Source organism: Rhipicephalus microplus, chromosome 9 (assembly GCF_043290135.1).
Source record: "Rhipicephalus microplus isolate Deutch F79 chromosome 9, USDA_Rmic, whole genome shotgun sequence".
Lineage (NCBI taxonomy): Eukaryota > Metazoa > Arthropoda > Arachnida > Ixodida > Ixodidae > Rhipicephalus > Rhipicephalus microplus.
Genome location: NC_134708.1, coordinates 71,651,676 through 71,873,940, shown reverse-complemented (window position 1 = coordinate 71,873,940; position 222,265 = coordinate 71,651,676). Strand labels below are relative to the sequence as shown.

Below are 222,265 nucleotides of genomic sequence, written 5' to 3'. Positions count from 1 at the left end.
GAGTGAGCGCTATGTGATCTTTTGATCTTTGCACAAAGCAGAAGCTGACCAGTAAGCTTTCGGATGCAAACCTAAGGCACTACGTAAGTCTGCCGTGACAAGGCTCTCGCTATGAATGAACGACATAATTACTACACTAGTGTTGAAGACTACAATTGCTACTCTGTTCTTTCCCTTTCTGTTGTCCAGTCTCATTGCACTACTTACGATAGTATTTATGTCCAAACACCGACTCGACCAACATTCATCTTTTCTAAACTAATGTACCTCACGCTTCCCCTGGCCTTGTGTGTAGAATTCACCTGGTTGTGATTATCAAAAGAAAAGGAGCCCCTGCATGCGAGTGAAAAAAAAAAAAAACGAGTCTTGGGAAAAAAAAAAAAAAACTCTCCAACTTTCATTAATCTTCAAGATTCTGTCTGGTGTTGCACGTGTAGCTTGCAAAAGGTGGCCATCCATCTCTCCCAGCCACATTTTGTTCTTCAATTCCTCTTCCTCAGTGCTAGAAAAACCTGCATACTAATAGTTAAAAACATATCCTCAGGGTGACCTGCATAACAGACAATGCCATAAATATGTATAAGAAACACTTTAAAGGTTTAATGAAGAATTTTATTGTGACAATTAGACAACAGGAATCAATTTGAATATATAAAGCAAGAGGGAGCATAGGGAAATTTATTTGTGGTTTTAATTTAAATATAAAAAGAAAGACATAACCGATACAGTGGTCACACATTCTTGTTGAACATGAATAGAATGATAACGAGCCATTACTGTGAACCTTTATGTCATAGCTCTTGCTGCTTGATTTGAGGTTTCTGAAATTCAAGGCATTGTGTAAACACACACAAGCCTGTTGCTATAAAAAGCTGTGGTACAGCGCGAAACAACTCATGGCCGGGCATAAGAAGGCACATAACACTGCACAGTGCTACTGGCCGCGTGTTGGTATTTGAAACCATACCGCTTATACACCACAATTGCCAGGCAGATAGTTGAGCATGTGGGATCACTTGGAGGCATGTGCAAAGTAAGTCACTCTAGCTAAGTGAGCTTGTGGCAAGGATAATAATGTAAATAACCACTTGTGCAAGAAATCCAACTGTGACAATGCTATCGATGGATTGCTAACACACAGATCATTAAGTGCATCGGTAAGTTTGGCTTCAACAATTAAGACACGCGATCTCCTCTTAAATCGATCAACAATGACTTGTGTTGTAAAACAAAGGTCTGCAACCACACGCATGAACATAGAGGGCCAAAAACACCTCAGGCACCAGTTTATTTGGTTTATAATTGCGTTCTCTCAATCGCCCTTCTATGTCTGTGTCGTTTTAAACTACATCACATATTAAAGCTTTCGAATCGATTCACTAATAATCGCACGTTGCAACCCCTTGAGTTTTTTCAATATGCATATAAAAAAAGAAGGGGGGGGGGGGCTCATTTATACGGCAAAGAGAGAGAGAGAGAGAGAGAAATGGCTTTTATAGCACGCCTAGACGGAGCCCACTGATGGCTGCGGTGACAGCGCGCGCGCCAGCGATCGCGACATGTAACGCCACAGAACACCTGTAACTCTATAAGGCTGCAGAAATGGCGTCTTTCCTTTTTCAAAGGACTGCGACGCGTCGGCACACAGAGTGATAACATCGCCCCGCTGGTCATATCTTCTGAGAGAGAGAGAGAGGTTGAAGAAGGGCAGCTGATGGCCAAGTGGCGAGGAGGAAACGCGCGGCCGTCTTTAGCGTGAAGCGCCCGTGGGCGGCTCCGAAGAAGTGGAGGGTTCCGAGGGCGGCTTCGAACCGCCGGCCGCGTTATCGTGACAGGGGATCGGTAGAGACCGCTCGTAGCTTCGTGCGCTTCTCACCCCACCCAAGCAGGCCGCAGTTTGCTTTCAAGCGTCAAACAGCGCCGAGATAGCTTCGATTGGTGCCGCGCTTGCTTATATACGTGAGATTTTGTTGCGCTTACACATAGTCGCGGATGCTAAAAAGCTGCCTGACAATTTGTTGCGGTCGCATACATCGCTTCGCCCTAGTGACGAAACGGTTACAATTTTTCGTAGCGCATTATTTCAAGACGAGCGACCGGTTCGATCGCTCGGTGGGCCCACGACGAAAGGAGAGTGGTGGCAGCATGCAGTGCGGCGCGGCGGCAGGATATTTTTCCCATGTGCGTTGAACCGTTCATTGATGCGATGTGTTTGTAAAGTGCAACGTGCTGAACAACGCATCACAGTTCGCCAGCGCAAGTCAGAGCGCTGCTTCTATGGGTCGGCGTACGCCTCGATCGACCTCACAGCGGGATGGCGCCCGATCTGCTCCTCGTTCGTCGTGGATTTCCGTGCAGTGCTGTGAATCGTGCGATGATGTTCACTACGTCAAATGTCGTTTTACCGGCGCACAACGAGCGGGGAGATGCGAGGTGCGGCGGCGGTCCCGCCGCACCTCGCATCTACGTATGGTATCTACGTATCGCATCTACGTATCGCATCTACGTATCGCGCTACGTATGGCTACGGAATGCATCATCGATCGCATACCATGTGCCGCTCCGATATGCGCGCCTGTTTTAAGTTTATCATTGTGCGCTTGTTCTTTCTCTGGCAGCGTTGAGTGCACATCTGGTGACAAGCATTCGTTTGATTTTTTGTGCTTAATTTATCATATATATATTCTTTCTAGCGCTATATGAAGAACCTGAGTTGATGATGATGATTTGATGCTGTTTCCTTTTTAGAGGGGAGGGTGTAGTGGCACCCTAGCATATAAATCGGTGACAAAAGCACACACACACACACAATTACGCACTGCTCAAGCTTGTAACGGCTGCTACACTGTCGCTGCACTGCGTTACCCAGTCCTTTCGCTCGCTGCGAGACAACCACTGCCGTCCAGCGCTCGAGACGCCGCATCGTCTCCTTCACTGCTTGTTGATTAATCACACCGCCCTCACCCGCATAGCCCAGCGCTGTGTGCAATGGCTCCGTCCCCGGGAGGCCTATTTCGCCGCACTCGAGCACAATGTGCACAATTGTTTCCTCCGCACTGCCACACGCGCGACACAACAACGAAAGCACCGCATTGTCGAACGTTCTTCTGTAGGCGAGGGTTTGGAGCGCGCCTGCGCTAGCCTCGAAAACAAGGGAGCTCCCGATGCCGTTGTACAAACTAACTGTGTCGATGGTGTCCTAGTAGGTTCGGTATAGTTCGAGGGTGGCTTTGACACTCATTGCGTGCCGCCACATTTCCCTCTCCTTCTCACAAACCCGCTATCGCACTTGCTTAGTATATTGCCGTGAGGTTTCAGCCTGTACAGGTTCCGTAAAGGTTATGTACTTCTTTTCCAGACGATACACCCGGTTAACCCAGGTTGTACGGATGCACGTTGCCGAAAGCTATTCAAATACCCGCCGTGCCCACCGGTCTCGACTCGTGAATTGCAGGCGGCCACAGTACGTTAGCTTGCTGGATGCCTCCCGAGCTTCAAAACCGGATCAGCCCATGTCCCACTGGACTGCCTCATTTGCCACCCTTCCATGGCATGCGAGCGCCGTGCGGCCTACTTCTCGCTGTCGCCACTCTAACCATTCCCTAGTTGCTGCCGTCATGCAGACTACTGCATTTGCGAACGTCAAGCAGGGGACGTGAACGAGTTCCCATAGGTCCCGGACCATGATGAAACGGTTGCGAACCCACAATATGTGGCGCCGGAGGATGCACTGTGCCCGCAGCGCGACTTGGCGAACATGGACTTCTTGCCGGCCGTATATACTGTCCTCGGAACACAGTAGCACGCTTAAGTACTTATAGGCAGTGTCAGTGGCGATGCTCTCACCTCCTAGCTTGAGGTCTGCCGCCTCAGCCATGTTGCCTGCAAACGGTACAGTCTTGGTTTTCTTGGCGTTGAAGCGTAGTCCCAGTTCAGTCATCTCAGTGGCACAGATGTCCAAGAGAGCCGCAGGTCCACTTTGGTCTCCGCCATTAGGACCACATCATCCGCAAACGTCAATCCAGGCAGCCGTCGATTTTCATCGATTCCGCTTGTGCTGTACTTCAGACAGAACCCCGGACCGGACTCGAGCAATGCTTGTTCCATGCCCGACACATATAGCAGATAATAGAATCGGCGAAAGCGGACATCCCTAACGGAGACCCCTGCAGACGCCTACCGGCCGACTCTCTACATTGGCGAAGTGTTCAATGACGCTATTGCCAGCGTATAGGCGCCTGACTGTTGCCAACAGCTCTTTCGGCATCCCCAGTGTCTCCAGGCGTGTGAACAGGATGTCATGTGGGACGTTGTCGCGTACACCCTTCTTTTCTGGCGATCTCCGCACACTGTGTGAGGACGGAAAGGCTATCCTCAAATCGTCGACCTCTGCGAAAACCGTTCTGCAGTTCTGTCAGCCGCCCTTTAGATTCAGCCCAGCCACTGATCCAGTCCTTAAGCACATGGGTAAAAAGCCTGTACATGGTGCTGGTGACTGTGAGTGGTTGGTAATCTTGAAGATTCCCTGCCCTGCCTCCACGCTTGATGATGAGTGAGACTGTGCCCCGATGCCAGTCGTCTGGAATGGCCGCTCCCACAACGATGTCACTGAACAGGCCAGCTAGCTGTTCTTTCGCCTCCTGCCCCAAGCACTTAAGTAAGCGAGATGGGATGCCATCTGGCCTCGAGGCTGTTTGGGCTCGGAGATGGGACAAAGCACGGTCTATAGAGAAACGACTGAATTCCCATTTTAGGGCTCCTTCCTCTAGGGAACCCTGTTCAGTCCTCTCTTCACCACACTGGGGGTCTCCTTCATCCGACTGGAGGTCCCTCATGCACCCACGTGAACCACACAGAGCCTCCAGGTGCCCTGTTAAGGCCTCCTTCATGTCCTGGGTAGGGTTGCAGTTGCAATGATCTGTACAGCCTGCTCACTACGGTCCAATGTTCCAACGTAATTCCAGAGTTTCCGGGCTGCGTTTCTGCCCTCTGCCTTCAACTTCTGCAGTAACAACGCACTGAACATGGCAAGTTTAGCCTGCACAAGGGCCTGCATGTCGCGCTTGAACTGAGGGTAGCGCTGCCACGCGACGTCAGTTTGTACAGCGTCCTTCGTTTTGACTGCTTGACGATGGGAGCGATTTGCTTCCCGCCGGGCAAGCCATGCTGTGGCAGCTTCTTTGTCCCACCAGGGTTTTCTGTGGTGGCGTGCAGGTCTTGTGCCGCCACAAACCTTATGCATTTCCATGATGCGACATAGCTGTGACACATACTCTTCGTATGTCTTAGCTTCTTCTCTTTTCAAGCTCGCCTCGAATTGCTCCGCCACTGTCTGAAGTGAGTCGTCCGGCAGGTACCTAGTAGGAGTCACCCTTCGTTCTGTATTTGGCTCTCGGTGGTAGGCTTTTGGAGAAATCCAGCCGAAGTCGATTGTGATCGCTCCCGATGCTGTGTTTCCGCGGACATGCAGCGCCGCTCTGTCGAGCGCGGCCGGATACATTCAGGCATACGAACAAATACTAACGTGAGCCGTACCGCCGTGCACGATGATCAGACTAGGAAAAAGTAGCTTTGAGACCGACGTTATTGTTTTATTCACGAATGCCGCAACCACAAAAAGTTTTCAATAACAGGAAAAATGATATCCAGAGCATACATAGTTTACTCCCTCCGGCGTCGATTTCCACCAGTGCACAGAGGTTGGTCCTCTGGAAAATATCACAAGTCTTTTAATTAAAACTTGACTTGAAAACGCCCAAGAAAGCACATGAAAACTTCGGTTGCATAAGCTTCACGCCGTACATTGCACACACTGTATTTATTCGATCACGATCGTAGCGCAAGGGTTGACATTTTGTTACGTTTAGGAAGAAAAAAATAGAATTTCGGTAGGCGAGTGTTGACATTAGTAGCAAAAATCTGAGAGAAAAAAAAAAATCTCGCGTCACATTCGAGTAAATACGGTATTATATCTGATTGTCACGTGCACAGCTCCATACCGGTTACAAGACAATCACTGCTAGAAAAACCTTGATAATCTACGCGTGTTTCAGTACTGACCGCACAATGCACGTAACCACCACAAAGTCAATTACCACCAAGTTAAAGGCGTTTCTTTTAGGTGTCATGCTTGGACGACGGCCGACCGAAAGCTTGCGAACAGTCTGCAGACGATGGCAGCTCGACTTCGTTAAAGCATGACCGCTGCTACACGTTTGCATTTTCGCTAACACCATTATAATCTCCGCTTTACACTGGCCTTTCATGTGAAGGTTGCTTTAAATGTTCATTCAAGGATTCATCGTCAGCTTCTGAAATTTATTTTGAAGACGGCAATATGAGCATTTTGTGGGTTCATGCTAGTCGTTGACACACCATAAAAGAAAGCGCATACCGAAACAGGTTGTAGTAATATATAGTGCAAGAGGTGCGACTACCAACTAAAGAAATGTGATGTTCTCGCTCAAAACAGCTGTCACTGGGCCGAATGTTACCTCAGTGCTGGCCGAGACACTACCAATATTGCTTCAAAGTGGGTGCATAACGAGCAACCTGCACACTACTTCAAGCTTCTCAAGAGCTATCCGAACACACTTACATGTAAGTTTACGGCCTACAATGCTTGACACTTCATCGAAAGGTAGCACTTTCTCCCGTGTCGTAGAAGTACTTCACATTGGACCGCGTCTCTCCTTTCGACAACACAGTCTCGTGAACGTATATCCGACCGCATACGCCACATCGCTGAAACCGTAGTAGAGAATAATCGCTGCTTACCCGCTGCGTCGCAATTTTCAGCGAAATGTCCAATTCTTCGCTGGTCTTGCGTGTTACAAAGTGCCTGCAGCACGACACACACCGAACAAAGCCAGGGGTAGTGCAGCACGGCGTTCACCATTCGTTTCAGTGCGGGCAACGTGTACTGGGGCACGTTAAAACGTGCCTGTAGTACACTTCGCGTTGGCTCTGTGCGACTGTTTCTCAGCCAGCTTGCCAGGGCGGCCCATCGTGTAGATTTTGGGTGTGCACGGAGGAAGGGTAGGCGTGCCCCCTGGGCAGCGCTGGCTTCCCATACCGAAGAAAGCTTGAATTTCCACACAATTGTTTTCAGTCTAAGGTGGTCTACTTGGTTAGGACGCACGGTCTCTTTCAAGTTCACGTGATGTTTTTTCAAGGTGCATCATGGCAAGTTTCGTTGTGACGTAACACATCAATCGCTTCTTCCTGCGTGCCTGGTGTGCTCAGTTTCGATATTACCTGGATCAGGGACTTCAGGTTCACTTAATATCTGAAATTACATGTGTTTTGGCAGGCTATACTAAGAAATGTGTATGGCATAAATTGTTACATCGTACAGCTTTATGCCAACAACTGCATTCAAGTTAATAATTAACAGATTTATGCCGGTAGCACACCGTGCAGTGCTGATCATAATTAAGATATGATTGGCATCCAACTTCTCGGCAGAGGTTGGCTCCCTCATGGAGTTTCTTATATATCCACTAGAGGGAACTCTGGTGCTAGTGTCTATGGGAGCTGCAAAGCATGGCGCTTCGGTGAGCATGGGAATGGTGGGTAGTTCACAGATTTGTTTAATCTTTGTACTTCTGGCACCGTTTGGGTTCTCACGGCTTGAAGCTGTTTTGTTAAGAAACAAAAATCAGCAAATGTTCAGCAGTTTCGCTTCACCACCTCGATATTTTAGGCTTAACATTTCAAATCTGGTCACGAAGTTAAAAAAGATTTGTGCTTTCATTCTAAACAAAACCGAAATATAGCAATAAACGAAGCCACAATTACGATTCATTAGTTGCAAGAACAAAGATTCGGCGAATTCGTATACTACCCATCATTTATATAATTGCTGAATGATCACAGCGCCAGAGTTCTCTCTAGTTAATTTTAGGAAACTCTATGGGCTCCCTCCTGTTTATAGTTTCCTTGAAAGAAGCAATCACAATCATCAAATTTGATCCAAATTGGGCCCAATTGTGGTTAAGTGATGATTTGACACCAGTGTTAGTTTATTATTCATTTCACTAAAAAAACTATTACTACCTCGACATAGAGTTTGTGTGTAAAGAAGACAGCCACTTGACTTTTGTAGCACTTCTAGTAAAAAATTTCATCATCATCATCATCATCATCAGCCTGGCTACGTCCACTGCAGGACAAAGGCCTCTCCCATGTTCCACCAGTTAACCCGGTCCTGTGCTTGCTGCTGCCAATTTATACCCGCAAACTTCTTAATCTCATCTGCCCACCTAACCTTCTGTCTCCCCCTACCCCGCTTCCCTTCTCTGGGAATCCAGTTGGTGACCCTTAATGACCAGCGGTTATCCTGTCTACGCGCTACATGCCCGGCCCACGTCCATTTCCTCTTCTTTATTTCAACTATGATATCCTTAACCCCCGTTTGTCCCCTAATCCACTCTGCTCTCTTCTTGTCTCTTAAGGTTACACCTACCATTTTTCTTTCCATTGCTCGCTGCGTCGTCCTCAATTTAAGCTGAACCCTCTTTGTAAGTCTCCAGGTTTCTGCTCCGTAGCTAAGTACTGGCAAGATACAGCTGTTATATACCTTCCTCTTGAGAAATAGTGGCAATCTACCTGTCATAATTTGAGAGTGCTTGCCGAGTGTGCTCCACCCCATTCTTATTCTTCTAGTTACTTCCATCTCGTGGTTCGGCTCTGCGGTTGTTACCTGCCCTAAGTAGACATAGTCTTTTACAACTCCAAGTGCACTATTACCTATCTCGAAGCGCTGCTCCTTTCCGAGGTTGTTGTACATTACTTTCGTTTTCTGCAGATTAATTTTAATCTGCAGTAAAAGTAAAGAATTTATTGTCGAGCAAAAAAAAAGAAATACTCAGTACACACAAAAAACACAATGTATTGCATTAATATACAAACACCTACACATGTAATAGAATGCTTCATTTAAACGATTGCTATACTTCAAGGGATTCTAATAGTGTTATGAGAATCAGACATAAAGAAATTAGCAAATAGCATAAAAGTTATGGTGATTGACAATGAATATACATTGTCGTAGTTGTTAAATTGACATTTATCAAAACAGAAGAAAAAAAGAATTAAGATACAACAGCAAAAAAAAAAAAAACCTACCATTGATGGCCAGTCTTTGGCACAGCACCAGCAACGAGCCTGCTGTGTCTGAAAAGGTTCCAGGTCAGAATAAAACCAGGGAGGTGGCAAACCCAGGGAACTTGCTGTACTTTTCTTCATATTTAACCTGATTTAGTAACACATTTCCTGTGAGTGACCGGAATACACTGTGCGCACGAGCGGAAGCTAGCACAAGTTGACTGTACTTTTTGACTGCTCCTTATTTGGTGTATCCTTCATCGATGCACTAGTCGGCCATAATTATACGTGTGCAGAATATCTGTGAGAAACATAATTTGCATACTCTTGTAAAAGGTTAGTGTGTAAATGGCAGTATTCATTTGACTAGGCTTGTGCAAATGCTTCGAATATGTAAATGAGAGTATTTGAATCCACTTTGATTCGAATTTAACATATTGCAAATTTTGAAGTGTTCGAATTAAATGAATAGATGTATGTTATTCCACATGTAACCCTTCGTAAAGGTAGTTTCACTGCCATAAAATAGTGCTAAGCAATGGAAAAATCTATCTATCGTATATTAGTTTGCATGTAACCTTCGACAAAAATTATTTCACTGCAACAAAAAAGTGTTATGCTGTAAAAACACCTATTCAAAAGAAATTTACACTGCTGCAAAGCCCCACTTCAAGGTTAAATGAACATACTACCTTCACATCGATTCACTTTTAAAGTTTAGCTTGTTATACCAGTTTATTATGCCCGAAGTGAAATCATTTTTGAGACGTATCATATTTTACACGCTATCACAAGCATTCTACCAAAAGTCAAATCCTGCTATTATTCAAAGTTGTTTCTATTTAAAATGACATTTGCACAGGCCTTGTTTCAATATATCCAAAATATATTGTGCAGGTTACTTAGGTTATGACAAATATGCCCATTTTCTTTACATGTGATATATACTTTTCGAATTCGATTCGAAATTATTCGACCAAAATCATTATTTTCTTCGAATCTAAAATTCATCATTCGCAATTAGCTTACATTTGACGTACAGCTCTCTTTGGAAGATTTACAGGTTAGGTTAAACATTTAACAAATTTACTCAAAAAGGTAATCTTTCTTTGCACTTCTGAAAGGAATACATATATACTGGCTCCAAATATGGCACGAATGTTAGCTTCCAGCTGATTCATACCTTTCTCCACAAAAAGTCTTTGTGTGTGTGTGCATGGGTGCATATGTGTGACTATCAAAAATACAAGTCATATGTACACATTATAAAATGTGGCTACTGGATCTAAGTCCTACATATTCTTGCACTCCTAAGCAAGTGACTGACCTTTGTAAACTTTTTATTATATGAATTGTCACTTGCGAGCTTATATCTCCATGTTTGTAATTGCAGGCTCGCTTGATCGAGAGTTGTTTTATGCATGATCGTAGCTAATTGCCAACATTTTATATGTGTGTGCACAACTGTAGCACCTAGCATGGCACAAATTTACCGACTCACTCACTCAAACATGGACTTGTACTCCCATCTGTTAAGGGGTGCAAGAAAGAGTGCAACTCTGGGATGATAGTTAAACAGTGAACCTGAGTGGAGGCTGGTGAGCTCATGTGCATGAGATTTTGAACAGAAGTGATTTAATGATCTTCGACGATGTGACGGTGATATGAAAGGTATGTGAGTGACTGTGCGCAAGTGCAGGTGACATCAGCATATCAGTGGGGGCATCCTTAAGTGTGGACAAAAGTGACTATGAATATATGAGTGCATATATAGCCTGCAAGATATAGGAGAGTATAAGTATCCACTTTATCTGACCTACTGTGTGTAAGAAGCTGTGTGTTTAGCACCAGCGTATTAATCAAAGCGATGTTTATGCTACATATCTATATGAAATAGTAGATGCAACGAAATTCTCTGCCTCTTATTGCCCTTTCACCTAGTGCTGTACATGCAAGTGTCATGGTAAAATTAGCAGTGGACAATAGGCACATCCTCTAGCACTTTTTGAAACTTCCAATTCAATCTAGTGATTAATTAGTCAACACTAGCTCTTGTATTTGCTGCATTGTCCAAAGTAGCTAAACCTCGGTACAGGTGATTTGGTAGTGTTACTTTCATTTCTGGCTTTGAGACTGAATTCTTGTTAAGGTTTAATGATCTTGTGGATTGCACAGAGCTTGCGAATGAGCGTGACGTGTGTAGCCTCAACTATCGTCACGTTTCAGCCATTGTAGCCCTTGTAGTATTTCACACTCAAGTTGCAGTGCTCTGTGAACTATGATAATGGTTCGTGTGCAAGGTTGTCACATTATTGTGCGTTTTGACGTAGCTGGAAATGTTATGTTGGTCATCTTAAACCCATGTTGAGTAAGCTTGTGGAAAATCGAGGCTGCATGATCAATAACCATAAGCTGGGTGTACACATGTGCTTTGTAGAAAACGTTGCCTCAAAACTACGAGAGTGTGTTTTATGCAGCTAATACAGTAGAAATTCATCAATATGTTCCCACTTAATGTGATTTCCCAGCTTCTACACTTTCCCACATCGTTTGTTCATTCTCCCATTTTTTTTAAATGCATCAATGAGGTACATTTTCTTGACAAATGCCTCTAGTATATTAAAGTAAAACTTTGTCATTATGGCAGAACAGGTCAAACTTGTTGAACTGTGTGCAGTAACCAGCACTTGACATCATGTACCATTATGCCTGATTACCCACAAATATCATCAGCATTAACTAATTGAACAGATTGCTGGTAACAAGTCGTCAGTGGAGGTGCAATATTGTAATCACTGTCGTAGCCTCAGAATATATTCTTCAATTTCTTAACGCATATTTAACATGTGCACTTGAACAAGCAGAGTCCCAACTCAGAACAGATGAGCTTAGAACAGATGTTCTAAGCTGTGACATAATTTGTTTGGTCACTGTTTATGAACTGCCTTCATACCATTTGTGTTGCTTGCTTTGCTTACAGGGGCACATGAAAGCTTCAGAAGGTGACCAGCAGAGCAGTATGTGTGGCATATGACCTGGGGCTTCAGCAGGACATCACTTGCAAAAGAAGTCTGAATGTACTATATAGTGGGCAACCAGATGACCTGCTCAAGAAAGGCTACCAAAATGAAAGTGCTCGAGAAAAATTTTAACACAAATGCTATGAAAAGACTGAGCTTATCTGCACCTTTGCACAATTACTCACAATCAGTGATTAATTGCGATGTTTTGTGACTCACTCAACCTTGCAAGACTTTGTTCAAACCAAAAACTGTTGTCCTTGAACCGCATTTTTTTTATTTAAAAGATACATGTATAGTATCACATAGGTTCGTGTTTGCTGGAATAATGTTTCAAAGGTATAAAAATTTTTAGATGTGTAATAAAAAAAAATTTAGTTGCTAGGAACTCTACTACTTCTTTCAATAAGCACATTAACTTCTCTGTTGTACTTTATGGACACAGCTCATTCTCTCACCGTTTTTCAGAGAAAGCAGCTATTGTCGCAGGTGTTGACAAACTATATAGACTAGCCAGAACCTCTAATTGAGACCAAATGGCTTTCCACTTTTGTTCTTGCAAAGTAACTCAGAATATGATCTCTGTACAAGGGTTCTCGGATGGAACGAAACCTTCTTTGGGCAGCCATTTACCATATGCGAGCAAACAGGCATTTAACAGATGCTCTGAACAAGTAACAAACACAGATACGTTGCCAGTGATTGTAACTTTTGCAGCAACAGGATGTCCAAAAAAATGCAGCCAGCTCCTCACAGACACATCGTGCACATAGTATCAGTCTTTCTCTACAAGGCTGGGATCTCTTTCATGGCATTTGTGTTTCAGAACGTCCTACAGGCAGTGATGTTTTTTTTGTGTGTGTGTGTGGGCCATGCAAGATTAGAAAAAAGTTTCTTGCTCCTGCTATTTTCATTATTGAAATTATGAGGCCATGTGCTGTCTGGCATTGTTCTATTGTACTATTTTTCATTACTGCTGTGTAAAGACGAATAGCAACTGCAACGTTACGGTTGTTAAATCTGTCTTTTCCCTTTCCTTTTTATTTCACCAAAAAATGTATGCCATGTTATACACATACTCTGCCTGATGGATAGGCACGCAGCATTCTGAATGAGAGTGCTTTTTTTTTTGCTCATATAACTTGCATTATGAAAGTGTTTTTTCTATGCGACCTTGTGTACTGGGCATACCTTTCCTGTATCTTTATTCGTAACTGTTCCTATCTTGCAATAACCTAAATTGAAGCTGCTGTGATTTTATGCTTCTGCTTTTTAAAACGAGAACATGAAAGTTTGTCCTAAAATCCCGAGATATGAAATAGGCGCTCCTTTCTACAACCCCCCATTTTCACTGCTTCATTCGCTGTTTTTGTTTGCCCGGCAAGGGACAATAAAAACAGAAAATGGGTGCGTGTTCATTAGAAGCACGAGTGCACATTCTTTATCTTTAGCGGCTGTTCTGCCTTCGTCCTTAATTTTCATCCATGACCCCGCAATCGTCTCTCCTCCAAATTTTGTTGGATTATCCTTCACTGTGGTTGGTTTGCTTGCTCTGGATTTTATGGTAGCTTGACCTAAAGAGAGGATCTGCAATGTATTGTTGCACAACACTCTGAAGCTTGTATTAGTGATATCATTACCTGTGTATAGGTGTTTTGGATGTATGCCCTTTCACCCCATGCATCCTTAAAAATTAGTCAGTCTTGTGTTGTTCTAATGGAGATTATAAAGAAATCACAGCTAAGTGGTGACATCCCCTTGCAAATGAAACGGGGTGCACTGAATTCATTGCCATGGCAACTATAGCACTGTACTTCAAGATCCCATTCTGCATTACCCAAGTGAATGTAACTTCTCAGTTCTTTGTGCATTTACTAATTCATTGTCTCATCACACACAGAAAAACTAAACTCCCCCATGTCGAAGTATATCTTTCATAGGGTCCATGCTAGATACTGCAGGCTTAGAAGTTTAACTATTGACATCATGTAAAATACACTGAGAAAAAAAAAAGCACCGATTGATGCGAAAAGCTGCCAGGATGATCTTTGAATGATCATAGTTGAAGACTTTTCTCTTAATGTGCTTCTTTTTAGCAGGAATATATGATTGCATTAATCATCCCCTCTGCAAGGTAATATAGTTGAATGTTTTATCTCACATTATGTGGTCAATCCGTTATTGTTTTGTTTTTTATTTCTTAATTTTGCATGTTCTGGGCACAATTCTTTCAACACAGGCCTTATAATCAAGGAGAACATAATATCAAAAAAACATTAGCCAGCTTCACGCTGTGAAAGCTGCCGAAAGCTCGAACTGATGCCCTCTTTTGTCAGGCTACAGCCTTTCTGTGTTTCTTTTTTTTTTGCAAGACTATCTAAATATTTCTATACTTTGCAAGTCTTTTCTAAGTATTTGTGTTGTTTCATTGCTCTTTACATGACACTTGAAATGGACAACAAAGTGCTCATCCATGGTCACGCCGGAATGCTGCGGTAGTGTTCCAGTGCAGCTATGGCCTAATTCAACGGACTACTTTCCCAAAACGTGTATTGCTATTATAGCTTCCCTGGAACACAGGCAGCATCGCAAATGCTGCTGCTGTGCATGGCAAGCCCCTGTCACGAGAATGGACAGTGAAGTGTCAACAAAGAACAGTTTCACTTTTAAGAAATGTGGACAGGTTGCACTAGTGGTGGACGGTGGGACTAACAGTGGAGCTTGTGGCCATCCTAGATTAATAGCAAGGTATTAATTGGTGTAGTGTTAATAAGCAGTGATCTTGTACAGCACTCATAATTATAAATACACTAAATGGCATAATATTAATTAACTTGGTGATACCATGATCTTACTAGGCAAGTTCATAACTAGCTGGGTTCTCTCTTTGTTGCTATGTTTTCCCTTTATGTTTCTTTTTCTCCTTTAACTATCATTTATCTGTCCTGTGCTTCTTCTTTTTTTTCCTCACAAAGCACACCCATTGACGATATGCTTACATTGCCATCGTGCCTACCTCAATGCATGCGTTGGCCACAGGCTTTATTATCTGCCACATTACTAGGCGGTATACAGTAATTGTACTATAACTATTCTCACTTCTTAAATGCATATCATCAAAAGCAAGCTGTCTTTATTTATAGTCCATCCAAAGATCAAAAACTGGGCAGCAAAAGTGTGCTCGGGCTGACTTATTCTATCGCATGTGCTTAGCACAGCCTATAGTTTTGTGGTAGTGCAAAAAGTTTAAGCGTAAAGATGAAACAGCTCCGCTAATAAAAAGCTTTTTTCTCATTCTTGCAGATCATTCGGACCAGGGACTTATAGCCCTCGTTAAAGAAGAGCCGATTGATGATGTCGTTCACAACGAGTCTGGCACATTTGTCGAGAGCGGAAGCTGGCAAGCGACGAGCAGTTGCCAGGACGTCGTCGCTGAGCAGCCACCGAGAGAAGTCCCCGAGCAGCCAGCGAGAGCAGTCGACGATATACGCATAGTCGGAAGTCTCCGTCGGTGCGAATGCAAGCTCTGTCACTTGGTCTTCAACACTGATCAACGCCTGCTTCAGCACTCCGTGGTACATGCTCGAGAGTGGAAGTTCTGGTGCAGGCAGTGTGGTGCCAGCTTTCCACAAAGTAAGGCCCTCGAGGAGCACGAAAGGACGCACATAGACAAGCAGCAGCTCCGTTGTCTCATCTGCTACAGGCGCTTCGGTGAAACAACCCGACTTCACAAACACTTGTGGCATCATGTGAAGCAGCAGCAGACACACTACTGCCACCTATGCTCCATGACGTAAGTTGTTTCGGGTGAATTCCTCTTTTTGTTTTATGTAAACAGCTGTGACAAAGTACACATTGCAGTTTGGCTAAACGACAGCAAACTTGTTTTTAACAAACTCTTCTTTTCTTTTGTTAAGTGTTCTCTTGAAATAACTGCTTCTGATGAATTAGGCTGTTGATTGCAACCACCAAAGCTTGATGTAATGGTGCACAAGACTCGATTTCTGGAGAGGGGGCTTCGACCAAGCACTATTTATGTATGTTTCTATATAGTATACACATAGAAACTAGCTACATCTGGTGAGTCTTAACCCCCCCCCCCCCCCTAATTCAACAATTTGGCATCACCAGTGCTGTATACATAAATGAGAATACGTGAATAGGTGTAAGTGGCCTCGCCACGAGTTTTTAAATCCCCTTCCCTGAATTTTTACCTAATGTATGCACACACTCATGAACGTAAAATAAGGCTAGACCCCTCCCCTTCTCCAAATTTCCACAGGGTTACATGGTTTTGTATTTTGCCTCCTTCAAAATGCGATTATTATATATACGGCAAGAAATCAAACCTGTACACTCGTGCTGTGCAGGACATCATAGCGCATCATACAGAGCACTTTATGGCTCAAGTTTTTAGTGCCTAATGAATGGAAAACTTCAAACTGAGGTGGTTAAGCTGGATGTACCATTCGATTTAATGATGCAGAAATACTAGCAAAACAAAGGTACAAAAATATGTCAGTTCATTGAACAGACAGCGTTTATCAGTTAGACAAATACTAACAGTGTTTTCAATGCACAGTTATCTTGATGTGTACGAAATTCGAGTGACATAACTTTGAAGAAAGCTGGGCTAATGAACACAAGACATGGGCTGTCCATTGTTTCACTCGTTCCTGCAAAAGTGGCTCAAAGGGGCGCAGCAACTCTTTCGTGTTATGATTCAGTGACTTCAGTATCTGAGTTTATGACCTCGTAAATCTGCTAGAAATTTTAGAATTCGTAGTAGTAGTATATAAGTTATGCTGCCCCAGTGTTTTAAGGCCTAGTGAGGAGGTTTAAGTCCTCCCTTTTCCTTACCTTGTGGACAAATCCTGTATATGTGTTTTGCTCAAAATGAGTAACAAATAAAAGTTAATATTTCAAAGAGTTACAGGAATATTTATGAGGTGCTGTATGTGCTTTCTTTTTTACCCTTTATCAGAGAAAGTGCATGAAAGACACGGACGACGAATAGAGAAAGAACACCAGAAGCACATACTAGCAGCTTCCCTTATAACGAAATACCAACACGCCCAACAGTCTATTCATCTTTCCTTTCATCCCAGTCAGCATGCTAAGAGCTACAAGGGAAGGGGTGAAAAGGGAGCAAGAAGCTGCATTGTTAATTCCCTACTGCGCTCCCATGCTTCGAGATTTGGCTCGAATGTTCTAAGGAACCTTTACTGCCAATCGGCAGCATTTTCTGACCATGTTCAAGAAGTGTTGCAGGGCCCTTTCAAGGATCAGCGTCAGGATTGTTATGGTTAATACAATACACACACTTTACTTCAAAGTTTTTCTTTTTAATATTAAAGGAGCAATAATACACCTTTGAACTAACTACGAAATGGATCCTCTAAAAGAGCTTATTGCCTCATGGATTCAACGCCGCAAAAATGTTAAGAATCCGTCCAGTACGAGCGAAGCTACAAAGATTTGTCGCACGCTGCAAAGGCATTCTCTCTTCTCTCGTCCCAACGAAAGCGCTGGAAGCTAAGCAGGGAGAGATGGCATAGGCAAAGAAAATACGTCACGTGCACCTTGTCACCTTGAGCACTTTTTTTCTTTGAATATGCGGCTTTTCGAGTGTGATCGCGTGCGTACATGTAGACAAGTCGTGGCTTCTCGCAGCAATCCCTGTAACGAGCGAGCGCGGCATGTTCAAATCAGTCGATGGCTGATATATGGCCTTCTAAGAGTGATTTTTGAGCATCTTCAGTCATTTGTCGAGATTAGAGAAACTAATTTTTAGCTGACTTTAATAACTTATTGTGAATTCCAGGATGCATGCTGCGCTATAATATTTGACTCGCATGTTCTTGGAGCCTTCACTACCCATCAGTAGTGTTTTCTGAACATGCTCAATAAGTGCTGCAGGGCCCCTTTATGCTGCACGTTTTGCTTGTGCATCATGCTCAGAACAAACGCCCGGAGCTTCAAGTGTACTATGTGTCTCAATATTTGCTCAGTACCGTCAATAATGATTACTATATATGAATTCACTGTAGCAATAGTCACTACAAGTAGCATGGGTGCCAGAAGAGGGGAGCAAAAGGGGCACTTCTCCCACCAAAAAAATCACCACTGCCCCCACCACTTCCAAGCTACGATAGCAGTCACCCACAACCACGATTCTACATAGGTTTTCACCCCCTCAAGACTAACTCCAGCTGGCGGTCATGCACAATAACCGAAGGGCTCTATGAACCTTTTTTTTTGTTTTTCAAGAAGCTCTTCGTATTTTACTCTTGTCTTCACCGCAAGTTTCAATTGCTCGTCGTATCTTGTGTCGATTCCCAGGTTTCCCTTGCGGGCGCAGCTATCGAGGCACCTACGCATCCACGAAAGGAGCGCGCACTTTCGCTGCGACGAGTGCAATGCCGCTTTCACCTTCGAGGTGGAGCTGACGAGACATCGGGCTACACATGAGAAAGGACGGCATTTCCAGTGTCCCGAGTGCCCAAAGTCCTTCGTATACAAGTGCCACCTCCAAGATCACCTGGTATCGCACACAGTTGAGCGGCGGTTCAGCTGCAGCCTTTGCACGAAGAGGTTCTGGCGCAAGGGCGAATTAGCCAGGCACATGCCAAAGTGCCCGAACAAAACCAATGCCCAGCCCCCACATTCAGAGGCTTAGTCCCCTGCATATATTAGTGGACTTCTGAGCATTCGTTTGCGTCTGCCAGATATGTAATCTGTGTAAATTACCCTGATGGAAATAAACTGCATTATTTTTTAATCGCATGCAAGGGCAGGATGATAGTCTGTGAGATAGCCGAGGCATAATAAATTGTAGGCGCCTCATCTCTTATCGTGTCCCTCATTTGAGTGCACGAGCACATCTGTGACACTAATACTACATTCATAGAAGCTGTAAAAAGTTACCTACACACGTCTCTGTAATGTCTACAGGACTGGTGACCATGAAAAAGATTAATGAATCGATTAATCATGCTGAGTAGGAAAACTCCTGATAAGAAAGCACTCCAGCTATCGCAGCTCTCTTTCGAAAGATGCTGCCTCTCTGCTGTTGAGAGAAACTGTATACGGCTAGGTCATGGCAGATCGCGTCCTCGGACAAATGATGCATATAACAAAAATTTTTGGCAAACAGATTAACTTTATTAATCCAGTGTTTTTTTTTGTCGAAGAACTGAACGTGGCGTAAAAGTAAACGCAAAAGTGTATGACGTGAACAGTATTCTTAAAGACACTAGCATGAGAAATTAACGTTTTGCCACATGTGAAATTTGAAACGATGGGGTTTCTGAAGTTCTGCGGGTGCCTCAACAGGAATCACTTGTACTCAGATCCACTGAAATTTTTCTCAGTATGACTCGCTGAGAATCGGACTCGCCAAAGTATTACTCACCTTGACTCGATCCGAGTCTGAGTGAATCCACTCGTGAGTGAGTGTTTACCAATGGTGGGTATGTAATCATGCCATTTTTCATATTTAATGTGCTCTCTTTATTAGCTTAAACAGTGAGTATGCAACTCATATGTTGTCAAAAACAATGCAGTTATATGTAATTTTAAGATGCCTACATAAAGCCTCCTTGACATTTGATAACTCAGTGATTCTCTGGTTACAATAATTTTATTGTAAGGTTGTACCGCAGCTTTTAATATGGACAAGCGAGATAAGAAGGCCACGACACACGCTTAAAAACTGCACTACTAAACCTTATGGTAAAATGATTGAACACCAACTAGCCCAGTTATCAGTCTTATTGTCTGGTTACAAATTATAAATAATTATTTAAACCTCATTAACAAACGAATTTTAGTGGCTACTTCAGTGAACTGAGAACAATATGCTCTAGATCTGCTTCGCATAATGCCATTCCTTTTTTTTTTTCAAAATCGTGCTGCATGATAATTTGGACACCCTGCGTGTATGTATGTGTATAATTGTGGGGCGGCAAAGCATGATGGTGTGTACAATTGTCCATAGATTTGTTTGTTTTTTTCCTGTTATAATTGAACTTGACATGCTGGGATAGTGCTATCGTGAACATTAAGAGGCCCTGCAACACCTTCCAAATGATCGCCGTATGGCTTCATTACAGGATTTCGTTGCCTAGTGAATTGGCTGCAGCAAAAATTTTTATAATCCGCCAAGTACAAAAGGAGTCGAAGATTTCTCACACACAGTGATTGCTTTGTCTATTCTGTCTTGAAAATGAGTGCACGGGACGCTTAGCAGGGAAAGATGGCACGGGGGAAAGAAGTTACATTAGCCATGCGTCATAATCTTGAGCACTTTTTTTTGCTTTTATTCGAATGCACAGCTTACTTCAAATGTGATTGCAAGCATGCGACGGCCTTAATAGCTATGCAGCTCATGATGCAGTGGTTGTGAATTTTGGTATGTGGCACGGTCATTTGCAGAAAAAAGAATACTTTGTTGTCGACGTTGAAAATTTACTGGATATCCCAAGCCATATGCAGCGCTATATAATGTCTGGCTTGTCTGTCCTCAGAAGCTTTGACTACTGATCGGCAGTATTTTCTGACCACGCTAAAAAGGCGTCCACGCCAATTTTCGAAGCCGAGTTCACTCTCTCATGCAGAGCTCCTGTGTACAGAGAAACCGTGAAGCTCATTGCATGCTACCTTATTTCGATTTCAAAGTCGATCTGTGTATGGCACACCAACTGACACCGACACATGCGGCTACAGCACTGATTCTTATGACTTCATGCAGCAGTGTGGCTAGTTGCGATGATGTCAGTTAGCGAAAATTTTAAAATGGCTGCTTTTGTGTAAAAAAATGTTGAGAAGGGGCACTTGTGCATCATCAATGAATAACTAACTGATCATGTAGCACCAAAAAAAATATGACATAGGACAAGGGAAGGAACGAAGTTTCATATTCTTGCACTACGTAATCGTTTATGCATTACCAACACGCCCAACTTCATACTCTAATTATCAATGGGGCCATGGTGTGCTGCGGCTATGGAAGCGTCACTGTGTACTGCATGAGTGTCACGAGAGGCCCTTACCATGCTTTGATGTAACGGTACAGTAAGAGCTGAACACTAGCTTTCAAGAACTTACTGCAATCACTTTTAAGGGTGCAATCACACCTACCGGTACATTTTATTGGCTTGGTGTTTTATTTGACGCAAGAAAACAACAACTGAAAATTTTCATGTCAGTACCCCTTTAAAGAAAGACACAAGACATTGGAGAAATGTAAACGAGGATACTTTATATAACAACTTTCTCTATGAGTTCACATGAAATGACCAATGCAGGAACTTCCACTGCTGTGCTTTCTAGCGTAGCCTTGTACGATTTATAACAGCGGTCATCTTTGTGTGTCAGAGAAGTCTGATTGCAAAGGCATCTCCTCCACAAGTGAGATATCGGCCAACTCTAAGTCTGTCTGGCATTCTGCAAGGCAAATCAAGCACACAGCGAATTCAGAGTTGCTTTCAGCGGCAAAAAATACAAAACAAATTCTTTACTGTGGCAGATTGTATACGACAGTGTACTAGTAGAGGGCAAATTCCAAGTTATTCTCAGCGAAAAAAGAAAAAAAAAGAAGAGCACACGTACGTTTTACTGTAGTAGATCACATGCAACAGTGTACTAGAAAAGCGGAGTAGTATTTCAGAAAACTTGCATAAAAGTGTGCTTCTAATAAGAATTCACCGATGATTAAAATAATTCCTAACGTCAAGTTTGAGCCCAGCTGTATGCGCACATTTTAATTTCGTCAGTCCCTCGGCAATGCTGGCGACAAGCTTCATCCTCAACGGTGTAAGCACTTTTGCTTCAGTGGTGCAGATTGCGAGTACAATGGTGTCATTTCGTATTCTTAAGCAACTCTCTGTTTTCCTTGTCATTGTTTTGCATTCTCTTCTAGCTCACTTTTATCATTTGTTGTGTTTGCTTTTTCGATGAGACTCGAGGTACAACAATGCAGGGTGCAAGAACAGGCGTCGTAAGAGCCACGTTCTAAAAAATGCTTTTTTTTCTGCTGTAATCGTGTGCAACCACAATGCAACACTACTTGCCACCCATCACATGCAAGCCCACAATTAATTGAAATTTGCATGCTGAACCAACAAAGCATTTGCCAAACAGCACAGGATTGTTGCCTTGTGTACAGCAGACGATGCAGTGGCACCTCAGTTCTGTCAGTTTGCCGTAAATGATGCACACACAACATTGTCAATAATTGTGAGAAGCCAGTTCGGAGAGCTGCCACAATCTATAAAATAGATTTGTGAGGAATCTACGTACACATATACTGAACACATCTACGTACACATTATAATAAACTCACATCGGTTGCGAAAATACTTCGTTATATCTAAAAATTCGTCATAGCCATAGAGATAGAGAGAGAATAAAATGAGGGAAAGACAGGGAAATTAGCCAGAAATTGGGGCATCCAGTTTGCTACCCTGCACTAAGGGAAAGGAAGATGAGAAAGAAAGCAGAATAGCCATATATTACCACTGTACTTATGACAAAACTATTTTTCACTCACTTCGTTATAACCTAGAGTTTGTTATATCTGGGTTCGTTATATTGAGGTTTGAGTGTATCTCTCTAGACTCTAATGCAGCATAAATGATGGTTAACACGCAATTTTATTTAAATCCATTGACCCCTAAAAATCGGGTGACCGAAGTTGGCCTTTTGGCTTTGTTGTAGAAGCGAGCGCGTGGAAGTTTGGCCGTGCTTGTGAGACATCATCAAAAAGCCGTGCAGTGCCCAAGAAGGAGGACTGACAAAAATGACAGATGGACAAACTCTGATTCAGCTTGTCCTCACTCATCAGCACTGCACAGTTATTTCATTGTCTTACAAGTTCACTCAAAGCATTTGTTTATTCTATTAATTTAGTTTGTGTTTATTTTTCAGTGGTGCACAGGTACTTCTTCAAGCTTGCAACAAAACCAACACTTCTATCAAGTGACATCAGCAGTCTTATTTTCAAAATGCCACATCACCCATGTAGCACAAACTGTTGTCATAAAGCAACGTCGGTAACATGAGCACAATGTTCACAAAACATCGCATCAAAATTTAGTACTGCTAGGGCACCTCTCTCACCATTGTCAGCTTGCAAGTAAAATGAAAGTTGTCTAGAATAAAACAATCTTTCCACCTTTCTCTGCTTTGCTAAACATGGCCACGATATTTCTACAATTAATGTGACATGCTTGAAGTGCCTAGAGACAACACAGAAAGCATGAATCGCACTCACCAGAATCTTTCACTGGCTTCTTTATTCGGACCCGTGTGCATCTCCTAATGCGCCCAATATCCGCTTGAGTTGTTTTGAAAGACACAAGCACAGCGCATTGCGTTTGAACATCTTTCCTTTTCACTGTGAATGGAAGACAGGCTTGACTGAAGTGACACTATTTTTTTACGTTGCAATTGCGTCTAGCTAAAGCATAGTAATATCGAGGAAAATTCGCTCTTTGTTCGTGTGTGTCTCTATGAGCACGCACGAATGCGTTCACAGCAGTGGATGCTCGCACGATAAAGTTAAAAATGGGAGATGCTGTACGTGCGTGCATTTACTGCACTGGGATTAGGGGTCATGCTGCAGAAGAGATGAAATTGCTCTAGTTCGCACCACCAGAATAAGTTTTGAAATAAAACAGTTGGCCTGTGCGCAACCAGTGTAGTCGGACAGGCACTGCAAACACACTCTACAGTTTTGCACTCACACAAAAAGTACCGTTTCTGCAAGCACTCATTGCATCAATGATATCGATGGTCAAAGACCAGCGCGCATTATATTAACTTGGATAAAAATTGCCACGTGAAACAAGAAATTCTGTGTAAAGCGACCACTTACATTTCATATTGGTGTACGCCACATCCACAGCCGCTGTGTTGAGTGAATCGGGCAAAACTGCCAGCCCATTTTCATAGGCCAACGGTGACCGCATGATAAAAGGAATAGTCCGTACACTGCGTTGCTTCAAAGAATCCTGAAACAGTTTTTTGAAGTTTAGTCAGTGTTTAGGCTAGAGCATCATCAAACCGTTCACACCACAAATTTAGTGAAATACCGTGTACCTAATCCACTATGGACAATTATACCCTCCTGCCGTGCCTCCTCAATTTATCAGACAAGGAGGCAATCCCAGAGCTCTAATGAGCACACTCCACGATTTGAGTTTCGCCTAGTCTAGACCTCTCAGATTGCGCACGAACAGGTTGTGCACAATCTCGAAAGCCATGACCCGGTGTGCTCGGCAGCACACATGCCGTCGGGAAACAGGGACGAAGATCGTGGAGTGAGTGATATTCTGCTCCGGCCAGCCAATCTCACGCAGCCAATCAGATCAGGAGCCTGGGTGACGTCACACTACCAGAGGATGTCGTAATGTGAATGCGCAGTTGAAAAGACGTTTGGCCGAGCCGCAGTGATCTGCAGCAATTTGTAGCTTTAAAGCATTGGAATAGATTACACAGTAAACGCTGAGAGTCTAAATCAATCAGTAAGTCACCCATAGGACTTCCGTTTACCTGCCCAATGTGTTTGTACGAAATCACCAAAACCATTTTGGGGTCCCTTAAAAGAGGCCCAGGAACATGGTCAGCATGGTCAGAAAATGGTGCCTATAGGTAGTCGAGGCTCCTGAGAACACACACGCCAAACAGTATAGTAGAGCATGTAACCTGGAATTTACAATAAATTCTTAAAGTCAGCTAGGACTTGTTCCCGGTTCTTTATACAAGTGACGCCATACACCCATATTCCCAGCGATTGGCTCGTTTGAGCATCGTCGGCTGCACAGTAATCACGGCCGCCGCGGGAGGATGCCACATGCCCGTAATCACTCTGAAAGAAAGCCGTACGTTCAAAAGAAAAGAGACAGAACAGAGAGGAAGAGAGCGAAAGTGCTCGAGGTCATATAATGTGCGTGACATAGTACCTACTTCTCCCGTGCCACCCCTCCCCACTTAGCTGCCAGTGCGTAATCGGTACGAGAGAAAGCAGTTACAGCATACTAGAAAATTATGCAATTCTGCTTGTACTACATAAATTATAACAGCTTTTCTGGCAGTCGATTTCTCAAGCAATAAACTGCTGTAATGAGGCCATGTGATGGTTACACGAAAAAAAAAAAAAATACATTATTTCCCGCTGAAGGGAATCGTGTACAGATGCGAAGCAGCAGGGAGATGTTTCGCTTGAGCAGGAGACTGTATGATCTTTTGAGACGACAAATGAGAATGTATTGAGAACACGTAAGACACCTTGGCACCATATTGTACTAGGTGGATGTACGTGGCGCTCATGCCATCAGTCCCGGGTTGCAGCAGCTGCTTCAAGTGTTTCGTTGCCTTCCCCACCAACTCCCGTTGCCTCGTCGCTTCGATCCGCTGCTTGACATATGCGTTTCGATCCAGTTTCGGGTTGCCGGGCCCCCTCGAGATTCGCCGCTCGAAGTTTATGTTTCCATTCAGCTTCCCATAGCCTCATCACATCGGGATCCTTTGCGTTTCGATTCGGCTTCGTGTTGTCGCACCACCTCGAGATTCGCCGCTCGACAATAGCGTTTCGATTCCGCTTCGCGTTGTCGCGTTGCCTCGAGATCCGCCACTCGAGGTTTACATTGCAATTCGGACATGCGTTGCCGTGCCGCCTTGAGATCCACTGCTTGACGACGTTTCGATTCGGCTTCCCGAGCCCAGAGTTTAGGGTCCGCTTGCCGGCGTTGACGTTTCCTTTCAGCTTCACGAGCCCGAAATTCAGGATTGACATGTCGTCGCTCCCGTTTCGCGGCAACGGCCCGAGCCCCATTCTTTGCGGCGCTGACGTTGCAAAATTGATGCTGGCGCTCATCGCGGCATTGTGCAGGATATTCCGTCATTTTATACTGCGGAAGTACCGTGGCGCCCCCAGCGGGGTATGCAGTGCCAACCAGGTACCCGTGGCGCAGTGGGGGTGTGGACACCACAGGAGGGATGGACAAATCTGCCGTCATAGGTGTTGCAGGACCCCTTTAATCGAACGTGCAACATGCACCCAGTACATAGTGTTCATTTGATGTCACTTCCGCCGTTGTCGCCCTCTCCCGCCATGCCCGGGTACCTCCCTGGGCACCTACAGCAGTTTGCGTGCTGCAGCGCGGTCTGTTGAGGGCTCGTCATCTGTTGCTGTGTACGATGTTGAAAAGGAAGCATTGTGGTTTTTTGTTGTCATACTTTAATGAGCTCATCAGATCAGGAAGGCCTCGCTTGTTCACTCGATACAAGACCAGAAAATCAAGATGTGCAACACGTATACCTGCCACCGCGTACACCGGCTATCTGCCCTGACCTACGAGGGCTTGTCATCTCGCTTTCACTACAAATTGCGTGGCCCAAGAACAAGTGAAAGCCCAAAGTCTCTTGAGCCGCAATATTAAGAGTGGATGAGTGAAGCGCTGCAGCTCCGATAGAAAAAAAGTTGTGCAGAGCTAGGCAAATTTAAAAGAGATATAATATTAATATATTGCTGAGACCGATGCGACCAAAGTAGCAGCGCGGCCACCGCAAGTGTTTTAAACAGTGCCTCTTTGATTAGACTATGTGGAAACAGCCGAGGAAAATATTATGTAAGGTAGATAGACTTCGCGTGGTGCGTGCCGCAGTATTGCCGGTCACTTTTTGTTTTGCATATATTTTGACACATTTTTCACTTTGTATTTTACTTTTGTTGTATGCCAATGTGCAGTGGAGTCCCTCAAAATGATGGAGACCGTTTTAGAGAATTAATTGACCAATTTTTAAAAATCCTGACCCTCCAACTCAAACCGATCGGCTATACTTCAAAGTGAACTAATATTGTTTCACATCCATTTTCACAATTTGCTTCAATGCAATACTCGGATTTTTGTGATCGCCATCACGATTTTAACAGCCTCTCTGGCACACTGATTGTGCACGCAGTGGCCACAGACAAGTTTGTATGTAGAGTATATTGGTAAGCTATCTCTGTTTGCAGGTAAGTGCTTGACTATTCGCAATGCCCAAGGTATATAGTGGCACGCGTGCAATCCAAGATAGCTGTGGAAGGATAATCAACCCTTGAAATTGCGTAAGAGAAGATAGGACGCTTGGACGTACCCCCCTGCCGCTTTCACCGGATGAACTATTGATCGTCGCCCCGCCGCAGTGGTCTAGTGGCTAAGGTACTCGGCTGCTGACCCGCAGGTCGCGGGTTCGTATCCTGGCTGCGGCGGCTGCATTTTTGATGGATGCGGAAATGTTGTAGGCCCGTGTGCTCAGATTTGAGTGCACGTTAAAGAACCCCAGGTGGTCGAAATTTCCGGAGCCCTCCACTATGGCGTCTCTCATAATCATATGATGGTTTTGGGACGTTAAACCTCACATATCAACCAATCGAACTGTTGATCGTCAAATGAATGTATATCGAACCAAAGTACTTCCCCAGCCACTAGGAACTGCTGAATGTTCGCTACCTCATTTGAAGCCGCATTGCAAAGGGTGGTGGTGTCGGCTGATCCACCATGTATCAACGATGCTTTGCGTAATCCTGTGCGTGCTACAAAAAACTGCGCGAACCAGAAATCACATGAACTGAACGGCACTGCAAGATCATTTGTGCCGAGCCTGTCTGGTGGATTTGCCACAGTAGTAGGCCACTAGCGAATAGCACGCCGTCGCGGCTGCACAGGGACGAATGTTTAATGTAGCGATGATTTGTAAACGTTAGGCATCATCGTTACTTGCACTATAAGCATCTATAGCTACTTCTTCAATGAAACACAAGCATTTAAGCTCCCATTAAGTAGCATCTTTGTCACAGCCATGATCAGACTCTAACAGTGCGCGATTCCCTACACTTGGATGTTGCAGGTTTCATCAGCCCGATCGAAACAAGGATATTGAAACGAATATACGTCACGCATACGCTTTTCGCAATGCCAAAATTGCGAAAATTTGTTGTACAACAATGTCGTTCGGACAGCACCAGTGAAGTGCAGAAGTTAGCATGAACTGTAGCCATAACTGCATATTTCATTGCTCTATTTTGTCTCGCTGGTCGAGCGTGTTGGCGGCATGTGGCACTTTGTAATATCTACAGTAATTGGGATATATTCAATTCACAAGAAAAAGTATGCTATTATTTTGAGCTTGCTGAAGGATATTATACAATAAATACAATTAAAGTAACTTACGAGCATGAAAAAACATTGGCGCATAACGGGATGTGAAGTGCAACTCTCTGCTCGTGAGCTAGCAGCTTATCGTTCATCGTCGCTGTCACTCTCAGCGCGTTGACAACCATCTACGTCCAGTGAAAAATCCTTGATGTCAAGACGGTTTCTTTGAACATCACTGCTGAAAGTAATCTGAGGAATTTTCTCTGCCAAACGACTTCAATAGCACAATGCCTCATTTACCAAGCACAAGACCCACACGGCGTCACTCACCACGTTTATCTGGGGGTGCGGGGATCATTTCGCTCCGATACCCGGCAAGAAAGGAATCACTTGTAGTGTGATGCCATCTATCGACGAACGTAAAAACAAGCGGTGCAGCGTAGGCCAAGGTTCGGAAGCGGAAATCGCGAGCCTGCGCTACTTTCCGCGTACAAAGAATGTTATGGGATTGATGCACAACAAAAGCACCGACGAATGCCATACGCACGTAAAACAAGGCGAGTTTAAATGAAATGGTCAGACGTTTGCATTTAACAATCCAAAGTGGCTGCAGAAAATCTCGCGAAGCTGATATGTGTACTCTGCGGGTTATAATCGAAAGCGCGAGTTGCCGTGTATTTTCACGACGATTCGTTCTTGCGAGACGATAAGTTTTGAAAACTTCGCGTCTTGCAAGAACGAATATGCTTTATCATGTCACGGACGGTCCGGTATATTCACTGATGCACGAAACATACAAAGTCGTTTGTGTTTGTCTCTTGCTAACACGTTAACACTGCGGCTAGCACTGCCAAACAAGGCAGCATTGGGAGCGTCTGCCTACTGTTCCTCCATGAGAGGACGCTTCTGAGTTCCGCTAGGCGGCACGACAGTCTATGAACATTGCCAATAGCACTAACTGGTAATGAAGTTACACCTGAAGACGCATATATCACCAAGTTTTTTCAAGTAGTTTTTGTTAATCCGCGCTAGCCAAACACGCCGGTACTTTTCAGAATATCGCATTGTGCATTCTCAATTTTAGGTAATAACCTTCGGCGAAGTGGACACCCCGAAGTTCTGCTCCCTCTTCATGGACTACTGAATGAACTTGCCTCACTAGCAGCTGATAATTCCTCTAACTTGCATCGTGAGGCAAAACTAAACGGGCGCAAGCACGAGGAAACAACACGGCAGCGGTCGGCGACGGAGTCGGTAAGTACCCGGGCATATCGGTACTGCATTTCGGAAGTGACGGAAGGGGCGCTGCGTGACGCACGTGCACGCCCGTTCTAAAGGGTACAGCCTTATCCATCCACATTATGTATACGTACAAACCACAGGTACGAACCTCGTGACGAGGGCGCTTGGGCGGAGGAGTGGAACCGCTTTCTGCCGTCGAGGGGATCATGTGTGGGTAAATGGTCGGGATGACACCGCGCCGTAACACAAGGCGACTTCGCGAGACACCAATTGGCAAGAACTCGGGAACTGTCATGTAGCACGATGGCTCGAAATGAAGTGAACAAATGCGAGAGGTTTTCTTTGGAACCCAATCTTCGCGTCCCGTGGCGCGCACGAAATCGATCCAGTGCTGTCGTTGACGGCTATCGGCGGGAAACCTGTGAATCAGTGTGCCTTCGTATGGATTCGAGTTGCAGAAGTCAACCACGCAATAAGATCTCGGCATTTTCTTAAAACGTCTTCGAACAAACAACGATCAGGTCATCGGCAGCTGATGTGCGTTGTTTACAAAAGAGGCCTGCGCTGATGACTATATCGCTAGGAGCTTCACTCTTGGATCATAGCCTCCTCTATAAAAAATATAGGAGGCTATGCTTGGATTCATCGCGATCACAAATATGATAGAGTTAATATACAGCCTATATATTAGGCCTATATATTAATTCTATGACTAATATTGCATCTATTTTTTTTGGTCTACAGGTGTAACACTTATAATCTGCTCTAATATTTGTCTAAACTCAAACAATGCTTAGAGCGTAGCTGTAATTTTTCGTGCTTCAAACAAAACCAACATTTTTGGTGCCTAAATGTAACATATGTAAACAAAAAAATAAAACAATGTATAAAACCGAAAAAATACCTTCTTGTATTTGTGGCTTTCTAAATAAATTACTGCAAGATACAGATAACTTGCACTACGAAACTAGCTTGACGTTGCCGCAAGTCTCGGTGGCCGCAACAGCAACCACACGAGTTGTCCGTGCTGGCACTACGGCCGTGTTGTAAGTTGAGCATTTCCTACTGATCTCTTTATATCCGCGACGCTTTAATTAGCTCGTTTCTCCAGACCCGTGTCGCATGCTCACCATTCGCCCTCCACTGAACCTTGGATTGTCCACGCGCTGCGGAATGTCGAGCCAACTCGGCTACTGTCGTAAGCCGCCTAGGAAGGCTACGTCAGGCCTCCTTACTGCTCGCTGTCGTGGTCATTCAATCGTTTTGGGGCTGGTCCAGTTATTTCGTCACAACAGCGGCCTTTCGCCCGCACCCTGCATCACCTAACTGTTGATCTAGCCGGGCAGCAGGGTTTTAGTTTTCTCTTAAGTCCGCCTTTACTGTACGCGTCGTCCGCTGAGGTTTACTACAGCTGAGCTGACAGGTGTAATAGGGAGGGGGGAGGGGGGGACGGTAATTACTCGAACTCGACCAGCTAGGGGGTTCCGTATTTCTGGTTCGTGTATGTCGAGGCGGTTTGCTAATTATTCGTCACTACTGGTCGCTGCGAGTGTTATTGGAACGGAAGGCGTCCGCAGTTTCGCTCGTTTCCGCGAAAAAATGAAACGGGAGCAGCGTTACACCTCTCCTACTGCTCTCTTATTAAAACCGCCGTGTGCTCCGAATCGAGACGGACCGGTGAAAGAAAAGCCCGTTTCCGGTTGTTTCTCACGCGAGCCGAGAGGGCTGTGCAAGAAAAAAAAAAAAAGGCAAAGAAGTGTCGCAGTGTCCGCGCGGGCTCGTTTTCTCTTTGAATACCGATATCTTGGCAGCGCGCCCGATGTGTCGCCGTGCTTCTTAGCGCGTAGTACTACTAATCGCAAAGCCAGAGCGAGATGATCTGTTTATCGTTGGCAGTCCTTTTCAGGGTGGCGAAGAAACCCGTTTGTAGAGCGAACGTATAAGCTGGGCGTTTTTTTTTTTTTTATCGCTTCGATAAGATTTCTTCATGCCGGTCTCGAAGAAGTCTTGACGTCTTCATCGGGACAAGAGCTCCTTCGACGTCATTTTTGCGGAAATGGGTGATGGGCTTTTTACGTGAACCCAGTAGTGATACGGCTGTCGCGCTCTCGAGTGACGAGTGTCACCGGAGTGTTTCGCTATCAAATCACCGCCGAGATTGTTTGAATTTCGATTTTATTTTAATAGAGCCGAGAAGTTTCAGTGCTGTTTGAGTTTCGGAACGTGCAGTGTGGGCATTGATAACAGAAACGAGTTGCTCGGCTTCACGAGCTCGCGGTTTCGCTTTTCTGGACGCTTGATCGTTGTAGCTTTCAGGTAACTGAAATAAATGTTCTAGCTGTGCCGAAGTTACCGCCGCATATCTGCGAGCTCGCGGAAAAAAAAAAACGGCCACAAAGATAACAGTGCTGCCGACTGATAACAGTGCTACGCCGCACGTGAAATGTTAGCTCCATGCAACCGACTGTTGTTGTAGCCGCACTTCCTCGTTTTTTCATGTTCCCGGACTCCAAAAAGCCGATAACATAGCAAACATTCGAGCATGTGAAATCGGAGGTTTTAAGAATAAACACTAGACGGCGGGGACCCTTGAAAAAAAAAAAAAAAAAAGCCTGAAACTGAAGGTTCCACGCGGGCGCAGCGCGATAAACGGAAGTGTAATAAACCATTGCGGCTCGGAACGCTCCGCTCAGCGCGCATAATCTCTCAGTGAAAGAGAGAACAAGGTCTGAACGCAAAAAAAAAAAAAAAAGTCCTTGCCCGTTTTGAAACAGATGCAGCGCGCGCGAAACCACGCGAGTGACGTTGCCAACGTTGTTGCACGTCGCGGTGGTGGTGACGTCAATACCCTCCGGCTGCGTCTTCGTGCTTGTGTTCGCTGTTTGCTTTGCTACGAGTGCGAGCTCGTGCGGCCGCTACGCCCAACCTGCCGGCTTGTATCGCCGCCCTCCTCTGTTATTGTACCGGCTGGAATTCCCTCGTGCGTGCCCTGTCATCTTTCCAATGTCTACCTTGACCTGTCATCCCCGGCTGTCTCTAATGGATGCAGCTTTTGTAATGTCGTCACACTCGCCGCAGCGCTCCTCGCACTCTTTTTTTCCTCGTGCTGTGGATTCCTACGGCGCAGCGGTTATAAACAGTGCTCGTGGCACGCCCGCAGAAAGAAAAACCAATTTCACGGTTCTTCGCCTTGCGGAGTCGACAGACGTGGAGCTCTCGTTGCTGCGTTCGATGACCCTGCTCTTGATGACAGGACTGCCGAATGATGTCGCTACTGTGCTGAGCTTTGTAAGCGGGTTGAGAGATGTTCGGCTTGCAACCTAAACTGGCTATGATACCTTGTGCATACCTCGTCGTCATTCCAGTTCGTCACGAATTTCTACCTCGACCTGTCATCCCCGCTGTGTACAGCTTTCCCAGTGTTGTCGCACATGTTACAGCATAGAGTTTCCTTTAAGTACACTAGTGTGCTTATATTGCTAATGGAAGCTGCATCGCACGGCACTTCAGCCAGCATATGAATGGTGGGTAGTACACAAATTTGTCTAATCTTCGTTCGTTTGGCTCCGTGCGACCTGATTCCGCTTCACCACCGTGACCTTTTTAGGCTCTTCAATTCAAATTGGCTCACGAATTTCACAAGAGTCTGGTTCTTTTATTCGAAAACAAAAAAAAAAAAGACTGCAATGAACAAAGTCACAAGAACATTCGAAGCGGCAAGCATGAGGACTAGGCAAATTTGCGTACCACCCATTATTCTGGCTGAAGAACTGGCTGGACAGTTCCAGTGCCAGAGTCCTCACTAGTTAATTTTAGAAAACTATGTGTTGCAGCTTTCCAAACACTCAACCATTCCTCCAATTATGGTGCGTTAGCGTCCTAATGCAGTGGTTAAGAATCGTTCTTTTGGTGCACCGTCTAAAATAATTTCCAAGTGCCTATGTGTCTACCAACCTTTCGGCATGGGGCATTGACTGATGTGGAGATCAATTTGCCGTGGTAGGTGACTCTGCTGTTGATGTAGTAACTGCTAAATACATCATCAATGATGCTTTGATTATTGTTGCACATCTATGCTTTGGAGCTACCATTTGCATACTCAAGTGCATAGTTATCTGTTATGCTCTGCTTATGATGCAACGTTGACTGAACAAATTGGTGATGTCGAAAGATAAATGTTTCGAATCTGCGTCACACTCCATGGCTTCTTTCAAGGCTGCACACAGAGGTGTGTTTTGTAGTGGGTGAGGGAGTTGAAATGTTTGTGGAGCCTTGGGGAATGCGAGGATACTGCACAGGAAGGTCTCGTCAATTGCATGTAGATGAGCTTGTGCAAGTTTTGCTTGTGTGTGTATGTGGAGCCGTGTGTGAACTCTGCCTTTTTTTAGCTTTGGTGGAAACTGTGGGTGTTGGAGCTACTGTTGCGAGTGAATCCCACGACCACGGATGCGTAGAAAAAGTGCTTTTGGCGGCAGAAATGTTGTAGCTCGCTGTGGTTTGTGTGGGGTCACCAGACATACATCGTCATCAACCGACAGGTGCTCTCTTCATCCTGCCCTTCATCATTTTCATCTTCTACTTTTTCCCTTAAGCTCAAGTGCAGATTTTCCTAGCACAAGATGCGGTAACTCTGGTGGGCGAGGTGAGTACAGCGACAGAGCAATAGAAATGAAGATAGAAAGATTCTAATTAAAAAAGTAGCAGAGCAAAGTGTGACCTTGTAAAGCACATTACAGATAGTAGGTGGGAAAGAGATCTGAGAGAGAGAGGGCCAGATGTGAGTGGGAGAAGGAAAAGAAGGTAGGGAGTAAAACGCTTAGTTTCCTATTTATACACTAGAAGGAACTCTGGCACTAGTGTCTATGGGAGCTACAACGCATGGCGCCTCAGCGAGCGTGGAAATTATGGGTAGTACACAGATTTGCCTAATCTTTGTACTTTACGTTCGGTTTGGTTTCGCACGGCTTGAAGCTGTATTGTCACGAAACAACAAATGGCAATAGTTTATCGGTTGCGCTTTACCGCCTTAATCTTTTAGGCTCGCCAATTCGAATTGGGTCATGAGTTCAAAACGGTTTGTTCTTTTGTTCGTAACAGAACCTAAATGCAGCAATAAACGAAGCCGGAAGTGCGATTCGAGGCCCACAAGTACGAAGACAAGGCAAATTTGTGCACTACCCATCATTCCTATAGCTGCTAAACGATCGCTGCGCCAGAGTCCCCTCTAGTTAATTTTACGAAATTCTATAATAAAAAAAACAGAAAACAAATAGTAGAAAGAAAAAAGATGGAAAGAATAAGAGAGCTAGAGAGAGGAAGCTAGAAGTACTGAGATGAAGTGAAATGAATATAAATATAGATAGAGAGAAATGGGAGGTGAGGTTATAAGGAGGAGAACGCCACCAGCTCTGCTGCTACCTGAGTCTTTGTACCACAGGTGCTAAGCCACCCTACATTTGTTTTTGTTTTGCCCTAGACTGGAAGTGCCCTAGACTGGAAGTACTAGGGCACTTGGAAACTAAGCTCCAAGGGCCCTAGTACATATGTTCAGAGTAACGGATGCGTTAGGAGAACCTCACATTGCGCGAATGTGTTGAGGAGGAATTTTTTTTTTGTTCTCCTCGGTCTCCGTAGATTTAAGCTCTTGGTTCCTCAAGTAACCATTTGCATTGTTCGATTATTGCCACTCTGCGTCTCTGTTATTAATGACAGCCCTTTCTCTATTTTTAGCGACAGTGTTAATGGACACTTCTGCTCTGTGCAATAATTTTTGTGCATGGTCATCGTAGGCAGCTAGTCCCCACAGAGGCAGACCACCATGGCTAGTCCACGAACGAGAAGGGTCTTACAAGACCTGAAGCCCCGGGATTCGAATAACGTGAGTGGTGAACTCTTTTGTTTTCACCTATTCATACCTCCTCATACAATGTTCATGAATTCAGGCTTGTGTTATAAATGATGTGGTAAGTGTTGAGTAGCTGTTCCGTTAGCTATTTATATTGAGCTTGTCAGTATCAGAACGTTATCCCGCCACGGTGGTCTAGCGGTTATAATGCTCGACTGCTGACCCGCAGGTCGCGGGATCGAATCCCGGCCGGGGCGGCCGTGTTTCCGATGGAGGCAAAAATGCTTGAGGCCCGTGCAGTTGCATTTAGGTGCAAGTTAAAGAACCCCAGGTTGTCAAAATTTCCGGTGCAGTCCACTGCGGCGGCTCGTAATCATATTTTGGTTTTGGGACGTTGGGGTTTAACCTGTATGAGGTTAGTCTCTGAATGCTATGTTGGCACTCTTATGACAGTTTCCTGAAACAAGCCAAATCTGAAACACCGAAGTTGTGGAGAAGTGGGATCTGAAAGTGAGGTGTTGTTTGTCAGCACTTGCTGCGCCATATTTGCTGTTCCTTGTGTAAAGGTTTATGTATTCATGGACACAATTCTGCTTATGGCAAACCTTTTTAAAATCTTCTCTGATACATTTTTTGCCTTGTTCAGTGTCGTGTCTGAGATTTTACAGAATTTTAAGATTGCCAGGCTGAGAAGCACGGTATCATATGGACTTCAGTGTGAGCACCTTGCTTTAAAACTTTTCAAGTTTGATTGCGTCCGTTCTGTCGAATCTTAGTGTGCAGGACAGAAAGCTGTTGTAGGGGTACAGGCGATGCTGAGATATCCGAAATTGGTGTTTTAGCTCTAAAATGCAGAATAAGTGACAAGAGTTTGGGGAGCACAAGAGATTAAAAAAAAGGGGGGGCCAAAAACTTGTGTAGCCCTAGGACAACAACGGAAGATTATTGGGAAGGGGGTAACTATGGCAACAGAGCCTCCAAATAAATGCCTCGGCCTCGGTTTGTTTTTGCGACACATGCAGGTACCCATTAAGTTTCATGCCTTGATTAGTGGAGGGGAAATTGGCATCGCCATGGAACTTGTGTTCTGTAAATTCGTGTTTAAGGTTGTACCACTGAGATTACATTCGATTGGTTATAATCAGACTGGCGACATGCATATCTGAACCTTTCATGTTGTTACCGCATTTTTTTTTCTACAGAATGAATGTGGATGTTCTTGAAGCGGCACTGACACAAAAGTTTGGGCCTCGAGTTTTTTTTTTTTTTTGCTTCCATGTGTTCTTGGGGGGCCCTGTGAGTCATAACACATCACATCGTTTTCTGCAGTGCAGAACAGATTAATTACTAATTATAGGCTCACTATTACTGACCAGTGTCAGTTTCTTCAAAGAAGACAAGCCACCAGGTGCAACTATCACCACCTAGCGGGTGCAGTGCTCAACCATGTCAGCACACTGTAATGCACTCCCACGCGGTTCCAACAGGAAGCTTTTTTTAACAGTAAACGGGACAGAAGTGTAATCAAACACAAAACTTTCAACCACAGTTGATATGCACAGAAACAGTCCTATGAAAATGTTCCCGAGGTGTTTCGGCATTTTTTCTATAGCTGTAAAAATTTCGCGTGGCAGTGCTCGTTTACTCGACACTCTCTCTTACCATTTCCCTGCCCTCCTATCCCTTGCTGTTCACACACAGAAATGCTTCGAGTGTGGAGCCCACAACCCCCAGTGGGTCAGTGTCACCTATGGCATCTGGATCTGCCTGGAATGCTCGGGAAAACACCGGGGTCTTGGTGTGCACCTCAGGTGAGACCAATGGTATACTTTGTTGTCGTCGCTCGTACTGGGGGTGTGGTGACACAAATTTTTAATGCGATTCATTAAAGAGCTCGCTTCAGGGTACAGTCAGACCTCTTCGAAAGAGACACTGATGTTAGAGAGAGCGAGTGTAAGAGAAGCCAGTGTGCTTAAGAAACTCTGATGTAAGAGACAAGCGAGTATAAAAGACGCCAGTGTGCCTACACTAAAACTTGCACCCTGCTTATAAGAGACACTTGGTATAAGAGATGAGAATTGCTTTCCGGTGCATGTCTCTTATATATAGGCTCAGCTATAATTCTGGTGTTGGCGTCGGGAGGGGGGCGTTCACGCTTTGGGTTTTCTTGTGGTCTCCACCGAAATTTGAGGGCAGGCTAGCGATTGGGAAAGTGAATGTGTGTGTGAGTGTGCATGTGCATGCATGTGGATATCGCTGTCGTGTTCAACTGTTAAAGGCGGAGCTTAAGGGTCCCCCAATTTTCGAAGTTATAGAAATTCCACCACACGCCTTTCACACAGGAGAGGTCACACTTAGCAAGAACGAATGTTGCGGAGCACTTACAGGATACATTTAAGTAGCAATACTCTAGTTGCCATCGAAATGACAACGGTGACAACGTTGGCATGATTTTGGCTGCATTATAGAGAGCCCCGAATAGAGTTCAATGCATGACCGTGCTAAAAAAACAAGGACAAAAGAAAGAAATGTACACCGGGCGAGTGCAAACTTTCAACTTCTTTATAAAAAAGAGCCAAGGGGACTTAAAATTTGATGCATTGACGCTTTTGTTTGGGCTAGTCAGTGTAAGCTTGGAACTTAATGCATGGCTGCACTAAAAAAAAAAAAAAAAACAAGGACAAAGGAGAGGTGTACATCGGATGGGCGTATACTTGAAACTCCATTATAAAAGTCCTGTCTATTTTAAAAGTCCTGCGTACATTTTTTGTTTCTCCTTGTTTTCTAGCATAGCCGTGCATTATGTTTCAACTAGCCCAAACGAAAGCATTACTACCCTAACAAAGTCATGCGAAAAAGTTGATTGAAAAGCCTCTAGTTGCATTGTTCATGTTTGTCAAAAAGACCATTTTGGGTCTTTTGTTCACTGCCCCATTTTTCAGCTGCATACAGCAGTTGAAAACCTATTGAACCAATCTGTAGTACTGTGGCTGGGCATTCGCATATGCTGACACTCGGCTCGCAGGAGTTGGTGGGGCATGTGGTGCCAGTACGCCAATGGTACCTACCACGAGGCATTTCAGGTGTTAAGATTGGCAAGGTGCACCTGCCAGCGCGAACATCAGTCTCCATAAGTTGCTCTTTGATTGTCAGTCACGATCTGTCGCATGTCTGATGCACATCAGAGTCTAGTGGATCGCAGTTCTAAAACGGGGCCCTCATTTTATTCCGTGTTTCTGTGGTGTTCATTTAATTGAAATTGTGCATTACTGGACAAGAGATGGGACGAGGATTGCACAGGACATGCTCTGAACTCTCAGTTGATTTCAGAAATAACTGATAATATGTGCATATTAAAACCACAGTGATATGAATCTCGCAGAGTCACCACAAATATTTCTATCAACAGAAATTCGCACCACCAGAAAACATGCAAAATTAGCATGCGACAAAATCAAGTTGGCTTAAATTTCAATTTATTGGGGCAGCTAACGACGTCATGAATAGCTCTGGATGATTGCCATTGAAGTTTTGAGATGTCACTGAGCATGCTTGTACTTACAAATATACGGTGCGAGTAAGCGTGCCTTGTTAACAAATTACATGCGTTGTGACCTCTGACCACTAGTAGCTCCTTCCTTATCCCACAGCACTTTGTCACATCCCACCAGAGTACTGCGGCGAAAGCGACATTGATGAGCGCCAGAAAATTCTTGAGCTTCTGTCGCTTGTTTCTGTTGTTTTCTTAGCGCGAGGCTGTTGGAAGTACTTTTCCGGATATTTACGGCTGTGCTCGTACAATGGGAGGTCTGCTTTGAATTTGAGTCTCCACTGCGAATCTGAGTGTTTGGCGAGTGTGTGTGTATATCGCGAGGCCTTAGCTCTTTTGCCAAGGTCATCCGCTTTGTATCTTGGGGTCCTTGCCCAGCTTACCAGCTTGCTTTTGCGTTGTGCAGTTTCGTGCGATCCATCACGATGGACAAGTGGAAGGACCTGGAGCTGGAGAAGATGCGTGTCGGTGGCAACGACAAGGCGCGCCGCTTCCTCGAGGCCCAGCTGGACTGGGACCCCACCGCACCCCTGGCCCAGCGCTACGACTCCAAGGCGGCTGCTCTCTACAGGGACAAGGTACGACTCCTTGGCTGGTGTTAGTGGTGCCCTCCACTTTGCGATTGGTCAGTTAGCAAAGCATGCAAAGCTGGTCATGCTGAACTTTTGGGTTCTGCCAAAACAGGAGCACTTGAGATGCTCCTGGGAAAGTAGCAAGAGTAGATATGCCGGAGCAGTGCACTTTCTGGCATTTGGCTGATAAGCCGTTACATGATTTTGAGAATGCACTATCTGCAGCATTTGACAGCTGTCTGCTGTGGCTCCTGTGCGTGTGATGGTTGCGATAAGTGGATTCAAGCAATAGATCAGCTGACAGACAATGTAAGCTTTCATGTAAGCAAGGAAATAGTTTGTTAACTACGTATATTTGGGCATGACGATCATGAGTTTACGCTTACCACTCTCACAGGCACTTGCCATGACATGTGATTGCCATCACATAAATTGTTATTCCTAGCAGATAGGTAATTAACACGGCGATGTGCACTTTCATATTTCTGTTGTGTAAGAATGGCTTTCTGGTTGCTGAGGGTCTAAGTTGCCAATGACTTGTTTTTTAAAGCAGAACTTACTGACACAGATTTTCAATTCCCAACAGTTCTCTTCCTTGATGATTTGCTTTTTCTTATTTTAAATGGACATCGAATAAAAATGTAAACAAAATTATTGAAGTATCAAAATTCCACTCTGAAGACGAGACTGTTCTGATAAACAGTTTATATCATATTTTTGAACAGCTGGTTGTATTGTTGGAGGGTAATGAGTGCATAAAGCTGTGCGTCAATGACTGTGACGTTAAGTGTGCCAGTGGCCTAAAGAAAGAGTACACTTTCCTGTCTTTCTACAGTCAAATCTAGACACACTCGAACCTCACTATATAGAAATTTCATTTTACATAAACATAAGTTTGTTATATCAAAACATTTGTTAGAAGTATTTTTCGTTTTCAGACCATTTTTAATTTAATTCCTTAAATCCGGTATTTCGTTTTATCTGGGTTTGTTATATTGAGGTCTGAGTGCATATCAAATCTGAAGAAAATTGGAAAAGAGTTTTACATTAAGGGGGGACGCGGCCTTTGAAAACCGAAAAATCGCGAAAAAGTCGATTTTTGGCAAACCACATATTCGAGCAGTATGTGTCATAAACTACCTTTTCTGTAAATATCAACGTCTAATTCGTCGCGAAACCATTTGAAATAAAGTTTAGAACATGCCGCGGCGGCCCTCGAGCGGCGCGCGAGTGCTCAAAATACCCCAACTTGGCGTGATCGCAGTTTCTTGACCGCTCGACGGAGCGCCGCCATTTTGGTGTTTTTGTTTGTGAATTCTTGCTCTTTCTTTCCCCGCCACCTGCGTCGCCGGCGGCAGTGCAGGAGAGGAGCAAGCCGCTCATGATTGGAGGGCTCGCGAGAGCTTTCAAGTTTCCCGCGGCTGAGGCGCGCAGCTGGGATTGGGCGAAGCGCACGCTCCCCAAGGACGCGGGGGAGCTCGCGACTGCCATTGGCTGCTGCGCGCGATGACGTAGCGCTCTTGCGCATAATGCGGCCGATGCGGCCGCTCGTCTGCTGCTCCTCCGTCCGGAGTCTTTGTGTTCCGCTCGCTTCCGTGTATCGTTGCAGCCGTTCGCATACTCTCCACGTTTCAACTGTCTTCGAAACGATTTTCAACCGTCTTTACGAGACGATTTTCAACCGTCTATACGAGACCGTTGTTGTGTTTGCTCACGATGCGCCCAACGAAAAAGAAAACGCTACAATCGTTCGGTGCAAGGAAGCGAGCTATGAAGCTTGTCCGCGCGGCGAGGCTCTCCGCTCGCACGTGCGCCGACGGTACCTGTGGGGCAGCTTCTGCTTCATCTACGCAAGAGAGTGGTCGCATCGACGCGCCTAGCAACGGGACTCCTGCTCCGCCAGTGCAAGAATTTGTCGTTACAAGTGCGCCTGGTGTCTCGTGCTCATCGACAGTGGCGAAAAGGCTAAGAAGCGATCCCTAGAGTGGATGGAAAGGCGGCAATGAAAGAGAGTGCCAAAGGACACCTCCAGTTACGCTGCAGGTTCATTTTAGAACTGCCTATGTGCTCAAAACTTTCAAACGTCGTTTTCTCAAAATGACATTTTTGGCTAGTGAGGCTGCTTATTCCAGCCATATCTCTGGAACCACTCATTGGATTTCCATAAGTCTTTTTTTATTATGTACATGAATAAATTTCTGAGGGGGTGACAAGCCCATTTTTTCAATATATTGTGTGTGTTATTTATTATATTTAATCAAAATTTGATTGATAATATCCTAATCACGAACACAAAGTTTGATGGTCTGCTAAAACTTTTCAGCAAGGAAATTCAAAAAAAAGGGCTCTGTTACCCCCTGGAGTATCAATCTGGGAATCATCATAGTTAATTTCACAGTTCCAGCACCTTTTGAAAGTTCTCCAGGCCTGGAATAAAAGAACCATGTGCACTACCCTGATATTCTGCTGTAACTTGAAAACCAGTGAACATAACTTGATGAAATTTTGTAGTTCTTCTAATGCTTTTGCTATAAGTCTATCCTGAAAATTTCATTAAGATATCTCTATAAACAAAAAAGTTGGTATCCGATGGTAGCCTCCCCCCTTAACTCAAACTCCATTATAACAAAGTTGCGTCTTGCAAGAAAATAAATTTGTTATGTCAGAAAATTCGTTATAAAGGTTATTCTTAACACTGGTATCTATTGCAAGACCATATTTTTATTTACAGTAGAAGTTGTTATAGATATTGAGAACATGAGTGTCGAGTCTGCTTCCGCGAAACGATGGACATGGTGCTCGGCTGCTGATTTGAAGTTACGGGTTCGATCCCAGCCGTGGCGGTCGCATTTCGATGAAGTCGAAATGGTAGAGGTCCGTGTACTATTCGATGCCAGTGCATGTTAAAGACCTCTGGATGGTCAAAATTTTCGGAGCCTTCCTCTCATAATCAAATCGTGTTTTTGGGATGTAAAACCCCAGATATTAACACGGGTGTCAAGGAACCTAAAAGAATTGCGTGCTTGGGAATGCATTTACTATATCTGTAATACCACCACCTTAAAGGGGCCCTAAAACACTTTTTCGAGTAACCATGAAATGAATTCACTGGAATAGCTTATTGCTTCACGAATTCAACGCCGCAAAAATTTTAAGAATCTGTCCAGTGCGAGAGGAGTTACAAAGGTTTGTCGCATGCTTCAATTGCATTCTTTCTTATCTCGCTTCAACGAAAGGGCTGGAAGCTAAGCAGAGAGGGATGGCAGGGCCACAGAAAAACGTCACGCGGGCTTTGCGACCTTGAGCACTTTTTCTTTTTTTTTCTTCAAATGCAGGGCTTTTTCTGTGTGAACACGCACGCACACGCGAACAAGTAGTGGCCTCCCACAGCGATCTTTGTAACGAGCGAGCGCACCATGTTCAAATCAGCCAATGACTGATACGTGGGTCGTTGACGTGTGATTTTTGGGCATATAACGTTATTTGTCGAGAGAAGAGAAAGGAATTTTTAGCTGACTTTGATCATTTATTGTGAATTCCAGGCCACGTGCAGTGCTATAATATTTGGCTAGCATGTTGTCGGGAGCCTTTACTACCGATTGGCAGCATTTTCTGACCATGCTCAAAAAGTGTCGCAGGGCCCCTTTAAAACAGTGATTTTGGCTTGGGTATTGAGGGGGTGTCTTCCCAGTGACGAGTCCACACAAGTCTGATGCCACAAGAAGACTGCAACTCGCAACATACTAGCAGTAGCTGTCAGTTTGTTGTCAGTCACATATGTTTCTCTGGAACATCGAGAAGTGAATTGTCGTCCAGAAACTCCGTCAGTAATTTCTGTGATTTAAGTTGGTTGTACACAGGACGCATATTTCGCTAGCCGAGTGAACAGTGTTGACTGGTGATTATGTCCATTGCAATGGGGCTGGCTGGCACATGCTGAATGATCAAAGCTTTAAAATCAAAGTAAAATGTTTTATACTGGTTGCCTGGCTACAGTGTGGGGAGAGCATTGATAGTGCACTCCATGGAAATGAATAATGTCTCCTTTGAGGAGCCTCGAAATCGTGTTGGTACTCCTTTAATCTTGTGCCTAATGGCTCCTGAGGCTTTGCTGCATGTTAGCTCTCAGTGTTGGAAATATAAATTATTTCTCCTTTTACTCACTATAAACCTTTGAATAAAAGAAAAACTCGTTCTTGGACTAGTGTGTCCGACATTCTTGATATTCAGAGATTGTGCAGAAAAGACACATTCTCGAGTGAGAGTGCAGGAACAAGTGCAAACTTTTTCGCACTACCTTTAAATTTCAAGGACTTCGAATTCAACGTATGCCTGCACAGAAATGTTGACCTGCTGTATTCTGTAAACAGACATAAAGATTTTAACTTCTGGTTCTCCAGCCCCCTTTTTGGCATGCAACACCAGTGCCACCAAAAAAAGGAAGAAGTTCTGAAGGAAGCTTAAGAGATGACAAAAATCTCGAACGCTGGGTGTCACTGAAGCCGACGTTTTGACGAGCGGACTCGCCTTCTTCTAGGCTGCAACTGCTGCAGATGCCTTGAATAAGACAGGACGACTTGTCGAAATGTTGGCTCCAGCGACATCTCACAGTCACAAATTTTTTCATTGCGGCCCAAGTGTTAGCCGATTCTTACGAGAGCGACCGTAGCCCTGTAAACCAATGGTTTGAGAAATAACGTTTTAGCACTGCTCGGAAGTGCCTCGTGACCACAACTGGTGTCTGCGCGCAGATTGCTACAGAGGCCCAGGGCAAGACGTGGTCGGCCGAGACTTCGTCCGGCCGGCACCACGTGACACGCACCTTTCCCAAGAGCAGCTCGGGTCCCGAACTCAAGCAGAGCTTCGGCACGGGCTCATCACGCTTCGACGACTCGGGCAGCCGGCCCGAGGACTGGAGTGGGGGCTACCAGAGGTGGGTCGAGGCTACGTCCACATTATTTGACTACATTTCATTATGTTAACAGTCTGCATGATTTTAGAATGTAAACCTCTCCTAATCGTTCTATGTGCTGTTAACATTTTGAAATGAATCCCCACCAACTTGCTCCAGCATCAGTCTTTTCAAACTAAATTTCACTGCAGTTACTTAATGTAGTTCCCACTCTTACAGGTGTAGTGAAGGGTGCTGGAATGCCCGTTTGGTATCAGTGATCACATTTACCGCCTTCACTTTGTGGAGGACCATGAATGGACAGCACTGACATTTAGATGAACACCTACAAATAAATTACTTAAAGAAATAACATCTTTCTTGCTGATGCTCCGTACTGTGTGAGATTATTTGTATTTAAAACACATTATTTGGTGGGATTATCATGTGTAATCTGTGCATATACTAAAGCTTACACCACATGGGCGCTTGCCAATGCACAAGCGTCTATAAACCTTCTGCCTGCTGCACCTTTGCATACGACTATACATCACTTTCTAACTAGGCAAGCTGAACGTCATTGATAAGTTTATTTCGCATTGTGTAACTTATAGCTCTTCGAAATGTGAAATCTGGGTCTATGTACTGTCCATAAAACTGGTGTAGAACAAAGCTACTCCGCACAACGCGGCGCAGCAAAGCATACAAGCAGGACCGTATGTTTGTGTAGACGTGTGCGTAGGATAAAATTTACGTGTCAAGGGGCAAACTTGCTCGAACTTGCTTGTACATGAAGACATGCAACCACACTAAAGTTTTCATTCGTTTTCAGTCGTGTTGCAAGTTTGTGCACACAGGCAAGGAAGTGTGTGGTTTGGCCTTCAAAATTGGCATTTTCTAATGGTGGGGCACCACTGGCTCATGCGAGTTGTCTTAATGATTGGCCTTGGATTGCACTGAAGAGCAGTTAATGGGTAACCAAGCTTTTGCTTCCTCTCAGCTTGCCAGTAAAGAGAAAAACAATTTTTCGTGTGGTAGCAAAGTACGATTTTGCAGCCCTGAAAACACGACGTACCGCGATACGATGCTTGGTAAGTGAGACAACAAGTAAAAAGAAAATGTGGGGGGAGATGCTACCTTGAGATTCCCGCACCAAAAACAGTGACATAGATTTCGAAGGTGTGTACTGGTTTCTACGTAGCATCTAATCAATAAAAATGAAGTACATTGTCATGCGTGGTTGCCATGTACTTAGTAGCATACAAAGTTTCAGAAAATTTCATCGATGGATCAATGTCACAAAAATACGAAAAATACATTCTGAAATTTCTGACATCACGCGCAGAGATTTCAGTGCGAAACTAGAAAATTATTTTTCAACCTTGACTTTCTCCTCTAATTTATGATAGTGAAACTTGAGGTATGAGAGTTCTCAGAGGGCAGTTTATCAATCTAAACCAAGTCACTCTCGTTCATTGGTGTCCCTTTAATAATGCTTCTAGCACACCTGATTGGTGAAGTTGTTGAGAAATTTTAAAATTCGTAGACCTGATCAAAGACGTCAAAGCAAAGTGCAGGAAGCAACATTTATCAGGGGTCTTTTTGGTACAGGTTAGAGATCATGCACTAGGCAATGCCTTGCCTTCTAAAATCTTTTAGGAGCAGTGACACCAAATTTCAAGCTAGAAATGTGGCGTTCGTTTGATCGCTTGGTATGCAGTTTTTTAGCGAAGTATGAATGGGGTTTCGTTACGTAGAAGTTATACTGTCTTGAGCTTGTTCACTGCCATTAGACATCAACAGTATTTCGAAGTATTGAGCAAGCTCTTAGGCCACGGCTTAGGTCCTGAGTGACGATGAACGAGCAGCGATGAGGTCGACAGTTTTACTGTTGTCATCGCAGGGCGTACATGTGACACCACCTGGCGGCAACACCTGGTTGCCTGGCAGCGGCATCACGTGCTTTGTTTTACTTGGTTCATGCAGCGCATTCGTGTGCATCCTGTGTTTTCGTTGTTCCGTGTCGGGTGATTTGCCGTGAAGTCGTGAGCGCATAGCTGGTCTAGGTAAACATTTGCAAAAAACGAAGACAGAGTAAAAGAAGGGCACAAGATGAGCGCTGACTTTCAACTGAAAAATTTGATGGAGAAACACAAAGCATATACATTTCTGTGTGTCCTTCTTTTACTCTGTCTTTGTTTTGTGCGCTGCTTAGCTCGACCAGCTATGAATTGTTACCAACTTGCTCAGTTTTCAATACTAGTCGTGGACGCAAGTGTGATTATTTGAACTAACACGCGCGCAGCGTTCGTATGTCTTACCAGCCAGCGTGGCCCAAGCGTGTGTCTCCAGCTGCTTCCACTGCTTGGTCTGGCGTCGATTTCATAACTGCTTAGAAAAGGGTCGGACCGAAAATGATTCGCCACGCCACGAATCACTGTGATTTCATATTCCTCAGTGTTTTCATCGTCACTTGTGGACGCTGATGACGGCGGTGACGACAATGGCGGTAGCAAAGGCATGCCTACACACATGCACGCTGAGCATACGAAATGTCAACTGAAACTCTTGTCGCCATTTCGTGCGGCCACGTGAACAGATAGGGCATGACTGCTGGCTGTGACTGCTTGGCAGACCCTTTTTGAATTGGTTTCAATACTGGTCATACTATTCGATCATACATATATTGATTCATCCCTCTGTTGCATTATTGGTACGGAATCATTACAACGGGGTTGGTAACTACGTGTCTATGCAAAAAATCACGGTATGGGTCAAGTTGGTCTGACTGCTTTTTTTAAACCGGTGCACTGGACTATTCCGTAATGTGCCTTTGTGTAGCTTCTGTGAGATGTCGAACACTATTAAAAATTGTCCAGCATTGTGGAAAGAAACGTGTCTTTGCGCGCTTTTTCCTCAGTTGATTTACTCTCCCCATTTTTCCCTTGTGTTTTTACCTCACAGTTACAACTTCAACTCGGAGCAGGTAGCGTCTCACAGGGACGAGTTCTTCTCCCGGGTTCAAGCACAGAATGCCACACGGCCCGAGTGAGTCACCGAGTTTCTCATTTTAACTACAAGCATATTATCTGTGTAAAGATCCTTTAATTCTGTATTTGGATAATTGTTTGTTAGTGCCTTGGTTCATACTGTGAAAGGTGGTCACAAAGCGAGGTGTGGAAGGGATCATCCTTTTTTTCATAATACCGCTGGATCTTGCATATGCTAAGTATAGCCCTTAGCTGTATCTCCGTGAACATTCCAGTGCTCTCAAGCAACCACCAGATTATGCAATAAGTTTCTAACATGGGTTCACGTAAGCTGTTTCGTGCTTAGCTTAAAACTTGCATTCCAAAGTCGTTCCGGGTTGAAGATTGCAAGGCCATTTCATTTCTTGAACATTCCCTTGCCCTTCCGTGATTCACTGAGCATCACCTTTTTCGTCAGCAAATGTTGACTCAGCAGGGCAGTGCTTGTTGCTCTGTGAATCATGAGACGGCAAGGAAATCTTTTGAAAGTGAAATGTTTGCATGACCTCGGCCCTAAAATTCGAGCCCTGATGTAGTTGGGCTTCTTCTTGCTTGGCTTGAATGGAGTCGCTGTATGTGCTACCCTTACAGTGCATAGAAGTGTAAAATGAAGTGCTCATTTTTCTTGTTGGACACTATATTAATTAGAACAGACAATAATGCCTAGAAAAGTATATGGGAAGTTATATAGGCAGTAATTATGATGTAAAAGTGAAGAAAGGAAAGTGGACAAAAAGATAACTTGCAGAGACTGAACCCTCGACCTTTGAATATCTCATCTGATGCTCTACCAATGAGCTATGTCAGCGGTCATCCCTCTGTCCGCTTTATAGGGTATATATGTGCACTTAAGCATGGGAGTGTTGGTCAGCGCCACCTGTAGCCATTACGGCGAGTGTAGAACTCTTATTTTTTTTTTTGCCTGTTGGCATCGCCTAGCATGTAGGGAGCAATGTTTTATGTCTGTTTTCAAACCGCCGCGAGCAAATGTGCATTGCGGAGAAGCTGATGTTTCGGCCAATTTTCGTTTTTAACACTGCTGCAGCAGTACACTAAATTAACACTAGCCCTTAGTAGTCAAGCCAATTGCTGATGTTTGGCAGGCCAGTCATGGCGATCGATGGCACACTAGGCAGGTCACTTGCTAGGATGAAATGTGGCTTAGCCCTGAAGCCTAGGTTGCTAGCTAGACCTACATGCAACTCTGCAGCTCTGTTAGCATATACAGTAAGTCTTAAAGTTGACACCTGGGTGACTGTGCAGCGACTTGCCACCCAGCCAAGGTGGACGGTACAGTGGGTTTGGCAACACGGTCTCGGCGCCGCCACGTAGCCAGTCCCAGGATTTGTTCGATGGTGCCTGGTCTTCCTTTAGTTCGGTAAGCTCCTTCTCAATTTTATCACATGTAGGTCAAATCGTAGGTCATTTAAACCTAAGTACAGTTGAAACTTAATTTAAGGAAATGATGACCAAATCGAGTTTTTCCGGTACTACAGTCGAGCCCACATATAACGGCCCCACTTAAGACGAACTTTCGCTTAAAACGAACAATGTCGGCGTGACCGTCAAAATATACATTGGTTCAATGGCACAAAATCGCACTTACAACGAACGTCTCCGAGCACCGCTGATCGGCTAAGCGAACGGAGTCAGTGGTCTGCCGACTTCTTGGGAAACCAATTTCGACCACCGATCAGGCATCGGCGAGGTACCCATACATTCTCATTGTTAAACGCCGATTCTGCCTCCGCGCCCCTCTAGTTGCTGCTCTCCCCGACCGCTTTTTGTTACACACCCCTCCGTCCTTTATCCCCCAGCTACTTTGAGCACCCCGCATCACCAGACGAGGCCCGTGTTTTCACACTGCCACCGATCTTTCGAAGACCGGTCGGCCACGTACCCTGTTTTTGATCGCTGGTACTGTCGTTGGTGTCACCGGCCTGGAGTGACCAGACCATTTGTTAACATCGTCGGCCACCCACTGTATCTAATAGTCTGCGTCTAGTGCACGCGCATACGTTACCCCACCGACTCTGATAATTTGCGATTCGTTTCGTGTTTAGGACTTCTTCTCGCTCACTTCGCACTCGACTCAGCATGCCTTCCGCGTGCGTGCAGAAGCGCGAAAACGGCTGTTAGTTTGCGCGGAACAAATCGTGAAATTCAAAGTTCGTGAGGTCATGCAAACCCGCCGGCACAACAAAACAATTTCTTGATCACAGCCGCCGATTCTTTGAACGTCGCCGCGCACACCGAACGAGGCGGCCATGCTTTGACTTCTGGGCATGCTGGCACTTTAAGTTTTTCTACGTGCAAGTTTCGTGGACCTCTCAAGCAAGCTACTTACCTTCCCGTGTGTTTTGGTTTTCAAGGTCGCCCTCCCGCCGCATCCTCCCCTCTCTTTATCGCACGGAGGAAGGAATATTTCATTCCTCCAAGCTTTATCGCAACTCCTTGCCCTTCTCTCGCAAGTCTGCTCTCCTCTCCTGATCACAACCCCTTTGCCCATCTCCACCGCTCCGCGACGCCCAGAGCTGTTCCACGCGTGTGCACGACTTGCTCGCTCTTGGTGTGCGTGTGGTCATGATGGCCGACTGGCGGACTAGTACACTTTTTCGTTGCCGCTCAGAAAAAAAAAAAAAACGTCGGAAGTGTGACCTCTTGGCTTGAGCGTAATCGGCGTGTTAGGTGCCGCGTTGCGGAGCGCTTGCTCATAGCTGTTGACCACCTGGCAGCCAACTTGCCGCTTCGGGCGTCCCGGTATTCAGCTGTGGAGATGGTGAATATTTCGTGGGTGGCGGCGATGGCTACATGTGCGCGAAACTATTTTCGCAAAGCCGACTTCGTCGATCGTCGGGCCCGATGCCGAGCCTGAAGCTTCCGAACAGGACCACTGCGGCAGCGATTTGTGGCAGCGCGTCGTCAACTTCGACCTAAGAGAGCGGGTGCGACATCTGTTGCGATGATTTAATTACGGCCGATGATGATGACGACACTGCGGAACCGTGCACGGATTGGGGCATTGTGAATGAAGTACGTGGGGAGAGCGATTTGGAGGAATCAGATTGCGAGAACGACGAAGCTTTGGAGCCAGCGCCTCATGCAGCTTATGCCACGGGCCTCGGCGAACAAGCTGCCTGCCGTTTTAAATGAACTCGAGACTGCCCTTATCGTTTCTGCTCTTCGAAACACGTGCATTAGAGACCTTTTGGGGCAAAGAAGTTTGTTTTAACTCACAACATTTTTTTTAAAGCTGTGTTTCATTTACTACGAACTTCGGGATACAGCGAACGGATGCCGCGTCACGCTCAGGTTCGTTATAAGCGGGCTCGACTGTATATCTAAAATTGTGGTATAGCCACTCTGTAGGCTACCAGTGCATTGTATTAACTGCAAACCCGCAACTGAGGATGTGAAATACTTGTGGGGGCAGTTTGCAGGTGGGACGTGGAGATGCCGATGTTGCCAGGATATGGGGGGCTTTTTGTCTGGCCAATGCTGGCCAGCTAGACTCGTTGTTTTGCCGCATCATTGCATGACGCGTACGAAAGCAGCGATTGTGCGAGCAGGCTTAGCAAGAAAGTTGCGCATAGTTGATCAGCTCTGTTTGTCACATAAACCATGCAATAACAACGCATACCGCTACCACTCTTATTGGCATTTGGATTGTAAGAGAGCTGTTGATTGCCGAGTCCATTCAGTGCATGGCGTGCAGTGTGCAGCCTTGTCTGAATAAAGCTAGGACCATGTCTAGGGTGGCTCGATCTTTTAGCGTGATAGTGTGGGAGCACAAGCTCAAAGAAAAACCACGTTTCAAAGTTTTAAGGAGATGCTGCTTTTTCACCAAGTTACTCCAGGAAATCAGGTTTAGTGACAAAGTTAGTTTTTTGTTTTGGATTCACAAGGCTCTACTTGCCAAGGAATTAAATTTTTTTTCTTAGATTGGGAAACTCATAGAATCAACTTTTGTTAGACCGCGCTTCAACTTCCTATTGAAACTGGGTACTTCGAACAACACAAATTTGAGCTGGTTGGCAAGAAATTAATGTAAAGAAAGTAAGGTGTGCATGCCTTTGCTCAGTGTGTTGCTGCGGAAGCAGTGCTCGGGCTCTCAATCACTCTCTTTTCATGCTGCTAGGACCTAGCAACGTTACGTTTCTCATGGAGCACGCCGCAATTCTCCTCCAGCCAAAGGGAGGTCGAGTGTTTCTCAACGGGTTTAGTGTTCTTGAGGTTGAGTGCTGTCATCCTTCTCTTCAGCTTGTGTGAGTTGGCATGTAATTATTTTTCATTATAGTATATTTGTTCAAAAATGGTAGTGACAGTCAGAACACAAGGGGTCATTGGGATTGGAAAGTTATGGGACTAAACCTGATTTAACGTTTCAGGTTGCGTGTAGATCTGGCTTGTCTTGGCAATTGACTGTTCTAGGAGTTGCTGACTGAGAAAGAAATTAATAAAACAAAACTTTGAACAAAAGCCGCAGGTTATAGTATCTTCAATTGAAAATTGTGCAGCGTTCGGTGAAATCTTCAAGAACTAATTTTTTCTGCAGGGGCTTGCCACATTTGCAGCTGGGGCCACAAAGGTGGCATCAAAGGCATCAGAAAATGTAAGTGTAATCTTTTGGCTGTAACATGCTATGTGTAGGTATTTGTAGCTATTTACGTTTCATTCAAATGAGTTTACATACATTGATTCTACTATCGTTTAATTAGAAGTATAATTGTTCTTTAGAGAGGGAGAGCTTTGGAGACTTCAGAGAGCTCTCTTAATGTCAATTATAATGACAACTGACATTTGTTGCATTGTTAGGCTATGAAAGCACTGTAATTTCAGATAGGTTTCTCTGCAGCTATTGCCTTTTTTTATTGCAATATGTTTATGCATACACTGTAGCAAAGTTTAACATTTTCTAGTAGCTCGTGTAATAACATGGGTTCGGGGTTCTAAGGCATCAGCACCTACTACACATTTGACGACTAATAAAGGTGCTACAGCTCTGGAATGTTGGCAGTGACATGCTTTTCTTAGATCGGGCATCTGTGTGTGTCTGTTGTTGGCAGTAATTTTTTTGTTCCACACCCTTACAGTCAGTATAGTTGGTATGAATCCTTCTAATATACTTGCTGACGTCATGAGGTCGCTGTTTAGACTTTCTTGGGGTGCTTCAGAAAAGGTTTTCGCATCAGGTTCACTCACACACACCGGGGCCTTGTGTTGTAGCAAGGTCTACCATGAATGATTCTCCAGACTGTCTACCAGCCTCGAAAACCTGGAATTGTCAGGGAATTCGAACATGTCTGGAAAGGTCCGCGGAAATGTCGGAGAGTTTTTGAAAAACCCGGGTGGTCATAGAAACTTTGGTGGCAGTCTGTGCACGCAACTGTTACAAGAAAGAATGTCTGGCCTCTATGAAAGCTCACAAAATTGCTTTTTTTTCTAGAGCTATCGTAAACAGGTAATCGAAAGCTTAAACAACAGTGAATGCTAATGAATTCATGCTTCTTTGACTTGGCCATGACCTGAGCTCGAACTGAGGGAATCTGGCCTGGCCAGAAGCACTTTGAGAAGAGGCTTGCTAAGCTGGGTCAAGCTGATTGAGTGCCAATGCAACAATAGGTAACCTTAGTTATGTACATTATGCAAGTGCCCTGGTTTTTTAAAACCTTCTTTCACTTCTTCGGTTCTCAAATCCAGTACACAGGTAGTCATGAAAGCTCTGAGGTGGGCTTGTTGGTTCACTTACCTCATGGCAGAGCAGCCCAATACACGGAACAGTGAACTGCCAAAGAGACAGCACTGTGTCCTGTGTGTTTCAATGTCGCGTATGTTGCGCTAACCTGCCATGGTGGTCTAGTGGCTAAGGCACTTGGCTGCCGACCAGCAGGTCACAGGATCGAATCCCAGCTGCCGTAACTGCATTATTGGAGGCAAGAATTGTTCAGGCCTGTGTGCTTAGATTGAGGTGCACGTCAAAGAACCCCAGGCGGTTGAAATTTTTCGGAGCCCTCCTCTATGGCGTCTCTCATATCTTGTTTTTGGGACGTTAAGCCCGAACAAATATTATTATTATGTATGTGATGATGCTCTGCCATAGCAACAGATGGTCAGTCTTCCTAGCAGCCTTACCAGACAGAGAACACACTCAGAATCGTCATGGAAAACCTGGAAAAGTGGGGGAGTTTGAAAAAACTGAGTTGGTTAGAATTTCAGGGTGCTGTAACATGGAACACCGTATCCATGGCAATAAAAGTAGCGCACAACTGTGACCCTGCATCCAAACTCTTCACGTGAAGTGTGATATGTCCTCTTTTGTAGATAAAAATGTCAGTAACTTAAAGCTTGCTCTTGTTCACATATGAAACCACATTCCATGATGTGCGTTGCTAACTATTTTATGTTGAACCGGCCACATAGGCTTTCAGTCCAAATGTTTTCTGCACATTTTTGCTGCTTACACGAATGAAACCTATTTTGATTTTAAACCCTGTCAATAGAGGGTCTCGTCACTCTCCATCGAGACCTCAATGCGCGCATCTTCTTCTAAAAACGCAGGCCGTCAAGATCGGCAGCATAGCAGCCCAGAAGGCAGCCGAGCTCTCTGGGGCTGTCAGCGAAAAGGTCAGTGGTAATAGTGGGGTTATGGCTAGTTGCGGCATCCCTGCACTCCTTTACCTTTTTTCAATTCCTGCTTCATCTATGGGTGCACCGCATCTGCTTTTATGTCTACTAGAAAGATTGCGTGAACGCTTTTTCTTTTCCTTTTTTTTTTCTTTTGAATGATGGGCCACTGTGTTAAGGTTGCTCATGTGGTCATTTGTTCAGTTATATCTACACTCAGACCTCATTATAACGAAGTTGCATGTTACAGGAAAGTTTGTTATATCTTAACATTTGTTGTAGAAGTATATTCCCAACGCCATATCAATTGCATACGCATTCCTCCTTTACTTCGTCATGACTGATATTTCGTTATATCTGGATTCGTTATACCTAGGTGTGAGTGTATGTGGGATCCTTGCATGCTTATGGTGACATTAAATTTAAACTGAGTTCTGCAAAGCAGTAAAAATGAGCTGAGTTTAGCATGCATGGCAGCATACTTCATTTTTATGAATGTGCATGTTTGTATATATAAAATATTACCTGATTGTTATCTAGTAAGTTTGTTGCTTTCATTCAGATCGCGCAAAAGTGGCATATTACTGGCCTAGCCTTCTGCCGTGCTTGATGACGGCTAGTTGTGTGGAGTAAAACATGCGAGAGCATGTATTTTCTTTGTAAGATTTGCTGCTAGCGATGTGGAAAAATCAACTTGTCGACGTAGCGTAGATATGTTTGTGCACATTGTCTTTCTTTTATTTCGGTTGTCAGCGTGTTGCATGATGTAGTGCTGTATCAGAAGTATGCATTGTTGCCACTTGGAATCCTTAAAGAAAATGGGACACTGGCAGAAACAAAAACACGACTGTCTGTTGCTTTAGCGGCAAAAAAAATATATGTATGCTCTTGCTGCACTCTTGCTGACAGTCACTGGATTTAGCCCTAATGACGCTATTTTTTTACTGCAGATTTCACATTTTGTTTCAAATCGCTGCAGTATGACGTGCAATTCACTGAGGTAGACGAAACGGACAGGGCATGCACTTCTGTGAAAAGTCAAGCAAATTAGCGAAGCAGTTCAAAAGTTTGAGCTATGTGTGGGAGACTTTGTATATAAGAAGGTGAAAGTGTTATGTACAAGCGAACGCAAACTCAGGCATGGCGTGAAAATGGTGGTATAATTACAGTACTCACCGGTTGAAACTAAACATAGGGTATTTTAATCTAACGACAGTTGTGACCAATCGCTTGTGATAGTTGTGTCATGTCTGCAAATCTGGCCACTCAACACAATGCTGGCTCTGATGCGAGTGTTTGAGTGAAAATTACGCTGATATGACGTGAACCTGCACGTGCTGGAAGCGAAAGCACATGCATTAGTTTAACCCAAGTTTTCGTTTTTCAGTCATTGAGTACCGTACATGCCAGATTAGCTATTCACTATCAGTAGCAGTGCGCCATCAGCTACACTACCATTTATGTGATGTGCTGAAGAGTCGTTAATGATGTCCTGTGATGCCACATGCTGTCATAGCAGGCCGTGCTGTCTCAGCTATCTTAGATATCTTTAATCAAGTAAGCTGCATGTACTGGGCACAGTTGGCATCGGCTGCATCATTTGTACGGAGTTATTGATGAATTTGTGTCAGCCCTTCACTGGAAACATTGGAGTGATGTTTGTGATTGATATCATTGCACCCGTCTTTTTGCTTCTTTGTCTGCCTAGAACAGTATCGACTAGGCTGTCTGGTTATTTTTGTTATAATTTTGTTAGCGGTACCGTGCAACAATGTATTGGTAGCATAGTTTTTGAGTTGTCATCCTCCTGGACTCCCTGTTCTCTTCTTCTTTTTTCTCTCCTTTTTTTTTCTCCCTTATGTTTGGAACAACCCTGCCCCCTCCTGCAAATGGATGTGCATGTGGTGTGTTGATGTGCACGCATGTGCACATGCCAGGTGAAAGACGGCACGCTCATCAACGATCTGCAGAGCCAGGTCACCACCATTAGCACCAAGGTGGGTTGGAACGCACAGTGCGCCATGTACATGCGCGGGCACATCTGTTACGTCGCACGGCACTGGTGTTATCTTTTTGTCCTCCTCATGTTTGTAATTGTGAATGTGTTTTTCGGCACCTGGGGTAGTACTTGCGTTCTGCTGAGCACATCTTGTTCTGTTACGCTTTTGTTGGAACAGTCCCAGAAGTACTCTGATACATTTTCTCATTTCCACTCTCATCGACACTGGTAACAGTAGCCCACCGCATTTACACAACTGTAAGCTGACTTGATCGTAGGTCATACCACGGGGATTGGTAAAGCTAAAGGAGCACTTGCCCCCTTCAAGCCACATCAGCCAGAACTGACTGAGGTTTTATTGGAGTTCCGGAACACAAAGCTAGCTATAGAGCACGGTGCACATGCACTTTTGGCGTGCCGTTGAGTGGGAACGTGGGGGTGGCAATGAGAAAAGGGGAGGGGTGGGAGCAAAGCTTAATTGCCGTCCACTTGCCGAACGTGGCCATTGATAAAGAAACTTGAATGAAAGAAACTGTGACTGAAAGCGACAAGAAGCTATTCCATCAACTACCGGCCACCCTACAGAAATCACCGCTGCTCTTAGTGTTTGCCTTGAGAAGTACTGTGCTGACTGGGGTAGCAGCTCTACTTCCGATGGTCACCCATTAAAACATAATGTGCAGGGCTCTAAGGGAGCTGTGGGAATGACAGTTGTTGAGCTCTTCCAATCGGCAACGACTCTTCTGACTGCGGACACTGGCTTGGTGAAAGATGAAAAAAGGAAATAAACTTTTTTTAATTTTTTCAGATAACGAGTGGAATGATTATATGTTGTAAGCTGAGCTTGAAAGCAAACACAACGTTGCAACCCTCAATAACATTGTTCCTGAATAACATTGCTGCAGATAGCATTTGATTTGATTGTAAGCCACCCCCTCCCTCCCTCCAGCTTCTACTTCGCATTTCAAATTTACATGAAATAGGTTGACTTATACTAATCGATTGAATGAAATTGATGGGCACTGAGGATTACTACTCTGTACTTAGAAAACAACTGCAGAATGAGTGCATTGAGTGCTCGTACACAGAAACGTACAAAAGGCATTCCAACGAGCTGTTACACTCCACATCATTTCTAAACGAATGAAGCTTTCCTCCCGTCAACATCCAAGGTTTTTCTTTTCCCTTTTTTTTTCTGTGCTTTGTACGTGTGCATAGGTGGTGGACGTGAGTCGACGCGGAGTGCAGGACCTCTCAACGCTGTTCGCCCAGAAGGCCACCACGCTGGAAACGGCCGAGGGCGCCCCCAACGAAAAATCTTCGCTCCTCTTTGCCACCTCTGCGCCCCCATCACGAGACAGGTCTGTGCCACTATCACCTCCTCTCTTTGTGCAAGTCCGTAATCTGTTTGTTCTTCTTTAGTGCAAGCTTCCTGAACAAGGGGTGAATAAATTGGGCACACACATTGCAATTGGGCACACACGTTTGCATGATCTGGGCATTCATTATCAAGCCAGGTTGGGGAGGTCTGCGTAGCCTGATCAGTTTGTATTCCTTTGCATCAATAGTTAAAGCGGACTGTCTGTAAATGCGTGAAATTTACCCAATTTGATGTCAAGGTTCTGGAGGTTCTATCCAATGTTAATAGATAGTTTAGAATTAATTATATTGTATTTTATAGCAAATAATAATTATATGACTATCAGTCATGTTATATCTTATGGTAAAATGAATTCATCGAGCCACTGAAATTTCATGCGTGGTTATCTGCTGGCGGGTACCATTTCTAAAAAGCTAAAAAGAAACATCTAAATTGCAAAATGCCTCTTATACAATGTTTCATTATGGGGGGGACGAGGCTTTCAAAAACCAAAAATTCGCGAAAAAGTCAATTTTTGGAAATCCATATATTTCGTTAGTATGTGTCATAAATTACCTCTGGTGTAAATATCAGCGCCTAATTTGCCCTATAAGTGCTTAAAAAAATAATTTGCAAGCCGCAGGCGCTGCCAAGCTGCGAGAAATCGCCGAAAATGTCCAACTTCGCGCGCGCGCCGCTTCTCCACCTGTTACTCGAGCGCCGCCATCTTGGTTTTATTTTGTTCGTAAGTTCTTGCTCTTTTTTTCCCGCCGTCAGTGCTAGACCTGGCGGCATGGTGAAGGCATAACTCGATTGTGATTGGAGAGCTCACGGGGTGTTCAAAAGCCCCGCTTCTCAAATGCGGAGCTACGATCAGATGGAACGTGCACTCCTTGAGGATGAGGGGAAGCAGTGGCTGCTATTGGCTGCTGCGGACGTGAACGTGTTCGGCTTGCAACCATGCCGCCAGCTACCGCGCGTCTCCTTGTCTTCTTCGACTTCTTCGTTGCAAACGTTCTTCGCGTGCTTCTTCGTCTCACGTGCTTTTTTTTTTTTACGATCACTCTTGACACTGTTGTTCAAACCGTCTTAACGAGGCGATAAATGTTTGACGTGGCCTGCCGATCGTTGCGCGATTGACGAGTTCTGCGCGTTCTGCCAAACACGGGCCTGACACGGCTCTTCATGTCGAGCAGGCTTTTCAGAGAAATTGTGCACGTTCTGTTGCAATGGATCGCACCTTCGAGAAAAAATGCAAGACTCGGCTCGCTTATGGAAAGAGAAAGCGCCGTACACCTAATCCTCGGTGATCGCGGATACCCCCACCAAGTCGGCCGTCAATTGTCGAAAGTGATGCCACTTTGGATTCTCAGTCGTCAAGTGATGCGGTGAACAACACAGAGGAGATGCTACGCCAGTGCGTGTGAAGCTCGGAAGACGACGACGTTGATGCTACCGTACATCAACGTTAGGCTGCACACTCTCCTAATGAGGATCGTGCTTTTCAACGTGACGGAAACAGGTTACAGGGAAATGATTGACACGCCGGCAGATGCTGGCCATCCGCGAGGTGATGCCGGGATTGTGTCCAGTGAGCGCCGTACTATTCAGGGACACATTCAACCCAGTTTTGTGTCAGCGGAAACCGCAGAAGCTCAGTCGACCAGCGTTCGCAAGTCGCTCGGCGCGATGTCCGCTACTGAGCAAAAGTTCGCACTGACCGCGCCGCCAGAACGCGCAACTACACTGACGCCACAGGAAGAAGAAGAATACATGATGACACAGATGGGCGTCTTAAATGCGATTATTGGGAATACCCTCTGCCCTGTTTGTCATGAGCATGAGCAAAGTTTGATTGTGGATCGGGACATAAGGCATGACCTTGCCGTGAAAATGGTGGTCACATGTCGCTCCTGTGGCTCAGCCAACACCCATTGGACTTCGCCAAGGAAACCAGGTGGTTGAGTTTTCTATGTGAATGTACGGTCTATTCAAGCAATAAGGTGCATCGGTAAAGGGCCTACTGCTCTAAATGACTTCTGAGCAGTAATGAATGTCTCTCACAGAGGGCTGCACCAGAAGACCTATCATCGCCACTTGAAAGAGGTGCTGAAGCCAGCTGCTGAAGAAGCTGCAGAAACAGTTTTCGCAGGTGCTGTAGAGGCTGTGAAGAAATTTTATCAGGAAATGGAAGTAAACTCCACTAAAAACATTACCGTGGTCTATGACGGCACATGGCTGACGCGCAGACACAACTCGCACATTGGTGTAAGCTGTGTGATAGAATTTTATACTGGACTTGCACTTAACTGTACAGTCCTGTCCAACTTCTGCTTCGGGTGCTCACTAGGTCCAGCTAAAAACGACCCTGCACATCAAGAGTGGAGGAAGACGCATGTTTGTCAAAAAACACAGATGTTGCTGCGGGACGTATAAAGGTGGAAGCTGCACTACAGCTTTTTGGATGCTCCCTCAGTAAAAATGATCCACGTTACACGAAAATTATTTGTGACGGTGACAGTCGCACCTATGTGGCCCTGTGCAATGAGGAGATGTATGGGTTTGTACCTCTCACGAAGGAGGACTGTGTGAACCATGTTCTGAAGAGGATGGGCACGGCACTTCGTTTTCTTGTAAGCAAGTCTAAGAAGCGAGACGTGCTCGGTGGAAGAGGTGGCCTGATGTAGGATTGGATCAAAAGGCTCACCAGCTGTTATGGCCTAGCACTGTGAAGCAACACGGACGTCGAAGTCATGAAGAAAGCAGTGATGGCCACCTTTCATCATTTTTTATCGACAGATGCCGGACCTCATCACGCACGAGCTCTGTCCTTCCAGTGCCCGCAGCTGGTGCAGGCACCGTGTAGCAGGCACCGTGTCGCAGAGACAGAGGGGAAGCCGCAACCTCTACACAAGTGTAACCTGCCCAACAAAGTTGTTGAAGCGTTGCGGCCAGTGTCCCAACGCCTGCCCGACCCTCAACTGCTGGCTTGCTGCAGTGGCAACAAGACACCAAATTCCGCTGAAAGCCTTCACTCGGTGAATTGGTCACTGATTTCTAAGCAGCAGCATGCCTCCCTCTTCACTGTGGAAGTAGCAGTTCACGAGGCAGTTGATAGGTACAGTGCAGGCAACTTTCAAGCTTACACCAAGATTTGTGCTGCAATGGGTGTGCAACCTGGGGCCCTTACCCTCCACAGGGCTGCTGAAAAAGACACTCAGCGAGCAAGGAAGTCATCACACATGCATGAAGTGAAAGTGCTGAGACCCAAAAGGTTGCCTCTAATAAGGACACCAAGGACTATAGTGCTGGTGCGTTCTAACAAATGCAAATGACTTCAAAAACTGATAGCGCCATTTTCTCATAAGTGTGTTTTAGACATTGTGCATCGCTCGTGGAAAGAGTAGCACGGGAATGACTGGACAGATTTTGATTGTTTTTTTTTCCTGAATCTCTGCACACTGCTTGTGGGCACAACATTCTTCAATTTCTTTTTTATGGCCCAGTTTTTTTTCTAGACGATGATTTGTCCATGCCACTGTTTCTGACAATGTGTGTTGGCAGCCATGATGATCACTAAAAAAAAAGAGAACTTATTAAAGAAATCTGAGTCATACCTTGTAGCCTTCTTTTGAGTAAAGATCAACACCATTCGCAGCTTCCTGGCATGTTTTGTTACAGCGCTAGGCTTTCCACGAGCAAACTATATAATTGGACCATGTAGCATGATGTAACTTGAGAACTACTCAAGGTATCATGATGAAACTGTATATTCCCCTATTCAAGACACTTTTGAGTATGCATGCCAAATTTCATTGTTGTTGGTCAACAAACAAAAAAGTTTTTTTTCAATGCCATCTCCCCCCTTAAATACGGTAATGCCTTCACCAAAGCAATTGTAACAAAATATTTCACTTGGAAGTGGTCAAAACTAATCCTGGGTAACAAGAATGTTTGATTCACCATTAGCTTAGCATTCGTGGTCTCTTGCCAACAGTGTTCAGAAGTGGCAAAACTAACTTGTGCATCTCCAAACAAGGGTGCTCTGCCATAAAAGGGCATACATAAAGAAAAAGAAGTCAACTAGGAGAGAGTGTGTCAAGTTTTGTAGCCTAACTTGTCACTAGTGTTTTGGAGGTTGAGGTAGTTGGTTTATTGTTCTTAAACTGGCATGATGTAACATAGAAATGGAAGGAGCATGCAAGCCTGCTAAAAGGAGGCACAGAGGGCAGACTACTAACTGGTTTTATTAGCAGATATTAGCAGGAATAATGTGGTCATACAAGAACAACAATCGTTTGAACATAAGCCTTAGCAAGCAGACTCCGTAAAATGGTTTTCTTTGCTTCCTTCTCAGACATTGCTGACACATTACATCACCTCTGAGACGCAGCATATTAACCGGGCATGTTTGTTCAGGTGTGCTGCTGTAGCTTTGTCTGCGCTGCAGCTGCAGTCTGGCGTGGCAATCACATGCAGAGCTGATATTCTTGCGTTTTCTTGCTGGGTAATATCAGTTCAAGAGTGATCTTTATAGGCATGACATCTTTTGGCTCCCATCTTTGCTGGCCTGCAAGTGACCTTAAGCCAAATGCTGGGGTCGTCATCCGAGCTTTCAAGTGAGACCATCTGGGCAACCAGGCTAAGCTTGAAAAAATATAGTCTCTGGCTCACAACTCTTTGTACAGGACTGCATTGGAGCTGCTGGTTATTGCCCAAACAAGTTACAAAAATATTGCTTTCAAGTCTTTCTCAATGTCTGTTCACATTCATCAAGGCTGTCTCTTCCAGTACGCTGATGTATTATTTGCTGTTTCCAGTAGTGACCTTCTAAAGGTAGATTTAGGGCATCGTACATTCTTTATTTTAAAAAATTCCAGCACCACGCCTCCGCTTTCTAGAAGGGCTCAGCATTTGGAGCCACTGGTAGAGGCAACTCTGTTGCAGTGTGCATCGCCACCTCCTTTGAGAGATGGGGCCATGCTGGGTGAAGCGTACCATGCACCGTGGCACCTTGGGTTGTCACTAGTGTTATTATGGTGTCACAGTGAGTTTTGGTTATGGTTTCACACACAGTGGTTTCGCACGCAAACATCGACACAGCAGTTACCTACAATTTACCTACTTTGCCAGTAGCCAATTCCAGTCTCACGCCAGTAGCCACTCCATTCTTACGTCTACTCTCGATTACAGGAGGGCCAGCCATATTCCTTTGCTTTAGTTGTCTTGTGTGAATGTTGTTAGGGTATTTTGACCGCTACGACAACAGTATGTTGAATATTGTAAGTGGGATAGCAGTGAGAAGATTTCAGAGTAACCTGTGCACTGTTGTGACTGTTTTTCTATACTCCATAAATATCGCTTCTTGACAGAACGTCGTTTATGTCTGCCAATAGCAGTTTTGATTGTGCAGCAAAAGAGTAGTGACCCAACCTATTCGGGTTAAGGTGAAAATATGGGTATGGGTGGTATCTGGAGAGGAAATGGGTGCCCTTGTGGAGTGTTTTTACATGGTGTGTTTCTATACTGCATCTATCAGAGTGTGAGGCCCTGTACATTGGGCCGATAAACAATTGTTGCCATGTATAAATACAAGGTAAAATGTATAATGTTGCCATGTATAAATATATTGAGTAAGGTAAAAACACAGTATACTAAACTGATGGGAGACTTTAATGCTAAGATAGAAAAGAAGCAGGCTGGAGACCAGGCAGTAGGAGATTATGGCATCGGTACTAGAAACGCCAGAGGAGATCTACTAGTAGAATTCGCAGAATGCAATAATTTATGGATTTTGAATACCTTCTACCGAAAACGAGAGAACCGCAAGTGGACATGGAGGAGCCCTAATGGCGAAAATAAGAACGAAATAGACTTTATAATGAGTGCACACCCAGGCATCGTGCAGGATGGTTGGCAAGGTACGATGCAGTGACCATAGAATGGTACGGTCTCGAATTCGCCTAGACTTGAGAAAGGAACGACAGAAACTGATACGCAAGAAGCCACTCGATGAGCTAGCACTGAGAGGGAAAGTACAGGAATACAGAGTCTCGCTTCAGAACAGGTACTCGGCTCTTAGTGAGGAAACCAACCTTAGCGTAGATACAATGAATGATAATCTGACGAGTATCATTACGAAGTGTGCAGAGGAAGTTGGAGGCAGGGTAGTTAGACAGGACACAGGCAAGCATTCCCAGGAAACGAAGAATCTCATTAAGAAGCGTCAAATCATGAAAGTCTCAAGTACAACAGACAAAATAGAACTGGCAGAGCTTTTGAAGTTGATTAATAAGCGTAAGGTATCCGACGTAAGAAGGTATAACATAGAGAGAATTGAACACGCTCTGAAAAACGGAGGAAGCGTCAAAGCTGTAAAGAGGAAACTTGGGATAGGCAAAAATCAGATGCACGCACTGAAGGACAAAGAAGGCAAAATAACTACCAATATAGATATGATAGTTAAAATAGCAGAAGAGTTTTACAGAGATCTGTACAGTAACTGGGACAACCACGATCTTAATACTATAAGAACTAGCAGTAACCTAGATGACACCCCATTAGTAATGATAGAAGTCAGAAAAGTTTTGGAGAGCATGCAAGGAGGCAAAGCTGCTGGTGAGGATCAGGTAACATCATATCTGCTGAAAGATGGAGGACAGATTGTGTTAGAACAACTAGCCACCCTGTTTACGAGGTGTCTCGTGACGGGAAGAGTACCACAGTCTTCGAAGAATGCTAACATCATCTTAATACATAAGAAAGGAGATGACAATGACTTGAAGAATTACAGGCCGATCGGCTTGCTCTCTGTAGTATACAAGCTATTTACAAAGGTAATTGCTAACAGAGTAAAGAAAACATTAGAATTCAATCAAACAAAGGAACAAGCAGGATTTCGAACAGGCTACTCAACAATTGACCACATTCATACTATCAATCAGGTAATAGAGAAATGCTCAGAGTATAGCAACCACTGTGCATAGCCTTCATAGATTACGAGAAGGCGGTTGATTCAGTAGAAATATCAGCAGTCATGTAGACACTGCGTAATCAGGGCGTCGATGAAGTATATATAAAGATCCTGGAAGAAATCTACAGGGGATCAACTGCTACCATAGTGCTTCATAATAAAAGCAACAGAATATCAATCAAGAAGGGTGTAAGGCAGGGGGACACAATCTCCCCAATGCTATTTACCGCATGCTTACAGGAGGTTTTCAGAAGCCTGGAATGGGAACAGTTAGGGATAAAAGTTAATGGAGAGTACCTTGGCAACCTGCGCTTCGCCGATGACATTGCATTGCTTAGTAACTCAGGGGACGAATTGCAACTCATGATTACGGAGTTAGACAAGGAGAGCAGAAAGGTGGGTCTTGAAATTAATCTGCAGAAAACGAAAGTAATGTACAACAACCTTGGCAAGGAGCAGCGCTTCGAGATAGGTAATAGTGCACTTGAAGTTGTAAAAGACTATGTCTACTTAGGGCAGGTAATAACTGCAGAGCCGAACCACGAGATTGAAGTAACTAGAAGAATAAGAATGGGGTGGAGCACATTTGGCAAGCACTCTCATATTATGACAGACAGGTAGATTGCCACCATCCCTCAAGAGGAAGGTATATAACAGCTGTATCTTGCCGGTACTTACCGTAAAAACCCGCATATAGCTCGGACCCGCATATAGTCCGGGGTGTAATTCGGGGATAGCAAACGTGAGAAAAAAAGTTTTCACCCGAATATAGTCCGAGGAAAATGGAAAAAATGCATTTATTGACATTTCATTCATCCTCGTCGTCGGACGCACTCTCTTCCGAAGCTCCCTTGTCGGAAATGTTCTCCCACAGCACATCATCCTCAGTGCCATCAAGCGCGTTGGAGATGGAGCACTTTTTGAAGGCGCGGCAAACGAGCGCCTCTGGAATGCAGGCCCAAGCCTCGACTATCCACGAGCAGAGCATCGCTGGCGAGGCCCGTTTCAGCCGTCCGGCAGGGGTCACTTCTGGTTCTCCGGACCTCATCCACTCCACGTACAGGCGCTTGACATGGTCCTTAAATGGCTTATTAAGGCACACATCAAGCGGCTGCAGCTGTGATGTCATCCCTCCCGGGATGACGACGAGCTCGGTGCGGGAGTCGCGCAGCAGTCGCTTTACGGAGTCGGCCAGGTGACACCGAAACGCGTCGAGCACAAGCATCGAAGGGAGCCCCAGCAGTGCTCCGGGCCGTCGACACCACACGGACTTTATCCAGTCAAGGACTAACGATTCGTCCATCCACCCCTTGTCCTGGCAGCGGACGACGACATTTTTCGGGAACTTCTCCCCCTTCGGCAGCGTCTTTCGTTTGAACACCACGTAGGGTGGCAGCTTGCGACCGTCAGCCGTGCAGGATAACATTACAGTCACCCGCGTTTTTTCGTTTCCAGTCGACCGCACGATAACTTGCCTGGAGCCTTTTTGATGCACCGTCAGCGCCGAGGGCATATCCAGGTAGACCGGCGTCTGATCCGCGTTGCCGATCTGGCCCAGCTGAAAGGGGACTGCCTTTCGCAACACAATTATGTACCTTTGAAAAGCCACGAGGTGCTCTTCGTAGCTCTCTGGTAGCTTCTGGGAGATCGACGTACGCCGACGTAGGGAGAACCCAGCGCGGCGCATGAAGCGAGACACCCAATGCTTGCTCGCTTTGAAATCCTCCGGCTGAATGCCTTTGTCTCGAGCGATCTCCCTTGCCTTCGCTTGTAGCAGCTCGATGTTGACAGCGAGATGTGCAGCTCGCTGCTCCCGCACAAAGTCTGTGAGTTCTCGTTCCACGTCAGGAAATGCTCCATTTTTTGGTCCGCGGAAACTTTTTCGCTGGCCGCTGCATGCAAAGAGGGCTTCCTTCTGCTTCCGCCAACCGCGAATGCTCCGCTCGTTGACTCCGAACTGCCGCTCCGCGGCACAGTTGCCGATGGTTTCGGCAGCAGCGATAACTTTTCTTTTAAAAGCAGCAGAGTACTGCCTGCGCGGTCCTGACATGGCGTAAAATCACAGGAGCAAAATCGAGGCCGTCATTATGGGCACCAAGTTGAAGCAAAGGCCACTGACCAACTGACCAGTTAAGACTAACGCCGCTAACACTACCTAGCGCAGAAGCGCGCAGACAGCTGATGATGATGATAGCACCGCGCTATGCCGAAACCGAAACTGAATTTGGGCCGAAAATTCTTGGGACCCGCATATAGTACGGGGCCGAAATTTCGCACCCTAAAATCTAGAAAAAAACCCCGGGCTATACGCGGGTTTTTACGGTAGCTATGAAGCAGAAACCTGGAGACTTACAAAGAGGGTCCAGCTTAAATTGAGGACGACGCAGCGAGCAATGGAAAGAAAAATGGTAGGTGTAACCTTAAGAGACAAGAAGGGAGCAGAGTGGATTAAGGAACAAACGGGGGTTTAGGATATCATAGTTGAAATCAAGAAGAGGAAATGGACATGGGCCGAGCATGTAGCATGTAGACAGGATAACCGCTGGTTATTAAGGGTAACTAACTGGATTCCCAGAGAAAGTATGCAGGTCAGTGGGAGACAGAAATGTGGGCAGATTAGATTAAGAAATTTGTGTGTATAAATTGGCAGCAGCAAGCACAGGACCGGGTTAACTGGCCGAACATGAGAGAGGTCTTTGTCGAGCAGTGGACGTAGTCAGGCTGATGATGATGATGATAAATACAAGACACCATTATATGAACAACTGATAAAAAGATGTTTAGATGGAACACGTTTTTTTCGGCCAGGGCTCAGGAAGCTTTCGCTGAGAAATGAAGTGTGGTACGCGGACAATGTGAGTGTAGCCACAATTTTTTTTTTTTTTGGTGGGGCGGAGGTGTCTCAGCCACACTTTGTTTGTGCACGTATTTGCACATGCGTGTTTACATATATGCGTGTAGAAGTGAAAGCTTTCGCGGATGTGGTGGTTTGAATCCAACGCCTATTTTTTTCGCCAACAATGAGCTTCCTCCAAAGCGTTTATTGTATAGTATACTCGTACGCTTTAAAGCACGCAAATCAGGCTGTAGCAAACACCTCCGTTCACACAAACAAAAAAGCGTGACTACACGCCTGATTCCATACCATGGCTCTGGGCCAGAGGTTCAGTCAAGTGACCACACTCCAACAACCCCATCCTCCTTCACGAGCAATATCTGCGACCCCCCTCCCTCCCCTTAAAATGTGGGCCCGTCGCCGGAGGGAGGCGAGGGCCGAATGCCTGGGCGCGTCGTGTGCCCCGGTGACCCTACCCCGGTGGCCTGTCTGCGCGCGCTTCCATAGCCGCAACGCAGGTTCAGACCCCCCTTCCCGAGGAAAATTTTCCGGACTATCTATGCCACCCCCCTGATCTCCTCGCGTGCGCAGTTGTGTTTCCATTACCTTCCTCAGAATTCTCACCCTCGCTGTCGTGGGTACGCGCAATGCAGATTCCTGTGAGTTAATTACGTGGAACGCGTGGCGCGAGTGTCGGGTGGAAGAGAGAGGATGATGACGCCGCGTGGCGGCAGTCAAGTCTGCGTGGACAGACCTCGCGCTTTGGGCCTTGAAGGGGTTGCTGCTCGTGACCGGCATTATTTGCTGCCCGAAGCATTCCGGCTGTCGATTCGACTCGCCGCCGACTCTCGACGACCGCGCTATTGAATTGAGAGGGAGCAGCTGCAGGGGACGGGGGTTGCGTGTCGAGTGCCTGTTATACACCTTCTGGTTAGGCTTGAGTTGACGAACGGGCAACTCTCTATAAAAATACACCCTCTTCGAGAGCCGCGCCTCTCAGGACTGTATACGAAGAGAGTATAATGATCTGAAAAAGTTAGTAGCAAAGGAATTTGTTTGTGTGGGAAAGTCTTAACATCTTTGCCGCAAAGGCGAAGCAATGAACTTCATAGCAACAGATTGGAAGGTCACGCGAAGAATGGCAAGCAGATCGAAACGTGCCCCGCGTTTCTCACGCACAAATGACGCACGAAACGTGCTCGCAGGTACAGATGAACGCGAATAAGTGTCCCAGTTGTTACTTCGCTGTGTCTGAAAAGCGCGCCCTTTTCGCGAACGGAGATTGTGCAGCGAGTGCTGTGTACGATTGTCCCCACCGTGAGACAAGCGAGCGCACGCGACAGCGTCCTCTCTCCACGGGGCAAAGTACGCGTGGGAGAGAGTGCGCCGCCGCGTCGTGACGATCTGGCGACGCGCGCTCATTGCGCCATCTCGCTTGTAATGCTGGAAACACGATAGTTTTCCCCTGAGATGTCCATCGCCAGCGGTTAGTGGTAGATATAAATAGCTTACCGTTTGGACGTTGAAAGAGGTGCTCCTTCGTGGCTAACGCCTCGCAATTAGGAGGCCGGACGATCGATTCCACGCGCAGGAGTCGTTTTCTGAATTATTTTTCTTTCTTGCGTTTTTATATATATAGATACGTGTACGTATACGGTGAATGATGGCGACGCCCACGTCGACGCCGGCAGCAAAATCCAGCCGAGAGTGTCCATATAATAGCTATCGCTATTAAAGTAACAGTAACGTAGCCAGAATTTTTTGGTGAAGGGGGTTCAACCGTACATAACGCGTGTTGCATGTGTTTGCATGTGTGCATGTACATATCCACATGCCAAATAAAAAAAAAATGAGCAGAGATTGAACCCCCGAACCCCTTCGACTACGGCTGTAGAAACAGACGCTTGTCTTTTTTTTTTTTCCTAGCTTAGCTTTGAAGTCGTCATTATGGCCGCCGCTCAATAATAACTTGTATTAAATTCAGAAGTGCATATCATGCCACTGGCAAGCCGTGCGACCGGAACTTTTGTTAATTTACGTAAAGTTTATTTTAGCAGTGTACTAGCAATGTATTTCAATGTAGTAGCAGTGTGCTAAAATTCATTCCAGCAGTGTACATCAGTTCCGCTTCAGGGGCGTAATCTCCTTTTCCCTCGCCACTATCGGCGCAGCTCATCAAAGTGTTGACGCTAGGAAACGCGGACTCAGCAGTCCTCGAAGCGATCCTCGGGCTATGACGTTAACGCAAACACGTGCAAAGAGATAAGCTGACCGCTGTGAAGACACGGCGCGTGCGACCACTCCCGGCCGTCATTGCCGCCGGAGAGAGACAGCTCCCGCTCGGGAACCCTCCCCAACACCACCGAGAAAGAAAAGAGGTGTCCTTCCACGCACCACTCTCGCCACGGAAACGGCCGGCGCGCTTCCTCTCCGCTTGAGGCGCGGTCGTCGGCTGCTGTCGTTCATTCGCACATAAAACACACGGCGAAAGTACGCCTATTCAGCCGGCAATTGGTGTTAGAAGAAAGTTGAACTACTTTTTTTAACAAGGATGGCGTCAGAATCGCGCTCACAAGGCGTGGTTATTTTAGTATGTGTTCATTTCACGTAGCAGACATAGGTGTATTTTTGGTAGTTCATGAGCGTTGGTCTAGCCAGGAGTAGTGAAGGGTTCAGCTCCCCCCCCTCCCTTTGTTTCTGCTGTGGGTCCGATAGAGAGGGGGGGGGGGTTTGTTGTAAAACACTAACGTCGACAACGACGTTGATACTTCCCGCCCCACGTTCGGAGAAGTGTAAAAGAAGTGCATGAGTGGCGCCACCTGCTGACAAATACGTATCCGCACCTGCGTTTAAAACATGTGATCTACCCAACCGCACACGCCGGTTCTTGCCAGTGGTGTGGAGGACAGCCAACAGTTACCCACATTAGATGGGAATCTGGGTTAAGGCCAGCCAAAACTAATAATGCGCCTCAGGTTCCGGCGAAGAAAAATTCACGACGCAGCATTGGGAGACCTAACTCGCCAGGGAGGATAACTCAAGTGACGCTCCTGGACCAGGCGTGGCAGGCTGCTGAGGCCAGTGGAGCCCTGGACTAGGGGACCCACCCACTAGCTTCTAACCCTTACTTCCTTTGTTTTTTTTTTCAATAAACTTTTTTTTATTCTACCCCCCCCCCCCCCCCCAAGAAACAAAATAAAGCACTGAATGTAATTTCCTCCTGAATGTGTACAGTACACCCCCACTCACGAACATAACTATAGTTGTATCCACCCTGAAAAGAAAAAAAAATCCATTTCATTCCGAGTGGAGGAGCGTATAGCGACGGGCTTGACGTCACGCCTACACGAGACGGCAATTTCTTGTATATAATAGGGTTTCTTTACGTCGTTAAATATACCGTAAGAACGAGTGACCAGACCGCATTTATTGCGACGACATGGTCATTGCGGGAGTCAATTGCATATTACGCGGCGTTGCAGTTGTGCTACGGCATCTCCGAATTTAACGAACGCACCCTGCAGTAAGTCTTAACGGTCGTACAGAAATGTGGTCATGCGTCCCGACGCACTTAACAATGAAACATAAAAAATAAAGCTCAAAAGGCATTGCCATTTTCGCCGTAGTCGTTTGGAACAAGCACAAGTGGCAGCAGCTGGGAGCTTCCGTATGGGGCAGCTGAGAAACCGTGGCATTTCCTGCGATGCAGGCGGGCACTTTTCTCCCGAAGTAGATTGTTTTGTATAAATGATCGCGTTTAGCGTCCGTATTGTGTAGTCGTAAGATTTCGCGTGTACCCCGACCCGCGGGGACTTTCTCCTTTCACTGCACCACACTCCCGAGTGCTCGTGTTTGCAGATTTTTCTGACGGTGCAAGCATTTACGGCCGGCTCTTGTTTGTACACAAGGGAACCGCGTGACAGAGAGCACCTGTGCTCCAGCTGGCGTCCTGCACGTGACGTGCGAAATCGAAGGGCCCTTTCTAGGAACTAGAACAACTTATAAATAAGTGTTAAAATAGCGCGCTCGTGTGGGTGTGTGTGGTGGGGGAGCGAGGTGACATAAAATATTGGTGCGTAGTTTCTCTGTAGACTTCGGTATGACGCCAAGGTATATTCGTTCAACCCTGACCCACAGAGCGTCCTACTTGTCGTATACGCGCCGCCACGGTTCCAATTCGTTGGGGTCCTTTGTATGAGCAGGTTGATAAAGAGATGGTTAGCAACAGTTTACAAAACACGTTTGTTTCGTTAATTAGGGAAAAGAAAAAAAAAGGTGGCGGCCAGGCCTAGTTAATTTGATAGTACGAACGTTTTAATATATACTAAGGATATATGTGTGAAATAAAAAAAAAATCCTGGACTGCTGCGCATGTAGCCGTGATCAGCGTGATACGCTCGGGCAGGCATATTTGTTGACGTCCCTATATTCAAAGATTATGCCATCAGATACATCATCGTCCGTTCAAATAATCGCTGGGAGTGGCTGGTCCGCTTGCTTTCGCTAACTGTGTCAGACGCGGCTGACGCAAGCATCATCAAGCTCACGTGTTCCGCTGCTTCCGTGTAATGGTTTATGTTCCGTTGCGTTGTAACTGCGTCCGCGCGTTCGCGTGTTCTGAATGCCGACGGAATAGCGTCGAAGCTGGTCAGTAGGATAGGGCGTTCGAACACGACATTCTGTGGTCGTTTTTTTGTTTGTTTGTCGAGAGGAGAAAGGTCGTCCCCAACGTGTTTTGTGAAAATGCTTTGCTCTGGTCGGCAAGGGAAAAGACGAACGGAAAAAAAGTGTGTCGCGTCGCTACGCGTTTATAATGTCCGTGTTGCGTGTGGCCTTCGCTACGGTTCTGGCTTCGTAGCCATTGTACAGCTCGTATTTGTTCGTGTGTATATTCTTTGCCAGAAGATTTCGTTTTCCTTAGCGGCTCTGCCATCGGTCGTTTTCCGCTGTGCACCCACGTGCTCGGAGCGGGCGCGTTAGCATCCGCGTTACATTTTTTTTGTATTTTTGTGCCTTTCGTGCACAAAGGAACTCGAAGGATAGCCGATGTGTCCGAATTTCGCGCATCGTGCATGTGTGTATATATATAACCTCGGCAGAATTCTTTTTCTTTCTTGCGGAGGTAGTTTTTTCTGTAGGAGTATGTATACCCATCCTAGAAGGGGTTGATTCCCACTTTTGTTACTTTCGTCGCTTCCTCTCAAAAGCTGACGCGTTTTTTTTTTTTTTCTTTCGGGGAGTTCCGTTTGATGGCCTTTGTTTGCAGTTCGGGGCCGAGTTAATAATAGCGTTCCTTGTATTATGCACGCAGCGCGACGGCCAGGTGCTTTTTTTATGCGCGCGTCGCCAATCGCGCTATAACAATGGAGTTTGTCTTGTTCTTTCGCCTTGTGCTACTTGCCTCGCTAGCAGACGACCGCGCCGTGTACGAAACGTCCGTCCGCAGCAGTCACTTCCGGTCAGACGACGGTTCTTCGCCGCAGACACGTACGCTGTCGTCTGCTTTGCCGTCACGAGAACAGACGCTGACCGCATCTTCAATAGCCTTTCCGGGACGCTCTCTCGTTTGCCCGTGCATGATAATGACCTCAACAATGGCGGTGTTCGACTGTGCGTGGCGTATGGTCTGGTCATTTTCTCTGCAGATCTGCCTCGGTCAATGACGGCTGGCTTCCTGAGTAGCCGCTGAGTGGCTGTGTCCACACTGGCAGTGTCGTTACGGCACGGTTGTGCTCGTGGGCTGTACATTTTCTTGCGTGCTATAGACGTCTGGTATTTTTTCCGTCACACCTCGTTTGGTACTTGTGGATAGATGAGTTTAGAGTAAGTTTCGAGCCAGGCAGGGTATACCGCTGTCCTATTGAAAGCGGTGGGCAAACGGAACCGCGTTTCGCAATTGTCGTCTTACCGATGCGTTTACGCAACGACAGCGACCCTGATTGGCAATACAAAGTAGCCGTCGTTTGTTTTAACAATGTATGAGTAGACTACAGCACCATTTGCAATGCGTCGTACCCGTCGTCTGTTTGCCCAATGGACAGACGACAGCGCAATCGGCACTGCGTCGCAACCGTCGTCCTGTTCTACCGAAGTGTGAACAGTCGGCAACACATGTCTGACTACGTTGCGAAACGATTGACGTTTCGCAACGTAGTCGCTACGTGCAGCTAGCCATCTGTGCTGCGGGCATTGTTGGGCGAGCAACGTTGTTATGTTTAATTTTCGTGAATTATTGTTCTTTCTAAAAGCAGCGTAGCGAACTTTTCTTGTGCGCTCTTATTTCAACGAGGCGCACTTTTCTTAGTTCGCAGCATTGTACCAGCGGCCATTTTCGTAAGCGCTTCTGTTTGACATTATTCGTCGGCTTGCCGTTAGTCAGCAGATGTCTTTTTTTTCCCCCTTCAGTTTTGGTTTATCGCTAACAATGAAGACGCACAAATTGCCATCTGTGAGAGATTTACGTAATGTGTTTCAAGTGAGAACCATATCTTATCGAGGTTGCTACTTTTGCCTCGGAGAGTTCGTTGCTTAGTCCTTGTTTAATGTCGCTGCACACTTTAGCTCCCCTAAATAAGGGGCGATGTACATTTGGAGCTTAAAGAAGGGACATATCATAAACTATAGCTTGTGCGTTTGTATAATTTACTCGCCTTCTGTTCCTAATGGTATTTCGTTTATAAATTAATGGTGGCGGATTCTGTCTTGTTGTTATCCAACATTCACACAAACAATATAGTGTGTATATATGTGGAGTTCAATTGGTCGCCGCTGTAGCTCTCCGTTGCAACCATGAAAATTTGGTGCAGTTCGTGCAGTGGACGTCGGCTAAGCGCGCATGCGCAGTCGGAGCAGACGACGCGAGAGGCCGCGGAGCAGACGACCGCCGCTTTCGCTTCGGAAGCGCATGTAATCGACCTTAATAAGGCGGGATCGGGGGGGGGGGGGGGGGGGGTGACGGCATCTACTCTGCCCGCGGCATAGTACCGCGGCAGTGTGGCCAGGACTCTCCCGGCTCCTTGCGAGTCTCGCGTAACCTCGAAGGATCGACGCGCGGTTGCGTCAGCTTCAGCCGGTGGCGATAACCGATTTTTTGCAGCGCGCCGTTTCGAATGTGCGTGTGTAGTAGTAGCACTGCATTCCGCGAGCCGATGATCGAAAAAACAAACAAACAAAAAAAAACCCAGGAGCTCTTGTTCTATCGGGAAAACGGGGGCAAGCGAAGCTTAGCGTATGCATGCCCCTTTTTTTGTTTGTTTTCTTTCTTTATCATTTGCTTGTCTGACTGCTTTCTTTCATTTTCTTTTTCTATCTTTATTTTGCTTGCCTGGTTGCTCTATTTCTCTTCATTCCTTTCTTTTTCATCCTCTCTCTCTCTCTTGCTTGTTTCAGTGCTTTTTTTCTCTCTCTATTTCTTTGTACCCCTTTCTTGTTGCGGACGAAAATGCTGCAGGCCCGTGCGCTCACATTTGGATGCACGCTAAAGAACCCCATGTGGTCGAACTTTCCGGAGCCCTCCACTATACGATGTCTCTCTCGTAATCATATGGTGGTTTTGGGACGCTAATCCCCACGTATCAATCAAGTCAATTTTTCTTGTTGCTTTATTTCTGTTTCATTCTTTTTTTCTTTATTAGTTTCTTTCTTGCTTTCTCTTGATTGCTTTCTTTCTTACCCGCCGCGGTAATCTAGTGGATATGGTGCTAGACTGATGATCCGGAGGTCGCGGGATCGAGTCCCGGCCGCATTTTCGATGAAGGTTGAAATGTTTGAGGCGCGCGTACGTAGAGCTAACGTCGGAGCACTTCTAGTGGTCGACATTTCCGGAGCCGTCCACTCCGCGGCGTCTCTCGTAATCATATTGTTGTTTTTTTTTTTTTTGGCCCCATAAATAATTGCTACGGTGCAAAAGAAAGAGCAGGCGCGAAAACTTACGCGCGTCTGTGATTGCTCGCCCCGTCTTTTTAAAATGGATGCTAACCGTTAGTTGTCGTTCAATTTTCTCCTATTCTAAGCTGTACGTTATAAAATCGTCGCTTAAAATGAGAAATGCCGCAGCAACCGCCGAGAAGGCTTAAATGCTGACACGAAAGTTCACGGCCGAGATAGCCTGCGGGGTCGATTACCGTGAACATTCCTGTATCAACCTGAAAATATTAACAGCGAATATAGCTTGGAAGGTATTTTAAAATAATTCTGAAATTTGCGCGAGCGCTCGACTCCATCGTGCCATTTGCACCCTCGAAGGGGACCCTTTGGAGACTCCCCTGGCGTCACCACGCTGTAGTCAATACAAGTTATGATGACGTCATTGCCACCAATTTTATTTTTTCTATACCTCACGGGGGGCTGGTCGCGAGTGCTTGGCCGGGATGCACGCTTCGAAAGATTTGCGTTTGGCGACACTGAGGTCCCGTTTCGTATTCGAATGTGATTCTTGATGCGGACCGTTCGGAAGTGTGTCACACTTCTGTGCGCTGACTTGGGTCGACAGCTGCTGGACACGCTAGGTGGCGATAGTTGCACTTGGTAGCTTCTTCTTTTCGGAGCTCTCTCAAACCGAAACTGGTCACAAATGAGAGGCCCGTAATTAATCATCATATCTCGCTCGTTGGATTCCGTGCCGACCGGTTGTGTTCTCGCGATCTCCGAGGACAGCGCAGCTCTGGCCGACTGGGTTGGTCCTACGCCATCTCCCGTCGCCGACAAGAGCTCTCGCCGAGTGGTGCCCCGTCCTCGGACTCCTGTGACCGTGTTTCCGTCTTTCCTATCTCCCTTGTGTCGTCGCTCGCTGTCCTAGCGCACCTCCCTTTCTCTCTATACCTTTAATCGTATCCTTTTAATTCCTCCTCACCCCCATGCCTTGTGAGCTACTGTTGAGGTTGGTTGGTTGGTTCCTCAACACATTGGCGCAACCCACCTAGGGGGATAGGCCATGAATGGGACGGTGCCTTGCTTTTTAAATTACCCTGATGCAGACAGTTACGGGGCTCACTTTTCTCTTCTTTTCCCTCTTATAACCACAATGAATTAATCGTACGTCGCGTGCTGTAGCGAACGATGTGTCGTGTCATGACTACAGCACATTGCAGCAGCAGAAAAACGCGAGGCCGAAATTTGTGTGCCAGTACCGCTTTAAAGAAATAGAAGAGGGTGGGGGAGGGAAGTGGCCGGTTTCCTTACGAGCGGCCTTTCGTGCGTGTCGGAGATGTGTGGCGTGGCGTCTCTTTTGTTTGTCTTATTGAGATTAGGTGAACTTGTTTTATTTTCGACGCCGTATAGTGAGAGAGAGAGAGACCGAGTGCGCGCGATGAAGTCATCAGGAGAAAACGTGGGCGTAACCAGATCTGAAGGACGCATATATAGTACGCACGCACGAGAGCACGGGCGTAGAACGCGCATTCTATGCGCTAGAGCACGCCCTTTGCGCATGCGTGTTTGGTTCGACAGCCGGGCCGGGCATTTTCGAAGCACGAACGACGCTTGGCCGCCGTCGGTGCAGTTTTACTTTCTTTCCGGCCGCGCCTTTCATTGTTGTACCAGGGAATGTGTCTTTGCTTCGTTCCCAAATGGTAGCTCCGTACTGTATTGTACTATTTCTTTTTTTTTTTCGAGGCTGCCGGTGCTTCACGGTTGCTTTCCTGAACTGTTGCATCAAGAAGAATGTTTTTCTGATGGCGAAAGTCTTGAATGTTTGCGTTTGAGGGTCGGCTGATGTTAAAAAAAAAAAAGAAGAGGAGGGCCGGCTGCTATATGCAGGGATACCTAGCACAACAGCGTGAGGTCATTTATTTTTATTCAACGCGATGTGATTCTCGCCAATGCGTTGTCAAATATCATATTGCAGCTCAGGCTAATCGTACTGACGCTGCACTTTTTGAGAGCATGTGTGGTGAGGAAAACAATGGGCAGCACAGTACTTGGCTCAAAGATTGCAGAGAAAAAGTGTGGCAGTCGATCTTCTTGTAGCGTGTCGATGGCATGCTACGTTTAGAAAAAGGTGGATGAAACTGCTTTACATTTAAAAAAAAAAATGGTTCCCTGGCTGTCGGTCCAGGTATCTTTGTATTCATGATTGCTTACACAAAGCACTTTCATTCCTTAACTCAGGGCTAAAAATGTGGCGCCTTCAGTATGAGGAGCGCATTTGGATAACATCTCATCTCCATGCATTCTCGTAACACCCGTTAGAGAGTAATCGTAATTCCTTCCACGCTCGTTTCGTACAGGCGCCATTTTAAATAGCGTCTTTTAAATACCGGGTAAATTGCCCCTTTTTCTCGCGCACGGCAGGGTGAAATCAAGCATGCACTAGCAGGCCCACATCGCTGCCATTTTTTTAAACGTCCGGGTGCACCTTTACGTCATTACACCCGTTACACCCTTGAATCACATTTACACCATTACACTCTTTACATCATTACACCCGTTAGTTTACACCCTTTTACGGAGTAATTGCTCTAAACCAACCTTTTCGACATTACTCCATCTATGAAGCTAGTAATCGTCATGGGACAGTTTTTTTTTCGTTCTTAGCTCAATTGAAGAAAAGTACTCGCCATTTGAACTGTACACCCTAATAGAGTAGTCGTTCTGGCTCAACCTGTTCAATATTAGAGAGTTTTAGTACTGCGGAATGGTGCTACGTACGCATCACGCAAGCGCCTTGCGTTACGTGGCGTCGTTTGTCACTAATCGGCTTTTAGTACGCCGTAGTACCCGCGTGCGTAACGAGCGTGAAGCGTGTTGCGCCATCTGGTAGATCAGAATAGAAGTACGTGTTGTTGACAGCCAATGTGAGCCAATCCAAGTGTTATGGCCAGATTATGGCCATATTTTAAGCCACAGAGCCGGTCGGTGCTTGCCTTCGATGCCGCCATTTTGCAAAACGAAGTTTCGCGCTTTCGCGAACTTGTTCGAGAGCGGCGCGATCAGCTCATACGTACGTACGTACGCACGCACGCATCTCATGCGTGCGTACGTAGCGGCTGCGTACGTAACGCGATACGTGCGAGTTGCGGTCTGTGCATGCGTGCTACGCAGAACGTGGCATCCTTGCATACTCAACGCCGCCACGTACGCAGCACTAAAACGTCTCTATTAACGCGACAGCGTTCGCAGAAGTTCCGGCGTCGTTGGCTGTGAGCGAGAGATCGAGCACGATACAAATAAAATAAATGATAAAAAGATCATGGGTCAGAGTGGGGACCGAACCAGGGTCGTTTGCGCATGTTCGACCGCATGACCATGCCTTTTCTTGGCGAGTACAGTGAAGAGAACTTGGATAGGCATCAGCGCGAAATTGACGAAGACGAAGGAGGCACACAGACAGCAGCTCGTCTCTGTGTCTCCTCTGTCTTCGTCGATTTCGCGCTGAAGACTAAACGAGTATATATGTACCGACTCGCCCAAGTCAAGGTGCTGTTGGAAAAGAACTTCCTCCGCTTGGAAATGCAGTGAAAAATTAACCTTAACGCTTCACAAACACCTGTATACATGCTTCACAATGCGATATGAAATATATGAAATATTGCTTGGTACTGCTTCGTACAAGCGCCCATTGCCAAAGGGTGTCAGAAAATGTGGTTATCACAATGGCTTGGTGTTTTAAAGCGGGTCGCCCACTACAAAAGGCACACACGCTGTTTCCTGAAGGCCACGCAGTGGGTGCCTAGCAAGTTCTTAGAGGTTTCATGCACTGATTGTTTGAAGTACGCACTTAGTAACAGGATATCGCTTTCGCGTTCCAACTCCTGAAGGCGAGCCTTTAAACTTCCCTCATTTTTACCTCCTTTAAAAAGAGAGTAACAGTTATTCTAGTTACACCTTTGCATTAATACTCTTTTCGGAGGGTGCGTTGAGCGTAATCGGAATCTTCGTTTTAAACATTTTAGAGACTAAAAGTCCCCCCCCCCCCCTTTTTTTTTTCTGTGCCCGTAGACGTTGTTCGCCCTTGCATACGCTGAACCCTTAAACGGTAATTGTACGTAGCAACTCTGTTGTGCTTATGGGAATTTTCCTTGAATCCTGACCACCAGCGGTGGCCTGTTTGGAACGTCGCGAAAACTGTTTTGCGTACATGGGTTGCGTGACGTACAAGATAAGCGAAGACGGTCGTTTCCTAAAGCAATCGCCCGAAATCGTTCCAGAACGCGACGACCAGAGTTGTGAACTTGCACCATCGGGCGGGGTCAGTTGTCGTTTTATCGCGTGACCACCGAAGTTAAAAACGCGCCGGGTTCACTCTTGTTTGTCTTCCGTCTGCACTCTTCTCAAAGAACAAACACAATGCTTGTGAACCCTGTTTGAAGGAAAAAGTGCGACAGAATTGCGTGTTGCCCCAACGCCTTGAGACCGGCACAACCCCGCAGACGCATCACCACTGGAATGCGCTTGTCGACGCGACTTGCACATTGAAGCAGGAAGCAGTATTTGGTTTCGAAAATAACGCGGGGTGAAGGACTTCCCAGCCGTATCTGTTGCCTCTTGTTTTTTTTTTTTTTTTTTTTTTGCGTGCCGCTTGTGTCTGGCAAGCTGCCTGTAGCTTCCGACAACCCATCCCAGGCGTTGAAAGGCCGCGTCGAATATCAAAACAAGGAAAGTAAAAAAGATGCGCTCATGCGGGCAGTTTCTTTAATAGCCGTGGCCGCTCGCATTACCTAATTAACGAGGGCCGCTGTCGCGAAGTCGGATGAATTAGACGGGCTCGCGCGCTTTTCGTGCGGCCGCCATCTTGTGTTTGCCGGTCGTCTGCTTCTCGTCGTCATTGAAGCCGGACGTTACCTAGAAGAAGCATCAACGAAACTACAACCCGGATCACTGTGGTCTGGTTCTGTCAGATTTGCGCTGGTTTCGATGCCGGCAAGTCGGTTCTGGCGTATAGCTCTCGTTTCTTTTGCCGTAGTAACGTATCTAGTTGCACGTGTACGTCCCTGGACACGCCACGCAGGAAAAGAATTAAAATTAGTAAAGAGGGCACTCGGTTATCTGCCGGAGGAGACTTTTGAGGAGTTGCGCGAACGCAACGAAGAATGAAAAGAAAGCTCGAGGAAATGCCTCCCTCTTTCTATATTTTAGGAACGCGAGAGAACGGGTTGTTTCCCCCGGGGGTCTGTCTGTCTCTCGTGTGGCTAGGCTGCGCGTCGTTAGCCTTCTTTCCTTCTGGTATTATTACTCGTTATGCTCTTTAGTTTTCTCGTGTTTTTTTTTTTTTTTTCACTTGTTTCGCTTTGACCTCTGGCGACCGGTCGCGGAACTGCGCCGCTGAGTCGCCGGTCCCTCCCCGGCGCGTTGTTTCTTGTTTTTTTCCGTTGCGCCTTTCTTGAACCAACGTGTTCGTTCTTCCCGGTGGAGGTACTTTTTTTATTTTTCTCTGCGCGCCTTCTAGGAGCTTTACGCGCGCCCGCTCTCTCGCTCTCTCTCTATAATATTATGCTTTTTTATTTCCATCCGTCTACCTTGCCGCTCGCGTTCCCCCTCCGCGTTTCTCGCCTGTTCGCTGGCGGCGGCGTGTAGGCGGGCGTCGGCCAAGATATGCGTCGGCGCTCGCCTTTTGTCCAACTGTTCTTCAGTTTGCTCACCGTCGGCTGACGCACAACGCGCTGGCGTTACCGCGTACGCTGCGCGAAGTCGTCTGCTAGTGTGCCGAAGTCGGAGACAAGCGCGCGCTTCTTCCGCAGCCGGTTCGCGTTGCAGACGACGCGTGGATTTTTTAACGTCAGGGCGCGGCCATGTTGGAACGAGAGTGTTGTTTTTGACAGTTGGGCTTCCGGTGCGACAACGAGCATCGAAGACGGCGGAGAGCAACCCCTTTTCGTCGTTTGTTTTGTGCTAGTCGCCTCCGCGTTATTAGCGCGCGTTGACCGCGCTCGTTTTTGTGTTCTCGTGCTGTGTGTGTGGTGCCAGCCGATCTTCATCAAAGCGGCAGCGAGGCAGAAGTCTGTTACAACGCTGCCACCGTCAACTTGTGTCGTCTGCGTCGTGCGATCGTCTGCTATTTTTAGGAGGCGCGGAATCGGAGGGAAGCGGATCTGCGTGGGATGTTAGCCGTCGCGGGGATAATCGCCCATCGATCCGCTGCGGCTCTCCGTCTAAACTGCGTTGTCGCCGTCTTCGGAAGGCTCATCCCTTCTTCTCGTCGTCCTCTTCTTCTTCTTCCTCCTCCTCTGCCGCAGCATTATCCGTCGCTCTCGTGATGGTCGGGTCCTCCCGATAACAGACGGCCGCTGCTTCTTCGAGCACCACGCGCGTCTCTCGTGTGCGCGATATATATCCGCTCCCTGCAGCCGTGTGGTTTGTTGTCATCATTCTCTGCGCCGCTGCGCATTTTCCCTTTTTTTCGGAGGAGCGGCCGCTGGGAAAACAGACGCGGCGAAGAAAAGCGCGCCTTCGTTAGCAGACGCGCAGCTTTTGTGTAACAGCTGTCGGCCGCGGACTATGGAGTGGCTCTACAAGAATGCCGGCATCGGCCAGCACTCGCTTCTTCTTCAAGAACCGACCAAGGCGGCAGCCGTGAAGAAAGGTTGCAGGGTAGGGCGCCATGCAAAGTGAGTCCCCCCCCCCCCCCCCCCCCCCCCCGAGAAGTGTCTATAACAGTTGCTAGGTTCGGTTGCGACACATCCATCTTGAATACTTCGTTCAAAGGAGAGAACTATGTGTGCACGCACGTATAGCGAAGCTGTGATGACATCTTGTAGTTGAGGCTCTCCGTCAAAGACAGCACTTGTTTAATTTCTCGAAAATTGTGTTCTTTCCATTGCCGTCGAGTGCAGTTGAGTTGTCATAGGCTTTTTGTTGACACAGGGAGCATGTGAACGCCTGAAAGGCTTCCCCGTGACCGTAGAAATATTGTCGAATCGTTACCATATGCTGTGCGTTGGCCTCATTTCCCTTCTTGGCTGTGGATTGTTTTTAGTGCTGAGGAATAGGTAGCGAGTTTCACGTCCAGCTACCGAATGTTCGTGCACTGTGCTTGTGCTCCCTGGTAACGAAGTTTATAGGTTTACTAACTGGGAATGCACTATTAAGGTGACCTTTGTAGCCCACTGCACACATTCAAGACGTTGACCATATGGCTTTTGTGTTTTAATCCTGATGCAGCAGGTAATCAAGATGGTCAACGCTTATTGCTTAACAGTTGTAATCATGTCATACTTGTTCCATGAGTAGATGCAGCCTATGTCAATGTAGGGCAACGTTTCAGCTTTCGCAAATCCTAGTGCATTTAACGAGTGAATATGTAGGGGACAAGTTTTCTTCTTAACTTTGGGCCAGTGCACCGTAAGGGCAATGCTTGTTCAGACAGGAAAGAAATGTGTACGGCATGGGGCCTAGGTTGAAATATTCTCTGATGCCCCAAATACATGCGTAATTCAACAGCCAACTTTAGGAACAACACTTGCCGAAAACAGAAAACGTCTGGCACGTGGTTCATGTCAAGATAATGAACTTTCTTGGAAGTTGGCTGTGGTGGTAGAACATAAATGAAAGGGCACGTGAGTTGGAAAGAACTGAAACAATTGCTAAATTGTTCCTTGGAGGTTCATAAAGATCGTTAAATATAGAGGTGACCCTAAAACTTGCATGACAACTGTCCATGTTTCAACATGCTACTTAGCAGCTATTCAACTCTATTGTCAGAATTTTCATTCTTCAACACCAGCTGTTGTACTTTGTGAGCAATATTTCTACAGAATTTGTGCGTCCAGCTGCTTATATAGGCTTGTTGGCTTATTTGAAATATCTAGACACTCTGATGCTAACTCATAGTACATTGTGGGCTTTGAGTGTCTTTTAATAACATTTCGTGAAAGTTTCTTTCTAGGATTTTTAAATGTTATGCTATTATTTTTAATAAAGGCAGTGCTATATGAGCTCGTTTTGTAGCGACAGAAGCAGCGTACCAACGCACAGATGTGTTAAGTGTCGAGTTACTTGGCCTTTGCTGAAATTGATTATGCTCCCTTGGCATTCTGAATTGTGTGGAGGTTATGAAGCATGGGTACTTGTATTCTTTGACAATGGTAACTTGCTATTCAAACATATTTATTTCCTGGCTTCAATACCGACTTACCCAATTTATTATTAAGACAGCACAATACCTCTAACACATTCGTTGGCATCGTTTCACGTCACCAGTGCACTTAGTATTGCACTAGTTTATGCGTATGTTGTCTGCCCTGCCAAGCAAGTTTCGAAAATTTTCAGGAAGCAATATCATCTTGCTCGAATTGGGTAGTGCTTACCAAACATTAGACATATCTTGAGCTATGCTACAAGGGAAGGGAGCTATACCCAGCGTCACAACGTGGTTTAATTTCAAACATGTGCATTTAGTTGGTGGCCTCTGCCTGTAATGCATTCTGTCGGCTGCATTACATTAGCTGCAGCAACTGGGACAATGCGCATAACATTTTGTTCAGCACATTATCGCTACGTGTAATTTTTTGGTTCCAGTTTGCTGGAACTGCACTTTGAACATTACTTTAAACCGAGTGGTGAATAAACTCCTTTTTGGTGCACAACATGCTGCCAGACGTTACTTGCTTAGAACTCAAAAAATTATCTTCGGGAGTCAAACTTCAAGTTTTGGGGGTCAGAAAACATGTAACATAGTGTTGGGCATGCTAAGCTTGTTACGTTTCTTATCAAGCTGCGACAAATGGCAAATAACATCAGACCTTGTATTCTGTGGGTGACCACATTGTAAAGTTGCATATCCCTCATTCCCCCTACATTAAAAGAAATAGTGTTGACACAAGCTTTCAAATTCATACAAACTTTTACATTAATGTTAAATGCATAAAAAAGACGACATTTAGGGGGGGTTTAGGACTGGCAGGCATGTCTCTGTCCAATGTTATGACTGTCCTTATGTTACCTGGCATTGCCGACGTTAAACATTACCACGAAATTGTGACAGAGTACGAGACTTGGGAGGTGTACGACAGTAATGAGGTTTATTGTGGTGATGTTGATTTTCTATATAGGAAAAGATAAAAGTGCCAGGCATATGTACTCAGGCTGCATTTGCATGTGCAGCTGCTGATTGTGCAGAACAAACTATCGAGTGAGTCATGAAAATCAGCGCCTCGAACTACCTGGATAGCGAAAGCAATAAGAAGCTATATAGTAAATAACATCCAGCATAGTTTTCATGCCAGTATTTTTTCTACAGTTTGAAGATGCATCCAAATATTGAAAACATCTGATTGTTTGTGCAGCATTGTTAAAGAAACGCTGTGCACATTCGCAATATAGATAAATGTAGTGGTGTCTTTCTTTCTTTGTCCATGCCCTAGCTCTGCACTGGTTTGTTTCACAATTTAGAGAATATGTTCACTAATTGCAAAAAACTAAATGAATTGGAATATCGTGTTTTTAGCAGTCCCCTTGCAGGGCCACAGGTAGGCCACGCGTGGGAGAGCCAATGTCCCGGCATCTCGTCGTCCTATTGGCATACCCCCTACAAAATTTGTTCAGAAATGTTTTTCTTCGCTTGCAGTCTACCTCATTATCCACTGCACGAGCAGCTCTTTTGTTTACCCTAGCAGTGGGGATAACGAAACGATGTTTCACTTGAAAGCGTCTATCTTAAGTCCATTGTCACGCTGGACAAAGAGCATGATTCACAGTTTGATGACCCCCTTGCGCGTAATCACAATGGATACGTTGTCCAAGGTACATGAGCTTCCTTCGGCTTGATGGTCCCCGAAGGAAGTTCAGCCAACTTGCGTGGATGAACGAAGGAATAAGACTACGCAGTCAGGTAAGGTATAACTTGCAATAAATCCGATGTCACCATGCTGAAATAATATGCAGAGCCTTGTTTCCACAAAGGGAGAGTAACGCTGTAGCTTTTTATCTTCACAGTGCTCGTTATGCATTATCTTTTTTAATTTTCTTAGTGATCAGTCATCATAGTTTGGAAATGATGAGCAAAATGTGAAACTTCTAGCATGGTCATATCTAGGTGTACTTCAAAGAACCTCGGGTCATCAAAAATATTCCAGAGTCTGCCTCTATGGCGTACCTCATAATCACGTGGTTGTTTTGGCACTAAAAATTTTTTATTTGTGTGCGTGATAAAAGACACGAAAATTGTTAGTTTGTGTGTGTGATACCACTGCACCCAGGTCGTGCTGTAGTTGTACTATCAGTAGGTCACGTGGTGAACTGTCCTGTATTTTCACGACGTCCCTAACTGCAGCCTGCAGCTTTCACTGCCTTCGCTATTCCTGTTCTGTGGCTCCCGTGTGCTCGTCGCCTTCATATTAACAACACTTATAGCGCGCAAGAGGAACAAGACACGATGGCAAGACATGTGCACTGCGCCGAGTTCCAACAGACGTTCTATTTTACGAAGCAGTATGAATAAATATAAAGACTAGGTGGCAGTACACACGTGTGCATATGTACAAGATCAGAACATTAGAAAATTAATCCTTTGTTGGAAGTTAACTCTGTGTCATGCTGCTTTGTTTTGTTCCCCGCAAAAAATAACTGTGGCACTAAAAAGATGGGAACAAAAAAATACACAAAATGACAAACATGGGCACCAGCTTCTAACTGTTCATAAACCGAAACCACACTCATTTATATCTGCTGTCAAACAAAAAAGTGTTATTAAAGATATTGCAACACGGTATGTTGTTACAAATAAACATTCCCTAGTGATCTGACAGGCTCTAAAGGACATGCACTGGAAACTGCATTGACCTGAGCTGTACAATCAAGCTACATCACTGGGTCGATATGTATTCTTAGTACACACATGTTGCAATTAGATTACCTTGTGCAACAGCGTCTGTAGGTAAGCTTGGTTTTTGTTATCGACCGATTTGAAGTTGCCGTCCGTGTTTGTAGTGTTGTGTTGACACTTCTTCCCCGTTCTTTCTTAGCGCCATAACTATTTTCCTGTACTAACGAACCAACTCTTGCAGTGAGCCCTGTTGTCCTGTTTCTTTTGTGCGTTGCAGGCGTTAATGTGGTGTACCAACATGCCCAAGCTCACGTTCTCTTGTCGTCTTCTGTTTCTGTCCTCGTCTGTCTGCTGCATGTTGCGCGTCTTTGTGTCCCGTCTCCCGCAGGAGCCAGAATCCGGATTGCAGTGACACTCCGCTGCTGCAGCAGCACGACCGACCGTTCAGCCCCGAACGAGAGGAGGAAGGCTGGAACTGGTCGGCCGGCAACAGTGGCTCTAGGTGCGGCAGCCATGTCTCGTGGCCCCTTCCTCGATCTCTCGCTGCGCATTGCGTGCCTTCTCTGTGTTTTAAACCTGCATGTAAAAGCTTCCCGAGCTATTCGCTACTCGCTGCTGTGCCTTACCTTAAGTGTGCGCTGCTCCTAACTCTACGTGCGCGTGTAAATGGCTGTTACCAATTTGGTGATGTTCCTAAGAAGGGGGGAAGTGTGCTGCTGATAAACGCTCTAGATGTCATATATGTTCTGCTATTATAGTAGTTATGCATATCTAACCTCTTCTATTTGTGTTTTTGTCTAGGAAGCTAGGCAAGAACACATTGTAAGACTCCAAGTTTTCTTGTCATTGTGAAGCTGCCACGGAGTGGGGCACGTTTTTTGCACAAAAAAACATTTGTGCTTAATTTCTATGCACTTCATGTTCAGAGAAGTGTTTCCCAGATCTCGTGCACAAAAAAAAAGTTTTCTTGATACTTTACCAGGAGTATGAGTCGTGTGTGGCTTGCGGGGCATCACATGCTCAGTACGGTTTTGTCAAGTTGTGCTTGCATCGCAACTCTCTCGGCATCTGTGTAACCGAAAAATGTCACATTGCTGCCACTGCACGCATGCTATTCAGGAAACCTGAACATAAGAAGGTGTGCTATTTCTGTGGGAAAAGATAGCTTTAGGTGATTCAAGATTTCAGCATCCCTGTAGGGCAAGAGGCAGCTCCTCTGATTGGAGCATTTATCCGCGGAATTCCGTTTTAGGGGCATTTCTTTTTGTGTCCTTGACCTGTCACTTCCCACAGGCTAACGTAGGGGTTGTAAATTGAATGCATTTAAGGGTGATAATCCTAAACAAAATGTTCAGATCATACGCTTTTCATTATCGGCTAATGCTAGAGCAACTGATTGCTTTTGACTAGTGCCTGCAAAAAGAAATTGCACATCAATCCTTTAATGCCTCAATTATGAAACTGCTAAACAAAATAATGTTTTCATTTTCCAGTTTTAAATAGCAAGCTTTAAATGATTCTGCAGTTCAATTATGCAAAAGCAACTGGAATGCATACTTTAATGTGTGCTGTGAATTCTCTGTGTGCCACAGAAGGTGAGGACCTTGCTACAAAAAACTTACTTTGACTCTACCTAACACGTGCTGTGCCATCTATTGGGTGTGTACACCCCAAATAAACGGAATTATTGAAAATAGAACTTGCGTTTCTCGGGCCAGAAAGAACAAAGAAGAGATAGCTGTTGTTTGCGCTTCGTGCTCTCTGCCATCTACTTCAAAAGAAATGGTTCCAGCATAAAGTGCCTTTGACGAGACAAGGCTAGATTTGGCATGCTGAAAGCTACGTTGCCCGTGAGTACTTGACAGCTGGCATTAATGGCGGCACGCATTTCGTGACTTGCTTGCTCAAAGTTTTTTGGTATATCGCGAATTTGTGACACTCTGCAGTAAAGGGTCAAGTAGTTCGGTACGAGATTATTGATGATGTGCAGTGTTATATGTCATCTAAGGTAATGCACTTTGACCTAGTGGTCATGGTGTTTTGCTTGACGCAATGATTTATTTACTTGCCAGCCATCTAGTTGGGAACGTAGCTGTTGACTATAAGGATAAATGCTTCTTCTTCTTTGTGTTTGACAACAGCGCACTTGAGTGCTATTTAGGCTGAGAGATGTTTCATCTCAAACAAACTTGCGGGGGAAAGCTTCTAAGATAAACTAGAATGCAGATAAACCGTGGTCTGTTAACCTTAATCTTCAGCCAGTGGTCTTACTGATAACGCTGTATTCAAAGCAACGTTTAAGTGCTTCTGGCTCCTTGAAAAGAAGCCAACGGTCACACACTGACATGTTTTTGTCCTTCGTATATTGACTGAGCCTCGGGGGGCATCCACTATCAACATGGGTGCGGCACTCTGTGGCCTGGGTCACCAGAAACTGCACCAAAGTGGTAGGATCTGGGTCAGACTCAATAACTTGGCAGCTGGAGGTGTTTTTTAATGGAGAATGTAGAGGGTTTGTAAAATGGCAAACAGCGGAGTGAGCAGGGTCATGGTTGTGTTACCCTTCGTTTTTAAGCAGTTCTATGACACACGATTTTTGTTTGCTTGTTGCCCTTTCAAGTGTGAATACACACAGTAGGCTGCGGTAGTTCTATTAGACCTCTCGTGCACAGAACGGGGACATTATAGTTCTGTGGCTACCCTGTTATATAAGCGCTGAGGTAGCTTAGATGAGCTTTATTTATTTAGTTCTACATTCCAGTGAAACAAAAAAACAAAAGAATTGACAACTTCGTGTGGTGAATTCTCTAGCCCTATCTGAACTGAATAGCAGGGACTTCAGATCAGTTTATATTCACGCATTCTTTCATTCCTGGTCGTTTTAAAACAAACTTGAGCTTTCTGTTGACTCGAAAAACTTTGCTGCAATGTTTCTGTAATGTAAGCTGTAAGTTAATAATTAAGGGGAATGTCATAGTTACCCTCTCGAAATTATCCTACCAACATATATATATATATATATATATATATATATATATATATATGGGATATGGCACAACGAGAGCGTTGTCAACAAGGATAAATATATTTATTTCCCAACAGTTTCGGGAGGGGTCCTCCCTTCATCAGGGGATGAGTTATACTGACATGAACTTCCAAACTTCGTTGCTGCCGCGTCCCTCTCGCCTTGAAAGATGTTTGCGAGAGTGAGAGGGAACTAAAAAGAAAAAAAAACAAAAAAGGGGGAGAAAAAAAACGAAAAAGAAAAAGAAAGAAAAGAAAAAGTAAAAAAGAGGAAGAACCACTGTCAACACTGAGAACGAAACCAACTGTCCGTGTACGTCCACATACGGTTCTTATCGCGTGCTGTTCAGTTCTCGACGTGTGTCGGCCCACCCAAGATTGTCGCCGCGGTGCCGGGAGAGTCCGTGACAACGTGCGTAAAGAAAGGGTTTCCCCGTAATGGGTCGGTCGGCGTGCGGCGTGCGTAAAGGAAGGGTTTCCCGTTAATGGGTCGGTCGGCTCTTTACCTTTAATCTTCGTCCGTTTACACATACATACACATACATATGAAGGTATCGGATATGGCACAATGTATGGAGGTGTACAAGGCCCCTTTTCCATGTGCCCTAAAATACAATCATAGCTGTAGATATGCTGACATGATATTTGGCATGAAAATGTGCTGCTTGTTCTCCTTGATCGCCATTGTGTATGATTTTATTTTTTGCTAGTTGAAATGGGAGAGAGTGCATTCATTGTTTCAACAGCTTTATCCTCAGTTATTTGGCTATAATCATTCACATGTCCATGTTCATTAGCTGTCTGCAAGGAAAGATAAATGAGAACACATGACCTTCAGTGGATAATGAACAGGCCTGCTACAGGTAGACTAGTGGCTGTGACTTTATAAACAACTGAAACAGGTTGACGGTTGGATCCCTGCCTTGGTGGATGCGGCGAAATGCAAATTTGCTGGTGGGGTTTATCAAAGATTTAGGTGCGCGTTAAAGAACTTCAGCTGGTTGAACGGAGTCTGGAGTCCTCCACTATGACGCAGCTTTTAATTCTCTTGTTGATTTGGCAAATTTCAAAATTTTGGTAGTGACTAACAAATTTTTTTTGTAAGCTCATGGCATACCTGGGAAAGAATTTACATACCATTGTACACTCATATGGACTGCCTGTTTAATGCCTGGTCCAGACTCTCTGCTCTCTACAAGATGGTTTAAGTTTATCATGTCATTTGCCCATAGTTTGCCAAAGTCAAATAGTGAATCAGCAAGTGAGGAAGAATTTGCAGTGTGATTTCACTTTTTACTTTATGGACTGTAGCTGAAAATGCTTCCATTGAGACCACGTGCAAAGTTGTGGGGTTCCTCTAAAAGGGCCATGCGTGCACAGTTGCTGTTACTTTTACACACCTTCAACGTGGTGCATAAAGGGATTGCTTTATAAATATTGATATAAAACTAAACTTGTCAGGTAACATAGTTAGCAGCATGAGGCAGTTACACTTGCTAGCCACAATCAGTCATTAGTGTCTCCTATATTTTCTGGTGCCTTTCTCGTTCAGTTCTCCTGCACAGCCCAAGAACCATGAAAACGACAACTGGAACGATTGGGAGGCCGGGGACGCCGCCTGGGAGCCCGTGACTTCCGCATCATCTCCGTCGCAGAAGTCGTCTTCAAAGGCCAAGGCGTCCGCGTCCAAGAGTTCGACCTCCACGAAGCAAGGCTCCAGTAAAAGCTTGTCCGCCAAGTCGCCCACGTCAAAGCTCTCGCCAACAAAATCTCTCTCGTCCAAAAAGAAGGGTGACGAGAAACTTCTCATCGACTTCGGCGAGGAGTCGTCGGGCAAGGGTGGCTCGTCGGCGAACCACGACTGGGACTCCGGATGGGACGACGATAATGGCTGGGAGCAGCTGGATTCGTCGTCGGGCTCCAAAGGATACCAGCGCATCAGCACCAAAGCAGATTGATGGCTTGAATGTTGCCCTAGTGTGCGGTGTGTCATCGGTGGGGATGTGTTTGCCGACGATGAATGGTGAACCGGACTGTGGGGGTGTGTGCAAGTCAACGAAAACGAGCGATGACGCGCTTGTCATCGTGCCGGTGTGGTGGTGGTGTGCGGCAGTCTCCTCTCCACGCTCTGAACACAACGATAGGAGTTGGGGTGCGGTCAGGGGGCGACGCTGTCCGCCGCCAAGAATGAGACTCCAGTTTTCAAAGTTCAAGATCACGCAATGGTTCCTCTTCTCTGTAGTTGGTCTCTCCGTGATGCGGTTTCCGCTGAAAACCGTTTGGCTCTAGTTTGCCTGTGTGGCTGTGCTGCGCAGGGCATTCGTTGGGCTGTGCAAGTAACATGTGGGCCACTTTTATGCCTAGTAAACTCTGAATTGTGATGTCTCTCGCCTTGTGGCTAGGTTTTCCAAGTTTGCGACTGTGTGCCGTTGTATGAATGAGATGCTTTTGATTTCTGTTACGAGAAACCGGGGCCCACGCAAAGAAGAGAACTTGTGCCGGTGTACACACTCACTGGAGCTGCCAAGATTCCATGCTTTTAAAATTGTCTGTGTTTGCTCATTTTAAATATTTGTCAGGAAGCAGTTACGCTGCACATCTGTATCGTAGTATTGTCTCTGCTCAGCCTGCCTTGCTGAGGTCTGGGAGCAAGTTTTCACGTCTGAACCCTCACTGTATAACAACTAAGAGCTTATCTATTGCTGTCGGTGATTTGCCAACAAGATTAAAAAAAAGTGGCAAATATTGTGAGCACATCAAAATTATTACAACATGATTTAACCACTGTTTGCTTTTGTAATGTATTTCGGAAAGCCCACAGTAACTGCTTCTAAAACTTGCTTTTGACACTTTAACATAATTCGTCTCAAATGCCTTTTCTGTCAAATGCTTCTTTCCTTAACAGTTCTAGTTTTTTAGCATGTTGATTAAAAGTGGCCACCCTCTCTCACTTTCCTTTGTGTTTAGGCTTGTACTCTGAATGTACTAATCGTTTGCACTGAGAACCTGACATCTTTCGTTGATTGCATCAACCATCGTAACAAGCAGCTAACATGCAATGTTGTCCCACGCTGGTATTGATACATACTACAAAGGGTCCAAGACTTTTTCATGTAACAAGGCTGTGTTTGGTAGTCTTGTAAAAAAAAAATTGTAAGTTGTCATTAATCGGTCTGAAAATGGTGGAACATTGCATGGCACTGGTTCATTTGAACTCCTGTGGATTTATGGCAAACAAGAAGGTGCGCCAGTGCAGTGCCTCATTCATAGATCTTGTCCAGAGAACAACTTTGCCAAAGTGGCTAATCGATATTTTCGAAGACAAAAGCGTCGTTCAGATCAATTATGCTTAGACATCTTGCCTGATTTAAAGCTGTGTGTGTCATACAAATAGTAGCTTATGTTCAGATGTATTAGATCTGCGATGATATTGAGCGTTGCTCGTAAAAAGTAGCTGATATATCAGTGGCTTTCCTGGTGAAGGTGCTAGCTTATCCACAGGTTTTGTGCAAAGATGGCATTTCATTTATTCCTCATGCAGTATCATGTGTGTGATTAGTCGTTTATATAAATTCCTATTTTGTCTGGAATATAGTAACAGTTACCCTCTGAAAAAGTCCGGCAAAATGCACTTTCTTTTTTTATAAAAGAGCAAGATGCCGCCTATTGTCAGGAGTGTGAAATTACGCTTAGTTTTATGTCTGCATGGCCATGATTTTTTATTTAATGTGGTGTGTAGCATTACTGATACCGGACTGCATTTCTGATATACACGAACGATATATAGAGCATTAAGGCAGCTTATCAAACCTGCAAAGCCGAAATTCTCATTCTTATCAGTTGAATGCCTGAATATTGCGATATAAATCTAGAAACTTAGCATAGGGCTCATGGTAATATTTTTTGAAACACTGTAGTTAGGTTCTCTTATTGGTAGGCTCATGATGTCAATCACTATTTAAAAACCGTACTTATAAAATTCAGTTCAAGTACCAGTTCATATTTTCATGGTACAAATGGACCTTTCATGGCCAATATGTTGCAAATTTCTCTGATTCCGATTGGTGCTTCGGCTTTTTGTGCACATATGGAGCACCTTATTATCCTAAAGAATAAACACGATGCTAGCTCTGTGCAAAGTTTGAGTCCGCATAGGTGAGCACGTCAGCCAGAAGAACCATTTATGGCAGGCCCCCTTCTAAGACAGTGTAGAGCATTTGTGACCCTGGCGAGCTTAGGTTCTAATGACGTTACTTTTTTTTTTTCAAAGCTTTGCCTGTGGGTTCGTCCTTGTTTAGTTCGAAATTGTATTTCTTCCTACATTTAGTCCGCAGTGGTGCGATTTGGGTCTATCTTGTGCTTGCTGGTTGCTAGTGAAGAATGATTCTTGATGTTTTGTAGTCAGGGTTGCCGTTGGGTAGAATCGGAGAGGCGCCAGAACTCGAGGCAACTGTAGCCAAAGTAGCCACGTCATTTAATATTGTTGCCGAATTGGTAGCCATATAGAACAGGAGTAGTACTGTAACATGAACAGAGTCTTTTCTTTCCTAATGATGAATAAATGAATCTTTTTGAAGTAAAACCAGAAATTTAGAAGTAGCCAGTAAAAAGCCATAGCACCAACTGAAAATTTTCGTCACCAAACTGGTCGAAAAGCAGCCACCAATGGCAACCCTGTTCGTAGTGCCTTGTGGTTATTGTAGCAAACCCTCGGTTGCTTTCCAAATAGCATTTTCGTATTGGATTTGCACTTTCACGCATAATTGTAATTTGTGAACCCGTCAAAGCAGTTCACATTTGCAACATTGCAATCATTCGAAATCCGAGCCGAGCGGGTGGCTGCACGGGCAACGATCTACGATTTTCAAAGGGTTCAGCAAAGAAATTGATCTCCGAGTCGATGTAAATGACAAGGGCACGCGATAAGTCTTGATTGTAGGTGCCTAGTTTTGAGTGCTCGCAAACTGCAGCCTTTGAAGAAAACTTAATGAGAAAAAGTTGACGGATTGTTTATCTGCTTAAACCCTGGTATGGTAGCATGGTGAGGCAGCTTTGGCTTGAACTTGTACTCGACCTGTATTTTTTTTAATGATCCCAGCGAAGAGAATTTTTTTATTTTTTCAACTTCATCTTCGAATATCAAAGTTGTGGCCCAAAATGTACAGCTCGCAAGGGCCTCAATCGCCCGAGCACGTTCATAACTGTGATCGTGCCAACTGTGAGGAGGCTTTCTCTTATTTTTGCTTCTCTTCTGTTGACAGCTAGTGTAAAAATGCTGCCTCCTCCCAGCACTGTGGTGGAGAAGGAATACGCATCAACATCAAATATTTTTGCCGAGGAGGCGAGGTATCTTTTACGTCTCGTCAGAGCTTTTATTAAAATGTTGTGGAATGCCGGACCTTCTTGGGCATATCTTAGCGAGGCTAGATCTGGATGTTTGAACTGTTCACGAAAATTGAATGTGCTTGTGATAAAGGTCAAACTACTGGAGTGGCACCGTTCACGTCTAAACCGGAGCATCGAGCTTGCTTTTCCAAGCTCAACTTGTCATGTTTACGGCTATGATAAAAGATGTACTACGTTCAAGGTCGTCTATTTGAAGATAATCAAAAAATTAGTACTGGTGGTGTCCCACTGCGGCTTTGCAATTGCCTCCGTACCACTTACACCTGGCCGTGGGAGGTATCAGATAATTTTCTGCAAGGAAAACCTACAATGAAGGCATTCAGTTGGCTTTCATTCTATTTCCTGGCTAACTTCTCTAAAAAATGGTGGACCATTTGTGAAATGGTACTGTCTTTCTCAAAAGCTCATAGATCATTATTTGTATTGACTGTTAGCAGTACAAAAACGTTTGATGTGATTTGTGCAGGTTTACTAAAGTTTCAGGGGTGTCAAATTCTTTCTCTTTTTTTACTCAGCACAATAATTTGAGCACAAACCTTTTCACTGTCTACAAACTGAAGGCTTTAGGTGGTGCCATGTCGGTTGCTTGATGTCAAGGGCTTTCTTTTGTGCCACTTGTAATGAATCAATTAACTCTGCGATTCACATTACGACAGCAAATCACAATGCCAAAAAAGTCTTACAAAGATTCGTAGGCCACGGATTTTTCAGTAATAATGAAGACCATCTTATTTCCTTTATGCTGAACAGTTTGAGTTTGTGCTAGATGCCTGAAACAAGTCTGTAGGGATGATTGCAAGAGAGCATCATGGATGTAACACGTCGATCAAGTAAAGACTACAATATGAGGTTCCTGACAACACGAAAAATGCAGTTCTGGGTTTGTTGGCTGTGTGAAGCGATGCTTGCTCTGTTGCTTTAAAATTGCTATAATTTTAGATATAAAATACAGATCAAGCATTAAAAGTATCGGCATAACTTCTCCTGGGAAAAAGATGAATCGAGATTACAAATGCACGTTGCAAGCTCGGCCATTTCTAAAGGGCAGAGATACTTTCATTTTTGTTTCTCGTTACTTTGCTTTTATTACTTCTCAGGCAGTACCCCAATTCCTGTGAGAAAAAGAGTGAACATTGACAATTTGGTGTATGTTGCAAACCGATAAATTCCATTTTGTGGACTGTTGAAGCTCATTTAAGCCAACTGTGTTGTTTTAAATCTTTACTTCTACTGCTGTTGGGCCACATCTTGTTTACTTTTTAGTCCTCCGCCCTGGCTGTCGACGTTTCACGAGCTTTGTAAGATCAGCGTTGTTTGCTGATGCTGTTGACGCCATAATAAAGTGAAAACGAATGCGTATATTATATATACTCAAAGGACCCTGTGTGGAGTTGTTGGCAGCCTGTCCTGCTGTCTCTTTGGATGTGGTGTTCTGCTGATGAGCATAAGGTCATGGTTTTTAATTCTGGCCGTCAGTTCGCGCAGCCAGCGGTGGTACCAGTGGTATAGCCAGGGGGAATGATAGAAATTGGTGTACAGAAGGAAAAGTTATGAGTCCTCAAAGTTCAAAACACGAGCAGACGACGAGAAACATTCTTTTTCACATTCCACTCGCCTGCTGACGTCAGAGACCGCTTCCAGTCACAGCGCGCGTCTCATAAAGACATTCTGGAAATGTCACCTCGTGGCGGCTTTCACACAATAACTCGCTACCGCTCTTTTTGATGGCATTGTTAGCATAGTTACTGTGAACCGCGTGCGTCGGGTAGCAGACGCTCCCACAGTCGCTCTGTGTCAGATACACACAAACGCCTTGGGCGTGGTCACTTCGCGGCTTGCATGCAAGACGGGTTCTACGGCAACGCTGGCACCTACCGTCTGTTGCATTTTTGGCTCTCTAAAAACGTGGCATGCGTTTCCACTTTTAGTTGTGGCTACCATAGCCTTGTTCGCAGGCTAAGTGTTGTGTTTGTTGTTCTGAAAATACATCATTTCGAAACAGGAATGATTCTTTTCAGAAAAAGTGTAAAGGTTTTTTCTGTTTTTAGCACTCGTTTGGCCTAGCTACCACCATGTGAATATTGCTACCACAGCCAATCAAAAGCGAATGGTGTTTGTTGTCACGTCACATGACAAGACGTCGCTTCCCATAACAAAAATAGTCTATGTGTGTCGCCGTAGTTTGAAATCAAGGTAAATTGTGCCGTGAATCAAAATGATAACAGCGTCGATTTCGGCGTTGCCATGTGTGCAATGATATCGGCGCATTCCACAGCACCAGCAGAACCAATGAAAAATAAGTGTTCAAATAGTGTCGCAGGGCCAAGTGATGGCAATATTTGCATGCACACACACACATTGTTGCTTTCCAAATTGCTAGCCTGCCTTCGCTTTTTGATGGAGACCTTTAACTGCGCTGCAAGGAAAACCAAAGTGCCAATGCCCTCCTGCTCCTATCTTCTATTTGCATCTTCCAACTCGAGTTTTCTCTCGCAGCTAACGCTGCTTTTTCACTCACAGCCAAAGACGCAAACACTGCCATTTCTGTGCCATGAGTTAACATAGGGTACATTAGGCGGCTGGAATGAATGTGACAGTATAGCACATCGTATCCAACTAACCATGCGTTCAATGTAACTAAGTAGCACAACAAGGACAAAGGATGCAGTAATGTAAAACAGACAGGACTTGCTGCATCCCACCTGTTTTCCTTTATTATATCTTGTGTTCTTTTTATTATGTCTGAAGCCAATTCATAGCTTGTATGTTTATTATTTGTTTTTTTGAAGTTGTAGGAGGCATTGGCAAAGAAGCAAGCCATGTTGTTAAGTGTTGCAAGTCTCATTTGACACAAATATTTGTTAATAGCAGGTAATTCATTATATTCAGGTTTGCTATAACCGAACAGTCCATTTCAAAAACCAATCTCATTTCATGGACGCTACCAGAAGTTGTACTGGAGTTTCTCTAAGTGTTCTTTTGATCTTCAAGAAATTTGTGAATGCTGGTAACGCTACTTGTCAAGGTATTTAAACGACCAGCAGAATCTATATATTGGTGGGCATTACAACATAACTCAAAGAGGCCTTGTGGTACATGGCAAACAACTTGTCTTGGTGCAACTTTCACTGGATCAAATATTTTAAAATTTTTATTAAACATATGAAAATTCACTATGAACATATAGGATATTGTGTGTGTGCGCGTGCGCGCGTGTATATATATATATATATATATATATATATATATATATATATATATATATATATATATATATATATATATATATATATATATATATATATACACACACACAACACACACACACAGCATCGTTTTCATAGCAAGACTACTAATTGATTATGACTGATTTACCTGGCAATGTCCTGTAGGCCTCTAAATCTACTGGGCCAGTGCAATGAATTGGCCCAATTACTAATACTACTCTACTGAGATGGAAAGGCAGGCTAGTATTTGCCTTTAAATCAATAAAGTTGGAGGACGCTCGAGCTTCGCCTTCAACAGCATAATCGGTACTTGTGTGCATTGCCTTCCGAACTGCTAGCCTGCTTTGGGTTCTCTGTACATGCCTCAATCATGCCATTGGAAAATAAACGACTGTGCTTGCGTAACAATGGCTGTTTCAGAATATCATAGCATGCCTATTGAAAGCACAGTTGTTTAGTGCCCGTTAAGCCATAATTATACCTTTTGTGAATCAGCGAAGGGCCCGCTACGCATCTGGCAACACGCAAACTATGCAGCTGTTCACTTTGTACATTTTTTCACTACTAACTGGGACAATTTGGGAGAAATACGTATTCAGTATTGACAAGGTTTTTATGTGGAAGTCTACAAAGGTTTGTTCATTGTGACAGCCGTGCCCGTTTAGTCAGCAGTTGGTGCAACGAGTATCCTTCCACACCTTCAGCTGACTCTAGTCAACTTAGTGCTTCTTTGAAGCAAGTTGCGAGCAATCAGCCATTTCTAATATGGCAATGTCAAGTTCACTTGTCATTTCACAATCCCAGATTTCACTGTAACATAGGTATGGGTGCATGACTGTCGCTGTAGCAGGTAACAGCCATAGTGTTGCACTCTACGCACGTGGATTAAAGTCTAATTCCTGGCATGATGGATAAAATTGGGCGGGGGCATTGCGCAAATAAAAGTTGTGGGCTCAGCATGCATACATGCCAAGTTTCGCTTACCCAAATTTGGGAAAGGCTCCTGAATTTATGACATTGATACATCACTCGCTTTCTAAAAGGCATTTATTATAAGAGTAATAAAATCAAATCTCGCACCATAGACACAAACTCCCAGCATTCTCATTTCACTTCAATCATCTGAAACATGCCTACAATTTTTTTTTAAAGCTTGTGCTATTCTTTAAATTACTCGCACATAATTAGTATCAAACACACACTTGCAATATCTGCAGCAATGTGGGGAGCTTGTAAGGAACTGCAATATAGCACGGCTGCAATTTGCTGCTGTACACTGCAATCCTAAAAGCTCGAGATTTTACAATTCACATTTCTCGTTTTGTGCTGGTAGCCAACACATGTGCGACTCGAGGCATTGAAGAATCATTGTGAACCTGCATGGCTGGCAGGTTGAAATTACGAAGCATGCTCACAATTGTGGTAGACAGAGGACAGACACGTAATGACAACTTGCCACACCAGGTATGGTGGCACACATTGGAGAACTTGTGTGTACAGCTACTCTGTGGCTCAGTCAGCCTTACATGTGTAAGGTAGCTTTACTATCACACATAAGCCTCCCATGAGATTGAGATTGTAATGGCAGTTGTGCAGATGTACTCTACAATGCCGTAAGGCAAGCCACCAAACAAGACGGTACTCACGCCACCGTAGAATATTGGGTAATATCTTAAAACAAATTTTTACGCCTTTACAGAGTGCCATTTCTTGAGATAAGAGACACAGAGCACAAGTGGCTTGAGTCCTCGTAAAAGTTCTCACGCAGTTTGTCATGTCAAAGAAGGTCGCGGTGTCACTGAGCTCAAGTCACTTCACCAGTAGAGCGACTTCGTGATGAACGTGGCAGCCGAGCTAAGCCAGCTTGTCGCAGAAGAGCTCTTCGGCTTCTTTTGCCGCACGACAGCGTCCTCTCGAATCGGGCTGTCCACCTCGGGAAGGTAGGCCGGGAGATTTTCTCTATCGTGCTCATCCTTTTCCTCTTCTGTTATCCCGCTGGCCTCATCACCGTCGAGGCCAGTATATTCTGCTGAAGGCTATGTAGATCAAAAGTACAGGTATGATGAGACTGGTTTTGTTGTCGTCACAGTTTAGGTTTAGTACAATGGAGACGCTGGGTTCGACGTTTTTTTTTTTTTTTTGTGCTGCCCTAAGCAGCCATTTTACAGCACTATAAATGTTGTGCAACTCTCCCGAGGAGAAAATTCGCAATTCCTTCGCAATTGAAATGTTACTGCTGTTGGTACAAATATGCAAGTAGATTACCGGAATTCAGGTTGTCAATGTAACAAAAATGCTGCATACTTTCGATAACCCTAATTCACATTCAACAGGGTTGCTATGTCTACATCTTTGGGTATTCTTTCATAACTCTGCATCAGTGTTTGACACAAAAATATCTTTGCTAGATTCAACATACATCGTACAGATATGATATTGATGCAAGGTAGGCTGGCAACTATAGTAGCCAGCCTCTGAGGAGGACAATGAAGTAGTTCTGTGTGCGCGTGCTCTGGGGTTCGTTGATGACGGCGACTCGGACGAAATGTTCGAGCCAGTCGTCGCCATCTTCAAAAGCAGCTCCGTGAAATGTCTTCGGCGTCTTCGGCTGGTTGATAACCAGATGTGCTGGTGCTGGCGCGGTGACGTTAGGCGTTGTTTGATTTATAGTCCTCTGACGTTCAGGCAGCAAACCGTGCTGCGGCTCGAGTCCCTGGAGACGACGGCTGGAACGTACGTGCACAGGGGTAAGCTCGGCTGAGCTACTCGATGGACTTGCGTCAGGAGTGCTCTCAGGGGACCGTATCATCTACCGTACCCAGCACTTCCACCAGAAAATGTCACGAAGACGCAGGTACAAAACAAAGCGTTTACTTTCGTAACCCAAGGGCCAGAAACCCGAACCCCAGAGCACGCGCACACAGAACTACTTCGTTGTCCTCCTCAGAGGCTGGCTACTATACTTGCCAGCCTATCTTGCGCCAATATTGGGGTTCACTCGACACTTGACAACAGGCAGCAGCATAATGGTCAGCAAAATGTGTCCACGTTATTGGCTAAAATGGATACAGACCAGATTACACACCAAGAAGTGCGCCCATTAGGTATTTAGAAAGTTTTATGTAGAAGCAACGTTAAGGGCAAGTGAGAAAGCATTCGTTAAAAACTATTACAGTAAAACATTGATACGTTTTTACGGGACTGTGAAAATAACCTGTAATGTACAGAGTGCGTATACCCACCCATTTTTTCAGGATAGCTTTGTCTTCGAGTAATAAGCAATCTTCAATTTCAAGTTATATCAATGACCAAGTCACATTAATCCAGAGAACACTGAAGGATAAGGTTGTAAAGTGTCACTCTCGCTTCATTTTGTGACAGACGCCATTGACATCCCGCTTGGACACGTACATTATACGACAGGGCGCAATCGAGATCATGACCCAAGAACAAACCTTGCTTTTGTTATTGCTTGGAGTTTTTGGCATAGTACTGTTGGCGACCTGCATCGCCGACATGGTTCCTGTTGACTTGATGGCTTGTACCAATGCCTGGAAAATGTGCAACAGAACCACACTCGTTTTGATACTTGAAGGTTTCAAGAAAAGGCAACAAAATCAGGGCGAGAGGGGTTGAAGTGCTATATGGACGACATAACTGAGGGTGGAGAAATGACATTTGCCCTCGTCTATAAGGCCGCGTTAACACTGAGCATTCCGGCCGCCGAAATTGCTCCGAATCCGGTTCAGCGGCGGCGAGATCCGCCGAAAGGGCCCTCTCCGCACCGATCGCTCTAGGACCGATTTTTGCGGCGTTTGCCGCCGAATCGGTCACCGCGGACCAATAGGAGTGCTAGTCAAGGAATTTTGAAAAATGGCGGCCAAGCCCTACTCACTTGTTATGCTCAGTGCATTATGCCGCAATGCACGTAACTGAATGTTGAAACCAACGGGAGTTTAACCTACTCTGTGCCTACTTCGCCTCCGTATTTCGTGAAAGAGGTGACCGAGCTTGCTGTTGGCGTGACCGAGCTTGTTGCGGTCTTGCAGAGCAAAACAAACCCACCAACGACGCTGGCGTCGGTGGTTTTTCTGCTCTTCATGCATTACAAGACAGCTACTTGCCAGCAAAGTAAGCAGTACTGTCTTTTCTTGCTTCTTGCGTACGAGAATCGTCGAAGTATACACCACCGGATAGCATAGTAGCGTTTGCGAGACGCGACAACAACCGGGTGACAGCGCATCCATCCCACGTTCGCCCCGTAGTAGATGGCATATTCGGCGGCGCGGGGCGCGTCCACTGCGAACGACGCTGCGTTTCGGCGGCAGGGGAATTTCGGTCGCTGTATAAAGCGGATGTTTTAGTGTGAACTAGGCATAAGGGCGAACGCCATTCTTGTGTGGGCCAAAGCACTAAACGCAAAACGCCTGTGTCACCCATTTAGCACTTCGTCTCACTCTTTCCCCAGTAATAATGCTACACCAATGAACTGAAAGTACCACCCTACATAAGGACAGAGCACGTACAGTACCAGCAGCATGCGCTCAAACCTGACTCCGCATTTGTGTTGCCTAGTGGTAACGGAACCAAGTGTTGGCCTCGTGCTCACCCGTGGCGAGATATCCGACCTGACCCGCACGACGCACCGCCGCCTCTCGATGTCGAACGTGAAGCTGATGACACCTTGCACAGCGAGCAGCTTTTCCTTGCACAGTTCTGTGTCGCTCTGTTTAGAAATATCAATAAAAGAAAAAGAAGAGGCCTTTCTCTCCATGTAGTATTCTAAAAGTGCTCATATATTAAATTCATCGTAATGAATACTGCGGAGTCTGATACAATGCAACCACATTTGAAGTACTCTCAAAACATTGCGTGAACACAAATGTGGTGATGACCAGACAAGGCAGGTGACAACAAGACCCTTCAGCATACTGTAACAAGTGTTCATTACTCACTTGTGCAAGCCTGCATGCTAGAGCCCACATGGGTATGAACAGCAGTAATAAGTCGCGCATTGCTCCGTGCTAATATGGTCTGGCGTAGCACGTTGGCTTGGAAGAGTCGACTGTCGTGTGTTACAGAAGCTATGTTTGCGCAGCGAGGCGACTAGGATGTGATAAGAAGTGCAGTGTCAAAACGTGTTCAACGTCATCCACTTCTGTAACGTCATAGGCAAGCCGGCTATATATATACTTATTCGTCTGCAAAATAAAGTGATTCTGCGTTGGTTCTCAGTCCGGCTCGGTCACTCTGGGCTAGTTACTACAGGATGCGTATTGTGATTACAGATAAGGCCGTCACACCACACGTGTTCATGTGGTTTGTGGCCATTTATGATCTGCAACTAGAGGAGAAAGGAGCATTTCCAGTGCCGCCCACTATTCAGACAGAGGAGGCTGCCGTGAATGGGGACACTTGCAGACCTGTGCACAAAGCATACTTGAAGGTGCTATGATGATTTCATGAAGAGTGACAAGATTTTTGGCAGAAGCCCCGCCACGGTGGTCTAGTGGCTAAGGTGGCTATCACTAAGCTTCAAGTGATAGAATCAAGCTTTGCACACGATGTTGTGCAACACTCCAGAATAATAGGTTTGTTTGCTGCCACAAGCCTTGTGCAACCTAGGAACGGCTGCCTATGACCTTCTGCAGCCACATTACTCTCAATGTTGGAATCATATAATAAACGTGTGGCGCTGCTATGTACGAACATGACTGGCGAAAGCAAGATCACCATATAGCCACAAGATGTATAAAGCTCACTAAACATTGATATTGCTGAACCATTACCCGGTGTAAACATGCACTATCTAACAATGCAGATGATATCACAGATGCACTGTCAGATGCTATCACAGATCCAACATCAGACACTATCGAAGCCCAGCTTAGTCAGTAGCTGAGACCGAAGGTGGCTTATTCAGTAGTCCTACTAACAGTGTAAAAAAAGATGTCTCAAACCTTCAGAACAAACTTTTTTATTTCTGCCAAAAATCTTGATTGATTGATTGATTTGTGGGGTTTAACGTCCCAAAACCAGCATATGATTATGAGAGACGCCGTAGTGGAGGGCTCCGGAAATTTTGACCACCTGGGGTTCTTTAACGTGCACCCTAATCTGAGTACACGGGCCTACAACATTTCCGCCTCCATCGGAAATGCAGCCGCCACAGCCGAGATTTGATCCCGCGACCTGCGGGTCAGCAGCCGAGTACCTTAACCACTAGACCACCGTGGCGGGGCTTCTGCCAAAAATCTTGTCACTCTTCATGAAATCATCATAGCACTTTCAAGTATGCTTTGTGCATTGCGTACACCACAGATTACAGCATGACCTTAACTTATACATGTGCGACACGGTGCAGTGCTTATGACAAAGGGGCCTGGCAACACTTTTCCAGCATGGCCATAAAACACTACCTACTGGTAGTTGAGGCTCCTGAGAATGCATGGGTCAAACACCATAGTGCGACACACGGCGTGGAATTTACATTGAATTCTCAAAGCCAGGTAGAAATCATTCCGTTTAACTTCAACGAATGATGCCACAAACCCAAAGTCCACAGCCATTGGCTGATGCGAACATCGTGAGCGGCATAGTTACCATGGCTGCCAATGGAGGCCGCCACGTGTCTGCACACACTCACAATAACACGGAAAGTAAGGTGTGTGTTCGAAGAAAAAAAAAACAGGCCTGCACACAATGTGCAGCACAGTCAGAGCGAAAGCTGGGAGAGCGGTCTTTTAGAGCTTTTTTTTAAACATTCTTTGGGGAACTGCTGTAAGCAGACTTGCAGTGTACCCACTACCCCATAAATCATCATAACTTTTGTGTAGTAGGGAGGCATTCACTATAATATCCTTCGTCATTCTGCAAAGAAGCGTGGTACCCGCTACACATTTGCAAGAAATTTTGTGCAATTCTTTATATGCTGTAGCTGGTGACAATAAAGAGTTATGCCTGAAGCTTTAGTAATGGGGTGTAGCATTTCATGACCCACTCGGTATGCAATTCGCATTGTTTGATGCCTGGTTGTTCCTTGGCTGTTTCAAAGTGATTTATTGCTCACATTATCACGATTTTTTCCCCGACATCAAGCCTGCCTAGGGTCAGTTTGCAACGGAGTTTCAAGCACTGGCGTGGCTCAGTAGTAGAACATTGGGCTGGCACGCAAAGGACCCGGGTTCGAATCCCATTGTGATTCTAGTATTTTTTACGCTCTCAGTATTTTTTTTCTCATTCCCTGTGATAGTGGTTACGGACACCGGGGGCAGCAAACAGGTACGCATGCAACCTTTGCTGTGATCTCATAACAGCTTTGGCTGTAAAAAAAAAGTGCTCAAGTTGATGACGAATGGATGCATTTTATTGCCCACATGTCATCGCCTCCTCCTTAACTTTTAGCGTGCTCTCTGGCACGAAAGGAGAAAGCTTTTGAAGTGTGCCATTAATCCCTATAACTCTGCTTCTAACTTCGTGGATTCTTGAAATTTTTGTGACAGTTGATTCATGAGGCAATAAGCTCTTTCAACCTAGTCATTCGATGATTAGGTTGAAAAGTGTTGCATGGTCTCTTTAATCCTGATTACAATAGAATATTTGAACACTGATTGGCCCCCATCTGCAGCTTGCGTGAAGGAGCCAACCACAATCAAGAAATCTGTCTTGGAACAGGCCCTATCACGACGTGACTATGTGAGCCCCATATTAGCTTTGTGCTTGTTTATGAATAACAAAACAGTGGCTATGACGTACTGACCTCAGAAAAGAGGCCCTCAATATGCAGGGAAACAACCTTTGCTGCCCCATTGTGTTGCCCGAGAAACGGCGGACACTTGGCTGGAGACGGCACCGCTGCAATGCAACTGCTGTCCTTGCTGAAATGAAAAATAGTGTGCTTCATGCAAAGGCCAAATTATTACAAGTAACAGAACGGTTTAGTAATGTGCCAAAGCTGTGCGAAGAGTGTTCTTATAAAGAGTGACACGGAGGTGCAATTGATGCACTGCAATTGTCTCAGACTACCTTTCTTTTTTTAGTTTAAGCACAAAAGGCACAAGGTAAGGCAAAGTATAAAAAAAAAATTATTTTCTATAGCAATTTGCTAAGGATGTCCCTTTGTGCATACTTAGCACATTCGTGCTTTTCGTAAAGAGTATTTTTGTAGCTGAAAGCCAGTGTTTTCAAAAGCAAGTAGCGAGAACATGCACTCTTGGAGAAGCTCCTTGTGTACAATTGATTTTTTTTTAATTTAACAAAAAGTACTTGATGTACAAAAGTTGGAATGTTTATCTGGAGTCAGCTGCGTATAAGACACTGTCGGAATACCTTATAGGGCGGTTGGAAGACATTGTGCGTTTTTGTATTCCGACTTGGTCTCCAGAGCGTGTCTGTTTAAACACATTCAGCTCCTGTAGCTTCATTACACCTTTCGTCTGTCGATAAGTTGAGATGCTGTGGGTAACAGAAGTCTTTCAGCAAGTGTAAATTTTGTGGCAACCAATACAGTTCTGCATAAACGCATACAACTACTAAAGCAGAATTGAAATTATGCATTTTACACTTTTGGTGTTGGAAATTTTCAAAGATGCCAATGAACACAAATTTAAGTTTTAATGGTAAAAGATTTACCAAAGCATGAATATTTGTCAAATTTATTTGAATTTGCATCAGTTAAAAGAGCAGAAAACTTCAAAGAAAAAGATATGTGGATTACATGCATTTATTTTCAGCCACTGAAAAAAAAAGGCACCTCAATGTGGCCAAAAACACATATGGGACATATAGGGCTTAACCAGTACCTCGAAAAGAAAACTGCTATTTTCGCTAAATTTTCGCAACTCTCCCGATTGCATATTGAATGTTAGATTTTGCACGGAGGGCTCCACAATATCTAGATTGCTAGAAACTACGGTTTTGTTCTATGTACTTTAATACTGTCTTAAAGACAAATTCTGGCGATTTTTCGACCATGTCAGGATAACACTTCTTTTATGTTCCTGAAACAGTCTTGTCACATGCCTGACAAACTCGAAAATAACTTTTAGTTAGCGAAAAAGTGCAATGCTGAAACCAAAACCCAACCAAGTGCGCTTCTACATTAGATGTAATCCTTTGCCCGAACCAGAGTCCTTCAAAAGCATTGAAGGACTCTGCCCGAACCTACTTGGTTGCACATAATGCCACCAGATGGCACTACCTGTACAGGCCGTTCAAGTTTGTGCCTGCGGCGATAGGCTAAAACGCTTACGCTGTTATAGTGAATGTATGGCAAATCACGTGCAGCCCACAATGCAACACCACTTGCCACCTATCGCACGCTCACCAACACGGAAAGAGAAATTGCACGCTCAACCAAGGAAGCGCCGGCGAAACCCATACAATCCATAACAGACGAGCAGACGCTGCACTGGCGCATCAGTCCCGTCACTTCCACCTTGTAAAAACCAACGTCACACATACAATGTTGCCATTAATTCTGGCAAGCACTTGGAGGCAAGCGATAAAATTCATTTGAAAAGAATCTGCAAAACTCTCAACCCTGCAATCTGGAGTGCATGGCGAAAGTGGATAAACGAGCATACCCAGTGAATCTCACTGAGATCTATTGACTTCAAGAACTGACTGGAATTGGCCTTTAAACATAACGAGCCACCGAATTGACAGCAGCACGCAAGACATAGCAGTTAATGCTGTGTCTATACGATGAAGTAAAAAAAAATAACATCACATTTCTTTTTTGCCACCTTAGTGCCTTTGAAAACACTGCTTTTTGTACCTAACTGCACAAATAAATGCGTACCCGGCACTGCAGTAGTCCCTGAACGACAGCCGCACGTCGGCCCAGGCGGCTTCTTCTTGCTGCCTGGACAGAAGCGCCACTCGGGCTTCGAGCAGGCGCATCTTGAGCCTCAGCGCAGCTTCCTTGATGCCATAGTTGTGCCCCCTGTAGTGAAAAACACCCATAACTATCTTGCCCGATCGTCGTAACCTCTGGCAGCACGTGCTTGAAGAACCATTATTGAGAGCTCATTCGTTCATCTCAAATATAAAATAATATTTTATTCAAGGGTGTCACATGCCAAACTAACATTATAATTAGCAAGCACGCCTCAGTGCAGGGCTCTGCAAAGTCAGACCACCCGGTGTCCTTTAATGTAGACTGACATCGCACAGTACAAGGGCCCCCAGCATTTCACTTCCCATTCATTTATCTCAAAATACTTTACAACACTCATGTATAGCTTTAAGTAAGAAAGGAAGCACTAAAGGATGAAAGAAAAGAACAAAATTCTGCACCTGAGGAAAATGTAGTAGGCAGACAGATGTGTCAGCAATAGGCAGCGCATTATGTCTACATAAGCGGGAAAGCACTTGCGCGTGTAAGCAGACAAGCCAATGCTTCAAGGGACACTAAGGAAGAAAACGATTGTTTGCATATTAGTGAAGTACAATTTCACAATTACGAAAACGCTCCTCTTGCCGAAACACGATGCTTGGTAAGAGAGGAAATGCGGGTGGAGATGCCACCTCGAGATTCCAGCACCAAACATCGGGATGTGGTAAGTTTTGAAAGTGTCTACTGGGTCCTACGTAGCTTCTAATCGATAAAAATGAAGTACATTGCCGTCTGTGGGTGCATTGACTTGGCATATGATGTTCCAAGAAAATGTCATCGAGCCTGTGTCGCGAAAATATGAATCATTCATTCTGAAATTTGTTACGTCACATTTGGAAATTTCGGTGTGAAATTTAAAAATGAATCTTCAAACTTGATTTCCTCCACTAATAATGAACTTATGACAGTGAGACGTATGGCATTAGAGTGCCCAGCGTGCAGTTTATCAATTTAAGCCAGGTCACTGTTCCTCTTTAGTGTCCCTTTGAAATGCATGCGGTGTGCATTTCAGAGCTCTTGCTTCAAGCACAGTACTTTACCCGGAAGTCAGCTGTTCCAGTGAAGGCGAGAGGCCGAAGGTCTGCGAGACTGTCGTGCACCTGTCGTCGTCAGCGCATAGTGCAGCCAGAACCTGCAAGAACAGGAATGGGAAAATGATGGCAAAGAAATATAAATTGATTATCTCGTGTTTTTTTTACAGCTGGTCTTACACGATCAAGGAGCACAAAACGGTGTTTGTCCAACACCAATTTTATACGGTCACTTATGACTGAGATCAGGGCTGATGCGGATTGAATTTCTTCATCGTGATTTGCTTCCTTATGCAAGCTGTAGAAGGGAGCCCATCACTGTTGACCAACCTGATAAGGATCGGAGTTAATCACAATCAGCAGTACAGCGTTTAACACCACTAGAAGATAGAAGTTTAGTGCGCAGATTAAAACGCAAGTGAAAGTAAACAGAGATAACACATGACAATGTTTTGCTTGTTTATTCAAGCACCATACAAATAAACGTGAGTTTTAAATGATAATAATATTTGTTTATGTTCTAGTACCATGCCAAATTTTCCATTTTTACACCTTAATTGGAATAACATTAACACCTAGAAGAATTTACAACAGGAATATTTTGCAATTCACCTTGGCAAGTTGCCCTCAAAGCGTGAAAGAACATGCTTTAGGGGTAAGCACAAGAGTTCTGTTCACCACTAAGGTGAAAAGCAACCGAAATTATTTGTTTGCACTGAAGATATTTGTGAGTACATGCACTAAGGCGAGCATTTCTTTTGTACTAAGTGGGAGTAACCTTTTAAATAAAGCCTGGCATAGCTTGCACTGGAGGTGCAAGGCTGAAGACACAGTGGAGTTTATAGGTCCCTAGTTGTTCCTGCCCATACAATCAGATGCTAAATAACGCCAAGAAATGCCAAGTATTACTCGTGTTCAGCACAACTGACCCTCGCCGTTTGGACCTCGCTAGGTAGTGGACTACATTAAACGATGCAGGTCTTGCAGCCTTTAGATTACTGGCAGGCAGCTTCCTCATTGGCAGTGTGAACTTCTTTTGGACTCCCCAAGTCTGGTATGACCGAGCAGTTGCGTGCAGTGTGGCTGGTAGCAGTGATTTGTATACACCAGCAAAGCAGATGCAAAGCAGTGCAACTTCTTTGCTAGGCAACGCGCGATGATGTCATTGCGGAGCAGCGCTTTTTGTTTGCATTGGACAGATTATGGCTGGTTTAAACGGCTCCTCGGTAACAAGAAAAAAAAAAAAAAAACGCTGCTTCCCTCCATAGTGTCGGAAACAGCATGGCCAACTTTTTTAGACATGAATTCTCACCAACCTACCAAACATCGATGTTTTAAAAATATTGATATAACCAGCTATGTGGAGACCAGCTGCCTGCTGTGTACAAACATCTTGGAGTACAAAAACTATGCATCACACATATATACACAATGAGCATTCAAAAAAACCTTTGTCGGGTTATTAAAGATAATCCTGCAATGGCATCAATCACACTCGTTCTGTTGATTACATTACGATTGCTATTAGGCAAGGCAAACTTAATTCTCATAGCCTATGTCACAGTTTTAGGGGCCAAGCTCCTTAGGGTGTGGGTTGTTCTCTCGTAGAATGTCGTAGCAGCCACTTCAAGTTAGCTTTAAAAATTGCTCACAAGATGGCGTTATGTGTAATGTCGTGTATATGTCCTTGGGGGAGGGTTCGCAAAGCAGATTGCGAAGGGGATCACTGAGCTGAGGGCGACCTCGGAGGATGTGCAGATTGCTGTCTGCACGGTGCCGGAGGTGCAGAAACAGGGAGTCCACGTAGAAAGGGCGGTGGTTACGGCAAACAGGGAGCTTTGGACTCTGGGTAAAACGATGAAGTTCGAGGTGGTCAACCTGAACCGAAACCTGGTCCATGCAGGCCGCAACAGGGCGTTTGTGTCTGACGGCATACACTTCAGTAACCGTCTAGCTGAGCATGTAGGGCACCGATTGGCAGCCAGCGCGGTGGCTTTTTTGGGGGGAGGCCAAACGTTCAAGAAGAAGGCGGACTGAGTGGAGGGGGTGGTGAAGGGCAGGAAGGAGGGGGCAATGATGCACGGCGGCGGAAACACAAAGGAAAGAAAAGGAAAATAAACCGGGGGATTAAAATTAGTTATATAAACATGCAAGGCGGCCGCAAGCAGGAAAAATGGATTGAGATACAAACCCAACTCGAGAAAGAAGAAATTGACGTGTACGCCCTGACCGAAACCCACCTGAGAGATATGGAGGAGCCACCAGTGATGGATGATTAGTATGGGTGGGGTGCAACAGGGCAGTGGGAGAAAGGAATGGTGGAGGCGTGGGCATGTTGATTAGGCGAGGAGGGAATTGGCAGAGGGAAAATCAGGGCTCTAAGGAGCACTTATGGGTTAGTGGAACGGTGGGGGGAAAAAAGACACGGTTGGGAGTGGCCTATCTGTGGACAGGGAATGACGCCAGAGAACAAAATAAAGAGTGGGTGGACTGCCTCAGGAAGGACATAAAAAAATTTAAAGAATCTGGCGAGGTGATATTAGCAGGGGATTTAAATGCCCACATTGAGGATCTGGATGGATATACAGACTATAACGGTACAATGGTTATCGATATGTGTGAAGAACAGCAACTGGTAATAGTTAACCGGGAACATAAATGCGACGGGCAGATAACGTGGCAAAGCGGCAGTAGACAGTCTTGCATAGACTACGGCCTGATCTCAGAGCACACGTACGAGCGGTTGAACCAAATGACGATAGATGAAGAAGGAGAAAACAGTCTGGGCAGCGACCACAGGTGTATAATCCTGAAATTTGACAGTGGGGAGGCTAGGAAGAAAACACAGGAGGTTGGGCTCCCGAAAGTAAGCGAAAAGCAGATAGCAGACATCGTCAATAGCATCGAAAGAGAATTAGAAGCACAGCCAACAAAGGTGTGGGAATATGACGAGGTTGTTAGTTGTATACAAAAGGAAATAAACAAAGTAAGGAAAAAAAAACGCTGGAGGGGTAAACGGAAACCACGAAGCTGGTGGGACAAGGAAATTAAACTGGCTATTGAAGAGCGACGACGAGCCTCTAGACTACACAGAAAAGCAAAGCAAATGGGATATCAGGATAATGAGGTGCAGTTACCGTGGAGCCGGTACCGAGAAAAGAAATTTTAGGTGCAGAAACTAGTACAAGCGAAGATTAAAGCTGCGAGTGAGAAATGGGTATCAGACATACGTAAGAAGGATAAGAGCGCCCCCCGAAAATTCTGGAACCATTTAAAAGCATTGGGAACGACGACTAAAGAGATGCAGACTCAGATACAGGACGGGGACGGTAACGTTCTCCTGGGGGACAGCGCATTAGAATACCTACATGGAGTCATAGGAAATACTTTCGGCCAAGCACGCGAGAGGTCGGCTAACTGGACACAGGTGGCAAATAAAAGAGTGGCAGATGAAAAATTTAATATCGAATTTTTGGACTGGAAAAAGGCAGAACACAGTGTTCCCAAAAGTACGGCAACAGGACCGGATGGAATCCCGATAGAGATTATCAACCATTTGGGACCAGCGGGACAGGCGCACTTGTATGGAGCCATCGAGCGCGCTATAAAATCCAAGAGGATTCCTGCGCACTGGCGCGAAAGTAGAATGAGTTTGATCTACAAAGGCAAGAGAGAAAGGGACAAGGCGAGCTCTTACAGGCCGATTACAGTCACGTCAGTGCTCTATAGATTAGCTATACAAGCCATCAAAGCCGAGTTGTTGAAGTGGGTTGAAAGTAACGGTATTTTAGGGGAACTGCAAAATGAATTTAGGCCGGGTCGACGCTTGGAAGACAATCTTTTCGTCATAACCCAGACCATCGAAATTTCGGCAGCACAGGGCAGACCAACATGGCTACTGTTTCTGGACATAAAGGGTGCCTATGACAACGTGGACAGGGGATTGCTGTGGCATATACTGGAAGAGGAGGGGATTGGGTCGGAATTTGTAGGGCTGCTAAGGGCAATATATGAGGATAACAAGGCACACATTACATGGGAAGGGCGTACATACACAGAGCCCGTGTACATTCGAAGAGGTTTAAAACAGGGGTGCCCTCTTTCGCCATTGCTGTTCACACTGTACATTACAGGAATGGAAAGACGACTAGAGGAGAGTGGATTGGGCTTTGATTTGTCACACCGAAGCAATGGAGCGTTAGTGGAGCAACGGATTCCGGGATTGATGTACGCAGACGATATAGTACTGCTGGCGGATAATGCGGAAGAACTTCAAAAACTGGCTGACATTTGTGGTGATGAGGCAACATACCTAGGCCTACATTTTAACCCACAGAAATCTGGAGTCATGGTGTTCAACGAGGAACCTCATGTAGCACCAATAAGGATACAACAGGAAGCCATACCATTAGTAAATAAGTACAAATACTTGGGGATCTGGCTTAATGAAGGAAAAGGCTACCTGAATGCTCATGAAGAACACCTCAAACTGAAAGGGAGACGAAATGCAGCAGTAATGAAACATAGAGCACTTTGGGGACACAATAAGTACGAGGTAGTACGAGGCATCTGGAAAGGGGTAATGGTGCCGGCGCTCACGTTCTCTAATGCCGTATTATGCTTAAAGTCAGATATCCTGTCGGGGCTGGAGGTTAACCAAAAAGCAGTCGGCAGGTTAGCTCTGGGAGCTCACAGTAAGGCTACAAACGAGGCTGTACAAGGCGATATGGGTTGGGCTTCATTAGAGGCGAGGGAAGCACAAAGTAAAATACGGTTTGAGGAGCGACTTAGACATTTAGATGAGAAGAACTGGGCAGCCAGAGTGCACAGATACCTGTACCTGAAAAGTGTGGACACCCAATGGCGGAAGAGGACGCGAAAGCTGGCGACTAAATATAACTTGACCGCGGCAAATAAGCAAAGGGGGCCAGTTAAAAAGCAAGTGAGGGAAACAGAGACGCTCATGTGGAAAGAGAGGATGGAAAAGAAGGGATCGCTGGGAATCTACAGGGCAAGCAAACAAGAGATCCGGAAAGAAAACTTTTATGACAACAATAAAGGTAGTGCGTTGCTCTTTGAGGCACGGGCTGGCTGCTTGAGAACTCTAACTTACAGGAGCAAATATTCGTCACAGGATGAGACATGTGTTGGATGTGGCATAAATAAAGAAACAATCGACCACATAGTCATGGAATGCCAAAGGATTCAGCCGGATAGAAATGGGGGGAAGGTCACACTTCCTGAGGCGCTGGGCTTCGCGGTTGATGGAAGCGTTAACTGGTCAGCAGTAGGTATTACTAAGCAGCGGCTGGAGTATTGGTGGAGGAAAAGCAGAGAAGTCGATAAAATAACATCCCAGCCAAGAGTAGCGGCTGGGCAAAATGAAAAAGACATCCGAGTTGAGGGACAGAATTTAAACTCGAACTATTAAGGTAGGCTAGATGGCGCATGCCGTCACCCCGATTCAAAGGGGAGGCCTTTAATCATCATCATCATCTTGTGTTCTTATGTGTATATAAGTGTGAAGGGCAAATAAAATGGGAGGTAAAAAGGCTTCAGTCGACGATAGATTACGCACTGATGTCCCATAGGATGTATGATAGGCTCAGGGGAATGCACATAGATGAATATGGCCCCAGAAGTCTGGGTAGTGATCACAAACGTATCAAGCTAAGTTTTGGAAGAACAGTGAAAGTGGGAAGAAGACAAGATGAGCAACTACAGGAGAATTTTTATTCAGAAAGGCAAATAGAAATAGCTACTAAACAAATTGAGAAAGTAATCACTGAGGATAATAAAACAGTGTGGATATACACGAATCTAATTAGACTGTTTGAGATAGAGCTTGCTAAGGCACGGGACAAGTCACCCCGGAAAAGAAGACACAAACCCAAGAGTCGGTGGGATGACGAAGTCAACAGAGCCATAGAAAAACATCATGAAGCCTCTAGGGAACACAGACATGCTAAGCAATGGGGTGAACCGACAGATGATGTTGAAAGAAAATGGGACATCTTTCTAAGCTGTAGAAGGGAAGCATCCCTTCTGATCAATGAAAAGATTAAAAGAAAGAGAGCTCGGTGGCTGGCAGAAGTACATAAAAAAGATAGAAAGGCAGCTGCGAAATTTCGGAACTATCTAAACTCCCTAAGAAATGAGACGAGCCTAAAGCAGAGGTTTATAACTACAGCTCAAGGTGCTAGGCTAGAAGGAGACGAAGCTATTGAATATATAAGAACAAGGGTGACAGAACAGCTTCAACAAAGAAGTGCTTTATGCACCACAATAGACAAGGATGAATCAAGTGGTGCAATGGCTCCATTTTTACAATGAGAGTGGGAAAGGGCTGAGAAGAGGGTTCCTAGTAGTACATCAACAGGCCCAGATGGCATTCCAATTATGCTGATAAAGACATTAGGTCCGAAGTCTAAGCACGCTTTGAGAGAGGCAGTGAGCAAAATAATAATCGATGTTGAAGTCCCCGATGGATGGAAACTTAGCAGGGTGAGCATGATCTATAAAGAAAAGGGGAACAAAGCTGACATAAACAACTACCGTCCTATAACAGTGACATTAGTGGTCTACAGGCTGGCGATGCAGATTATAAAGGAAAGACTGCAGGCATGGATAGAGGATGAGGGGTGCTGGGGGAACTGCAGAATGGGTTCCGGAAACACAGGAGGTTGGAAGACAATCTGTTCTCACTGACGCAGTGCATCAAAATAGCAGAAAAGGAACACAGGCCCCTGTGGCTAGCATTTTTGGATATCAAGGGAGCGTACGATAGCGTGGTTCAAGAGGACTTGTGGGGAATACTGGACACACTAGGTGTGGAAGATGGAGTCACTAATCTTTTAAAGGATATCTGTAAAGGTAATAAGGCAGTTAAAAAGTGGGAAAAACAGGTATCCAAGCCTGCAGAGGTAAAACGGGGGCTTAGGCAGGGGTGTCCTCTGTCACCCTTGTTATTCATGATGTACCTACAAGGATTAGAGGCCAAATTAGAGAGAAGTGGACTGAAATTCAACCTCTCTCTTTCGTCAAACAAGGAAAACTCATTGAACAGGCACTACCAGCATTGATCTACGCAGATTATATAGTGCTAATGGCCGACAACAAGGAAGATTTGCAGAGATTGATGGACATCTGTGGTAATGAGGGAGATAAGTTAGATTTCAGATTCAGTAAGGAAAAATCAGCAGTCATGATTTTTAATGATAATGAAGGTAGTGAGCTTAGAATACAGGAGGTCACACTAGAGATAACAGGTAAATACAAATATCTGGGCGTATGAATAAGCAATGGGACAGAGTACCTAAGAGAACACGAAATACACGTGACGACTATAGGTAACAGGAATGCAGTGGTGATGAAAAACAGGGCACTGTGGAATTATAATAGATATTGCTACGTTGCTGACGTATCAGCGGTCAGAAGACGACAACGAGGAAGTGGCCTGTCGGTTGTGCGTGCTGTCTTTCATCTTAGTCGACGCCATACGCATCAGTTTGAATATAGATTTTAAATAGACACACCTCGTGTCATTTTTACGTAACATCTTTGTGGTGGAGGTGCTGGGTACTTCTCCATCTTCATCACGAAGCTCCGCAACGGCCGCATCATCATAGGTCCAACCATGTCACAGGTTTAACAACCATCGTCTTCGCCACCTGCCCCTACCGTGACTTCTACATAAGTCGTTCTACCTCCTGCTCGTGATCCCGGTGTATTTTCCGGTCAGGATGGCGTTGACATCGACAAATGGATCAACCGGTACGAACGGGTCAGCGCAAGCTATAGGTGGGACCCGACTCTTATGCTTGCCAATGTGCTTTTTTACCTCGATGGCGCCACCTTCTTTTCATCTCTCGACCTCCGATCTGGCTACCGGCAAATCGGTGTAGATGACATGGACCGAGAAAAGACCGCCTTCGTTACCCCTGACGGTCTTTACCAATTCAAGGTCATGCCATTCGGGCTCTGCAACGCTCCAGCGATCTTCCAGAGAATGATGGACACGTTCCTACAAGGATTTAAATGGTCGACATGTTTGTGTTACCTGGACGACGTGATAATTTTCTCACCTACCTTTTCAACCCACCTTGAACGCCTTTCAACCATTCTATCCATATTTCGACGAGCCGGCCTGCAGCTCAATTCCTCCAAGTGCCACTTCGGTCTTCGTCAGATTACCGTATTGGGTCACCTTGTTGACGCTTCCGGCGTACGGCCAGACCCGGCGAAAGTACGCGCTGTAACAAACTTCCCAGTCCCACGCTCTGTCCATGATGTTCGCAGTTTTGTGGGCCTCTGCTCCTACTTTCGCCGGTTCGTGAAAAACTTTGCGGCACTCGCACGGCCACTCACCGACCTTCTCAAACAAGACGTCCCATTTTGTTGGGGCCCTCCTCAAGCTGACGCCTTCTCTCAGCTAATCACCGCTCTAACGACACCTCCTATTCTTGCACATTTCGACCCTGATGCTCCTACAGAAGTGCGAACAGACGCGAGTTGTCATGGAATTGGTGCAGTTTTGGCGCAAATTCAGCGGGGCAACGACCGTGTAATCGCGTACGCAAGCCGTCTGCTTTCTAAGTCTGAATGCAATTATTCTATAACAGAACGGGAATGTCTCGCCCTTGTTTGGGCGGTCTCAAAATTCCGTCCTTACTTGTATGGCCGTTCTTTCCGTGTCATCACAGATCATCACGCGCTGTGTAGACTTTCTTCTCTGAAGGACCCCACTGGACGACTTGGTCGTTGGGCATTACGCCTACAGGAGTATTCTTACTCGGTTGCTTATAAGTCTGGACGTCTCCATCTGGACGCCGATTGCTTATCCCGCTACCCTGTTGATCAGCCCGACGAACCAGACATCGAGCCTAGCCTCAGCGTCATGTCAATGTCCCAGTTTCTTCAGATTGGTGATGAACAACGTCGTGATGCTTCTCTGCGACAACTTATTGACCGTCTCGCATCTGCTCCGAATGACACGTCTCTTCGCATGTACGTCCTCCTGAATGGCATGCTGTACCGTCGTAGCCTTCAGCCAGATGGCCCTGAGCTCCTTCTTGTCGTGCCGAAAAATTTGCGTTCAACCGTGCTGCACGAGCTTCACGATGAACCAACTGCTGGTTATCTGGGTGTATTTCGGACGTACGACCGCGTGCGTCGCCGCTTCTTGTGGCGCGGTCTCGCCCGGTCCGTTCGCCGTTACGTGTCCTCCTGCGATAAATGCCAACATAGGAAGCGACCTACTGCGCCCCCGGCTGGACTTCTTCAACCGATCTCCATCCCAACCGAACTTTTCTTCCGTGTTGGTATAGATCTTCTCGGTCCTTTTCCCAAGTCGAAATCGGGCAACAAGTGGGTCGCCGTTGCTATAGACTACGCGACTAGGTATGCCATCACTCGAGCGCTCCCCACCAGCACCGCTACTGACGTTGCAGACTTTTTGCTCCACGACGTCATCCTACACCATGGCGCTCCTCGCCAATTACTCACGGATCGCGGCCGCGCATTTTTGTCCCATGTGATCGACGATCTTCTGCGCTCTTCCTCGACGCACCACAAGCTGACCACTTACTACCATCCCCAAACAAGTGGCCTTACTGAACGGCTAAATCGGACTCTCATGGACATGCTCGCGATGTATGTGTCCTCCGACCACCATGACTGGGACCTGGCGCTACCTCACGTGACCTTCGCGTACAATTCTTTGCGCCACGACACCACTGGTTATTCACTCTTTTATTTGCTTTATGGCCGTGATCCGAAGTTACCACTCGACACCTTACTTCCAACCACTACAACGCCGTCAACTGAATATGCACTTGACGCTATTGCTTGTGCCGACCATGCACGTCAGATCGCCCGCTCTAGACTTTCGGCTTCGCAAGCCACCCAGAAAGCCATCTACGACAGCCGGCATGCTGACGTTCAGTTCTCACCCGGTTCTCTTGTTCTCCTGTGGTGCCCAGTTCGTCGAGTTGGCTTATCAGAGAAGTTGTTGTCTAACTACATGGGTCCTTACTGTATCATCCGCCAGGTAACCGACGTCACCTATGAGATCATTCCTGCATCTGAGACCACAAGCCTGCCTGCAACCACACCCAGTGATGTTGTGCACGTCAGCAGGCTAAAACCTTACCACCTGCCTACTGAAGACCGTAGTTAATGTGCACCGAGACGGTGCTTTTACCCCCGGGGGGGTAATGCTACGTTGCTGACGTATCAGCGGTCAGAAGATGACAACGAGGAAGTGGCCTGTCAGTTGTGCGTGCTGTCTTCTATCTTAGTCAACGCCATACGCATCAGTTTGAATATAGATTTTAAATAGACACGCCTCATGTCATTTTTACGTAACAATATGATGTTGAGAGAGGAATATGGAAAGGGGTCATGGTTCCTGGTCTAACGTTCTTCAGTAATGCGGTCTTGTGCATGAGATCAGAAATTCAAGCAAGATTAGAAATTAAGCAACGTGGAATAGGTAGGCTTGTCTTAGGGGCTCACGGGAATACACCAAATCAGGGAGTACAAGGTGATATGGGATGGACATCATTTCAGGGCAGGGAAGCTAGCAGCAAGATAAAATTTGAGAAGCGATTGAGAGAAATGGGGGAGGAGCGTTGGGCTAGGAAGGTATTCAGCTGCTCGTACATGAAGAATGTCAATACAAAATGGAGGAAGCGAACCAGAAAATTGACTGGTAAATACTTAGAAAACAGCAGAGGGCCAAACGAAAAAGAATTATCGGTTAAGAAGAATGTGAAGGAAGCTGAGACCGATATGAGGAGAATTGGCATGATCAAGAAGTCTGCACTAGAGATCTATCGAACCTTTAAGCAGGATATTGCCAAGGAAAGGATCTATGATAATACGCGGGGTAGTTCTCTACTGTTTGAGGCCAGGACAGGAGTATTGCGAACCAAAACATATCGGGCTAAATACGAAGGGGTAGACACTGTATGCAGTGCGTGTGGAGAGGAAGAGGAAATTGCCGAACACTTTATAATGTTCTGTAAAGGGCTTCACCCTATAGTTCAGGACGATGGCGCAGAGTTTTTCAAAGCACTGGGGTTTAGGGACAGGGATGGCAAACAGACTTTAAGTAGGTACAATTAACTAGAACGAGGTTATCTGATTGGTGGCTAAAGTCAAGGCACGAGTGAAAATTAAACCATTCACTGCAAAGCATGAGTCCTCAACCTCACTATTTAAAGGAAAAAAAAATAAATCTAGTTTTTGGGTCACTAAGTATTACGGCTTGGTGACGTTAGCCACCGCCCGATCTAAAGGGTACAGCCATATCAATCAATCCATCCATCCATCCTTGAAAATAATATCACTAGGTACCCTTCGTGGATAGGCTGTGAATTTTTTATATACAATGAAGCATGGCTTCAGTTATAGATCCATTAAAAATAATTTTACTAATTAGTATTTACTGAAGCAACCTTTTTTTTTCCCTGACAAACGAATTCTTCATTTGATAAAACTAAGGCGTACAAGCGGATGTAATTGTCCTTGATGTAAATTGTGTATGACAATTACAAAGAAAAAAAGCCAACAAGCAAATCAAGAATGTGCTGACACTTTATAACATAGTTACGTACATGTAGAGAATAAAAAAAAAAGTTTATTATTCTCTACGTGCGAACTTGCCTTGAGGGACAGCATCACAATATCATCGGTTGTCTCCTGCAGAACGTAGACTAGAAAATTTAGCAGCATCTGGTCCTGCAACCCAATGAGATCGAAGACTGCTTAAATCATTGCTCACCAGCAACAACAATACAAGAGATTCAACGCTAATGACAGATGACAACGAAAGAAAAGAAATAAAAACTGTGCGCCTATCTTACCTCGCATAGCAAGTTGCGCTGCTCTTCTACGTCCATGAGCGTCTCGTACAGCAACAACAAGTCTTTGGTGGCTTCCAGATTTATGGAACCCCTGCGGGGAGAGAGATTTGCGTCAATCGCATAGCCGGAAGACATTAATTAGTCGTAATTCTTACATGATCGGCGCCGATTATGCTCAATCTAGTTTTAAAACTGATGCCTTTTAAGACAGAACAGCCAGCAAAACCCGATTCAAAACGTGCTGCAAAAAGAATAAACGCTGAATCTTTGGTGAAAATGGGCATGTTAACAAGTGACTATTTAGCCGCAAATTCAACTTGTTTTCCCGTTGTTGTAATATTTTTGCATGATTATTTTTTGGGAGGTCTGGTGCGCGCGGTGGATGTGTACCAGCATCGCCTCTTCTCGTTCTATCCATCCGTCATTCGTATCGGGCGCCATGTTTTGAACGAACGCCGTTGTGTTGTTCATAGTCGTGTGGTTCGATTCGTCGCGCAGTTCGGTTAGGGCCACTCTAGTTCAGTGAGGCTGACAGTCCTCATGCATTTTCACAGTATAAAGAAGAAGGTTCAGCAGGACTCAGACGCACGCGCAAGTTGACTTCGCGACAGCTACGATTGAGTTGAGCGCTGTCTCAGCGACACACGCGATCTGCAAGGTAAGCTATGGCATCGTTTCTGCGTGAACACCAAAGAGGTTCCATGTATGTGTCTGTCACCTTGCTGACGCTTGTTTGCGGCAGTTTGCCGTACGGACGTAGCTTGACCGGCAAGGTTCTGTTTCGCTTGTGGCACATGTAGGCTTTCGAAAGGCGTTCTGACGCATTCGAACGAGTTTCCTCAGAATTACCGTGGAAGAGAGCTGAGTTAGTTGGTAGGTGTTCATGTTAAACACGGTGTGCAAGCACTTACACGAGAGAGAGAGATGAAGGCACCATAAAGGCCGACTAGTAGCCAGGATCGTAAGCAGAAATTGTTTACGGGACTGGAAGCACCTCTATTTGATGTGGGGGCCGGACGGTGTGCTCTGTATGGCACGATAGAAAAAAGAGCCTCCCCAAGGAACAAAAAAAGTATCCCGAAGTTTTCGTATTCATCCCTTCGCCCCCCCCCCCTCTTAAAAAAAGCAAATAGTTAAAACAAAAATTGATGCAATAGTTCCCTGCCCCCCGCCCTCCAGTAAAAAAAGTTACTGGGGTCGCCCCTGATTTGCTGTGTTTTACTAAGCTAATGTCACTTTACTTCTTCTTTTGACAAGAAGCGAACCGACATATGTTTCGTAAAACTTCACACACTTTTTGATTGCTGTACATGTGTGCCGTGCGAGTTTTGAGGCTACCTTCTTTTCAAATGCTTTGTTCCTTTTCAGTTTCTAGTCAGCATTTGTAGTGTAATGTCTTCTCTCTTGACTCCTTGTTTAAATGCCCCGTCACTTTAAAGGAACATTAGAGAAAAAAGGATTTTTCAAAACTTAGTAAATTAGTTTCACAATAACGAAAACACCACTCTTACCATTAGAAAAATGCTTGGAAAGCAAGCAGATTGCGAGAAAGGGGCGCGCGATTGGCGATCCCACCTTCCAATTCCCACACCAAACTCGGGGATGTCGTAGATTTTCATAGTGTGCCAGGTCCTACCTGGCTCCCGGATGAAATAAAATAAAAATAAAAGAAATTTCCGTCTGATGAGGGCCATATACTTGAAACACCAAGTTTCACAACATCATGTTGAGCCAATGTTGCCCAAAATATATTAAAAGAATACCCTTCATAATCTATAATGTCACGCATCGATTTCAGTGTGAAATCTAAGAATGAAACTTTGACCTCAATTTCCTCCTCTGTTAATAAGTAAATGGTGAGTTTAATCACCTAAGAGCATTCAAGGCACAATTTATCAATCAATACTTATTTATTGTGTTGCTTTAGTGTCCCTATAACTTAAGCCGTGGCTAGATTGAGCTATGTCACTGAACCATTGCAATCGTATAATGGTGCCCAGCACTCTAGCTAATTGTTCTAAGTGTCGAGCTGAATAACCAGAGGTCTCACCATTTCTCCCGTCCTTTGCAACCAGAATGTCAGAGAAGCGGAAGTCTCGGTACGAGACGCTGCCGTACCGATGTCTTTCGTGGCTTTGCTCCAAGATGGACATCCTCTCTGTGAGTATTGGTTCAATGCTTATCATCTTTTCACATAACTTCTGTAAGTGAATTTCTTCAAGAACGATTTTGCTGCCAGACCAAGGATGCCAATAGATAATGTGCTCCTGAGGACGAATACAAGCATACTGTTGAATGAATTAAAGGTAGTATGCCAGCAGAACAACTGAAAGAAACACTAATATTATTTACACACACTGCAGCCGTGCTATAGCGGCGCTCACATACACTCATTGGCAGAAAAATCAAGTGCTGGTCAATCCTTAAAAAAAAAAAAGAAACAGATGCTCTGGATTGACTACGAAAGCCTTGTTCACAAAGCAAGTAATTCTTAAAAAAAAACTTATTTAATACGCTTTGCAATGAGCCATTTGTAACGGTTGTAGATCAGGGGCAGATTGCCTGTGTTGCCAACAGGTCGTACATCGTTGTTTGAACATAAAGAGATTCTAAATGAAGCCTTGCCGTCTTGCTTCTCTCTTTCGTTCCTTTTATGTTAGCATTGTGACAGTTACAACCTGGCTTGTGGAAACTGCATGTCCAGCCATTTCTGACATGCCTGTTTCGTCTACATACACGTGTCCAGAACCGCCACATGGCATCTTGTTAACGACACCAGAAAACTATTTTTGGGTTTTGCAAGCATATCCTTGACGTTTGCCAATGATTGCCTAAGCTTGCATGTAGGGACATGAGCAAGATTGATGTCGTGCAACTGAAAAGTACAGGACAGGCCTTCGCATACACCGGGCTCGTACAACACAGGAATCCTGTGTCTTCAAGCATATAAGTTGAAGAGATACTGGTTTCATTTTAGGCCTGCAGTTAAATCTGCTGTTTGGGGACCTGTACAGGGCCTTGTCGCCAGCACCGGGTTTAATTCTTTAGCCTGTGTATTAGTGTTGGTCTTCAGAGCACAGGGTTATTGGTTATAATATGCAGTAGCTGCTTTTCAACGAAGTTGAATCAAACTTGTTAAAGGGACACAAAACGAAAATTGGAAAAATTGACAAAACGTCAAAATTCGGCTCTGAAGATGCAACTTTTACGATAAACAGAGTTGATCTTTCGTATTTTTTAAGAGTTGGCTGTATTTTGTATTGATTGTAAGTGCACGCCGGCTGCACGCTACCGCGAGTCGTGACGCCACTCGCCGAGGTGCATGCAGAATGCACGTGCATCTCTCCCCCTCCTTTTCATCCTCCTCTCCACTTTCTTCCACGAAAGCGCTGTTGTTTTGCCCGGGATGGGAGCATTGTTCGCCACCGGTGCTATTCGTACTGGCTTTGGGAACTGCAGGGGGAGCTGAGCGAGTCGAGAGGCGCTTAGACGGCTGGCATTGTTGACTTGCCCGTTTCGAGCATGTGCGACATCGCCGTCTCTAGTTCAAGGCACGGCCGCTAGACGCGTCAGTTTCCAAGAAATGCATTAGATTCATCAATCTTTTTCCTCTAGTTTTTGAAGGTTGTCCCTATTGATTTCAGGACCCAATCTTTCGATTTAGTTGAAAACATCGGCGGCAGAAATTTCATTCAGTGTTCTTTTCAAACAGCTTTATAGCTAGTCAGCGAGCAGTTCTTGTCCCTTTATTGGGTACCCCTTATATGCAGGGTACCAGATTCTCATTTTCTTTATCTATACTTATCTTGATGTAGGCACATTGGTGTCTCTAATACGTAGTTGTCTGTTCCATCAGTATTTTACAAAGGGTTAGGCTGTATGATAGTATTCAGTCTCTCATAATCATATGGTGGTTTGGGATGTTAAACCCCATAAATTATTATTATTGTATGATAGTATTGTGCCTATTGTATTACAGCCCAGGCATAGGTGTTTTTCATCTTGGGGCACAAGTGTTTTTCATTACGATTTGAAACTTGATTCGGAGTTGTTTGATTTCATGTATGTATTTATATAGCAGCACTTTGAGTAAAAATGTTTTTAAAAGTATTATAACTTTGCTCGTTAAAGTCATAGGCACTAGGTTCTAGCTACAGTACGATATGCCGGGCCTGCCTTGTCGTGCGACTTCCTCACACTTGCTAATCACCTGCTTCGGATGGGAGGAGCCAACTCTCAGTGTAGCAGGGATAGTGATCCTGTTTTTTTCCGGAATTTCATTTCAGCCACAAAACGATGCCATGAATGAATTAGCTAGTGCTCTTGCAACGCTTGTGGAGTGGTCTATTGGAAGCTGGCAAAAGTTGAAGCACTTCAGAATGGTTTGTTTGCTTTTTTGTGCATTTATTCTTACTGACAACGCAGAAATAGGACTTTGGGCATGGTGTTCACTTATTTTGGCAAAACTGTTGGGTGAAGCATGATTGCACTAGTTTGCCTATGTGTATGTTGACAATTTAGGCAGAGGGCTTTGCATGAGATTATGAAAACTCTACACCATTACTATAGCTCAAAACGAAGCTGTTTTCTTTTTCATGGTCATGTTCAAATAAATTGGATAACTTCACTATTGAAAATGTCTCGGCATAATTGCAATTTGACTACCACCTTGGCTAGGTCAGCAGAGGTTCATGTAAATTTGTGCTTTCCAATTTCGCTTGCTCTCTGTAGCATTGCCATTCTTGCGGGGCATGTCTAAAAGGTTCTTTGATGTTCTTGTACTTGCCCCCTTTTCCCCACCAGCCATCAACGTCGACTGAGTTGGCCTCCACGAGGGCCCCATCGGTCGACTTCGGCAATGTGAGCCGACTGCGCTCGCCCGTACCTAGGAGAGAAGGAGTCATGCTAAGGTGAGAATAGCCAGCTTTCATTTTGAAATTCTTAGGTAACCTTATTTGCAAGTTCTGTGCACAGCATTGTTCCTTAGTAAAGAGACAAAGGAAGAAAGGAAAACAATGACCCAGAGGTCATGGGATAAGTTCCCAGCCATCGTGACCACATTCTGATAGTGTTGACCCTCTGTGCTTAGGTTCAGGTGCACGGAAAAAAAAAATGAAACCCTGGATGTTAAATTTTCGGAGTCCTCCAGAATGGTGTCTTCTATTGTACAGTGGTTTCATGGTGTGTAAATGCAACAACTATTATTGTTAAAACTGTAAAAACTTGTAACTGCAGCTGGAAGTGATGAAAGAGAAGTAGGTGTTTAATCTAGGTGTTCCATTTTTGTTTTGTTTTTTTAACTCTAAACAACCACATGGCGGCAACAGATAGTTGACCCAAGGAAAGCGTGCGCAGTCTTGCTTGTAGTTTTCAACTAAAGTGTGGTAGTTACAAGACCATTATATGTCCAACATTCTTTTGGCTCAGTGGGGTTTCGTAGTGCATGCACTTGTTACATAATAGCAAAAAAAATGCAGTAAAAGAAAGAGGGGGAGCTTCATACAGATACCGTCATACAAATATCACACCTTGCTATTTTCTAATATGTTATAAGGTAGGGTTAACGACACTTTGTCGGTCTAGACTGTCAACGCTGTGCAAAAGGCAAGAACGAAATCCCAGGTGATGAAAAACACCAGGTGCTCAAATTAGTCCAGAGCACCCAGCTAAAGCATGCCTCGTGATCTTGTTGTGGAACTAGCGCATGAAACCGTGGGACTTGTTTAAGCATACAAAGAAACTTCACTGTAGCTTCCTTTCAGTACTTATCTAAGGCTCACCAACGGTTCTATCAGTTTTCTTCAGTCACTGTGGCGGCTGTATTTTCGATGGAGGCAAAAATGTTGTAGGCCGGTGTGCTCAGGTTTGGGTGCCCGTTGAAGAACCCCAGATGGTCGAAATTTCCGGAGCCCTCTACTACGGCGTCTCTCACAATCATATGGTGGTTTTGGAACATTAAACCCCACATATCAATGAATCAGCTTTCTTCAGTCAGTTCTCCTCGGTCAGTTTTCCTCGGTCAGTTTTTTTTTAGCCAGTTCTCTTCAGTCACTTTTCCTCGGTCAGCCTTTGTCAGTTGGTACTGTTCAGTCAGTTTTTCTCACTCAGTGTTCCTCAGTCAGTTTTCCTCATTCACCTTTCGCTGGCCACTCATAGATAGTCATTTTTCATCAGTCAGTTTTCGTCAGTCAGTTTCTTTTCAAGCTGCCAGAAAAATATAGCCTATTTTCTTGTTGACTGAAGAGCCACTTTATTGTAGAGCTGTGCAAAACAGGTGCACGAAAAAACTGAACTAAATTATACCTCTGACAGGTGCTACAGGAGCAACTCCAGTGTAAGAGGGAGCAGCCTGCGGCCCCTGGGGCAATGCGGGTCGCGCGCGAGTACCGACACGGCCAGCCGCCAGTGCAGCCCCATCCCCGAGAGCATGGAGAGCGACATCTCGCTCCTCAAGGAGGAAGTGGCATCTCTCAGGAAGCAGTTCGAGGAGCTGGTCACCTCACAGAAAGGCAAGTGGCGGTGCCTTTCTCAGTTTCGCAACGTTGACTATAAATAGTTTTTTGTAACTTGCCATGTAGCCCCTTTGGAACGCAATGTAGTCCGTGGTTATAGTAGATTATTCTTAAGCGGAACCTGAAGTGTCGAGGAAAACGTTTCTATTTAATGGGAGTTCTGTTTACTCAGAGATGAACAAGAGTGAAACCAATCGTGCTAGAAGCAGTTATTCCATTTAAGCAGCAGTTCTGTTTCACTGAAAGTCTACTGTGCTTATTTAAAGAAATGGTATGCTTATATAAAAATGGTAAAAAAGTAAGAAAGACATGCCAACTGCAGTGCCACTCAGCACATTCCACGGACCAGACAAACTGAGCAAGGCGAAGGCAGGCGTATAGCTCTTTCCTTTGCTCTCTCCCTCCACTTCTCATGCTTTTGCACATGCTTTCTCCTTCCCTTGCACTGTTCACAACGTGTGGCACAATCAGGGGCATAGCATTCATTCAACCTTCTTTCATAAATGCTTCTGCTGACTGGCAGAGGCTGGCGACAGCGGAGAGCGTGAAGCAGGCAACAAAATGGGTTGGCATGTTGAAAACTGTAAAAGGCGAGCAATGGCGATATCGCCATTAAAAGAGATTAATGCGTTTGAATAAAGAAGAGGTCGGCGGGGAGCTTCGCCATGGGGCAAGCAGCCATGAGAATGCAGTAAAGTTTGACTGTACAATGCTGCTTTGCCTGCTCTTATGGTGCGGGCTACTGCTTTATTTTTTTACAGCGAAAGCTGTTATGAGATAAAAACTCGGGTAATGTGCGGCGCCGTAGTTCTGCACCACCTTCACCACTGGTGTCTGTAACCACATCGCACCAAATAAGAAAAAAAAAACCTAGTACCAATGACACAATGGGGCTCGAACCTGGGTCCGCTGGGTGCCAGCTCAGTATTCTACCACTGAGCTAAGCCGCTGCTTGGGACTTGTTGGCAAACTTGCCTTAGGCAGGCTTGATATCGGGAAAGCAATCGAGTTAACATGAATTATAAAGCGTTTTAAAACAGCCAAACAACAACTAGTCGTTGCACAAAGCAAATAGTGTAGCGAGTGGGTCATCCAATGCTTCAACCCATTACAAAAGCTTGTTCTTTTTCAGCTATTAACTGTGGCACATACCCACTTCAGGCATAATTCCTTATCATCGTCATCGGCCACTGCATGAACAATTGGCACAAAATTTCTTGCAAGTGTTTTGCAGATGCAACGCTTCTCAGAAGAATCTAAAAAAATATAGCAAAGTGAATGTCGGCCTACTATCCAAAATTTTTTATTATCAATGTCGTAGTGGGTATCAAGCAAGTGTGCTTTGCAGCAGTTACCCAATGAGTGTTTAGGAAAGGCTCTGAAAGGCTGATCTTCTAGCTTTCGCTGTGACTGTGCTGCGCCTTCCGCGCAGGCCTGGCGTTTTTTCCTACCTCACAATAAAGAATGTACACTGTTGCTCTAGCAACACGGAGACCCTTCCTCACCCACCCACGGCAATGCTGGAAGATGAGCCTCTCTCCTCGGCTTTTCTTCAGTAGTAGCACCATCTGACAAACAGGCTGTGAAGCTAGATAGGGCTTTTCTTTAATGCGTCACTTTCAGGCAAGCAGATTTCGTGCCCCCGTCTGATTCAACCCCAGAAATTGGGGTTGAAGCCCTGTGATAGTGCAAGTTGATGTGGGAACTTTCAACTGCTGTTTTTATTTTGCATATTATTTAACACACTGTGCACCTTTGGTTGGTAGGGGTAAAAACGCTGTGTACTTTTGATTGGCAGGAGTAAGCGCTGTGTACCTTTGATTGGCAATAGTAATGTTTCTGTCATTGTGGAAGGGTAAACTTCCAACGCGATTTCCATGTTGTGCGGTTAGGTGATTCGTGCCATATTTTTGTCTAATTGGGTTCGCTTTAGGCCTTTTGAGTCATGTGATCAATTACGTTTCAGACGCTGAGATGCGCAGCAGCTACTCAGTAGCTTCTGCTCCCAGCGGAGCTGCTCCACCGCCACCGTCTCTGCCACCTCCTCCACCTCCACCACCACCGCCTCCAAACTTCTTTGCACCTGCCCAAGTGGTTATCCGCAAGGTATGTGCCAAAGTGCCAGATACAAAAAAACAACACTGGCGCTCTGTGTCTCCTGCATGTTCTGCATGCTATCGTTGTAGAGTGTGCTCTAAATGCAAGAGCATCGGGTACCAACTTGCCCGCTACCTGCCACGGCGTTCCAACTGGTTATGGCGCTCGACTCCCGACTTGCAGGTCTTGGAATCGAATCCCGGCTGCCGCGATTGCAGTTTGAATGGAGGTGAAAGTGCTTGAGGCTCGTGTAAAGTAAAGCCTCGTTAATTCAAGCTATGTTACTTTGAAATCCCGCTTAATTTGAAATCTTTCTGCCATCCCATATTTTGCAATGTTAGTCTGGGCGTGTAATTTGAAGCGCCGGTCAGCACCGGTCCGGATAATTCGAAAACTTTGTCTGCCATGGGGCCAATTCCCGGGCTCGATTTCGCCTAAAATTTCTGGAAACGACGGCACTTAAAAGCCACAAGGCAGTGCAATGGAGCGATACTAATGAGTGGCAGCTAAAGCACCCAGGCCTTGCTACTTCTAGCAAAAAAGATATATAAATAATTAAATAAATAAAAAGAACCAAACTGGTCTCGTGATCAACCAAAATGTGCCGCTTCAGAACACAAGACGTGCTTCACTGCAAACACAGCGGTGACGTGTGGCCAGCATATCGCGTATTTCTCACAATCTCTGCGAGTAATGGTGTACCCATTCTTTTTCAGATTGTAAAGTCAATAAAGGACAGTTTGGCAGAATTGGCAATGTGCGCAAATGTCCGATTGCCGGTTACTCCAGCAGTTTGCGGACCTGCACTGGGGGTAGAGTTCTTGCCTGCTATGTCTTACTTTGACAACTAAGTTGGAACGTTTCAGTGAACATGTTTTGCAGGGAAAAGACATTGTGAATTTCGTCGCACTGGCCAGTATTAAATATTTTATTTTACTATAAAGAATGTGTAAATGGTCGCATCGTAATGTGCGGACGCACTGAGGAGCAGGCGTCCTGCTGCCCACGTGTCTCTACTCTGTTGTACTGAAGATGTCTCTTTTTTCGCAAGCACGCATTTCAGTTAATCACTTTTTTTTTGCGTGGGCAGCAGCGAGGTTCTCAGTGTTGGCGGCAAAATTAAGACCAGGTATTACTAGAAAACATGACCCTTGGAGCTGTACACTAGCGGGCACAGCAAAGGACGAGCAGCATCCCGCTTCTGTATGTTCTGTTCATTCGAAAATTAGCCTAATTCAAAGATTTCTCGCGACTCTGGCGACTTTGAATTAACGAGGTTTCATGGTACTTGGATTTAGGTGCGTATTAAAGAACCCTAGGTGGTCGCAATTTCCAGAACCCTCCATAACAGCATTTTTCATAAAACCTAGGTTTTGGAACCTTAAACTCCAAGATTTATTATGTTGTAACATGTCACCCAGGTGATTCCCATTTTGGCAGACCTCTTTGGGTTTTTCATAGTGCTTGTGCCATTTGTTCCCGTGTTTTGTCCTTGACTCTGCATTTAAAGAACTGTGTACTCTTGGGATATGTGACATGCCTTTTTTTTTTTCATGTCGACTTACCGGGCCGAATAGCTGGGAAGTTATGACGAAGTCGTCACTGTGCTGCTGCATGCATTTTTCTAAATTTTTCATTTGCAGCAGCGCCCCCGGGACCCAACGAGAACGCAGGTTGAAAAGTCTCACGAGGCGATGCTTGCAGAAGTCCTCAAGGGCCTCGGCACGGTCAAACTGAAGAAGGTCGAAAAGTGAGCAGACCAATGCTAGCCTCATAGCGGTGTTCTATCTTTCTGTGTGTGTTTGTGTGTGTGTCATACAACGTGACCCTGCATGTGGGCTCGCCTTGGTGTCATTGGAATGACTGAAAGCCGGGAAAATTGGCAGATAATTGTGGCGCGGAACAGCAGATGTGCCAATGTTCGTACCGACAGGAAATGCGAATATTGGTGTAAATATTATGTGAACATTTGTACTGTCCGTGTGCTCTAAAATCTTGGTGGTATTGCACGAGCTATTTTCTTTTTCTTGCGCATTTTACAAACTTCGCACAGCATAGTAGAGTCTATAACTTGCGTAAGTCGATGGGGCACAGAACTTGACTTTTTCATAGAGAGAACATGAATACTGGAAAAACTCATCGATTTGGATTACATCGAATCGGGAAAAATGTCTGAACTAACTGAATGACTAATTATTGATGCCTCTTACATAGGGCATTTCTGTATTCTTGATGAATATGCAAGTCATGTACTTATCCTGCAAAAGACTAGTTAAAATCGGCAATTTCAGTCAGTGTGACCGCGGCTCAAGTGTTAAGACGAAGCATGCGCTGAACCTTTCCCTTATGTACCACCATGCACACGTGACTTTTTTTTTTTTTTTCCGAAGGAGAAGTGGAAGGCAGCTAATCATTTATCATTCACAATGTAGCAAGCAAGTTTCATGCCAGCAGTGGACCCTGGCTGAAGCTCTTCCTCTTCAACGGCTTTTGTGACATTACCCACGTATTGCCTGAAGCCACAATTAAGCTTCCGAGTGCCGCATGTGGTGTGGACGAAAGCAGGGTTCCTAGAGGCACTATCATAGCATCCACCTTTTCTGAAGGAACGCACATGGCCTACGTCTGCAGCCGAAAGAAAACTGTTGAGCACCACATTCGCTGCTGCACAAACCTGACTTGCTAATGCACAAACCATGAACAGTAATTGTGCAGTTCTGGAGGCGCATTGGAGAAAGAAAACTACTGTTTGTGGCAGCTTCGATACCCGTGGCCGTCGACACGATCTTGCTCAATGCAGGTCACATGCACCTAGTAAAATTAAAAAATGAAACGAGCTTGCTGCAGGCACTAGAGCATTGTTCCACAGCAACCCTACTGTAGTAAGATTGGTGATGGCAACCTCACCATTATGAAGGCCTGCAGCTATTTTGGTTGTTTCCAAATACCGTTCGCCTGCCTTTGTACCGCTTTGTGCTTTGCGTGCTCATTGGATCGTACGTATTAACTGGGTTGCTGCTGAATAGAATTTAACGAATTTTATGCTGTTGAACAATACACATGCTCGCCAGGACCGAAGAACATGCCTGAATTATCACATTTTACGAACTGATGTGGGTCAAATACGTGACCTTTTACTGTACTATGAGAGGTTATTTTGTGGGGTCACCACCATCTGTCATTGATACAGCAGGTGCCACTCATACTGTTAGACACAATAATGGTTAGAACAGGCACCCATACTAGAATTTGTTGCTATGTCTTCAGAATGGTGGTATGCCTTGTGCGCTTCTTTTGCTATATTTATGTAAATGGTCCTTTAAGCGTATCACTGCTTCCTTGCTCAAACCACATCCAAAAGTCTGGAGCCTTCCATATGCAATTTTCATGTAAATGGTTCATTAAACGCATCACTGCTTCCTTGCGCACACCACGTCCGAGTGTCTGGGAGCCTTCCATATTATTTCAGAATCTTCTATTGTACAATATAGGCTGGAGTACACTAATGCGAACAGCTGAGTTCATTCTGGAACAAATGCGGCCACCAACGCTTAGGCTCAAATGTTCAGTGCCGCATGTACAAATGCTGATGCACGTCTCTGCAGGTTAGTGGCAAACAGGGCCAATGCTATCAGTGTATACAATGTACATCGTGTATTGCTTCATAGTCTCTTGGTTACCCTGGCGCAAGTACGCCCAGTAAAGGGTTTTGTCTTGAACACGCCGACTTGCTTTCGTCAATGTCGCAACCGCGTGACAATATCAAGAGTTGAGCTTACTGTATGTGCCTTTTTAGGACGTGCTTCACTTTGTGCCTAATTCTGGACTGATAAGCCCCAAACACTGCTCGGCCACATTTGATGCATTTTGCAGGTCACCGAGTGGCACCCCTTTGCGGAAGAGCGGAGAACCGGACTCCTCTACAACTACGGATCCGGCTGGCATGCTGGCTAACGCGCTCAAGAAGCGCTTTGTGCACATCCACCCTCCAGACAGCTCGGACGACTCTGGTGCGGAGGCATGGAGTCCCTCCTCACCAGACGTACAGGTCAAGTGCAGGGTCGGTGTGGGAACAATTTCAACTGCTCATAAGTATTTAACTGACCAGATACGCACCATATGTCTGTGTCATATGGTGCTGATTAGATTTCTTCAGTACACTCAAACCTCGATATAAAGAACCGATATATAGTTAAACCTGCTTATAACAAACCTCTATATAACGAATTTCTCGATATAATGAAGTTTTTCTATTCCCCGCCGTTGCTTCATAGAAGCACATGTATTTGGGACCTCTATTTAACAAAGCAACAGCGGGAGACAACTTTGATATATAACGCATTTTCCCCATGGATAGCCAGGAATTCGGCCTCAGATTTTGTCATTTTAGTACGAGCATGCATTTTCTGCGGGTGCCCTGCCAACGACAAAGCGTAAAGAGGCGGCGGCGCGTTTGTGGCCAAGCGCTCGGGTGAGCGCAGGCGGGCCTGCGCTCCACGAGCCAGCGTTGCCACCGCAGGTGCATACATGGATGTACCCCCCTCCAAACCAAACACAAGAAAGAAAACTTTCTTTGCATTGGCCACACTTTTAGTTAGCGTCACACACGTGGGGCCGTGCTGCATATGAAGAGAGCTTTACTGAATAGTTTTCCACGGTATCTCTGTCGTTTGCACTTCGTTTTCGGTGCTGTGCGCGTGCACAAGGTGTGGCCCTCGACGACGTTCATCGTAGATTTTCTTTCCTTTTTTTTTTTTATGGGGAAAACCATGTCGACCCTGCAGAGGGCATGTCAGATTAGGCCCTGATGAAAACTCTCCGAGACTACGGTGGCGACAGATCTTCGGAGGTCGACTCGTCACACGCCTTCGCCTAGTGCCGTGCCGCGAGTTTGTAGGTTCGTAGCCTCCGTGATATGCCGATTTGCTCTGGCAAGAACGCGACGGCACATTGAATGCAGTGCATTAAACGCGGTAGCAAAAGTATTGTAATGTTATATCAAGTAAGGCTGGCAGCTAGCCAGCTTTTTCGGATCGGATATCGCGGAACTCCTACAAAACGCTGATGTGAGCAGATACGTGATGTGTTTTGTCATGTCAGCAGATGTGTTTTGTCATGCTCGTTCGAGACTGGTGGTTTCCTCCCTGTTTGAGCATTTGACGTCGGTTCTAACACGCAGGGATGTTATTTTATGCACCTTCGGGGCAATAGAGATTAGCCGACTCATTTGATCTCTACTTCAGCAGCGCTCGCACACTTTTACCTGCTCATGATAGTTAAGATGCGCGGGGGCATGTTATAAAATTAGACTTGTGACGGAACATGGCGGCGGCACCAAACACCCGTCGAGAGTGTCCATATAATTGCTATCGCAATAGTAATACAATTTTTTACCGCTAAATAAGTATTTTCAACTAGCTCTGTCTTCGGTCTCCCTTTTGTTTAATTTGTGCATTTATTTTTTATTTTTAGAATTTTCGTACAAAACCTGCGTATAACAAAATCCTCCTTAAGGGGAGATGCGAGTCGAAAAACGCGTTTTTTTTTTTCAAAATTACCGATTTTTTATTTTAGCCTGTTTTGATAAGATTAGTACCTCTACTGTTATGAAAAAAAAATACAGGTCGAGACATAACTGGAAATGCTTTAAAATTGCGTCTGAAGAGCACAAGGTGCCTGTTAAAAGGTCGAAAGTGTGCAGTCTTCGAGCACCTTGCCACCGATAATGCGCCGCCGCTCGCCATTGTTGATCGCATGAGTCGAAAAGTTGAGCTTCACTCTTCAAATACCAACAGTTTCTCTCGCTCATGCAGCGCAAGAAATAATAAAAAGAAGCACTCTTCTGCGTGTTTTTCGAGCGCCGCGACTGTCTTATCACATGGTACGAATCAGGGACCGCCATTAGCCGCTGCGCGACTGTATGTTCTGTGAAACCTATTTGCGGGGTCCATGCCTTGTCGAGCAGCGCAGCTGAACAATGCTTTTCTCGTGTAATTATCTCCGTTATGAATGAAAAAAGCCATTGCTCGCAAGTGAAAGCCGTTGTGCGGCATGCTCTGTAGGAATAGGCTACGAGCAGCTGGTTCGATTTGCGGCAGTTGTTGGCTTGCAAAAGCCAATGCATAAAAAGTCATTCGCACCCGTCAGCCGGAAAGTTCGTGATGCGGCAATGGATGACGTCAGCACCAATCTTGAGAGGCGGAAAGAGCTCGCAGTGAGAGAACTTAGCAGGGACGACATTGCAATTATGTACGACAGTATGTGGCACAAGCATGGCTGCAAAATGGCATGACACTGGACTTAGTTTGGATTTCGCAGTCCTGTCGAACTTCTTCCTAGCTTGCATTTGGCACAAGGCTCTGCCAGATGGAGTGGAAGTTTGGCAAGCGTTTCATGGCCCTGTCCGTGAGCGAAATGTCTGTAAGGAGGTGGTTCGAAAAAGCCGAGAGGGACAAACTCATGGTGCTGGCGTATTTTAGTTGCAGTGGCCACTACAAGAAGGATTGTTCTTTTTGGTGTGCAAATTTCATCTGATTTAATGATATCTTTCATAAATAAAAAGTCAATTTTAACTTTAAAACTCGTTTTTCTCAAACCATAAATTTTGCCATTTTTTCCAATGTGCCCCTCTTTTTTCGGGCACTTCCAGTGCTCAGATCTGCATGAAATTTTGCCCAATTTTTTTCTAAAGTATGACAAATGCAATTATCTAGTTTAAATTTCGATATTTTATTGTGTAATAAAAAATTGTATGTATACCTTTACTTGGTTAAGTGAAATATGGACTTTTTATGCCTATTATTTTTCACGCATATTACATATTTTGTTTGCGCTTCCTAATTAGTTATTTGCACTCTACACTTTATTGGAAGCATTATGGGCTATGAATGGTAAAAAATTACAGAAGTTTAGGGATGAAAAAAGGGGCGGCAGAAAGTTTAAAGTTTTCACTTTGTCATGTTGCAGAGCTAAAAGTGTGTAACTTGCAAGAAAACTAATTATATATTTGAAATCAGCATAAAAAGTTCCATAAACAGCTCAAGGTTCATTGCTCTAGGGTGAATATTAAAAAAAAAAAGTGTCTTCGAGTAGCATCTCCCATTAAAACGGAAGTAAACGAAGTCGGAAGTAAACCATTTCTTTATCTCTAGGTCTTACTGTATGACGAAATGTCAGTTATAACGAATTAAAATAAATATAGTCTTGCAATATATATAATGTTAGGACTACTGTTATAACGAATTTTCAGAATAATGAACTTGTTTTCATGTAAGTTGCAACTCTGTTATGAGGTTTTAGTGTATTTAACTACAGAAACACATATTGCAAGCATATCTATAGACTATAGAACTACGGATATACAGTCGAACTCCGCTACAACAAACGCCGCTCCAACGAAATTTCCGCTACAAAAAAAAATTCACGACTTTCCGTCAGCAGTCCATAGGAGTCAATTCATAAATATTGTCGCCACAACGAAGACTTTTTCTTCGATTGTCCCTCTTCAACGAAATTTTACGATGCAATTCCAGGCTCGGATACTTATTGCTATGCAGTGAACACAATCTTTAACATTTCGATGCATTTTCAGAGCCTGAAAATGCACTAAAGAAGTCTACAACACGCGTTGGCACCACCAGAAACTGCCACTATACCGCCGCTGTTCGGCAAGCATGGGCGCCGCCATTGCTCAATAGCAATGGCAATGAGACTGCCCTGCTTTTGCCACTGGCTTGCTTTTGAGCCGCAAATAATCCGAAGCTGAAGCTCCGTCGCTCAGTTCGTGCTTTCCTTCACGCAGCTGCTGGGTGCAACCGCAGAACGATGCCTTTTTCGGTTCCGATGCTTATCATTATGTTCGCGCTTGGCCAGTGTGCTAACTAATTAGAGCGGCTGTTGCGAAAATCGGCTAGCTGCGAGTGATGGATGATAATAACGGCATAGAATAATGCAAATGTCACCGCTCCACAATACCCTGACTCCATCTCGGCATTGTCGGATACTTTTGACGGCAGACAGCTGCTGGTGTTACCGGGTTAAAGGAGCACAGACATCAAATTTCAAGATCGAGATGTGCCCATCATTCGATCACTTGGTATGCATAGGTCTTCTTGGCCAAGTTTGAATGGCATCCGTCACGTGGAAGTTATTTTAATTTTCTGTCAAACAGCGTAGAAAAGCTAAGGAGAAAAAACGGAAAATAGACTGCTTTGTAACATCTACACTAGTTCTACGTGTTTGGTGCGATACATTCCACAAACACCATCCTGAGTGACGATGCCCTAGTTGCGGTGACTTGTACGATCCGAGTGTTCTTATCGTGGTGCCGAAGTGCAGAAACGCACTCGCTCATCGCATCTGATCTTCGTCGCACCTGTTCGAATGATCTCGTAACATTATCAAAATAAAGCCACCTTTAAAAGAACGGCAAAAGAAAAGAGCATGATTAAACGTGTGCTTGTCGGTCAGTATGTCGGGGAATCGTTGCGAGTTGCAGTCATCTATTATGAAGCACGGAAAAAGTGCAATGAGGGTGTCTTTTCATATCACGTATGTGTTGCACATCAACACGACTACAAGCTATCAAAAGTGGAACAGCGTATAGTCAGATATCATTGCTAACAAGTAACACGCAGGTATCGTTGAATTTTAGTTCATCTGTAGACTTTGCGTCCATGTAAAAGTGCTAATATCGTGTTAACCGCGAGAGGCTGGGTAGGTGGGGCCATCTGGAGGCGCAAAAAAGAACCTGGCAAGCAGGAAACGTATTCTATTTCTCCGCTGATGCTCGTTCGCGATAGCTATATTGCATTGACCCCTCTGCATATACCTGAATGATTTGCACGCCAAAACACACCAATATAGCTAACTGCGACACACGAGCGAACTTGGCTGAAGCGTGTATGCTCGGGAAACTCTGCAGTGCTGCTTGGAACAGCGTCTATTTCGAAATCACTGTTTTTCAAAAGGTCTATTGAAGCAAAAATAATCCGCGACATCCCGAATCGCGGGGATTCCAAGCTCCAGTCTATCGTATTGAACTCAAGTCGACACTCTGTACGGCGACGACAGCAATGCAGGTGACAAAGCATGACTGAATGTGTCCGCCAAGCAGACGAAATGTTTGCGGAGCAGCTGAGCCTGACGTCACTGTGGACATCAGGTCAGCTGTGGCGTGATCTGGAGGTTACCGCAAGGTAGCGCAACTGCTGATGCTCCCAGCACTAAAAATGGCGGGATTGCCGGCTGTTTTGAATAGTGCTAGATACCAGTGATATAAATCAATAAAAGTGATCGTTATTCATCCCTCAGTTGCGTTTCAGGTCTCGAATTGCTGCTACGGGGTCTATAGCTACTTGCTGACGCAAAAATCTTGGCATGAGTAAATTTGATGTCAGTGCTCCTTTAATGCAACTCTTTGGTTCGTCCACGGAAGTGGTTTTAGGCGTTGTTTCAGCGTGCTTTTCACCATGGCGTCGCTATGATGCATGGGTGAGAATCACGTCATGATGCTGCTGGGAAAGAATAGGAAGCAGCGGACATATTTTGAATTTTGAGAATAAGCGTTCCTTTGTTTTGCCAGCTCACATGAACTATATTTTTTTCAATTTCACTACAACGAAATTTTCGCTTCAACGAAATTTTTTCTGCGCTCCGTCAGTTTCGTTGTAGCGGTGTTCCACTGTATACTCAAACCGCATTATAAGACAGAAAATAAATTTGTTATACCATAAAATTTATAAAGGTTATTTTTAACACTGTATCTATCGCAAGAGTATGCTTTGATCCCTTTGTTATTACCGATATTTCGTTATCAGTGTTCCTTCTATCGAGGTTTGAGTGTGAACAGAAGGTCCCATAGTATAAAAGAAAATGGCAACTCATCTGTGGGATATCATTCAGCGTGCATTCGAATGGGCCGGGCATGCAAACACGAACACTGTATGCTCTCCTTCTTTTTCAAGAGTGTAAATGCATGCCAAAATATGATAAATGGGCTATTCTGTGCCGGCATACGAATGATGAAATGCGTCTGGTGATTGAGGCATGACATAGCGACAATCATGGTTGTGCACGTGTGAGCCAACCGTCGATTAACTTGTATAATGAAGAAATTCAAAATGTCTTGAGATGCATTTTTCTCATAAACCCCCACATGTGCCTGATTGATAGGTTTGATTAGTGCCGTCTCATTTCCTGTTCGAAAGGGTTTCTTGGTGGGCGTCATTCGGAAGTACGGTGCAGTTGTTTGTGCTCACATGGTTGAGCATTGCACACCCTACCTGGTGATGGTTGCACCCGGCGACTTGTCGTTTTTTGGAGCTCTTTCAAACCGAAACTGGTTGGCAGTAAGGAGCCTGTAATTAATTATTTGTCTTGTGGTGCAGCAAACAATGTGCCGTGTTATCTCTAACGGGCCCCCAGCAACACATCTCTGCAAAGAAACGCGAGGCCAAAGCTTGTGTCGGTACCCCTTCAGAGAGAGAGAGAGAGATAAAGATGCAAGGAAAGGCAGGGAGGTTAACCAGATGCACATCCAGTTTGCTACCCTGCACTGGGGAAGGGATAAAGGGGAGAAAATAGGTTGCAGAGAGATGAGAAGGTACACACAATCATGAGCACACTCGAGGAGCACACACAGTCTACAGGCGGTCGCTCAGGTTTGTTGACTTTAGGTAAAGTAGCAGTGCTTTAGTTGCTTTCTGCGCAACTGAGGCAGATGCCCAAGGTCCTAGTATCTTCTGCACACAAAATGGTCCGGGGTGAAGTTGATTCAAAACCATCCGGAGCTGGCATCGCTGGGTACCCCTTCAAGTTATAGTATTACAAAGCACCTGGCGCCATGTCACCCTGTGTTGAAATGTGACTGCAGAACTAAAACACTAAGACCATACTTCAGGATCGGAATTCAGATTTTATTCATTGTCCTCATCACAATCGGTGCCAAAAACTAGCCCAATTCGTTACTTTACTTCGTTCATTTTCTAGATTGATATCAATATGCCTCTAGAAACCTGGTGCCAAGTCCCATTAAGAAATGGCCCATATATGAAATATGGGATATGGAAAAAGATTTCCAAAGGATGCAACATTAACTGCGATTTGGTTCAAATAACCCCCCCTCCCACATCCCACTTTTTCAGGGTCCTAGCCTTCAGCAGGACTAAATTTTGTAACTACGGCCCGGTAGCTAAAGTTTGTTTGAGAGCCCTGCTCTAGATAGAAAGGGCAGGCTCTTTGTTAGTAAGCAACTGTCGTGGAGCACTGCACTTCTACATGACATCATTAAGAAGGAAATTATCGACATCTGTTGCACAACCTGTGTAACCCTGTGAACCCAACAGATGTTACAAAGATATCCTCTACAGGTGCAAATTATGATGCACTGTTTGAAATTGCATCATATAATTGCATGGCCCGATTCCAATTCACTCACTGTTACATTCCAAGAAAGAATGAGTTGTTTTGAGTGAATTTCAGCAATCAATGTTTATTAGCATGTATTTAATTACCTAAGTAATCTGCAATCAATCAGCCTTACTTCTTGCTTAAAGAGAATGATATACTAGGTGCCAAAAGCATTCGCAGTTTGTTTCTTTGATGTACTTGTTTCGAGCATGACAGGTCGAACATAACAGTGGCTCCAGCAAAGTGATCTTCTGCAGCAATACGCCGCGCTATTAAGTCAAGTCACCGCTGGTTGTCAACTCTGGAGGCCTGCACGAATGTGCACACAGTTTGAAGCTATTTGAAGAGACGTGCGGCGCAGGACAAGCCTATGAAGTTGATGTGTACAGTTATTCACCAATTATACATCCCACCTCAACCCTCGATCTAACGAATTTGAATATAGCAAAGTGAATAAATAGCATTCAGGTAATGTTGCAAATAATCCCTTATAAAGAATTTTTGGATATATCGAAGCATTTTTGTTGCAGGTGTGACTGTTCTAATGAGGTTTGAGTGTACATGAGCTAGCTACTAAGCGGATCGAGGGAGCAAGTGCGTCAAGAGCCATGACTTCGTTTTTATGTTCTCAGACTTCTGTCCGAATAACCCTGCTGTGTCCTTTAATGGGACCTTGTACACTGGTCTGTTGTAGGTCCGTTTCAAGGCCGCGGTCTCATGCTCATTGACAGGCTTATGCCGTCGCAAACTTAGACTTTTTGACACGGAATGTTGTTTCATGACTTCGCAGGCAAACGCAAGCAGGCGGCTTTCCGGCCGTCGTAATCTCGAGATGTCCAGCGTGTTATCGCCAATGCAGGAAGTGGGCGCATGAAACCAACTGGGCTTTCAGGCTACGAGGCTGCACGTGGATAGTTTTGACTGTGCTCCCAGCCACTATTTCGGCACGCGTCCTCTTGCGTGTCATAAGCACTGACCACAGACCGACTGTGCACAAGCCACAGTCGTCGGACGGAACGCGACTCGGTCTGCGCCATCATTGTACAGCAAGATACGCAACATTTGTGCAGTTTTCCCAGCGATGGGACTGCAGAATATTTATAATGATGTTTGTGATCCTATACGTGCATGGAGAGTGCTCATTTTGTTGTGTGAAATTAAAGTACTGCAGAAAAGCAATGCTTTTTAAAGCACGTATTGTTCACAAGTGTACATACTAAGCCTGCCAGATCGTGAAAGATTTTAGTACGTACTTTTAATACTTTGTCTTTATCTGTTAATGTTTCTTATGAAAATGTACATACTACTGATTGGGGTTGTTTTGATCATAGTGCTAGCAATTTTAAGTAGTTGTGTTTTAGTCTTTTGACTGTTCATTTCAAGCTTTTGTGCACGGATGTGCATTATTGGCTTCAGTGATTCTTCCCACTGAAACGCAATAAAACTCATCCTAAATCCAGCAACGTCTCTTGCATTCAAATCTGCCGCGCCGTGGCGGGGTAGTTCACGCTGCCGGGCCTCATTACTCGCCGACAACAACGTTGTTGAAGAAAATCGCGCTATCATCCGCGAGAGTTTACTAACAGGTAAGTGCGCCTTGATAAGATTTCGTCGTTTTTTCGTTAAGACCAGCTTGGTCAGGCGAATTTATCTATTTTTTTAGATCTTATCGGTCCGGACTTTGATGAAGTGAGGGTCGGCAATAGCGTACTATAAAAAGCGCAACGCGGGGCCTGTTAACTGTGTAGGTCCGGACCCCATGAGTTACCTCCCGATAATGTTCAGTTTGTCAGTAAATAGGAAACTATTGATTCATAACTCGATGGGAGAATTTGACCTCACACTTTTACTTTTTTTTTTTTCTTTTTTTTTTTTTTTTTTTTTCCTGCGAGCTTGTTACAGCTCGCTGGACATTTTGTGACCGTTTGAGTCTCGTAAAGAATGAGGCTTGCGAAATGAGTAACGTCGAGGTAACATTGCAGTAATGTCAGAATGGGCGCTGACACAACACAACGGTTATTTAAACATCGTGTCTCTTTCTTTTGGAGATTGGAGCTTGTTTACAGCGAAAGCGTACCCGAGCAGTGGGGTTTGAATGAAAGTTGCCCAAGTAACGAGTGAATTCGGCACTATTTTACTCCGGTTTGTTTTCACCGACTAAAGTTGCGAAGTGGACGGCAGGGCAACCAGACACAACGAAGACCCTGTGTACAGTGTAGTTAGTACATTGTAGCTATGTTTGTGTACATGTGGGTTTTTGTGCCTCCGTTTTAGCCTGCCGAGTTTTTTTTTTTTTTTTTTCATCCATAGTATCAAAAAATTGCTTTCGTCACCAGGTAGATCGGAAACCCTTCTCCTTAATGTATCGATAACGCTCTGCGTAAAAAAAAATAATCATAATAATGCCTTGGTTGTACAAAGGCCAAGAAAAAAAAAATGGTAATGTATACGCATGGAGGAAGGAAGCATCATGTTCGTTGTGTTTCTGTTGCGCGCTCGCCAAAATCGACGCGCCGCTCGCAAACATGGACTCAAGCAACCGTGTGAATGATCTGTAAAAATAAAAAAAATAAAAAACGGTGTTTACGAAATTTGAACTCGGATCGAGTGCTAACCGTTACACCGTGAGACCAATAGAAACTGGTAGGTGTTCTGTGCCAATAGCTTCAGAAGCCACTCGACCACGCTGGAGATGGAGGGCAAGTATGCAAAGCGACTTCCGCTCAGTAAAATTGCCGTGCTTGGCGAGAAAAAAAAGAAAGGTCTCACCGAGATTTGAACTCGGATCGCTGGATTCAGAGTCCAGAGTGCTAACCATTACACCATGAGACCAAATGCTTCCGACGCCGGGAATCGAACCCGGGCCTTCTGGGTGAAAGCCAGATATCCTAGCCACTAGACCACGCCGGAGACGACCGACGGCTTTCATAAACTCGTAGGCATTGCGCAGCCGCACTTCAATTGTAGTAATGCGCACTAAATATATATTTTTCTGCGTTAGTGAGTATTTATGTACCAAATTATTTTATTATAGGGTGCATGCACGCGTGCATGAAACGGAATCACACTGCTTCTTCTGAGAACGAAGTCGCCTACGACTGTGCCGTGGTCAGACATGCGATCATCGTTTCACTGTTCTAGAACATTTACCAGAACTTTATTTGTCCCATCTCGCAATCCCGCGTATAAACGGCAAATGATTGTCTTGAGGTATATAGAGGTGCAAGAGTGTTACATAAACTGATGAAAGGACATTACGTACCAGCAGAGTCCGTCAATACTTTGAAGAGCTGTTATATCAGCAAAGAGCGTAATTTGTAGCGCTTACGGAGATTCAAAAAAGAAGTGTCAAAGAATAAACAGCTCTTGTAAACAAGCTCGTTTCACTCGGTAAACAAACAAAAAAAATGTGGAACGCTTCACGATTTTGCGTGTCATCCTTGCGCAGGGGCCATGCTAATCTTCTCTGTATCGTTCCAATTTTAGTATATGTACTTTGGAAGTACATCTTACAACTTTTCACTCAACTATATATAGTCAAGGATTTACCCGTACATTCGAAGCAGTGAAGCTGTTTCTGTACTCAAATATTTTACATTGCAGCGGTAAGTTATCTCTAGATGGTGCTATTTTTTAGCAGCATTAGATCACTTAACAAAAACTTATTATATGAACGACTGTTGTTTATTCAATAAATTGGTGTTATTTCTTAAAGTGAGTTACAGAACAAGACGTTTAACTTAGTAGCGTCCTCTTGTGGATTGTACACCAACCAACAAAGGCGCGTAGATTCAAAACAAGACTAACCTTTGTTTGAATGTTGATTTAAAAGCACCCGCGAGCAAAAGAAACTTGCAGATCATTGGGTAATTTTAGCAAAATGTCATCTTTACTGCGGTCACTGGGTGGGCGATAGAACAGCGCGAGATTGGTGCACTGTGTCGTTTTTTTCTTTCTTTTTTTTTTTTAAAGGACAAGTTGCACGAAAGGCTTGTGATCGAATATACTATTATTGTGAATCGATTAACTTTTCTGCGCTTGTGCCGACAGCTGTACAAAAAAGATGACAACTGGACGAACAATTTCGCGCAGCGCACCAACAGGCACAAATGAAAAATATTTGATGTACAATCGATTCACAATAAGAGCTCGTTAAATTGGCTGTCTTTTTCGCATCACGAATTTGAAGAGCTGATGAAAATAAAGAAAAGGAGAAATGCAAACGAGCTGCAGGAATAAAAAGAAATGTGGAACTCTTTACGATTTCGCGTGTCATCCTTGCGCAGGGGCCATGCTAATCTTCTCTGTATCGTTCCAATTTTAGTATATGTACTTTGGAAGTACAACAGGCTGCCTTTCGTTGATGTATATATAGTCAGGAACTGGACGATGGCAACGAAGCAGCGAGGTATCTCTATAATACTAACAGTTGTTTCATTAAATCGACCAGTAATCTATATAGGTAGCACATTTTAAAAACGTAACAGGGTACTGAGAAAGGACTTTTTATATTAACTGCTTATTCGTGCGAGAACATTTTATAAGTAAAACTTGTCTTCAGAACGAAAGAAACGTCCTTGCTCCGTTCAGCCCTTTAGTGGTTGAAGTACTAGTTAATAGATGCAGGCCCAAAATTCAAAACAAGCACTTGCTACCTGCATTTCAGAAAATTATTCAACGCTTGTAGGTGAATGCCGCATTTTTGTGCAGGTTGTGGACCCTGGATTTGGTGTACAAGTTCAACGACTTCGCACTCGCTGAGGTTCGTATGATATTGTGTAAAAACACAAGTTGCTAGAAAGGCTTGTGTTGTGATTAAATATATACATTTTTAATGTCAATGAAAACTTTTTATAAAGCTTATTATAACAGCCATTCAAAAGAGATGACAATGCGGAGAAGGAACAGAATCATTCTAAGTGACCTCGCTAGAGCGCTGAACCAACAATGACAACGAAAATATAAACAGTGGGACATCGATTCCCGATGATAGTTTGCTCACCCACCAGCGTTTCATGAAACTAGAACATAAAAGGTTTAAAATATTAACGCATTGTAGCACGCAGACGAGTAGCAGAAATAATAAGAAAAAAAAACAAAAGAGTGTGTAACGTTTCACGATTTTGCGTTACCATCCTTGCGCATTGGCCATTGAAATCTTCTCTGTATATAATTCTATGGGGCTTGAAAATTTCACAATTATTAACGTACTTGTGCTGTACAAATCACTTTATAAACACAGTCAACGTCGCGTTTCGGCAGTGAAGCTTCAGAACGCGCCCTTCATGCACGTGCCGGCCGACACGAGGTAGCGATATTTGAACTGTCAGTTTTTGAATTGTTTGTGGTCCATCACTTGCTCAGATTCCTTTTTGACAGTCTTCAACGCTTTCTTCCAGGCCTTGATGAGGGCCTGGGGTGGGTCATCATCTGAGCATTCAAAAGAGAACAGCCACAACAAATGAAGAATACAATAGGCTTGAGCCCTAAAAGAACTGTGTTGCAATTATATAAAGTTGAACTCGCTCACCCGAAGACTCGATAGCCGGTTTGAAAACTAAGGCATACAACAGAGCGATCAGACACACAGTCACCATTATACACAGGATCCTTTTGAAGCAGAACCTGAAATGAAAATGCATATGTATCAATAATGGCGCAATACGTACGCTGTCCAGCGTGCCCGATAAAAAGCAAATCCATTCACTCGACTTCGTTGCAAATCATGTTGAACAAGCACATGTTCGCTTCGATCAGCATTCGATGGGCTCACGCAAGGAACCTGAGCACGGTATGTGCCAACGTCTTTTTGTGCGCGAGTAATCACGTGCAGCCTTCCTGTTCCGGGAGACGTATAGTTAATGCCTACAATGATCTGGAGGTTTAGTTGTGGCTATTTTACAAGGATCAGAATGATCAGTGATTGTGTGGAAACATTCCACGCACGTGGGACGTTACGTACTTTGAATAAATATGACACCTTTCACAAGCTTGGATAGTTTTCGTCCATAGTTTAGAACATGCTCGGTGCTTGCGCGGCTCCTTGTAGCCGAAGTTATATCTGATACAGCGCCAGCTCATAAAAAAATCACCATAGCATAAGCGTCACTTCCGAAACCGAAACTATCAATAAGGTTTAGGACGTCGACGGAGGGTTATTCGCATCGCGAAGCAGTCGCCACCCGCTATTTTCACGGTTAGGTGGCCTGTAAGGAGAAAATGGCGACCAGCTGGCCCGTGTCGGTGCGACTCCAGACCTTGATTCGCGTCGGGGGCCGCGGTCCGCTGTCCACGTCTTGCCGTTACAATGCGGCAGCGGCGGGCGCACCGCCGGCGACCCCTCCTCCGCAGACCAAGACGAAGTTCGGCCCTCTGAAAGACGAGGACCGCATATTCCAGAACCTGTACGGTCGCCACGACTGGCGTTTGAAGGGCGCCATGAGTCGCGGGGACTGGTACAAGACGAAGGAAATCGTGCTCAAGGGACCGGACTGGATCATCGATGAGATCAAGAAGAGTGGTCTTCGGGGACGGGGAGGCGCTGGGTTCCCGTCGGGTTTGAAGTGGAGTTTCATGAACAAGCCCTCGGACGGCAGGCCCAAGTACCTGGTAGTCAACGCCGATGAAGGTGAACTGGCCCTATTTCTTGTTTATTTGGCTGCGTGTGTCGCAAATGCACTGGTTACATTTATTATCCAGTATGTCCTGGAGACGACCAGTGATAGTTGCACTGGTTGTCACAGCGTATGCGTACGCGTTTGCTCACATGGGACATGGTATCCGAAACAGGAAGGTTTCGTAACGGATACAATCTGGGGCCGGAAAACAAGATGGTACTGGTCAACGCTTATGCAGCTTTACTTAACGTCTTCCATGCTAATGCTACTGCGGGCCTTCACGAACTGAGCAATCGTACTGATGTAGGCGTTTGAAAATTACGGTGCAAAGTTAACGCGATTTCAGTGGTACGGGTGACTCGCGATCTGAAACACGTTTACAACCCATTCCGCATCATTTGCGTCTCGACAGAGAAAACAGAGTTCTGGTGTGTAACGCTTTCCGGTGGTTACAGAGTACACTCGAAAAAAAAAAAAACACCAAAAACACCCAAGAAAACAACATTTTTGAGCTTCGCTTGTGCGCTACGCCGTCATTACGGGCTTGTCACAGCAGGCTCTTGGCGTTTTTCCAACCTTCAAATGCATTATCCGACTCTCTCGTTCCCGGCTCCGTCAGCTGCTGGCTCGCAAAAGCTAGAACTGTTTCAAGACTTGCACTTGAGGCACAAAAACGACGCTGAAGTAGCACGTGCTAGCGTTGAAGCGCGTCCGCAAAATATCGATTTTTCGTGGTCGATCGTAACTGCGCAGTAGATCAGGCGTGTTTAGACCTGTGTTTCGACTTTTCTCGATGTGCGTGGTAGGGTAGTAGCCTCTTGCTAGACTAAGATGTTCAGCTTACGGAACTTTTTATGTATGTGACTGCGGTAATAATCAATGAAAGTCATGCATATGTCACTCATATTAAAAGTAACCGTGATACATCACGACAAATAGCATTGTTTTCATTTCCTGAAGTGGCTGTGCGATATCTTCTTGCTAATTTAGCTTCTCCATTCATTAAGCGTCTGCTCCCTCCCGGTAGACTCGGGTAAACTCGATTAGTGTAACCTATTAAACAGTTACTACTAAATTACAACCTATTAAACACAGTTACACCCGTATAACATAGAAAGCTTCGGGCTTTTCTAATGTCAAGTGATAGTTTGAGGTGGCTTGTTTACAATGTTTTTTATAGCACTTTCTTTTGCTTTTTCTCAATTCCCACAGCCGATGATGGCAAGGTTTGATGAAGTGACAAAATTAAGAAGCTCATATGCATAGAATGGACATGAAAATAGACAATTATTGTTGCGGGGGGGGGGGGGTAATAAAGTGTGCTTGGCAGTTTCTGCATCACATTGGCGACTTAAGGATATTGCAACCTGTCACTCAACAGAAGCACTAAACTTTATTTTGTTTTTGCACATTATATTTACTGGCATTCTTTAGAGGTCAAGACACTACTGGCCATTCTAAACTTCAATCCTAGCTTTAAATGACACTGACACATTGCAAATTAATTTTGTTCAGTAAAATGAGGGGTTTCAAATACAACCTGTACTTTAGTATCTCTTGGATATCTTAGGATTAGATATGCCAGTGTTGCAAGCATTCAAGATTTTAGTATTTCGAGGTTATTAGAAAAAAAGTGTCTCAACATATATTTTGGGGTGACATGGAGGTACCCTAACATTTTGTGAATGATCAGTGTGCAATGACTCGTATGACTAATGGAGCAGCAACTCTACTGTGAGTAACCAGTTGATGATAGAAGTAAAATTATTTTGTAAAGCTGCTACAAATGGGAACACTTGCAATACAGAACAAGGTATTAAAAGTTCTAAGTAAACTTGACCTGTACTGTAAAAAGGACACCGAAGTAAAACATTGAACCAGTTCAGGCTGCTGAGTTATATTTTAGGAGTTATTATTAGTTTTTATCATCATAGAGTCATTATTAGAAAAGAAAACTTGAATTATATGCCAGAACTTGAGCACCCTAATGTCAGGGTGTCATCACGGACTATGACATACCTTTTTTTCCATGTTTTGGCCTCATTAGACCAATAAAGTTCCCAGAACTTGCCAAGTGTCTGGCTTCTACATAATGCAAACAATTTTTAACAATAATATAACTGTGTAAGCCCTGGCAGAGGCTGTAAAAATACATAACCTCGAGAGTCAGTGCGGGAACCTTGAGATGTCATCGGCCCTTTCATTTCCTTTTTTTTTTTTTTCTCATGTTTCCAGGCTTACGAAGCATCTTCTCATCGGTAAAGTGATATTCTCGGTAACGTGAAAGGGTAATGTTGTGAAAGGGGAGAAATCATTCGGTCTCTTCAGTGCTTGTTTGACTCTTTCATTCAGAGAACTCTATTTGTGGTGGTAACTAGAGTTTTATTTCAAAAAATGGTGAACTTGTTCTGAGGAAATGACTTTCCGACAAGAAAAGTAAAAACTTGGCACTGTTAGTTGAAAAGGTATAAGGTGGTCACCTCAGGTGACTATCAGGCGGTAAGGGTTTACCAGTCAGTTTTGGTGAAAGGCTGTTTCTGTGCAAAAGCAAAAGGACATTGCATATGCACTCAAAACTCATTATAACAAATATGGATATAACGAAATATCAGTTATAACAAAGTAAATAAAAAGTCTTGGAATAATCTTTATAACAAATTTTTGAATTTAACGAACTTATTTTCTTGTAAGATGCAACATTGTTATAATGCAATGAGGCATAATTGTCGCACACTCCACCTCAATTTTAAATGGCTTGAATGTCTTTTGCAAAAGTCCTCTATTGAAACAATGAAAGATAGAAAGGTGACAGGGTGTCTTGCGCATTTGCTTAAAAAGACTCTAAAGCAAAAGCCATCTTCTTTCTCTCAGCCAATGTATTGATGCTGCCCCGCCACCCTTTGAAAACTTCTTGCACTGAACACAATTTTTTGGCTAGTTCCAGGACTGACCAACCCTTGACCAAGGGACGATGTTGTGTGATGACATCATCACATGACATCACATTATGTGACATCATGATGAAGACATCGTAATAAGATCTATATGTTACGAATTTGGCAATTTGTGACTTCACCATGATGCCACGTGGTGGCGTCATCACGCGATAGAGATTTATTACATTGCTGCTGTAGATGCTGCCCACTCTTACAATCAACAGATCTTTTAATATGTTGTTAACTTAGCTTTCCCGCTTGCAGTTTGAACAAGTATTGGCGGCTAGCCACTTACTGCAGACAGCCAGTTCAAGTGTGCTTTGCTTATGCAATGACATGGAAAACGTGGAGTCCGCTCTCTTGATATAAACACTCATAACGGGCAAGCCCCAGCACGTTCAACTAGGACTATGTCTCGGCCTGAAGCATGACAGGTGCTGCCATCTCTTGGGCAGATATGCAGTGCAGAGAAGTGCACTCGCAAATTATGAAAAGAGTTCATTTTCGTATTTGATGAGGTATCTGAAGCATTGGCCTGACAGTACATTACCAGCCTTCTAAGACCCTACATGGATCGACCACTAGCTTGAGTGACAAAGTGCTCTGTACTGGCTGGGTACGACTATTTAATTTCTAGATTCCTTCATATTAGATACTCATGCGATGCGTTGTCCTGTGCTATGATTATAGTAAGGGGAGGATGCACTTTTATTTTTATAAAAATCTCTCTGATCTATTGTCAAGCACCTCGAAGGTGATGGCAGCCAGCAGAAATCACTGCTTGAAAACTTTTCAGTGTGAATAAGGCGGAGCACAGAGAGGACACAAGCAAGCGCTGTCTAACAACGGATGTTTATTGAGGGAAATTGTGCTCCATCTCGTTTGCGCTGAGAAGTTTTCAATAATGCATCAGTTCCAACTCGCCTACCTCTCTAGTTTTAAAACTCTACCAAAATACATATGAATAAAATAAACCCTCCAGCCACTTTTAGTCCAATATTTCTTAAGTTAAAATTTAACTATAAACTGATCCGATGTTTCGAGACCGAATTGGTCCCTTCTTCAGACGGAATCCTGTCTGGTCAGGGACATAGTGAAATAGAACATAAACATCAAACAAGATATAATGTGCAAAAATTAAAAACGACGTTTTGACTTTCTACACAGAAGCTCCCCGTCTCCTGTGTTAGGAGCTGTCTTTTGTAATTTTTGTGCATTTTACCTTGGTCAGCATTTTATTTTATTCCACTACTAACATGTAGCCAAAACGAACTAGTTTCATCTCTGTGAGAATGTCGAAATCTTTAGAATATGTCATTTAATATCTGACGTGAGGGGTTTGCGTGATTCAAGACTAAAAAAATGAGTAGGTCATCATGCCGGAAGAAGTTGAAAGGGCTGCTGTTTGGGTGAATTGGTGTTGCGTAACTACAGCATGAATTAGCACAAAACAAAAGGACTAGAAAACATGACACACATGGCATGTAAAGAGGGCTCTCAATCTTTCAATTGGTTATGTCAAGATTCCCGACTGGGCTGTTTTATATGTACTGCAGACACCAAGAAACACGACTCAGCCTACTTGTTCTGTTAAACCAAGATTTATTTTATTTATTTCGGTTCACGTCAGTACTGCAATACGTACCAACTAATCTGCAAGAAAGCTTCATTGCAAGAAATATGCATGGCAAACGTGCGCACACACACGTCTCAATTCTTCCATTTCTTCAAACTCGTGCAAGCAACTTACCGTGGCGGTCTAGTTGTGATGCTTGACTTCTGACCCTAAGGTCATGGGATCAAATCTCGACCAAGGCAGCCGCATTTTAATGAAGGCAGAATGCTAGAGGCCAAGTGTACTTGGATATAGATGCGTGTTATGAAACCTCAAGTGGTTGAAATTTATGTTGCCCTCTACCACAATATCCCTTGTAATAATACCTTGGTTTTGGTATGTCAAACCCCAAAATATAGTATTAAATTTTGTGAAAATGGGTACAGTCATGAAGGCTTCTGGTGCAGAGCGATGTTTTCACTTGATTCATGCTGTGCCTGTGAAGTAACCTGTTTTCTCTCGTGCCTTGTCAAAACGCAGGTGAGCCGGGGACATGCAAGGACAGGGAGATCATGCGGCACGACCCGCACACGCTCGTCGAAGGCTGCCTCATCGCCGGTCGTGCCATGGGTGCCTGCGCCGCCTACATCTACATCCGCGGCGAGTTTTACAACGAGGCATCCAACCTGCAGATTGCCATCAGGGAGGCATACGAGGCTGGCCTGATTGGCAAGAATGCCTGCGGCTCTGGCTACGACTTCGACGTGTACGTGCACCGTGGCGCGGGAGCATACATCTGTGGAGAGGAGACGGCTCTGATCGAGTCCATTGAAGGCAAGCAGGGCAAACCGAGGTACGTTTACACGTCTTTGCTGAAGCACTTAGGCAAGCATTCTTTCATTTTATTGCTTGGCAAACTGGGCTGGTCTCTGTGCTTTAGGGAAATCCCTCACTCTAGCTTTAAAGGCTTCTTTGCCTTGAATGAACATTCTTGCTGAGCAAACGAGGCTGATTCTGGAAACAGTTCAATTAAAACTGTCCCTAACTCCCTGAACAACACAGTGAGCGACGTTATAAACCCCTTTTTCCGTGACTCATTTTTGCCACAGGGTTGGCCTACTGAGACTCCACATTTGGTTGTACTCTGTGTATGCTCTGGAACGCCAGTCCTAACAAACGTCAGTCACGGTGTGGGCCCTTGCCCCCTTTCCTCGAGCCCTCCCCTTTCTTTCTCTGTTTTCCCGGACTTGTTCACTTGGAGTGTGCAGTAATACTTATGTTGAACGCCATCTGAAAGATCCACCAAAATATGTTTCATTGAACAAGAGTTCCGTTTGCTGGAAGGTGAGCAGGGGGCCGGAGTCAAACCACGAAACCAGTCATATTAGAGGAAGTTCCATTAACGTGGCAGTGTGTTTAAAAGATTTACATTTACTAAGAGTACCATATGTAATGACCGTGCATAAGGAATAAGCCACACATCCCTAAGTTTCCGAACAAGAAATAAACTACGTATGTCCATCAGAGGAGGAAAGTAAAACCAGACTGTGTGAATTCTCCATAACTTCCTTTTCCTTCAAGCAGTTTACTTGATGAATCATAATGAACTGGTGTCACGGAGGCGTAATTTGCAAATGCGAGTTGAAATAATTTTTTTTTGGTATTCGTTAAAGTGCCTTCTCCCGATGTTGTGCACTCTTGGAACAGACTGAAGCCACCGTTCCCGGCCGATGTGGGCGTGTTCGGCTGCCCCACAACCGTGACCAATGTCGAGACGGTGGCCGTGTCGCCGACCATCTGCCGGCGGGGTGGTGAGTGGTTCGCCTCATTTGGCCGCACGCGGAACAGCGGCACCAAGCTGTTCAACATCTCGGGGCACGTGAACACTCCGTGCACCGTTGAGGAGGAGATGTCAATCCCGCTGAAAGAACTGATCGAGAGGCATGCGGGTGGCGTCATCGGTGGCTGGGACAACCTTCTCGGTATCATCCCGGGTGGCTCGTCAACACCGGTGATCCCAAAGAGCGTCTGCGATGACGTGCTCATGGACTTTGACGCACTGGTCGCCGCGCAAACTGGTCTTGGCACCGCCGCCGTGATCGTGATGAACCGGCAGACGGATATCATCCGCGCCATCGCGCGCCTCATTGAGTTCTACAAGCACGAAAGCTGTGGCCAGTGCACGCCGTGCCGCGAGGGGGTCACTTGGCTCAACAAGATCATGCCGCGGTTCGTGAGTGGCGACGCCCGTGTGGAGGAGATCGACATGATTTATGAGCTCAGCAAGCAGATTGAGGGTCACACCATTTGCGCCCTGGGAGATGGCGCCGCCTGGCCCGTGCAGGGCCTCATCAGGCATTTCAGGCCAGTCATTGAGGAGCGAATCCAGCAGTTCAAGGGCAAGTCACGTGCTACGTCGCAGCACTGACGCGGACGCGCTGGCCGGCTTTTCCTCTGTAGTTGTTGAAATAAATTAAGGTACAAGTGATCCACATGAACATTGTCAGTTTTGTTTGGCATTAATGCGTCGACACCTGTTATAATGAGGTAAGCTCGCTGACTTCGACTGTCCATCTAATTAATTAGCATATTTTCTTTACAGTGAAAATGGTATGGGCATGCCTTGGACATGCCTCATTTGTAACCTAATAGATGAATTTATTGCTCTAAATTACTTTTTTTCACTGTATATCCGCTATTTTACTGTCACAGGGCGCTATAACTTGAAAATTTATTCAGTTTTCAAATGTGTTCTTGATGCTTCTTTTCGTTGAGGCTGCACTTGCTGATTGTCAGTGTATTAGGCCCTGCTACCTCATGTGCCGAAGGTTGCTAGTGAATTTTAAGTTTCATCATCTAGAATATTGGACAGTGCTAGTACCCTAGTGTTCTTCCTAGACTGGTGTACTCCTAAATGTAAACCTAAAAGGTTGTGTTGTTTTATGCACAAACTGGTAGCAAAGAATAGACTAGAAAACATGACACACAAATGCGAAAATACCACCCTTCCAAAGAAAACATTTTATTTATACATTCAGTCAGCAGTACTATTTACAAATTTTGTTTAACATTTCATTATAGAGCGTGTCTTGAGATATGTTGCAGATTAGGAGCGTCGTATCACGGGGGTGTATGATGATTATACAGCAGGGTAAGCTATTACACAGGCTCTTATATCGAGCAAAATTTTTAAACATTAGTGTTCATACCATTCATGATCGCACGTTTGCATAACACACAATGTTATTCCCGAAAAGGACATCCTTGACACATTTTTGAGTAAGGTCTTATTGATAAATTGGCCTTCACTTCATAACTTAGGAGTTTTTTTGCCCCTTGCGAAGTTCCTGTCTGTCAAGCCTGTAGCAAATGTCTCTGTAAGGTCACCCATGTCATAAGAGAATTCAGGAAAAAAAAAAACAAGTTGGCACTGCTACAGAGTCAAGTCAACTTCATGTCATCAGTGTTGGAAGCTTTCAACACTAGCGCTGCTACTCTATCAGAAGCTTTCGTGAGCGAGAAAATGATGTACATGTGTAAAACCGGCAGTCTTATGACTTTCCGGTCATAGTGTCTACGTTTGCATATGGCATTAATGAATGAATGAACAGATTTTATTTCTTGAGAGATGCAGAAAAACGAAGCGAAGCTAAACGCCATTCGGCCTGACGTGGCTTCATAATAACAGCCATAGAACTGGCTTTTATGTGCAAGCGAGCCCTGTTTGTGAAATTGTCGCGACTGTTCGAGGCTGCAAAGGTATAGCTCGTATCTGTTATGGGGGGATCGACTAAGGTGCAGACGCCTTCACTATCTCACGTAGGAGAATATATGGCGCATCTGTGAAATTGGCAAGACTGTGCCACAGGCCGTGAGAGAAACAAACGCCAGAAGAGGAGGTTGCCTTTATACATTTCTTTGTCCCCAGGTGTTTACAGCATTACATTTTGGAAGCATTGACAGTAGAGCTCGACTCTAAACAATGACATGCGGTCCCTTATTTTTTATTTATTTACCGTTAATTATTGTTCTGGTTTGGCACGGCCTGCATGTCCTTGCACCTAAGTTAACCCACTGCACAGCCAAGCGCTTATGTAGAAATAGCACTACAAGTTTCTTTAAGAGTTTAAAGCCCCGGAGTGGCTTGCACGTAACTACGTCAAAGCCCTGACTGGGTCGTGTTTGATTGTTCACTTCCATTCACTAGTTATAGGTAAAACATCACTCATCCTTCTTTGACGTCTCGCAGCAAAGAAGTGTGCAGAACTCTTAATTCTGCCCGGCAGTGCATGGATACTGAGGTTTAAGCTTTAGCACTAAAAAGTATACAAACCCAGTGTGCTAGTGTCCGCTATTACGGATGCCAATGCACGTGGCACGATCGAGTCTCAATACTCTGGGTGTGTTCTAATGTATCGGGCATTGGAAATACGAAACTCGTCCTCGCAGAATGTTTTCCAGAGCCAGAATTTTTCTCATGCATCCAGCAAACCAGTTCAACGATGAGCTAGGCGTCTAGTCCGAGCGCCGTTAGAAGGTCGTCGACGAGCTTGAGCTTATCATTGGCGTTCACAATCTCTGCAGTGCTCCGCGCATTCGCACTGATGTAGTAGCGAATGTCGTCGATGACGGTGATGGAGTCCGTCTCCTGTCGTAGTTTCACCTCCTTTGCATCCTCCCTGACGACCTCATGGAATTCCGGGAGCTCGACGACCTGAAATGTGCAGACCACAGCTTCACGTCAAGAGCAAAGTGGAAATGTCTTGGGGGTTGTATCGGTGATTTGGTCGTCACTATAACCCCCCAAGATTATTGATGACCGGTTATATTGACTATCTGTTTTTCTCCCTTGCCTTCTATTTCATTGTGGACGCACCATTATTTGTGAGATACAAATTGGTTTCATGGAATCCTGCCAAGTTGACAAAGGACTATAAAAGGTAAATTGTAGTAGCACAAAGAACACCACAGAGCACCACATGTAAATCCACACAGACTTCATGCAAATATTCGTATAAAGTTTTATATGGAAACCCGTATTGAATTCATAAAAAGCGATATGCAGCCCATACAGCTTTTATAGCAAAAGCGAGATCACAACAACGCAGCTACCACCCATAACCACTGTCACATGAAATAATAATAATAATAATAAAACACAATAAAACATCATCTATGACAGAGCCATGTTGGTGCTTGACACTCCTGCGCAGAAGAGTCTACACAGGCTTCATATTAAAATGAAACAATGTTGACATATGCAATATAGTGCGGCAGAAGAGTAAAATAACCAGGTGAAACAGAATGTGAATTGTGTAACTAGGTGCCACACAATGCGAATTTCATTAACGAGTGGATTGTAGAATGCTTTCAACCCACTACAAAAGGCTGGGCTATAATTCTCCATAGTCAACGGCTACCTGTTCAAAAGAGTGCACATACAATGCATTGAAGACGTGTAGTGGGTACCCCGCTCCTCCACAGAATGAGGAATAATGGCGCAGTGGGTGCTTCCCAACTTGACAAAAGTTGTGACTCGTGGTGTAGTGGCTACTTTGCAAGTGTAGGGCACCCCCAAGAGAGTTTACTACGGGCTCTAGGGATGCCGCTCTTCTAGCTTTCGCTGTGACTGTGCTGCACTTTCCGTGCAGGCTTGATGTTTCTTTGAGAAATTCAGATCAATTTCCTTGCACCTTTGTGTACACACATGTGCACTCCAATTTCATCCCTTTTATACCGACTGTATGTGTTTTTGTAACTGTAACAGTAGCATTACCATGCAAGAAGTTGTTATAGTTACAAGCTACATAAAACGAAATAACAATGAGTTATAAGTTACTTGAAACAGTACCCATCGTGGTAATACATTACTAGTAAATACTGTACACACAATCGTAAGTCAATCGATTTGGTCTTTGAAATGCAAAGTTCGGGGATCGATCTAGACACGAAAACTAGTTTCGGTTGTGAAGTCTATTTGAAAATAATCCCCACGTATTCCTGCAAAGCTAGTTTTTCTGCAAAGCTTTCAAGCAATGCCATGAAGCCACCTTGGCACACAAATGACTTTACGGTGTGTTAATAAAAAAAAAATTGATGTAGTGCGCTCGTGCTCTTCTTTTGTTTTCGTTGGCCATTTTTTTTTGGGGGGGGGGGGGTCAACCTACATTCGAGTCGACTTATAATCATGTCAATACGGTAGTTGTTGTCGAAGACTGGCCACTGCTATGCCCACCTTGGCAAGATGCTTGGCCATGAACTCGATGCACTGGTTTTCTAGCCTCGGCAAACGGAAGAGGCGTGATGCTCGCAGGGTGCCACAGACAGTTTCCACTTCGAGCATGCGTGCTATCGACGCACCGCACTGCCGCTTCAGGTCTGGCAGCAAGTACACGTCTGCAGCACACAGCACGTCCCAGACGTTGTCTGCGTTGAGCTGAAGTTGGGAAAGTTGTGTGTCTTCAGTGTTGCTACCCACTCGCATGGTGCAGCATGTACACATTGGCCATTTATAACAACAACAACAAATGAGCTTAAAGGACCCCTGAGAGCGAAAGTTTTGTCTGCGACTTTTTTTTACTGTAATCTGTAGCTTTGCATCTAGTAATGCTGAAATTGAATCGTAAATAGTAGTCTTAATGCATCATATAATTCACACTAGCATCGTTAATTCACAATGATTTTGCGTCAATTTGAAAGACCTATTTAAATACCACAGGAAACTAACGCCCCGCAGCGGGGCAGCACATGAGACTATGTGTGCTCAAGCTTCAATGGCGCTGAACGCGCTCTTGTCAAATAAAGGGACCCGCGGGCGGTGAAGAACGAAACAATGCGGGTGCTTCGAGCGTGTCATTCTCAGAAAAAAAAAAAAAAGAAAAGCATTCCTGGTGCATGCAGCCAAGATCGCCTTGGGAGCAGTCCGACAACAGAGCGAGAGGGGTAACGTACAACAGTCCTCGCCAGACACTAGTCAAGGTATTGTGTGTGCCCCACAAATGTTTTCCGACGATGACAATACTTGCTTGACCCTTGCAACGTCTCGAGGGGCCCCTTGCTACGTCCAACCACTGAAAATGCCGCCTGCACCTAAACACTCGAACGAGCATGCACTATTTAAAAAAAAAACAAAAAAACAAATTAAAATATCTTATAGGCCACGCTCATCACTAATAATCAGTCGGAAGTGCCCCCCCACACGACTCTCAACCAAGCATTTCCAGTTTCCAAATTGGTGTCGGGGGGGGGGGGGGGGGGGTCCTTTAACGCTTGCAGTGGAAGGCAGTGGGATGTATAAGATGCAGAAGTTATATATAACGCGAAACCACTGATAAGAACAGCAAACAGCGTGCGCTATAAAAAAAATGACGCACGCGTGGCACAAGATTTTTGGTTCTTTTCGCTGGAATAAACGGCAGCATTGAGATGCACTGCTCGAACTTCGTCACATGTGTTGTCCTTAAAACCCGGTTCATCTAAAACGAATTCTTCAAATTTTATAACCACAACGCATGTTTCAGGCTTCACTCATGCTCTCTCGGCAATTGAGTGCATCGATAGCACAGTTGAACCCAGGTGATGGAATCTGGTATGCTGAGTTATTGTTATGGAATAGTAAAATTTTCTTGGATGCTCCATGCAGAAGGATAGCACTGTACTATGCTTGTAGAAATGCAAAGCACTCTTTCACCATCTCGCCCCATGCTATGCTTCACCAATCTTCCATTGCTCACCTTGTCATCCATGTCACTGTAAACATGGTGCAGAATGCAACTGAACACATCGTGTGTGACCTGCTGCAGTTCGATTACTGGTAGCTGCCGGCCACTGCTTGGCATACTTGCCTCTGTGAAGTGGTCCTCAATAAGGGCACGAAAATACTCACTACGCTTGCAGAGAAAAACCTGTGAAGAAGAAATATATAGGTGAAGTGTGTTTTCATTCTGGCCAGCACTCTAGATGTTCACTAGAATAGATAATTGGGTTAGCTCGTATATTTGTGCATATACAGCAAGAGCTCGTTAATTTGAAAAATCCTATGATTTGGTGCGTGTTCTCACCCCAGCTGTCATTTGCATTTTTTAATGGCATCAAACTCTACTTAATTCAGTAATACTTGGTCGTTGCCCGGTCAATTCAGACGATTCTTGGAGCGCGACGAGCATGAAGAGCCAAAACAGCGTTCGTGGACAACTGAACCAAGGTGGTGCACTCTGCATCGCCAACATCATCAGTGTGGTAACAACATTTCGCGTCAATAATGCAAAACATTGTAATCCCCTTCCAACCTAATGAGCTTTTGTAGGAGTAATGTGCCATGTTCAAAATTTACATTCAATGCATACTTAACAAAATCAAAGTATTGAGGAATGGAGACAGTGTTCATCGCAGGGCAGTAACGATAACCGCATGAATGTCCACTCTGCGTTCAAACCTCCCGTCTCCTTTATATTCTTTCATGCCACCAATCCCTTTCCCCTGATACTGAGCTGTACTTCTCTATAAAATGAAGGACATAGTGCCACACAGTGGCGTAACCAGGGGGGGGCACACTGGGCCTGTGTCCCCCCCTTAAAAATTTTTTTTCGCTACAGCATACAGAGTGAAAAATGACCATTTAAATGTGGTTCCTCCCCCACCCCCGTCGGAAAAAATTTCCGCCTGTGCCCCAGGTGTCAACATTTTTCTAAAAACTTGAAGGTTGCTCCAGCTTCACATTCAAGAGCAAAACGCAACAGCATTAGAACAGTGTGATTGGGTCCTCTTCACATCGCCCTCTCAAATGCTAGCTTCGTTTCCTGGTGCACACCTCAACCATGCAGCAAAGAAAGGAACGTGTGAATTCGTAAAACTGTACGTTTAAAACTATTGTAGGATGCCTACAGCAAGTGACACTGCCCACTATGCCATAATTCTTTCTTTGGTGAATCGGTGATATACCCACCACGTATTTGCAAGGCAACACACCTACCTACACAGATGCACAGTTTGTTGAAGCTGTTGCTGATAATGATGTTTATGCCTGTGTGCTTTGTAATTGGTAAGCCTTTAAATCAAGCACTTTTTGAGCAGATCGTGTGTTTGAATGCCAGATGTGATTCTACATAACTGCCGTGCAACATTACATTCATCATGGACACAGCTCGCATTACGTGACATTCGTACAGGACTTTTTTTTCCTGAAACATTTCCCAGCACAGGTGCGGCTCTGTTGTGGAACACCTGTTTGCCATGCGGAAGTTCTGGGCTCAACAATTTCTATTCGAACCAAAGATCGTTGCTTTTTTTTTATTCGCATCTATCTCACATTTTCGCTCACAAACAATAGTGATATTTTGCTCACAACATGAGCAAAATATCGCTATCAAAATATCACTGTCAATAGTGATATTTTGCTCACAATGGGACTTCTGTGAAACAAATTCTTTGATGCTAATAAGGTGCACTTCTTCCGCCCACGAGAATGTGGGCAGACATGTGCAGGTTTGGCAAATGTTATCTGTGCAGGGCATTGAAAACGGTGCCGCAGAGATGGTTACTCCATTGAATGGTTATTCAGAAGAAAATTGATCACGGAAGTGAGAGCGTCAACTCTTATGCACTGTTTACGATACACAAGGAACCGTGCATTGTTGTGGAGAAAGAGGGCTGCAACGTCACCTTGTGGCATAGAAAGTGCCGGCCATGCACTCTGAAGCAGATGTCTGCGTAGTTTCCACCTTCAGAAAGAAATGAAACGTCACCGGCAGTCGCCTGGAACAAGAGGGATGTGTGTTTGGTCACGATGCCTGCTTATGACTAGCAGGAGCAGTTAGCTGTTGTAATTATGGTAACTGCTACGGTTACAGTTGCTGTTTCGAAGTATGAGTTTAGATTGCATGGAATCCAGTGTCAGAAACAATGTCGACAATATGATAGTTCTACATTTGTTTCTTCTGCAAGTATATTTTTCAACCTATGCCATCTTAGTTCTTTCATCTCCCTTAAATCAATCAATCAATGAAGCTGTTATTTCTCCGAGAAAAATATGGGGCTAACAGAAAAAATTGAAATCTCACTAAAGTGCAGGTTGACAAAGCTCCGGGCCCGTACCGAGTCCTACAGCAAATGAGCCTCATGTCAAAATAAGTGATTGTGCAGGACATAGCAAAGTCCTGACTAGTGCTGCTTGTGCTCAGTTGCTCAATTTGCTAATACTAAGGCACGTCACAATTCCCAAGGTTTCTTTATTGTGCTCCTGTCAGTGCGAATGCTCTTAGCCAAGAAAAAGAGAAAAGAAACTGACAAACATATTTTGTATATTACCTCTGGTGCAAGCTCAACAGGTAACGCGGCAAAGTCCCTCTGTAGCTGCTCGCGATAATGGGTTGGTTCGAGCAGGATTGCCTCACTCTCTGCCGAATGTTGATTCCTGTGGCTTCCTGCATAGGATTCAATGTCATAGAATTCAATGCCTCAAAAGGGTGATTATCGATTAACTGAACATTTCCTTGCGTGCGAGACAAGCATACGAAAATTAAATGAGATTAAGGTTGGGCTCGGACTGGTACACGTAAGAGCTCCATTCAGGTGATTTGCAGCAGGGCTGATCACCCAGCTAGAACAGATGCAGTCATAGTCTGAGGGGTGTTCAAATGAAAAGGTACGAAATGTTGCAACAATGTGACCGCTAATATGGAAGCCTATGCAGCTATGAGAAAATGTAGCAAGGCATCTAGGTATGCGAATGGAGCTTCCGCCATGGATCGGAAAATGCGGGAGCACCCGCGTGCACAAAAGAGAGCAGAGGCTGTACAGCAGCGTCCAATTGACACTGCTGTACATGTGAGGGCAGGATAGCGCTCACATTGTGAAATTCAATGATTGAGGAGAAGCGAGGCGTTGTTTAATTTCCGACAGAAAAAGGTGTTAAATCGGCCACCACTCGTCGCTGGCAGTGACTGCGTACGGAAAAGACTGCGTGAGACACTCTGAAGCTGACACAGGCTCATCAAGAACAAAGACTGGCTCACGGATGGTGCGCTTCTGCTTCGTGATAACGTGTGTCTACTTGTCTCCAGAGTCACACACTAGCCATGTTTAAGAGCGATTATCTTGCTTGACCATCTATACAACAGCCCGGACATGTCACTTTGCAATTTTCCCCTGTTTGGTACCCCCGAACAATTCAGCCAGCGCCAATGGACACCGACAAAACAGCGAAGCTGGTGGCACGCAGTGTGGTTGAATGAAGTGGAATGGAGTGGGAGTGAAGCGGGAATGGGGTGGCATTAAGGGTGGCTGTAGTGAGCATAGTGGTGAGTTGTGGGAATAGCGCGTAGGGGGAAGAGCGGCATATATCCATAGTGTAGTAAATTTAAGGGCTGACTTTTCATTGCTAGCCACAATACTAATGAACACTAGTAGACAACGGTGCCAAAAAAAGTATGTATAGGGGACCTTATTGTAATTGATTGCAATGTAAACATAAAGAAAGAAAAGCAGACGAAAAGATGACCTGCCGCGGGTAGGGACTGAGCCTGCAACCAACCTGGGATTATTGGTCAGCAGCCAGCTCGTTAAGGGTCACGTGCTACGTGACACCAACATGCAAAAAAGTGTTCCACGGTCGCCGAAATGGCTATAGGTGACGCTGACTGAGATTCTCGCGTTTAAATACACATGTATACCCTATATAGTGAATGGAGGGATGACCGCTGCCGTAGCTCAGTGGTAGAGCGTCAGACACGTCATGCGAACATTGCAGGCTCAGCCCCTGCCGACAGCAAATAATCTTTTCATCCAATTTTCTTTCTTCGAATTTACATCACAATTACTTCTGATAACATCCCTATACCTTATTTGGCATAATTGTCCGTTAGTTCACATTAACATATCCACAGTAGGATTTGCCTACTTTCTCTGGGTAAGTCTTGCTATGATCAACGACTGTGTCCGGGCATGAGACCTTGACCAAGAGCACCTCTATCGTTTAAACATCTCAAATGAAAGTGTTTCAATTTGGACGATAAACTCAAGGATGCTGTGTATGTCTGGGTCTCGTCACGGCCACAGCAATTCTGGGAACAAGAAATCGTTCGGCTTGTTCATCATTGGGATCGATGTTCTCAGGCCTGTGCTGCATTGTCTTAATAAAACCTTCCACAGCGTTGTTTCGTACTTTTTCATTTGAACACCCCTTGTGTATGGGCCTGTCACTGCTTTCCGTACAGAGTAACAGGCTTGATTCACATGCAAAGCCATGGCTGCAAAATGATGGCGCACAGATGGCACCAGAGGAGATGACAGTAGCCAACGGTGTTTTAGCATAATGTCTATAGATTTGTAAACACATGAAACGTTTTTGAACACTTTATTTATTTGTAACGTGTTTTTCTAATGTGTTCCGAATTATATACTCAACATTTCGACAAACACCACAATGCATAATGCTGGTTGCCAACTTCAATATGAAAAATAAAAGTGAACACAATATATTAAATTTGTACAAAAACAGCTTTTTACCATTCTGAGCATATTTAAAAGTTTGGTCAGATTTCTTTCGCTTCTGGCAGTGATTCACATTCCAATTGGTTTCAGAAAATACTTTTTACATGCTTTTTGTAAGCACATAGTAACACCCTTTCTAGCTTACTTTACTGCATGTATATCACACTCCCTTGTGCAAAAATAAACCTAGACAGCAGGCTAAGCAGTATTCTAAGAGCTCTAGCTATAGCAATCGACATATTGACACAAAACACTGTATACATGTGACAAGCAGCGATGACCACAATGTCAATATCTGTCTGAATGTGCTAACACGAAGTATTAGATAGCCGAGTTTGGGTCATCGTAAGTTTACCGTATTAGGTATAATCAGCACAAAACAGTAACAATAATGTTGCAGCCCGAACAGCAAACTTTAACAGCAATGTTTAGCTACATGTGCTTTGTCGGCAGTTAGCAACTGAAAGTGAGACATCTTCCCTTTGAGGAGGAGTACCTTACAGCATCATGTGCGATATGAGAAGCCACAAATTATTTCTCACCCTGATTCAGAGCTTGTATCACCTCATCCTTGACGTCGGTGATGAGGCCCATCAGCCTGCACCGCAATGCCAGCTCGGCAAAACTGTCAAACTGCTTGGCTTGCATCTCGAGTCGTCCTGAAAGTGACGCAGCTATGGCTCAATGCAAGCCACGAGTATTCAGTGCACCTTGGGATGTCATGGAACAGGAGCTCGTAACGACGAGCAGAAGGCTTGGGTATATTTTACTGCTGCCTTAAATTTCGGGCCACACACAGGTAGTTTAAATATAGGTAGTTCAGGTAGTTTAGATATAGGACAGCTACCATAAAAACTCTATGCTTAAAGGCCAGCTCTGGCGATTTTTGACCATGTCAGGGTAATGGCGTTTATGTTCCTGAGACACTCTTGTCATGCGCCTGATAGCTGAAATGTTCGACAAATTCAAAAATAGTGTTAATTAGCAAAAAACTGCAACTGAAACGCAACCAAGTGCACTGTCCGTGCATGACGTAGTACTTTGCCCAAACTGGAAATCCTGCTAGGCATGCCAGTCCTGCCAGCGTGGAATACAAAAACTGTGAAAGCCGCAAAGAGCACACGTTCAGTGGATAGGTCGCCACGCCAGCAACGCCACACCATGTCTGTGACTGATTGTGCCTCATGCACAAGCTACTTGAAGCTGTCAAACAATGACAGCTCCTCAAAGCTGTCAAGCAATGACAGCTATGATTCAGACGCATTTAGAGGTCAACAAGCATCGCCATTCCTCTTCAGAGAAGAATAACAGATTTTCGTATTTGTTTGCCTGCTTGCGCATCAGGCCGCTAGATGGCACTACTTGTCCAGGCCGTCCAAGTTTGTGCCTGCAGCAATTGGCGAAAATGCTTACGCTGTTATGGTAAATATATGGCGAATCGTGTGTAGCCCACAACGCTGCACCACTTGCCAGCCATTGTATGCCCACCCACTAGGAAAAGAAAATCGCACGCTCAACCAACGAAACACCGGCCTACACAATCCATAGCAGACAACTGAAGCAGACACGGCAGTGGGTCATCAGGCCCATCATTTCCATTGCTTGCAAAAATCAATGTCACACACAAAATGTTCCCAATAATTCCCACAAGCGAAGAGAGCATTTAGAGGCAAGCTACAAAATTCATTTGAAAATAATCTGTAAAGCTCTCAAACCTGCAATTTGGCATGAATGGCGCAAACGTGCAATGAACTTAGCCAGTGAATTTCATCAAGATTCACTGATCTCGGAAAATCGTTAGAGTTGGCCTTTAAAGTACTAGTGAATTCGACATGAAAGGCACACAAAGGCAGGCATTAATGATATCATAACAAAAGAAATGATACCTTTATTGCTGGACGTAAAGCATAACTGACAAAAGTAAATTTCTTGGCACTGAGGGTAGCCACTTCAGCCAGCTTGTTATCATTATGAGAAAAGAAAAAAAAACTCTATGCAATAATTCGCTGGGACCAACATCATGGCTGCCAATAGTGAAATTAGATTGCTATTAGCTCTGTAGCTTTCCCAAAACTCCCTCAGTAAACATGTACACCACTTAAAAGTAGCCTAAGTTAGCCTAGATGAAATTAAGTGGCCCTTATAAGTTTTTGTCTGGTTACTTGGAATTTTTATTGAAACAGTGCTGAGTGCTAGATATGTATCAGGATTGAAATTTGTGTACATACAATAATGACTCCTGTTAGTGTTCTTATGCATGAGAATGCAAACTGCTGCAAATATGCCACAGTGAACAGCTCGCCACAGCCGTTGCATGAGATACTTGCCTGTGTACAGGTACTGCATCATGATTTGAAATATTGAGGCGTCCACCTAGAAGAAAGCGTGACAGGGTGTTACTAATTATACCACAAGCCACCCCACCGCAAGTCATATTCAGTGAAAGAATGAAGCTCCCGATAATACACCCAAATGCTGTTAGCCAAGATCTTTGTGTGTAAGACCTAGAGATAGCGCAACCGTCCCATGCAGCCTCATGCTAGCGGCACGCTCCTTCAGAATTGTCTACCGATTTCCTCTTCCTCCTCTATGCACTCCGAGCAGACGGAGTATGCTCACTTTTTTAGTTTCGCTCAATGGCCAATAAACGGGCACAAGAGGTGACAATTTGGCAATTGTTGCCTTTTGCAACTGTTTCTGAATATAGTCTCGGAATATGTGAAGTGGCCAATGACGTTTCATTCGATTTCTCTCATGACTTCGATAGGGCCCAATTTGTTTTATTAACTACATGCCATGTCTGTCTCGTGTAAGGTGGACAAAACAGATATTCAAAACAATTCATTTGCCTGTGCTGCAACCCTCTCATGGCAGCTGCTTTCTGTAACTGCCACCAGGTTGGTGATAAAGACCCATGCGAGTATTGTTCTTGTGACAATGCTTTTTTTAATCGACGAATGCAAGTTAGCATATCTTCATAAAAACCAGGCAAGGAAGTGCATCGAGCGTTACTCTGAAAGACATATACAATTAAATAGGATCATCTTGTGATACTTTTGCAAGAACAGAGCAGTGGCGTATGTAAGACCTTTTTTTTCTGAGCTTTTGCGCAAACGAGGAAAGAGCCACGCAGTACAGACAAACCTTGATCAGTATGGCCTGCGGTATCATGCTGAGGGTAATCACACGCGATGCACAAGCCACAGGGTTAAGGCTACACTCACAGAATGGTGAGTCACCGGCACCACCTGTCGTCCCGCCCACTTCTCCACCAGGGAGCGCCGGAAAAACTCGCACCGCGCTGCCAAGACGCAGCGGTGAGCAGGAACCGCTTCGCCCAGCACGTTGAACGTGACGTCGCAGTGCTCACTGTCCTCCAGGCACCTGAAAGCATGTGCACCCTCCTGTCAGGTTTCGACACGGTTGAACTGCAGTGGTATAAAAATAATGTGGACATAGCTGAATGGAATGGACATAGCTGAATGAATGTTGATGCAACAGACATGAAAGTGGAGAATTATCAGTTGTAGTAAATGAAATAAGGAAGACTGGTCAAGGGCTAATTTTTTTTTGTTAGACAAGACCTACTCAAGACAACAGACAATGAAGCTAGCGAATGTATAGGGGACATTACTTATGTCTTCTAAGTGTATGATGGTAAGCATAACGCAAATGGACAAGAATCAAAACAGATAAAAAATCAGGTTGTAACAGGTAGGGACTGAAACTACAACATTCGAACAACTCGTCTGATACTCCGTGAATCGAGCTACAGTGGCTCTTCTTTTCCCATCCACTTGGTTTGTTTTATGTTTTCTGTAATCCTGGGTGTGTCATGCGGTGCTTTTCGTAGCCATGACGGTGAGTTTGGAACGCTCTTTTCTTTCACCAGCTGATGTCACAAAGCATGCAATCTTATTATGAGCTGGAAGTTGACCACAGTGGGCCCTCATTATGAAAGAATGCAAGAAAACCTGAGACAAGTTTTCATCCACTTTAATTCCTTTTGATTTATCTTATAATTACTGTTTTACAATTTAAAAAAATATACATAATGCTCCCTATACTTTCCTTAGCTTCACTTTCAATTGGTTTCATTACGCTGCAGATATAACAAGGCAAGTCTAATGTTTCTCTCTTCAACATCAATGCACAATACATGCTTATAAAAAATGTTGGATACTATAGTGAAGATATTTTCTTACTAGATGCAACCTAGTTAAGCTAATGAATGAGTGTACAGTTTTTTTATACTATCATGTACTAGAGAAGTGTTGATATGAACATTAATGTTATGGCTGTAGCATGAATATATGGCACAGGCAGGAGCACCAGGAAAAGAAGAGAAGGAGGACTGTTGTTGTTGCTGCTCGCGCTCGCTCCGCTTGACAACTGGTCGGTTCTAACTCTGCTTTTCTTAAATAAACGTCTCTCTGGCTCACCACTAAAAGCCTGCTATCATGGGGATAAGTTTCATGCAGCATGAAATAGTTTGAAGGAAGAATAATCTTGAAGTATTCATGGACCATTTCTCAGTTAACATACATACATTCTGACACCAAAACAGCACAGGAATTTTATTAAATATCAGTAAAAGCCACGACACATGTTGCCTGTTGCAGGTTTCTTATGATCGTATTCTCTTAGTTGCTATAGTCCTGCCTGGACGGTCAAAGCATGCCAGCCGATCGTTTCCACTACTAAAGAACTAGTCCTGTTCGTGCACTCAGCAAAGCTCTCTGCCTGCCTCGACGTCGGTTTGCAGTGCACGACCGATAGTGCTGACTTGCGTGCCCCTGAGAAGAAAACCCCATGGACTTCTAAACTTGCGTCCTAGTGTAGAAGATGAACGTACCTCCGCAGGAATTCGTCATAGGCATCTCGGCGCATGGTGCTCGAGGTGATCACCTTCCGATCCCGCAAGAGGTTTCGGATCTCCATGTTCAAGGAGGCGTAAAGGCAGCGCTCCCCATCGAACGTGTTGGCCACGCAGCGTGCTCCTGCAAGTGAGATTGTGCGATACCAAGGGGCTTGGACTACACGGTGCAACAGGAATGAATGCGCATAAAAACTGGTGACGGGCTTTCAAACAGCACGAATCTCTATATATTTTACATCAGAGATGCACTGGACCGTGCACAGCAAAAGCACACTTCCTAAAGTCACTGGAAGTGAGATGATTGTACGATTGAAATTCAGTACGAACTGTTTACTTCAGTAACTCTTGCAACTCAAGTCGCCGATGATGCAAATTGTTATCATCATCACTCTCAAACTGTTTTAGTTCACAGCAAGATGAAGGCTTCTTCTGATGATCTCCATCTCCTGTTTATCCCATCCTGTGTGAGCCAATTCCATTCTATTTCTGCAAACTTCTTAATTTTGTCACTTCATCTAACTTTCTGCCTTTTTGGATGGCCTTTCCCATTCCTTGGTAACCATATTGTGGCTGTTACTGTCCAGTGGTTGTCTGTTCTACACATTGCGTGGTCAGCCGAGGTCCATTTCTTTCTAATGACATCAACTAGGATATCTTCAACCCTTGTCTATTCTCTGACCCGTACTGCCATCCTCCGGTTTCCTAAATATAACTTTTTGTTCCATTTCACATAGCATGGTATTAAACTTTTTCTCTAGTTGATTTGTTATGCTCCATGTTTCAGCTCCATACGCTAAAACTCGTAGTATCCAGTGGTTGTATGCTTTTCACTTTAGTGACAGTGGCAGATTTCCCGACATCGTTACGTGATCTCAACTGCCTAAAGTTGTTGCATATTTTTGTTGATACCCCGAGCTACACATTAATTAATGAATATTTGTCTCTGGATAAACTGAAACCCACGAGAAATAGCCACGAACTCAATCTGACATCACTCCATCCACGTACTGACCTATTTGAGCTGAGCTTTTTTCGGCACACTACAGAAAAATGGAATATTTTGCCTGGATCAACCAGACCACTGCCTTAAGATTATTCTTGAATGAATGTATTGAATTGCACTTTCTATTTAGTGTTATTTCTGTTTCTTTTTTCTCTCTGTTTTTCTTTCTCTTGCAGTGTCACATTGTCTTTCTGTTTGTGTGATGTTAAAAACCCCTCTCCTACGATAGGCCAAATTGGGCTGCAGTATGTGAAAATAAATAAATAAATCACTTGCGAGCACCTGCCCACTGCACTACACCACGTTTGTTTTCTTACGTCAAGGCTAAAACAAAAAAGTATTGACTGCGATTCTACTTTACGATTACTTCACAAGTGACTTCGAAGTATCACTAATCGTGACGATGTTTACTATCAGTATGTATGGTATGTTAGCGCTAGTACAAATGTGCACGAAGAACACACGTGTGCTTACCTTGGGACAGTAAATATTCAACAACGTCCTTGTGACCGCAGAGACAGGCGTAGTACCTGGGAAACGAAATTACCCGAACCAGCGCTTTCGTGTCAAATATGCGAGATCTACTTGCGGCGCCGCCAAGTCTTAACAACTTAATTGATACTCACAGCGGCGTACCGTCCCATCTGTCCCTGACGTTCAGTTCGCTTTCCTGCTCTTCCACGAGATGCCTGTAGATACAAATAACAAGTAATGCGCACAGTACATTCTGATCAGTGTCCAATCAAAAGTAACTACTTTGCAGCGAGCCTAAAGTGTACGTGATTGCGCGGCCAGCGCAAGACCGGCGAAGGAGCATGAAGAAGGGCTAAGGAAGAGGGGAGCTGCGTCGCAGGGGCAGCAACTGCGAACTTTGATCAAAGGATGCGCGTCATCTCGACTGGGATCACTTGAAGGTTCATACCTTTGTACAGACGGAATCAAACCTGTTTAGAGCGCGTGCGCTGTTGTTATCCGAAAGTGAAAGCAACCGACAAAACTACTCGAGCCACATCGAGCCCAATTTGCTGTCATAGCTCAGAAAACGAAGAATCACAAAGCGATGGCTTGCCGCCTTGATTCCCGTGTCTTAACCTCTAATGCGTCACGCTTGCGATCGTGTGATTGCAGCTGGTCGTCAAAAGCGAAAACGGCGCATGTGATCGCACTGGTGCACTCACTTCACGCGAGCGAGGTCGCCTTTCCTGCAACTCAGAAACAACTCCAAGGTGTTTCTACGGAGTCCGTCGTGACTTTCGGCGATCAGGGCGTCCTTTTGAAGCCTCATGCCGGCAGTGTTTCGGCGAAAATCGGGTGATCTTTCGACGGCACTGCGCTGCGCAAGCAGACAGGCGATCGCCACGAGGTAACGAATTAAGCCATTGTTTATCGCCAGCTTCGTATTAAATGTCATTATGCTTAACAGTTATTATGTTAGGCTGTAATAAAGTAAATTATTTATATTAAAGTTACTATATCATAAACTTGTAAGTTTACTTACAACATGGAATATTATTCTTGTAGCTTAAAAACTCTTGATTAAAATGACATGTTAGTAGCGTCGTCAACCATAAAGTACACAAATATCCAAGTTGCAATTTGACCGCGCTCTTTCAAACGCGAAAAAGACGGCCACAGCTGCGCGGCAAATCCATTTCGCAGTGCACAAAACTTTGCATGTCTTTTGAAATAGAGTGTACCAATGCGTTCGTGCGTGTGTGTGCGTTTGATTAAATGACTCAGATAGGCTGCAACGTTAACACCTGCGCCTGTTCTTGTGGAGGAGGCTACTGACAACGCGCGAAGTTCGTTATACCGTAAGTACCGGCGTAGCTTAAGCACGTGGCGCGCATTTCCACGACCCTAAACGCGCATGCGCAATTAAATGCATCGCGCTGTAAACACAATGCAGGCGTCTTTGTCTTTTTACCTTTTCAAAGGAAGTTTTGCTGATCGAAACAATGTTAGCGCGCGCGCAGAGTCGACGCTTTCCAGCATGGTGGTCACCCCAAATAACCATCTTTTCTTCATTTTTCCCCTTGAAACACGTGAGCCAAGCGTGTCGAATTTTAAATGGCACCTATTTGAAAGCATTCGTCAATCTGGCAGAGGTGACGCTACTTCGTTTGGGCTTCAATGTCACATGTTACGTTTGCTTCCGGCCGCCGCCGTCCTCAAGGCGCGCTAGGTGGTGGACCTGACATATTGCTATAGATAAATAAGTATGTGCTGTTTCTACTATGTTGATAGTGCTGCAGGAAAGCATGTAGCATGAGCAATGATGAAAGTGCTGCTCCAAACAGTACTTTGTAAGTAATTGCTCCAAACCTGCTCTGAAATGACACTGAGAGAATGAGAATGACAAACTTTTACTGTTTCATCAACTCTTTAGTCCGTAAGAAACTGAAAAGATTCAGTGCACCATCATCCCAGTGTGCCACGTACTAGTGTGCAGCAATATCGGCTTTGATCTCATTTGTGCGACAAGAACTGGCCTATTAAGCATATAGGTCATTTGGCTGTTTTTTTCCCTCAGCTGGACATACAGGCTAGTGTGGTGAAGTGTAAAAATGAGCAGGATTGCTTTTCTCATGCCGATCATCTACTGCTTGTTTGGCAACAGTTATATGGGACTGCAGTTATTTTTAAAATGTGTTGCTCAGCTTTTTTGGTTTAATTTGATTTCTGCCCCAAATACTAGTACTTCAAACTGCATCTAATTTCACAGCACATTTTTGACGACTTGCCATTGTTTTCTTCATGAAATTTACATTGTTGTCTGGTAAATATATACTTGTCTGGTAAATAAAAAATAATATTTTCGAGATGCTTCGACAATGCTCCGAACTCCAATTAATGTATGCCAAATTTGATATCAGCTTTTAAACCTCCAATAGCTTCTCTGAACTAGCATCTTTTTCTGCTCCAAAAACACTCATTTGCTGCTCCAAAGTATGCTCCAAAAAGTAAAAAGTCACTTCCATTGCTGCATGAGTGTTAGCTAAGGCTAAGGACTATAGAAATGAAAAGTTGTACTTTCACCGAAAGTGACCAATAGACCCTTACTGCATGCTGATCACCTCACGAGTTCACCTCACATGTTTCAAACTAAAATTGCCGATTTGTTGTTTCTTGTATTCCGAATTTTTTTCAGTAAAACTGTTTTCCACTAAAAACGCAGTTCTTTGCACAGAAGACCTATCATTTCTTTTGTCACATCATCGCGTTTTGCTATTGTTGCAAATCTGCAGTACATTCTTATTGCTGTATCAGTTATAATGGACACCCGAGGCAGATTTGTTTCATCGCTGTCGACACGATGTCCCGTAATAAGTACAAATCCAGCATTCATCCATGCATCGTTTGTTGAATGTGCGAGCGGAAGCTGCAGACTGTTATAGCTGAGGCAGAGCTGAAAACTGCGCAACACTAGATGAAGGAAAAAAAAAAAAAACCATCAGCACAAGTGCAATATTGTTTTGGTCTCTTCTTCACCCTCATCCAGTATTGCGCAGATATGAAGAATCAGTACCAACTCTCCCAACTGTCAATTCTATTGCAGAGATGAAAAGTGCTGGCTGGCTTCGTCTGGCGAACGAGCATATGAAGAGGGGCTATGGGGGGCGCGTTGGCTGCATTGCTGGGGCAGCAACTGCGCATTTTGATCAAAAGGCGTGCATTGGTGTGCGTGGCATCTCGACTGGGATCACTTGAAGGTTCATACCCTTGTACAGATGGAATCACACTTGTCTAAGGCGGCGAAGTGCATGGCTGTGGACGCTACTGTTGTCTGTAGATGCTACCTCACATTAGCTACAAGCTTTTACGTCCATAGGTTGAAATACGTGGCGCAAGGTTGACAAAGAGACAAAAAGACAAGACAGAAAGATTCTCTTTGTCAACCTTGTGCCACGTATTTCAGCCTTTCTATCTTTTCTTCTTCTATTTTTTTTCTTTTCTTTTTTTTTCTTTGTCAACCTTGCGCCACGTATTTCAGCCTAATATGTACCAACTAGCCCAACATAACGTACTGTTAACTTACGTCCATACTTGAGTACAAGGACTTAGCAAGCAGTACGACTATGTATGGTATCATTACAGCGTTGACCTTTGCATATTTATGCAAAGAATCATTTGAGATGTAGCCGGCTGGGCGCTCTGGACAAGTGCGATGCTGTATGTACGTGCTGTAGTCTTGCCACTTACTTCATGTTGAAGTGGCACACTGCATGAAAATGGTGTTGCCTCCTGGAGCAGCTGTAGGCCCCTATGTCCTTAGCATTGTGTAATGTACCTCCAGATAGAATCCCAACGGAGTTAGTTGCTAGTGCTGCTTCGTATATAACATCACGATTTGTTCCCTGTTTCGTATAACATTCCATGTTGTTGCTATCGCATTCACTGATTCGCTCTTGTGGCAAAACTGACTTTTTTTGTTGGTGATGTACTCGTCAAGTTGAGATTTCAAGATGTTAATTCCAAATTCATAGGCCTGCGCATAGTGTGGGGTCAGGCACGACGGGCAACTGGCCCCGCCAAGTATCTCAGAGAAGGGGGTGCAAAATCTACCCCATACATGCATAGAGTTTCCCATGAGTACACTACAGGGAACTCTGGCACTAGTGTCTATGGGAGCTGCATTGCACAGGGCTTCAGTCAGCATGGGATGAGTAGTACACGTATTTGTCTAGTATTGGTTCTTTCGGCTCTGTTTGGCTCTGTGCGGCCTGAAGCCGCTTTTTAAGAGTGCTTGCATAGCATCAGTTGTGCGAAAAAAAAAAAAAAGGAGCAGACTCAACACGAAGTGTATAACAAGACTAAACTCTTTATTGTTCAATTCAACAGTGCACTTGGATACTGATCTTGCAAATTTTGACGAGTCACTGTAGGCACTAAAAAATATGTTTTTCATGAGCTCAGCCCTGCCAATTCCTTAGAGCTGCAGGCACCGAGACAAAGGGCTTCAGATACAGTAAGAGCGTCACTTTGAACAGCTAGTTCTAGACAATATTTTACACTTCGTTGTACAAAATTATACAGAGTAAGGGCCAGTTACCAGGTGCACAGTCAAAGAAAAAAAAAAGATTTGGAGAGAGACATGCATGAATGAGCCTTGTAACACTTGTTACAACAGGTGTTTAGTTATATTGTATAGTAATGCTTAAGTGCACAGTATAATAACAAGCAGCGTGATCACACTGTGTCTAGTGACAGGAGAAAACTCTTAATTTTTATGGGCTATGCATTGTTCCATGCTGACATATTAACATGAAGGCAGCGTTCGTCGACACGTGGGAACAAACATTATGATCGGTCTTCATCATACATGTCATGTCGCGAGTGGCTTCGTTATGCATGTACCTTTTTTTGTGTTGTTTGCACAACGTGTGTCTCCTCATTGTGCTTGCTTTACGGAAACAAATTTTTGCCTTCGAGTAAAACAGTATTCTCTTTGCTCATTGATGCTTGATGAGTTAAAGAGGTGGGTCTGTGATTACAGTGCAGTTTAACTGGCCAGTTGCGCAAGCAACTATACAATGATGATGTTAACCGGGGTTGTTTAGCACGTGTGTCATTTTTAGCGTAAGTAAAAAACAACCCCCTGGTTAGCCTTGTCTGTGCCTTATTGTGGGCTATATATTGTATCACACGTATGCTCCTAATGCAGACACTGCGCTGGCCTAGAAGGCATGAGCCCACGAAAAAGCCCCACAATAGAGTGTCAGCGTCCGCATAAGTAATAAATGCTCTTTTCTTCACTTGCTGTGCTTAATTGTTATAGTACATACTTTAGAGCATAGTTTAATTATTCACACATTTATAGTAATTAAACCCTTCCCAGTAAAACATGATTCTGACCAGTTACGCCTTTCCCAGTAAAAGATCAATGCGTAGAATAACATAAGAATTCCCATAGTTCATCAAGGTCTTGTGCAAAAGTTTACAGAATATAGACTATAGCAAAAATCCTCTGCAGTAACGTCACCCATGAAAAAATTAACCATGTTACATGTCTAGCATTTTTGAGAATCACCCATCCAGCCTTTTGAAGACTAGAACTGATGTGAAAAAAAAAAAAAAAACTATGACGAAGAGGTGAACCCACTGCTTTAGGATGTGTTAGTGCAGGCACACAGATGTCGAACTTGTTTTACAAAACAAAAACTTGACTTTTATTATATAAATTAGTAGGACATATTCAAACAAATGTGCTGTGACTAAACAATAATTTCAATCATGTTTTTTTAGTTAACTATATCGGCATGCTCATTTCTGCACTCCTTGCTCCAAGGCATTGATGGTTCGCACACCCAATTCAATGCTCACCGCCCAATACCCTTCTCTTTAGAAAATTTTCCACATCTGTGTGTTTCTTCATGCTTGACAGAAAAGAAGCATGAAAGAGGCAAAATGCAATTAAAATTTCTATTAGCATTTTCCATCTGATACATCCTAAAAGAATCACAGTTTGTCAAGGTACGTTCTTTGCTGTATGCTGGACGTAAACGTTGAAATGGATGAATCTGCAGATTATTCCCGTGTAGTATGGAGAATATTGTACTTTATAAGCTCAGTAGTTCTCTCTTCTGAACTCTTCCAGTGTTTGTTCAGTGAAAAACTGGCTAATGGATAAATGCTAGTGAAGGTCAGACTTTTTCTCCATAATTTTCTTGCGCAGCAGTATACAAATGGTAATGTGACCTAGTTGGCTGTAGCTTGTGAATGGTACGCAGTGTCAACAGTGCATAGCTGACCTTTCACATGCTTTCATCATTTTTGCAAGCCGATTTTGCACCGTTCATGCCACCGTCATGTCCAGTAGTCATGTGCGGTTTCAATCGTTGGAACTGTCACCGGTACACTGCGTGGCACCACTGGTATGCTTATTGGTAAAGCCAGCAGCATCATCACGTGGCGTCATGCGTCAAGTTTTCGAGACTACCCGGCAAGCTGGTCTTTCTTTCATTTTCAACGGAAGTAACCAAAAATCAACACTGTTCCAACAAGTCAAAGCCGAAACAAAGTTTTTAGGAAAGCCACCCAAGGAATTTGGAGCTATATCACTCCATATTTTGTATGCCCTTCTCATTTTACTTCTGTTGACCTTGTTAATTGGCTTCAGTTGGCTACATTATATGGATCATCAATTTTATTCCTCAGAGTTATTATTTAGCGCACCCTCTGTAAAAGTCATCTTTCTGCATTTTGATTAGATGTCATAGGAACGCCGCATAATAATGGGCTGATGATCTTAGCCGCTGCTGCTTTGTACAGATTGTGCCATGGGTAGTGTGCCTCACGCTGCCAGTACTGTAGTCGCTCTAGTGTTCCTCATGCTGCATCTTGTTCCAACTAATGACTTGTCTGAAACCTAGTGCAATTCTCTATGATGTGCCAGTGGGAAAATGCAAAAAACAATTGCCAAGGCACAGTTTCTGGTTAAATCTTTGCTCGGGTGTTTCCACCACGGGGAGGATATTTGACTTGTTCTTGGAACAGAAGAAGCAAAGGACAATGAGAGGAAGATTCTATAGCGAAGAAAAAAACACAACAAATACTGACAAAACCATCATCACCTTATCGCACGTGAGTACAAAAAAGCTGAACTTGGTGCAATACAATAAGAAAATGAAAGCAGTACTTAAAGAAACCTGAGACAGCACTCACGCTCAGAATTCTGCAAGAATTCTGATACTGCGAGAACTTGTCATCGCAAGGAAAACCACAGGCTTCAAAAGTGCTTTCTAAGTGGGGGAGAGGTAGGGTGAGGGGCTAGAAGCACTTGCAGATGTGAAAGATTCGGTCGGCTTCCCCGTAATGCGGTAATTTGCATCTTGTCAATTGCCCATTAACAGTACTCTAAGGCTAAGAACAGCAATGCAATGTGCCACATAAGATTTAAATTATAGCTCAGCCAAAAGGAGAACGCTTCTGCACCGGGTTTGGATAACTCCAACAACGATTCAGATATGAAAAACGGGCCCTGATGGGAACGTGATCTCGGGGATCAGGGCATTTGTGGCCACGAAGAATCGGTGCACATTCATGGCTTATAAATGACTGATCTATTGGTTACGGGTTAGCGGTAAGAGTCACTGTATGGATTGGTACGAATATTGGGTTTGTCCCGTGTAAGGATAACAGAAGCCGGGGGTAGTCGAAACAAGAAGGGGGCGTAAGAGGGGATGGGGGGAGGTTCCCAACCCAATCTTCCACTTCTGAAGCCCTGACAAAAAAAAAATATGTTCATAAACATTAGCACTTCTCTGTCGCAAAAACTTCCGACTTTTCTTTTGCATTTCTAAATGCAAAGTGATACGCTTTGCATATTAGTGCCCCAGAAAAACAAAAAATTAAGGCGTTGGAAAGAACGTCCAGTAAGGCTAGTTGACGTAGGTATGCACTTGTGTCACCTTACTTGTCCTCTGCTTTTTCATAAAGTCGTGCTTAGGACAAATTTTTAACCGAGATGGGCGCCTTGTGATGCGTCAATTAGCACCGCCATACAAATGCTTGTGAAAGCACACAAATGCAGTGAGCTCTCGTTTGACTTGTGCTTGATTAACTAGCCTAAAAAGTGAAGAAAACGTTTCTATTAAGTGCAACGCATCCCTTTTCAAAGACTCTTCACAGGAACACACTGCCCCAGATGTCAGCACACAGTTCGCTTGTAATTGCGTTTGTTTGGTGATATGTTAACGCACGGACTTTCCTGCAGATTAGGCATAGCGATATTGAGAGACTTGTTCAAGTGACTTTCAATAAAATGGTCTTTCAGTAAGTAGAGGGAAATTGGAATTCCTTTAATTAAAGTGATCTCTAAAGAAATGTTGTTACCGATACTGATCTGAAGCATTGTATAAAAGCCAGATTGGGATCTTAGAAGCAGCTTGAAGTTCACATAAAGAAAACAAAGTTACACGCTAAAAAAATAGAAAAAATAAAAGCTCGAGCAGGGTGAAATAGCACTTATGAACTGACTTAGAATTGTTGTAATGACAAAATATACACTAAATATTACTTAATATTGAGAAGAAATTGTGTACTTCATGTGAAGGAGCCTTGAACATATATTTAATATTTAGAAAAAATTGCGTTTTTCATGTGAAGGAGCCTTGAACATATTAGAAACAGTGGCTTGTACTGGTTAGCACTGCCTAACGCTGGTGAACTATTGGCTAATGTTGGTTATTCATTGTTATAGCAATACCAATAAATAAGTCGCATTTGGTATTTTGCCCTCTGCTTCACTCCATTGAATGTTTTGCATGTTACAACTTGTTATCTTAAGAAAAATGTGCAAATTTTTTTTATATTTAAATGAAATCGTTCATGTGTGATGTTTTGCAGCACTTTCTCATAGTGCTTAAATTAAACTGCAAGACATCCGCTGTTCCATCTTTGCTGCTGTCAGAGGGTATGTTGCTCACGTAATAATTATGTACGTTACATTCCACAGCTGACATTTAAAACCAATATGTCTTGCATCTTTAATTTTAAAAAGTTTGCAAGCCATGAGGGCAATTGTGCCTTCACAGGCAACTTGAACCGAGTCACTTGAACTGAGAACAAAGATTGCTATGTTAACGACTTCTGTGAGTACTCGACATTCATACTCTCCATGCTAAAGCACGTTATCTTGAATGTGTCATAAGCGCAGTTCCAAGTTTCAATAAAATTGTAAAGGAACCTGCATTTGACATGGCATGGCAGCACATACGTAGGGTTGAACATGTTGAACATTATTCAAACAATGAAACACTTTGAAGCTGTGAGCTGCGGGAAAAAAAATAATGGAGAGCAGTAAAGCGTCATTTCCATGGCATGAAGGTCATCCTGACATTGCAAAAATGAGTTTACACAGATGAGACTTCTTGAGAGGGACAGCGTACAAGTGATGCATACTGCATAAACATTATGTGAGCACCGCTTACTCTGTTTTGCTTTGCGGTTACACTTTAAACGAACAACATCACATTAGACACCGGTTAGTACATTCGTAGAAACTCCTTCTCATGTAGTGAGGCACGAGAAAATTTCGTAACTGTATGTAACATGTCATACATCTCTGTACTTGGAAAAAAAAATGCTTTATGACATCGAATGTCACCAAATTGACTAAAGAGATACAAATGCAAAAATGCAAAATCTCAAGTGTGTGAATGCTGTCATTCTGTTACGCTATCAGCAACAGCAGCAGAACATGTATCGTTACAGCAACGTGTACACCGGATATGCACTCGAATTATGCTTGCTCACAAGCACGAGAAGCCAACAACTTTCTTGCAGCCAGACAAATACATGAATCTGCAGTAATGATTTACAGACACTGACCATGTCAAACAAACCGTTTCGTTTGGGAATCGTGAATGCACTTGGATGAAACATGGACAAGTCACCATAACAAAATTACACGCATACATGTCACTGCAGCAACAAATGGTGAACATTGTATAAGGTTCGTAAGCTAATAAATCAATGAAATTGAGTGAATGCTTACTATAGTGTTAACCGAGTTTCTTAACAAGTTGTGTACCTTTTTTATATATATGTTTTTTTGTTTGCAAAAACAACAATATGTGAAAAATGTGGCCATTAAAAATTAAGTTACGGGCCAAAGTGAGAAAATCGTGGCACCTAAAAACGCTGAATGCTAGTTACATTCTATTTAGCTGCTTTGTTAGTCACCTCACCGGGGCAGAGCAGTTCACCGGTCACTGATTACTTGATGATCGTTATCACAACAAAATCATGGAGATACTCTCCGAGATAAGACAACATATTCACACAGGGTGTGGTGTAGCAGGCAAAAATCAATAGCAGAGAGAGCTTGGTGTGGAAGTCTACCTTGACAGATGTTGTGTAAATGCTCTGAACGAACTGGCAAAAGCATGACCAGCTTCTTTCGAGCGAATAGGTCTCAGATATTCGTAAAAATGGAAATAATTCTACTCATGTAGGTGTGCACCACAAATGCTCCGCGCGTAGGATGACGTAAAACTCTAACTGCTTGGGAACGTGCTAAGCTGCATATTTTCAAGCAAGGGCCTTTAGCTTTAGGACGGTGCAGGAAAATACTTAATACTGCAAAATGATTTCTTTTCGATAAGCAGCATTTGAAATAAGGCTAGGCAAATCGCTGTTCTTTCTGACATTTTTTTTAGTGCAACATGCAGAGTCGACAAATATAAAAGGTTTTTCTGCCATTTTTGTTTCACCACCAGAAACAGCGAAAATTAACAAACGCACAACAGCAGTAACAACAACTCATTTTAAAAACACACCCTTGATTGGATGCAGCAGCGAGTGTCTGCTATCCCATAAGGCACAGGTTAATCGCCTTGTTTCATTGTCATTCCTTTTACAACCCTCAAAAGTATGTGCCTATCGAAAAGAGTTGGACGATTTCCCTCAGAAACGACACTTCAAAAGTTACTCTGCAGTAGACATTTGTACATGCCATACACTCACACATACACACACAAATCAAAATGCAGCAGCCGATTGCAAGGCTGCTGTGGATGTCTTCATAAGACGAAGCCTCCGAGCCTTCAACGTGATTGCTTACACCAGGAGAGAAAAAAAAAGAGGAGCGGCTTTTGAAGAAGGCTTTTTGTCTAGCTGATTACAATCAACCGCTTTTTGGGCGTGAGTGGTGTCGCCGTCGCATGCGCAGCCAGACGTGGCAAGCCTGTTTTCTTTCTCGTTGTTGCCGGTTGTCGATGGGCTCACGATGGGGCGCCGGTAATCAGGACGTGCCGAGAGACCAAGCGTTTAAGATGCAGCAAGCACTGCTCCAGCACATCTTATCACTGTCGTCAGGGTAGCGCACGAGACGTTCGGTTAGGAGGTGCCGCGTGCAACAGTCGCGACTCTCCATGTTTGAGGGTGAAGAATTCGCGGGGCGATATGCCGTGTCGATCGAGACTTTCTCGTAGTTTCACTGGGGGGTCGAGGTAGTACTGCAAAAGAAACAAGAAATGGTACGTGGGAGCTGTACTGCATTAGTAGTTCAACCCTAGCATCTCAGTAAAAAAAGTGTGTCCACAACCGACTGCACACAGTAGGTTTCATGGTGAGAGTAACGTACAGCAGATTTCAGGTTTACTGAATCTAAAGACGATCCCACACTAGTTTGATATACACTGAAACATCGATGTAACAAACCCGGATATAACGAAATATCGGTTATAACAAAGTAAATTAAAAATAGTCTTGCAGTATAGTGTTAGGAACATACCATTATAACAAATTTTCGAATATAACAATCTTATTTTCGTGTAAGATGCAGTTTTGTTATAATGAATTTCGGGTGTATAGTCAATCTGACAAGAAGTACAAGTAAGTTGTATATATTTTTGATAATTATTTTTCAGCATTGTAGGAAAGGGTTTGATCATTGAAAGGCTTAAATTACTTGCAATGCCTAATTACAATAAAGGCGCCATAGCTGCTATTTCTATGTGCAGCGGCACTGCAACTATTGCAATTTGACTTTAAAAAACCATTTGCTGTTTAGACTGCCTTGTTTTTTTGTTTCTTTTGTTTTTTTCTACTAAACTACAAGTATACTCGCTTTGAAACACGGTTTCTGACAAACATCACTTAACGCTGTAAATGTGGAGATTTTCCCTGGATTCAGGAGCACCGTAATATTTCAATGCTTGCACACTGAAAACTGTTCCTGGTCTACAGTAAAATATTTACAAAATTTTCTTGTGCTGCTTGTAAGCATTCTGTCTGTACAACACTACACTTTGTACAGCAAAACTCGACTCTATTCAACTCTGATAAATTGTGTTCGATGCTTTAACATCAATGCATAGGAAAGTACGTAGCTGCATTGAACAAAAATTGCCGGAACACTTGATGCATTGAATATTGTACAGCGCAAAACACCGCAAGAAGACAGCTTTACCTCACATAAAGGGGACTTTTGCACATGTAAGGTGACTTTCTCGTACACTATTCGGGGAGTGAGCAGTGTGATGGAGGGCACCGCATTAAGCGAGCAAAAGCTATTGCTTGCATTACACGTTTCTCATGGTTTATCGTCGTTCCACTGATCGGCCTGTTGTGCGTGGTTGCCTTTTGTTTTCTCGTCGATCTCTCACTCCCTTCGTTAATGTGACAGTTGCCATGAAATGGCGGAAACTACTGTTCTCCACAAAGCTGGCTGTGATCAACGCAGTAACACATAGAAAAAAGAAAACTGACATCGCTGCTGACTACAGTATTCCAAGGAGCACGCTGGGCATTATCTAGAACAAGGCTGACATAAGGGCCTAGGTGCCCAAGAGGCTTCAAATGCCTGATGAGTATCCACAGCTTTGTATGCAGACGCTGAGGCGCTGTTTGCATAGGTGCTGCATTTTCATCCTGATAACTTGCCCCTGCATGTAACCCACAACCTCGTCTACAAACCACAAAAAAAAAAAAGAGGAATAGTGTATTGTGGTAAAGCAGCCTTCAATTCAATATGGTGAATCAGTGCCATGAAGGTATATATCGAATAATATGATCATCATCATCATCATCATCATCAGCCTGACTACGTCCACTGCAGGACAAAGGCCTCTCCCATGTTCCGCCAGTTAACCCGGTCCTGTGCTTGCTGCTGCCAATTTATACCCGCAAACTTCTTAATCTCATCTGCCCACCTAACCTTCTGTCTCCCCCTAACCCGCTTCCCTTCTCTGGGAATCCAGTCAGTTACCCTTAATGACCAGCGGTTATCCTGTCTACGCGCTACATGCCCTGCCCATGTCCATTTCTTCATCTTGATTTCAGCTATGATATCCTTAACCCCCGTTTGTTCCCTAATCCACTCTGCTCTCTTCTTGTCTCTTAAGGTTACACCTACCATTTTTCTTTCCATTGCTCGCTGCGTCGTCCTCAATTTAAGCTGAACCCTCTTTGTAAGTCTCCAGGTTTCTGCTCCGTAGCTAAGTACCGGCAAGATACACCTGTTATATACCTTCCTCTTGAGGGATAGTGGCAATCTACCTGTCATAATTTGAGAGTGCTTGCCGAATGTGCTCCACCCCATTCTTATTCTTCTAGTTACTTCAGTCTCGTGGTTCGGATCTGCGGTTATTACCTGCCCTAAGTAGACATAGTCTTTTACAACTTCAAGTGCACTATTACCTATCTCGAAGCGCTGCTCCTTGCCGAGGTTGTTGTACATTACTTTCGTTTTCTGCAGATTAATTTTAAGACCCACCTTTCTGCTCTCCTCTTCTAACTGATATATCGAATAATATGATATATCGAACTAATACGCTGGCTTCACTGTATGTAGCAGGGTGTGACCTTACCTCATTGGCGAGTGTGAAGGTGCCCCAGTGCACTGCCAGCGAGGCACGGCTGCGAACATCCTTGTGAATAAGCACAGCTTCCTCCGGGTTCACGTGTTGATACTTCATGAACCACCTGAAAAGTATGCGGTGAGGTATGTACGGTAATGCTACAAGGCATAACGTTCATCTTATGCCACTTATAACATAAATTGCAGCCTTTCTCAATACACTTGGCTACTTATTCACTGAAAAGCATTCACCAGAGCTAAGTAGTGAGAAATTTGTTTCAACAACCAACTTAAGCTGAACGTTAATGCCATACTCTGCGGCCACAAAATTGCTGAACCTGCGGGAAGCTGACCAATCAGTGCTCCTACTGCAGAAAAGACCGTTCGAGAGACCCGAATAGAACAACCCCTTTTATGATAGACATGGTTCACGCCTTTAGAGTTCTCGTCGGCGTGCACTATTCAAGAAGCAGTAGCTTCATGCAGACTTCTTTGACAGAGGTCTGCAACAACTCCGCTGTTAGTGGTGGAAGACATTTCTATGATCACAAAGTGGGAGGAAGCTTTTGAAGATCCTGAAGACGATCCACCAGATCTTGAAGATGAATGCACGCCAAAGACGACAGTTCCAGACCTAATAATGTCATCACCATCATGCATGGAAGCAAGACTAGGCCGATTCATTACGCGAATAGAAATAAAAGAAAGCCCGAAAGAAGCAAGCCCCTTGTACAGGCCTCTGCTCTTCGAACAAGCTGCTGACATCAAGGTTGAAGGGAGTGCATTTGTGCCAAAACCACAAATGAGACAACCTAAACAAAGGCAGACAAAGAAGGCTCATGCTTCCAAGGCAAACACAGCTAAGATGAAAAAATCGAGAAAACTCGTCAGAAATAGCTACTGCAGGCTCTCGTGGACAAGTCGGTGTAACGGATGTTTATGGGAATTAATATCGATCATCGACCGCACAAGTTCATTGAAAGCAACGCATTAAAAAGCACCCATGTGGAACAAGCGTCGGAAACATCGCTGGAAGGCCAGGCACAGGTTGAAACCCACATTGATTCTATGGATTGACTTAGACCTGCTACTAGAACTTGTGAACATACAATGTGTACTTAGAACTCGTGTGTTAGTGATCTTTGTTGCCAGCTGTTTAGTTTACCACACATCATAGGCCTAGGTTGCACTCAAAGCAGAAACACCATAAGAGCATTGTTTTGTTCTTCATAGTGAAAAAAAAATATTGCATGGAATATTTGGAACTGAAGCATTGGAGAAAGCCTAATTCATTTACAACAATGAACTATATTGCAGGCAAATATAAATATAAGTTGAGTGACCGCGATTCGACAAAACAAACTGATAGTTCGATGCAAAGAAACGAAGTGCACTAAGTTCATTTCATCTAGTGCAGTTTTATAAAAGAAGATGCATTTGTACATGCATATATTTACAACATTAGACGTTGTGCAACTGCTTCATGTTAGACACACAAATATTTGCATTTGAAAACGTGGGGCTAATAACTGCTCTCAAAGGCTCATTTGCTGCTCCAAAGTGGCATTTTATCTGCTCCAGGAGATGCATCAAAATGGCTTCGATCAAAATGACATGACTACACTTAAGTGTAGAAAGAGAAAAAAAATCTGAATTCATTACCTTAGCATTGTCCCACTTGGGGAATTATTACTTTACTACTATATGATTTTCAGTAACATCAGTAGCCAGATAGAAATCCTTCATTTAAATGTTTTGCAACACTGTTATTAACTTTACAGTTGAAAACTTGCCTAACTATCAGATTGGTTTTCTTCTTTCGAATTGTATGCATAACAATATGCGACTCAATAAAACTTCAGAGCTATATTGCACAGCCAGCAGCAGCACATACCTGTTCATTTAACTGGCACACAACCCATTTAATTATTCTTTGGGTATTGCAGATATGAGCTTGGGACACACTGCACAGCTTTAGAACTAACTGTTGGTACTCCTACAAGTTAGATAAAAAAAGGTGTGAATGAGGTGGACAAGTGTCTGTACTCATATGTTCCTTATGCTGATTATTATGGCTTCGTTTGCTGTGGTTAACAAGCAGTACAGTTAAGTTATTCAGTGTTTTCACCTGGGTTCGTAGGCTCCAATGGGAATGGCGGCCAGGTCAAAAGGTCCGTATCTCTGGCCAATTTGCTTGAACACGTCACAGTAGCCTGTGTCGCCCGCAAAGTAGAATCGGTACTCTGGGCTGATCACACACCAACCTCCCCACAGCACCTGGAATGGCATGGCAATGACAAAATAATGGCAATGCAGCTGTAGCTTTGTAATCCTCATTGAAGCACTCATATCGCAACAATAATAGAACTGAATGAAATAAACTGAAAATGTTTCTTGGCTGCATCACTATTACATTGCAAAAGTAACAATAAAATGAAACATAAAAAAAATTTACGTTAATAAAATATTCCTTTAGAACTCTACTGTAATTAGTTTTGTCATCATACAACCGTTGTCAGAAGGAAAATAGGAGATTAAGGTTTCGCGTTTGCATTTTGAACCAGCCTTGGGCGTCAGCAGAAATTTGTCTTGGCGGGTGCAAAACCGTGCAGCATTATGATGAGAGCGGGGAGAGGGGGGGCACTGGTGTGGCACTTGGGATGGGGGGATTGCTTGTGTAGCTTGATGGGGTCAAGTATGTCCTTTTTGCGACCCCCTGCCAAGGCCCATGACACCAAAACTTGAGTATCTGAACATTAGTTCGACATCACAGATTTAGAAGTGTTCCTTTCGACTTCTGGCCATGTCGGCTAAATAAAACTTCCTATACCTTGACGTCCTTTTAGAATATAATAAAAAAAACGTCTGTGGCTCTTTTAGAACACAATGAGACTATATTTAGTGAAAAACAATAGCGTAATTACCAGCACGCACCATCAAAACGTGTGACGTCACAGCGAGTTGGTGCGAGAACCTCAATGCAGTGTGGCCGCCTGCATTTTATTTTTGCATTTCATTTTTTTCATGTGCAAAGATTCTCATGTACTAGGAGTGCTGTTCATGCAACAGTGAAAAATAAAAAAGTTTGCTAAAGTAGTTTGCATCTTCATTACAAAGAAGTACATATGCGTTTTGTGACAATTTTCTGTAACTGCATCATGAAGTGATTTTGTGATAAGGACTGGAGGGTGAGTACATTGAGAATATAGGGGCAGCCAACTGTCTTACAGAAAAACACTTTATATCTCACTTTAAAAACGTGCTAAGTCATGAAGACAGTATTGCAGGAGGGACAGCACCCATTACAAAAAAGTCACAATTTTGCCATAAGTATAATATCAAAAGATTAGAATGTTATGCAAAGTAAGGCTAGCAGCTAAATTCATTAGAATTCTATCTGGAGGAACTTCTACAAAATGCTGGCATAGAGAAATACAACCACTCCAGGGAACAGACCAGCTTTCATGCTCTCAGTCGCTTTGACATGACACAACTGGTAAGGGCATTGCACGTATGTATGAGCTGTCTACTGATCTCACATGATTAAGTGCATACTATTTTGATCAAAGTGGGTGATTGTTGTCTGAGCGATGCAGCACCCCGGCACCCCTTCGTGCTCCTTTGCCCAATGGAGTTGGCTGGCGCATATCATCTCTGCTTGAGCTGATCCCGTCGGCACCATTTGCGATATTTCACTCGCACATAGCGCATATAACACACAGGGCAATGTTATCAGTTTGTACTTTATATGTATTTTATATGGCACCAACAAAAATGCGCTTAGAGTGTTCATATAATCACTACCGCAATAATACATAAAAGCTGTGCATATATAGAATAAAATATGATGACACTGATTGATAAATGTAGTTGACTAGACGACCTACTGTATAATGTAGACAACCAGTGGTGCAGTTGGAGTTACAGAATAAGTGCTTTGGGAAGCAAACGCAGTTGGGGATGATAGAAAACAAGAGTTTGTGGTGAGGTTGAATAAATTCAAAGGCCAAACATCGAATCAGACAATGCTTGACAGAGGTAACGTGAGATGGAGAAGGAAAGCCTCTGCTTGGCTGTGTGCACATGCTGATTAAGGTATGAGTAGAGTAGAGTACGTGAAATTTAATATCCCATTTGTAAGACGTGAAGTCAGTTTTAGAATGACATATCAACCTCTAAACTGACTTTTCTAAAGTTTCAGTGAAATATTGTTAATTGGTGAAAAAACAAAACAAAATGTCAGTCTTCATTAAAGTTTGTTTTGTTTTGATTGTGGTGTTTTATATCAATCCCATAAATTTCAGTGCATTTTAGCTGCCTTCAAACAGCACTTTTTTTTTGACAAAGCAGGATGGTGTCTTCAAGTAGTTTTGCAGGTTGCATTGACTGTTTAGTTGGGTCGCTCAAATGTCTGACACATTCTTGGGTCAATAAGAAACCCAGCTAGAACAGATGTCATCGCATTATATTCTTACGTGCAGAGGAGACTGAGACGTGTACGGCTGAAGGGCACGTTTTTTAGGTCGCGAAAGTGAGCGAGTGCAGGAGCAGCCAACTGGTTGGATTCCTCTGCATCGTCTTCTTCAGTCTAGCTGTAATTCGAGGCAGCCAGCACGTTTACTCATCTTCATTTTGCTCGCTGATAAATGCAAATTTCTCTCCTTACAGACGAACCTTGCCGCACAAGTTAAGGGATTCATCTTGGCGTGAAGAACTTCAAGCGAGCGACATAGCTTGGGTTTTAGCAGCTCTTCGAGCACTCGCCAACAGGCAAGCTATTACGTACCTGACCTCGGTGAGTTTGTTGAGAACAACAAATGGTCCATTGTATGTTGACAAAAACTTCTGGCACAACCCGCACTTCCGCACTGGCTTCCATAGCTACATTAAAACCCCGCGGTGATAAGTTACAGGATGGTGGCAAATGTTCTAGCGTGTTTTCGATCTGTCTTGTGATGCCAAAGTCCGTAAATGAGCGATACGACGCGCCTCTTCAGCAAGGCAGAAGGTTTCACAGATTGTGAAGTTTTCGTGAGAAAAGAAAGGCAAAACTGCGTTGAGGGTGTGCTGCTACAGGCATGTATACAGCAAGAAGAAATGACTGTAGTTAGTAGTCTCATGCGTAGCAGTGTTGGGCGCATACATAATGAAAGGGAGTATGTCATCCAAGTTATTGTGGTCGGATGGAACATACTTCAATTGTACGGTTGGTGCGCTCCCCGAGTCTATTTGTTTGCTGATGGTAGGGTGTTGAGTGACACAAGTGTGAGTCGCACAAACGCAGCAGCTCTTCTACCATATTCGCCGTGATTCGTCGTCTGTGATCACTGATGATAAGTGATGACGTCAGACGATGACGTGTTGCAGCAGGAACGGCGAGACGTCGCAGGCAGTTGCAGAGGGCAAGGCCACTGTCTCGCAATAGCGCGTGATATTTTGGGAAAGGGCTTATGAAGTTAATGCCCACTTGTTGGAAAGATGTTCATGGTGGTGGAATCAGCTGTAGGAAACCAGCTGGAGCAGTAATATATTCGTAGCAACTTTTAGAGATTGCATTAAACGGGATGACACCCGATTTTCGGTCATAATATGTACCGTGGTAATTCCCACAGTACAGATTAGTATAACCGAAATGTATCCTTGTGCGTTTACAAACAAGCTGGTAAAATTTCAGCGCTTGTGACAGTGCACTTAATTTATGATTAAATATTCGAGTGTGCTTTAAGAATCTGGCAACAGTAATGGGCTTGCTAGTCATGATGCACCAGCTGAATGCTATGCGGGCGTTTGCATTCCAGCAAACGAAATCATTTCCTGGTTGGCAGTACATGCAATCAAGCTTTACAGGTGGTTCGGCTTGTCATTGTAATTGAACTATTCAGAGCAGCTGAGCAATGCGGCGGGGTGCAGCAGCAACACAATGATAAGGTGGCTAATTTGGTTGCTGATGGCGACTGCGCTCCATGCGGCATACGTCACACAAGTCAATGCAACATGCTGGTTGCCGACAGTGGGCAGGGTTTTTAATAAAGTGTGCGACTTATAGTGCTGATTCTGAACTAAATTATTGCTGCACAGTCCATTTTTCATGTATGTATATGCACACTAAAGCCTCTGCTGTTACTTTTCGCTGAAAGCTGCAAATTATTGGGTGACTGTGTCGTGGCCCCTTTAAAAGTATTTTATTGCGATAGCAATTATATGGACACTCTCGGCTGGATTTTGCCGCCAGCGTTGGTGTCACTCACCATATATGTATGCGTATCTATATATATATATATATATGAAAATGCCAGAAAGAAAAACAAAAAACAAAAACTGTGGTGTGCAAAATCGAACCTAGGTCCTCTGAATAGTAAATGCGAGGCATTAACCACTGCGCCACCGAGGAGCAAGTCCTTCAACGTTAAAATGGCAAGCTCTTTATATCTACCACTTACCGCTGCTGATGGGCACCTCGGGGGGAGGGGGAATTGTGTTTTCAGCATTACCAGCAAGATGGCGCAAAGAGCATGCGTTGCCATGTTGCCGGCGCGTGTGCTAATCTCTCACACGTACTTTTCCCTGCTTAGAGAAGGGGAGCAACGTTGCCTCGTGCACCCTTATCTCATGGTGAGGAGAAGGGGAGGATCGTATGCCTTGGCTGGCCTCAAGCATTACTTGGAACGATTCTGTTGTAGTTACCAGGTGCAAGAAGGTCACTGCAATCTTTGCAGTCTCCGTTTGCAAAAAGCGCGTGCTTTTGAGACAGCGAAGCGACAACTGAGATGCTTATTCGCATGCATCTGTACCTGTGAGCACGTTTCGTGCGTCATTGGTTCGTGAGAAACATGGGGCACGTTTGATCTGCTTTCTATTCTGTGTGTGACCTTCCGATTTGTTGCTATCGAGTTCATTGCTTCGCCTTTGCGGCAAAGCTGCGACTGTTCCAAAATCACTGCCGCTACATGTTTACGTTTTCAAAAGGGCACAATGGGCTCGTTTGTTTCAAGTTTTGTTCAGCAAGGCCTCTGACCTTGTTGTCGTCGCTGATAGTGCGTTTGCACCAGTGCTGCGCTGGCACGAAGACAAAGGAGAGGTCGTTGTCCTCGGTGGCCAGGTGGCCCTCATGCCACCAGTCGAGCTCCACCACGTTCTCACAGCCCAGCTGCTCCATCCAGGCTGTCAGGCCTAGCGGCACAAACCACCGCAACGTTTCTTCGAACCTGTATTGTCATCATTATCAGTTAGTGTAGAGCTATGAAAGTTACAGTTAGAGTGTACAGTGTACAGTTAGAGTCAGATATGAAAAATGTGAAAATGTGTCCCTACAGTCGAAAAACTATCGGTATACACCCTATTTTTATTCGTCACTCTGACCACTCTGAAAAGGCTGTTCAGGGGAAGATATAAGCTTCAACAGACAGAAGCTTTGTGAACACAAGGTGTCACTGGAGATGACATTCGACAAGCAGGCTTGTCATTCATCAAGGCTGTAACAGCCTTGAAGAAGGCAAGTCAGCATTGAAGCCTTGTAGAAAACAAGTTCACTTGCAGGAATGTCAGCTCTGGCTACACCCTGCGTTCACCAAGTTGTCATCTGACCCCTCTCACAGTTCCTCTTTAACAGTTTTTTATGTTTACAGTGAGACATTAAAGTCAACATGATCACCTTTTCTCTTACATTGAACGTATGTGCATCATGCATGCTATTATTTAAGGGGTGGTGCCATCGAATTTCAAGGCTAAAACAAGCCTCTTGTGGGTTTCCTCTATATGCTAGGACACTCCACACAAATGGTCAGACGCAGCAAATGTTTAAAATATATTTTATTTCACCTCTAAAGTGTACCTAAACGCTCCTTCTGCCAACCGAAGCCCATCAAAAGTGCGTCCAGAACTGTCGTAGCTTTGTAGGAAGGGCAACGAAAGTTGTAGTGACGTCACACCAGATATTTAGTGAGCATAGGCGTGTGCAGATTTCCCCTTCAGGGAGACGAAGGTTCGCCGCAGGGCACCCCTTCCCCATTATGTCATTGTATGGGGCTGACTGCACTCTTCCTAAGTCGCAGCGCCCCCTCCCTATTAAATCAATGTGAGGGGCTGTGTTTTCACCTTCCTTCGCCTGTAGGTGACTACAGGAGTGGCCGCCCCTTGTCCCCCCTTCCCGTGCGGCGCATGCCAATTGTAGTGAGGCGAGTGACCTCAGGAGACCTTTGCTATGTATGTACCGGCAAATCATCACGGCTGCTGCACGTTTATTTTGCAGGTGCTTGGTTGGCACGTGTGTGCGACAGCAGACGATAATAGGCACGACGTGCGTCACATCCTTGTGTAGTCACGGGACCAAGCCACCAACACTTCTACGTCACAGGTCAATTCGTCTTCCAGAAACCAACAGTTGTCCAGATAAAACAGGTGATATTAATTTATTTAGCGAGAATAAATGAATCTTGGTGCATGTATCATGCTTCCTGGAACTATAAGGAATGCTTGCAGCAAAGAATGCGCAAGCCACAAATATGGTGGCACCCCCCCTTTAAGCGTAGCCTACACTTTCACAAAATAAAGTCAGTTGAGGGTTGATATAATGATGCTCATTCATTCTGGATGTCTTAGATGAATATGGCAGTTGCGCTCTTCTACTTTTCAGTCTCAGCTTCATCACTGAATTTGGGAGAATCTCATTACTTTGCAAATAATACTTGAGGCCGCTTTTTGAAATCTCAAAGCTTCAATGAGTTCATCGCATAAAGTACTTAAATTTGCCCATCTGACTTCATTGCCTCAATTCACTAATTAACAAGTTAATTAATGTAACCTAATTAGTGCTCCAAATGATGTCTTCAACTATCTTAAGATGCCTGTGGCTACAGAAAAGCCAAATGTAAAGATAAGGAATGAATACCACACTTTTCTGATTTTTTAAATATATTGGACACACTTCCTAAATACCCGGTGTAATTCCCCGGGTAAAGGCATGTGACAGAATCATTGGATTCTATTAAACTCCAGCATATCACTGTCACAATTTTACAGAAGCTTGTCAGAATTTTTTTTATTAAGTAGTGTGAACCACCACTGCTGCAGAAATCATTCTATGCTGTCTCTCTTTTTCTTTGGTGCTACTATGAGGCAATGGAAATAACTCTTCCTACCTTCACAAGTGCTACTTGAGTGAAATGCGAAATTTTCACATGAAACATCAATGAATAGATGTCATAAAAAACTGTGCATACTCTGCACAGAATCTTTCACAACGCTCTGTGCACTCTGGGCATATGGCAACTGTATGATAGGCTTGATCATTTCACATCACATGTAGCTTCAGAAACTTAGTATATGCTTTGAAAAAAAAAAACAACAAGAAAAGACATAACTTATGTAACGTTTTCTGCGTGAATTGAGAACACAGCGTGTTTCAAATACCACGAAGCACAGTTTCAATATAGAAGAACGTTGTTACATGAAGTACACCTAGTGCATATTATTCCCAGTATACTGCAGTAGCCACCACTCTTTTTTCGTTCAGTTCAGGTTAAGGTAATTAGTCTTAATTATGATTCTAACTCTGCAAGTACTCACCTAATCAATCAAATGTCAATGAGGTGTATGTAGGCTTGCTCTAATGACATCTAACTGCACTATTTTCAAGCAACATACTAATTAAGAGTTCATTTTTTCTGACTGTTAAAAAAAGCACGCAAAATATGAGAAATAATGCATGACTGCGGTTCCACCTGCGAAAGGTTGGAGCACAGTCTTGACTTGCTACGTGACAGTGATCCTGATTGAGGGTGCTGCTTTCTGGTGTGCACTGCACTATGGTCACTTGTCATTTTTCAGATTTCGTGCACTTTGTTTATTAGGGGAAAAAAAAAGCAAGCATGCAATTAGTACGTTGTTGAATATAGCGCAGTGTGATATCATTAGAATGTGCCTACATATGCCTCGTTGCCATTTTAATGATTAGGTGAGTACTTCTGTTAGAAACATAATAAGGACTAATAAACCAAACCTCATTGACGAAATAATGTAGTAGTGGTGGCTACAGTATCCTGGGAACAATCTCAGCCCCACAGTATTGTGCCCCCACAATGTGCCATTGGCAGTGTGTTCTGATGTGCATCTATCAGGGCAAAGCCCTGTACAGTGAACAAGTGCAGCTGTGTTTCAATCAATAAAGGCTTGAAAGCTCTTAAGTAGTGGTGTGCGAGTGTGCGTTTATTTCATATTTGGTGTGTTCTAAACGCTCTAGTTGTGGCTCGAAAAAAACAGACATGCAGATTCCAGCATAAAATAAATGCTTCAATCTGCGGTTATTTGAGGGAGCCTGTAACTTAACGTTATTACTTGGAATAAAAAGTTAACTAAAGATGGTTATTTAGTGCTTAGTAATGAAAAAATGCATGCTGTAGCATATACACACGACTTCCACTTAAGCAGCAAGTAAAAATTTGTGTGCATCATGAAAAAAATCTTCGTTTGAGTTAGCTGGACACCCGGTAAATACTTGCATGACCAGAAATATATATAAACGAGCAGGCTATCCCAGCTTTCATTTAATTTAAAACCACGTTTTTTGACAACTCGATCGACCTCTCTCAAAGAAGGACACTGCTCACCTGGCATTGAGCTGGTGTACGGTGTTGAGGTCTAGGTGGTCGTAGTGGTTGTGGGAGATGACGACCGCATCAATTCGAGGCAGGTCGGCAACAGTGCAGGGAGCCTCGCGGAAACGCTTGGGCCCCAGTAGCTGGCTGGGCGAGGCGCGCTCGCTCAGCATGGGGTCCGTCAGCACGTTGACGCCTTTCATCTGAAGCAGCGCTGTGGAGTGGCCGAGCCACGTGATGCGCACTCCCTCCATGGGCGGATCCTGGAACCGAGGCTTCAGCACTGGCAACACCAAGTCCAGCTCCTGCGAAGGAATCATCCCAGTGGCTACATTGTGAGGCACGTAGACAATCTGTTGCTCACTTGTGGAAAAAAAAAAAAAACACGGCATCAAATTTAATGTGACTTGCTCGCACCTACATATAGCAGGGCTTCTTTGCATCAGCTTGTGTTCATTGCCTTCCAGCCCCACAATATGCCCCCCACAGAAAATGCACAGACTCGATTTGTAGACCACAAAAATACTTGCTGTTGACAGTCATTAGTTCGTGGGATGCACTACTTCACTGCAATGTGCTTAGATAATGCCATAATTATGAAGATAACCAAATAAGCATAGCTGGCATTGGCATGAAAGGAATACTGTGAGGTGGCGGTGGCCGAATGATCAGAGCATCAGGATGCCGTGGGATTTCAACCACACTAGTTAAACGCAAGCTGCGCACATAATTTAACTAAAGATGAAAGTGAGACAACTGTCGGCCCTGACGCTTTTGTTAAACTTCTTGTTTGCTTCAATACTACGTGCCGATACATCTATGAAAATTTCAGCAAGAATCAAGCTTTACTGAAGGTGTATAGGCATGAAGCTTTGGCTGTAGAAAAGCAAAACGCAACGAAGAAGAGCTGGAAATGAAGAATGCACCTGCTTTGGAGGCACGTTGCTGTTGTCGCGCGACAGGCCAAACTTGAAGATGTTAGTGACCGTGGGAGGTCGCCACGTTGGCCATGGGTTCTGGAAGCGTCCGTTCACGCACACGGAGCGTTGAAGGTTGACCTGGCCTTCGGGATGCAGCAGTGTGTTGCGTTTAATGGTGTGGACACCTGGGAGGTCGCCTCCACTACTACGCCCACTGGGCACCTGAGCAATGTGAAAACAAGAAGGTCGAAAGGCTAGTCAAGAAAACAAGTAGCAAAAAATATTGCAGCACACTCAAACCTCATTATAACAAACTCTCATCTGCCACAGAAATACTTTTGTTATATTCAAGGAAAGAAGTGGTCACTTGAGGACCCACTTTCTTTGTTAAACACAATATTAATGAGATTTAACAGACCATTATGCCAAGGAAATATCCAAAAATGGGTTATAAACGACTTACAACACTGTATTTATGGCAAAGCGTCACTTCGTTATAACCTATAATTCGTTACATCGAGGTTCGAGTGTAATCGGTTCACTCACTGGTGCACGTGTTGTGCATGGAAGAGCAATACAAACAATTCAAATTGAGGTTTAAACATTCAAACGCTCTACATTGGGCTTTGAGAAGCACTGTAACAAGAAACTCTGCATTAGGTTTGACCATAATGTCATGTTGGCTTAAAGGAGTGTCAACATATGTGTATTGGACTATCCACTTTCAATGAAATATAATTTCCAGGACCTGAATGCCACAGCAAACATACTGCCATGCTTCAGAACACCCCAAATAATTCACTATAACAGCTATCTTTCCAAAACAAACGGTATAGTTTCCAGAGGTTATCTTGTGTTGCCACATCAACACCCAGTAGGTGGTCACGTGGGAGCAGCACAATGCCTCAGTTTTGTCACTTGCTCCAGCACACTTGGTCATTGCTCCTACATCAATCTTTATCGCAAGCAAAATAATTGGCCTACTTAGTTTTGCTAAAGCAATTTTCGAAAAGGATCATCATTCGTGGTTGATTCATCAATATGCCCACTATATTTTAGTTAGGCTTTTGCATATATGCACCATGTGAGTCAAGTAAATGCTACCTTAGCCTTTATGTTAAGTAATCACAGACGATCATTCCTGATACATTTTGGCATACGTCAACAAGTGATTGTGCACTCGAGGAAAACAAAAGCCGGAAGGGGAAGGAGCAGCCAAAGCACGCAATGCTTCAATCTCTTTACATGATGCAGCTCTTGTGTACTATCGGAGCAGACTACATTGCAAATTTTGGTCTGTCTGTCTGTGTGTCTTTTCTGCTTTTTTGTCTGTCACCCAATTCGGTAGAATGGCAAAAGTTTAAGACCCTCCTAAGCGACCAGCCATCTAGATCTGGTTTCTGCATTCATACGTTCTGGAAAAGTCAAGGAATTTGGACCCTTTTGGAAAAGTCATGGAAAAGACAGGCACGACATTGGCACGAGTGGAAATTACTGCAGACGTCTGATGCAACACAAGAATGATGTCGCCAAGGGCCACACAGTGACAAATGCACTCGCAGAGCATGCCGAGAAGACGGGCCATGAGATAAGCTGGGACAACGCACGCATCTTGGCCACGGAGAAGAATTTTACAACCAGACTGAACCTCGAATCACTAATCATTCAGACGACAAGTAACACAATCAATAGATCATCTGGCACACTAAACCACGTGTACTCCCGGACTTTGCGTCATGCGCTCAACGTTACATAAGAACCTGTTGCTCAGCCGTCATTCCATTGTGAACAAGGGACCTGTACGGGTCCCGAAACGTCTTGTTTTGTTTGACATTGGTCAGTGATCTGTTTTATTCAACAAAAGACAGGGAATGCCTGAAAAACCTGGCCAGGTCACGGAAAGTGACAGCAGTTCTGTGCGAACCTCACAAAAATAAGCTATACCATTGATCAAAGCTTGAAAAGTCTCTCTCTCAGGTGCAACTACAGTAAGCTGCTAGAAGGCATGTAAAATAAAAGAAGACAGTGCACAACTATTGCTTCTAAGCGCGAAGGGATACACTGACCCATGAAACACAAAGTTTACTGATGTTCCGGCACCCGATATGGGAGAAAGTGTTGTACACAATAAAGGCCACAAGAAAGGCACACCGTACTTAAGTACGCCTAAATACGTGACGTAAGCAGTGAGAGTACATTGTCAGAAGCATTCCATCACTCCTGCTCAGCATATGTACAGTCGTCTGTACCTGGATTCCAGGTGCAGACATGCTGCAAGCTCCTTTTAAATGCGGAGCATTTTACAGTCGCATATACTCGCAAATCCGGCATCCGCGGTGGTGTCTACACCGCTACTGTGCATGCTCACGTCTCATGCCAACTGTCCCTCCCCCACTCTCTCGCCTCGCAAGGCCGACGCAGCCAGCATCTGCTAGTAAAAACTGACTGCTTGCGCTGCACGACCGTTCACTGACCAACTCGTGTATGTAGGCACAGGATCAGGCATTTGGAATTCAGTCAAGGGCATCTTCACTTGACTTTCGCTTGACTTGACGCTTTGCGTGACTTAAGCAGATGCAACGGAAGCAACGGTACCTTCAACCAGCAGTGGGGCACAACACAACCCAACAGTGTCCCACCACTCGTTGAAAGCAACGCTTTTCCTTCATTCAATAAATATGAATAATAAAAATGAAATAACAATTAAGCATTCCCAAACCTTAGCCAATTATGCAGCATTACTCAAGCATTTACTCGAGACCCCCCCCCCCCGCAAAGATGCAGGTTTTTTCCTTGTTCAGAACACACAAGTTTTACAAGTCAATTTGGTCGTCTGTAGATTCCGTGTGTTCACAGTTGAGGTCACGCGTTGTTTTGTGGCATCATATTTGTGTTGTTTAACTTTTACCAGTTTCACCGATCTACTGGTTCTCGCAATTGTGGCAGCCTATGGCTTAAACAAGACTAAAAAAATTTCTGCTCGGGAACTTGTCCTTCACATTGGCTAAAGCATTTTTTAGCTTCCATGTTGGTAGATCCACTATTTTGATCTGCTGCTTCTACATATCGCACGGCATATCTGACTTTTGAACTACAAGTTTACTAACGCCAGCAAATTTATTTATGTTTGTCTATGCCACAATTCCGGCTTGGCTTGAAGGCCACCTGGTTTGTCTAGGCTAGAACTGCCATCAGTAGAAGCTTGCTGGGCTACTCATGTATTTTAATAATAATAATAATAATAATAATAATAATAATAATAATAATAATAATAATAATAATAATAATAATAATAATAATAATATTAGTGATGCAACAGCAAATGTCCTCAGCTACACACTTATTGCTGGTAGCTCATGTTTCAAGGGTAGCACTTGGGTAACTTCAGCTAAATTTTTCATTTCAGTTTCGTGAGATTGTGTAAATAAATCTGCAATTATTTTTCTATGTCAGGTCCACAACACAGAGTATGTCAATCAAAGTAATGTGCCGACATCCATGATTCATCAGTGAAATCAAGGAAGCTGCTGCACCTTGACGAATCCAGTCTTGCCACCATATATTCAAACCTCGACATTTTAAATGCTGTTCCCAGCTTTCGTTGCACTCCAAGTATCAGAGCCCTGAGACATAGAATACAAACATGCACATGCTCGTCGGAAAAAGAAAAAAAAAGAAAGAAAGAAAATTTTGAAGTGTGGCTCTGTTCTTGCGATGTTCTCGTTACTCGTTGCCAAGGCAAGATACACAGAATACGCGAGTAGTATTTGTCATTCTTTGCTGAAAAGTATATTTTAGAGCTGCACGAATTAGGCGGCGAGGTGAATCAATAGTAAATACAGCAATCTAGGTCGAATCAGATCTAATCCAATCCATATCTTAAATAGTTGAGTCAGTAAATACAGCAGTTCATGTCGATGTTGTTCAATTCAATCCACATCCTAAGCAATGTGGACTACAGCCATTATGGTAAAATAGATTATACTCCAGTGGCAGATGGAATCTATATCTCTCGCAGTGCCTATACACCGATTTTTTCGGGCACAACATGAAATAAACGTTTTGTTCTCTCTTTCAAGACAGAAGACTATCGTCTGTTGACAACCTTTGCCAGTGAAACAGGCAGATACGGCGCCAGTCTTTTTAATAAAAGAGCTCGCTACCAGACACTGCCTGCATGGCGTTGCGAGGTGAGAAAAGGGGAGTGTAAAAGAAGAAAGAGAGGACGGATAGGACTCGCATGCACTATGAGAGTGTAAACGCCGCAGGGAGGAATGCCTAGACTAGAGCAAGGGGGGAGCGAGCGTAGGTTAGCAGACGCTCCCTGCAACGGTGTTGTGAGGCGAGAGAGGGGCGAGCGGACGCTCAGTAGTGGTCACCCCACACACTGGATGGAGCTCGACCTTAAGCTGCTTCACATGTAAAAGGCCGGTTGTTACATGTGTGAAGAAGAAGATGTGCCTGCAGCGAGCAGCATCGCCAACGCCCGGCTCTCTCGGCTCGTGCTTCGGTTCGTTGCTGTGCCGATCGCTGGACGCTTCTTCACGCTGTCTCGACGCTGTCTTTAACGGCTAATAAACCTCCTCACATTTGGTGGAGGTGCTGTTAATCCCCGTTGCTACACCCTGGAGCTGCGAAGCCGCACACTACCACCTGTCATGACTGCCAACGCCACTACATCGACGCCTTCGCTCCAGTTCAACTGCCCTGGCCATCCTACGCTACGGGAGCCGAAGGTCTTCAGCGGTGCGGATGGGACCGACGTCGAAGACTGGCTCAAGCACTACGAACTGGTGAGCGCCAACAATAAGTGGGATGAAGCCGACAAGCTGGGCCACGTGATATTTTATCTCACTGGCGTCGCCGAATTGTGGTTTAATAACCACAAACACAACATCCCCACATGGAGCGTCTTCAAGACGTCATGTGCTGAAGTGTTCGGTCGGCCGGCTGTCCGCAAGCAGAGGGCAGAACAGCGCTTGCGCGTCCGCTCTCAGCAGACTGACGAGACCTTTACCAGCTATATTGAGGACGTCGTCGACCTTTGTCGACGTGTGAATGACACCATGCCCGAATCTGACAAGGTCAAAAACATCCTGAAGGGCATCGACGACGGCGCATTTCAAATGCTCTTGGCAAGGAATCCAAGCACAGTTTCTGAAGTCGTCAGCTTGTGTCAGAGCTACGACGAGTTGAAGAAGCAACGCACTCTGACTAGGCGGCATCAGCCTGGTGGTGAGTTGCTGTCCAGTTTCGACTCCATGCCCGACAATTCACCATTGCTTCAGCAAGTCCGAGCCTTCGTCCGCGAGGAAGTCGCCCGCCAACTTTCCCTAGTGCCCTTTACTCACGAGACCACCACCCGTCTACCTGCCCCGCTTCGCACTGCTATATCGGAAGAGGTTGCACAAGCTGTTCCTCTTGCGCACTACGAGCCACCTCTATCTAGCCGTGGTCACTGCCCGGGTGTCGCACAGCCGGTAGGCGCTCCTGTCGCCTATCCGCCAGCCGTTCAGCCTGTGGCCGCGCCCCTAACCTATGCAACGCAGCCTGTGGCTCCTCCTGTCGCCTTTTCGCAAGAGATGCAGCCCGTAGCCGCATCGCTCACATATGCAGACGCTGTACGTAGGCTCCCGCAACCACCCTACACCACGCGCTCACAGCCCGCACACTCGGCTGCTTATACTGCACCTTGGGCGGCAGCACCAGTCGCCAATCCCTGGAGGACGCCCGATAACCGACCGATTTGCTACGCTTGCTTCACTCCCGGACACGTTGCTCGCTACTGCCGCCGTCGACCTCAGACGTTTGGCAACTATGCTCGGTCGTCGCATCCCGGCAGCCAACCCTTCATCCAATACGGGCCGGTCTCACCACCTCGCGATGCGCCTACTGACCACCTTGACTTCCAGCCGCAACGCGCACCCTCTCCTCGTCAGCGATCGCCCTCCCCCATGCGTCGCCGGCCCGAACCCTCCGACCAGGAAAACTAAGCAACGCAGTTCAAGAGGCAAGAACTGCGCCGTTTTCGAACTGTCTCAGCCCTTGCTCCTCTCCTGCTAATGTGGTCGCAGTAACTGTTGAAGGTTATTGTACTTTCGTCCTTGTGGACACCGGCGCAGTTGTTTCTGTTATTGCCGCTAATCTCTGCCGTTTATTACGCAAAGTAACGATGCCGCTTTCGGGACTGTTGCTTCACACCGCAAGCGCACAGCAAGTAACGCCTCTCGCAGCCTGCACTGCAAGAGTCTCCATCGAAGGCATTCTTTACATCGTGGAGTTTATTGTTCTTCCTGTCTGTTCGCATGACGTCATCCTTGGGTGGGACTTCCTATCCCGCCATAATGCCGTCATAGACTGCGCACGCACCGAAGTTGAGTTTTCACCCTTGTGTGATGTCCCATTACTGGTCGCTCCTCATCAGCCGCCGTAGTTGCTCGTTCATGAAGATACCGATATTCCGCCTGGAAATTTCGCCCTTGTTCCCGTTTCATGCAACGCCTACACTGACGCTACAGTTATTTTTATGCCTTCCGATATCTTCAAATGTCGTCGAGCTTTGCCGCTGCCTTTCGCAACAATTGACCTTGCCGCCGGAAGAAGCAACATGTTCGTAAGCAATCCGCTTTCCACACCTGTCACATTGCTTGCGTCACATGTTATGTTGATGAAAAACAGGGCAAAAGTGCGGCACTTGTTTTGCATGCTACTTCCACTCTGTGCCATTTTCGGGCTGTTTTTTCACAGATTGTACAGAATAATTTTTGTTACGGACTTACAGGAGTTCTTACCCTGGGCGTTCCAGGGTCGTTTGGATCGGCCCGACTGTCAAATGTGAACTGATCCGACCCCGAGGAGCATATTAGGGAACAGCGGCGAATGACGGCGGGCCTCAATTGCTGCTGCTGTTGGAGGTCCCCGCTGCCTAGCGACTGATCCGAGTGGTAGTCCGACGTGTCCGAAGGGCTAGTGGTGCCCGATTTGGGCTGCGGTGACGGTGGCGCGGACCGGCGCGGCTGTGCCTGGCTGTCGGACCGGCGCGGCTGTCCGCTCCGCGACCGTGAGCTTGTTTCACGCATGCTAGAAGCGTGTGGTGACAGGGCGGTCAGCTGCAGAGAAGACGAAACAATAACGTTAAATTTCATTCAACGTAAGTGGCATGGAAATGGGTGCTCACATTTAGTTGTGTGCATTGGAGGTTACACAGTTAAGCGATGAGGGGAGTACACAGTGCAAAAGGATTCTTGCTGTAACAGCATTACAGAATCCAGTGATTCGAAACACAGCACTGAGGCTACATGAAGAGACTAAAGAGCACTAGGAAAATGATAGTATTTTACGCCACCTAGCATATAAACAATAATAAATAAGCTCCAACAAATTTATGTTATCAATCACAACACGCATTACCATTTTGATATTCACAGTGTTTTTTGAAGGGTCTAAACACATGACCACATCAAAGAAAATTGGAACTAATTTATCTTAGTTTTTCACTATGCTATTGCATAGTGAAAAACAAATATGAATTAAGTTTTTTCTTGCATTGAGTTCGTTTGCATGAATTAGTTGGTTTTACATGCACTTTTTGCCTGTTGGTTTTCTTGCATGAAAGAAGCAAGTGGAAATTTAAGGGCTTGTTTTTCTTTGTTGGACGCAATGTTAATGAGCATTAACAGACAATGATGCCAAGAAAAGTATAGGGGATGCTATTAGAAGTAATTGTAATGATGTAAATATCAAGAAAAAAGAAGTGGATGCAAAAATAATATGCCGCTGGCACAGAATGAACCTGCGACCTTCGAATAGCCCATCAGTCACATAAAGCATGCAAGAAAACCTTATTCAAATAAAAAGTGTGTCAGTCTATAAGGATAATTTTTTACTTATTTACGCAAGGTCCTCGAAGGATCTGAAGTCAAGTATTGCATAAGGAAACTATGAAAATGAAAATATTGTTATATACATATTCACCAGTATAATAATGCATCTTATACAAGAGGTAGTTGTGAAGGTCATATTCAAATAATATAATTCAGCACTAGTAAGCAATTTATAAATGTACAGGTAATTAAACTTAAAATACGCTGACATGCCATATTCACGCAATTAACTCAAAATCAGCAATTAAACGTGCTTCTAACTGTGGTCGAAATGTCACAGAATTAACAATATTAGTTATTGTCTGGAAGACCGTTCCAATATCTAATTGCATGCGGCAGAGTGGACGAATTAAACCGAACCTGCACTCCGAACTGTCCACAACTGAGATGCAGTATATCCATAATGTAATAACAGGCTATGTGCTACATTTATCGCAAATGAGTATAAATCACACACAAATGTATGAAATGAAAGATGTTGAGGTTGAATTTACTCAGCTAGACAAAAAGGGTTATCAGTCGTACACCTTTGAATGTTAATGCACAAGAACCGCAGGAGGTCATTTAAATGTTATCTAATTATCAATGTCTTTTGCTTTTTGTGTGCCATTTTCATTCCAATGTTTTTTTTTCTGCCACAATGGCTTGTCTTTTGGCCTCACTAATTCACCAACCGTAAAAAATTGTGGACCACGCATTTCTTTGCACTGTGGAAGCATTATTAATTAAATAGAACATTCTTATAAAAGACAGGTATCTTTATATAGTCTGAAACGAAGTACAACAAAATGTGTGCAGATGTGACAGAAACACAAAACACTTAGCTATGTTTGCCCATTTGACATGTATAGAAAGCCACATCATCAAAGGGCTTCAGCAAAATTGTTTGTCCTGAGTTGTAATAATGTTGCACTTAGCATAAGCATACCAATACATCCTCAAGTTATAATTACTGTTACCATTCCTACAAATGCAACAGTCGAAGCCATGGAACAACGTTCGCTTAGTTGTGGATACATTGAGCGAAATGAAACCTAAAGCAAATACACACAAATTCTGTTGTCATAAAAAAACTTGCATACTTGGTTCCAAATGGAAAAGCTTGATTTACCAGCTCAGTTAAAAAAAATTAACTGGGTCACCTCCATTGAGGTGCTTGCAAACTAACAGCTGAGCGCAAAAATAGCAAACAATTTAAACTATTTTCTTTTACGTTTGGCCGTGTTGTGCGAGTACAAGGAGTTACTATGTTAGCAACGATCAAAAGAGCTCTAAACTCATCTCCACGTGACTTCTCTGAAAAGACAGGAACAAGGCTTTATGCTACTATAGTAAAGGCAAGCTTGGAGCCTCGTTGATATTTGTGAATACTTTCGTATGACATTGCTCAGTTTTGTTAGAAAGAACAGGAATAGCATGGTGAATTTGACAACTGCAATTGTGTGCTTGAAGTTGTCAATGTCTGTCACATATACATTGCCTCCAGGTGACGGCTGTTCCGAACTATAAATGTGCCTAGCACTATGGCTAATTTTGTCGAATCAGTAAATGCAGTGAGGCATCTGCAATGTGAAGCGCTACTGTTCAACTGCATAGCCAGAAATATATATATCTTGGGGATGGGGGGGGGGGGGGTGTTAGCCACACTATTTTGCATGTTCCTATGAGCATTTGTCTGTGTTAGTACATGTGTTTGTATACACATGCGAAATTTAAAAATCAAGCGGGATGTTAAAGTCCCCCGAATGCTATGCCACTGCCACTGCCTGAAAGATATGAAGAAACTTTACAATGGGGTGGTTTATCAGTGCGGTATTAGCTCTTTAAGTACGGCAACTAAATTTCTTGGAAACCTGCGTGATGGGAACATGTTGCTGTTTACCTGATTGTAACAAGAAGCTTTTGTTCTGTAAAATTCATATGGATTCTATTTGTACTTTCTGATGAAAACAGATGAATGAATTTTTTTTTTTTTTTTTTTCAGGGACATGCCATTCCTTCTGGATAACAGCCTTGTCTTTTAACGAACTACTGGGACAGCCTCTAAAGTGATTGTTTGTTTGTCTTGGGAAACAGCTTTTCCTCACACAATTGTGTCCGTGCTGCTCGCGCATAAGCTGTCTCATTGTTGCAATCTCGAATAAGAATAGCGCTTCCCTGGCCCCTTCAGCAAACCCGCTTAACAGCTGTTTAGGAACGACCGACTCTATCGAGGTGACCTCCAGCTGAGTCATTTCCCCTGCACCCAACGCTTTCGGACAACAGGGAGAAGCGCTTTTGTGAAAATGCTTTCGTCTTTCGCCTGACAAGACAACAAAAGACGTTTCAGTGAGCCTTATACTGAGCGAGGCTGACACCAAAGCGTGGTCAGCACCAATTAGCTACTCCAACCCAGTGACAAAATGCTGAGCGCTGGGTTTCTTTGAAGACGGATGTTGTGTAATGCTTCTTAGGAACGGTCTCATTCAAACAAGGAAGCTGAAACCGGCCGCATCGTCAACCTTTTCTTTTGTTGCTTGATTTCAACTGAGGCAAACAAGAAGTTTCTAAATCAGAATTATGATCTGGTTTACTTATGCGTACATGCTGCCGTTCATCAGCTATGGTAGGAGCGGCAACATCATTACATTATAATAAGATTTCATACACAATCATGTCAAGTATAGGGGACGTTATTGAAGGTAATTGTAATGTAAATGTTTACATTACAGTTACCTCTAATATTTACATTGCAATTACCTCTTACAATATCCCCTATACTTTCCTTGACATGATTGCCTATGAAATCTTATTAATTTTGTGTCTAACAAAGAAAATGAGCCCTTAAATGTAATTACACTTCTCTAACATCACATGTCAATCGTAGACAAAAAACGCTCATTGGCACAGAGAAAAATATATTGGGAAATGCATTCCAACGTTCAACTGTTGAAAGAAAATGGCTATATTTGCAAAAATCAGTTCTAGATTTAAGTGGCAACAGATTAAGAAGTGCGAGCCATGTGTATGTGAATATATATGTTGTGTGCAAACTGAAAGTACTTAGTTATTGAAGCAGGTACAGTGTGGGAAGCTGAGAAGTTAATTAAATGTTTACGTAAGCAGAGTTTGTCCGAGAACAAGCAACCAGCCAGCACTAGACTTAGTACTATAAGTAACACAAATAGTTCCCACAGACCAACGTACCCAGACTGTTAGCAGCGTGCAACCATATTAGTGGCGCCAAACATGCAGAGTTGGCCAAACATGAAAACTGTAAAACATTGGTGGATTGGGAAGTCTGTTTGTTCATATAATTTTACCGTGCCAGACATCTGTCAAGTATGTTTACCTCTAAATTCACATAGAGGCATGTCACCCTGGCCTATTGGAAACACACACTACTTGAATTGTATTTATTCATATCCGACACAGTCAGTTACTTCTTCTATGTAGGCACTTCACTTTTGTAATGATAGAATTCCGATGAAAGAAAAATCAACAACTTAATTCACCAGGCCTGAGGTGCCACAGAAATATGAGAATCCTTGTGAGGAATAAGTTGGCTTTGAAATACATTTGAAACATTGTCATTTGAATAAAGCACATTTGTTTACAATCATTGCTAGTTCTCTGTGAATCCACTGTATACAGACATAGATAAAACCACTACATGCAAAAAAAAAAAAATAGCATGCTGGTCTTAAATCATGGCACCAAGGTAATGGCATGCTTATATCAATTCGTGCAGTCATCTGTACTGTTAGTGAGTAAGTGCAAGAACATCAGTACCGCAACATCCTGAATTAAGCAGCAGATAATGGTATATGTGATACTAAGAAAAGTGTGGCATGTTTAGTTCCATGTATTATTGTATGCTACAAGCTCATTTCAGCATCTGAATTTTTATCATTAAACGTTCAGTGACATTACAAGTACTTAATGAAAGTGGGATTCACATAATGTGGAGTTATTTACAAGCGGGACGCAAGTGAACAGATCGGAAGATGCAGACTCGATTGATGTCACTACCACAATGTAATTGAAGAATTGCTTGTATGTACTTACATGTACACGCAGTTGCTAGCTTATATGCGCTCGCTCGACCCATGCGATAATACTGTCGGACATGTACATTATATATTTCTGTAAATCACAAATTCACAGTACATTCACTTTCATCTGCAGTACCGGGTAGGTTATTTCATGAATCAACAGCTGTGCATGTTGCAACTGTACCTGCAGATACGTGTGTCAAGGAAGACACATGAAGTTCCATGCATTGATTGTTGCGTTACAACTACACTATACGATTCAAATTAAACGCGTGGCACATTCCTCCCGCGTTTCGTCAGACTTGGTCATCGATGTTCCATACCTGTCGCAAAGCGGGGACACCGGAGCGGAGCCGCGATAAGCTTAACGGGAATGTCAACATTATCGCGGCTGCAGCGCGCACAAGTCTCGAGCTGCTTGTGACACCTTGAAACACGGCAACTTATCGCGCGTCTGCGGCGGACGCCCAGCGCAGATATCGAAACCGCGCACGACGTAGTACGCGCACGACGTAGTGCGCGTACGACACAACCTCATCCGGGATCGCGGCGCAATAGAACGCAAGCACGCCTCTCCCTCCCCTTTCGGTCCAGCCACAGCGAAGGACGGCAGCTGAGTACTCCGCCGCAGTGCACTCGGCAGCTCATTCGTACGACGCCGACAACGAAGAACCCACGTTGCACGGATTAAACAAGAAAGTAAGACTCATCACCCGCAGCTCTTTAGCCACGATTTCTGCCGCGGAAGACCCTAAGTCTCGCCCCCCATGAAGTCGCTTTCGACGTCGTAACATCTGCCACCGCGGGGAGACCCCCCCCTTTTCCCAGTAACCCTCGCATGCCGTTTTTGCTAGCGCTTTATCGGTTTCGAAACTGACGGGAGTGGCCCACGACGACTCGAGCCTTTCAGCGGGCGCGTGCACGCTTTTGTTTAAACGTGGGCGTTCTGGCAACGGGAAGCCCTTCTAATCCAGCTATATGCGAACGGAAGAGATAAGCATCGGCAAAAAATGTCGGACAGCACGACACAGCGCGCGCCAGCGGAACGACGCCGAGCAGTGAGGTGAAGTAGGATGTACAGGGTGATGAAGGGAAAGGAGCCGCATCGCGACAGAATTCGAACGGTGCACGCGGACCCCGCGCAAGCCTCGCGGTCGACAATCGAAACACACAAGTCTTTTTTCACCTGGGAGCGTTAGCGAAGCGGGGACGTGATCGGGCAATCGACGTCGGAGCGCGTGGCATCGGGGTGGTCCGCGGTCGGTACGTGACACCGCGCCGTAATTTGCACGAACCTCAGAGAAGACGACATTCTTCGGTACGGCGGAGACGGTGGCACTGCTGGCGATGGCAGCAGCTGAGGCAGGGCCCAACGCGGCCCGGCAGATGCGAACCGCATTTAGCATCGGCGGCTATGTTTAGGGCCCCGGAGGACACGGGGTCCGTACCCAGCGGCCGAGGAAGCAAAGCGAAAAAGAAAAGCGAAACTGTGGGTTGGTGGCGCCATCTCGGAGATAATTGCAGAAGTTGCGGGAATGAAGCCTGGCCTCTGCGATGGGTTATGCCAACCACGCGATGGGGGAAGTGATGGCGGAGGCCATGCTTCAGGCGTGACGGCGTCGATGCGACGCTTTTGAGTAGCCTTGCCCCTTTCAGAGCGCGCCCATTCACCGTTCAACGATTCGGTTAACTCTGCAGGCCAAGGCCTGAACGTGTGAGCACCTTGGCGCCCCTGAGCGTGATGCGTCAACCGATGCGTCAATGAGGATGATGTCAGCCACGAACGAAGAAAGGGGGAAACGGAAGAGTAATTGGGATCATTGACGCGAAAAATGGTCGAAATTGATCATTGATAGAAACAACTGCCGCGTACGAATGGTAAGATGAAAGAAATAAGAGGGCAGACAGTTGTAGCGCAGCTGTTCCCATTTTGAGAATGCGTTTCCACAAGACTGCCGAACAGAGGCTGCAAGTAGATTGCAAGCTAGTTTCCGAAGGAATGCCTTCTTAAAAACCATTTTCTTAGCGAAAAGAAATTTGAATGAAAACGTTCAGTTGAAGTGGACATCCATAAATGGTAAGATGACGCTATAATAATAGCTAATTACCCAAAATGCATTAATAACCATATCAATTACACCACGACACTAGTTGCAACTGTACGAGTTGTCTAAGTGACCTTACTGGCGCCGATGAACCTAATGCCTAATAATTTGTTTTTCATTATAGGGGTTTGCGAATAGTCGAAAATTCGAATATTTGGTGAAAAGTGTTTGCTATTCAATTCTATTTGCTATTGAATTTTACTATTCGAACTATTCTAACTTCCCAGGGACGAATACAGCCAATATCTGATTTTAAGTGACCCCTTCATGTTTCAATATGCTTCACCTTCTTATACTTTTGTGTTGTGGTAAAGCTTTCGTTCAGGCTCCAATATTGTCTAACTTCCCAGTCTACGTCCGATCAAACCAACGTTACTAGAACCAGGTTCGAAGTAACGTTGGATCAAACATGGACCCATGAGATTTTGAATATCCTTCACCTCATTGCAATCTCGTATAGTGGCAAAGCTGCATTCCAAGCTCCGTTACTGTTGCAAATGTGTATTGACACAAGAAAACGCCGGCTCGAACATGGAGATGATACAAGTGGCTAGGTGGGAGCTCAATTAATGCTGTTTTGGACCCGAAATTTAGGCAGGAAATTGGAAAAATGGAACGCCAAAGACCGTTAGAATCCAAAATTTCATATGTTCTTGAATATGGACGTCGACGAGGCAGATTTGGAACTCCTGACTCGGAAATGAGCACACCCCCGTCCGCCACATCACTTGGGCTTCCACATTAATTTTAAAGGTGGAGGAGATGCTGAGGAAATATGGTTTCTGTGTCTGCATTGCCCCATTCTTGACGAGACGACAGTGGAACAAACTAACCCGCCAGCGATTCATCAACCTAGCAAAAAAAAAAAAAAAGGAACCACTTTCACGCTGCTATTTCATAAGGGTATGCCGAAAAGTATCCCCTCCAACATTTTTAAATGTGGAGAATTTTATAGTCGCACTTAGTCGCAAATCCGGCGTCGGTGGCGCCGTCGACATCCCCCACTGCGCATATACTCACGTATCGTTCCGCATGATCGCGTCTCGTGCCATCTGTCTCCCCCTCTCTCTCTCCCCCCTCTCTCTCTCTCTCTTTCGCCTCGCAAGGCGGTGCAGGCAGCGACTGCTAGTGAGAAAAACCGACAGCTCGCGTAGCACAATCGTTCCCTGGCCACTGGATCGCGCGTTCGGAATTCAGTCAAATTTGACTGATATGTGGGATTTAACGTTCCAAAACCACCTTATGATTACGAGAGGTGACGTAGTGGAGGGCTCCAGAAATTTCGACCACCTGGGGTTCTTTAACGTGCACCCAAATCTGTGCACACGGGCCTACAACATTTCCGCCTCCATCGAAAATGCAGCCGGGATACGAACCCGCGACCTGTGGGTCAGCAGCCGAGTACCTTAGCCACTAGACCACCGCAGCGGGGCGGAATCCAGTCAAGGGCGTCTTTACTTGGCTTTCGCTTGACTTGACGCCATAGAGTTTTTCACAAACTTAAATTTTCGTGAAAAACTCGATGCTTGACGATTTGCTCGACTCGAGTAGATACGACGGAAGCAACACCTTCAATCAGTAGCGGGGCACAACCCAACATCAGCGTCCCACCGCTTGTTGAAGGCAACGCTTCTCCTTCATTCAGCGAATAAAAAAAATAATAAATACGAAATAACAATGTAGCATTCCCAAAGCATACCGAAATTTACGCAACATTCACGCGATGCCCCCACCACTTGGCGACGCAATTACTCGACTGCCCCCCATTGAAAGATGCGGGCGGCTTTTTGATATCATTTTGTTAAATTGTCGCGCTTCGGCGTCCGCGGTGGTGCAGTCCGAACCCCCCACTGCGCATGCTCGCGTCTCGTGCCGGCCCAGGAAGACAAGCGCAGAACTGTCACTGCCATCCCTCTCTTTCGCCTCGCAAGGACGACGCAGGCAGCGTCTGCTAGTAAAAAAAAAAAAAAAAAAAGACTGCTCACGCTGCACAAGCTTTCACTGGCCATCCCGTATACGTAGGCACTAGATCGTGCTTTAGTGATTCAGCCAAGCGTGTTCTTTACTTGGCTTTCGCTTGACGATGAAGGCAACACTTCTCCTTCATTAAATAAATGAGAATAATAGAGGCGAAATAGCAATTAAGCATTCTCAAACCACACCCAATTATGCGAAATTCACGCGATACGTCCACCACTCTGCGACGCATTTATTCGAGTTCCCCCAGAGGGAAGATGGTTGTGGTGGTTAAACTTTATTGCCCAAAAAGGTGTCCTGAAGCACAGAGTTTCCTGATAAACTCTAGAGGGAACTCTGGCGCTAGTGTCTATGGGAGCTGCAACGCACGGCGCTTCAGTGAGCATGGGAATAATGAGTAGTACACACATTTGTCTAAACTTCGTACTTCTAGCCTGCTTTTGGCTCAGTGTGTGTTCGTGTGGCTTAGAGCTGTTTTCTTACGAAACAAATATTAGCAAATGTTCAGCGGTTGCGATTCACCATCTTATTCTCTTAGACTTACCTTTCCAAATCAGGTCACGAAGTTCAAAAGGGTTGAATCTTTCTTTCAAAACAAACCGAAACGCAGCAATAAACGAAGCCGCAAGTACGATTCGCCGCCCGCAAGTACGAAGACTAGGCAAATGTGACTGCTACCCGTCATTCCCATGGTCGCTGAACGATCGCAGCGCCAGAGTCCCCTCTAGTTAATTTTAAGAAACTCTATGTCCTGAAGGACACTCGGCTAGACGCCAGGTGTAGAGGGCTTCTCCCACGTCGGGACAGAGAGCCCGAAGCTGCGGGCGGTATTTTTTTTAGAATGCTTTGATTCTGTGTTCGTGTGGGACATCCTCCAGAGAACATAGAAAAAAATCGCAGCATATCCATAGATCGAATGATCATCAGTGGGGTGAAGCGTCCGTCAATCCGTCCGCGCTTCCGTACGTGCGTCCGTCCGTCCGTGCACTCGTTCGTGCGTCCGTCAGTGCGCCAGTCCGTCCATCCGTCCATCGAGTGAACACTTCAAGTACCGCCGTCTCGCTTTTTTTATCATACATTCATCATATACAAGTACCGTCATCCAGCGAACAATACTAAACGAGAGTATGTACCACGTGTACCAGCCGCGGTGATCTAGTGGGTAAGGTACTCAACTGCTGACCCGCAGGTCGCGGGTTCGAATCTCGGCTGCGGCGGCTGCATTTCCGATGGAGGCGGAAATGTCGTAGGCCCGTGTGCTCAGATTTGGGTGCACGTTAAAGAACCCCAGGTGGTCGAAATTTCCGGAGCCCTCCACTACGGCGTCTCCCATAATCATATGGTGGTTTTGGGACGTTAAATCTCACAAATCAATCAGTATGTACCACGTAGATTTCTGCTGTATTAAGCGTGATAATGACACCGTGCTACGTTTTTCGTAACATGTGGACATGCGGATATGTGACCGAGGGCGGGTATGTGCCACTAATATGCGGGTATGTGCCACCACAGATTACGCACTACGGGGACGCACAAGCACGTCATGAGCTTCGCGCCTAAAAGACTTTCCGCTTACGCCGTTTGGAATACGCTTTGTGACTTAGGAATAAACAGCGGCATGTGATAAGATTATGCTAATTACTATGCACAGGGTCTGGAAAACCAGAACGCATATCATGCATGAAAACGAAGCACTAAAGACTACTTAGATTTACGTTCGTGAGTACTTGCTGTACATTAGAAGTGTGTAACGCGAACTTCATGAGCCACCTGACTGAGTACTCATGACAGAAAAACTACTCACAGTGAAATATTATTTAGTTACACCCGACGAGATGTCAGTGCCGTTTTTAACATGTACATTTGAACATGTAAAGTGTTGACTTCAAAGATATTCCAATGTGAAGTGTCTTGACAAAAGCAGCAAGCAAAGGGTAAAAGAGTCTTATAGTATAACGGTTAGCCCTCTGGACTCTCAATCTAGCGATCCGAGTTCAAATATCGGTGAGACCTTTATTATTTTTCTCGCCAAGCACGGCTATTTTTACTGAGCGAAAGCCACTTTGCACGCGTGCCCTCCATCTCCGGCGTGGTCTAGTGGCTAGGATACCTGGCTCTCACGCAGGAGGCCCTGGTTTGATTCCCGGCGTCGGAAGTGTTCGGTCTCATGGTGTAACGGTTAGCACTCTGGACTCTGAATCCAGCGATACGAGTTCAAATCTCGGTGAGACCTTTATTTTTTTTTTCTCGCCAAGCACGGCTATTTTTACTGAGCGAAAGCCGGTTTGCACGCGTGTCCTCCATCTTCGGCGTGGTCTATAGTGGCTAGACATCGTCGCATTACAGGAAACTAAAGTAGAGAGTGAAGAGCACGCTGAGCGAATGGTGCAGCCTTTCACGAGACTGTTTGATATGTGCGTTTGTCACGCGGTGGGTACATCTGCAGGTGGCCTCTTGTTAATTCGGTAGAGCCTTAATGCGAAAGTGGAGTCTGTAACTACCTCCGAGGCGGGTCGTTTTATTATATGTGATTTATCCCTACCAAGAGAAAAATGGAGAGTAATCTGTGTGTACGCACCCACTGTGATTCAAGATCGAAAGGAGTTTTTTGAAAAACTTGATGTGTACTTGAAATGTGAACGTAAACTAATTTTGGCCGGGGATTTCAACTGCGTTTGTTCGAGTATAGATAAATCAAGTTCCAGGCCATACAGAAATTTAAGCACTGCCATTCTAATCGATATGGTGGCGAAAGCTCAGCTAGTGGACGTGGGTGAATGTCTTTGCAGTGGAAAAGGGGTTATGTTTACCCACTTTAAGCGTTCAAGCCATGCTAGACTTGACAGAGTATATGTGTCTTCCGAAATCATTTCTTCGTGCCATGATTACAGAGTTACACCTGTTACGTTTAGTGATCATTGTTTGGTTTTATTCTCAATGGGTAAACATAAAAGGAATAACAAACATTTCTCTTGGGACCTCTGGAAATTTAATGTAAAACTACTAAAGGATGAAGAGATTAATCGGATTTTTCTAGAGGGCATAGAAGACTTAGCAAATAGAACACTTGAATCCTGGGGACATAAGTGGGAAATATTTAAACAGACCATTAAACTGAAAGCACTTGAAAGAGCCAGTATCCTGAGACATGCTGAAAAAGAACTTGAAGTGCGTTTGCGTGAAAGCTTGCAACAGTTAGTAGCGGATGAATGTACTCACGCCGGAACATTTTCAGAGGAGATAAGCATAACTAAACAGAAGCTAGAGTTGATAGACCAAGAACGTTATCGTGGAGCATTGATTCGAGCTCGAGCAGAAAACTTGGTAGCGGGAGAAATGCCAACAAAACGAGCTCTTGGAGCTGAGAAGAGACATGCCTGTAAGAATGAAATCAAGAGAAATAGAATCTAAAGGAACAAGGTGCCATACGAAAGAAGCAATATCCGGTGCTTTTTTCGAATATTACAAAGAGTTATTCACACCAACCAGTGTACACGCAGAACGTTTTAATAGCGATTTCATTTCATTAATGCCAAGACTTGATGACGAAAGAAAGAAAATTTTAGAATTGCCTATAACAGAGCGAGAAGTTGAAAAAGCAATTGATAAGTTAAACAATGGTAAGTCTCCAAGACCAGATGGCCTTAGTGCTGCAGTGTACAAGGAATTCAAACACGTAGTTTCACCTATTTTGAGGGAGGTATTTAACGAGCCTTTTAAGTGTAAACAACTTCCACCATCGTTTTTGTCAGCCCACACGGTCTTAATACCTAAAACAGAAGATCACGCGAAGTTAAGAAGTGTTACTGCATATAGACCAATTACCCTAACTAATGTTGACTATAAAATATTGATGAAAATATTGGCCAGAATACTCCAGACAGTTATGACAAAACTGATTGGGCCCCACAACTTGTGGCATAAAGGGAAGGAAAATAATGACCAACATAAACATGCACGATCAATCCTAGAAAGTTGTGACGCTATGCATCTCAATGTTGCCATGCTTCAAATTGACCTCGAAAAGGCATTTGATCGCGTGCCGCACGACGTGCTCCTTTCATTACTTGAGCACATTAACGTAGGGAGTTTGATTAGCGAAGGAGTGCGCATGGCTTACACGGGATGCACGACGAGATCGGTAATAAATAAAACTGCGGGTGAGCGTATACCCGTGCTGCGGTCAGTGAGACAGGGGTGTCCACTATCGCCCCTGCTTTTTGCTATTTTTATTGAGCCTTTCTGTTTAAGTGTAATTAGTAACGCTGCAATAAGCGGCTTTAAATTGCATGAAGCTGAAGTTAGCCTTTTTGCATACGCAGACGACATTGCAGTTTTAGGTACAAATTATGAGAGTATAATGCATGCTGTAAATGCCGTGAAAACTTTTTGCCAGGCGAGTGGTAGTGCCGTGAACTGGGATAAGTGCCTTGGCTTCTGGCATGGGGAATGGGACGTCACGCCAAGAGTATTTCTAAACATTAAATGGCAGGAAACACCAGTAAAGTATTTAGGAGTGCCGCTGGAGTTCTATCATGACAGTGAACCATATTGGAAAAAAGAAACACAGGCATTGCGCAATGATGTAGAAAAATGGAAAGGTTGGGGTATTTCGATATTCGCACGGGCCACAACATGCAACTTGTTGCTGGTGAGCAAGCTGTGGTACGTAATTAAGGTTTTGCACTGCAGTAGAATAAGTGCACAGAAAATACACAGAGTATTTGCAATTTTCATATGGAGCTCCGTATGGGAAAGATCAAGCCGCACAAACCTGTCCAGAAAAGTTAGAGATGGCGGGCTCGGAACAGTTCATTTGAACATAAGACAACTTGTCAATCGTTTCCTTTTTCTGCGTGATGTAGATGACCCCTTTTTGAGAACTGTTATACAACTAAGGTTATCTAGAGTGCTGCCGGGATTTCTCGTATCATCATCAAATATGCAAGGACCAATACAAGGGTATTTAAAAGAAGTTGTTTCGTCTTCCGCTTTTTGTCAGTGAGATTTTCGTTAGAGTATCTGGCTGAAGTACCACGTAAAAAATTGTATAGAGACCTTGTCGATGTTTTACTGCCTGTTCCATTGTACCGTCAGCTATATTGTGCAGGCCCAGGACAGGATGTTCTGAAACGTGTTAAAAGAATGCTTGTAGCGCCCGGGGTCAAAACATTTTCTTTAAATTACATACTGGTACCTTACCAGTTAAAACGTGGTTACAGGAGAAGAGAATATTCGTGCCATGGAGCACAAATTGCCACTTGTGTAATAAACCGGAAACAATTGAACACGTGTTTATAGATTGCTGGAGCGGGGTCTTTTTCTGGGACATACTGCAAAGAACCTTGAAAAAAGAATTACCGTTAAGTGCACATGGCATCCGTTTTCTTTAGGTTAAAAACGAGGCAGGTGTATCTTATGATCTTATCATGCTTCTGGGCCTGCACAGTATATGGAAAACCCGATGTGCCTTTGAAAACGCGGATGTAGAAGTGCTAGCTGTGCGCCAATATTTTTGAAAATCTGTGTGCCATTTTCTTGAAATGCTGAAAAGCCAAGAGGATGTGCCAGACTGAATTGAGTGCATTGAGCGATTGTTACGAATGCCCAAGTATTGATTAATAGTCAGCCAAGAGCTGATGGTACCTCAATGAATTCTGTGGGTGTATTTTGTGACGCAGTTGAATTTGGACCAATATGTAAATATGTAAAATGTGAACAGTCATGATATGCAAGGCATAAAGAAAAAAAAACAGCGTGGTCTAGTGGCTAGGATACCTGGCTCTCACCCTGGAGGCCCGGGTTCGATTCCCGGCGTCGGAAGTGTTCGGTCTCATGGTGTAACAGTTAGCACTCTGGACTCTGAATCCAGCGATCCGAGTTCAAATCTCGGTGAGACCTATATAATTTTTTTTCTCGCCAAGCACGGCTGTTTTTATTGAGCGAAACCCGCTTTGCACGCGTGTCCTCCATCTCCGGCGTGGTCTAGTGGCTAGGATACCTGGCTCTCACCCAGGAGGCCCGGGTTCGATTCCCGGCGTCGGAAGTGTTCGGTCTCATGGTGTAACGGTTAGCACTCTGGACTCTGAATCCAGCGATCCGAGTTCAAATCTCGGTGAGACCTATATAATTTTTTTTCTCGCCAAGCATGGCTGTTTTTATTGAGCGAAACCCGCTTTGCACGCGTGTCCTCCATCTCCGGCGTGGTCTAGTGGCTAGGATACCTGGCTCTCACCCAGGAGGCCTGGGTTCGATTCCCGGCGTCGGAAGTGTTCGGTCTCATGGTGTAACGGTTAGCACTCTGGACTCTGAATCCAGCGATCCGAGTTCAAATCTCGGTGAGACCTATATAATTTTTTTTCTCGCCAAGCATGGCTGTTTTTATTGAGCGAAACCCGCTTTGCACGCGTGTCCTCCATCTCCGGCGTGGTCTAGTGGCTAGGATACCTGGCTCTCACCCAGGAGGCCCGGGTTCGATTCCCGGCGTCGGAAGTGTTCGGTCTCATGGTGTAACGGTTAGCACTCTGGACTCTGAATCCAGCGATCCGAGTTCAAATCTCGGTGAGACCTATATAATTTTTTTTCTCGCCAAGCATGGCTGTTTTTATTGAGCGAAACCCGCTTTGCACGCGTGTCCTCCATCTCCGGCGTGGTCTAGTGGCTAGGATACCTGGCTCTCACCCAGGAGGCCCGGGTTCGATTCCCGGCGTCGGAAGTGTTCGGTCTCATGGTGTAACGGTTAGCACTCTGGACTCTGAATCCAGCGATCCGAGTTCAAATCTCGGTGAGACCTATATAATTTTTTTTCTCGCCAAGCATGGCTGTTTTTATTGAGCGAAACCCGCTTTGCACGCGTGTCCTCCATCTCCGGCGTGGTCTAGTGGCTAGGATACCTGGCTCTCACCCAGGAGGCCCGGGTTCGATTCACGGCGTCGGAAGTGTTCGGTCTCATGGTGTAACGGTTAGCACTCTGGACTCTGAATCCAGCGATCCGAGTTCAAATCTCGGTGAGACCTATATAATTTTTTTTCTCGCCAAGCATGGCTGTTTTTATTGAGCGAAACCCGCTTTGCACGCGTGTCCTCCATCTCCGGCGTGGTCTAGTGGCTAGGATACCTGGCTCTCACCCAGGAGGCCCGGGTTCGATTCCCGGCGTCGGAAGTGTTCGGTCTCATGGTGTAACGGTTAGCACTCTGGACTCTGAATCCAGCGATCCGAGTTCAAATCTCGGTGAGACCTATATAATTTTTTTTCTCGCCAAGCATGGCTGTTTTTATTGAGCGAAACCCGCTTTGCACGCGTGTCCTCCATCTCCGGCGTGGTCTAGTGGCTAGGATACCTGGCTCTCACCCAGGAGGCCCGGGTTCGATTCCCGGCGTCGGAAGTGTTCGGTCTCATGGTGTAACGGTTAGCACTCTGGACTCTGAATCCAGCGATCCGAGTTCAAATCTCGGTGAGACCTATATAATTTTTTTTCTCGCCAAGCATGGCTGTTTTTATTGAGCGAAACCCGCTTTGCACGCGTGTCCTCCATCTCCGGCGTGGTCTAGTGGCTAGGATACCTGGCTCTCACCCAGGAGGCCCGGGTTCGATTCCCGGCGTCGGAAGTGTTCGGTCTCATGGTGTAACGGTTAGCACTCTGGACTCTGAATCCAGCGATCCGAGTTCAAATCTCGGTGAGACCTATATAATTTTTTTTCTCGCCAAGCATGGCTGTTTTTATTGAGCGAAACCCGCTTTGCACGCGTGTCCTCCATCTCCGGCGTGGTCTAGTGGCTAGGATACCTGGCTCTCACCCAGGAGGCCCGGGTTCGATTCCCGGCGTCGGAAGTGTTCGGTCTCATGGTGTAACGGTTAGCACTCTGGACTCTGAATCCAGCGATCCGAGTTCAAATCTCGGAGAGACCTATATAATTTTTTTTCTCGCCAAGCATGGCTGTTTTTATTGAGCGAAACCCGCTTTGCACGCGTATCCTCCATCTCCGGCGTGGTCTAGTGGCTAGGATACCTGGCTCTCACCCAGGAGGCCCTGGTTCGATTCCCGGCGTCGGAAGTGTTCGGTCTCATGGTGTAACGGTTAGCACTCTGGACTCTGAATCCAGCGATCCGAGTTCAAATCTCGGTGAGACCTATATAATTTTTTTTCTCGCCAAGCATGGCTGTTTTTATTGAGCGAAACCCGCTTTGCACGCGTGTCCTCCATCTCCGGCGTGGTCTAGTGGCTAGGATACCTGGCTCTCACCCAGGAGGCCCGGGTTCGATTCCCGGCGTCGGAAGTGTTCGGTCTCATGGTGTAACGGTTAGCACTCTGGACTCTGAATCCAGCGATCCGAGTTCAAATCTCGGTGAGACCTATATAATTTTTTTTCTCGCCAAGCATGGCTGTTTTTATTGAGCGAAACCCGCTATGCACGCGTGTCCTCCATCTCCGGCGTGGTCTAGTGGCTAGGATACCTGGCTCTCACCCAGGAGGCCCGGGTTCGATTCCCGGCGTCGGAAGTGTTCGGTCTCATGGTGTAACGGTTAGCACTCTGGACTCTGAATCCAGCGATCCGAGTTCAAATCTCGGTGAGACCTATATAATTTTTTTTCTCGCCAAGCATGGCTGTTTTTATTGAGCGAAACCCGCTTTGCACGCGTGTCCTCCATCTCCGGCGTGGTCTAGTGGCTAGGATACCTGGCTCTCACCCAGGAGGCCCGGGTTCGATTCCCGGTGTCGGAAGTGTTCGGTCTCATGGTGTAACGGTTAGCACTCTGGACTCTGAATCCAGCGATCCGAGTTCAAATCTCGGTGAGACCTATATAATTTTTTTTCTCGCCAAGCATGGCTGTTTTTATTGAGCGAAACCCGCTTTGCACGCGTGTCCTCCATCTCCGGCGTGGTCTAGTGGCTAGGATACCTGGCTCTCACCCAGGAGGCCCGGGTTCGATTCCCGGCGTCGGAAGTGTTCGGTCTCATGGTGTAACGGTTAGCACTCTGGACTCTGAATCCAGCGATCCGAGTTCAAATCTCGGAGAGACCTATATAATTTTTTTTCTCGCCAAGCATGGCTGTTTTTATTGAGCGAAACCCGCTTTGCACGCGTGTCCTCCATCTCCGGCGTGGTCTAGTGGCTAGGATACCTGGCTCTCACCCAGGAGGCCCTGGTTCGATTCCCGGCGTCGGAAGTGTTCGGTCTCATGGTGTAACGGTTAGCACTCTGGACTCTGAATCCAGCGATCCGAGTTCAAATCTCGGTGAGACCTATATAATTTTTTTTCTCGCCAAGCATGGCTGTTTTTATTGAGCGAAACCCGCTTTGCACGCGTGTCCTCCATCTCCGGCGTGGTCTAGTGGCTAGGATACCTGGCTCTCACCCAGGAGGCCCGGGTTCGATTCCCGGCGTCGGAAGTGTTCGGTCTCATGGTGTAACGGTTAGCACTCTGGACTCTGAATCCAGCGATCCGAGTTCAAATCTCGGTGAGACCTATATAATTTTTTTTCTCGCCAAGCATGGCTGTTTTTATTGAGCGAAACCCGCTTTGCACGCGTGTCCTCCATCTCCGGCGTGGTCTAGTGGCTAGGATACCTGGCTCTCACCCAGGAGGCCCGGGTTCGATTCCCGGCGTCGGAAGTGTTCGGTCTCATGGTGTAACGGTTAGCACTCTGGACTCTGAATCCAGCGATCCGAGTTCAAATCTCGGTGAGACCTATATATATTTTTTTCTCGCCAAGCATGGCTGTTTTTATTGAGCGAAACCCGCTTTGCACGCGTGTCCTCCATCTCCGGCGTGGTCTAGTGGCTAGGATACCTGGCTCTCACCCAGGAGGCCCGGGTTCGATTCCCGGCGTCGAAAGTGTTCGGTCTCACGGTGTAACGGTTAGCACTCTGGACTCTGAATCCAGCGATCCGAGTTCAAATCTCGGTGAGACCTATATAATTTTTTTTCTCGCCAAGCATGGCTGTTTTTATTGAGCGAAACCCGCTTTGCACGCGTGTCCTCCATCTCCGGCGTGGTCTAGTGGCTAGGATACCTGGCTCTCACCCAGGAGGCCCGGGTTCGATTCCCGGCGTCGGAAGTGTTCGGTCTCATGGTGTAACGGTTAGCACTCTGGACTCTGAATCCAGCGATCCGAGTTCAAATCTCGGTGAGACCTATATAATTTTTTTTCTCGCCAAGCATGGCTGTTTTTATTGAGCGAAACCCGCTTTGCACGCGTGTCCTCCATCTCCGGCGTGGTCTAGTGGCTAGGATACCTGGCTCTCACCCAGGAGGCCCGGGTTGGATTCCCGGCGTCGGAAGTGTTCGGTCTCATGGTGTAACGGTTAGCACTCTGGACTCTGAATCCAGCGATCGGAGTTCAAATCTCGGTGAGACCTATATAATTTTTTTTCTCGCCAAGCATGGCTGTTTTTATTGAGCGAAACCCGCTTTGCACGCGTGTCCTCCATCTCCGGCGTGGTCTAGTGGCTAGGATACCTGGCTCTCACCCAGGAGGCCCGGGTTCGATTCCCGGCGTCGGAAGTGTTCGGTCTCATGGTGTAACGGTTAGCACTCTGGACTCTGAATCCAGCGATCCGAGTTCAAATCTCGGTGAGACCTATATAATTTTTTTTCTCGCCAAGC

The 222,265-nt window shown here is 44.8% G+C and overlaps 8 protein-coding genes, 1 long non-coding RNA gene and 48 other non-coding genes across 71 annotated transcripts in view; 49 read left to right on the top strand and 8 right to left on the bottom strand.

Annotated features, from left to right (window-relative positions):
* Positions 1-9,134: 9,134 nt before the first annotated feature.
* Positions 9,135-18,914, top strand: LOC119163252 (uncharacterized). Its single transcript, XM_075874490.1, has 3 exons — positions 9,135-9,192; positions 15,432-15,921; positions 18,471-18,914. The coding sequence occupies exons 1-3, from the start codon at positions 9,135-9,137 to the stop codon at positions 18,805-18,807; spliced, it is 885 nt and encodes a 294-aa protein (XP_075730605.1). The 3' UTR covers positions 18,808-18,914.
* A 2,455-nt stretch (positions 18,915-21,369) lies between these two features.
* LOC119163254 (THAP domain-containing protein 10) lies at positions 21,370-30,094 on the bottom strand. The gene is made up of 4 exons (XM_037415209.2): positions 29,664-30,094; positions 24,007-24,142; positions 23,404-23,526; positions 21,370-21,575 (listed from the first exon to the last, which is right to left on the bottom strand). The coding sequence occupies exons 1-4, from the start codon at positions 30,000-30,002 to the stop codon at positions 21,490-21,492; spliced, it is 684 nt and encodes a 227-aa protein (XP_037271106.2). The 5' UTR covers positions 30,003-30,094; the 3' UTR covers positions 21,370-21,489.
* Positions 30,095-30,442: 348 nt separating this feature from the next.
* On the top strand, positions 30,443-95,691 carry ArfGAP1 (ADP-ribosylation factor GTPase-activating protein 1). 3 transcript variants are annotated; one of them, XM_037415210.2, is made up of 13 exons: positions 30,443-30,561; positions 35,305-35,393; positions 37,062-37,171; positions 39,317-39,488; positions 44,234-44,415; positions 47,338-47,421; positions 48,666-48,780; positions 51,958-52,014; positions 53,961-54,026; positions 55,964-56,023; positions 57,244-57,386; positions 86,280-86,393; positions 90,468-95,691. In XM_037415210.2, the coding sequence occupies exons 2-13, from the start codon at positions 35,334-35,336 to the stop codon at positions 90,871-90,873; spliced, it is 1,569 nt and encodes a 522-aa protein (XP_037271107.2). In that variant the 5' UTR covers positions 30,443-30,561; positions 35,305-35,333; the 3' UTR covers positions 90,874-95,691. The 3 variants fall into 3 exon arrangements, with proteins under 3 accessions (XP_037271107.2, XP_037271108.2, XP_075729921.1); XM_075873806.1 differs by lacking the exon at positions 30,443-30,561 and adding an exon at positions 32,785-32,803; XM_037415211.2 differs by lacking the exon at positions 86,280-86,393.
* A 2,886-nt stretch (positions 95,692-98,577) lies between these two features.
* Positions 98,578-120,578, bottom strand: LOC119163256 (uncharacterized). The gene is made up of 9 exons (XM_037415212.2): positions 120,500-120,578; positions 120,345-120,435; positions 120,145-120,219; positions 108,487-108,578; positions 107,351-107,494; positions 105,308-105,425; positions 102,158-102,274; positions 101,004-101,099; positions 98,578-99,584 (listed from the first exon to the last, which is right to left on the bottom strand). Coding segments are annotated over exons 1-9 (957 nt in total). The 5' UTR covers positions 120,502-120,578; the 3' UTR covers positions 98,578-99,362.
* Positions 120,579-120,758: 180 nt separating this feature from the next.
* Positions 120,759-141,819, top strand: LOC119163257 (uncharacterized). 4 transcript variants are annotated; one of them, XM_037415215.2, is made up of 9 exons: positions 120,759-121,002; positions 122,420-122,504; positions 124,631-124,726; positions 125,148-125,254; positions 126,657-126,853; positions 128,823-128,962; positions 130,597-130,703; positions 132,827-133,001; positions 141,153-141,819. In XM_037415215.2, the coding sequence occupies exons 2-9, from the start codon at positions 122,421-122,423 to the stop codon at positions 141,234-141,236; spliced, it is 990 nt and encodes a 329-aa protein (XP_037271112.2). In that variant the 5' UTR covers positions 120,759-121,002; position 122,420; the 3' UTR covers positions 141,237-141,819. The 4 variants fall into 4 exon arrangements, with proteins under 4 accessions (XP_037271112.2, XP_037271111.2, XP_075729919.1 ...); XM_037415214.2 differs by having other exon boundaries at positions 132,827-133,013; XM_075873804.1 differs by having other exon boundaries at positions 132,827-133,017.
* Positions 141,820-143,122: 1,303 nt separating this feature from the next.
* TRNAQ-CUG (transfer RNA glutamine (anticodon CUG)) lies at positions 143,123-143,194 on the bottom strand. The gene has a single exon. It is a non-coding gene; the product is annotated as a tRNA-Gln (tRNA).
* Positions 143,195-143,200: 6 nt separating this feature from the next.
* TRNAE-UUC (transfer RNA glutamic acid (anticodon UUC)) lies at positions 143,201-143,272 on the bottom strand. Its single transcript has one exon. It is a non-coding gene; the product is annotated as a tRNA-Glu (tRNA).
* A 493-nt stretch (positions 143,273-143,765) lies between these two features.
* LOC119165949 (U6 spliceosomal RNA) lies at positions 143,766-143,868 on the bottom strand. Its single transcript, XR_005109091.1, has one exon. It is a non-coding gene; the product is annotated as a U6 spliceosomal RNA (small nuclear RNA).
* A 735-nt stretch (positions 143,869-144,603) lies between these two features.
* LOC119165958 (U6 spliceosomal RNA) lies at positions 144,604-144,706 on the bottom strand. Its single transcript, XR_005109098.2, has one exon. It is a non-coding gene; the product is annotated as a U6 spliceosomal RNA (small nuclear RNA).
* A 1,840-nt stretch (positions 144,707-146,546) lies between these two features.
* ND-51 (NADH dehydrogenase (ubiquinone) 51 kDa subunit) lies at positions 146,547-153,958 on the top strand. The gene is made up of 3 exons (XM_037415216.2): positions 146,547-146,990; positions 152,011-152,323; positions 153,178-153,958. Exons 1-3 carry the CDS (start codon positions 146,582-146,584, stop codon positions 153,896-153,898), a joined length of 1,443 nt encoding a protein of 480 aa, XP_037271113.2. The 5' UTR covers positions 146,547-146,581; the 3' UTR covers positions 153,899-153,958.
* Positions 153,959-154,476: 518 nt separating this feature from the next.
* On the bottom strand, positions 154,477-171,196 carry LOC119163259 (ankyrin repeat and BTB/POZ domain-containing protein 1). The gene is made up of 12 exons (XM_037415217.2): positions 171,020-171,196; positions 170,468-170,530; positions 170,316-170,371; positions 168,815-168,959; positions 167,184-167,343; positions 166,287-166,332; positions 164,502-164,618; positions 161,776-161,891; positions 161,131-161,223; positions 159,204-159,374; positions 157,706-157,906; positions 154,477-156,184 (listed from the first exon to the last, which is right to left on the bottom strand). The coding sequence occupies exons 1-12, from the start codon at positions 171,124-171,126 to the stop codon at positions 155,978-155,980; spliced, it is 1,482 nt and encodes a 493-aa protein (XP_037271114.2). The 5' UTR covers positions 171,127-171,196; the 3' UTR covers positions 154,477-155,977.
* A 3,451-nt stretch (positions 171,197-174,647) lies between these two features.
* Positions 174,648-222,265, bottom strand: part of LOC119163260 (N-acyl-phosphatidylethanolamine-hydrolyzing phospholipase D) — a 92,816-nt gene continuing 45,198 nt past the window's right edge. Inside the window, exons 1-9 of one of the 9 annotated variants that reach the window (XM_075873801.1) lie at positions 207,760-207,880; positions 207,589-207,666; positions 202,438-202,767; positions 195,665-195,880; positions 194,751-195,043; positions 191,162-191,351; positions 186,275-186,423; positions 184,157-184,271; positions 174,648-181,801 (exon numbers count right to left, since the gene is read on the bottom strand). In XM_075873801.1, the coding sequence (XP_075729916.1) occupies positions 181,658-181,801; positions 184,157-184,271; positions 186,275-186,423; positions 191,162-191,351; positions 194,751-195,043; positions 195,665-195,880; positions 202,438-202,737 (1,407 nt within the window). In that variant the 5' untranslated portion in view covers positions 202,738-202,767; positions 207,589-207,666; positions 207,760-207,880 and the 3' untranslated portion in view covers positions 174,648-181,657. Of the gene's footprint in view, positions 181,802-184,156; positions 184,272-186,270; positions 186,424-191,161; positions 191,352-194,750; positions 195,044-195,664; positions 195,881-202,437; positions 202,768-207,588; positions 207,675-207,759; positions 208,701-208,761; positions 209,053-222,265 lie in introns of those variants that run through there. The other 8 variants (XM_075873796.1, XM_037415218.2, XM_075873800.1 and 5 more) reach the window with 8 other exon arrangements.
* On the top strand, positions 188,791-207,129 carry LOC142771866 (uncharacterized). 2 transcript variants are annotated; one of them, XR_012886179.1, is made up of 3 exons: positions 188,791-188,941; positions 192,395-192,543; positions 205,526-207,129. It is a non-coding gene; the product is annotated as an uncharacterized LOC142771866 (long non-coding RNA). The 2 variants fall into 2 exon arrangements; XR_012886180.1 differs by lacking the exon at positions 205,526-207,129 and adding an exon at positions 202,440-202,567.
* Positions 213,819-213,890, top strand: TRNAQ-CUG (transfer RNA glutamine (anticodon CUG)). Its single transcript has one exon. It is a non-coding gene; the product is annotated as a tRNA-Gln (tRNA).
* Positions 217,487-217,558, top strand: TRNAQ-CUG (transfer RNA glutamine (anticodon CUG)). Its single transcript has one exon. It is a non-coding gene; the product is annotated as a tRNA-Gln (tRNA).
* TRNAE-CUC (transfer RNA glutamic acid (anticodon CUC)) lies at positions 217,632-217,703 on the top strand. Its single transcript has one exon. It is a non-coding gene; the product is annotated as a tRNA-Glu (tRNA).
* Positions 217,710-217,781, top strand: TRNAQ-CUG (transfer RNA glutamine (anticodon CUG)). Its single transcript has one exon. It is a non-coding gene; the product is annotated as a tRNA-Gln (tRNA).
* On the top strand, positions 217,855-217,926 carry TRNAE-CUC (transfer RNA glutamic acid (anticodon CUC)). Its single transcript has one exon. It is a non-coding gene; the product is annotated as a tRNA-Glu (tRNA).
* TRNAQ-CUG (transfer RNA glutamine (anticodon CUG)) lies at positions 217,933-218,004 on the top strand. The gene has a single exon. It is a non-coding gene; the product is annotated as a tRNA-Gln (tRNA).
* Positions 218,078-218,149, top strand: TRNAE-CUC (transfer RNA glutamic acid (anticodon CUC)). The gene has a single exon. It is a non-coding gene; the product is annotated as a tRNA-Glu (tRNA).
* TRNAQ-CUG (transfer RNA glutamine (anticodon CUG)) lies at positions 218,156-218,227 on the top strand. Its single transcript has one exon. It is a non-coding gene; the product is annotated as a tRNA-Gln (tRNA).
* Positions 218,301-218,372, top strand: TRNAE-CUC (transfer RNA glutamic acid (anticodon CUC)). The gene has a single exon. It is a non-coding gene; the product is annotated as a tRNA-Glu (tRNA).
* TRNAQ-CUG (transfer RNA glutamine (anticodon CUG)) lies at positions 218,379-218,450 on the top strand. Its single transcript has one exon. It is a non-coding gene; the product is annotated as a tRNA-Gln (tRNA).
* Positions 218,524-218,595, top strand: TRNAE-CUC (transfer RNA glutamic acid (anticodon CUC)). Its single transcript has one exon. It is a non-coding gene; the product is annotated as a tRNA-Glu (tRNA).
* TRNAQ-CUG (transfer RNA glutamine (anticodon CUG)) lies at positions 218,602-218,673 on the top strand. Its single transcript has one exon. It is a non-coding gene; the product is annotated as a tRNA-Gln (tRNA).
* On the top strand, positions 218,747-218,818 carry TRNAE-CUC (transfer RNA glutamic acid (anticodon CUC)). Its single transcript has one exon. It is a non-coding gene; the product is annotated as a tRNA-Glu (tRNA).
* TRNAQ-CUG (transfer RNA glutamine (anticodon CUG)) lies at positions 218,825-218,896 on the top strand. Its single transcript has one exon. It is a non-coding gene; the product is annotated as a tRNA-Gln (tRNA).
* Positions 218,970-219,041, top strand: TRNAE-CUC (transfer RNA glutamic acid (anticodon CUC)). The gene has a single exon. It is a non-coding gene; the product is annotated as a tRNA-Glu (tRNA).
* TRNAQ-CUG (transfer RNA glutamine (anticodon CUG)) lies at positions 219,048-219,119 on the top strand. Its single transcript has one exon. It is a non-coding gene; the product is annotated as a tRNA-Gln (tRNA).
* Positions 219,193-219,264, top strand: TRNAE-CUC (transfer RNA glutamic acid (anticodon CUC)). The gene has a single exon. It is a non-coding gene; the product is annotated as a tRNA-Glu (tRNA).
* TRNAQ-CUG (transfer RNA glutamine (anticodon CUG)) lies at positions 219,271-219,342 on the top strand. Its single transcript has one exon. It is a non-coding gene; the product is annotated as a tRNA-Gln (tRNA).
* TRNAE-CUC (transfer RNA glutamic acid (anticodon CUC)) lies at positions 219,416-219,487 on the top strand. Its single transcript has one exon. It is a non-coding gene; the product is annotated as a tRNA-Glu (tRNA).
* On the top strand, positions 219,494-219,565 carry TRNAQ-CUG (transfer RNA glutamine (anticodon CUG)). Its single transcript has one exon. It is a non-coding gene; the product is annotated as a tRNA-Gln (tRNA).
* TRNAE-CUC (transfer RNA glutamic acid (anticodon CUC)) lies at positions 219,639-219,710 on the top strand. Its single transcript has one exon. It is a non-coding gene; the product is annotated as a tRNA-Glu (tRNA).
* TRNAQ-CUG (transfer RNA glutamine (anticodon CUG)) lies at positions 219,717-219,788 on the top strand. The gene has a single exon. It is a non-coding gene; the product is annotated as a tRNA-Gln (tRNA).
* On the top strand, positions 219,862-219,933 carry TRNAE-CUC (transfer RNA glutamic acid (anticodon CUC)). The gene has a single exon. It is a non-coding gene; the product is annotated as a tRNA-Glu (tRNA).
* On the top strand, positions 219,940-220,011 carry TRNAQ-CUG (transfer RNA glutamine (anticodon CUG)). The gene has a single exon. It is a non-coding gene; the product is annotated as a tRNA-Gln (tRNA).
* TRNAE-CUC (transfer RNA glutamic acid (anticodon CUC)) lies at positions 220,085-220,156 on the top strand. The gene has a single exon. It is a non-coding gene; the product is annotated as a tRNA-Glu (tRNA).
* On the top strand, positions 220,163-220,234 carry TRNAQ-CUG (transfer RNA glutamine (anticodon CUG)). Its single transcript has one exon. It is a non-coding gene; the product is annotated as a tRNA-Gln (tRNA).
* On the top strand, positions 220,308-220,379 carry TRNAE-CUC (transfer RNA glutamic acid (anticodon CUC)). Its single transcript has one exon. It is a non-coding gene; the product is annotated as a tRNA-Glu (tRNA).
* On the top strand, positions 220,386-220,457 carry TRNAQ-CUG (transfer RNA glutamine (anticodon CUG)). The gene has a single exon. It is a non-coding gene; the product is annotated as a tRNA-Gln (tRNA).
* On the top strand, positions 220,531-220,602 carry TRNAE-CUC (transfer RNA glutamic acid (anticodon CUC)). The gene has a single exon. It is a non-coding gene; the product is annotated as a tRNA-Glu (tRNA).
* TRNAQ-CUG (transfer RNA glutamine (anticodon CUG)) lies at positions 220,609-220,680 on the top strand. Its single transcript has one exon. It is a non-coding gene; the product is annotated as a tRNA-Gln (tRNA).
* On the top strand, positions 220,754-220,825 carry TRNAE-CUC (transfer RNA glutamic acid (anticodon CUC)). Its single transcript has one exon. It is a non-coding gene; the product is annotated as a tRNA-Glu (tRNA).
* On the top strand, positions 220,832-220,903 carry TRNAQ-CUG (transfer RNA glutamine (anticodon CUG)). The gene has a single exon. It is a non-coding gene; the product is annotated as a tRNA-Gln (tRNA).
* Positions 220,977-221,048, top strand: TRNAE-CUC (transfer RNA glutamic acid (anticodon CUC)). Its single transcript has one exon. It is a non-coding gene; the product is annotated as a tRNA-Glu (tRNA).
* TRNAQ-CUG (transfer RNA glutamine (anticodon CUG)) lies at positions 221,055-221,126 on the top strand. The gene has a single exon. It is a non-coding gene; the product is annotated as a tRNA-Gln (tRNA).
* Positions 221,200-221,271, top strand: TRNAE-CUC (transfer RNA glutamic acid (anticodon CUC)). The gene has a single exon. It is a non-coding gene; the product is annotated as a tRNA-Glu (tRNA).
* On the top strand, positions 221,278-221,349 carry TRNAQ-CUG (transfer RNA glutamine (anticodon CUG)). Its single transcript has one exon. It is a non-coding gene; the product is annotated as a tRNA-Gln (tRNA).
* Positions 221,423-221,494, top strand: TRNAE-CUC (transfer RNA glutamic acid (anticodon CUC)). The gene has a single exon. It is a non-coding gene; the product is annotated as a tRNA-Glu (tRNA).
* TRNAQ-CUG (transfer RNA glutamine (anticodon CUG)) lies at positions 221,501-221,572 on the top strand. The gene has a single exon. It is a non-coding gene; the product is annotated as a tRNA-Gln (tRNA).
* Positions 221,646-221,717, top strand: TRNAE-CUC (transfer RNA glutamic acid (anticodon CUC)). Its single transcript has one exon. It is a non-coding gene; the product is annotated as a tRNA-Glu (tRNA).
* Positions 221,724-221,795, top strand: TRNAQ-CUG (transfer RNA glutamine (anticodon CUG)). The gene has a single exon. It is a non-coding gene; the product is annotated as a tRNA-Gln (tRNA).
* Positions 221,869-221,940, top strand: TRNAE-CUC (transfer RNA glutamic acid (anticodon CUC)). The gene has a single exon. It is a non-coding gene; the product is annotated as a tRNA-Glu (tRNA).
* Positions 221,947-222,018, top strand: TRNAQ-CUG (transfer RNA glutamine (anticodon CUG)). Its single transcript has one exon. It is a non-coding gene; the product is annotated as a tRNA-Gln (tRNA).
* On the top strand, positions 222,092-222,163 carry TRNAE-CUC (transfer RNA glutamic acid (anticodon CUC)). The gene has a single exon. It is a non-coding gene; the product is annotated as a tRNA-Glu (tRNA).
* TRNAQ-CUG (transfer RNA glutamine (anticodon CUG)) lies at positions 222,170-222,241 on the top strand. Its single transcript has one exon. It is a non-coding gene; the product is annotated as a tRNA-Gln (tRNA).

Bases quoted from the DNA above. Each gene is read 5' to 3' on its own strand.
- LOC119163259 (XM_037415217.2), bottom strand. From the start codon at position 171,126: ATGAGGCTTCAAAAGGACGCCCTGATCGCCGAAAGTCACGACGGACTC. The intron at 170,531-171,019 runs GTGAGTGCACCA...TTGTATCTACAG, and splicing joins GGCGACCTCGCTCGCGTGAA to GCATCTCGTGGAAGAGCAGG. The intron at 170,372-170,467 runs GTGAGTATCAAT...TTCGTTTCCCAG, and splicing joins AGATGGGACGGTACGCCGCT to GTACTACGCCTGTCTCTGCG.
- LOC119163252 (XM_075874490.1), top strand. From the start codon at position 9,135: ATGGCCAGTCTTTGGCACAGCACCAGCAACGAGCCTGCTGTGTCTGAA. The intron at 9,193-15,431 runs GTCAGAATAAAA...TCATTCTTGCAG, and splicing joins TGTGTCTGAAAAGGTTCCAG to ATCATTCGGACCAGGGACTT. The intron at 15,922-18,470 runs GTAAGTTGTTTC...GTCGATTCCCAG, and splicing joins TGCCACCTATGCTCCATGAC to GTTTCCCTTGCGGGCGCAGC.
- ND-51 (XM_037415216.2), top strand. From the start codon at position 146,582: ATGGCGACCAGCTGGCCCGTGTCGGTGCGACTCCAGACCTTGATTCGC. The intron at 146,991-152,010 runs GTGAACTGGCCC...GTCAAAACGCAG, and splicing joins GGTAGTCAACGCCGATGAAG to GTGAGCCGGGGACATGCAAG. The intron at 152,324-153,177 runs GTACGTTTACAC...CTCTTGGAACAG, and splicing joins GGCAAGCAGGGCAAACCGAG to ACTGAAGCCACCGTTCCCGG.
- LOC119163256 (XM_037415212.2), bottom strand. The intron at 105,426-107,350 runs GTACGCATTTAT...TTTTCATTTCAG, and splicing joins AGGGACTACTGCAGTGCCGG to CAAGGACAGCAGTTGCATTG. The intron at 101,100-102,157 runs GTGAGCACGAGG...CACATTTTCCAG, and splicing joins GGTCGGATATCTCGCCACGG to GCATTGGTACAAGCCATCAA.
- LOC119163257 (XM_037415214.2), top strand. From the start codon at position 122,421: ATGTCAGAGAAGCGGAAGTCTCGGTACGAGACGCTGCCGTACCGATGT. The intron at 130,704-132,826 runs GTGAGCAGACCA...TGCATTTTGCAG, and splicing joins AAACTGAAGAAGGTCGAAAA to GTCACCGAGTGGCACCCCTT. The intron at 133,014-141,152 runs GTCGGTGTGGGA...ATGACTTCGCAG, and splicing joins ACGTACAGGTCAAGTGCAGG to GCAAACGCAAGCAGGCGGCT.
- ArfGAP1 (XM_037415210.2), top strand. From the start codon at position 35,334: ATGGCTAGTCCACGAACGAGAAGGGTCTTACAAGACCTGAAGCCCCGG. The intron at 35,394-37,061 runs GTGAGTGGTGAA...GTTCACACACAG, and splicing joins AGCCCCGGGATTCGAATAAC to AAATGCTTCGAGTGTGGAGC. The intron at 52,015-53,960 runs GTAAGTGTAATC...CTAAAAACGCAG, and splicing joins CATCAAAGGCATCAGAAAAT to GCCGTCAAGATCGGCAGCAT.
- LOC119163254 (XM_037415209.2), bottom strand. From the start codon at position 30,002: ATGCCGAGATCTTATTGCGTGGTTGACTTCTGCAACTCGAATCCATAC. The intron at 24,143-29,663 runs GTTCGTACCTGT...AAACTGTTTCAG, and splicing joins CCAAGCGCCCTCGTCACGAG to GATTCTTTGAAGCAACGCAG. The intron at 21,576-23,403 runs GTGAGTGCGATT...TTTGCCTTGCAG, and splicing joins GAAGCCAGTGAAAGATTCTG to AATGCCAGACAGACTTAGAG.